Source organism: Siniperca chuatsi, linkage group LG10 (genome assembly GCF_020085105.1).
Source record: "Siniperca chuatsi isolate FFG_IHB_CAS linkage group LG10, ASM2008510v1, whole genome shotgun sequence".
NCBI lineage: Eukaryota > Metazoa > Chordata > Actinopteri > Centrarchiformes > Sinipercidae > Siniperca > Siniperca chuatsi.
In genome coordinates, this window is record NC_058051.1 from 15,779,617 (window position 1) to 15,998,784 (window position 219,168).

The window sequence follows — 219,168 nt, forward strand, 5'->3', positions numbered from 1 at the left end:
CTGTCAGTGTTATATTATTATATACTGTATTACATTATTGTATGATGCAATAAGGTGTCAGCAGCGTTTTGATTTTGTAGCAGGGCAAGGTGGGGCTAATTTGAACTACTTAATATACTGTTCAGTTGGATAGTTTATCCCATAGCATTGTATTGTATTTAATAAGCTCATCATAGGTTTTTATATGTAAAACCCTAATTTGTAATTAGTAATTCATCTGTAGCTGTCAAATAAATGTAGTGGAATAAAAAGTACAATATTTGCCTCTGAAATTTAGTACAGTACATGAATAAAGAATGGAAATGCTCATGTAAAATAGTACCTCACAGTTTTACTTAAGTACAGTACTTGAGTAAATGTACTTAGTTACATTGCATCACTGGAGCTGACTCAGTTGTTATGAGGTTGTAATATGCACGGAAGCCGTAAAAGGAGGAGCTTGAGATTAGTGGTCAGCTGCACCCAGGCCAGTAGGGGAAAAGCATGAACTGTAATTACTCCATATTTAGACGCTAGCATAATAAAATCCAGAATAGTAAAACTAAAGAGCACAGACTATTATCTTAACAATTCGAGGTCACAGAAAGGTAAAATCCTAAGAATTATAATGAACAGTGTAGGCCTGATGATTTCCCGTCAGTGGGTGCCGTTGGGTAGATGTCCGACTTGAAGATACTGCCATCTGCAGATAGGGTATCACGTGTCTCAGTAGAGTCTTACTGGAAGTTACAGTTTCTGGAAATGACACAACAGCTACTCCGCCTACGTCTCGTCCTGTGGAAGTTTACCAAGCCCATTACACTCAGCTATAGTTTCTGTTTTAAAGGTAGTAGATAAATGCCTACCATATGTATTCTCTGTTTATGCTTATTCTCTCTCTCAAAGGCTGCAGGATGCATGCGTTCATCGCTGTGGAATCCTTCCAGTACTAACAAAACAGACAGCTGTAATCTACATACAAATATAAGCCCAAGACCAGACAAGGACCACATTTGGAAATGTTGAACCAACCTCCGAAATGCACAGTATCTATTCGTCATCATATTGCTAAACAGCAGCCCTGATGTGTCTGGACTAGTCGACATTGCTCGGTCATGTGTGAAGTTGAACTGGAACGTGAGGGCAGGAAATTAAGCGCGCTCCTCCGGTAGTGGCACATCGTGCTTAACAGGGAAGTAAGCCTAACCTACTTTCTACGTTGTTAAAAGTTGTCCGTGGCCTGTGAGAAGTGCTCGGCGCTCAAAGTTGATTTCTCCTCGGTTGAAACGACGGTAACGTTAATTGTCCACCTTTTAAGGGGCAACGTCAGCGTTAAATTGAGTGATGGAGGCAGGAAATGTTCGGTAGGATATTCGGACTGGCGGAGTACTTATGAGACAGAGGAGGAAGAAGGGAGACGGACTATAGCGTCTTTTCAATGTCATATAATCTATATTTAACTGAAGGTAAGTGGTATTGTTGTTTGTTTTATTGTACGGATATTTATCTGTTAAAAACTAGGGCCTGTTGCTTGTGAGGCCTAGTAAAGTTGTAAGAACCGTGCGTATAGTCTGCGTCTCTGTCATGTTTTGGTTACACGTACACACACACACACACACACACACACACACACACACAAAAACCCTCCAGGCTGTTGCAGGATGTGTATGTGGGCCTGAAATACAGCCTCATATTCTACGTTTCTGCAAACCTTAAAAGTGATTGCGTCCAGTTTATTTTCACTTTCACCAGATAAAAAGAGGCTCCAATTGTGCTTTTAATCATTTTCTTGTATTTCACGATGTGTGGAAAGGAATTATGTAATGATCAAGGCAGCAAGAATATCATTTTTAATCAACTCTGATCCCTCCCTTCATGCTCTGTGCCTAAATAAGCACATTTGTTTTATCTCCTGCTGTGTTGTTCCTAGAAATCATGGACAGCTTAATGCTGTTTATGTGACATTAACCCCAATATTGATGGAATATATTAGATTTGAACATTGGTAGTAATACAGTTCATATCACATCCTAGTATTAGCTCCCCAAATAACATGCAATGAATAGATATAATATCCCAGGCAAACACTAAAGCAGCTGCTTGCACTTCAGTTCCCACTTTGTCATTCAGTATTATGCTGATGAAATTATTGGTAAAGTGTCTAGCTGCATTGAACTCCAATGTGAAAGTGTAACTAACTTTGTGAGACTGTGATTAATGTGATTAACCTGCATGCACAGGTGAGGTGTTTCTACCAGTAACACGTGACGAAGGGCAAGTTAGGGCAGCGTTCCCTGTGTGTGTGTGTGTGTGTGTGTGTGTGTGTGTGTGTGTGTGTGTGTGTGAGCAAGTGTTCAGAATCTCAGTTATGAAACCCATCCAGGTTTCAAAGAGCCAACAGAGAAACGTCAGACACATGTGCAACTCTGTTGAATTCATCCTGGCCACCAGAGGCAGTGCCTGACAGTGGATAGCTATTACCAACAAGGTGGGGCAAATCATGACTCACCTCAGTGAGAACAGCAGCTGCTTCCACAGCACGAGAGTGTAAGTGTTGACATAAAACCTCAAAAAAATCTGTAGGCTACACAAGCCAGTGTGGCAATAGAGACACTCCTAGGGGACAGATGAACAGAGTCTGCCATGAAAAAGAGCCATGTGACAAAACACTAATCCGAGTGCTTACTATACATACTGTACAATAATAGCTCATATTGAACAACCACAGCTAGTTTCCTATCGACTCAGCGGTCGTTGAAGACTGTGCTGTACCTCCCACACACGATGAAAGAGAAATTGGGGAGTCTCTCTCTTTCTCAAATCAAATCAGATCAAATAGCTTGATTGGTATGAATGTTGAGCCTACAAATGACAAGACGAGTGTATATTCATAAAAATCTACAATATAACCTGAGAGCCATATTCACATAGAGCTTAAGGAAACAACCGTGTTGATAATTCTGGTCTCCGAGGTTTTCCCATTTGTTTCCCTCCTCTGTTGCCCTTCTGAGGTTTCTCCCTTTTTAAATCACATTAAATGTTTTTTTGGGGGATTTTTTCCATATTTGACTCAAAGGTCTAAGGATAGAGGGTGTTGTATGTTGTACAGATTGTAAAGCCCTTTGAGGCAGTTTTTTGATTTTGGGCTATAAAAGAGAAGAAAGCTGACTTGACACACATTTTTTTACTGTGCATGAGAGCATTTTAGGTGATCTCACCCAAAATTTAGAGACGTTAAGTGTCACTTATCTGATGGAGGATGTTTAGGCATCTGTCTTGAAAGATTTGGTCTTTCAGGTCAGTAAACTGGTGCTTTCTGTAAGGAGGGGAATCAGATTGCAGTGAGAGCACAGCCTGTTGTCTGTTGGCAAGTTTTCAAAGACAAGATTTTGAAGCTCATTGTTAGCTGTAGAAGTGAGAAAGGCTGCCTGAGTCAAAGAACAATCTGTTTTTTGTTGTGTGCCAGTGCCCTTTGGTGCTCCTTGATGCTGCTTAGTAATATTAGAAGGTTTTAAAGGTGTGTTTCTGAATGGTGATTATTAGGAATTGGCCTGGTAGTGTGTGCTTTCCTCTGTCGTCTGACGGTTTCAGTGGTAGTCATCTGGACACTGTTTTCAGAATCAAGACGTTTCGGCTTCCATCTGGAAGTCATTCACAATTGTTAAAAAATGGAACGGGAACTCAGAAATTTAAGCTACTCTGTGTTACATAAGCCCTGCCCTCAGGTAGAGTCTACCTGAGTATCATGAGATACTCAGGTAGACTCCTTCCTTTGAGGTAAATAACCTTTCCTACGATAGAACACTCCTGGGCAAATGAGGGACTACACCGTCCTGCTTTCCTCTGTAATAATCTGACTTTTGCTTTGATCTCAATAATTGAGTTAGGGTTGCAACTAATAACTATTTTCATTATTAAGTAATCTGATGATTGTTGTTGGTTTTATTTATTTTTTTGGATCAATCTAATAATCCCTTGTTCTATAAAATGTCAGAGAAATAGTGAAAAATGCTCATGAGAAGTTCCCAGAGCTCAAAGTGATGTCTTCAAATTGCTTGTTTTGATAAACCAACCATCCGCAATCTAAAGGTATTCCATGTCCTAATATACAAGACTAATCGTTTCAGCTCTAAATTGAATCATTTGTTGCATAAATTCTTTGTCATATGTGATAGTAAACTGAATATATTTGGGGTTTGGACTGTTGGAGAAACCATGTAATTTGAAGACATCACCTTTTGCTCTTGGTGATATTTTTCTTTTCTAATATTCTGCAGAATAAATGATTGATTGACGAGAGAAAATAATTGGCAGATGAATTGATCATGAAAATAATTGTTAGTTGCAGATAATTTTTGATGATTGTCAGTGAAGAGAGGTTTCTGTCTATAATGTGACAGGTAGTGTGAGGGTGGGCTCGTAGAAAGTGAAGGTATTGGAAATTCATTCCCTTCAACTAGGGCAATGTATTGTTTATCCTCTATTACTGTAGTCATATAATGGGACTTACTAACTTATAAAACAAACATATTTTGTTTTATGAGTTAAGAATTCAAAACAATCCCACAACAATCGTCAAATTCCCCCACATTGATTTCTGAGAATGCCAGTGGAAAATTACCAGTACTGGTTTGACTTCCCATTATGCAGTGACATCAAACTATACAAGCTGACATTTGATTTTCCATACCTTAACAGATATTATCATATGTAGTGATATGAATTGAATGTCATCTGATTATCATGCTTTATTTTTCACTCTAATCTTCACCAGACATTTAGCTGGTGAGAACATCTGTTTCTTCCAGACATATTAAGAGCCTGCTGAAGATGTAAGGTCTCTCTTTTTATTACTCAATTAAAGCCTTCAGAGACAAATTCATGATTTTGGGCTATATATATAAAACTGACCTGACTTGACTCTATTTGTTAGGGGCAGTGCACATTGATATTTTTCAAGAAATTTAATTTTTCACTCACCAGCTGCATAGCGGACCTACATCTGTCGTGCCTGCTTAAAATATCTGTCACAATTTTTTTTGTTTGGATCCAAATAATGTAGTCACACACATAAATCCTCCTACTCCCAAAATCAGGGTCAAAACTTTCACATCCTCTTTTAAATGATTATGTACCTTTAACATTGTTCCATACCAAATCAAAACCTTGTACCCAATTATAGCTTGAATTGGAAACTCTCCTGATCTGCCGCCAAAATCTATAAATACTTCACTTGACATTTAACTTGTTTTAGGCATCATTGTAGAAACAAACAGGATAGATGGGGAGAGGGAGAGGAATGACGTTGCCTGAGTTGAACTGGAGTTGCTGCAGTTACGTGGTCTACGTGGGTGTGTGAGGCCAGCCAGCAGGGAAGGAGGAAACTTGCATGGCTTGTAATGTCTGAATGATTCCCACCAGGGATGTTTCTGGCAGGGGAGAAAGACTCCCAGGCTTTACTGTACACAAGGGAGATGTACATATGGGAAAAGTGGGAGAAGCTTTGTGCACCACAGAGACTCGATTGACCTGGTGGTTTATATTGAACACATCTGAGGTGTTGTCGCAATACATAAGAATATCCTAAAATCTGCGTGTTTGAGCACTAAATGCGCAAAGTCTCAGTACATTATATAGTGCAGCTTCTGACAATGTTTCACCCATCGTACCCTATCCCTGCTGCAAGAGGCGGCACGACTGCCGTGGTTGACTTTATTCATTGGTTGGCAGGGCAACCTTTGTGTAGCCATCATGACAGGCTTGTGGATCAAAATCAGAGTATTTTGTTGAGGCAGTGGTGCAGTTTTCCTCACTTAATATGCCCAAATGTTTGGCTCTAAGATTGCAGGGCTGAAGGATCAAATACTTGTTAATCTCACTGGGTAGTCAGCCAACATTAGAGATGACTATTCAACACAATGTAACTAAGCAACCAGTGTAGCTATTTAAACACTGGCTAGAGCAGAGAGCTTCAGTGCTCTAAATTTGGTTATTAACTGTTGCATAAAAGTATGGCCCAAACAGACCAGAACAACCCAAATATGCAAGCGTGAAACTGTCCAACTTTGTGGTTATAAAGCAGATTGCTGCTACTTGTTGTTTTGAAGCCAATCCAGGGGAACAACCGAAACAGGATCAGATACACTGATACAACAGGTTTACAATCCAGGCTATGGTATTTTTCCTCTTACTGTGGTAGTTTACTGTTGAACCCTGTCTGCTTCAGTTAAATCTGGCCATAGCGGTTTTAATGTTAACATGTTGATATTATCTGTAGAAATACAGTGTTTTCCTGTTATACTTTATATAGCCCTGGTTAAATTAAAATGTTTTCAGCTCATTTAAGCATATTAAATTGAACCTAGCATTAATTCAGGCAGAGCGATGAAGTTGGGCTAGTTTTTTATACAGATTAATTACATAGATATAACATTTTAATTAGTGAGCTTTAGAGGTGCTGGTAGCAGGATTTTGTTACCTTTGGATTTAGCCAGGACTTTTTTCCTCCTGCTTCCAGTGTTTATGCTAAGATAAGCCAACCATTTCCTGGCTCTAGCTTCATATTTAGTATAAAGACATGAGAGTGGCATCGATCTTCTCATCTAACTCTCAGCAAGAAAGCAAATATGCATATTTTCTTCTAAAGCACAGTGAGTAGCCTTCAAATTGGACTGGACAAGAATTGCTTGATTCACACATGGCATGAAAAAAAAAATCCAAAAAGTATTACACATTACACAACAGCTATAAAACATTGCTCAATGTCGTGTATTAGATATCATGACTCACTTTAAGGATTTTCTTGTTTATTAATGTTGCTCTCTTCTCACCTTTCAAAAACATAGTGCTTAAAATGAAGATACTTTGTAATGTATCTGTTGTGTAATTACGTCAACATGAGCACAAACTCAGATCAAGAATGATACAGGAAACCACTTTCAATTTACATAATGACAAACAGTCAGACTACAGAGAGATATTCAAGCTTTCAGATACAACAAAGGATAAAAAGGATAATCAAGTAACTGGTGGAAGGTTTTACACCTTCAGAAGTATAGGGAGAGAGATTAATGGTTTGACCTTCACATTACCACAAACATGGTAAAATGAAGTCTTAAAACACAGAGTTTTTATACTATGTGGTTCTCCCCACACGTGTGAAGCTGATAAAGCTCACAGGATATACTTGCTTGTTGCCAGCAACATATTGAAGACATCTATCTCTGTCTCTCTACAGCTGTGGTGTACACGTTTTCCATATGGTTGTTTGACCTACATGCAGTAGTTTTGGACTCTAATCTGTTTGTCTTACTGTCAGTAAATGATCAAATCCAGTGAAAACACCAAAACCAAGAATGAGTTGATCCTACTAACAAGTGTTGTCTGTGTATCCAAAGCCTGATATAGCTTATTACTCTGTGCCATAGACCTCCATTGATCTCCAAAAAAAGTGAAAAACATGTAAATGAACTGCACAGTTTCATGTTCCTTCGTTAGGATGAACATGGGCACTGTAGTTTATTTTCAATAAATCCCACATAGGCCATCCTGGTGCCATAAATACTGACTTGCAGACCAAATGTATATTATTCTGCGGCTGAAAATAATCTTTAAAAACTCTCCTATTTGAGAAATACTTTTTTTATCTCCTTAACTTCCAGTTGTTTTAATTTCCCCTTTTAAATTTCTTCAAGGTTGGAAAACTGATCTTATTACAGTCCATCTGACAGTATCACATATATTCTGTATCAGCTTGTTCCAACTTGAATCTATGGTGTTTTTACAATGAGTGAAATATTTAAACCCAAGACTCCATGTTATTTTATGGCTACATCATTCCATCAAATGGAAATACTCTTCTTGTTCATCATTTTATGCACATTTTTCAATATTCATACTGACATATTTGGTATTTCTGGAGACTTTGGGACCTCCACTAAAATATATAACAAAGTTTGAACAATGTTTGGCTGCACAGTATGAATTTGTACTCATTGTTGAGATAAAAATTATTATTTTTTTTTTTTAAAGATTTACATCATCGGGAGGAACAAATGTCCATGGGCCTGAGTGCCACAAACAGGGTAGGGAAGTGGGAAATTCTAGACAGACTGAATTATGCACTGTTGGTTTTGGTCTTTTCATGGGATTTGTTGATAATATGAAACATACAGAATAACACCTTTCTTATTTTTTAATGATGTTTGATCAAAAAATATGTCCTGTTTGGTTCCACTGTTAATTAGAAATGTAGTAAAATTGAATACTCATACATAATGTCCTTTTACTCTGACTTGTGTAGCCCTGTTTGATCATGGCCCAGTGGATACACATGTCCCAGATGATACAGTGCCTGTCTGATGAGACTGTCAACAACCTCTATCCCCCATCGGCTTTCCCCATTGAAGTCAGACATTTTTTAGCTGAATGGATTGAGAGTCAAAGATGGTATGACACAAACACATGTGCACACTCATACTATACATACACATACATGTACACACAAACAGTTACACAGATGTGCTTGCATATATACAGCATATACATGCATATTCTTATTGCATATTGTCTGTGGCCATGTGTGTCTGGATCTACTGTATATACATGTGTGTATGTTTACATGCACATACTGTATATGCATGTGCATGGATCTGTGTGTGTGCGTGTGTGTGTGTGTGCTCACAGGGACGACTTTGTGCTGGAAAAGGTGGAGCAGGAGAGCCAGGCTCAGGCTCTGTTGGACCAAACCATCAGCATGCTGCAATCGATTGCTCAGCAGAATGCCAATGTGGTAGACCGGATGAAGCTGATGCAGATCAGCAGGAACATGGTAGGGTGACTGTGTCACTCAGTAGCTCCAAGAAATGGATTTAGCTTCCTCCTTGAATGGTTTCAATAAGACAGTGTCACTCTGCCGGCTGTTTGCAGTTGAGGTTACATTTTCTTCAAGCCGTTATGTATAATTCCAAGAAACTGCCACTGATTGCAGCAGGTTTGAGTGACTGAGCGCAGTGACAAAACCAAAGACAGGAAGATGGTGTTTTCATATGCAGGAAAATATTGTGTTTTTCATGAGTAATGTAAGTCATTCGTGGGGCTGTGGAGAGGTTGAGAAGTGCCCACAACGTTTTTTAAGTACTTGATGACTTAATTACTGACTACAAAATACAATTCTTAGGAATTCATAATAACCGCAGATGCTTCTTTGAATATGTTTGTGCCAACCTGCTACAACATAAATACAGGCAAGTTGCCACTAGAAATGTATGATCTATGACATTAGTTGAATAAACTGCTGTATACTAGTATCTCCACAGTTGTATTATGGACTGTTTTTGAGATTTGATAAGACATGTGTTTGCTTTACAGGCCATGTTTCAGCAGCAGCCTCTACAGTTTGTAGTGATGGTCAGGGACATCCTCAGGAAGGAGAGGGTTCTGCTTGGCACAGTAAGTGTACCAAATACTGTTGGTATTTAGTTTAACTACAGCCCTCACCCTAATAAGCTATCTGATCATTTTGCCTGGTGAGGCGTGATCTGAGTGTCGACTATAGGTGACGAAGAATTGCCTTCTGAAACTACAAGTAGATTATCATTACAAATAGGTAGACACACAGGAAAAAGGCATAACTAGCAAACGTCTCATACTAAAGGACTATAACAGTGGTTTTGCGATACAAATTGTGTATACTTAGCGATTGGAAGACATTTTTCAAGGAAAACGTTACATGTGTAGATTGATTTCCTAACTTGTAGGTAGCCATTGGTTTTGGTTAGTTTCAGACAGTAGTCCATGAAAACAAACTTGCCCAGTGTCAAAATTTGCCTGAGAAACTTTTAGCTTTTTAATTAAAGTATGCAGTTAACAGACACCAGTTTGAAATCACAACCCCGAACACACAGACATGATACACATATTATTAAGGATATCATTATCTTAGATGTCCATTGCGAATAAACGTCCATACATCCACTTAGAAATCATAGAAAAAAGAGGCTCCTAATGACTCCAGAACTTGCCTAAGAATCATCACATTTTTAAGTTTTCTTCAGTATCAAAGTAATCCAGTGATAGTTGTCTGTACATCCATGGGTACATTGCAAACAGGAACTGCTAATAGCTGATTCGGCATACTTTTATTGGTGCCAGTTTGGCAAAATGTATTCAAATATAGGCAAAAACCAGAGACCAGAGCTAACTAACTGACTCCATGGCAACATTATACTTTCTGTTTATATCCCCCAAATCCCCCAAAGTATGGGAACTCTAGTTCCAAAACTTAGAGCATGATTATCCCCCAAATTGAAGAAAGACAAAGAATAATAATTGAACTTACAAAATTGGTTGGGGGGGTGCAGTTGTTTCAATTTTGTCTGAGGGGGGCCCACAGTGTCAGACTTTGAAAACCCCTAATCATTATTTGTGTCGTATTAGTCTTTCTTTTTTTTTTTAAACAATGTATTGCTTAAACTATTTCTTTTGGCAGTGTGGGCTTACATTAGGCATTTTAAGGTTTTAAATTGATTTGGTTTGACTTCTCAGGGAGAAATAAGTTAATCTGTTTTCTAGATAATTTCCACTATTAATTTACTTTTAATAGTGGAAGTAATGTGTGAAACGGTTCTGACCCCAGCACCAGTACTGTAAGTGTATTAAGTGCTATTCCATGTCTGTAGTCCCCTCAGATACCCAACCCACCACAGTACCAACAGTACCCGAGTAGAGAGTCTTCATTCCCCAACATGCAGGATGTAGACCACCTGGTTCTGAAGGTGCTTGAGGTCCAGGACATCCGACAAAAGATGCACCAGCTGCAAGAAGAGCTCAACTGGGAGAGGCAGAACTATGAGGGTTTACAAGGTGAGAGATACACACACACAAATGAACACACACAAACACAAGGTAGACTGAATACAGCAACACCCTGCTTCATGTTCACATACCTAAGATACAATGAACAGCCACACCAACTAAGTGCCAATAAGCTCTAGTGATGCAACTGGAGCTTACGTTAAGTACCATAACACAGAAACTGAAATTGGAGTAAACTTATTTTCGTTCCTCTTTTTCAAGATTAATTCATGACTTCATTTTATTTTCAGTTTAGTTTTCTGAGCTTTTTCAACCATTTAAATTATGATTTTTTTTTTTATATTTCCGCATGACTAGATAAAATCACTCTTGCCTTGGAGCGCAAAGCATGCAAAAAACGTTTTTGCCCATTCTTCTTTTCAAGGCTAAAAAAATATTTAGATGGCGCATCCATTTGTTCATCCATTAATACTTAAAAAACGAGAACGAACCAGAGCTCCTTGTGTTTTCAACCCGAGTAGATCTGCTAGCTGGGTTTTCTTGTATGAGATCATCTCTGTGTAATTTTGATTACTTGTTGAATCAGCTAAACTCTGTAATTTCATTATCTCTGCCTCCAAGGCCTTCATAGAACTATTTAACTCTTTGGTGACATTGCTGGTGTACTGTTGACAAAATTCGTAGAAAAGGTTTCAATCGTAGTCATCTGGACATTTTTTCAGAATCCAGACGTTTCGGCTCCCATCCGGAAGTCATTCTCAATAGTGAAAAATGGTCTGAGAACTCAGAAATTTAAGCTACTTCTGGATGGGAGCCGAAACGTCTTGATTCTGAAAACAGTGTCCAGATGACTACGATTGAAACCTTTTCTACGATGGACTACACCATCTTATGTTGACAAAATTGTTTTATTTGGACCTTTCCAAAATCCCACCATTGCTGTAAGTCTTGAAATTAATCTTTTTTTTTTTTTTTTTAAACTGTTCCCAAAATACTTTAAATGCATCCTTAAAATCCTTACTACACAATAAGTTAGTATTGAAATGCCAGTATGCACTATGTGGTTTAATTTGATTTAAAAAGAAAAAGCCCAATACCATATGATGATCAGAAAAACTGACCGGTGAAATGACACAACTTTTAAAAATACCCAACTGATGTTTAAAACCATAAAAACGGTCTAATCTAAGAAGAGATAGAACATTGTCACGAACATGAGCCCAAGTATACTGTCTCTGTCCGTCGTGAAAATGCCTCCAAACATCACATAAATCATTCACATTTATCATCTTAATGAGATGGTCACGTGACGGCATATGGAGCTCAATATGATTTCTGTCAATATTATTTTCCGCACAATTAAAATCTCCTCCTAAAAATAAATATTCTTCAGTACAGCATTTTTGTAACATGGTACTAAGGGCATCTAAAAACACCAATCTTTCCACTGCTGCCGTTGGAGCATAAACACAAACAAAAACATATTTTTCAAAAATAGCTCTTATTTTTAAAATTCTTCCTTTTTTTCTCAACAACTTGATAAGAGACTGGACAAAAACTCTTAGTAAATAAAATACCCACACCTCCTCTAAGTGTGGTGTTGTGACTGAGGACAGAAATACCATCCCACTCCTGCATCCAATCAGCAGCATTTTTAACATCACTGTGTGTTTCTTGGCTAAAAATAACGTCTATTTTTTTCTGTTCAATGACTTCAAACAATTCAGCTTGATTTTACCATTTCTTGCACCATTCACATTTAATGATGCAATACACACTTCAGCCATACTCAAAAATAAAAATAAAGACTATGATTCATATTCGTTGATTTAAGCTTTTTCACCGTCATCATTTAAATCCAAATGGACTTTTCGCACTATTTTCTTTAACCTGTACACCTCTTTGTTTGAAAAACAGTCTTCAGCCATGAAATTCTTTGTTTTTCCCACAACTGTCCTACATCTGGGAAGTACTCATTGACCAAAACCCCTCTCTTGTTCTTTGTTGATTTGACGAACAGTTTAATGTCATCTACATCATAATTGCGTCTGGAACACTCACTTTGTGACAACATAACACTTGAGCCAGATAACTCACTGTCACTCTCTGAATCAATTGAATCAACAACATCTTCAAGATCAAATTTCTTTAACTGTCTAAAATCATTAACTTTATCTGACTTCTTCCTTTTCAAAGGCACTTTAAACAATGCTTGTTCTGAATCAATTTCATTAGGCCTACCGTCAACCTCCCGAACATCCCCCATAACCATTTCTGAATTTCTTTTATTGCTTGACTCACCTTTGTCTCCCTCGTTCTCAACATCTTTAGCACTTTCGATGTTTTCCCCCACTGAAACCAAAGCATCCTTCACAGTCCCAGCGCTCTGAGTTCCATCATGATCGCTCGCCCGCGCCACCGCGCTCTCTGCCCCGGCTGAAACTTCACCGGTCTCACTGGACTCCTCGGCCTCACCGGCCGGCTGCACAGTGCCGTTAGCTGCGCCTTCCGCCGTGGAGAGTGTAACTCTTTTAGACAGTAATGAAAGTGGAAGAACGGGGATAAGAACACCTTCTAAAATAATTCCCCTCTGAACTACTTTGTTTGCTTTTTCTATTGTACTCAAGAAAATTTCAATAGCGCTATTCATCTTTGAGGCAGACAATACATTCTCATGTCCCACAATTTCCCCTACAGCTAAACAGCAACTCTCCATACTCGCTGTCGCCGCCACTTTTACACCGTGATGACGCGTGAGTGAACCCAAACCATGAGCACCTGGAACCGCCATGTCTTCCCCCCCCCCCCAAAAAAACCCGAAAATACTTTCAACCATTCAAAAAAGAAAAAAGATAGAAAAGAAAGAGAAACAACTCAAGCACGAGTCACCACTCACGTCACGCTCACACTCATGCCGCACTCGCTCCCAGTATGCACTCTGAGAGAGAGACAGAGAGAGCATACAGTAGCACAATGCAAAGTCCACATAGGATTTTAAAATAATAATAATGTAATGGTAGTGGTAATATTAATATTAATAAAACAATAATAGTAATAATAATGATATGAATAATAATGCTAAGAATAGTAATAAGACTAATAATAATAGTTGTAGTGTGGTTGTCAAGCAGAAACATGGGAGCAGTAGGAGACACGCAATCATAGATCCAGACTCTGCAGCTCTGAAGGCAGAAATACCTGCTGAAAGCAACAAGAGAGAAGAGAGAGACGAGAAAGCACAAAACTGGGAGAGAGAATATGTCGAGTTAGTAACAAGCATTAATGAGATAAGAATGCATACAGATGGAGAGGGAGAGGAGGAGAGAGGTGTGTCATAGGAAGTCTCCCAGCAGTCTTATAGCAGCATAACTAAGCGATCGTTCAGGACTCACCTGAGCCAGCCCTAACTATAAGCTTTATCAAAGAGGAATGTCTTAAACCTACTCTTAAATGTGAAGATGGTTTCTGCCTCCCGAACCCAAACTGGGACCTGATTCTGTACCTGAGTGCTCTGGCTCCCATTCTACTTTTGGACACTCTAGGATCCACAAGTAACCCTGCATCCTGGGAGCACAGTGTTCTAGTCAGGTAATAAGGTATTATGAGATCTTTAAGATACGATGGTGCCTGACCATTAAGGGCTTTGTAGGTGAGGAGAAGGATTTTAAATTCTATTCTGGATTTTACAGGGAGCCAGTGCAGAGAAGCCGCAGCATTCTGGATCAACTGGAGAGTCTTAAGGGACTTATCCGGGCAGCCTGATAATAAGGAATTGCAATAATCCAGCCTAGAAGTAATAAATGGATGGACTTTGCATAATTTTGAGACAGGATGTGCCTGATTTTTCCAATGTTAAGTAGGTGAAAAAAGGCAGTCCTTGAAGTTTGTTTTATGGATCCCATCCCTAGATGGGAGTTAAAGGACAACTCATGATCAAAGATAACTCTGAGATTCCTTACAGTGGTACTGGAGGCCAGGGCAATGCCATCTAGAGTAACTATGTCTTTAGATCATGTGTCTTGGAGGTGTCTGGGGCCAAGTACAATAACTTCAGTTTTGTCAGAGTTTAACATCAGAAAATTGCAGGTCATCCAGGTTTGTATTGGTTTAAGGAAATGCAGTAGTATCCTGGAGTGAATGATCTCAACATATGATGTTATTTATTGTTTGCACAGGGCCGATTCAACAGAACGGACTGGATCCCGCAAAGTCAGAAGTCCAGAAACTCCAGAACCACATCCAGCAGCTAGAGTACAATGTGAAAGCAATGGCCACGGTGAGCTTGGCAATGTAGTGTAGATTCTGCCAACTCCAGTATGAGAATTTTCAGTTTTTCTTTATCTAATAACATTATTAACTGAATCTCTTGAGTTTTTGTGTTGTCCAGGCAAAATGAACAATTTGACACTTTAAGGTCTGGAAATTTCAGAAAGGTGCATTTTATAAATTTTATAGACTAGAAATAAAACAACTGATACATAAATCATGTGGTCTAACGTTAATTTGAAACAACTTGTAATCTCATGAAAGTTATATCAAAGCTCTCTGTGTCATAATATGCTTTGGTATATATGGAAGTATGTAATATTTCTGTGTTTCTGTGTTTGTGTGCATGATGTTTATTGATATGCACATGCATGCGTTTGCCCATGTGTGTCAGTGTAATGTGTTTGGATGTTGGTTGTTATAGAAGCGTTTCCAGCTGCTGAAGGAGTGTGTGGACTGTCTGGACCAGTGTCAGAGCCGGCTGATCAGCAGGCTCAAGGCGTGGAGGTGGGAGCAGCACAAGGCCACCATCGGACATCCCTTTGATGACAACCTCAACCCACTGCAGACATGGTGAGGTGCACCCCACTCCACTTGTTCTCTTTTGGACTGACTGCCTCTGTGTTGTATTGTTTTTATTCTGTCCTAGTAAAAGCACACATCTAATTAAACATTACATGTAAGCAAGACAACCTTTGACACTTACATGCTTATCTTTAGAGCTATGCTGTAGAGTTGTTTTATTTAAAGGGCAAATTCATAGTAATATACTATTACTAGTTTATAGCTTTTCAAGGGTTCAAATACTCAAATATATTGCACCTCTATAGTCATACCCCAGTAATTAGCTGCATCCCACTTTTAGCCATGCTAGCAGTGTGGCTTTAGAGATGGCAATGTTGGTCTGTCCTTTGGTTGGTCGGTCAGTTGTTCCACCATTTTGGTGCAGACTGAAATAACTCAACAACTAATAGGTGGATTGCCATGAAATTTTGTATAGACATTCATGGTCACCAGTGGTTGAATCATACTGACTGTGATCCCCTGGCTTTTCTTCTAGCACCACCAGCAGGTCAAAGTTTTCACTTATCCTGTGAAATATCTCAAATCTACTCGACGGATTGGCACACAATTTTGTACAGACATTCATGGTCCCTAGAGAATGAATCATACTGACTTTAGTGATGCTCTGACTTTTCTTCTTGCACCACCATGAGGTTGAAATTTGTGCATTGGAGTGAAACGTCTCGACAATTGTTGAATGGATTGCCCCAGGATAAATTGCAATTACTTTGTTGAACCCTTAACTTTGGTTTATGACCAAATACCTGCAAAACTAATGACATTCCCATCAGCCTCAGCTCATGCCTCAGTTAATCCGTAGTAGTGAAATAGTGTAGTGATTAGTCAAATAATTGATTAGTCAATTTGGATAATCAATTATTTTCCACACAAGGAGAAGTTTGCCTTCAGGGCCTTCTGACTCAGTGCATGTTTTTCTGATTGCTGTTAACTAGGATTCCAGGGCCATGAGGCTTATCAGTCTGATAATTCTTTGTTTAAGCTGTTATTATAATAGTTAAGCCATATTCTTTGGTAAACACATCATGTTGTATGAAATTATAAATTATTACATAAACATTTATCTTTTACAGGCTTAGGTATTTGTGTTTTCACTTTCTTTCTTGCTCCCTCATTGTCTTTAATATTTTCTCTGTTAGGTGTGAGCAACTGCTTGGTGTGAACGGGAAGCTCAGACAGGAATTGATGCTGATAGGGGAACCGATCCCAGAGCTCCAGGAAAGGCTAGGACAACTTCTGCAGGTTCTGATTCAAAGGTAGCACAGTCACATTGTTTTCTTTTCTATATATTTAGATATCTTTTTAAATTGGACAACTGTGAGAGATAGTAAATTTATTCAACTATTCAAAAACTTTTCCCTCTCCTTCACTCACAAAGAGCAACATAAATGGCTTACTTTCATACATCTTTTAAAGCAGAAAGCATTTTTTCTCACTCATGTAACTGATGTCTCCTTCAGCTCTCTTGTAGTGGACAAGCAGCCCCCTCAGGTCATCAAGACGCAGTCAAAGTTTTCCACTACTGTGCGATATCTGCTGGGGGAGAAAGTAGCTCCCGGGAAGCCTGTGGTGCTGAAGGCGCAAATCATTAATGAACTGCAGGCCAGGAACCTTGGCAGTGTACCAGGGTGAGTCATATACACAACACAACATAGAGCACTGCACAATGTCAGGGAGGAGGAGAGCAAAAGTGCAAAAGTGCATCGCTAATTGGTTTTCATGGTATCAGTGCTTTTTTTTTTTCTACCTGAAGTACCCTTTGTGGAAAAAAGCACTGTGTTTTTGGATTTGTTCTGTTAATTATTTTGGTTGTACTTTGATTAAAGGTGAAAACCTTAAATTAACTCACAATTTATTCCAACACAATAATTAGGGAATCTGAAATAACTAGATAATGGGATAGCTTTAAGACATACATTTGATTTGGTCATTGAAATTACACCAGCTAGGTGCAAGGGGAAACAGTAAATGCAAGTGTAACTATACAATTCTAGCTGCATTATCCTAAACTATAATTTAATTTTGTAGTGTATTGCTCAAGGTGCGGTGACCTAAGAAGTCTGCTATTTAAACATAAAGGATCCTACTTGGTATTGGTTGTCCAAAGGTGGCTTTTTAATGAGGAGGTTTTTGTTTTGGGAAGATTTAAAGAAAGAAAATGGTCGCTAAGACTCAGCACCCTGTATTTGTAATTATAGAACATTTCTGATACGTAAATTGGATCCTTTGAAATGTATTTGTGAATTTGTGAAACTGTACGTTGTGCTTGGCTTGTAAGCCCAAATTGTCAAAAACGTAAATCAAATCAAATAAAAACAATAAAGGCTAACACTTCAAAATGGGCTCCATTAAGGTACTTACTGTACACTAATTTTATGAAGAAATTGACATTTAAACTCTCTGTTTTGTTACCTGCAGTGATAATGTCGGGGAACTGATCAACAACACAGCCATCCTAGAACACAACACAGCCAGCAAGAGCACATGTGCCACCTTCAGGAATATGGTATGTACTGCTCTAGATTTCTCAGCCTAGATTAGATTATTGTTTAGTGTCTTTAACAAATTGAAACTTTTGCTTTAACAGTCCATCAAGAAGATCAAGAGAGCAGACAGAAAGGGATCAGAGTCTGTGACAGAGGAGAAATTTGCTCTCCTGTTCTCGACAGAGATCACCATCACAGGCTGTGAAACTCCCTACAGGATACAGGTTTGATCCCATCCATTGTTCTGCCTGTTATTTAATGCTCTATACATCCTGTTGCTTAATTAAATGTAATGATTTTGGCCTCATGATAACGATGTTTTTTTCCCTGGATCACATTGCGTTGAACATTGTTTTCTGCCATATCATTCAACAGCACACAAGCTGTGCTAAATTGCTACAGCAATGATACACTGACCTGAAAACTATGTGGTCATACACAGTAGATATCATATTTTGCAATTGTTAAACATTATTTCAATTTTGTTTTCAGTATACATCCATCAACAAACTTAAATTGATGTTATTGATTATAGATGATCTCACTGCCGGTGGTCGTCATTGTCCACGGAAGTCAAGACAACAACGCTCTGGCCACCATCATATGGGACTGTGCTTTTTCTGAAGCAGTAAGTGTCAAATTATTCTTTTGTTTTGCTTTTCCTCTTTCCTCTGCTATTTTTTATGTCCCTTAACTTTTTAGTCTCTGTTATCAATAATGCAGTTTGTCTGTGCTGTTGTGAGCACAGACTATTTAGTCAGCCAACTCATGTGAAATAGATTATTATGTGAATGTAGACGGCGTTAATGTTTGGTGCCTAGGCTCTAACTTCTTAACATCACTCCCTGCAAGGAAACACCAAGCTCAGCACAGCAAGGAGTGGGGAGTGATGATAATAACTTCCCGCCATAGGGGAATGAAGGCTACAGAACCCACAATGCTGGGGTGGAAGTGGGGCTTATGAAATGCAATATGAACAGCAGTAAGAGCAAGTGGCAGTATAGCTTCTAGGTGAGTGGTGTGGCAGCCAGCATGCAGCAAAAGCGTGAGTATAGCACTGACGGCTTAAGTACACCACCATGATGACAAGGGTATGTTGGATAGAGAGGAGTATGCCATATGAGTGCAGTATCGAGTTGACTGCTTGCTCGCAGGGTTCACTTTTTTCATTAAATGAATGACATATACAGGTTCACCTTATAGAGCAGTTGATGTATTTTGCTTTTGGAGGAATTTTCTGTTTGTTGTTTTGATATTACTTTGAATCAAAATAAACTATCTAAACTATAACTCCTTAATAATAGGTTCAATAAGCCAACTAACATAAAATGGTATTGCCCTGTCCATGTGAGTACATTTGGCATCTATAGGCACTTACCTCATCACTTGAGGTATACACCAATCTCAGCACTGCAGACACAACAGAGTGACCATAATAAATTCCTCCCAAACCCACAGTAGGCACAGAGACTGGTGTCAGCTATTAAGTGTAATCTAGCCACTCTGTAGGCTGTGTGGCCATTCACAAACAAAGCATCTTCAACCATTGTGGGGAACATACTATCTGGTGAACTGAGAGGGCTGCATCTTAACACAGATGCAGCAGCAGCAGCAGACTATGACACGTCAGCTATGCAGCAGATAGTCACGGTATTTCCTTACGTAAATTAAAGACACAGTAATTCATGGTGTTTTTTAAACAGGTTTTTAAACATACCTATATTAAACAAAAACATTAAAATACACAGGGAAAATACATGGATGATGTCAGAAAAAAAGTGGAGAAAGATTAACATAGGTATTTCAATAAGGAAAGATCAATTGTAAGTGTATAACAATATTTATTGAGGTTTAAAACAGAGAAAGATTTTGGCAATTAGACTCAATCAATGTGAAGCATCTTCATAAAGCGTAGACCCATATGAACATAGGAGATGGGACAGGATTGAGTCTCCCTGGACATCATAGAGGTTATGGTGATGATGGAGAGGTGGTCTGAAAGACAGAATGACATAATTGCAGTGATATTTAAAGAACATCATCCAGGGACTGATTGGCTCGAGGAACGCAAGTAGAAAGATCATTGGTCGAATACAGTGATGTCAGAATTGTGAATGTAGAGATTTTGATAGCATGGGAAAGGGGAAGTGACAGAAAAAAAAAAACAGGAACAGAACAGACATTCACCCATACAGGAATAAAAGCAGAATGTGAGGGAAAAGATCTTCCTTATTGCTTTCCCCAAAGCTTCGTTAGAATGCGATATGTTTACAGATAATGTTGAATTTGATCATTACAGTATATATTTCACATTTTAGTGCCTAGTGTAAGCATAATTCAGGAAGGTCTGCCACATTTTCTTGAATTTTTCAGAAAGCCACAAAGGACATACCTGAGCTAATCTCTCTTTTTTAGGCATTTTTGCCATTATTTGATGGCAGACAGAATAGAGGCAGACAATAAATGAGGGGAGAGAGAAATTATATGCAATTCCCAGCTGGAATCAAACCAGGCACAATGCAGTTTTGTGGTATGTGCCTTAACTATTAGGCTATCAGGACACCTCGAGCTTCTCTAATTTAAGGTTCCCTTCCTTTCCTTTTCCGTCCCTGAATGTGAATAGGGGGTTGTGGGTTTTTCCAGTTCAATAAAAGTAACTTATGTGCCAGGAGTGCTTGTATCGGCTGTTGAAAAATATCTGACAGAGTTTTGAATATAGCCCTCTAAAAATTGGATGATTTAGAACAGTGCCAAAACATATGAGCAACAGCTAGTCTGGCTCTGTCCAAAGGTAACAAAATCCACCTACCAGCACCTCTAAAGCTCACTAATTAACATATATATATATGTTAACAATATATGTTATATATCGTTTGTGTAATCCCTCAATTCACTGTTTTACGGGGGTTATGTACCGGAGTATTTCTGAGCAGCAAGTCAAGATGTCAAAAAAAAGGCCTATAGACATAAGCTCTGAGGACCTGGACAGGTTTCCTTGTCAACCAAATCAAGTCCAGTGTTGACTGGAAATAGTCTGACGTGGTCTCTAAGAAATACATTTTTTAAATGCCTAACCACCCACTTCACAATATGAACAATTTCTACAATAAACATTTGTGGTGGCTGTGTATTTATACTTTCTTTCTCTTTTTCAGTTCTCAGTTTTAGTTTCTTTTACTCATCCCCTGACATCATTGTAAATGCATATCAGTGTTCTCGCCACATCAGCCTCTTTGTCGTTGTCATCAGGACAGAATGCCGTTCGTGGTGCCGGAGCGCGTGCCCTGGATAATGATGTACAGCACTCTCAACAGTAAATTCACCTCTGAGGTCCAGACACAGCACAATCTGGACCACTACAACCAGCACTTCTTGGCTCAGAAGATATTCGACAAGCCCGACTTTGCTGACGACTTCAGCAACATGATGGTTTCCTGGGCCCAGTTTAATAAGGTACAGGTGTATGTCCTCTCGCACAGACATATAGTACACAGGCTGACATACACTAAAATCTCACAGTGCCCGTCAATCTTACAGGAGGTTCTCCCAGGTCGACCGTTCACTTTCTGGCAGTGGTTTGAGGGAGTGATGGAGCTGACCAAGAAGCACCTGAAGACCTACTGGAGTGAAGGGTGAGGAGACTCCCCTGCTATTTCAGTAGTAAATATTGGCAACCTGCTACAGTCTATTAATAATGACAAGTGTTTGCAATGTTTTGCTCAACTAGGCTGATATTTGGTTTCATTGGGAAGCAGCATCTACACCTGATTCTCAAAGACAGGCCCAACGGGACGTTCTTGCTTCGCTTTAGTGACTCTGAAATCGGAGGCATCACCATTGCATATGTGTCTGCTGCTGACAGTAAGTGTTGGTGTGGCCCCAGTTTGTGTTTGATTGTGTTCAGTAAAATTATTTTCACCTCAAATTCTTCTGTTTCCTGTTTGGACTACGATGATGCTAAGGTACACCCAGAAAACATTGACATGGTGACGAGGGCCATCACACAGTATATCTTTTATATCAGTTATTTTTATGTGAAGGAATTTCAGGACCTCATTTTGATAATTGTAATGCTTTAGCACCCTCCCTCATTTTGCGGGTGGTCCTCCTAAATGAAATGGTCTATTATATTTAGACTCTTGCAATAAATTTGGACATCATTTTTAAACAATTTGTTATGTTGTTGGACTGACATCTATGGAGCCACTGAAAGGTCACGGTGGGATTTTTTTTTCCTGAAATTCTTTTGTGTTCCCTTGCATGAATTTTTGCGTTCCCTCGCAGTACATTTTGCATTTTTTCTGATCCACAGAGAAAGGCTGAGCTGTATTATGATATAGTAGTATGTATTATGTAGTAGAGTGCTGTTGGTTGTGATCACAGCGAGAGTGGCTTCAAGCCGCAAGTCTGTATCATTGCAGCTAGATAGATAACAAGCGGAGCTAGTTAACCTGGCTGCTGAGGCTGATACAGGCTGTAGCTGTGATTATGACTAGAAGCTCCGTAGGTTCAAATTCCATGTGGCTTAACGTTGCTTTCTTGGCTAATATTTATAGGGGCAGTAAAGCATAATCACAGTACAGCTACTGCAGCCATATCCATAACACCATACATTCAACCTCAAATGCAGGTATAGTCTGAGCAATAACCATATCCACAGCCACAGCTTCAACCATCACAGCCAGGTAGAGCAGCTGCAGCTGTGCTCACAGCCTGTGGCTGTATACTGTCAGAGCTCTGCCTTTTGAAAGGAGTAATGAGCAATAAATGCATAATGTAAAATGAGTGTTTCCCAGTATAACTGGACTTGACCAAAACACCAACTGTTCCCACTGTGACCCTTCGGGTGCTCCATGGACATTTTGAAGGCAGGGAGACACTATATTTTTAAGGTTCTTGTTGTATACGCTGTTGTGCATTGTAACTGAATTATTATTACGACAGAGCATTCTTTTTGACCACAATGACTAAAGAGGCTATAATCTACAGATATATATATGTTAAATGTTGATACTTATGTAACTTTTCATAGTGATAGCAGTCTGTTAAGTCCTACAGAGTTAAATAAGGATAAAGTAGTAGTAATAATAATAATGATAACAATAATAATACAGAGAGTCACAGTATGTCACTGAAACTCTCTCTCTGCATGCACTGACACATCAAACATTTTTTTCTCCTAGATGGGGGACAGAAAATCCAGAACATTCAGCCCTTCACTAAGAGAGATCTTGAGATCCGTAGCCTTGGTGACCGCATCCGGGACATCAACCACATAACACACCTGTATCCTGAATTTCCCAAACATGAAGTCTTCAAAAAATTCTACTCAGGTAATGGTCTTCATGCACAGAGTCAGCTTTATGTTCTTAAGTTCAAGTGAGAACAGATAAATAACAGATAAAGTTCTTTTTTCTCTGCTATTGTTTGAAACAGAGCCTCAAGCATCACCCATCGGGGGTTATATCCCTGTGTCTCTCCATACTAAAGTTGGCACGTAAGGAACTATTTTCCAATAAACCATGTCATTTGATGCACTTAAAGTAAAGCCATTGGGAACATGTTTGTGTGTGTGTGTGTGTGTGCAGGGAAGCTGGCTCAACCACAACCCCGACTCCCAGTATGGCACCTCTCTCCGTGTAAGTATCACTTACACTCACATATTTCTCTCTTTGACTTTATTTCCATACCACCAACTCACTTCCTGTCATTCATATTCCCTGGTGCTGTCCTTTACCAGCTAGCTATCAATCCTCTACAACTAGCAGCATTTACGCTGTGTTTATGTCTGCACATTTATGTTTGTCACTGATTGTCACAGTTAAGACAAAAAATGAGGCCCAAAATGGTATTTATATTATTTTATATTATTTGTTATTATGTTTTTTATGTTTGTCAAGCCTAATGCTCCAATACTCTCCTACAAATTATCCTGAAGCAGCCTCAGTGATATATAATATATTCCTCTGTTATGTTTGACGACATCATATTTGTGTGTTTGTTCCAGTGTCTCACCAAAGTTATATAACACTTGTATTAAAGGTTCTGTAAATGAGATTCTGAACATTAATGTAGCAGCAAACAACTATTATATATATAAAGATATAGTGGAGTAATGGCGTCCTGAGCAGAGGACGACGTCACACCCCCTCTGCCTGTGTTGTTATTGCAGCCAGCACTGGCCACATCTGGAATCTCTCTCAATGGGATCAGGCTTTCACTGCGCTGCTGCCACAGAAATCCTCTAAAAATCATTAATGTCTGTCTGCACTTCTTTGGACAAAAACAAATAAACTCGTCTGCCATTGTCATTAGGAGTTGTGACGTTACGTTCGTTCCGCACAACGTGATTGTTGATGCCTTTATTCACTGTGCAAAAGCTCAGAAAATCCCCATTCAGAAAAAATATTGTGTTGCTTTTTTGCAATGTAATATTTACGTTCTGTGTGAAAGTACTCATGACAAAAACAGCAGCTGAAAAAAATATATTGACGTGCGAATTAACCGGATGAAAAAAACGCCCCCTGTGTGTAAAGTCCTTAACGCAGTGAATTAAGGGTTTATTTCAACTAAACCAGAGTTAGTGATTGTTGGAACAGTGGGAACACTAACAAAAAGGGGTTTTGGTGAGTTTTATTTTGTTTCTGTCCAGTTTGAATAAGTGTGTTTTATGATGATCTGTGAGGTAAAATTATTGTTTTTCTCAATGGAGTCTGGTGCGCCCTAGCACCCATTTGTTTTGGTCTGAGATGCTGGTGCTCTAGTGCAACATTTAGTGACAGTGAATGTTGCTTACAGCTCTTTTAAGTGATAATATTCCAATCCAAGTTGACATTTTTTTGACTGCACCTATAAAATCAAATGACACGCACCTTGGGCTCCATTTTATTCACATTTCACTGTAATTCAGCATGAAATACTTGCTATCTTAGAAAACTTTAAAATCTTGACCAAAATTAAAAAGAAAATTTTGGTTTGATGCTTGTCAGTAGGCAATCAGTTTTTGATGATGGATCTGCTAAGGTGTTTAAGAGGTAAAGTCTCCTGTTTAAATATTTCAGTGTTTTGTTTTTAGTAATAGTCTGTAAAGTGTTATATTGCAATAGTTGGTGGTACATTTGTGCTACTTTCATCCATTTTCACTTTATTGGCTTGGACTTTGTTCATGTGTCATATTGTGTACTTACCGTACCTTACATTTAACATTCAACATTCTCATGCAATATCATCTTCCATAAAGTCTCATAAAATAGAAAATACCTGCACAAAGGTAGCTTAAGTTTCTTCTTAATAGCAGAATTATGTTTAACTTAAACAGCAAGTCCAATGTAATTGAGTACTCTCAACTATTGCTGCCTAAAAACAGCACTGTCTGAGGAAAACTCAATGTGATGCATATGTGTTGATACTTTGTCACTTTAAAATGATTTCACAGTTTCTTGACATTACAAGATCATAAATGAGTAAATAATGAGGCCTTTGATTTGTCAATTTCTTACGGCAAAACATGCCAATTTGAGTCCTTTGATGAAGTCACTGAGGAAAGCTTGTATCTCGCTATCTCTGTTATTGGTTATTAATGAGTCTAAGGTTCCTGTTGATAGCACTCATGTTCCTGTTGTTAGGCATCAGTTCCAGCAGCCATTCAGCCCACAAGAGTCGATCACTCAAGACACAATGGAAACTGCACCTACTCCTGTGGAGTTCAGTCCAAACCCTCCTGTTGTCTTCACTGAACACATGTAGGTTTTAATCTTCGTGTCTGTGCATGAAATCCATTGCACTGTTATTTGATTTTTTCCAAAAATAGTTTTACACAGCATATGTTTCTGTCTTCTAGTCCCACAGGTAACAATATGGATCTAGATTTAGACACTTTTCTCCAGACTCTGAGTCATTAGAAGGATTTCCCATCAAAGTTGTTTTTGGAGTGCAAAGCAGACATTGAATGGAGACCGGAGCCAAACTCGTCTGTCTGACCTACACATGAAAAAAGTGGCATTGTTTGTGCAGACTTTCTTCCTTCACTTTCATCATACATCTACAGCTTCATTTACTTTTGAGTAAAAAGTTGTTGGGAGACAAATTTGATTTCTCTGGGACTCAACGTGTTGAGCTGGTGCTACGGAAAAAGCAGGAAATCGTTTTAAGGACAAAGTAAAACTGAGAACAAACCAGAACGAAAAGTCCTTTCATCGCTGTCTGTTGGCCCTCCTAGTTGTGCAATCTCTCTCAAGTGGTGGTAGGTTTGTTGATGTTGATTTCTTTGCTTGTCTGTTTATACTACACTCCATGCATTTTGGAAAATAAGTGATTTACTGTACAGATTACAGTGCATTTCCAACAATGACCCAACATGCATGAAAGCAGACAGTGTGATGCTCATGGAAACATTATCGTAACATGACATCGTCACTCAGCTACCAGAGATTATTTTTGAGGTTATGTTGTTCTCTGTGCTAGTTGCATGTTTTATTATGATGTGGCAAGCATATTTGAAGAGTGTTTTCCTATTGTATATAACCCTTCCTTGTGATTGAAAAGCCTGTCTAAGCCTCAGCTATAGTATGTTATACACTCAGTCTTACAGTATGCATGGTAAATACTTCATAACTCATCCATGGGTCAGTCAGTGTTTGTGAGCCTAACCCATTCTGTGGTATAGTGAGGATTAGGAACATGTAAGGAACAATAAGCTTTTCCATCGCTGTTGACTATGAAATTATGCCACAATGATGGACACCTACAATGTAGCAGATGGCAGAAGTGGTGATGATGATGGTGGTGGGAAATGCCTATATTATATCTGTCTACTCTATTTCCTGTATATGTATGTGTTTTTAAAGCTTCTGTTAGTTAACCTTAGCCAATAATGTTTGGCCTTTTTCTCTTAAGTATGTACAAGTCCTACTAATTGAGCATAAATGTTACTTAACTTACTTATTTTTCTATTTAGATGCCCTAATACACAATGTTTCTGTCGGTGATCAGATCTGTGTCTGTCTTCAGTGTTTGGAGTGATAAAACTGATAAAAATAGCGTATTAAGTGAATAATCAACAGTATATTTCCAAACCATTCTTTCTTGATTTTAGCAGCTTTTATTCGCATCTGAATGTATATCAAAACCAATCTTTCCCATAAACCAACTTAAGGTTTTATGAGAAGCTTTCCATTACCTACTTTCACTGTCAGTGTCGTGCATGTAATAATATAATGGTGGTGTTGGATGTACCATGTTGCATGTAAGTTTGCTGGATGATAACCTAAATCACTTCGAGGCTACTACCACAATCCCTATAATCTTTCAACTGTGACAAATAAAATCTCAGTTTTTGAAATTATCAAAAATATTTTTGTGAATTTATTTACAAGAAATTATTAATCTCCCTTAAGGCAACCTTGACTGATATCACAGCTGTTTGTGGCAAATTTTGAAACACTGCTCATAGAGGAATATGTCCTACAAGCAGTTGCAGACAGATGAATCGCAACTTTCTCTGCCCTGGTGGTATCACAGAAATAACCTCATCTGATATGTGTATGTAAACGCTCACTAGGTTTAGTTCTCGTTAGAGGTGGAAAATGTCATATATGATAACCGTTGTTGTTGCATATATCTAGATCTGCTTCTTCATAGATGCAAATGTAGTTTTGTCCTGTCTGGTACCATCAATTTAAATCCCATATTTGTTTTTACAGTCAGTCTAAAAGAAAACAGACAAAAAAAGGATTGGAAACATAAGAATTTTCGGATTTTTTTGACATATAAAAATAATAAATCAATGGCATTGTGATTGGGAAGGTACCAGAAAGGCTGTCCATTGAATGAAAGCATATTGGTGTATAACATAATTGGCATCACTTCCATAATCCATTAGCCAAAGAGGAGACATTGCATAACTAGCATATTATATTTCCTATCCATCCAGTTTCAACAATCATTAAATGTTTTTTAAAAAAAAGAAAACTTTACACTGTACATCACAAAGCTTTTCCATTAGAACACAAATTCTAATTTCAACATGTCACTAAAATTTAAATTCTACTCAACCACTGCCAGGGAAATCACACTGAAAAAAAAAAGGTTATGTAGAGGAAGCAGAGAGAGAACATGTCTGGCTCAATAACTGCTCTGGTAAAATTCGTCAAAATGCTAACTTATCTCAGTGCCCCGTCCCCTTCCCTCCATCCCAGCAGCTTTAGATGTCCCCTCATTAGAGCAGAACAAGATGGCTGCCTCATAAACAAAGGGAGGAGGTAGGGTGAATGAAGGAGGGATGGAAGCGAGAGGGGACACCAGGCCAATGTAGAGCTTCAACTTCAAAGTTCATTCTCTCTTGTAGATTGTATGAAAATAAAGGTGTACATTTATCACCCTGTACAAACACACTAAAGATTTCAGTTGCCTCACGGTGACCTTCTCTCTTCTTCCAAATATCAGAGAGGGGCTTGTCCAATAAAACTATCTCACTCCCAAAGAGCCACACAGCTCAGCATAGAAAAGAGAAGGCACCAGGTGTTTGCTAACACCAGCAACAAGCCACCACACCTCATACACTCTTTCATTTCTAACCTCGAGTTGATGTAACAAAGACCCTTCAGTCGTGCCAAACAACACAATTCAACTAGAAAACGCTTGTTCCTCATGACAGCTTGTCAGGTTTGCTTTCTTTGTTTTTCCATGGCAGACACGCAAAAGTAAAAGCAAACCAACTATCACACACCTGTACATGAATCTGATAAGCGCTGCTCTAAAAGCAAAGCTCATGTCAGAAAGTCATTTAAAATGTAACCCAACACAAATACTGTATAAGTTATCTAAATGTGGCACAAACCTGCAGATTTCCCACTTATAAAGCAATGGGTAACATATTTGGTGGCAATTATACCATTTAAAATGTTTGTTATTGTAACTTCATAAAAGACTGAGCTCAGGGAAGACCAGATAGTTTTGTGTTTTGTGTTTATTTTAATATAAATATGAATGTGTGTGTGCTTCACTAGATGAGACACAAACTCTAAACTGAATGAATTTGGCTTTAAGACTTGACTCAAAGGCATAAATTATTTTCATCTGATATAAAAAGGGGATCACGCTAAACATGGAATCTGTTGAACTTTTGCAGTATCAGTGAGGTTGTGGAAAAGGCCGCATCTTTCCCTAAAATATGCTTGTACGGGAAAAAAAATGTTACAGACAAAGGATTGTGGCAATAAAAAGTGAAAAATAAAAAAATTATCTATTAAAACAAGCACACATGCATACACATGCACAGAGACATGCATGCACACTCACTCTCTGTCTCTCTCTCTCTCTCTCACACACACACACAGCTGGAAAAAAAAAGGGGAAAAGAAGAATGAGAGCCAAATAAATACTGGCAAAGTACAATACATACATGTAATTTACCCAAAGTTCATTAAACGAAACAAAACAAAGGGCGAGATCACACTGGATCAAAATGGAAAAGCATGCAGAAGTCCACTGCTCTACTGTAGCTTCACTCCTAGCAGACTACGAAATAGGGAGAAAAACAGAAAGAGAGAAAAAGGAGAGAAAGATAGAGAGATAGGCCCCTGTCCTGAGCAGTTGTAGCCACCTGGTCAGCCAGGAGTAACTGACTCCCCACACCACAGGGCACAGGGTGCTTCCTTCAGTGGCAAGTCTTCTTCTAACCCTCCATCTTTGTCCTGCAGTCCAAGGGGGAGGAGGAGGGGGAAGAGGAGGAGGAGGAGGAGGAAGGATGGATAGAGGTGAAATCAGGCGAGATGGTCAGGGCTGTGGGTGCCCCTTCACTGTAATTCAGTAGGTCCAGTTCTGGATGCAGAACAAGGATAACAAAGGTGTTTGGGATCTGTGTTAGCATGTGTGGAGGTATGTGTGCAGAAATGCTGAGTGGGCTGAGGATGGACCAGGAACTGAGGGTGAGGAGTGAGAGGTGAGGGGTGAGGGATGGGGGTCAGAAAGCCAATCTTCTTCTCCAGGCTTATAGGGCCTGTGTCTTGAGCTCGATGGGCTCTCCCCTGGTCTCCTGCTGGCCCTCAGCCTCTGGGGGCCGGGTGCCCTTCAGTGTGGCGAGCCTCTCGGATAGGCCGCGCATGCGGGGGAACAGCATGAAGTCATACAGCAGAGCACCCATGGCACCACCAATCATGGGTCCCACCCAGTATACCTGTCATTAACAGAAAAGACAAAGAGCAGAATGCATTAGTGAGTTTGAAGATGTTACATTACTATGGTTTGCAAGAGTTTGTAGTGTAAAATTTACAGATATGATCTTCTTACCCAGTGGTTGACAAAATTCCTGATAAGGACAGCAGGGGCGAAGGACCTTGCTGGGTTCATTCCTGCTCCAGTGTAGTACATCTAAGTCAAAGACAGAGAGAGTATCAGGATTGAGACTTGTAACGTTAAACAATGGTCAGATCCTTGCATGAACCCAGTGAGCCGTTTCAAACTTCTAGATCCCTCTGGTTGGTTCTTACCCCGAGAAGATGCCCCATGAGCACAGAGAAGCCTATGGCCAGGGCAGCAGATCCAAGGCGTCCGTTGCGCCTCTCATCAGTTACGGCAAAGATGCAAACGACAAGCTGCAGGGTGAGGAAGACCTCCATGGTGGTGGCCATGCCCAGGCTGATGCCTGGCTGCAGCTGAAAGACGGGAGGGGGAAGAAAGAGATGAAATGAATGATGTTAGTGCATAAATTAAAAACACACAATTAACATGTTTTTTTATACATACATACACATTGTGATTTTTTCCCTTTCAATGACCTTATGTCAGACTTGTCAGGTTTTAGATCTATCTTGCTTTTCAAGACAGAATTGGCAATTATGTTTTGTGTACATACAATACTTAATTTGTACATTATGTAATTTATAGTTCATTATCTTAATATTAAACAGTCAGTGTATGTGAAAAATGTAATGCACAATTTGTAATACAGGATTTAGAGCCAGTCTGCTTCCTTGTAATGATGGGTGTAGTATTGCAGTGACTGGCAGGTAATCTTACCGTGTTGAGTGCAAGGTTTCCCCTCATGTTGTTGGGCGTGACCCCGTAGAGCACGGCAGCACCAGCCAGTGCTCCGAGACACTGGGCTATGATGTAAAAGAAAGCACGGAACAGGGACATCTGGGAGCCAATCAGGTAGGCAAAGGTAACAGCTGGGTTGATGTGTCCTCCACTGATGTGGCCGATGGACTGGATGAGGGTGGCAGCCGCCAGCCCAAAGCAGAAGGCAACATGGAGGACATTATGGGGCCCGGTGGTCCAGCGGAGGGCTGCCCCCAGCCCAAAGAATACAAAGAACATGGTGCCATAGAACTCGGCGAACACCGCCCGCCAGAAAGACATGGACCTGAACTCCCACATGGTGGCAAAAGGTCAAAAGGCAACCTCTAAGCAATGGAGGGATGAAAAGTCAAAAGAAAAACTAACTAATTAACTAATGGGAGATGCTATTTCTCCACAATAATGACTGTGTTTGAGACCAAAAAACACAGCAAATGACAAAAATCAGCCCTCAAACAGAAACTGGCTCTCTAAAGCTAAATGCAACAACACGTAAACTGCTCAACATGTAACTCTCATGCAACTGTGAACAATCTTCTGCTGTGCCTTCTGAATTCTGATTTCTGTCATAGAGAGCTCCTGAGTGGAGCAGTACGCCAGTCTCTGTGCATCTATGTGCCAACCCTGCAGGTTGTTAGTAGAAGAACATGGATAGACAAACGTTAAGCATGTCCTGCAGACAGTCAGCCTCTTTACCAGAGCAGGGGGAGCTCAAAGGCCTTTTTATAATACCCCAGGGCCACAGCAGCCCTGCCGAGCCCAGGGGAGGGGCCAGCACACAATACTACAAATCAAAACAAAATCATTTAACCCTTCTCCTGCCTTGACCTCCCTCTGTCTGCTCTTTGTAGAAATTAACGGGTTAGACCGTGATAATTAGGTAACTTATTTCTGTAGGAAAGCTCTCAACATACTGCAGTTAGTCAGATTAAGGGGTACTTGTATGAAATGTATGACTTCACTTTGAATTTATATGGTGAGGACAAGCAGAGAAGTAAACACAAAGTATAATACTTTGGAGCATCTTATATTTTCAGTCTCGTTTTACTGGAGGAGGTGGCGATCTAGTACCTGAGTACCACCAACAGCCTGGTTGAAGCATTAATCCAAACAAAGTGGTAGAAAATCCCATTCATAACACCACTGACTGAAAAGCCCCTGTGAGAAACTGCACTGACCTTTAACCCTGAAAATGTTAAAGCAGTGGGCAGAACCTGTGAGCTGGTAGAAGTGGAGTGCAGTAGGAGTTTTGCTTGGTTTCCAATAATTTTGATATTTTTTACAAGCACAGAATTAATGTTATTACAATGTCCACCTTTCACTCATTTTCCATGATTTTGTTTTCATTGTCTCCTCTGTAATGTACGATCAACAGTTCACATTCACTCTAATCAAAGCAGTGATCACCAAAGCACGAGCAATTTCTCAATTTCACCACTTGTGCTCTGGATTGGTACAAATTGGGTTTGTGGCAGCAGAACTGATTAGGCACAGTTTTACATTGTGTGTGTGTGTGCTGGGCGCGTTTGGAGGCTCAGGTCGGATAAAGCGGTGGAAAATCCACGGTTGGAGAGGAAGAGGGGAGAGCAGGCCTGGCATTGAGCTTCTGCACTGGAGCATCATGCTGACCAGGGCAGCCAGAGTGATGGCTGCAGCCCTCTGAAAGGATTATGCTGAGCTCACTGCTTTTCTCCTTTCATGCATGGAAACAAAACGCTGGCAGTAACAGTTTCTGCTGGTTTCTATGATCTGTTTGTCTTGCTGTCCGTGAGTTCCCTTTTCCATGGGCCAGAGTGGCTATACATATTTTTTTTGCCTCTGCACTCATACTCCAGAGAGTTGTGTTGGAATGGCATCAGAACAATTTACAAACATAATCAGCAGACATTTTTATGTCTCGGAGGATGTAGGTCACTTTGGAAGTTGTCTGTGTTTTACAAATATTCAGTGTGATTTCTCATCAATCTCACAGCTTGATGTTAGGATGTTTTTTCACCTCACATTCAAGACAACGTGAAAAACATGGGGAACAAAATCTACCACCATCATATGATGAACAATGGTGGTTGTTGCTGGATTCTGATTCCTGATTCTGACAGTTTATTAGTTTGCCAGTTGGTGCACCTCTATTGTGATGAGTATTATGTCCTTCTCATGACTCCCTCCATCAGTGGTAAGCCACCTTTTGTGGGTTTAAGCCCACAGTTTAGTTTTACAGGGGAGGGTATTGAAAAGGTGCTTGCATTGTGTTTTCCTGTTCCCTGGGTCCAGACTGCTGACACTGACATAATAACATGCAGCCCCTAAACATCTCACGTTGAGGTAGAAGCTCTTGCCTGCACTCACCACACAGTGGTGAAAACATATATTGCAGGACACATGGGATAAAGGACTAAAACATACAGTATTAAGGATGGTAGGCTTCAGAGGAGCTGATAAAAAAAATCCTCAGCAAGGGATATTTAGATATATTCCACTTCCTTCAAATGATCCATTTACATGACAGAAACCAAGGATTTGACATCTCATTGACAATAATCTATGGTTCTTATGCTCATTAATAATCTATGGCCTTTACTGACTGATAATTAATTTTAATACCACATACCTTGACCATCACAGAATAAGGAGATGGCATCTTCCCTTACTACTTCTGTGTTTGTGAGGGAAGTAAGTACTGTAGTTGCCATGTTTAGAAAAATCACAAGTAATTTACACTGGAAAGGAATTTCAGGCTTCCATTTCCCTTTTTGCACTCAGTATAAAAGTACAGAGGAGATGGGAAGCCCCTAAAATGCCCTCTGTAATGATAGAGAAGTGAAAGTAGAGTGTTTTGAAACATTAGCACCACACAGTGGTTACAAAGTGACATTTCCCATTTTCACAAGCCTGTCTTAATAAAATACTCACATGCCCATATGTAAATTGAAAGAGTTATTAGTTGCTGTAGTTGTTCCTTTTTTCCATACTGGCTGTAAAGAGACTCCTTCCTAAATGATTCCAGTGTAAGAGATGAGAGGCAAAATCCACAGTCCACGTTCTGTGCCAAAAAGTTCAGCCAACACTAATATGAGGAAACACAGAGAGGGAATTATATTCTAAAATGTCTAACTTTGGAACATAACCACTTGATTTGTCCAGCTCTGTCTGTTGAAGCCACATATAATCTTCAGCTGAATTTTAGAATACATTTTTTCACACAAGGATTGATGATTTTATTACCCATCACTTACATTGGAATTGTGTTAGCAAGGGATCTTTGTGGCCAGTAAGGACAGGAGGAACATTTAATGACCAATAAATCTTTTAGTATATGTATGGGTATGTCACTATTGTTTTTAAAGACAGACAGGAAAAATGTTAACCTATCTTTTAAACATTGTTTGATACTTACACCCAGTGGTGGAAAGTAACATATACTTAAGTACTATTTGTGTGGTACTTTACTTGAGTATTTCTATTTTCTGCTACTTTATACTTCAACTCTACTACATTTCACAGGGGGATATTGTACTTTTTACTACACATTTGATAACTTTAGTTACTAGTTACTTTGCAAATTCAGATTAATAATATAAAGTATCATCACAAAATGAATTATGATATATTATTATAAATTAAGATAAGACTTTGTCCTTGGAGGAAAATTCAAGCAGCAGTATATTAAGTAAATAAAATTAGCCCCATCTTTACCAGCTGCAACATTCAAGTGATGCACACATTAATGCGGCAATAATTATATACGAATAACATAATAAACATTATTCTGAAATGGGGCATTCTGCATGAGTACTTGTAATTTTGGGAGCTAAAGTACATTTTGAATGCCAGATTTTTACTTGTAACAGTATTTCTACACTATGGTATTGCTACTTTTACTTAAGTAAAAGATCAGAGTACTTCTTCCGCTACTGTTGAAACCACATCCCCACAACAATAATGAATAATAATCCCTTCTTCAGTGTATTCAATCTCTAAACTTCAATGATGAGTTAAACCTTTTGGAACATATGACAAAGTGATGCTTCAATACTAAGGCCTTGTTTTCAACAGTCTGAAACAGTTTATTAGAAATGTGTACCCCAAACTCCCACAGCATAAGACAAACGCAAAAGTGTTCAACACGTGTTGCATCAAACACACAAGACTGCCCTCTCCTCTGGAAGAAAATTCTTTTTTGTACCTGCTACAATGTGCAATGTTTTGTACACTGGCATAGAGAAACAAACTCACCTTTGCAAAGGTATGACTTTATGCTAAGCGCTAACCTTAATCTCAACACAAACAGTAAGTTGCACAAGCATATGTGTTTATTTTTAAATGATGAAATATGTTTAAAAAATGAAATTATTGTTAAATATTTGCAGATGTTGGCATACATTGGAAAACCCATTTCAAGCGGAACTCCTGCTTTTTAAATTAACAAACAAAATAAGTGCAATTTACAATACAAACATTAAAGGGGAAAATCTGTCATTAAAAAAATCGACTTTTTTTTTGGAAAATAGGCATTTTGAGTTTTTTTCCCCATTAGAAATCACAACGTTCAATACATAACCTGACATCGCAAAAAAACAAAAAAACAAAGAAAGAAGGTGTTAGACATCAGCACATCCCATTACAGTCATTTAACTCAATGAACAATAACATATTCATTTGAACAGAATTGTCCATGCAGAACAGAACAGCAATTGATCTCTGTGCATGTCTGTATCCAACAGTCACTCCCCCGTCACTCCCTTGAGGGGTTTTCGCTTAGGAAACTGCGTAGAGAGATGAGGTTTCTTCTCCAACATGGCTGCCAACTCATGTCTAATCTCTCTCTTCAACCGACATATATACTTGCTTTGTTTACTACTGAGGTGGCATCCATATTCATCTACTCAAGGTCGGGCATTTCTGGAAGTGAGACAAAATAAAAAGTGTGATGTGATGTGATTAGATTTGAATCTAATCTAAAAGGTAGTTCATAAGAAATTAAATAAAAAGGGATAACACTACTACCACAGGCTTTTAGATGGAGTGCAGCCATATTCAAACTAATACCTAAACATACCCATTTGTGATTTTATGGCTAAAGTTGCTCTGGTAAAGAGGCTGACTGTCTGCAGGACATGCTTAACGTTTGTCTATCCATGTTCTTCTTCTAACAACCTGCAGTATCTTTTACTTAACTCTTAATTATAGCTATTTTTCATTGAATAAAATGAATTCTCCTTCTCCAAGGACAGAAATATACAATCGAGCCCTTTCTAACATAATACCATCACTGCCATACTATGTAAGATGATGTCATCTTTTACCCCAAACATTTTATAGCTTACTTCACAGATCCTACAATGAATGTTTGCGCACACTTGGCACTGCCTAGCATTATGGCTGTCCTCTTCTATCCTCTCACCCCATGGGATCTAGTGACTACCGATTACAAATTACAAGACAGCTCTTTTAGAATAGCACTTACTTTCATCGTCGCTGTCTGCAGAATCATGCTGCAAAACAAAGCAAAAACAATAATAACAATTCTTCATACTCTGATTTACCTGGTAGGTTTCACTTCATTAAAATGTCTCCAAACAAAACACCTGCCTCTGAAATAAAGGATATGCATAAAAAGCACAATATGTATTTAAAAAAACATACCTCCTCATCTGCACCATCTAAATCAGGTAGATCATCCCCTCCCATGCTGTTCATCATCTAGAGAAATCCACAGGACTGTCAGCACTACAGTATATCGGGACATACTCACACTTCAGGCACAGTGTATGTTCAATGTTTACCTCTGAGAATTTGTCAAAACTTGACAAGTCCTCATCTGAGTCATCTTCCCAGTCTTTCCAATTATTGAAGTCCACACTCAGCCAGTTGCACTGAGAGAAGACACATTCAAATATTTAAGTAAGGCAATATTAAATATGTAATCAGTTTATTCCAGCTGTTTTTTCAATGTTGATATCTACTTAGCTTTATAGCTAGGTGGCATGCAATATTATCACCATTCTTAGAACTAAGAATTTCCATACTTTTCATCATACTTAGCAGGACTAGGCAGACAGATGCACGTTTTATTAATATGTAGGTTAAATAAATGAGCTAACAGCTTTTTCTATTTAAAGAATGAAAGTTACCTTTGTCTTGTCTTTGGTAAGTCGTGGCCATGATTTCCCAGCCTCTGCTTTTCGTAAACAACACAACACAGACCTGTCAGTGCGTCTGTGTTTGGATCCCTGCATGGAACAGAGAGAGTTTGATGAAGGCTTTGAAGGAATAAAAGACATGGTAGAACTGCAACTATGGCTACAGGTGACAAACGTACTTTGGGGTCAATCTCCCCAAAAAGGTCCACTGTATTCTGGTGTTTGATATTATCTGTTCCACTGAAACAGCTGTATGATGAAAAGAAAAGAGGTCATAATATATATTTTACAACTGCCAACAATAATTGACAACCAGTAAGTAATTTGTGTTTTCATCACTGTTCATTCACTATACCACATAACAGGGCCCTGTTCCCAAAAAAGCATCTTAAGACTCATCTTTTCTTTAAGATGATTCTGGGAAATGGGGACAGTTAGCCCTAAGGACAAGAAAATCATCAGGAATATTACCATTTAATTTAATGCTATTAATGCAACTTACTTGAAATCAAATTTGGACTTGTCGAAATTTACTTGCACATCTTTACTGTCCTCCACGCAGAACTCTACGAAGACAGAGTCTCGTCTGTCATACCACTTAGCTGCTGCAGGCTGCCTAATGACGATGAGTAGAAAGAGGGAATAAGTGACATTAAGTCAATCCAACATCATCACTGCTTCACTATAATCCGATATGATAATTATGCAAGAACTAAGAGTGCCCCACTTGTTAATATTAGTAGGGCATATCATGTTAACAGTCAGGGGTGGTTATTCTGCTCTGGTGGCCCACGTGTATAGGGTGCAGTACATTTGAGGTCACGTTTAAAATCATGTTGAGGAAAGCTTCATTCATTCACTCCAGATTAGCATGGGAGCCTCTGAAGCGTCCTTCATCTAAATGCAATAACTGTTCTAAGAAAAACTTGAGAATAAGCATTTTCATCAAAATCGTGCACTTGCTAACAGTTTATTAAATATAATACACATATCAGAGTTTAGATTATCATACTGAGAGGCAGTCGGGTAATGCTATATAAATAGCAAGCTGCATGGTTATTTGGACGTAAACCACAGTGACAAGAAAAAATATTATAATTTATAATTAATATTTGTCTGAATGAGGGCAGCTTGTGTTACGTGTATCGCTGACAAGCGTGTGTAAGTTGGCGTTAGCTAAAGTGAAATCTTTCGAGCTAATCATGACACCATGCTTTTTCATTGCTACCATTAATGTTACCCATATCGTGTTGGTTGACTTTAGCCTGCTAGCTAAAGATAACGGAGCTGTCGTAAGGCGCGTAAACAAAACTAGCTAGGAGTTTATCAGCTTATGGGGCACAGTAGTGCCAAATTAAATTACGCTGTTGGTGGATTTAACGATGTGCTGTGCCTTTTAGTCTTGACAAGCCGTGTAAATATGACTGCGCCGCTGAGGCTAACTCATGTGCATAGCGTAGTTAGCTAACGTTAATGTTAGCTGGTTGATCCGCAGTATACCACACTACCAATACTTGTAACTTGTTAGCTACGACCGTTAACGACTACATAGTAAACCCAAGACTTACATCTCCACTGTTTTAGCAATTAAACTCCCTCGTCGGACCACGATATAGATAATATTGTTACCTAGCTGTAGTGCCCGGCAAAAATGATAAGTGAAACCTAACGTTAAACAGTTAACTCCAACGTTTGCAACAGATGCACTGGTGTCTCTCCAAACATCGCGTGTTTTCCTTGTTCTCTCGTGACGTACCGTTTCATCCGCCTACTACGAGCGTGGGCACTGGTGTTTCAGAAAGCCGTTGGAGACTTCTAGAACGAGTGCTTAGTGTTCCAGAGCAGCGCAACAGCTCCGCCTCGAGTGTCGCTCCATAATAGATACTGTGAAACTCATACAACCTGATGATAAAGAAAGTGACAACCTGATAGTTATATAAATACAGCCATGAAAACTAATTTTAAGGGGGAAGAGATATACCAAAACAACATGCTCTACATATCCCAACTAGTGCAGTTAAATAGCATAAAATCATTCACTTTGTGTAAAAGCACCAAATCTATGACATTTAAATTTGTTGATCCAGTATTAGTAAAGTGGATATTTATCACTTCCTCAACATATCTTCAACCATTTGATGATTGTGTCACAATTTAACTGTACTTAATCCCTTACTTAGTACTTAATTATTCTGTGATAATTTTTGAATTATATTATATATAGCTGTAGAAGATTGCTTGGTTATATGGTGGCACAGGCAGCATGCTTGTTAGCATGACATGTTAGCATGGCACAAGAGCAAACAAAGCGGGGACCTACTATAAAAAAACATTGCTCCATAGCACTACTAGTGGTCAAAAACTCCACAGGGTACCTTTAAGTACAGTAGGCTACTTGAGTAAATGTACTTATTTACATTCCACCAAGTGCACCCAGGGATTAAGCTACGAGCACCTGGCACCTGGCCTCTTAAAATAATATCTCCCTCCAACAAACCATCCCAAAATAAAAAAAAAAACATATTCTAAAGAGGTCCCACAATGTGCCCCCTGTCCAGTTATGGGGCCCTACAATTATCTCTTCCTCCCCATTAGTATCACCACCGCATGCACATTTAACAAGTCACACACCTACATTTACAATATAGTCCTAAACTGACATGACACACAGAGGTCAACAGGAAGCATATTGTCAATGTTACAGGCAAATTGTAAGAAGCACTCAAAAAAGTTATCATATGTCATCAGCTGTAATATCAGAGTTGAATCAACAGCTTTCTGACACACTGCAGACTATTGGCCTCAACAAGATAGCATTTAATTTGAAATCCAGTGTATTGGATTTCATTATATTGTATCACTGTTGCTTTGATTATGTCCACACACTACACAAATGTATGTTTTGTATTTACACATAATATAAGACAGAATAAGATAACCTTGTTGATCCAAAGAGTGGAAACTCACAAAAACATTTTTAAGGAAACTTGTTTATTTCAAAGTCAAAAGACAAGTGCAAAATACATTTTCTGTACTGTTGGCTTTTGCAAGTGCAATTAATGATTCAAAGAAGTTAATGTGGGCTTCATATCAACGACAGCAGCTGGTGTTGCAGTTCATCCCTTTGCACACGCAGCCAGAAGAATGATTGCTACAGCCGGACAGGTAGCATGAGCAGCAGTTTTTTTTGCAGGTGGCGCAGGAGCAGTTTGTGATCAGCAGGATCTTCTGCAGTTGCTGATTCCAGTCTTGAAGACGTCATAATGGTCCATTTCTGAATTGGTGTGGAGAGTATGATGTTAATGCTGATGTTTCTCCTGTCCTGGTTCAGTCAGTGTTGAGAATATGAGCTTTACAAGTGATGATTTTTTGCCATGCAAAACAGGCACAGGATGAAATTTAGTTCTTTTATAGCTTTTCTTAACCCTTGCCTCCATCAAGGAATCAGTCTGGAGAAGGACCAGTGAGAAAAAAAGACTATAGAGGAAGCAATGATGACTCCTTTGTGAGACCTTCCATTACAATGTGACTAAGGAAAACATAAATGAGACAACAGGTTCATTTGGTGGCATGAATTGCAGATCGTGGTGTTTGACTTCTAGTGGTTTTCTTTGTGGGCCAAGAATAGAATAACAATGCCAGGCAGCTTCTGAATGTGAGGGACACGACTGGTGATGTCAGAGAGGATGAGATGAAAATACTTGAAAGAATAGGTGTTTGAATCAGCTAGAAGTGGCACATTATACATGCCTGGTGCAGAGGAAGGTTTAGTAGATGGGTATAGGTTACTAGTGACAAAGAATCCTTCTTTCTTTCCTGCTTTGACTACCTTGTGCCTGATGTGCCTTTCAAGGACCAGAAGTAGAACCAAAACAGTGGCAGGCCTTATGGGGATAGTGGACACAAGGAGGGAGGGAAGACACTTTGGGGATGAGAGGCTGGAGGCAGTTGGCAGACGAGTTTTTGTTTGACTCAGGAAGGGCTGTAGTTAGAGTACATAGTATAACTGCATAGTCCAAATTTTAGCCCAGTTTTAGGAGGAGGGGACATGAAACCCAGATGAGAGCATAACTTGTAGGATTATATTATAAGGGTCACTCCACAGCAAGGTCTGTGGATTTACTTAATTCCCTTATATTTAGTGTCAGTTATGGATATTACAGAACTCCTGTAAAGCAAACCAATCTAGCAACATCAATCTACAAACATAATTGATATCATTCAGTAATCCAACATTTAAAAAATCAACATTATAATGCCACATTTCTCCAGCTTGGTATGTAATTGAGTTATTTTCCTCAAAAGATTCCACCTGTACCTTAAAGCCACTGAGCCACTACAATGAACTAGTTTAATGAATTAGTCATCATTAAAGAAAAGAAAGACATCAATGAAATCTAAAATTACTTCCAGGAGCTTTCTGCAGCTGCAATGTGATTTGAATGGGTAATTAACAATAGCTTGCTGTGCTGCTGTTTTTTGTACCAGTCACTCTGGCTGATAATAAGCCACAATTTGGATGTATTATTGTGATCTTAAAACCTAATTTCCTTCTTCAGTATGGTCCAGTTGACAAAAGTTTACCTACTGGCCTGATTTTAATGATGTCATTTATAGAGTTTGTCAAGCATACTGTTGAAACTCTGGCTGTGGTATAGAAACAGAAAAGATTGGATTAAACTGATTTTACATTGCAGTGTATGGCGATACAAATAATACCTACATACATCTGTCTTTATACATAGCAGATAGTCTAAGATGGTTTTCTTCACATGCTCATATTGGTTGTAAATTCTGGTGTAATTTGAAATGGATACATTTAAACTTTATGACATAATTACTAACAAATTACGAATTATTTGACGAGTTCTAGTCATAATTTTTGCATTTTTTTAACATATACTGTATATATATATGATGACAACAATTCATGTCCTCTGAGCTCCATCTTAGGAAGGTAGTTGTCTTTGTATGAAGATATTGACTTTATTGTCTAACATCAATACAATAGCACAATGTAAAATATGAGTAGGTATATATGTATAACTTACATGACATAAATCAAAATGGTTGTGTTTTGCTGCTGTAGAGGTAATTGGAAAAGGACTGAAACACCTCAGCCGTTTTAATCTAATGTTTATATGATGAGTAGACCACCAGATATTAGATATCTCCAGAGGTTAGCCAAATGCCAGGTTTTCATTAAATGGACATAAAGACAGTATAATCACAGTATGAAATGTGTTTTGGGAAATTATGTGAAATATGTGTGATGTTGCTGGCCTGAGCTCCTCAAGCAGGGTGATCCAAAGTCTGGGCCCTGACATCCAGCACTAACTGTCACATCAGCAAATCCTAAATGTAACCAAAAACCATAATATAGAGGGGGAAACAGATTATACCATGGTTTCAGTGAAAACCTAGCTGGTACACTTTTTTAATTGGAAGAGGAAAAACTGATCAACCTTTTTCACTTCTTTTTTCTATTGAAACCTAAAACAAGAATCACAAGAAATCACTGACTTCTACAGGCTTAATAATGGCTGAGCCATTACAGAGGTTGATATGAATCAGGCTTAGGAAATTCTTTGGAAGTTCTTATTATCATTAATTTGTAGGTGTTGAGACATATTGTAAGTCAGTTATTTGAAGATATATTGCATCCATGCATCAGTAGATCAGTTTTAGACAGAGAAAATGTCTCCTGTCATATGAGGTCACTTATACAGCAACTATCTCATGTTTGAGTGAAACTCGGGTTTACAGCCCTGCATTAAGTGAAAAGCAGCAGGATGGAGACTGTGTTGCTGTAGGGACAATCCCTGTGTTTTATTTGGACAGCCCACCTAAAATGGATTTGCTCCCCCCCTGAATTTTTTTCTTAGTACTTATGTCGATATTATTTGTTCCTTTCAAAAGTCTGTGCGGAAATAGAGTGGACAGTACCGATTGATTGAAAGATCTCTGGAATGCTGCAGTCTTGTTATATTGGAGAAATTACTTTCTCAATCAGAAGTAAACTTGTGAATGCAATTCTGTTTTGCACCCAACTCTCAATCATTAGATTTCAGAGCTGAGAGCACCAAAACAGCAACCTGGATTGCAAAACACTGTAATTTATCAAGTGAAAATGCCAATATGTTGGTTACAGCATCTCAGATTGTGCCAATAAACTGATATACTCATAAACTGAGTGCTTTTTAGGTTTTCTGATTGTTTGTCAAACAAAATAGGCAATTTTAAGACACCAGTCTTGTAACTTGGGATGGGCATATTGGGATTGACATTTTGTAGACACAATGATAAGTTAATTGATTAATCAATGATGAAAACAATCTTTTCAGCCAGCCAGCTAAGTAATAATGATAGATAGATAGATAGATAGATAGATAGATAGATAGATAGATAGATAGATAGATAGATAGATAGTGGTGTTAATAGCCAAGTCACATAAATCATGAAACAAAAGAGACACTTGAGGAGGTAGGTAATAAACAAAACACATACAAAAGCCATAAATAATATATTAATTTAACTATATGTTTATTATTGAGGTTGTAGTTTGCAGTGGTGTTGAAATGGACTCATATTTGTAAATGGGGTGGGCAAAAAACCTGTCAGTATAACGCAGTCCAGTTCAACACCACTGCAAACTAACCTCAGTAATAAACATTAATATCTCTCTCTCTCTCTCTCTCTCTCTCTCTCTCTATATATATATATATATATATATATATATATATATATATATATATATATATATGTATATATGTATATATATATATATATATATATATATACAGACAAACAAAATGATGAATATAATAATAATATTATAATTGTTATTATACAATTTCAGCTATAGCCTAATCTCTCAAGCCATTTGGTATGACTGTGGTAATGAATAAAAAAAAACCTCAGTGTGCTCACATAAAAAGCTCTAGTTCTATCCAAACAATGTATTCTGTCAAAAGTATTAACAATTACATCATCGCTGTCAATAAGCCTGTGTACCCTGAAAGACAGCTTAATTTGCATCATAACTGAATGAGTGGGTATTCCCTCGATGGCGCGTGGGCTGGACACAAGTGTGTATGAGCCTTGCGTTATCATTGAAGCTGTTAATCACGACAAAAGTATGATTCATTTACAGCATTAAAAAAACCCCACACAAACCACTATTTGTCAGCCAATCATTGTCAGCTCAGTGACGAACTTCCTGGTCCTATTTTCTCGTAGGTCCCAGTCTCCTTCTTATTAATGGGTATGTTTGCGCCTGTGCAGTCAACAGGGAGGGCACGGACTCAAAATGAGAAGAAAGAGCAAATTATCTGCCTGGAGAAAACTGTCACATAGCTAGCGTGCTCGGAGCCAGATAAAAAGAGTGACTACAAATGCTATTTACTCTGTGTTACGCCTAGCCCAAGGACGTACGGGAAGGCAGACACTGGCGAGACTGGGGACGAGGTGCAGGATTTTGGATGACATTTGCCAGGGCCAGGGAAGGGCTGTTGAAAACCTAAAGAGACATGTGCTGGGAATACGTTTGGATATCATGTCTTGACTACCAAAGACTAATTATCCGCGGATAGACTGCAGCAGCACGTCAGAAATAAAGGCCTCCTCTGATGGAGCACTGTGCTCTTTAATCCAGCCAGAAACCTCCCTGACAGGCAGCGACGAGCTACGGCAAAGGGTGAGGTACCGAAGTAATCAGGGGGAAAAGCACTTAGCTAAATGTTGACGCGAAATGTATCAACGGCTAAGCTAATGTTGCGAAAAAGCCCTATTTCGCTTTGCTGCTGCGGAGAATGGCTCAGTCAAAACACCGCCGAGCAGCTGTGATAACGTTTGTTCCAGTCCTTCAGTTTTTCTTCCTCTCTTTTTCTGTTCAACAGGACGCTTTATTCGCAATTGAAGGGATTTATGGGATCACAAGGTAACCTTAAGTTTCAACCTAAAGGAGTGTCACTCTTGTTTTTGCATGTGGCTGTCAGTTGGCTTTCATGTTTTCCGCGTATGACGGGGTTTAGTTTCCTTTGTTTACAGTGTGAATCTCTGAACAGCTGATACGTCCTCAGCAATGCCGCGATACTGCCTGTTGTATATTTCTTTGACGTGTTGCAGCCACTGCAAACAGCCACCCATGTAGAGATATTAGATTCACTTTGTCATGCACAGACACACTCTAAACAATACAACTGAAACAGACACCATGTTGCTTTTCATTTGCATTGCCTGAGCTGTTAGGCCACCTAGAAAAGAAAGTAAAGTCATAACAGCCAGCAGAAGCAAAAACACTCTTGTAGCCACTTCTGAGCAAAAGATAGCATCATTGCCCATACTACACATAGAAACAGCTTGTGCATAGCCTTAGGGGGCAACTTTTAAAACTAGATTTATTATCACACAAGTGCAAATTGTGTTTGTTTGAATACCTTTGTTCATACACTAATGTGCTGATGACTTTTGTGTACCTCTCTGCAGTTTCCTCTGATGAGATGAGTGTGCGTGCTGGCCAGGGCAGTGATGAGGTGCTGGTTTCACAGGCAGTGTGGGATTACCTGGCTGCAGCTGGGCGGCCCTGGCTCATTGACTTCCAGCACAAGCAGGGGATGAGCGCTGGTATCATTAGGCGAGGAGAAAGGGGGGGCTGCTGCGCCGTGAGGCTGCAGCCGGTGGAAGGCTCCAGGAGCACTGGAGCTGGGGTGATGGATGGACCCATTTCCAGCGAGACACGAAAAGCCTTCATTGACTTATGCCGCTGTGCCCGCAAAGAAATGAGCAAACAGGAGGGGGGACCCAAGAGGAAGAGGGCTCTGCTGCCCTGTGTGGGAGTCCTGGAGCCGAATGGAGAGGGGAGCCTGCTTCAGCCTCCACCTCCCCAGCCTCGGCGCTCCCAGAGACAGCAGCAGAGGTTCAGGAAGCCTGCTGATGAGGAGGCCTGCGCCATGCTCCACGAGGCAGCCCAGAGGAAGGACATGGACTCCAGCTTGGCTTCCCATAATGAAGCAGAGGACAACAAAACGTGTTCAATCTGCATGGGGGACATAGTGGAGAAGACTATCCTGGAGAGGTGTGGCCATTCGTTCTGTCACTCTTGCCTGGATCAAGCCTTTAAGGTGAAGAAAGCGTGTCCTGTGTGTCGGCTAGTGTACGGCCAGTTGATTGGGAACCAGCCTGCTAATGGTACAATGATCGTAGAACGAGACCCTGATCTGGAGCTTCCTGGCCATGAAGGCTATGGGTGTATCTGCATCATCTACAGCTTCCCTCCTGGCCTACAGGCGGTGAGTAGACGAAGAACATGTGCAGATGCAGACTGTAAGTATTAAGTAATAACTTGCAATTTTGATAATCATCAATGGGTGTAATGAAACTCAACTCACAGTTGTTTTGGATAAATAATACAGATCATTAGATATTGATAAATATTAAAATTGCATAGAATACTTATTAAAAAAATAATACATTTAGGCAAGAGTCTTAATTTGGCATGAAATCTAATTGATTTTACTTCTTTAGTCCAATCATGTATGTAGGTAGTACTACATGAAACCACAAAGTCTTTTTTAACAATCTGGCCCCTCCGCTTGACTGTGCAAATCTTCCTTTCTGTCCTTGACTGATATCTATTTTCTCAAATGAATTGACAGGTTTTTTAATGCACCGTTTTCTGATGCTGGTAAGGTGTGTTTTATATCAGTAATTTTTGTGTAACAGCAGTAAAACAGGCATGTATTTGCAATTATGAGTTGGCAAACACTCACTACAAATTATTTTGTATATTTATCCCAAATTTAAATAGTAAAAATTAAGGTTTGGATCTGTTAAGGAAGCAGGGTGTTATTCCAGTCTTGCTTCAGAGGGACTTTTACCTTAAAGGGGTACTCCAGTGATTTAAAGGGACCCTGTGGAGTTTTCTTGTAAACAAACAAAACTTATGTTTACATTCAATTAGGGTTGGGTGATATGACAGTATATACTGTGCGATGGTAGAAATGTGTCCACCAGTACAGATTTGGAAATACCATTTCCTCCATGGGAGCTATCCCTTGGTGTCTCTGCTATATATTAGGGGCAGGGTATGTAGCAAATCAGGGCTGGATTCTTGCGTGATATCGCGAGATATCAGTTGGTGGTGGTAATGCACCTTTAAGCTGGTTTGCCAACTACTGCAGAAGAAGAGAGTGACAAGAAAACATGGAGGAGAGGGAATAGTAATTGTAAATACAAAACAGGAGTTGTTTTTGTTTGTATGGAAGTTCCAAATAACAGAAAAAAATAATCAAATGTGATGAAGTACGGTAAGATATGGTTATTTTAAACCGTTTCTTAATTGAATTTACAGAACTTACTGTATCGTGATATATACCATTACTGTGATATAAAATACATATACCATCGCCCACCCCTACATTCAGTGTTGCTCACCAAAATGCATTGTGTGTATTCTTGAGGTCTAACAAATGTGTTGAGTGCGTTTCCTTCCTCCATAAAAATTTGCTAAGATGATTTTTTTTTTAAGGTATTTTAAATCCAGCATTGTTTACATCCACGTTTACTAGCTTGCAGTTTTCTTCCCTGCCAGTAACAAAGTGTCCTGTACCCCAATAGACAGACACAATTGTTTTAAATCTATTAATGCCCCTTTTAAACTGATCCTGTTTTAACTCCTTTGTTGCCAACAGCCAGAGCATCCCAACCCAGGTGTTCGGTACCCAGGAACTGACCGTGTGGCCTACCTCCCTGACAGTCCTGAGGGGAACCGTGTGCTGGGCCTGCTGCGCCGGGCCTTCGAACAGCGCCTTATCTTCACCATCGGTACCTCCATGACTACGGGCATGCAAAATGTCATCACCTGGAATGACATTCACCACAAGACCTCAATATGGGGCGGGCCCCGCTGGTATGTATGGCCTTTTAGCTGGAGGCGAATGGCCACTGAGATTTGATTTGATAAATGCCTCAACACCTTCCCTTAGAGGTGTGGTAGCTGAGAAAAGGGCTCAGTAAAGACTGATGTAATTCAAGTTCCTGATAAGGAAATGCTACAGTTATCAGTTGATGTCCTTGGCTAGATGGCACTGTTGCTGCCTGAGCTCATACAGATGCAGTGATGTTTTTTTATTTTATTTCTCCTGACAGTTTTGGCTACCCAGACCCCACTTACCTGGTGCGAGTGACAGAGGAGCTCAGAGAGAAAGGCATCACGGCGGACTGACAGCAAATGAAAATGACGACTCTTCCAAGACTTTGTAGGACTTTCCGAGTGTCCTTGCGGTGGACATGACTCGGCTCCAGGTGCGCTCTGAGACTGCCCGTCCTTTTAAGGATGGCTGAAGACAAGGCCCTCAGCAGACAGGCGTCTAATGCTGCAGCAGAGCCCACATCACTCCACTAGTTGTTCCTCTGTTTGTTCATTTTTCCTCCAGAGTTCAGCTTAACCCAGTGCTACATGTGAAAGAAAATACTTTGAGTGCAGTGCATTCTTGTATTACACAATCCTCTACCTGTCACTGTTGGCAATAGGACAGATATCTGATGCACTTATTTAAGAGCATTGTGGTGTGTTCATGGTACTTATATATTATTTAGGAAGTCTAAGTTTAATGTTATAAAGACAGTTTATGTTATATTAATGTTTATTTCTACTCTGGGGATTTCTTGATTTCTTACAAGCACACATTCTTGGTTTTATCTCCCCAGAAATGTTTGTTGAGTAGGTCTCTTAATTTGATTGTTACTAATTACCTGTTGTAAGTACTTTGGTAAATGGCAGAATAGCACTGCTTCAATAGAAAGAATTCATTTTCAGAAGTTATTGCAATCTAAAGCACTCACAGGCACTTTGGTAAGGGAGTTTGTTTTTCAGTGAAGTCAGAGTCATAGCTTTTGCTTCTTCTGTGGAAGAGTGCTTGGGGCATCAGGTCCGTGCAGCCATCAGCTATTAGCTTATTTCAAGATGTCTCCCAGGTGTTGAGCCCATTACCTCAGTTGTTAGTAATGTGCTCAATTAATTACCAGATTTATGACGATGTCAAATATAAAGGGCATACAGACCACTTAAACCAAATCAAAGGCACAAAAGCTCTTTAAATATCTATGCCTCTGTCCCTGTCAAACTTGGAGATTTGCCTGCTAATGTTCCTATTTAAAATGAGGTAACTGTTTATCGAAATAGATAATAAATGATACACAGTGAAAAAATAACAAAAGAAAATGTTTCGGGAACAATGCATCTGATTTCGGGTGGGGGTATTGATCTCATTTTTTTGTGCCTTTCTTATCTTCACTTTTGATAAAAATCAAGCATGATGTTACTAATGAATGGTAAGCAATTTGGGCATATTTCGGTGTTATTTGATAGGTAAACAGCATTATGTTTGTAGCTATGCTATCTGGCTTTAAGTACAAACACTGCACAGTTCATGAAAATATGTATACTAATGTGTATTAAATTAGCTTCTCCTTCATAAACATTCTTGTAGTTCAAATGTTGAAAAAACCCTCAGAAGTGATAAAGCTGTATGTGTGAAAGTGTAATAACCTGCTTGGCTATTGGTAAATTTGTCATTAATTTGACTGGTCAGATCCACACATCAAATACCCTTTTATTATGTTTTCATGCCCTTTGTATTTTAGTTAAGGGACCAACGGAAATATTTTTGGGACACAGGATTGTAGTTTACTAAAGCTACTGTGCAAACATTTCTATGCATTACATGACTTAGGAGGAGTCAGGAGAATGGATAGTTGGAGAGATTACACATATTACAAATTGATTGTTAAGGAAAAGTTGGAGTTTTGCTTTTCTAATTGTGTTGATTCGTACTTTGTTGATATTCAGAATAATGTGCTTTACATTTTAATACTTGAATAAAACGTTATGTTTGGGTTTGTGTTGGATATTCAATGTAGGCTCTAAATAAACCAGGTGCATTATAAGCAACTGAATATGACTTAGGGATGTCGCCTTTAATCAAGATTTGACCTGAATTGTTCCCCTGTAGCATCGCAGGATTCTTGCAACACAAAGATACTAAACTCTGCTAATGCACTTTGTGCCATCTAGTGGACAACATCATGACTGTCGTGTGAACAGAGCTTGAAAATACCTCATACTGTATACTTAATTTGACCTCATTTTGTAAGATAACTACCCTTACAAATGGGTAATAACGTGGGCCATATTTGCTTAAGTATTAGCATCAAAATATACTTAAAGTACCAAAAGTAAAAGTACTCATTTACAGAATATATAATATATATTATGTCACTGGATTATAATTAGTAATGTGTTTCTGCATAAGCATCACTGATGTCACTAATGTTGCAGTCGGTAATGATTGGGCTAAGTACTTTATATACTGATGGGTACCTTAGTCCATAATAATATATCAGAATTTATTGATTTATGTTTTGTAACTAGTAACTAATGTTGTCAAATAAATGTAGTGGAGTACAAAGTACATAAAATGGAAATACTCAAGTAAAGTACAAGTACCTTTAAATTGTACTTAAATACAGTACTTAGTTACATGACACCACTGGTATCAGGGGTGTCATTGTAAATCATTGTAAAGAACTGTTTGGTATGAGCTGTCACGGTGGCTAAGATGTGTATCCCGCAAACCACAAAGTCCTGGTTTGAATCCGGCTGGGAACCTTCTCACACTCCCCACATTTCCTGCTTGCCTCTCTATCAGTTAAAGGCAAAAATGCCCAATAGATAGTCTTTTAATAAAATAATTGTTATGTATCCTATGCTACCACAAATAAGACTCACAGTTTTGACAGCTATGTTGAACACAAGAAAAAGGGATTATATAAACAATTTATAAATACTGAATGAATGAATTACTCAGAGGCACTAATACATCTCCACTGGTACCTGTACACATTGGCTTTATGAAGAAATATCAGTTGTGGCCCAATACTTATACTGTCAATACTTGGTTGATTGAAGAATTAGAGTATACCATTTATTTGTTTGAGTGCATTTTGAAATCAGTCATTCTTTCACTTATTTAGATTTTTGTCAAAGTATTAATTACTTTTGGAAAGAAGAGAATTGCAAAGAGGCCTTCAGTTATGAAACACTCAATAGGATACTCATTTTAGTTTTAACATCTTTTCTTCATAAGGCAATCTCTCAGAAAGCTTTCTTTTAAAGAAGAGATGTTAACCAGAGGAGCATCACCTAATTAAAGATGAATTATTAGTAAGGACACCTGGCATAAAGATCACTCACTATGCAGGAAAAATCACCTCCGTCAATGTTGCATTATTCTAAATTATACTATTGGATTATTATTACTAATGCATAAGCAGCATTTTAATGTAGTTGGCTGGGATGGACCTAATTCTACCTACTTTATATACTGTTGTGTGGTTTACTTTACTGTATAACAACGTCTGTATTGCATATGCTCATTATAGTTTTAAAATCTTTATCTGCAAAGTAACTAGTGACATGCTGTGAAATAAGTGGGAAAAAAGTAAAAAAGTACATTTCCCTCTTAAAGGTCCAGCGTGTAACATTTAGGAGGAGCTATTGGCAGAAATGGAATATAGTATGTTTTAATTACTGTATAATCAGTTGAAAGTAAGAATCGTTGTGATTTCATTACCTTAGAATAAGCCGTTTTTATCTACACAGGGATACTCAATACTCATTACTCAAGTATAAGTACCTCCGGATTGTATAGTAAATTTACTTACATTCCACCACTACGGGCAACCTTTTGTTAATATTTGGTTCATAAAATGTGCTACAGATATCAAAGCCACAATTTCTTGTCAGAGCCAACAGTATCAAATTCAAACCAATCACAGGACAGTTTTTGCACCACTTCCTTGCACGTGGATGTGCATCACCCAGTGGAAATTAATTGTTACTTTTTTAAAATTTTGACGTCACATCTCTCAACCATATACGGAAAGGCAACATACCGGAAACTAATGGAAAACGCACCAAACAGGCACTCTGATGTCGTCCTTAAAAGTACGGAAGACTGCGCCATTTGCTTGGACAAAATTCAGGAGAAGAAAACGTTAAAGTGCTTCCACTCTTTTTGCTCAGAGTGTATCGACTCTGTTTTCAAGTTTAAGCCAGCTTGTCCGATATGCAACACCTACCACGGAGAGCACACGGGGACCCAGCCGGAGGGCACGATGACGGTGACGCGAAGCTGGCAGCGCCTGCCTGGCTTTGAGCACTGCGGATCTATTATTATACAGTACATTTTTCCAGCAGGGATACAAGGGGTGAGGCTGACAGTTTTAACGGAAGCTAGAAGCAGCATGAGTAGCAACATATCAACAGAGCTTGTGTTAGTGTACTTTGACTACATTTTTCAGCTGCTTTTTATATCATATTTGTCCCCCAGAGGGCGCCGCGTTTTGTTTTTGTAACAATTCGACAGCCCTGCATGGACACATTACAACATCTGGATTAGGTATGATAAAATGGCCACCAGTTCACTTGGGCGTCACCCAAACGTTATACATCTAAATGGATTTCTTTCTTAGGTCCAGTCCGTTTTTGTAAATCAACATCCACTGTAAACTATTTAGGTTTAAACCGTTATGGAGGCGTGCGGGGAATCCTATTAAAGATATGAGGAAGTGATATCAGAGGCGCATCCTTCCGTTGCCATAGAAACAGTGGAGTGGAGTAGGACAAAGTGTGCTTGATGTCTTATTTCACAACTCGCCTTGTTGTATAGGAATATACTTCCCATTCTAAGTAACAACAATATTCTTTAAGTCATTTTTTGATAGATTGGTTGATGGATGTTCTGTTAAAATTAGACTATACAAATTCAAATTCTTGTTTTAATTAATGTGTTGTAGGACAATTCATAGCTTCCATTTACTGACAAATAGATCAATGACAGACACTTTTCTGTGACATAATATTTAAGATAACACAAAGCCAAAGAGACTTGCTAAAGTGTGGTAACTCTCAACTGGGGGTGCAACTAGTGACTATTGTCATTATCAGTTCATCTGCTGATTATTTTTTTGATTAATTGATAATTGTTCAGTCTATGAAGTGCCAAAAAATTGATGACATCTTCAGATGTCTTGTTTTGTCTGATTGATTCAAAACTCAAAAGATATTTAGTTTACAATGATATGAAACAGAGAAGAGCAGCAAATCTTGACATTAGAGAAGCTTGAAGCAGACACTGTTTGGTGTTTTTGATTGAAAAATGACTGAAATGGTTAATTATCAAAATAGTTGCTGGATTTTCTGTCAATCACCAAATTGATTAATTGCCTAATCTTTTTAGCTCCTAACATTTAGGAGGAGTTGTTGGCAGAAATGGAATATAATATTTATAAGTATGTTTTCATTAGTGTATAATCACCTGAAGAAGAATCGTTGTGTTTTCATTACCTTTACAGTAAGCTGTTTTTATCTACATTGGGAGCAGGTCCCTTTCCACGGAGGCCGGCATGTTTCTACAGTAGCCCAGAACGGACAAACCAAACACTGGCTCTAGATAGGTCTGAGTTTGGCGACCACCGTAGTTTCTGCTACACGCTTGGAAGGGGAGGGTGATGCAAGCAGTATTCAAATGGTTGCAAACTGTAATTTCACCACTAGATGCCACTAAATCCTACACACTGGACTGTTAATATGTGGCACAAGTTCTATTTCCAGCCCATTTTAGAGCATATTTTTATGTACGAGAAAGCAGCAAACATAACAGTGGCAGGAAAATTTGGCAGGAACAGTGTGTGTGTGTGCATGTATATGCATGCATGCATGCCTGTCTGTCTGTGACAGAAAGAGAGCACACACATCATGCCAAAGATGTGTTTATAGGGGGTCAGATGGGAGACGTAGACCAAAACAAATGGTAAAAATTTAAATATCCACAAAAAACAAAAAAACAAAACGTACTAACAACGCAGTATTAAGATACAAGTCAGGATATAAAGGGAAGAGATGTGTGTGTAGGAGAGGGACAGTGAGAGAGAGTGGTTATACAGTATTTTTGGATGTTGTGCAACATTGAAGGCATCTTAAAGTGTCTGAAGTGTCTGTTGTATGAGGGAATGTTTTCTGGGCCTCAGGAGTATTTCAGCTGCAGTAGCAACATCAGTTATCATGCCAAGGACTGCCTCCCAGTGGCAGTAGAATTCAGCCTTTTTCTTACCAATTGTGACTGTAGAAACAACCCCAAACTTCGTCCTTGTTTAGTTCCTTATAGGGAGATTTGAGAATGAGCTCTACCTCTTAATCTATAGTAAAGATATATTACGAATGCATCAATGTCTTGGTCATGAAAATCTGTATTCTTGCCGTTCATAAAGATTTTCATCTGGATTTAAGCATTATCACAAATGGGCCACAATTGTTGATCAGTGTATGCTGTTGTTTAACATATTACAGCCTGAGCATCCAAACCCTGGGGTGAGGTACAGCAGCACCTCTCGTATTGCCTTCCTGCCAGCCTGCGAGGAAGGTGAGAAAGTCCTGAAACTGCTGAGGAAAGCCTTCGACAGGAGACTCACCTTCACCATTGGGCGATCTGTTACCACAGGCCTCAACAATGTCATCACCTGGAACGACATCCACCACAAGACCAACATAGGAGGTGGTCCACAAAGGTATGCACATTATTGCTGTTGAATAATCACTTTTTTTAACCTGTAAGTGTACAGAAGTTTGTCTTGTTGGCTGTAATGCAGGATTTACAACAAAAAATAAATTTCATTCTCATGTGAGGTCTTATGTTTCTCTTACATCACAAGCCTACCCACCCTTATTTTCAGTGAAGGGAACTATTAGTAGGAACAAATAAACAACACTAAGAGTCTACAGTAGTAGACTCTCTGAGGCTGTATTTAGGTAAAACGGTGCTTTGAGCTAAATGCTAACGTCAGCATGCTAACATGCTCACAATGACAATGCTAACATGCTGATATTTAGCAGGTATAACATTTGACATGTTAACCAACATAGTTTAGCATGTTAACATGCTGACATTTGCTAATTAGTGCTAAACACGAAGTACAGCTGAGGCTGATGGGAATGTGATTAGTTTTGCAAGTATTTGGTCATAAACCAAAGTCTTGGAAAAACGGAAATTTTGACCTGATGATGGCGCAAGATGAAAAGTTATGGGATCCTCAAAGCTCGAAATTCATCTTAAAGAGCACGTGTCATAAGAATTCATCCTCTGGGGACCATGAATGTCTGTACATGTCTGCCATTCCTAGAGCCACACTGCAAGTAAAAATACTTGCAAAGCATCAATTAATATCTACAGGAAATCACAATGAAATCACGTGAATAGCATATTGTCATTGTCGGCCAAAGACCTTTTTAAGTCCCAGTTTTTCACATTTGGTAGTGCTCTGTGGGATGAGGAATTTATACAACCTTTGGTGTTGCAAAGCCTTTCCAATTTCATTGGATAAATTAAAAATACAGGTTGAGCTAAACGGAAAGTTTTCCTTGTTCCAGAGATGTACTTACTACATTTTCTGCTTGTTTGTCTTTCTTCATTTTAGTTTTGGATATCCAGATCCAGAATATTTGTTCAGGGTTCAAGAGGAACTTCGTCGTAATGGAGTGACAGAGGATGACTGATGGGTGAAGACAATTAGAAGACATCCTTCAAATAGATTTAATACTGTGTATTGTTATAAAGATTCTGATTTCAGGTCTGCACTTTCTGCAGTCCTCAAGCAGGGGCCTTCATCACTGACACTTTAATATGTTTTGTTTTCTTCCTCTTTTTCTATGGAATTATTATATTGAGACATGAAGGTTAGAGGCTTTTCCCAAAGATTTTAAACTGTCAACTAAGTATGCCAAAAAACACAATCTGTACAGTATATTAATATATACAATGTTTATAGTACAGTAGGTACTAAAAGGTAGTAAAAGAGCAATTTCAATAATGTAAATATGCCATATCTCATCTTTTTAACACTGGATCACAGGTCTGGTGCGTAAAAGCAGCCATAGGAGGCAGAACAGGTGGTAAAAGCAGTCTTCACTTGGTCTGGCTCACAGTCGGCTACAAGGATGCAGTCAAAACCGGCAAACTAATCCTGAGGGCTAAAGTGAGCAGAACAGAATAAAGGCTGGGCATAGATATAGATATAGACTGTGGTGATATATCCTGATGATGATGTGGCCGCAACTGTCCACAACTCTGCAACTTGGTTTTATCTGTGGCACATTTCTGAATGTAACTGGAATGGGTGCACCAACATATCATTACTGTGGTATATTTCAAGCTCAAACTGTTATGAAATAAGCCTACTTTACTATAGCTGACATTGGGTGACTGCTTTGACATTGTTCAGTATGATAAATTCAGGTTCTGTCCACACATTTCAGCCAGTGAGGTCCATGTAGGAAACCACTGCACACTGCAGTTTTCACTGCTGTTGAAAACTGTGAAATGGATAGGTAAAGTTTCCTAGGGAAATGAAAGGCGATAATGTATTTGGTATTGTCATAGGTAGTGTATTATGTTTTATAGGATAAGTCTGATGGTATTCTATGTCTCTTACTGTCAACAAATCTCACAAAAAGACCAAAACCAACAATGAATTGATCCTACTAGCAAGTATTGCCTGTGTAGCCAAAACCTACATAAGATGTAGCTTATTCCTCTGTGCCATAGACCACTATTGTAGTCCAAAAACTAATAAAAACACATCAACAGGTGACATGTTTCTTCATTACAGTGAACATGGATACTGTATGTTGTTTTAATTTGATCCCACATACACAGTCCTGCTGCTGTTAATATTCACTAACGTACCAAATCCGTGGCTGAAAATAGTCTCCAACAAATGCACTATTTGCTTCTGTGTGAGTTACATTTGCTAAAAACAATAGGGCCCAGCTGTTTTAGGAAGCCATTTAGCCGTTATAAAAAATAAAAATATATATTTGTGAAGATTTGCATCTTCAGTACAAATGAATGGGCTCAGGAACGAGTGTCACAGACAGGCCGGGGAAGTCGGAAAGTATTGACAGATGATCCTTTCATGGGATATGTTGACAACAACCAAAAAAATCGAATATCACCGGTCTTATCCTATCATCCTATAACATGTTTAATACCACGTTAATTAATCTTGTGCCTTTATATGACATCAGTCAATGTGTATTAAAAGAAGTCTCAAACAAAAGGACTATCAGGAGTGATCAGACTTCACCAGTCCAGTTGTGGATCTATCAAGCTCTTTTAGTCCGAATCAAACATCTGATATTTTTCGGTCCACTAGAGGGTGATGCTCTCCTTAAAGAAAACTATGTGATGGCGTCTGCTTGGTATGCAGCTGTATCATCATCACAAACCCACAGTCCCGCAGCACCTCCCAAACCTCATCGCCCAAAGTCAACGAGAGGAGCAGAGCATCTGCTATAGATGATGAGTCATGTGTTTCTATGGTGCTCGGGGCAGTTTTAGCAGCAGTGTACTTATGTGTACTGTATGTACAACGTGGGAACGGTTATCACCTTGTGTTTGACCACACTGAACTGATCATTTCTGGATTTCTTATGACAGTGCAAATACTGTTAGCACATTCATAGCATATTCAATTTAATTAATTAATAAAGACAAAATAATTCAAGGCTCATCTGCTCTCCTTTTTTTATTGAGGTAATTTGCAGGTTATACACCATATCTGTACTCATATGTTAAATGTGTAACAAGTGTCCTAGCTATCATAAACACAAATAAACCTGAAAATATTGCAAACAGAGAAGCATTGTATTGTCTCAGATCTCTTTTCATGCAGCAAAGCAAGACACATAATCTCTGTTTTTGCTTTTCACTGGGCTCTGACCAGCAGCCATTTGTTACAACTGAATATGAATAATATCCAGCTGATCTTCTTCTCAGGGGTGACAGTACAGAGTTATAAGATGAGGAAATACCTTTAACCTATATTTATATGTCAGAAAGAGTGCACATGTGACAAGGCGGAGTAACTGGGCTCGGTCTGGTGTTTAGCAGCTGGGGGGATTTCTATGGCCTAGGATCTCAGGGCATCTGCTGCTCTCACAGAGCAGACCAGGACCCATCTGGTCAAACACAAATCTGGTTAAATGCAAATTATATTATATTAAACTGAAATAAAATAGCATGGACTCTCAGTATCTCATTTGCCCTCTCATTTATAGAGTTAGGGCTTAGGTCCAGAATGTAAATTAAAAGTGAATAACTCTTTGCCCCTCTCTGCAGGTATTTCCCTTCCCTGTCATTGTCCATCTGGACATCTGGGAATAGGGGCAAAGAATTGCAGAAATGTAACCAGAATTATAAATATGTATCAGTGATTATGCAGAGCAATATTGTGGGTGGATTGAACATACATCAATGTAAATGGCCAGTGACAAGCCTCCCCTTTTAAAATGGATTAATAATGCAGTGAAAATAAGCTCTCAGTGTATGGATTTAGATGGATACATCTGTAGCTGCCTTCATTCATTTCCATCAAACATCGCTCTACACTGTTGTTCTCCTGTCAGGCACTGAAAATAGCACCAAGACTTTCTGGGTGCGACTAGACGGCCGCTCAGGAGGGGCTCCCAAGAAACACACAGATGTGCATACCCATCAGACGAAAGAAGTGCAGTGTTTCCTGTACTAGAGATGATAAGAAAATCATTATGTGACAATGTAGAGCTGTTGTTTTCGCCTCCTCTCCCCACTGTGCTCCTTAATTAGAGTGTCTCTGGCTGTGGGGAGAACCCTGGCACATCGCCTGCCTGCCTCCTCATCCTCTGGTGCTAAAGCCACCCAATCACAGACATACCTGTCTATCTTGGTGCAGGGTACGCTACTCTTTGTCTCCCTTCACTATAATGAGGATCAACTCCACCAGACGTAGCCTACTTTTGCATACCTTTGAAGGTATGTTTTTTATATCTTTGGCCACTTTCCTCTTTTAATGCCAAAGTCGACAGAGATAAAGATTCTCTGGCTTCCATGAATTAAAAATCTCTATATCCAAATCATAAAGGACGAACAAGGATATTTCAGGCCGTGTTTATATGTTAGATAAATGGACAGGAGGAGGCTGAGGAGGCATCTGTCTCCACACACACTCTTTGTGTGACAGAATCTCAGCCCACATCGCTGACATGCTCATTCACTGTGCCTAAAGCTGTTTGCTTAACAGTAAAGTGAAGGTGGGTGTATGGGTGCTTGTGCTTCTGTGGCTTTTGTCTGTGTGCCCTTGACTGCATCTGTGCATACAGTATGTACGGATATGCACTAGTGAATACTTCTGCATGTGTGTGTGTATTTGTCGAGGCGGTTTCTCACATTCTGTTCTCTGATTCATAGCCGGGGCTACATGGCTTTTTGTCTGCCTGATTTAGCAGAACAGACCCTCAGCTTTTCTTAGTAATGCTGACAGATTTACTGACTTACTTCACCGACAGGACACAACAGCAGAGTTGGCAACTATTGGGGTCTTTGGCTGGGTTATCAGCGTCACAGATTGAACGCTCTGCTCAAGCTGTTCTTCATTAGCGACAGCTGAGCTTCTCCTCAATATGAGAATAGCAGCTCCATCATCTGTTCTCTGTGAGAGAGATTAAAACAATGTCCAGTAATTACCTTTCCAAACTTAAATCAGGAACAGTGTTATCAGTTGTTTATCATGCTTATATAAGTGTTTTTGTTCATATCATGTACAATACCCAACTTCATAGTCTCTTTCATGTGAAACTACAATATCTGACTGTGCAGCAACATGGAAATATTCAACAAAAGCTGAACAAAAACCCCCCTCCAAATACAGTGTAGGAAATATTTTCTTGGTGCATTGAGGGATGCCAAACTCCTTTGTTGTCCTTCCTGTCTGCCATCCTCAGCCATGGCCAGCCACTCTCAGACTGCCTCATGTAAGAGCAATTAGCTGTGGCTGTCATGGAAACTAGCATGACCTTTTTATCATTTTACAAACCAGAATCTCAGCCAAGGTCTGTCTTTCATCTGAACAACTGCAACAGCTGTCTGGAGCCTTTTTTCACATTAGTGGAAAATCTGCTTCTTTTTATTACAAAAGCTGGCAGAAACTTGTCTCTGTGAAGACACATGTCTCTGCAGGTATTAAAGAATCTGTTCAGTGATTTTGTGAATTTCATTGAGTTCTAATGCAGCCTGGTATATTTTACATGGGAAGGTTTTATCCAGTGGTCCCTCTACTGCTTGTGAGCCCCATTGAGACTTTGGAGGCACCAGTTATTGTACTGTTTGAGTAGAAATGAACCCTTTTTATCTCTTCATTTATCTCAGTTTGGCATACCAAAAGTTCAAATGAATGGAAAGTCAAAATTAAACATTCAAATAATAATTCAATAATGTTGTAAAATGACAAATTAACCTTCGTACCTTGAATTAGTGTCAACCAGTTGTTTTCCAAAGAATTGCCAAATTGCAGATGTCACAGAGAATGCATCATTATTATATAAACAATTAGGCTTAGGCATGATTCTGTGAACAAGCTTTTAAGGATTCACATTGAATATACATTGTAAATATAAATATGGACCAGCTAAAGAAAAATGTAGTGCTTGCACAATTGTAGATTTTATATTGCTGTGCCAAAGTGTAGGCTGAAAAAGCATTCTCTGCTGTAGCTAAGTGTAGTTGCTAACAGATATTGTGGGCCACACAAAGATTTTATTTACCCACTCGGGATGTAACTATTTCTTGTACTACAATCCAGGTTGAGCATCCATGCAGAGACCTGATACAGATCCAAACTTGCAGAACTATCAGACTAGGAATACCAGTCTCCAACCAGTGGTTTTTAAATGTCTCAAGGTTAAGTGTGTGAAGACGGGAGAATCCTTGCAGTTATGAAGTGGGCACCTTGCTTCACCTGTGGATTATTGATGTGTGTGAGACGTCACACTTCCAGAGGGCCAAGCAAGAGTTCTTACAATTAGCAAATGGAACAGCTGCACCTTGTGGCAACAAACAGCTCACTCAGCAGTTTGGACGTTGAATCATAAGAGTAAACAGAAAGCTTAATCATGTCAGATAATTTGACTTGAGCATGTTGTGTGAGGAACCATTCCTGCTACAGTATGTCCTCATATGATACATAAACCAGTGTGAGTCATAAGATACAGTTTCATATTCATAGCCCAACTGGTATCAATTTTTCAGAAAAAAAGATTGGTCAGGTTATACCATCAACCTAGTACAGTAACAGGCTGGAAAAATTTGCCTTACCAGCGAATATGGCGTACCTCTCACAAACCCAAAATAATAGGGAAACAGGGAAGCTGAAAGCTTTGGGAAAATAACTTTCAAATTCAGTTAAGTTCCTGGCATACATACTGTACATGTCTAAATTAGCAACAGAATTAAAGTCCCAGATTGCCTGCTTAATTTCATGATTTGCAAGATTGAAAATATTGTTTTTTAAACCAAATATCACAAAACAATTGTGAAATAAGAGTAAAATGTACAGTAATATGATGTAACACATTAGTTAAACACAATGTAGATCTTTGAATATTTTGTCTCCACACAAGAGGTCTTTTGAACATCAAAAGCCATGTCCATAATTAGAGAGAGATGGAGAAGAGGGAGAGAGTGAGCATTTAAATATTGCTGGTGTGGCATACTGATTCCTGTCACAAAGGTGCCTCTAAGCCTTCTACAGTCAGCATCAAGGCAGGAAGGATAGCAACTGGGAAAAAAATGCATATTTACTTATCAAAGACGCCCCCCAAGCAGCTGTGAATCAAAAACCCTGGAATATGCAAGTCAAAGAGAAGAGGAAGAAGAAACAGAGGAAAAAGAAGAAACAGCTTTGGGAGGGAGGACACAGACAGAGGGCGGATGCAAATCCTCCACGGGAATATCTTTGGAGCTGATGTGTTGCATAGTAACAGACTGCATTCCAGTATCTAGACCATGCATTGATTAAAAACTTCTCTTTTATCTCAAAGTACTTTCTTTTCCACCTTTTTAAAGGTGATGAAGCACACCCAAACAGAGAGCGTGTCTTTATTTATAAAGGCTATCAGGGCTTGTATGATTGTGTAATGAGGAGAGAGAGTAATGGAAAGGTAGGAAAGAGCAATGCAAGGAAGAAGAAATATTCTGCCCCGCCAGATAGGAACATCAAACAGGATCACTGATGTGCACTGCCCTTCCTCTCTAAAATAATTTCCTCTTTTCAACCCCTCTCTTTAACTCTCTTTAAGAACAAAACATCTTATGCAGTTCATTCTATCGTCTTTAGCACTACAGATCCAGAACTGGGTTTAATGAGCTGAGAGATGTACCACAGAAATTTTAATCTCACTTTGTCCATATTGTTAATAGGTGATGGCAGGTAAGCCTTGAGTTAAATACAGAATGCTGAACAAAAATGTTTGCCATGTGATTTATAACATGAAACCCCGCACCATTGCTGTGCTGAACCACGCTGCTTGGTAGTGATGCTGCACTTTGCAGTCTGCTGGTTTGACAAATGTAAACTCTGACCTGTGAGTCTGCAGGAGGTCAAGGCAAAGCTTTATTGTTGCACACACACATTCTTCAATTTGTCATTTGCATAATTTTACGATAAATAAATGAGAGGCAAAGTGAATATTTACAGACGGTGGCGCAAGTGTGACAGTTCCACAGATAGTTAGAAATGTCATGACCTTCTAAACTCCAGCCTAAAGATGAATGTCTGCTAATTGTGTTCCTCTCCCTTGAACACAGTGGAATTGGCAGAGGCTGCATGGATGCTCAGGTTGGCAGTGAGCTTAAAGCCATAACAACCCAGGCATGCAGGACTCAATTTTTCATCAACTGTCTCATATGAATCATAGTGTTGCTTCAGTATCTGTACTGCTGTGACTGAGGCTCATACTGTATATCTACACCAGGCTTTTGACTCCTTTGTTATACTGTAAGACAAGAAGATGCACACTGCAGTCCGACAGTAAAACAGGACTGATAACATTTTATTTGAAAAGGCATCTGCACAGTTCTACTGTCTCCTTCAAAAATCCATGCATTGTACATCTGCCTCTTCTTTTTGTCTATAAAAAAACTTAGGAAACATGCTTTCATTACAGATATGCTACCTGTTGTCATGACAACATATATATATGCAATGGAATTGTTGCAGATCAGCACATCAAATGCCAGTTAAATAATTACACTGCTAACAAAGCCTTGCTTGCCTTGTAATCAAGTGTGACCATATCCATCATGTTTCCTCATAGGTTTTCTGTTTGATCTTCACATATTCGCTGCAACATGGCTCGTTTCAGTTTTCTGTGGATGCTTCCTGCCAGCAAAGACCTCTTCCCAATGCAGTGCTTATGTAATCTGCATTAGCTCTATGCTTCAGTTCCCCCTTTGAGTATGTACATGCAAGAACATCCCTCTAGTGTGTGTATTCTCAGTGCCTTTACAGCTCCCTTGTCACTAAGGATCAATGTCATTGCTTGGCTCAGCTCTCTCTTAGATCCACCCCTCCTTCTTTAACACTCCAGTGTCCGTATCTGTTGCAGCAGGGCAAACATATAGCCTTTCTCTCTTCAAAGTCCATTTCATTTTGAAGTAAAATGGAGTTTTAGACTTAAAGACATTGAGCTATTCAAGATATCCTCCCATCTCTGCACACACCCTCCCCCCTGGTCTTTGCTCACTTGCCATCTCCTTATTTCTTTCCCCCCCAACCCCCCAAGCAAGAGCAGGAGAGTTATTGCTCAGTGGGAGGGCCCTCTGGTCCCGCGTGCATCCCGGACTAAGCTTCATACACACCTCACACTCCGTCAAACCACTAAAGGCACTTGCTCCCGCCTGTAGCCATGGTTCCCTAAAGAGGAGTGGCAGAGAAAAAAATGAGCAGAGTGCTGCCTGCAATAGCCTCGGCCTCCCTTTTGTCTGTCTCCCATCCTTCCCCCCACTGCTAATACTGCTCTCATAGCTGCAGGGACCTCAGGGATAACAGTTGCACACATGCATGCACGCTGATCACTGATGGAGATGTGCTCTGTTTGGAGGAATGCACTGATCCTGTTAATGGTTGCTGATGTTTGAGTTATAGAGCATCTGCAAATTTAGGCTGGCAGATATAGGTTCAGTACTTTGATGTGTGCAGTTAAAGCAGTGCTTTTGCACATGACCACTGAGTAAAAAAAAAGAAAGTGAAATGATGGTGGTGAAACACAGCAGAGACACAATGTGTATTTAGGGGTAATTATGGAGTAATTATCACTGCTGTGCTCTCAGTCTGCTGCAGCTGACCTAATCTAGCATTTTAATCAGCATGAAGGACAAAGCATCAGGCCCTGCTTATTTCTCCACTGGTGCAGCTGAGGGGATGGCGCTTGTGGGCGCTGTACTGGATGTCTCCATGTTATTTTGGCTTGTGCAGACACACGCAGGATGTGGCCCATAGCCAAATCCACTGTGTGTGTTTGTGTGTGTTGAGGGTACAGCCCAGTGCTCCTCCTCATCCTATCGTGCTCAGACAGTGTCACATTGTGCACAGCAGAGCACGCCTCGGCCTTTGTGTGCGGTTGCCTGGTGATCACAAAGAAGGGGCACAGAGCATGTGCATATTTTGTGTGTTTTTGTCTACTGTGTTTATGTTTTGGATGTAAGTTTTGGATTGGTGCACTCACTGTGGGGAACATGCTCTGTATAAAACATGCATAATAGAGTCATCAACACAACCTAAGACACAAACACGCTCATAAATATACCGGGACAATTTTTATAGCCTATATTATTTATTTGTAATCAACTATGTTCAAAATTAAACATAAACATTGTCATTTGATGTACTGCACTAGACTTTTCATCTGCAGTCCTTTTAGGTTAAAATTAAAATATACAGTATATATCATGCATAAAGCACTAAAACTTGATACTTGGTACCTTACATTAATCATGCACAACATAAGATCCCTTGTATGATATGAACAAGACTAAAATGTACACATGTAGATTTTCTACTGACAAATACCTGCCATTTCATGTAAACAAGATTATGGAAATTTACTCATCTGGCAAATAGGAGCAAGTGAACATTTACCACAGGCAATGCTCGCACACACAAATAGCTTATAAGGATTAGAATAAGCCGAATATACCCGCATCTGCTCAATTTGCATGACTTGTGCAACAGAGACGTTTCTGGCCCATCCTGGTTAACGCATAAGGATTTGTCCTAAAAACAACACAGTGATTTCTCGATTGCTTTTAAAAAACAACATTAGGTTTCAGAGGGACAACTTGTGCTTTCCCACTGTGGCCACAGGGAACATTAAACAACTGCTCACATTTGACTGAGCTCATTGGTGGCGCTGCCAGGGAAACACAAGGTCAAGAGAGAGCTCTAGGGGAGCCATAGGTTTAGCCACAGGCGGGAGTTTAGGGCCAGAGGTCACACAGAGAGGTGGGGGTGATGGAGGAGCTGCAACATAGTTTTTAGTCCCCCATGAGACTGAAGATACAGAGGGACGATCTGTTCTGGTGGACAGTTAGTGGTGCTGTGTGTGTAAAGTGACGATAGAGTGGATGTGTTTGTAGGGTGAGGATTTTACTAAACTCATCAACAAGTGAAATAATGATATACAGTAAAGAGAATATATTGAGTTTCTCATGTATACACACACACTCATCTCTAAACCTCAGTCCATTATTTCCTCTGAGATTGTGCATCTGAAAAGAACATTGTTTAAAAAAATATCTAGATTTTACTGCCAGCCTTTGCAGGAGCTTGTATAGAGATTGTGAGGATAAACGGCATAATAGGAATGTTGTGATCATGTCCTGTTAAATCCTATTATACTAGCCCTTTTTTGAGAGCAAAACTGGCTGAATTGGGAATTGATGGGTTTGGATATTCTGGCCCTGCCCTGCACTGCGGCAGAGGCAGAGAATCTGCTGTCTGTGTGTCTGAGAGAGAGAGAGAGAGAGAGAGAGAGAGAGAGAGAGAGAGAGAGAGAGAGAGAGTGCACACTGCAGGACTCGACACCTCATCACACCTCATCAGTCATCAAAGATTAGCACATATCTGCACAGATGCGTGTAGATGGGTACACGCAAATTTTCGGTGTAGCATTAATGAGCTCAGTTTTCTTTTTAAAGATGACAGTATGGTTTCATACTGAATCTCAATATTTGAATCTGCCTGCACACAAACAGGAAACATAAAGTGACAGGTTACTTCTGGAATGTGCTGTTGCGTTGTTGAGTCCTTGCACAGAGTTATCTGAGGACCCAGAACATGATGATAATATTACACAACAGCACTGAGGGCTGTCCACTCAGTGCTGCATATCTCTCCTCAGATCACCCTTTGTACACTGCCGTCCAGATCCGCAGAAAAACTGTCCAGTCTGTCCACTGAACACTGACTCATTGTACTAAGCTGTCAGGTCGCAATCCTATTTTTTCTTCTTTTTTTTCATCGCACATACCTTTGAACTAGAATATAATCACTATAACTACAATGAAAGGGAGAATGCCTGTTTGAGCATCTTCCATCATTATCTAGATTTTAATGAATTCATTTACATGTCACCAGGGAGATAATGATGTTAGCACTCTTATGAATTTAATTTTGTGATGTGGATTGATATTCTGATTAGTTAAACGTGTGTGAATCAGAATTAATCCACTGTGTTTTACGGCCTGTTAAATTGGCTTTGTGTGGGTAAAATGCCCTCTCTCTCCAGCTTTTGTCCATGGCAACACAGTAATCCTGGGTCAATGTGACCCATGGTTTGTGCTGGAGACAAAGAACTTTTCTAAGGTGGCTATGTATGGCAAAGTCTTAACAAAATGGCAGGGTTGATCCTGAAAGCTCGCTGAACTATGCCATGATGCCACTTCTCCTTAACCGAGCCCTCGAGGTACAAGCCACAGCTGAGTGGGCAATTGAACTCTCTGTGCCTGTCCAGATGTTGGCCTAATTTACTACGACTAGCAGCGTATGTGGCCCATTTACATGTCCTCACACCCAGTGTGTGTGCCTGCATGTGTACAATGTCAGCCTCTACCTCAGGTGCTCCAGCATCCACCCCACTGACATCCCGTGATTCATTTTGTTTTTAGCAGCAGAGTGTTTTTTTAGCAAAAGCAGCAAGAGGTTTGCTATATGAGTTCTGTACTGAGGACAGCTCAGGTTAAACGTCCTCATACCAGTTTCTTAATGTTTCAGAGAATAGGTGGAAAACACACTAAAATCTTGGGTGATATTTTTTGGTTGCCTTACCACATAATCTGGTGTATTGCCATTGCACAGCTTCACCCAGAATCATCTGATAAGAAACCATATGAATAACCAGGTAAATATAGTTGCAATAATGGTCAATTTTCTGATCCAGGACTATTTATATTACCATAAAATAAATCTCTTTTGGTGAAAATGTTGATGAAAAAGTAAAGTGCATTGAATCTTTGAAATACTTTGATCCTAACAATGGATCAAAAGGCAATTTTATATGAAAGGAGTTGCTTGTAGTGATGAACCTTCAGATAATAATCAGCCGTTTCAGCGTCTCTTAGCTCATTGTTTTGGTTTTAAAGTATGCAACTTTTTTGCAATTTTTTTGAGCGAAAGCAAAAAGCTGTTTCCAAAAAAAGCTACCAAAACCCACCCTATACTATATGCTCAGCACCAAACAGCAGACAGACATAGTGGAGCATTTAGCAGCTAAAGTACCAGATATTTCACTCAGGAGTTGTTGTAGAGCTAAACAGAGCTAAAAAGAGTAAATATTGGACTTCAAATCATCAGGTGGACACAAAAAAAGCTAATGTTGCTCCATATCTGTTGCTAAATAAGCAACTAGTTGCTAACAAGTTTGCCATATCAACTTAAAAGGTGATGATATGTTTGCACATTTTTCTAATATGCCCTTAGTTCTCTACTTCTACCTTGCAGACATCACTCATTGCACAGTGTCATTAGAGCTTATTAGCACTAGTTAGAGTTAGAGTTAGAGTCTGTAGCACTGGAAGAAGAGGCAATGTGAGGGCACATGGGCACCTCTGACACATTCTGTGGCATAAGGCCATTTTCAGACACCTCTGCAGCTGGCAGCGACCAGATGTGGTGTGTTTGAACACAGATGAGAGCGGCAGCTTTGTGCATCTTCAGAAGAGACAGAAAAGCTGTGAAGATTTCAAACAACCTGTAAGGATGAATGTTGGAAAATGTTGGAAAATGTTCATTACTTTAAGTGTGCTTCTCAGTACTGTCAAAGTAATATCATACATAATTAACACATCATTTGTTTTATTGTTCCATTTAGCAAATTAGGTATTTCACTTTGTAAGTGGTGGATATCAAACCTTTCCTGTCTATCATCCTTATTATGCTTATCATGCTGTTTGTCATTTGTCAATTACACATCTGACTGACACGTTTTTCTTTTCTCAGTCTGTGATAATAACTCCCTGATCATCAGTGACTATGATCTTAGTTCAGGGTTGAAGTAATAGAAAATGTCAGTAATCCCCCATCTATCGTGATTTAAATTTGCTCTACCCTTAATGAGACATGCTCTGCATGCATGCAGTGACACAGAGCCTATTAAAGGAATTATTAGCACTGATAGAGTGGAAAAGATAAGCACCTCACTTACTACAGATATGATTGAAGTGATACATTACTGGAGACATCTGTTCACTTTCATTATAACACTTTAAGAAGTATGTGATCAGAAAAATGACAACAGGGTTTAAACATGTCTAAAGCTTTTTGATCAAGCCCACGCGATTTTGATGAAAGTGTAAATCAAAATCAGTATATCATAAAAATGTGTAAAAGCCTGAAGGTAAGAGAATTGGAGGACAGTTCTCTTACCTTCAGTTCTCTTATGCTATGTTAAAAGGCATCTCCATTGCCAAATGCAAAATGATGTGTTTTCCAAGACTTTTAACAAAATCATATATATTTTGTGTATAAATGTATTTTGAAAAGACTTGATATGTACTTGTATATACAAATACATAATTAATCACCAGCTATTTTATTAGGATTCTTGAGTAAATATTATATATTCTCATTCTGATAATTTATGATAACACTGTGAACCTGGGTATATTTTGGGTATATTAAAGAATACCCTCTCAGATAATGGAGGTTTTCCGGTAATGAACTGTTAAAGATTTTACTTTTAAATGACAGGAGAATGACAATTCAAAGGTGCCAGACAAGGCAAGCTTTATTTAACACAGCAAAAACAAAAAAAGGAAAAAAAAGTCAATTTTCCAAAATAGATTTTAAACAAATGTACATGTCAATCAAAAAAAGGCAAAAAAAAAGCTACCAAATAAATATTCACATCAACAATATTTTCATGTGACATCCTTCAAGATGTCTTACAATGATTATAAAACAAGAGACTGTATGTACAATCATACAACTTCAATAGGACATGCTTAGGAGTTTGACTGCACCATTGTACCACACACTGACTATAACACAAAGGCTGCATATTAACTGACATGGTCTGTGAGCCGCCCATCTATCTCATCTTCAGAGGGCCTGGCATCAGCTCCCTAACCCAAAGAAAAATATCAAGAAATGTTTTTTTGAACAAGCCTGGCAATAAATGCATAACTGAAGCCGTAATAATGGATGTGGGGATGTCTGCTTGTGAGCCAACCCTCTCTATCCACACAAACAACCCAAGAGCCAGCCTCTGCTTCCTACGCTGAATTGTTGCTAGGCAATGCTGAGGAATTTGGTGTGTGACCATGAACTGGAAGCCTTTGTGCAAATCACCACTATAAGTTCCTGTGACTACCGGGGGCACTCCACAGCTCCATAAAGACGCTACAACTATCTCAGTGAGATATTTCCAAAATAACACCGGGACTCACATCATGCTTTTAAATACCAAAAAGAAAAAACTAAATACACAGCAACCATGAAAACAAATAATGGAAAAATAGCTTTCTTTGGACAGGGCCAGCCTGTGCATTTTGATTACTTGTTCTCCTTAGTCCCACATTATTTCCTTTTTTCCACACACTAGCCCTTTTCACAAGATGATTGTTAGACTTTTGAATGTTTCCAAGTGGATTTCCAATTTAAAAACCATATACTGCACTGTCAACTCACTCAAGCAGTTTACTTAAGTCCTACTGCCTCAATATTTTTATTATGATGATGTAAAATTGAAAGCAACTTCTAGCATCTCCAACTCAAAGAGCGTTGTTCCCTCTTATTCACATGCTCTGATCTATTTCATAGCACAACATCATCATTGGTTATTCTATATACCAGTGGCTACTTACACGGAGGAGGAGGGGCAAACGCAGATCAGCAGCCTCTTTGTACAGCAGAGATGGTTTCAGTCTATTATGTGGATGTCCATGGAGCGCTATAGCATGACAGTAATCACAAAGCTGCATCTTTATTGCCACACAGGTTACCTTGCATCACAAGCACTTAAATCATTATTGCTTTATGGTTAGAAGCACAGAGATCAATGCTGCACACACATATAACCATGAAGCCAATGATTTAAGCTCACAAAAGGGTCCAATTTTTGCTCCGTAGTCATTGTAACCTACAGTAAGTGCTGCTTATTGGAGGTCAATACATTAACAAGAGTGTACGACACAAAAACTAGAGTCATCTTGGAAGAGTAGAGTCAAGTTGGGAGTGCTACATTGGATTGTTGCAAACGAGAGAAATCCACAGGCATATTACAGTAGTCAAAAAATCTCAATGACTTCTGGGAATATGATATGAAAGGCATTTTTCAAAACTGCATACCATTTGAGAATTGTTGAAAAACTCTCAACAACACAATGCTACAAATCTTTTCTAATCTACAAACCAGATTTTCACATTTGCAGTCAGCCTGCCTTAGGCAGGCGTTATCCTATGCTTTTAAATATGCCTCATAATACTTTGACTGGCATCAGTAACCAGCCACAGCTTCATTAACAACACTCGACAGCTAGGCATTGAACTGTTTATGCTCCTGGTCACAACAAAAGCATCTTTTCTTATCTTTTACTGTAAAATGTGTCTGTTCCATCACCAAAATAGTATTTTAAAATAGACTCCAGCTGTGACAGCAGAGATACCGGAAGCCAGACTAAACTTCCATTCATTTTTTGTGTGTCCTCATTTCATTTTGTACACACAGAGCCTCCTCGCCTCCTCCACTTAGTCCACTGAAAGCCTGCGGAGCAGCGCTGTCCAGAGCTACACAACCATGCATCAACAATCCATGCAGGTTGAAATAGTCTAGACTGCTGTCTGCACAGCAGCCTGCGCTCATAGCTCTTATCCCTGCTCTCATCACCACTGAGACAATGAGAACAGCTCTCTATGTAATAGCTCTCACTGTGGTTTGTCCCACTACTCCCTCTACATCTTTCACAGGCCTAAATGGGGACACCAGCGACAAGCTATTTCACACCTCACATACCTTACTAAGAGGGACGTACAGGATTTTGCTAATTCCTGACAGTTTCATGCTAGATATATTTTTGTACTTAGAAAAATATCCATTGAATTGTCTGAGAGGCATTTACATCACAAGATTAAACGTCACACGTTGCACATTTCCAATTTGGACAAAATCAACATGTGCCTAGAGATAGTAAAATCAGACAGATGTAACACCATTGTAGTTGCATACTGTTTACAGGTGAAAAAATGATAGCTCGATGATCAAACCTTGACGGATATTGTTTGTTCGAAAGCAAGATAAACAATTGTGGAATAAGATGTGCGCTAAAAGGTTCAGGAGCAAGTGGACAGCGAGGTGTCCACCTCTTCTGATGGGTGTTTGGTTTCCGGGGGGGTGAGGGAAGGATTCAGCAGGAAGCCCCTGATAAAACCATCGTGCCCACCCCCTTCCCCGAGACCAAAGAGGCAGGGGCTTGGGGTTGCATGTGATGACTGTAACCCAAGAGGTCTCCACTCACATGACCGAGCAGCTCTTGGCCTTCTCCTTCTTGAAGGTGGAGGAGAGCAAATCCGACTTGCTGGGCAGGTGGAGAAGTCTTTTGGAGAGACGGCGGGTGGGGCTGGACTTTGGGAGAGGCTGCAGCTTGTTGATGCAGGCCATCGCTGCGGTGCGGAACACGCTGTGGATGCTTTTCTCCGAGGTGAACGCTGAGCACTCCAGGTAAGCCTCTGCACCCAGCTGCTTGGCCATAGCAGAACCCTACAATAAATGGAGTGATGAAGGGTGATGTTCATAACATCCTTTAATACGTTTTCATTGTTTTCTATTTGCACCAGCGTCACCAGGTAGTGTGGAGTTCAGGAAGAGATGCCTCTGCAAGCTCATAAAATGGCTGTGAAATTAAAAATGAGGATGATGCCATCATTGAATTCTCTAGGTGACAATAGGTGACTCATATTCTTGACCCCTTTGTCATCATAAAAAAGATTCAAGAAATTAATGAATCAGATTCCCAAAATGATTTTTGAAATACTTGAAAATAATAGCTCCAATGGAAGTGGAGCCTAAAACAGAGCCTTAACAGATATTATGATATATATCAATAACAAAGAAGGTCTGCTGATTATTGTAATATTTATTTTTTTCAACAAAATGACTTCTGAAAAACAAACGTTTAATAACTGTACTATTTAAGTGTGGTTGTCATACGTGTTTTTTGTTAACATTTTTAATTCGGCATTGACTATATTCCTGACAAACTATATGTGTTACTTATTTTTTCTCACCTGCTCATAGGTGATGGGAGTCTGTTTCTGATTGGACAGCTCCATCAGCGTGCAGACATCTGTGCGCAGGTCGGTCTTACAGCCAATGAGCAGGATACGTGTGCTCGGACAGAAGTCCAGGATCTCAGTTTTCCACTGTGGACAAAAAAGGACAATCAGTTCAGTGGATCCATTTTGCCAAAGTGTGGAGTAAATAATAACCTGTAAATATTTACTGCACAATCCTATAGTATACTTTCACAAAAACAAGCTATATTTGAAAGAATTGCTGATATTAAGTGTGTGACAATGGGGTACAAAAGAGAATTAGAGAATGAGGTACTGCAGCCATTACCTTCTTCAGACTGCTGTCGACAGTGTCTGGGCGGCTGATGTCAAAACACAGCAAAACTGCGTCTGAGTCACTGTAGCACAGGGGTCTCACATTATCGTAGTATGGAGAACCTTAGAGGGCAGAAAAAGAGAATTAATAATGTGGATAAAAGACAGGAAGACAAACTTTGAAAACACACACAGGCATCTTTGATTTCAAGTAGTTCCATGTGCCATCAATGACCTCGATGTGGCCCCTTTTGACCACAGGAACTCAAAGCCGAATGAGTGCAGTGGTGAATATTGCTGATTTGTGAGACAAACGTTTCAGAGGAATCTTGCACAGCCACCATTTTGAAATATTGACAAAGGACCTCAATGTTTTCCTCATCTTCATGGTGAAATGGTAACACACTTTGTAGTTCTCAAAGTTTCTCTGTACGTTTTGTTCCTGAATGTTTGATAGAAAAGGGCCTTTTGATATTTTTAAAACTTTGGTCAGACCTGCAGGGGACTGCACATACTTTTCTGGTGCCACATTACAAGGCACATTTTCATATCAAAGGTACAAGGGTTTAGGCTAAATCTGCATTGTAAAATGTTTAAGCGTTCATGATTTTAGCCAATGATTAATTCATTTTAAGTGGAGATTGTTTCAGGAATTGATTGCTGTGACAACAGGCAGTTGGTCAGAGCAAAAAGGGTGATAGAGCAGCAGAGTGACAGAGGCAGAGCGAAAGAATACAGCTGCGGGGATTATGTGCAATCGGCATCACTTCTCCAGCTGAGCCTCACTTTGCTGTTCCTGAAACTGCTCTTTTCCCTGCTCCTATATCCTCTGCTGGCATTTCAGAGGGAGAGAAGATGACAATCGAGCACTAAATCCTCATTGATCTTCTCTTGCAGTAGATTACGCAAGTGCAACGGTGGGGCTTGGGGCAGGCAGACGCTCCCACTCATGCTCAGAATCCTTAAGTAAACCACCCACCCCCCCAAAAATCCTCTGCTCGGCGCGCACTATCTCCAGTCCCTCTGTTACCACAGCAACAGCCTTGGAATCCACCATCTACATCAGGCATTCCTCCCACCTCTCCATAAAGGCTCGCCTTAACTGCCAATCAATCATTTTACACCGCAAACTGCCCACCCACCTACTGTTGGGGACATTCCTCTGCTCTGCAACAGAGTTGGGGACCACAGACATACATCCATCACACACAAAGACACACACATTCACACATGCCAACACCACACCTAATGACACACAGACTCACTATTTAAATTTGGCAGCAGCCAGAGGTGAACCCAATCTGTGATCAGATGAAACAGAAGAGGAGCAGCTCAATGGGATTAACATGTTTACTTTAGGCTCCGTGTGAATCCCAAAAGGGATTCAGTGTTCCCCTTATAGCTACAGATAACAAAAGCAGTCTGTGTAATCACTCATAAGATTTTACAACCATCCTAATTGATTTACAGCATAGAAAACAATGCATCAGTAGAAAACATATGAAAAAGCATACACAACATGGATATGTGCATATAGATCTGTTTCATGAATACTTAATGATTTTCCACATTATCAAAGGGTAAAACTGAATTTGCCAGCTGCCGGGCGCTGTGAGTGGAATAATGACAAGCTGCGATGAAATTCCTCAGGGCTCAATGTCCTGGAGAAAGTAAACATCGCTGCAAAGGAACAAAGGGACACGCTTGTTGTATTATAACTCTGTTTCTATGCCTTTGGATAGAAAAATTACTTTGTTCTACTCTTAATTCTCTTGATTTACTACGACTGTATTTTTACAAAGAGGACAGACGCCTCCCCCTTAAGAATGCAAATTATATTATTGTCCTAACACCATTTACACCTAGGGCTGGAGTAGAAAAGACACGCTCATCTGTGAGACAACTTTGCGTTTGTTGACTGTGAAAATTGACACACATTAAAATCAGAACAATTAGCACCACTGGGATGATGAGTCTCTGTGTGTGTGTGTGTGTGTGTGTGTGGCGACTCTGAGGAATCTCATAGGAGAGTCAGAGGCAGGGCACTCTATAAATCTTCCCAATCTCCCACAAGGGGTTATCACAGCGCTGGGAAACTGGGTGTGATTCTGCATTAAATGGCCACTGATCTAAATGCAGCAATCAATGGAAAGCTGCACAGGGGGTCCAAGAGCCTTTGCAATTAAAGCTGACAAATTAGTTCCCTTGCCAAGAGACGTATAGGATGCTTTTTTTTCTCTACAGAAATCGATTTTATATTTCATTTTGGACAAACGATGCATGATTCAGTAGGCGTATTTATCCTATTTTCAAAGGGAATAAATAAAAAAATGATATGAATGTGTAAATATTAGTATTTGATGCTCCACAGCATGCTGTTTGGGTACAGTAGCAGCCTTGGCAGCACTCTCCTGACACTCCAGGACCCAGTTTCTAATCCTGGAAGAATAGCTGTTTCTGTTGTGGCAAGAAAAAGCCAGGAGGAAGAGAGGAGGGAAAGCAGGAGTGTAGCCTACTGAGGCAGATCACAAAGAGCCCTCCTCTGCCATTAATCCTTCACCCCCTGCAGTCTGATATCACAGAGTACCAGTCTCTGTCTCTTACCCTCGCTTCCCTCCTTCTCTCCATTGCAACAACCCAAAGAATGGCCTGGATAGACAGTTTAATACACATGCAGAGCCTAAGCATGCTCCAAATGTACCCTTTCTTCCCTTTACTCAACAGCATGCCTCTACAACAGATGGAGAGTTTCTGAGGCATGAAACGTGGAGAGTGAGGCTGAGTTACTGGGGAATGGGAGGAAAAGAAAAGAGCATAACCAAATTCCTGCGGCTGAGCTCAACTCCATCCGTCTTGATGGTGTGGTGCCCAGAGCTAAGTGTCGAGGTGGAAATTGGGCCACAGCAGAAGTAAGCTTCATAGGCTGAGACGACGGGCCTTGTGTTGGAGCGTACAGGTGGGGGAGGGGAGGATCTGCTTTTCTGTGTGTGCATAAGTGAGAGTTTCAGTGTATTTTTGTGCATGTGTGCTTAATCAACAGAGTGACATAGCCCGTCTTCTTCATTAGCACACTCCTCTCCTACCGTGAGAATGCAGGGGTCAGACAGATTAATGATCCAGTGATGGGATGACTCACAGATTTGGGTATGAGAGTAGCCCTGCCCCTCCACCCACACTTAGCCGGCTGGGAGCTGTGCTGCTGCTGCTGCTGCTGCTGCAGCTGACAACTACGGACTTCACAGCCATGCCAAAAAACACACTACATTGCGTCAGACAGTTGTTCCCTGGTTTCACATGCCAGAGCCAGTCAGCATCACCACTGAAGTCCCCTGCAGGGAGAGAGAGGGCGGTTCTTTGTTCCTGAGCATCACCGCATCTGAACTGTTAACAAGCTTCACTTTGTAACTTGACACTGTCAAAGTTGATCACACTCTGGATTTTGAAGTTGAGTCAAAGAACAGATTATTTAAAAAATGTAAACGAAAACCTTGATGTGCATTAAATTAAAAGTGTATTCTGCTAGTAATCTTTTGCAAAGTCATAATCAGAGTCTCAGAGGTAAAAAACTATTCTTTGATATTTTATAGATCAAACAATTAATTAATTAATCAAAAAATAATCGACTGATTAATCTATAATTAAAATTATTATTAGTTGTATCCCTTAAACAGACTGAACCCTAAAAATTGCTAAAAGCTGAGTGGTCATTAGAAATGACTGATATATAGCCATTAACATGATTATTGTCTATTAACAATGCCTCTCTTTATACAGATTGTTTCATCAGCCTAAATGGATATTGGGTTCATAACAAATCAGTCTCATTAATCAATCAGACAAGAAATGATTACATATACAGTATCCTCTTAAACTCAAAGGCTTTATCAGCAAGACCATTCAACCTGAAATAAATTACTCACTAACACTATAACAAGATTCATTATTCACTATACATGAGTTACAGCCACTGGACGGTGTTCGCCTTCCCCCTCTTTCTCTCTCCTCCCTGCGTGTCTGATTGGACCAGGCTGATTAAAACCGGTGGATTGATTTTGGTCTGTAAATCCATAGCGGGGCTGGGAGAAGGAGCTGCCTGCCATGTGGAAGACGGGGATGAGGTCAGTCCAATCAATGAAGGAGAATCGGGATAATGAGGAGAACCTCTCAGTGTGGTGGGGCCGCAGCGGCACAACACCACGCAATTAGTGCAAATTACAGTAAGAAGAGGAAACTGTACGGTGTGACAAACAAATAGCCCCTGTGCCTGTCGTCCATCACCAGGAGCCTGACATGAGATACATGAGAGTCATCTATCACAAATGAAGGGGAAGGGGGGGTGACATACGTTCAGTGGAACATGAGAGTGAAAATTCATTTAAAGCAACTACAAAGAAGTTTCATTTTGCGTCAATTTTGGCAGGCCCTGTGGTCAAAAGCAGAAGTGTTTCCACCACCTCGTGTCGTAAAGATCTTGATCTGGCTAGCGTGTGCAATTGCTTTGGAAGCGAGTGAAAGAAAGATGCAACTTATTTTGATACTATTTTTCATTTTTGAAACACAGCTATTTGTAGGATGCAGTGACAATGAGGTAATGTATCTATTTGTGGCTATGTAATAACTCTAATATGACGACGGCCATCTTGGTTACATCTAAGCCTACAACTAACAGATTTGGTTGCTCTGTAATAGTAATTCTGTCGAGAAAGCTAAAGTTATCAACATTCCCTATTAATGTTATGTCCTCTTAATAATAAGCCAACAGCAAGATATAGCTCGGTAGCAAGGCCAACATAAAATGTTATGTTATAAACCAGTTGTATTACAATAATGTCCACCTTGACCTATATCTCCATGGACTGTACACAGCCAAATAAAATAGACATATTACATACCAGTCTAGGAGGAAGAGGGCCAATTCAGGATCGGTTTTAAATCCTTTCAAATTCCGCAATTCTCTCCATCTGTTGAATGACAACCAAGGCTGACTTGAGTTTCCCCCCATGCTCTTTCACTGTCCCTTTTAGCTTTTTTAAAATTCCTCAGTCAGTTCTTTTCTTTTTCTCTTTGCTGATCTTGCCCCAGTTTCAGTCATAACCACAACATATAATGTCAAAAATAAAATTCTCAAAAAAAACCAAACTCCTCCTGCTTCCTTTAACCGTACTACTCACTGCGAAACTTGCCCTGGAAAATGTAAACATAGGCTCTTCTGGTCTGCAGGGTGCTTGCTGTAAATTGTATAGTTAGATTTTGTGGGGAATTGGACCATGTGACAAGCATATAGAATACCTATATGGAAATAGCCAATCTTCTCGCTGATGGTCTTGTTTGCTATTGTAGGTCATATAGAGTCATCAGTATTAAAGAGACTGTTTCATAACCAGTTAAAAACTCATTGTAGTTGCTTTAAGTCTTTAAATCAAATTTCAAGCCTGTTACAAATAAAAATATTTACATCACCATGAATAACTTTCTGTGATGCCTTTTGTGGTCAGTTTAATCTGTTAATTTACAACTACAGTATGCGTACTGTATATGCTGTTCTGTACTGCATATTGTACTCTATTGCATGGTATGTGTTTGTTGTTTGTTGCGTTCATTGTTCCTTGTGATGCAAATTAGTTGGAAACCAGCTGGTGCAATTTTGGATTGTGCATGAATAAGGAGGAGGAAGCAACAAAAACAAACAGAGGGAGGAAAAGAGTTGAAACAATGAAAGATGGGCAGGAAAAAAGTGTAAATGTGAACAGAAAAGCTGCATATACAAGTGAAAAGAAGAACAAGAAATGAAGAAAGAAATAAAGAAAGAAAGAGAAAGAAAGAATCTCAAACTCAGTCTGAAGGGGTATTCAGAGTCTTAATCCCCTGCATCATGCTGTTCGAGTGGGTGCCCCGGAGCAGCATATGGAGGCGAATGCAGGTCACCAGAGTTTCTGAGCTGCCTCCTGTCTGTCTGCTCCAGAAAACCTTCCTGCTCAACAGGATGTCTCTCTGTGTGCCCATCATCCCCCGGCACCAGGCCCACTCCTGCTGGCCAGACCAAAGGTCCACAGTCTGGGATTAAAAAGCAGGATTTGGTCTGGGGATGGAATTACACTCACTTTTTTCCTGTTGCCACTTTTGGATGGGGGGGCTGCGAGAATGCAGTACAAATACTGCATCATCTCATACAAGTGGGTCTGTTACATAAAGGATTTGTTGTACACAGACACTCATATGCACAAAAACACATGCACACACACATACACACACACACACACACACACACACACACACACACACACACACAAGCCAACTTGCTCAGCTATGGTGACCTAGTGAGGCTACAGATACGTCCAGCACAGGTGTGAATGGAGAGGGATGTGGGCTGGAGAGAGGAACCATTGTGCAGCGAGCATGAGGGGAATCAAACAGGTGCTGCAGACCCGTGTTCACAGTATCCAGGTCAACACTCTAAACAGCAGATCCCTGGGGAGATCCACACTGACACATTGACCCTCTTTTTCACGCTTAGTGTAAATGAACATATGATGCACAAAGTCAGCAATAACAAGTGAAGCGGAATAATCACTGTCTTTCTGCCTAGTTTCCAGTGAAACATATTAGGCAGAGAAACGCACTTGTAGATCTGTCAATCCTTTATCCCGCCACATGCAAAAATGTGATATAACAGGAAATTTAATTAGCTGCAGTTTAGAGATTTGAAAGATGACTGAGACTCAGCAGTTCAACAAGTGCACATTTTGTGTGCTCCTGCATCAACAAAAGAGTATGAGGCATGCCCATAAGCCTTTAAGTAATTAAACACCACTTTCATGCTATCTCCTTTTAATCCAAGATGGACAGGGTCATGACAATTACATTCCTAGCTCCCAAAAGGGGAATATCTTTGAGGAAATTCAAAGGCGCAGCTCTCCTTTCAGCTGAGACAGACGCTCATTACATTCACAGCGTATTGCCTAATATCCCAGTCTCCTTCAGCGCTGCAGGCAATATGGCAAGCCATGATGACAGACAGAGAAAAGGTGATCAGTTACCTGAAGTGTCCCACAGACTGAGCTCCACTCTCTGCTCCTCCAGCTCCAGACAGGCTGTGTAGTTTTCAAATACCGTGGGCACGTAGGTCTGGGGAGCAATTAGCAACACGATGCCATTAGTGGGGAGGTGTCAGTCAGTCAGCTACAGGTATGGAATTTATCTAGTTAATTAGTGCAACACAAAAACACGCACTGAGGGGTCAATCAAATAATAAGCCTAATGCAGTTTTTCCCTCAATATGAAGGAATTTCGGATCAATCAGTCAGATGAATCACTGCAGCTGCAGGAAATATTTAGCTCAGGCCAATATATAATGAAGCAATCATAAATGCCTAGGGAATACATTGATCATGTGATTAAAAAAAGCTAATGCATTTAAATATATTACGGTAAACGCATACAATATAAACCAAGAGGACGAAATTTTATGAAAATGCGCATGAAAACTGTGACTGCAATAGACGCACCGATTTTTTTTCCTGCCACATTCAGTCATCCTAAGATAATTTAACAAAATACAGAACATCTTTATGTGCATACATTTTAAGTTCACTTTTCACAAACAGTTCACATAAGAGCATACCTCTGGATAACAATCCTTCGCCAGGACTTGCAACATCGCCGTTTTTCCGCATTGAACGTCTCCCACAAGAACCAGTTTACATCTCACCACCAGCGGCTGTGTATTTCTCCTTTCCTTCATGATGTTAATGATGGTCCAGTGTTTTTCTTTTTTATTCGCAGAAAATGTCAAAAACAAGCAGCTGAACAGCACAGAAATCGTCCCAGTGTGATCGAGCGTCCTGATGTCTGGCCCTCGGAGGATGCTCGCAGTTGATCTGATTGAATTTGCCACTGCGACTCTTTATACGGGCGAGCAGCAGCCAATAGGAGCTCGCCATTCCACAGGCTTTCTAACATCCCTTCACTGCACTCAGTGCTGTTCTCAGAAAGCAAAAACAAGTTATTTTGTCAAGGATGATAGAGCAGCTGCGCATTACATTGTAAGAGTTTAATAGTTATACTCATTTATGTTTCCCTGGAAAAAATAAGCAAATCCATTATTATGTACAAGTAATTTCTGCTCCTTCTCCAATAAATTGATGTGAAACTGTTTTAACATTAGATTTTAGGGTGTATGAATTAAGTAGCAGTCACTGCAGGCTTCTGTTTTGTCACCTGTGGGTCCTGTCACTTGGCCTGCTGCTAATTGATTGATTAGATTGACTTGACTCACTGGATCAATAGCATACCACTGGCTGAGGACAATGGGACTGACAGACCAATCCACAGTGGACTAATTAGTTAACTTTAATTTGCACAAGAGAGTCAAGTAAGTTTTATCAAAACAACTCAACTGCTTCTTTTTGAAAATTATTCTCCATCTTCCACAACTGGTCTGAAATTCCTAGATTTTGCAGTGTGGAAGGTAATATCATTATATGAGGCAAATTAGCACTGAACCTCTTTTTTCTGTAATTGTGTATTTAACAATGATGTTTGATTTCTCATAAGTGGTCAATTTCTTCTAAAACAACATTTCTTACTGATTACAGTTACGCTAACACGAGAGATTTAAAGAATGTTTCAGTGAATGTTTGCTGATCAAAGGGCAGTCTGACCTGTATCAGTGTAGCGCTCAGTATAATACCACCATGTCGACATGCGGTAGGATGGTGTGAGGCCCCCTGATAGGTGACCAGCTATCGGCTGCCCACAGGGTCAAATCAGAGGTCTTCCCTCTCACTTGTGCTGGTCAAACCCCTGAAGACACACAGACACTGACTTTCACACCCTGAAGGTTATTACTGTATGGAAACAGTATCTCATTGTTAGGAAAAGGAGAATTAAAAGATAAAAGTCAATTAACTGCCTTCCCCCAGTGTCTCACAGCCTACTAGCTAATTTACTTACTATCGCCAATCAGAGCTCTTGCAGTTTTTGCCCCAGTGGGTCAAAGCAATTTGCCTTTGTTCACAAACAGCCCGTTTCATTCATCCCCCATGCTGGGATCTGTCTGTGTTTTACAGCCCAATATGTCATACACAGCTCTGATTGTGGGGGTTGTGTCTGCATGTCAGGAGAAAATGTTTTGTATTGCTATTAGCATTTCATTTACATCATCAACAGCATTCGAGCAATTGCACTTTCTCTCTTTGTTCATAGTATTTCATGTGATTTTACACCAATCTTTCAAGTGAATGTTGTAAAATAATACTGCTCATAATCAGTGGTGCAAAAAAGAGGAACTTTGTTGCTATACAATTTCATGTTTGGCAAAATTTTAAATAAATATATATATAATACATATATATAAGTATTTCTCCTGCAGTAAGATGGACAAAAAAAGTTTGTCTCCAAACTCAGTAATTGCTCTGATGCTGGAGACTACAGGTGAAGATAGTTAAAAAAGTTAAATCAGGCTACTAAAAGAGAAAAGAAAGACAGGAAAGAAAGAATGATAATACTAGTTAGCATGCTTGTAAATGAAGCAGCAACACCTTTAATTTCAGAACCTTTTTTGTTAACATATGGATTGTGCCTTTAAGTTTTTAAAGTTTTAATAAGCTACTTCTATGTTGCAACAAACTTGGCTAGCCCTTGTTAGAAATCCACTTTGTTTCAGCAAATAAGACATGATTGTGAAGTGAAGTCTTACTCAGTTGTCTTTTATAATATAGTAATGCATTAATCCTTTCTCAGTGTAAGGGCCAGAGTTAGATGGCTTTCCACTATTGTCTTGTGCCCAGGGTGTAATGCAGACCTAAAGAACTGTGAGAGAAATAATGTTCTATAATTTTCATAGTGAAAGCTTCACACAGTAATTACAGTATGTGGAGAAAAGAGGGCTGAAATATGCTGAGATTTCAGATTGTGCAGCCTTTCTTAATGCATTATAAACACTTCATTCCTGATTACTTGTACAGGCGTGACAATGGATGTATTAAAGAGGGAGGAGGCCCACTAAGGCTTCATATGTACAGGGCCAGGATTTTTGTGCTACGCTGCTGATTAGTAATAAAATAAAATGTAGAAATAGAATAATACTTAAATACAGTGGTGCATACAGAAAGACAGAAACTGTTAAGAAGAAAGTTGCAGACTATGAACTCTTTCTAACCCTTCGAAACTAACTGCAATTCATACATGAATGCCTCTGATGGGACAGAGAGAGACAGGTGGCTGTGAATAATCATCAGGCATAAAGTGACACCTTCCAATATGGCTGATACTAGAGGATGAGAAGGACAAGGCTGGGGAGGAGGAAATTGGGGGGGGGGGGGGGGGCTACTGGCAGGACAACGCATTGATGCCTTAAACCATCAAACCTCAATGTATTTAGTGACAGTGTTGGTAATTATCATCAACACAATGACAGCAGTCTACACACAGCCTCAGGAAAAGAGACAAAAGCTGAGTCACTAGCTCGCTCACAAGATTCTCAGACAGATAGAAACGTGAACTTCCTTATTTTCCTACTGCAAACTCATCAGCAGATGGTGTTGTAACCCAGGGTTTCTAGCATGATTTTCACACATGATAGTCTAGACTTACACATGAAGCAGCAATTTACAGTTTTTTGTGAGATCAACCAAAGAGGGAAGTGATATTGGGCTACCAATCGATAAAATGTGGTATTACATGCACAGGACAGATGGTAATTGATGATCATGTCCAGATGGAGGTGGCAATTACATGGCACTTCCTGAATCTGAATGAGTGGTATATGGGTGCAGTTATGAATGATTGGAACAGAGTGATTGTACTGTAGCTCATATAAAAAAGCATGTGTGAACTGATTGAAGAGACTTCTCGAGTTTTGTACGTGTTGGGTTATGACATCTCTTTGGAGGAGTCAAAGAAGGTGTTGGATTGGGCAGGGCTCTCTGCAGACCAGTCAAGTTCTTCCACACCAAACTAGAAAAAAACCCTTTTATGGACCAGGCTTTGTGCACAAAGGCACAAGAAAGGGACCTCACTAAACACAAAGTTGGAAGCACACTACTGTCTAATATATCATTGTATGCTGTAGCATTGAGATTTATCTATGTTGGAACTAAGGGGCCCAAACCAAACTGTGAAATACAGCACCAGACCAAAAGTACGCACCTTTGGCCACATAGTTTATAAAACTAGACACACTTAAAGGGTCAGTTCACCCAAATGACAAAAATATATATATCTTTTCATTTATATGTAGTTGTATCTGCCGATAGCTTTGGTTTCATTTGTCCAGATTTTGAGATCCATGTTCCTTTTCTGATTCCAACCAAAATAATGGCGGTCAAAGGAGTTTTATTTGTGGTATTAGCAGCATTGGAAAAATATAGTTAAAAAGTGAAACAGCAATTTGGCTTTCCAGAAACAATGTCCCCGTTACTCTCGAAAATCCACATACTTCATTGTGCAGGTTTTATAGAGACAGTTTTTTGGTAAAAAAAAGTTGTTCCAGTAAAAACTGTTTGGGGGTGGCAGAAATCTCAGAGACAGATAACTCAAAATCTGGCCAGATAAAACCAAAACTAGCTGCAATCCTCTTGAGGTAAGTGAGATTAGTGTGAACTGACCTTTTAAATAGCAGTTTAAGACAAAATCCATCACTGTATGATATTTCTGGTTCACATTACATTACATATTTCTGGTTTGCATACAACCTGAAGCTACAGACATGACACTTCTGCCCTCTGTTGGTGGTATTATGAATCACTGAGGAGAAATAAAAATGCACACAGAAATGTTACTTAAATGTTGTGTTTTATTCACCCCCTCTTTCAAATGTGCTATTGACAAAAGGTGCACCCTGTACACATCTTCATCAGACACTGTTGGATATCATTTATCTTGTCGACTTGTCAGAAACCATGTGAAATGTTGACATCATCATTGGACCAGACAACATGTTCAGTATTGGAAGTGGGTACAGCATAATGTTTAGTGCATTTATTGCATCGTAAAGCAGACATATAAATGATAATAGTGCAATTATACCCCATCATAACTGAGGAGATTTCTTGATAGTCTCAGCTAGTGTCTCGTCAATGCTAGACTTTGTATTGCATACAGAATTTAGGCAAGTGAAACGCAATAGGAAATGATAGTTGTAAAAAATTGTGCTTTGGACGTCCAAAGAATAATTCACTTTTTGTAGAAATTTCCTGCAATAAAAATTAAGCAAACAGAGAGAGCTGATCTAAAGAAGGTACTGTGCACTCTGTGTTTCATCAAGTAGAAGTTATGTATCTCAAACCTGGTCCTTCAGAAATGAATGTGGGTGTCAGTGGAAGCTAACTTTACAGTGGTGCTAAATAACTGCTGTGCACCATTCTAAAAAGAGAGGAAAATACATATAAGCACATGCTTTCTGAGGCGTTGAATACAGAATTGTGTAATGTGACTAAAACCCTTCTACTTTCTGTCAACATTTCTTGTTTTTGTGCAATTTCATAATAATAATTATATCTGCATATTGAATATACAGTATGTACAATTAGGCCTTGATAATGCATACATGTGACTGGTTATGTAGGTCGTGTTGATTTACTCTGAAGAGTGAATGGCTCATGTGAGGATGGTCCCAAAAAGCCCTTCTGATGAAACAGGAATACAATATGTCATGCACATACATTAGATTATTTACATATGTGGTATGTTAGCTGTATTCTATAGTTCTATATGGTAAAAGCAGATGCATTAAAGTGAGAATTTTAGTGCTTACTGAGATGCATTCATTTTTGTGAGTACTGTAAGACATGAAATGGAGGCAAATAGATGATTAAATCAACACAAAAGAGAGAACTAGTGGCTATGCAAAGTTTGGATGAAGCTTTTGGTATTTGTAGCAAAGACATTTAACTAGTCTTATGACTGTAAGTTGTACATAATTACTTAATTTATGTGGATGCATATTTAATGTATGTCTCTCCGTTTGTTTGCAATGGGCAGAGAAATGAGAAGTGGTGGATATGAGAATAACATAATAACATAATACCACCAGAGGTCTCCCTCCATATATTTATAAGCACACATGCTCATTTTAGTTTAGGCCAAAAGATAATGAAATAATTTACTGTCACTGTGCTCAGAGACCTGAATGTCCCTTTGGGGGTGATAAAGTTGTCTCAGTGTTGTAGCACGGTGGTGTAGTAGAGGGTGGGTGCAAGTGTACGCAGCATAGCTACTGCATTTTCGCTGAGCAAAGTAATTCTGAAGCTCTATTGATGCCTAAACTCACCCTACCATCAAAAGAGAAATTGGGAGTCTATAGTAGCAGTGTGGAATTTAAATGATACCACTGACATGGGAAAAAAAATGCAGAGATGTTTTTGACTGTGTTGTTTGTTTTTGTTTTGTGCTAATATCACCAAGAATTACATTCAGCACACACGCTGAGCTAACATTTAATTGTGTTATTAATCTATACATTTATCTCAAGCTTTCAGTTTTACTTTAAAGCCAAGAGAAGTTTGGTGACCTTTCATAAAGTAACCTACACATGTATTAGATATCAGTGAATCTCCTGATATCTGGTCATGCTACAAATTATACTTCTGGGTGGACCGAATTGTTTCCGAAAAAAATATTTTTATTTCTTTGGAATACAAAATGCATACTACCGTGCAGCAAATGACATACACTATGATTGGTTGAAATGATTCAATGTGATTAATTAGAATCACATTTGAAGCACAGATTTTGGTTAATATCAAACTGCATTTTTATTTTAGTTAGATTATGGGATTTGCCACCAACCATCTGCAAACAAACCACAGTTATTGTAAATAATCCTTCCTAAGCCAACAGACCAGCATTTATACATTCACAGCTGTGACAAAAGATGCATAAAGACTGTAAATTTGTGCTTGTCATGCATGGGTTTTGTATTACTGTTGTGTACAGATATGTGATCAGCTATACTGAGGGCCAAGATATGAATTATAGATAGTAATATAGATAGTTACTGTAAAAAAATAAATGGAAAGGATTATTTAAAAAGGCTACTGGATAAACAAGAAGAGAAAGCAAGTAAAGGAACAATTGTGCCTTTAAAGAAACATTTGGTTAAACTGGAATGACAGCTCACAGAGAGCTGTAGAGATGGAAGACATATAGAATTGGTTTTCTGTCACTCTCTGCACTTTGGCCAGAGGGGAACCCAGGTTTATCAGAGGAATCCCTGGGAACCCTACAACGGGAAGCTATTCATGTTTGTATTTTGTGTTACACTGATAGCGTTGCTATGCTACATACTCTGACTTCACAGGTGTGTAATCTGTCTACAACGAGAGCTGAATTAGCCTATCTGTGTCTGAGACAGCCATTTCTGGGTGTCTGATCACACACGGACTGGCTCAGCTTTGCCAGGTGGGGGATGTGACTTCCAGTATGAGTTGGGAACAAGGTCAGGGTGGGAGGGAGGGTGAGGGAAGGTGGCGTGCAGTGACTGCACTCCTGTACTGGTTTTTGTTACCAGTAGGCGTGCAGCTGTAGAAAGCGGCCCTGAGTTGTCGCGTGGCGGTGGGAGCAGGGAGCTCTTGCGGAAGGGGCAGCAGTGAGGTGGAGGCTCCTCTGTCTGTTGCGGCACTGCTCAAATCTTCCTCCTCCTCCAGCTCCTCTTCCTGCAGCTCACCAGCCTCCTGCTCTTTCTCTCTCGTGGGACTCTGCTCTTGTTCTCTTCTTCGCTCCAGGTGTGGCCAGAGAAGGTGGTGGCTGGCTTTGGAGAGATGAGGGCTGCTGCTGCCCCCTGGTGGTGCCCTGGTCCCTGTGCTCTATGACCTCCTAGTTTGACCCCAGCCAACAGCACAGGCTGCTCCTGCAGGGGAGCAGGGGGCACATTTCAAAAGAGAAGACAGTACTTGTGCCAGAAACCAGTAGCAAAAGAAACTAAAAAAAAGACTAAAGCTTACCAAAGTAAGAAAGAGAAACAAATTTCTTCTCACCTATGTCTGTGGTAGTAATCATTCTATCAACTCTTGAGTTTCAGAAAACTAGTGAATGGATACAGGAGGCAAAAAAGTTGTAATTAATAATGCAGCCAAAATGTTAATAAATCAAGCATCAGTATGTGTTTGTCTTACCTGTTGGCTGGAGTTAGCTGAGGGTGGGGTGATCACGCTTTGGTCCAGTAAGGGGTTAATAGGGGCAGAACAGGGGAGATGCGTAGCACGCCAGTAAATTTCCAGGTACTCCGCAAGGTGTTCACATGCATCTTCCAGCTGATTCTCGTCCAGGATGACATCAAACATCTCCTAATGAGACAAAGATAGGAACATGAGAGATGAGAAAGAAGTTACATCACTCAGTGTCCATAAAAGATCACTGTATGAATTTCAACTCTTTTCTGAGCTTTATAATTATGAGTTTTAGGCAGAGTGACATACAGGTGGACATTGAGCCAGCTTGTCCCCTGCCATCATCTGGACGTTGAGGTGTTTGCTTTGTGATTTCCCTCGAGATTTGATCAGCCTCTGAAGAACCTGTGAGGTGAGTCAGAGACAAAGAGAGTCAAGCAGTTAAAAAAGAAAAACCCAAGTAATGAAGGTTATCAAATGCATGGTAAGTTCCTTCATCATTTTCCTCATTGTTTTCTTCTTTTATTTAGTCACGTAAAGCGAGCGCATCATGACATATCATCTGAAATCTGAACATCTTCCTCCCTTTTTCAACCTACTTTTAACGTAGAGAAGATTTCAAGCCCATTTTAGCCTCTGTGGTCAAAGTGCAAAACTACCTCAACATGACTGAAATTAAATTAAAAAAAACTTCCTGCCTGGAAATTCAAGCCATATATTCTGTGATTCATTGTAATTAGGACTGCGACTAACGATCATTTTCATTATTGATTGCATAATTAAATCTATAAAATGTCAAAAACTAGTGAGAAATGATCAGCACAAGTTCTGAGAGTCCAAGGTGACATCTTTATCATCTTTCTGTCAACTAATTGATTATTCTACTGTTTCAGCTCTAATTGTAATCATGTCAGGACATATATAGGAAAAAACATTAGTCTTTGATGAATTTCTTCGCGGAGTTTATGGTGGTTGTGCTTTACTTTAGGCGAGGAGACTTTGACGTAGACAATGATGGGAGCCAGAGAAGTTTTGAGGAGCTGTGCTGGGTGGTTGATGGTGTCTGCATCCAGAACGACCAGCTGCAGAGACTTGGCCAGCTCAAAGATCCTCTCTATCTCACTCTGGACCTCAGCTGTCAACAAACACGTTGACACGTTAAACCAAACAACACCACTTACTTCACTTTAGTACAGACTTAATATTTAAGAAAGAAGAGGCATCTATTCTTAGCAGGTATAATCTTTATTTAGCGCAAAAGATCAAAGACAGCTTTCTTGTCACTCACCCAGACTGGAGCGTGTGTTGGATCTCTCCATTATGGCCTTCTTGTTCAGCACCGAGCGCTTCGCCAGTGACAGATCAGCAGTCACCCGTGTAATAGAGATCCTACAGAAGGAGCGTCTTATCACATCACATCCACAACTGTTCCATTTCAAAGGATGAGATGAACTTGCACTCGCTTGCAGCTAAAAATAAATCATCGTCATCATGTGTCCTATCGACCATGAAACGTGATAGGCAGAATCCCACGAACAGCTATGGAGCTCGGTCACAGTGTTACTGTACACTGAGCTGCAGCTGCAGAGAGCAACCCCTTCAGCCGTACCCACCTGCCATCAAATCTGTGCTTTAGGAAGTCAAACAAGGCTTTCTGCATCATGTCTGTTACCTAGGCGACAGATAGGAAGGAAGAGGGGAGAGAAGAAAGGAGAGACTAGTGTTACGAAATACACACCTATGCACACACACACACTTAGTCCTACATTATTACTTAGATTTTTTTCAATTTTGATTTTGGTATCACTTTAGTTTAAGTCTCCCTATTTAGCATGTATAAGCACTATATACAGATTTAATAAATGGTTTACAACATACTATAATGTGATTGTAAGCATTTGTTAAATTTGTATTTGTTAAAAATTATCATCTGTTTATACACCATCCTCCACTTATGGGTGCCCACAGGAGGAGTTATAGTCTTTGACAAATACATTAATAGACATTTATATCTGCATACAACCACATTATAGTGTGTTATAAACCATGTATTAAATGTTTATATGCTCCTTATGAATAGTAAATAGAGGCACTTAAAGTATAGACAACAACTCAACTTAACTCAACTCAACAACAAGTGTTGCCTTGATTGTTGAGTGTTATACATAACTAATCATTGTGAGTTTTATATTGTCCCTTTTAAAAGAGTGACCTGGCCAAAATGGCAGCGTAAAACAGTCAACACACAGTCATGTGAGGACATACACAATCAATTTGGCACATTCGCATTTAGCACAATGTAATATCATCAGAAAAGACAGTCATTATAGATAGCAATGAGCACCATTAAAGTCCTCCTTCACTCAAAAATGTGTTTTGCTTTTTGTTACTTCACTTTGATGTTTGAGCTTCACTGTGCAGAATGATGTATGTGCAGAACGGGAGAAGGAGTAGATGTAATTTTTATTTAGGTAATTGAACTTTTATGAGGAAAAACCATATCAGACACAAGTTATTAGTCCAAGACAATTTATTTATATGCTTTCAAACATGTGTGGAGGGGATCTTTAAGGATGACATGGAGAGAGATAGTGTGTGTTTGCTTGTGTATGTTTGCATGTGCACTGTGACGGTGAAGTGAAGCAGTCTATTTTCAAACAGTCCTGAAAAATGGATGGCCTTCGGAAGCTCACAATGGTGTTGCTCTTCCACGGTGTAACAGGGAGATAGAGGAACAGCGAGAGGGGAAGAGAGTGCCAGGGAGGGAAAGAGGAAGGCAACGTCGAGGAACAATGGTGAGCAACCGAAAAGAATATGTAGAAGAGAGACAAAGCAGAGAGAAAGCGAACGAGAGGGGAAGAGAGAAGGAGGCAGGCTGGTGTTCACCACTGGAGCATCCCCAAAGCACATCACAAGAGCGATGCATAAATATTTCACACACACACAAAACAAACGGCTTGGCACACAGCCTGTGCAGTCACAGAAGAGAGAGCGAGATAGAGAGAAAATGTTGAAGCACAGAGACATTCTGTTCAATTACACGCCTCACATTTCAGCATATTCACCCGCAGATTCATTCGAAATTGACATATTCCAAGATTAATCGAGTTTGATTCCAATGTGGTTTCAGACATCTCATCCCATATGTGTTACAGAGAGTTAAGTATAGGAGAGTATCACATAAAGTAGCTAATATAAACGGGCATACATGCAGTTCTGTATAACTCAAAATGGATCAGAGATTCCTGTTGTGTGTGCTATAATTTCATCAGGATGTGACTGTGGTGTTTAGTATCAGTGTTAATGGGATAATGGAGGCGAGAGTGATTCCCTTTAGATCAAACCAGGCAAGTCCATACTGGACCAGAAAATACAGTCCAGATTAAACTGGAAAAAACAATGGCAGTCCTGAGAAGAAAAGACCAATGAGCTCAGTTATGTCACATCTATGGCTGGTATTAACAGTTATTTTCTTTATTGATTTAATTTACTGTCTTTTTTCTGATGAATGAAATCAAAGTGTATAAAATAATGATAAATACCCATCTCAAATTACCACCGCATTAAGTGATACCTTAAAATAGCTTAATTTGTCTGACTAACACTCAAACAAGACTACATGCTAGCATCTCTGTCAGACTGTACTTAGGCATAGCGGTGGTTTGAGCTCAATGCTAACGTCAGCATGCTGACATGCTCACAGTGACAATTCGAACATGCTCATGTTTATCAGGTATAATGTTTACCATGTTCACCATCTCAGTTTAGCATGTAAGCATGGTAACGTTTGATAAGCACCAAACACAAAGGGCAGCTGAGGCTGATGGGAGTTAGTTTTACAGATATTTGGTCATAAACCTATTGGACAAATTACAATTTTGACCTGATAAAGGCGCTAGTTGAAAGGTCAGGACCCTGGACCCTGACCACATCCAGGCAATTGCTCCAAACACAAGGCAAGACTTGAATAAGCAGAACCAAACTATACTAACTGAAAAGAAGTACTTATGGTTGTCTCACCTCATAGCCTTTCAGCGAAGGGCCCACCAGCACCACTGGCCGCATGGAAGGGACCACATCATATGGAGGAACATGTTCAGTCTGCACAGGCCACAAGCACAGACAGGATTTGGAGGTAGAAAATATAAAACATGTTGAAGTGAATTTACTGTAATGACTAGCTGACACACTCAAAAGAATGATAAGTAGTCGCTGTGCATGTCACTAGCAGCAATGGACAGAGCCATAAAAATGCACTGAAATGCATTACGTGTCGCAGTATCTTGCATAAATTGTGAAGATGTAAAGTGATACACAGAGGAAGAGGCACAATGGCAAACATACCTGTTTCTGCTTCTGTTTGGCTTTCAGAATAAACAGAATGAACATTTAGCAAGAAGGCTAAAAGCTAATAAAAAGGCTCTGGCAATAAGTCATTACCTAAGTAGAAAATGTTTGAGTAAAAAAGAAATACATTTGAAAAACTAAACAGCAATGACTCTTTCCAGAAATCATATCACATAAATCCACAGACCTTGTTGTGAGCAGTTTCATGTAGGAGCTATCGGCAGAAAGAAAATAGTCCCTACATTAAACAGCTCACAACAAGGTCTGTGGATTATCTTGAGTGATCAGGTCATGATTTCTGGCAAGAGACATTGCTGTTTAGTTTCTCAAATGTATTTTTTGGCGCTTTGAGCACCACAAACCGAGTGCCATTATAGTGTATAGTCCCATTATATTAAAAAAAATACAGAAATCTCTACGGCAGATATCTCCAAAACTCAGCAACTCACACCAAAACAATCTATATGGATAAATAGCACTGCGGGTAAGAGGAAAAATATGTATTATTGATTTTGGGGTGAATTGTCCCTTTAAGGCTCTGTCAGAGTGTATTAACAAAGAACACATGCCATGCTGGACAAATTATATTGCGGCTCACCTCACATAATCATTAAGCTTAGTTTGATGTAAAAGACAAACTATGTTGAGAGGATGTTTCCAAACAAATATTACTTCTGAAAGGAACATTTTAGCCCAGGAATAGCTCTGTATATATATCTAGACCTGTGAGAGCATGCAGTCCCAGTAAAGGCAGAGCAAACATACGTGGTAGCAGAACTCCTCCAGTCCCACTTACCTGCAGATGGCGGGGTGGACCTCCAGCCTCCGGAAGAAGCATTCCCTCCTTTCCTGTGGAGCAACATAATGCAAAGCTTCATTATGCGCAAACCCCCTCAGGAGGTAATTCAGAAAGGACTTCCAAAACAAAGCAACACATGAGCAAAAAAAGTTTTCAAAGAATATGCTAGACAGGAAGCTGGTGCAATTAGGGCAATGGAGAGAGACAGAAAGAAAGGGATACAGAGACAAGTAGAGGAGTGATAACAGAGACACAGATCTCTCAGAGCTGTGCGACCTCTGACCTTGCTGCTGCTTTCTGCTCTTGTTTTATCCTCATGGCCTCCAGTTTGACTGGGCTCGGGATGAAAGTGATGTCTGCCCCTTCCTTCACCAGCCGACCAATCCACCAATCATTGTTGTATTTCTGCATGACAGTGAAACACACCTTTTATGACTCAGAAGTTATGCTGCAAAACGTGTTGACATGGATCAAGTTTAATAATAAAAGTCTTTATTTGCAAGTAATGTGATAATCTTAATGCTGAAGGCCTCTCACCTCTTTTATGTGCAGAAAGTCTTTGGTTTCAAAATTAATAGCGGCACCTTGGACAGGACAATCTTCATCAAGGGCTCCACAGTAACTTACATTGGTTTTCACTGCAAATGCTACTGGTTTAGACTGTTGAAAAACAAATAGAGTAAAAAAATAAAATGAGATATATGGCAATATACAGTGTCATTGCCTTTATACTGACCAAAATATTTAGTCTGAAGATTAATTTTGGTTCTATAGACCTTTATGAATCTACAACAAGATTAAATTGGTCTATTGAAAATCAACCTCTGACTATTAATATACTATTAACATGACTCAGCTGTTTACATACTGGTGAATTTAGGACAAGCATTGACCTTTGACCCTTGGGCTCTCACCTTGGCTCTCTCTAGCTGCAGCTGAGCCTGGCGCTCGGCTTCACGCCGAGACGCCTCCTGGTCCTCCTCCAGGGACAGGTCGGAATCCGAGGGTCGACTAGTGTAGGAATCGGCTGAACCCTAAAAGAAAGGAGGAGAGGAGAGGAGAGGAGAGGAGAGGGGAGAAATAATTGTTACAGCACAGGCAGAGAGGAGGTAAATCCACAACAATACTTTACCTAACACCTTGTAGCAGCTGTTGCTACTTGTTCAGAATTACTTGTGGTATAGTAACTGTTCACTTATAGCAAATAACATCGATGTAGCTCCAAACAAACCACCTACATCTCCCTTCGTGTCTCCCATGATTTTCTCCTTGTTCTAGTTGTCTCTGAACCTGCCTGTCCTTTCCTGAAGCCACGTGGTCTAGCCTGCAAGGACCAGTAAGTTCCTGCAGCTTTCCAAAGCAGCCGTCTCAGGGGAACATATGCATGAGTACTGCAACAACACCAACTACCAACACAGTACTTGTTGTCTATATATCCACTCAACCAGGCACACCAGATGTTGGCAAGAACACAGAGACTTCAACCAGGAAAAAAAACACTAAGACACAACTCTGACAAGAGTACTGATAATACAGGATAATGCTACAAAATCCATCTTTCGATCAATTTTAAAGACTGCAGATTGGTCCACAAACGTTGTAGTTTAGGTGTTGTGTCAGTAGACCAATTAACTTGTTTTAATTGTTTTGAGTTTGAAGTTTGTGTTCTGAATTTGTTTTTTGTATTAATGAATCAAAATGCTCTAATTTATATCAGAATTCCAATAAATCACAATATTAAGTTGCACATACAAATTAAGATCAAGACATTTTCACATATAATTCAAATTTATTTGGCTCGTAGAACAACTCGTACTCCTTATAAAGGATCGATCACCAAATAACAAGAACATAACATTTCTGATCAACACCAAAAAAAAAACAGTTTTCTATAATACACTGTAAAGGAAAATAATAAAAACTCATTGGAGGACACATACAGTACAGACAGATACAGAACCTGCCACCCTGTTTAAACATAATACACATGCAAAGTTCCAGACTGATAAAACTCTCACAAAGCCTCACTTCACCAGATCCTACATTTCACTCCATCAGCATCCTGCTCTTCCCCGGTGGCTGCAGTCCCAGCTGGGTGCAGGGCTAGAAGACTCCTCACATACAAGACAGGAGCACCCACATAAGACAAATATAGCTCAATAACATCATCATCCTTCTTTTAACCCCCCCCCCAAAAAAACTGCTTTAGCTGAATCCAACACAGAGTTGGTGGATATAATTTGAATATCAAAGCCTGCCAGAGGTGGAGCAGAATCTGAAGAGTCTACCAGCAGAAGAAACAAAAGCTAATTAAAGCACATAGAGTTCTGTAGATGGATGAAGGGGATTAATATCCTGAAGTACAGACTGAGTCTCTTTTGCACAAAATATCTATACATTGTCTTCACCTGTACTGATTGCATTATAATATTGTCGCAATTTTATATTGTTTTCATTTGATGAAGAATGACCATAGTGAAAATTCCCTTGCAGATAAAAAATTACATAGAGATAACTAAAATCAAATTCCCTTTAAGTTGAAGCACAGGACTGCCAGTCGCTTTCTCTTTATTACTGTCCTTTGCAATAGCATCACACCACTTTGCTTAATACTGCATGGATTCGCCAATGAGCTTCACTGATGCAAAATATTCAGATTTTCTTTGCTGTCTGTTATCTGGCTTTTGAGCAGCACAAAACCTGCAGAAATTGTCCGATGCAGAGAATCAGATATTAAGGATAACGTGCAATGTTTATATGAACTATAATATTCTCAAAGTAGCCTCCACAGCTGAAAACGGTGAAGGCATTAGCAGACAAATAGTGTACGGTGTTGTAAGATGATTACAATAAAGTCAATTCACATAATCACTTGATATGTAGAATATTTTGTCACCAGTTGTGGTGTGTTGCTCCCTGTTGCACCACTACTGACATTACATTCCAGATGTTGAAAGACACTTTTTTAAGATTAACTGTCAACTGTCTGAGCTTTCAAAACAAAGAGTGGCAGAAAAGACTGCAAAGGTTTAATGACAAGGAGTTGTGAAATTTGTAAAATATTTCTTTCAATTGTGTGTTTTACATAATCTCATGTAAACCGATGAGGTCTGGTGGTACTCTGCTTTTATCTCTCATTCTCTCTCTTCCTTAGTGCCTTTCAAGTATGTGATGTGAAGTGCCTGATATTCACATATTACAGCCAATTTCTATGCAGATTTGATAAACCTCACCTCATTGGTAACTCTGACACATCCCTTAGTGCTGTGCTGTTCAAAGCCATTCCCAATCAGAGAGACTTCAGACTCTTGCCTGTTTTGTATTTCTCTCCATGTGCATGAATGAAGAAGCCAAAGGTATAAATTCACCTTGGTGTTTATAAAAGAGACCAAATAAGAAACCTGGAAGATATTAAAATGCTTGTCAACTGACAAGCCAACAGAACAGATACTGAAACTGAAACTAACGTGGAAAACAGATCTCCCTCATCAGCAACATGAAATATATTATGGGCATACATATTGCAAACTTTTAAAGGGAATCCCATTTTTTGTTAAATTGCTATTAAAGTATAGGTTTTTAGACATTTTTTCAAATCTGTCTTAAAACAATACTTGCTGTGATCATTCCTTCTGTTCACACGGGCCGTTGAGCGATCCCTTCCTAACATGCTTCCAATGTAAGTGATGTGGGACAAAATCCACAGTCCTCGTCCTTTGCAAAAATATATGTTTCTCTGAAGTTAATATGAGGCTTCAGTAGTCGGAGTTAATCAAATCAAGTGGTTATCTTCCAAAGTTAGTCATTTTTGTACAAATTTCCTCTTTGTGTTTCCACAGTCTTTCCTTGCTGAGCTGTGGTGGACAGATAGTAACAGATAGTAGGCAATTTTGTACTAAAAAGACTAACTTGACTATGGATATTCAAATAGAAGTGATGGGCACTTCTATTTGATGCATATTATACAGGGATCTTTTTATTTTTGAAATTTCACAGTGGACTCTTACGTGGCTGTTGCACAGCCAAAGTAACATCATGAAACTGACTAAGCAAACAGAATCACAAGTGTGGGCTCAACTACAGTATTTAAAGGTAGGAGATTAAGACTAACAAAATAAGAGTCAAAATCAATGACATTCAACAGATGGGCCTCCCAGTGAGGTACAAGTTCAACGCAGAGCTGCAAAGTAGCCTATAGAGAGTTGAGATAAATAGACAAACTGCATGTGTACAATACAGTATGTTCAAAGAAGATGAGGAGAAGGAGGGAGGGAAGAGAGGGGAAGTGGGGGGAGATGCTGGCAAAGTGAATGGACCAGAATAGACTTCTGCTGAGACAAGAGTGAAAGGGGAGGGGAGAAGAGAAAAACAGAAAGAAGATGTCTCAGAGCAGACAGACTCATAGATGAAGAGACTGAGTTTGCATGCAGAGTGATTAAACAAAACGGGGGAGCATCAACAGCATACCTTGTTACAGATGAGTCCTGTGGCGCTCGAGTCGGAGGCAGACATGATTCTGCTGCCAGCGCTCTCTTCTCCCCCATTGCACAGAAAAGGCAGAACCCTCCTCTCCTCAGCCCGTGGTTACCAGGGGGGAGAGAGAAGGTGGCGCGCTCAGCCTAAGTGCTTCACAGCTGACGTTGCTGTGCTGCCTCAACAGCCATTTCCTTTACAAAATTGATGCCCTGACTGCACCACTGGTGTGCACACGCCCGCGTACTGCTACAGTACAGAGGGTTTCTTCAGCTTCGAGCCAGCCCTCATGTAAGAAAAGGAGCTTTCCTCTGGTTTCATGCACCGTCTATATCTCCTCTCCTCTCCTCTCCTCTCCTCTCCTCTCCTCTCCTCTCCTCTCCTCTCCTCTCCTCTCCTCTCCTCTCCTCTCCTCTCCTCTCCCCTGAGATGCCCCGCCATGCCACAAATCTCATGTATCCCTCGCCAGCATCACACCGCTTCCAAGTTTTTCCTTACATTCCTCTTATGTCAATTCCTGCTTTAAGAGATCCTGAAAAAGTGACATAAAATCAACCAGGTTGGTCTGGTGTTTAATCTCATGCTGCAGAGTATCATTTTTCACTGGGCACAGATAGAACTTCTATAAATAAGACAGAACAAAGACTGAGTAAGCCATGCTAAGTGATAATAACAATAACCAAGCAAGGAAATGCTGAGACTGAGTTTATAATTGTCATTCCTCTGCCAATTAGTAGCTCTCTTTGCTTAACAGGTGACTGCTTCAACAGCAATAATGGCAAAAATAAAAAAAAAAGACAATGGGTGTAAAGTTAGCAGAGGACAGGGAGACAGAACGAGGGGACATGAATGGAGAAATGAAAAGAGGGAGAGGAGAGGAATAGGGGAGGGCAGGGCTGTGCCCGCCTGTCTGTCTGCCTGCCCTGCACCATCCTCCTGACAGGAAGGTGATGCATGAGCCTACAGAACAGAAATGCAGCGGTGAGTCAGCAAGCAGCCATCTAGAGTCCATCTAGAGATGTCTTAATAAGCCAGCAGAGAGGTCTCTATTGTAGGAGACAGCGTCGTTGTTCCTGGCAAGCCAGGGCTACAAGCCTGAGCTGCCAGGTTGCCCCAGGCACTGAGGACCCTACTTTGCAACCATTATGCTGGCAGCAAGCGCTCTCTCGCCCTCATTCAACTTTGGCTGCTTAAGAATTAAGTGCACTCCACCAGGGCTTTTAGCAAAAAATGTCTCAGGGCTATATTTCTGCTTTGCTTTTTAAAATTAAAGGGAAGCAAGCAGGCAAGCTTTCAAACACACACACACACACACACACACACACACGCACACACATATTTTTGTAGTTAGAGCAACTAGCTCCCTCAGCTGCCTCTGGAACAGATACTTTGACTATTTTCATCATTAGCGTTGTGCATGAAGCAGCCATTGAGTAGCAGCCTTTTAAACAGTGGGAGAGGAATGCAAAGATGGAGAGGGAGCAAAAACACAAGAAACAAAAAGAGGGCTAGAAACAGAAAGAGGGAAGCAAAGAGAAAACATACCTGAATAGTAAATTAGATTGATGGAGCACGATAGTGAGAACTGAAACACTAAGAAAAAGTGATTTTTTTATATATGTTTAACATGTCATTTGTCGGGATTGCCAATATTAACTGTTAAAGCTCTTTAAATTGAATTGAAGACAGGGAGACAGAATGATAAATACAATGGGAAAAAGGTGAAAGAGTGTGATAAAAAACAGAGGGACAAAAAAGAAAAAAGGGGGGGGAAGACAGTCAGTACGCTAGAAAAATAGGACCAGAGATTAACAGCAGAATCTTTTCTTTTTTGTTATTTTTTTGCTGTTCAGTCAGTCTAAATATAGCTCTCCTCTCCTTCCACTCCTCCCATCACAGACTGGGGTTGGCAGTGGAGAGAGGATAGCGAAGGACTGTCAAAGTTCACTGAGTTTTGATGAATTCCCTCAAGAAAGAGCAAAGCAGATTTGATACTGGCTCAGCTATATTCCTTGATGCCAGATATCCCATCTGAATGTGAACTAAGTGCCTATATGGACAACAAGAACAGACGGCCACTGAGGCTTGTCTCTGTTCAGCCTACAGCATGTACTCAGTCTCTGCAGCAATTTGTTTCTTCTTTCCAACAAGATAATATTAAATCTAGCATTGTTCAATCCTCCTGATAATGTGATGCAGGTGTACTTCATAATGTTTCTTTTTTTAGCACTTGTGTAACATGGTTACACAAAGACAAAAATCTGACCACTTAATGTGGATGTGGACAACAGGAACAGTGGATAAAGTAATTTAATTCTTGAATTTTTCAGCCATCGTTGAATCTGTGACACATGCTAATTCTCATCAAGACAAAACTAGTGCTGACACAATACTTTTTTTCAGTTCTTTACTGTGAGGGATGTGCACAGTTTTTTCTTCCCTTTTGTATTTAATAAAAGAAACCAAAGTTGTAAAATGATAAATGTTGTCTGAACACAAGCAGCCACAAGAACTTTGGCCAAATATGTTTAAAATCAGTAAATATCTGATTAAAGATTAATCAAACAACACTATGGATTTGACATTCAATGCCAACCTTCAACACCTGACAATTTTCGATACTTGCTAGTGTTGCTACAGACACATTTTAGTTGGTACCAAAAAAGTATTAAGGTTTGATTCTGAGCCCTTTATTTATTTTTTCGCTGAGCACTGCAGAGCCGCCCAGCGCATCCACACTCTCGTACTGTAAGCAAGTGAGAAGCTCTGCACCAACTGGGAACTCAGTGGCTTGTGAAAGGGCAGCTTCATAGAAGACAGAGTTCCAGATTTCGCCAACAAATCTGGAGATTTAAGCACAGAAGCTCTGCGGTCACCTGCCCATGTCTCCAACCTTTTGACTTGTGAAGAGGCACCTTACAATCGGTGTGCAGTGGGAGCTGAGGCAGCATTACAGACAGAGGTGGTTCATCCAGAGCCAGAGAGAAGGTCTCCTGACAGTGCAACCAGAGTAGGGCAGAGTGGATCAATAGGAGAGCCACCCAGATTGATACTCCATCCTGTCCCGAGTGGCTTCACCCTCCTCCTGCTCTAATGTTACCTCAGGATACTTTCGCCCTGCCTGTAATGAGCCCTTGGCAGCCTATAAATAAGCACTTCCAAGTAATTTCAACACACGCTACACAACTGCTTTCTCACCAAAGATACAAAGTCCTCACAGTAACAGCCATCTGTATGGAGGTTTAAGAATAGGGGACATCTTGTATTAGCCAACTGCAAAGAGAAATGCTACAGATGCAGTGACGACAATGCAATGGTGTGAATCATCACGGATGGGTCGACAGTGAAGCTGGCATACAGTGGAGGAAGAGGAGCAAGATTCAGCGAGCCCGGCCAGGAATTTCTATCTTTCATCCGCGCTGTCGACTTGGCCTTGCCGGCTACGCTGTGCATACTTTGGCTTTCATCCCCTCAGGGATCCTTCAACCTGACTTCACCAAACTGTTTCAAAGTGCAGAGAGGCTGGAGCTAACCCACATAAAGCTGTGTACCTACAGTGCAGCACAGAATGGCACAGTACTGCTGCATCCTTCATTAAATCTGATGTGTTTGTTAGAAGCTGACCTGATTTAGGCTCTAGGTTTGAGTTAGGCCTAATTGGTGCGTCTTGAATACTGGGCTGAGCTAACTGAGGGAATGTCAGACTTATCAATATGTAATGGCGCCCTACATATTCGCACATTCCAGCTTTACATCTAAAAACAGTGTTTTTTCTTTAAAGTTTGAGTCTTAAACATTTTTAGTGGCTACATAGGGTTGGTATATAAAAAAAATGTTTTGTGTGTACAGATTTCATATGTTACATCCAAGAAAGCCAGATGAATCAATTGGAGATGTTTAAAATAGTAGAACAGAGAGATGTCCTAGATAAGACCTGCCAAACATACAGATGTCACATGAAAAAAATGAGAGCATACTTCCTTACAATCTGACTTTGTTCTTGTCTTTAATAAGTAAAAAATAATAAAAAAGGCAGGGTTTCTAAACAGGAACTCAAAGAGAAGCTGAACTGGAATCTTTGGCCCTCTCAACATTGCTGGTTCATCAAATTTAATCAAGGCATTGCACACTGATGCACCAACATACACACGCATATGCATGCACGCACACACACACACACACACACACACAAACACACAAAGCACTTCGCTCCTCACGGGACGGGCTTTTAGTGCTCTGTCTCATGCAGTATTTAATTGACCCCACACAGGAAGCCTAGCGGTCCCAAATGCACTCCTTCCCCCCACCAACAGAGAAAGCATGAACGTCTGCAAGTATGCCCACAGCTACCCACTGCTGCCCCTCTGTCACACAACTGCATTAAATACCATTTTCTGCTTTAGTGCAACTCAGACTTTCCACAGAAATGTCAGCGCTGAGGGTGAGGAGTTTAGACAGAGATTCAAATTTGTTCAAAACGCTCAAATGTAGATGCAAATGCAGCCATGCCCCACTTTGACTGCCGCATACGTCAACTCAATTTCTCAAACTTTCACTTAAAATTACAAGAGCAGAGAGTTGAAAGGTTTTTCTCTTTCCACAAAGTGAAGTAAACCTACATCTTTTATCGCTATCTAATCAGGTATTGTTCAGAAAGCATGTACAGATCTATCGTTACAGTGGCTATCAATGCAATTTGGAGCAGAGATTAGATGCAGAAGAGATAGCAGCGTACTTACTCATTGGAGGTAGGAGAGCACACTCCCCGTCTCTCTCGCTTGCTCTCTCTGCTAGTCAGTCATGGTGTGCTCTCTCTCTTGGGTAACACTGAAGTGTACTGTAGCCTTTCTTGTAAGCAGTGTATCCCTCTCTCTTTCTCTACACCCCCCCCCATTCTCCACCACTCTCAGTACACATCCTTTTGCTACGTCAGTGAGGCTCTCTCCGCTCTGCATTACCATCCTTCCCACCCTCTCTGCTGCTCTCCTCTCCTCTCTTTCCTTCATCTCTACCTCGCCTGTCCAATGGGACTGTGTATTGCAACCGCATGTACAGTTCATTCAGGTCTCTATGAGGACAGAGCACCACTGTGGCGAACAAGATCACCGTGTGTTGTTATGTTGGATGGGATTGTATCTTACAGCAACAATCGGGCTCATAAAATCTCTTCTCACTGTAAAATCAGCCCACACTTTCAGATTCATACATCTCATACAGGAAGTAAAAGAAATAATTATAAGGCATCATATTCTCATTTTAGTCACTTCTTGGGATTCTCGCATACACTTAATGGACAAAAGTATGTGGACGCCTGAATATTGCACCCATATGTGATTGTTGAACATCTAATTCCAAAATCATGATATGCTGCCTCCATTCTTTTGGGAAGGCTTTCTACAAGATTTTGGTTGCAGTGATTTGCTCCCATTTCCAAAAGTGTTTGATGGTGCTGAGGTCAGGTCTCTGTGCAGGCCAGTCAAATTATTCCACACCAAAGTCAGGAGACTATTTCTTTATGCATATCGCTTTGTGCACGGGGCCAATGTCATGTTGAAACTGTTGCCACAAAGTTGGAAGCACTCACTTTAGACATTGTCTAAAATATAATTGTATGCTGTAGCATTAAGATTTCCCTTAATTGGAACTCATGTTTCAAACCCAGACCATGAAAAATGGCCCCAGACCTAATGTACACACAAGTAAGTGGATAGGGGTTGTGTAGTGTGCATGCGCCAAAGTGCATGCTGCCTGTTGCTGTAGCTCCGTCTCGTCATCTTACTTATATCCACTTTGTACTTAATTTATCTTGCCTGTATTATAGTGTATTATATTTTGATTTGCTTAGAACCTCTATTCCTGTGTGCACTGACGTGATAGTGAGCAGCTGTAACAAAAGAGTTTCCCCTCGGGGATCAATAAAGTATTTCTGATTCTGATTCTGATACACAACCATGTTGGGTAACTCACAAACACACATCATCCATTTCTACAGTCCTATCACATTGTTATTTCAGCCACTATGGATTTCAACATGTCAAAAGCCAAAAGTTTAGAGCCAGGAGAAAGTCTTGTGGTGGTGAGGGAATATGGGAGCCATGTAAGTTGTCTCCGTTCGACATGTGGAGGCGTCCCCAGCGTAGCCCTCTGTTCACTGAGTGTGTTCTGTAGATGTCATGGCTGGCTGTGCTCTGACACCTGCATAGCTGCTGAGAGTGTATGTGTTATGGATATGTACAGATGTGGATGCGGGAGGCTTTGTTGAAAACCCTACAAACCAACCAAACATCACAAGAGAAGAAAGATTGATCTGCTTTATGTGTTAATTTGTGCGCAGAACGTTTTGCAAAAGACACAGTGTGAGATCAACGACATGCATCTACAGAAAGAACACCTATGGAAGTTTTTATTGGACTTTATTATTTGTAACCCACAGAAGACAATCCACAAATGTGTAGCATAATACACAAATATCACACTATCCACAAACATGTATTTTTTTAATTTATGTTGTGTAAAGTCATATCCACAAAAATACAGAGTGATTTGCAAATATGCATAACTTACTCTGTAAAAATGTATTTTAATTTATTTTACTCATGTAAATAGTTTCACCACAACAAATACATGTAAAGTGATACTTACACATTTGTGGATCCATTTTTACACATGAATCGTGTTTTGCACATTTGTAAATTGCTTCCTGTCAGCTTGCGGGCAACGTGACATTTGTGACTTCCCTCCTGTTTATTTGTGGAATTTTGTCCAGTTCGTACCGCAGCAGATCTGTAAACAGGAATCTGTAAATTGAGCTGCAGTTACTGGCTACACCAGCAGGTGTCGAGATTCCCTCACATGAGCTGATGGAACTACAGTTTGTAAGCTACTGGAAGAAGGCTGCGCAAGAGTCATCCTACAACAGGAGAAAACTAGCCAGCTTCTACCAGGAGGTGAAAGACAAGGTGGAGCATCTTTATTTAACCCAACGGTTGTGATTCAGCATCGGGTTCATCATTGTCATCTCCAGGTGAGTGTGCTGTGCTTGCCTACTTACTGGCGTTACCCACAGTTTGCTAACCTTAGTGTTAGCTAGCTGTGGCAGTGGTGTACAAGCTAGCTCATGTTAGATCATTTACTTCGGGGCTCTGTTTCAGAAAGCGGGTTGAGTGAAAACTCTGGGTTTTCGGTTCCAGAAAGAGAGGTAACTTAAACTCTGGATCAGTTGCCATAGTAACTGACTCTGTGAACCAAACCTGCTCGCTGGCGGGTTTTCTTCAGCAAACCCTGAGTTTCTCTGTGTCTCCTCCCTCTTGCACATTTGTGGATTTTTTTCTATAGATTGCTGCAGTACAAATTGGACAAAAATCCACAAATGTGCAAAACCCATTTCGTGTGTATAAATGGATCCATAGATACGTAAATATCACTTTACATGTATTTGTTGTGGTGAAACTATTTACAATTGTAAAATCCATAACATTTTTATGTGAAATTAAAATATGTTTTTACAGTCTAAGTTAGGCATATTTGCACATCATTCCGTATGTTTGTGGATATGACATTAAACAACACAAATTTTAAAAATACATGTTTGTGGTAATGAGATATTTGTGTGTTATGCTACACGTTTATGGATTGTCTTCTATGGGTTACAAATAATAAAGTCCAATAAAAACTTCCATAACCACCAGTCTGACACCATAAAACCATGACTATGGGCAATGTGAAAATCTACAGCAAAGTTGACATTCATAATTCATAGGATAGGTTGCAGGAAACAGTGAGGCGGTGGAGAGATTAAAAAAAGGTGGAGAGAGAGATGGTGGAGGCATCCATTCGAATTCTGCATGAGCAGTAAATGTGAATAAAACATGAATGACTGAAGGTTTGAAAGTTAAACTCCACGGTGCTTTGCGCTGAGCAGGAGACAGTCAGAAAAAGGAGAGAGAGCAGCTTTAGGAACTGCACCCAAGCATTGAGTGCAAGATGTCTGTTAGTCTGTCCCATATGAAGCCCCTCTGTGGGCAGAGCTGCTGCCGGTGCATTATGGATGAGGGGCTATTTTAAGGCACCTGGGATGCTGCGTTTTGATTTTTGAGTGGAGGGAGATGACACCTGGCTGCTGCCAAATCCTTCCATGAGGTTTGTACGGTATACTTGATGGGTTCAGACATGCAGGTACAGCATGTGTTCCAACACAGACCTGATCTCTGTTTGAAGTGTGCACGCCGAGAGGAGGCAGGAGGTAAACAGACTGGTAGGATGCTAGGGAAATGAGTGAGAGCTCTTCCAGAGACAGTGTACTTTATGTACTGATAAAGCACATGTACATACAGTATATTACATAATGTCTGGTGAGGTTCTTAGTTAGATCACTGAACAGTTTAACTACTACGCAGAAAGATTCTTCAAGCTGCCAATGTAAATATTACCAGTAACACATTTAAAAAAAAAAAACCAAGACAGTCAACAAATAAAACAAATCATGTTTTCTTCTTGGTAATATGACACATTAAGAAGTGAGTATTAATAATAAATATATAATAGAGTGATGTGATTGATGAGTGTTTCTGTGTAGTGTAATAATTTGTCAGGGGCATGCATGTCCATGCTGCAAGCTTCAAATGGGTTTTTCATTCTCTTTGAAACACTTTACTCATAATTGACAATGTGAAAGTGCAATTTATCAACACTAAGCAACACCAAATTACTATCCACACTACAATGGAAACAATTGGATATGTATGAAATGCACCAAACTCCAGTCTTGTTCTCTGTCTTATTCTACAACATAAAATTTGATTAAATTAACTATCTGACAAATTTGCAAGACAAGGTTTTTGTTGCTTAATATACTTTTTTAAGAACTCTGCTCTGTAACTCTACTCTTTTCTCAGATAGAAGACAAATAAAGACAAAATAAATGGAAAAAAATATAATTCTAAAGCAAGTGTCTCATACGTCACTAAATGTTATGTACCCCAAATATAATGGCATGAATTTCACAAGTCATTTTCATCTTATTTTTCATGAGGTGATGTTTAATTTGAAGCGCAAAACCTGCTTCAACGAGATGCTAGAGAGACTTTTAGCACTCCAGCACACAGGATGAATCTAGTGCAGAGAGACTGACTAGACCCCCTGCAGTTTGCCTACCAGACACACACTGAAGCAAATGATGCAATCATTTAGCTCCTCTAGAGGACTTTTTGCCAGCTGGAAAAGGCTGGCAGCAGGGTCAAAATCACGTGTTTTGACTTTTCAAGCACCTTTAACACAGTCCAGACCCACTGGGTGGGAAATAAGCTCACAGAGATGCAGATGGACTCCCCAAAGGTGTCCTGGATCACGGATTATCTCACCAGTGGGCCACAGTTTGTCAACCTTCAGCAATTTGTGTTCATTATGGAAAATACAGCATCTGTCTCGATCAACCCATCTTCTATAAATCAAACCTCCAGGAAAGAGTAACCTAAAGAGTGTCATGGTAACCTTTGATTTAAGAACTTGTCAGGATGGTCAGGATTAAGCGAGCGAGTCAGCAAAAACATCAACCCTCACAGCAAACACAAAAAAGACAAAACAACCCAAAAAAAAAAAAAAAAAAAAAAAAAAAAAAAAGGTTTTGGGACTTTTTGGTGAATTGTTGCATTGCTATTTCATCACACTTTTCTTCATACTAATAGAATTCTCTGCTCTCTATTCACCAGCTAATGGTGGATTACATTACATACAGAGAATTATTACATTGGTAAACATATTTAAGTTTACAATATGACATTTAGATGAATATTATTACATCATGGGACATGCATATTGCAATATCATTTACAGCTATTACATCATCAATTGCTACACATAACATTGTTATAGAGTGACCTTCCACTCTAAATTCCCCCCTTTAATATTTAGTATTTCTCAAGCTCAGAGCCTTTACATTTATTCTTCAGGTTGTCACTCAGTAACAGTGGAATTGCCTTCAGTTTGTATAGGTTAGGTTACAGTAAGAACACAATTGTCACATTATAATTGCCTTAACACAAACCTCATAAGCATGCATGTTCAGACTAGTAGAATATGTATAAGTCGGTCTCACATGTACTGACATTACAGTAGCCTAAGTAAAGGAATAAAGGAGAGAGTTTTGCTGACAGTTTGTTGATTAGTCTGTACACAGTCACATGGAGTAGTGGAATATGAATGTTTTTCTCATTCAAATATGAGTAAAAACTGTTATATCACACTCTGGCTGCATGTGTGATATGTGACAAAACTATTAGTAAATGCAATTACTGCAGCTTATCCTGGAGCAAAAATGTAATTATGTCTCTCATAACCTAATAAATGATAAGTTGGAAGCATGAGCAGACCCAAGGCGCTGGATGATTGTTTTCATCTGTTGCTCCAGCTGACCAATTATTTTATTTTGGTCCAAATGTTTATCATGAACATTTAAAAACCCACTGCAGCCCAGCTCCACTGTCCCTAATTTCTGCTGGCAGACTGACAGTGCCAATGCATGCCGAGACTCCTATACTCCGAAGTGAAAGATTCCCAGTGAGGTCAGCCTGTCCAGTTTAATCATCGGTATCCCAACAAGGACCTGCTTACCTTTACTGTTTATGTCTGAAGGTACAGTAATGAGGGGCTACACGATGCATCCAGCCTGGTTTCAACCCCCTTCATACAGCACAGTAGCAGTCAAAATCTCATTCAGTCGCCAATTACCTCGACCACCCCCGAAGAAATCCAAAAGAAGAGGAAAAACTGACAATAACCCACCTCGTTAAGCAGGAAGACGCTTGAGTTTGTCAGGGACATCCGCAGTTAACGGGGATCTTGGTCACCTCTGGCCAACTTGGGGTGAAAAAAAAAGAAGCCACAGTTTTCACAGTAAAGGCATCAGCTAAAGGCAGAGCACCGCGCCTCGTCCAAACATTTTCACAACACGAGAAAACGGCTCGGCTGCCGCTGAACGCTTCATTTGGATGTGAAGCTCCGGCAGCATCTGCGCTGTAAAATCTCTAGTTTGGGGGTTCGCGGCATGATCAATGACTGTACACAAAGCCACACGCACGGACACACGGGTGGATAGATAACAGCTTTCTTGATAAATTATGCAAAACCTGCACTTTTCACACTACCCCAGTCTCCGAGAATATCTGCTGCTTTCTGTCGATTTCCTATTTTTTGAATTTGAATATGTGACGATCACCTTTGAGTTTGGTATGTCTGTTTTTATTAGACTTTAACTGTATTGGGTTTATATCTACAGAATTAAACTCGTTTTTTTAATCACAGTGTAGCTCAGTATCTTCTCGATCCAGTTACTTAAAAATGTTCACAAAGCAAATGTGTCTACATTGCTACATGTGTTTCATAATGATCAGAGTGTGAGAGGTTCCAATAGTTCCTTTTGCTGCACGTGTCACATTTCTAGAGGTTTGTTTGATTAGGATGCTGTTTTCAACTGAAGGAGACGTCTTGTGTTCGCTGGCTGAAGATGTCAAGGCAGGCAGAGAGATATGGGATGCGGGTCTTCTCGGTTTTCACTGATCCAGCACTTTGGCCCCTTCACATCCTGTAAACGCCTGCCATTTACACAGGGCAAATCGACCGCTCCATTCAGGTATATAGCCAATGTCAAAAAGACAGGCCACTGTACACACACACACACACACACACACACACTCAGGACAACAGAGAGGGGCCATAAAGTGGCCTGGGGAACATTTTGTGGTTAGTGTTATTTCACACTGCACTGAATTTGAAGCAGCTGGTCGGTGTTCGTTACAATCTAAGAAAGCAAATATTATATTTGACAACATCCAGTGCAAGTAAAAAGTAAAGATCCCCTCCAGACATGCTTTAAGACATATATACTCTCAGGATAATAATTTGTGTCTGATGTTTTCCCCACAAATCTTATAATTAGATCTACTCCTTTTCCCTAATAGCAAAATCCAGATATGGAAATATTGTTAGATTTAATATTTCTACATTTCTAAAGTTGAACTACTGGACACAAGATGTATCCTGTGCACTGAGGTTTGCATACTGGACCATGATTGGCTTCCAAACTAGTTGTGATGTCACAAAATCATGCTCATGCGTACACGTGTTAAACTGATATTCTAGGTGGGACACGGATACATTTTCCTCCTTCAGCAGATGAATGTGAAATGTGCCAAACTGCACATACATCATTTTGCGCAGTGAAGGTCAAATAAGCAAAACACATTTTTGAGTGAAGGGGGACTTAAACAGAATTAGGCCCATCAGGATATATTTTCTGTATATTTTCTTTCTGTAGCTTGTGTTTTCTCGAACCATTTAGTTTCGCTGCAGAGCAATAATTTACAGTAATGGGCCTTCTTACAGGGAGAAGGGAGAAGGGATGTGCGAGAGGGTTGATGACCAATGGCGCCGACTGCTGGGCAAACTGGCCAAATGCAATACAGAAGGATTATATTCACAATGTACTTATACTAGTTAAATAGAAGTTGGCTTTACAACTCTCACCTCAACTATAATAATAATGGTTTATTATTGGTATTATAATTTAACTTAAATTTAACTACATAACTCACCATACTAACTATGACTGTATAAAATACTCTAACTGCTACAGGTGAATTAACTGAATTAACTGCTTTCCGCAGACACAACACCACCCAACCCACCACTCTGTATCATTCCCTCAAGTGCAGTTTTTGTATTTGATTTAACTGTCTCTTTTTTGTGAATATTATTGTCCCAATACACTTTGTAGTTACTATTTACATTGATGTATATAGGATGTAGTACCTTTTTTATTAGTTTTTTCATGCAGTATGATGTAGATAGTATTTTAGCTTGAAAAGGTTTTTCAAAGTTACTTATTTATGCATCTGTTCTTGTGTTTCTGCTGCTTTGACGCTTTAATTACCCTGCATGGGAATATCATTAGTAGAATGGGGCTATTGTAGTAGTAGTAGTGCAGCGTGTAGTAGGCCTGGACTGTAAGTCTACTATAATTACTGCAGCATTGTACTACTATAGCAGCTCTACTTTATATTAATATATGTTGTGCAGTCTATAGTATAGCCTAACAACTTTCTGTAGCCTAATGTTTAATGCTCCCAGAGGAATCATCTTGGGTGTGTAGTTGTTTTAAAGGGTGAAAAGTCAACACATTCGTCTGTGTCAACACCAGTGTTGCCTTACTGGTTTACAGATTAAACTTAATCATGCGATGAGCTGCTTACTGGCTGGTTGTACAGTCATTAAAGCTGATACTGCTTTTCTTTATTGTTAAAATGGCCACGTCCAATGAATGTAAACAATTCAATAAAACAACGTGGAGTGGTTTCAGTGTGACTGCTATTTTGGGAGACCTAGGCAGTGATTATAAATCTTTTCCACTAGGTGGTGCTATAACGCTGTCTGAATGTGCTGTTTGACGGCACTGCTCGAGTTTCATATTGTTTTCTGCCCCATAAAAATAGAAAACCCTACGTTTCTAATCTGTATGCTGTTTTATAATTTGGGTGGCACTGTTGCTGATGTGAAAGCGAGAGAAAAAAAAGGTACAAGAACAAACTGACAACATTGCAGCAAAATGTGTAGCTTAAATCACAAACACACACACACACGCACACACGCAGGCAGAGACCCACTCGTGCCACCTCTAGAGGGACTCCTGTGTTCACCAATGGGAATACAGCTTGTGTGTGTGTGTGTGAGTGTGTATGTATGAGTGTGTGTGCGTGAGAGAGAGGGAGAGAGAGAGCCGGGAGGTCGAGGCGGTGGGAATGTACTGTAGCTCTGGCTGCGAAGAGCCAAGGTTGCCCGGACAATTTCGCAGTTTTTCCTCGCTTCCCTCTGAACCAGAACCGCTTTTCCAGACTGACAGACCCGGGTCTGAAGCGTGTGAGGGCGGCTGCGTGAAGACTGAAGACGGAGCTAAACTGGGGGGGGCTCCACTGCAGTCTTACAGTTACTCCTGTAACGAGGATGTCCAATGGTAAGTACGCTGTCTTTCTTAAGCTTTCCCGCGGATGTGTTGGGCAGCTTGCTCTGCACAACGTTAATTTGTTGCAGGCCGGCTGAACTGAAATGCAGCAAGAGGATCCAGCAGTCGGAAAAATGCCAACAGCTGACTTGTAGCTACTACAGTGTTTTGCTGTGATGATTGCGGCGGCGTTGAGGAGCCTGAACTGTTCTGCAGGACTGTACACACACTAAGCATCGGTCCTTAAGCAGGCGATTCATTTACACTTTTTTTTAACGTGAAGCCGCGATTGAGAGGCAAATCAGCTGGTTTACAGTTTGCATTGTGGCCCACAGCATTTTCACCAATGTCCTCTCGTCCAGTGACCTGTTTGGAGGTCTAAACATAATGACGTACACGTTTATATTGAGGGAGACAGGCCCAGTGTGTAGCCTATGTAGACCGCGTTATCACTGCATTAGTCCGGTAAGATGGACTGCATATCCCCGCGATATCAGGAGCTCCACTGCCAAGGCTGAAGTTGCCCGACGGAATTGATAAGTTGGTAAAGGCGGTGATGTGTGTCTAGCTGCACTTTGTTCTGTAGCCTACAGAGTCCAGGCTGACTTCAGGCTATCCAGTCGTACAGTGTCTCCGTGTGTAGTGTGGTTTAAGAGGCTTCATTTGAACACGGGGAGCTGTCGACTTCGCCTGTAGGATACTTGGAGCGTCCTGTTATGTAATGCGCTTCGGCCGACTGCCCGCATCCAAACAGCCTAGTGGGCCTACACGTGTAATTACTAAACATGTTTAGTTTTTTGTTTTTTTTAACATCAGGCCTGTGTTAGCAATGGTGACAGGAGGGCTTGCTGGTCAATGTCATGTGGAAGAAAGGCAAGATGTTATTAGTCTGTACTGAAATGTAAATGAACGCATCACCATCTTCTTAATTTGTAATGCATGCAGGAAGGCTGACTCAAATCGGCCCATATGTGGAACAGATTATATTCATATTTTATGGCAGATGCACGCATGCACATATTGTATTACATAAGAGCCGCATGCAGATGCCTGACCTGCCGTAAATGTATCAAAGGTGACTCGAGGACTAAGGTTATTCCTGCAGGAAGCCTGTAAGCTCGGAGCAGAAGGTGAACTGGCCACATATTTGCATCATCCCAGAGTGGGTCATATACTAAACTGATCCTCTCAATATGAAATATGCTGATTGTTGTGCTAGTTTGTAATAGTTGGAGTTGGTTATTACTAGATCATCATCAAAAGTAGTTTAATTAATTGTAGCTATCCAGGAAAAGGTTTTCCAAGCAGGAGAACGTTTCTAATGGTGTTATCTTTAATGAGGAATATACATTTTAGACACAATACATGAACCACACTGTGTATCTGAAACTACTCTTTCAATTAGGTTTTTTGTGTAGTGGTTGTGCAACTCACATTACAAGCTGCTGCTGATTATAAACATGGCCATGTGTGCAGTTCATATGGGCTCTTCCCACTGTTTGTCTCAGCTCAGTCAGCCTGGCAGAGATTTGCTTATTAAATTTTAGAGGTTAGCAGTGTCCTTGACATGTGCTGCCAGAAGCCAGCTATAGTGAGTCATCAAAGCTAATGGGGGAAGCATGGACAATTTAATCTGGACTGGAGAGCTCTTGATCTCTGATGGTGCCCACTCAGTAGGCCTTTGTTGTCAAATAGAGCACACCCATCTCTGCCCACTCAAGATGTTAAGGGCAGATTGCAGTGATAGCACGTAGCAGAATGCTATCCAACGAAAAGAGTTGTTAGTCTCCTCCAAGAGCCCCCTATGGTAGATGTTCAAAATTCCAGCAATCAGCAGAGAGTTTGTTGAAATGGGACTGTGTTTAACTTTACGGTTTGATGACAAAATTGACCAGTGGCACCTGCTGCATGAGGCAATAATTGGAGGAGATTTTGCTGCCACAATCCAGTGTTTTGCAAACAAAACAGCAGATCATTTCCATGGAAATGCTGTCCCAGGCTGGTGGGGGTGATGGGGCGAGTGGAACGGACAAGCCATTTACTAGATATTATTTCCAGTCTCTGCTATTGATTGTCAAACTTCCTGCCAGAGAATTATACATAAAGACATGCACATAAAAACGCATAAATAAACACAGTAACCCCATCAACAGTTGCAAACAAATAGGTTTTCCTTGATGTTTATGTATCCATAATGATCTTAATCCTCAGGTGATATTTCCTCAGGCGGTGTTAGCTCAACATCATCATGTGTATTGTTTGTGTGTTTTCACAGGAAAACAGGTGGTCTATAGAGGCACTAGGTGGTGTATAGGGCTGACACACTGACAACAAAGAAAGACGGCTGAAACACAGACACACCTCTGATGCCTCTGGCCAGTCTGAGCTCATGGTGTGTGCTCGCTGGGATAAACTAGTGGCCAGGCCAAAGAGCACAGTGTTGCTACACACAATAAAGCCCACACAGGTGAGAGGATCCTCTGTTCATTAAACTGACATTTTGCATGCAGTATATTCAGATTAAATGCCTTAACTTCAGCATTGTTTTATGCAAAGTTTTTCCATCTGTATGTTCTGTTAACGCCCCCATGTTTCGTTTAGGATGTCGTGGGCCAGAGACCTCTTCGTAGGCAGAGTGGATGAGCGAAAGACAGCATGGGGAGAGCGCAATGGCAAAAAGAGGAAGGACAGCTCTTCACTGTGCAACCCACACTACATGAGCTGCCTGAGGGACCCTGAGGACCTGGAGCTCCCTAATGCGGCCCCTCAGCATTACCATTGCGGAGCGGGCACTAGTGGGGGCAGCTTCGGCTTGCGCTGTGGCTGGCAGGAGGACCACTACGGGAAGAGGATGGGTGGCGGCGGGGATCTGGGTCTAAAGGCTGTGGACCTGGGCTTTGAAGATGGTGAGCTGAAGGGCAAGAAAGAGGAGGAATTAGGGGAATTAGCGGAGGGCAGCTGCAAGACAATGACTGCAGCAGACTGCTGGATGCGGGTTATGTGGGTTTTCCAATCCAAGAAATTTCAGTCTGCCAAGCTGGAGCGTCTATACCAGCGCTACTTCTTCAGGCTCAACCAGAGCTCTCTGACCATGCTGATGGGGGTGCTGGTTGTGGTGTGTGGGGTCATGCTGGCCTTCCACTGCATCCACACAATCCCCGACGTGGCCTACGTCTCAGTACTCTCTGTGGCCATGGCTCTCTTCCTGGCCATGATGGTGGTGTGCAACCGCAACGGCTTCCACCAGGACTACATGTGGATTGTGAGCTACCTGGTGATCGGGGTGCTGATTGTTGTGCAGGTTTTTGGGGTGCTGATGATGTACCCCCCCAGTGCCTCAGAGGGCATCTGGTGGACGGTCTTCTTCATCTATATTATCTACACACTGCTGCCGGTCAGAATGAGAGCTGCTGTGGTTAGTGGAGCTGTGCTGTCCACCATACACATAGTGACCGCCTGGCAGCTCAACCAAGATTACAAGTTCATTTTCAAACAGGTAAGTGATAGCAGGAATAACACATAACAGACAAAGTTAGTTTGTGTTAGGTGTGGGTGATATAGATATTATTCTATCACGGTGCATTTATTTTATATTATGATATCAACATCTTTTTAGTGATTGGAACTGACATGATTAATCGATAGACAGAAAATAACTATTTTGTTAATCGGCTTTATTGTTTGAGTCACATTTCAAGCAAACGATTGCAGGTATGTGAGTTTAAATTGACTATTTCTTGCTTGTTTCGTATAATTGTAAACAGAATGACTTTGGGTTGTGGACTGCCGGTTGGACAAAACAAAACAAGAAATTTGAGGATGTTACCTTGGGCTCTGGGATATTGTGATGGGCATTTTTCACAAATGTCGGACATTTTTTTGGCAAAACGACTAATGTTAATTAGTCTGTTGATCAAGAGAATAAACGGCATGTTAATCGATGATGGAAATAATCGTGAGTTGCAGCCTTAATAGTGATATTGTACATTTTCTAAAAAATCAGTAGAGAAAGTGTTTACAGATAAAATAAGTTTCAATAATAATGTTTTTGTACATTAAACATCTGGCAAATCAAGGTACTTCATCACATTGATGCAGAAAATCTCAAATTGCCATAAAGCATTCCTGCTCATTGATTTGCAACATTTCCCACGATGGTCTCATACAACCAGAGATATAAAAAGGTATAAAAGATTTGGCAAAATCTCTGAGGGTAGACAAATAATTAAGCCAAATGCACCTTTTAGTCATACTTTTAACACCTTTTTTTAAAGAATGGGTCTCTCTAAATATAATACTCACATGCCCATATACAGTATACAGTAGTCGATGTAATTGTTCCTCCTGTCCATTCTGGATGCTTCGTAGAGCAATCTCACTGGCATGTGAGGATTGTTTTAAGACAGAAAAAATGTGAATCTATCTCTTAATAGTTTTAGTTTTGACACTTTGAAACCAAAACCCTTATAATTAACAGTTTTCTTTTTGTTGTGAAATGTCATTCTTGAAATGCCTTTTTGGATCCGAGTTGCTGCTAAATATACTGTACAACCATCTCTGAAAATGAAAGTGAACATTTATATTCATGAGAAAACAAGACACATTTCTCAGACTCGTGCTAGTCAGGGCCCACTATTATCACCATACAATTGAGCACAATGTTGTTACTGTATTCACAAGTGGAAACGCCCTACTTTCTCTTCCCATCAATATAGGACAAACATTGTACAGACTCCTCAACCACTTTTCCATGTCAAAGGTGCCGTACTAAAAGTAGATTGTGCTGTAGATCTCGGCAGTTTTTCAAATGAGATTTTTAATGAGCCTATGTTTTGTGCTGTAGGGCAGCTATTGGCAACTCTGTTGGGGTTTGTGGAAGGTCATCTGGGTTGAATGAGCCCGTTTAGCTGCATTGTGGAGGAATATCATGATAATGTAACATGGTGCCATTCAGGCCGCAATTCCCTAAAACAAGGAAGCTATTGTAGTAAAATGTGACAGGGTGGGGTGGGATACTCGGATTGTGCAATGAATTTGATGGAAAACAGAATGATTACTTCTTCATATTGGCTGTGGAAAAAAATAAAAAAACAGAATTAGACATTTATAATGGCTTCAGCTCCCAACACATTGGAAATATTCCTTCATTACTTTTGTCTGTTAATTCATTTTGTATGTGCTGTCCTATCCTCATTGATTTTCTTCAAATGTTTAATGTGTGTTAAGATGCACACCGTATCAGATTGTACTATTCGCTTGTACTTAGGGATTAAAGAAGTATTCATCTGTTTAACCTCCAAAACAGGAGTAATGTATGACCTTTTGAAGGGCTGCAACAAACCATTATTTTCATTAACAATTAATCTATCTATCTATTTTTACAAATAATTGATTATTCCATAATATGTCAGAAAATAGTGAAAAAATGCACATCTCAAGTTCCCAATTGCTTGTTTTGTCCCACCAACAGTTGAAAACCCCACAATGTAAAATTTACAATTATATAAAACAGAGCAAAGGAGCAAACCCTGATATTTTAGAGACTGGAACCAGTGAATGTTTTTCCTTTTTCCTTGAACATAATGCATCCGGGCACAAAATAACTCCAAAAACACATATGGGTTGAACTCTGTACAGACATGTTATTGGTTTTCTCTACCAACCATGGCTATTAAGCAACCAGATGAATGTGGAGCCACTCTGAATAAGGCAATATTGACATAACTCTACTGGTCCAGTGAGCTTGTGTGTTAAGTGCACATGCCCCAGACTAGACAGGGTGACTACAGGCACATTGGTCTGTTGCCTCTGTGTACTCCAGCCCTGGTGGTTGCATTGGTCTTCTGATGATCGACTGCTGCCCTGCCTGAGGGCTTGGACCCCCAACACAGTATGTTCCAGTTCTCTGAGCAATCAATGATGGGACATGGGCCTCGTACTGTTCGGCTAGAGGCTTGCTCTCTCATAGGCTTTTAATAGAGATGGAGGGAAGGACATCAAGTTTGCTTGGAGTTGTGTAGTGCTGTTATCAACCATATCACACTCATCTGTACGTAAATCTCTTTAAATGAAGAGGAATTTCAGGGTGATTTCTTTGTTTTCTCCCTCAAGAAAAGAGCAGCACAGTGTGTTATTTAGTTATCTCTCTGTCTGGCTTCAAGCTACTCGCAGTTGTATGAATACAGAAGGACTCCATTCAGTCTGTCACACCCTCTGTATCACACATGGACGCTCACACAAACTCTGTGGCTCCTGGCGTCACATGGCCAGACTCTCTGTTTTGGGAAAGCTGGTTTCTTCTTCTGGGACATCATCCTCAAGCAATCTCTGTGTCCCAGCCTTGTTTTTCCCTTATTTGTAGTTTCCCTGCGGAGTCGTTCATGCAGGGAAAGAGCTGAGAAGATGTGAGACCGATGACAGCGAGGACAAAAGGGGTCTTTGTGACGGACCTCCACGATGAAGCAGGAGTGGTGTGGGGTGTGGGGTGTGGGGTGGGGGTGATGGGGTTTGTGTAGGTTACAGTGGTGACAAGGGGATGACCATGGATGGAGAGTGTAAAATAATGCTGGGCTGACACACCCGGCTGTAAAAGAGCTGCCAGTCTCTTCTCTCTTTTTTCTCCCTCCACTTTTCTCCCTCTTTTTCTCTGAGTCATAATTCCATGCTCACAAAATCCCCCTCAGATGGAGTGGCCTTTTATTTCACAACGGGCTGAGATTGAGCTCACGCTACTCATGGGGATTGTTTCCATAGATCTCCATGTTTCACTGCTCTGCTCTGAAGGGCCTCCTCAGAAAACTGCAGAGATATGAAGGTATAACTGCTCTTAGGTAGAAGCAAGTTACACTGCTGCTGTTCATTTGAAGTGCCTCCACTATCCTACAGGAACAGGGTTCAGAGGGACCTCATTCATTCCTACAGGTGGTGTCTGGTTAGAATGAAAGATTTTGACTTAAACAGGAATAACTAGGGCTGTGCTTGAGTCCTGACCTTCATGTCCTCATTAGTACTAAAGACATGAAGGTCACAATTGTAAGAATTACTTCCTAGACTGCCCCCCCAAAATATAATCTACCCAGTTTAGAGCAACAGGTTATGTAATGTATCAATTTTACTTTTGAACCATTAAAACAGCTTCATCTGTCTTCACTTCCAATGCTCATAATTACTTTTTTTTGTTGAATGACGGGAAAGTGGATGGCATGTCCTGACTGTGAAGTGAGTCAAGTTGTTGGAAACTCTGTATGGATATTTTGTTGGGTTGAAGACCCTCCGGTGCTGCAACTTGGCCACAGACGGGTCAATTCATTATTTCCTCGTCTTCACGTCTGCTTACTGGGATTTTGCATGCTTCATCCCTTCAACTGCATTTGGTTTAAAAAGTCTGCTGCAGGCTGCGTTTTACTTCCAAGTTTTGACAGTTGGTTGATAACCAGCAGGCTTTTGATTGGAAGAACCAACTAAATTCCTTTTATTCTGTTGATGTCAATGTTTGTTGTCGTGTTGGGTTTTCTGACATTTTTGCTCGTTAGCAACACTGAACGTCCTAACGTTGAATCTTCACTCCAGCACATGAATGCACCACACAGAGCCAGCGGCACAGAGCAGTTTGCATTCCAGTCGCTTCATGTGCGTAGCCTTTAGTGGAAGCACACAATAATCCTAATGGACGATCCTCAGCTTATCAGTATCTGACCTTTTATCATTCTCATCATGTTGGCTGGGAAGTACACAATCGAGTGTGATTTTAGAGATTCACACAAAATTCACTCCAAATTTAAAAGAGTCCTCAGTAGAAAATACCCCCCTCGCATTAGTCTACTTTTGTCCTGTCACCTGAGTTATGATTTCACCTCGTGGCGCTGGGCACTCAGACTGTGGCTGGAAGATATGTTTGAGCCAGTGCACACGCACATGCATCACATGGTCCAAAACAGATTCATTTGGCCCTCAGAGTGCTTCCATGTGAGAGACCACCTGTCCGTCGTGTTTTTGTTATGTCACTCTCTCGTGGGTAGATGAGGCAACAGCTAACATTTACATGACTGGCATTTGGTGCCGTGCAGAGACGTTTTGTTTTGATATATGTATTTCCATAACTTAAGTATGAACAACTGTGCATCCATACGCCTATGTGTCTGAAGAGGGATTATGTGATTTACTGTGCCATTGTTTAGTTCTAAGAATTTATAACCAGCCAGCGTGGAAGATGTCATACATGGATTAACAGGGAACTAAACAGAAGTTGTTCTTTTGTGCAGCAGGATATATTCAGATAACCAAATCCCAAATGGGGAGCTCTGAAGAGGAGCTATTGACAGGCAGGTCAAGAAGAGAGTGAAGTCTCGAAGGTCTAGTCTGTGCTGTTGTTATTGTGTGCTGATCCGGCACTAGAGGAAAAACCTGTTCCTTTGGCAGATTGTTATGGGGTCAACGAATGTGTGACTAGTGGAAACATACTGATCCCTCTGCTTAACAGCGGTGAGAAAAAGATACCAATCAATGAAATGTCACAGGCATGACAGAGGCGTGCATAATGCATTTAGGCCAGAACATCTGTGTTATGTAAGAAAAACCTGAAAGCGACCACACAGGCTACCTTAACCTTTATGCAATTATTTATGATGTTTGCTTGGAAAGTATGACAAGAGCTGTGTCTGATACTCACGTGTGCTGTAGGCTAATACCCTCTGCTCTCTGAGAGATATTTAAACTAAAAGAAAATGTACCTTGTTTGTTCTGTATCTTTCACTCTGAATGTTCAAGATATAGTTTTAGTTTTTGTTAACTATCAGAGGTTACAGTGGCTTATTTTTAGGGCTGGATATTGTTTAAAAAATTTTTTTTTCGTACGAGAACTGAGTTTTGGTACTTTTTTATGCTTCAGTTTGAGGAATAAAAACAAAACCTATTGTTTGATCTCTTAAGCATCAGCAGTAATAAAAAACTTAAAATTTCCTGTATTAGATTAAATAAGATTATTTTTTTAAAAATCTGGTTTCCAGATTAAAATCATTAAAAAAAGTAAACAAGACTAAGAATCATGCATTTGATGCTAACATTTAATACTTGAAACTGTTCAATACTTGATTCTACTCACGCATTTTGGTCATCAAGTAATGAAGTTACTATATATAAGCGCTACTTATATTGAGCGAATCCGATGTCCAGTGTACACACGTTATGTACACCCACATACACACACAGGCCATGAGAAGTGGAGTGATCTGTGTCTGTCTGCGTGAGCTGCATGGATTAGAGCAGCTAACTTGGCTGCTATCAAATGGTGAGAACCCATTATCAGGTACTTTGGTCCCCAAACAATGCACCGGCTCAAATAGTAGATCTCCCCCTTTACTCCCAACCCCATCCACCCTCAGAGAAGGATGAAAGCTTGTGACTCTTCCACATATTGTATTTCAAGCAGAGGCAATGATACAAACCTGGATATCTTCCACCACCATGGGTGGGAGCAATTAGGATTAGCGATATGCAAAATATTGCTCTTAAAATACAGCCAAAGATAAGGCAAATAATAGCAGGTCTAATAATAGCTGTGTCAGTCGGGGATGAGGAAGTTCAGGCTTCTAATAACAGCTTGTGGTTTACTGGCTCTCCGCAAAAGTAAATACAGGGATTTAAGGCTGAAATGCCATGGCGGACGGCCAAGAGATATATATTAGGAATCCATTAGTGGTGTTAAATTTTGATCTGTGTGTCATGCAAGCCCCTAGGCTTTTAAGGGCAGTTTTACTTTGGATCCTGTTGAGCGTAGTGCACCCTATCCCAGTGCTGGCGACAGGAAGGTGAATGGCCGATCAAAGATCACCGTCACACTAACCAACTGTCTTGTTACCCCACTATCTGGGTTACAATTACACTGTTAAAACTGCCACAACATATGTCAGGCTGGCGTGAGAATGTGTAACTGGAATGAAGCTGTAATTAACAAACATGTTCACTATCAGTGTACAAACACCTCCCTGCTATTAAAATGTACACCACTGTGAACAACCCATGTCTTTACTGTCAAAGACATTATAGAACCTCTTCAACCTGCTCAACCCCTTTAACTTTCACCAGTTTATTAACTGGAAAGAGCAGATCAACCTAATGATTTTGCCCAGTCAGTGTAGACAGTTTTTCCTGTTAGCTGTTTAAAGCACGGAGTCTTGGTGTCTCACAGCAGTCTTTTTCACATTTTTAGTGAATGACGTCAGATACAATAACAAGACCCTGGTCACATTATGTAATTTCACACACTCAGGGTTAATCCAAAGGAAGTTATACTCTTTTGCCTTCACGGGATCCTCCCGCTGAAGTCTGCAGAAAGCTCAAAAAGCGTATTGTTTTGTGTCTTCATTTATTATGCTCCTTCCTTGCACATAAAAAAATCCTTTCCTTTTAAGGTGGCAGAAAGACGGTACTATTTTCTTTGTTTGGGATGAAGTGTCATGAGCACCTTCGTGTTGTAAAGAAGAGGCATACCTGGTAGACTCCTCATTTTCCTTGACATTCAATATGCCTGAATCACATTTCCAACAGTCTTTGTTTTGGGATGTATAGCCTTTAAGGGCTAAGCAGAGACGATCAGGACATCATAAATAAAAGGTCAGAACACTAAGACATATACAGTAGCAGTTCAGCTTGTACTTTTCAAACCATGTGTTGAAACTCAACACCCGTGCTTATATTCCCTTAAAACACTGATGATGTATCAGGCTTCACAAACATGTCGCATGTGATGTTTCCTGAAGTTGGCCCGGGAGGCGGATGTGTTACATGCATGAGTTCAGTATCAGCTCATCCTCGACTGAGCAACTCATGGAAGACCAAGACAAAACTTTGAAAGTTGAAGCAGTTACCGAACTATTCTTGTGTTTCTGCTGTTTGAACTATAACCTGTTGTTCTTGTACCGCTATTGATCTGTATGCTTTGTAGTAAAAGTCAATATTGTGTATGGTTGAAAAGTTAGGGACATGGAAGGACAGTGGTTAAAACTGTGTTGTGAATGTTAGCAGATGCTTATATAACTAGACAGTGAAACTGGCCCGCATACACTTTCTCATTTAATGTAGTTTAATGCTCGGTCTCTTAATTCTGTTACTCAGTATTTAAAGAAATTCTGACTAAAAGAAAAAAAGACATGCTCTAGTGCTAAAAAAATGCGGTACCATGTAGTTGTACTAGTCACCAGCAGACATTTCCCCATTTTGTCCCGTTCAGTTATCTCTTAATATTCGTGTTACATGGGCCTCTGTCAAAGTGAAATGGTGGCCTTGGGTTCATGTTGTACATTGTGCTTAAAAGGAGATGGAGGCAATAGCGGATGAAATGGGAATTCCTGGATGCTTAGCTCACAGTCACACAGTTCAAGGTCTGGACTCCCTCACACAGTTCAAATCAGTTAGAGGAGCCAATAGAAGAGGGAATGGGGCTTGCTGGCTGGTTGGTTTGTTAGGCTAATTAACCAAATCTTGTGTTCTTGCAGCCACTGTGCTGTAATTGCAGCTGTGCCTGTGAGGGTGTGAGTGGGCAGGAAGTGAAAGGTTAGTGAGGACACAGCTGGGAAGAGAGTGTTTGTCCCAGCCCTGCCCACTCCTCCCCCTCCCTCCCTCCCTTCCTTGGACTGTCCAGCCAAACACTGACCCCAGACCACTGAGCAGCCAAGACCACTGACAAACACACACTGATGTACTCATCACAGCTTTGTATCAAATGCTTATCTAATACAATGGTGCATTTAATACTAATATGTATTAATGAATACATTTAACCCAAATCATAATTAAAATGAGGAAATAAGGAGGACAACGGCAAACATACAACACCTGTTGATGCTGTTGCTAATGCTACTAATCATACTACTATTGCTCCCACTACTTTAATAATATTCTACTTGTACTGTTTCTATATGAAATATATATCTTTGACTAAATATCAAAACTAAAAATTAGCTTTTGCTGCATCACTGACAATACTAAACAATTATAATATTAATATATAATAATATAAATATAATAATAATAATTCAAACTGAAGGTAATAATAACAAGATATAGAAACCAGTTTCATGAACAAAAACTGAACATAAATATAAGGGAAGTAAACAAAAATGGAAATGAGAGAAGTAGAATAGAGCTGAAACAATTAGTTGATTAATCTATTAGTCAATTGGCTGGTAATTAATCTGCAACTATTCTGATAATCAATTCATTGTAATTTTTCAAGCAAAGATGCCAAATATTCTCTGACACAGTTTCTCAGAAGTCAGGACTTATCACTTTTCTGTGTCTTACTGTATATGAAATTGAATATAAGTTTTAACAGTTTTCATTAGTTTTCACTAATTTATGCCTTTTTCATTACCAAACAACTGATTGATTTATGAACAAAAAAGTAAAAACAGAATGGACATTGGTTGAAGCAGCAGCAATAGGTCAAGCAAAGTACATGTACGCCTTGAAAATGTGATATTGTTCCACACTCATGTAATGTAACAGAGACAGGAAATGTTGATAAAGAGAGGGAAGAGGGAGAAATGATAAATGTCCCAGAGCAGACCTAAACCCAGGATGCTACATGGTATAATTCAGCTAAGTGAAGAGAGCCACAATAAAGTAACAAGATGGCAAAAATGTGGCCCTCCTGCTTTGTTTTAGGGGGCGGCTTTGTTCAAGGCTCTCAAATGACAACAACAAAGAATTTCTTATATCTGCGTACAGTTTTACCAAAAGTTGTTCCCCTCTATTCACTGTCGTTTTTGTTCTCTGAGGCCAGTAACTCCTCTTTTACTGTTAGATCTTTTTCATGACTGTCTTCAGGCTCTACAGGTACATTCAGATACAGCCAGATGTTTATTGTCCTTATTGGAACTGTTGGAGCCAGAACACACTGAAGGTGGGGCACTCTGGTAGCTCACCTGGTAGAGTGTGTGCCCCTCGTGTGCCCCCTAAGGCTGAGTCCGTACTGCAGCGGCTGGGGTTTGAATCCAACCCGTGGCCCTGTGCTATCTTTGGCTGCACTATCAAATAAAGCCCCCCCCCCAAAAAAAGAAGAGTAAATTGAAGGTAGATATTTTAGAGCTCTCTGTTGCACAAATGCTGCCAAGTGAAAGACCATAAGGTTTTGGTCAGAAGTTCTTCTAGCTGTTGAATCTCTTGCCAGGAGGAGGTGGGCAAAATATACACATGAATCAATTTAAGTTTAATTATTTTTTAAGTATACATGTTCTTTTCTGTTAATATGAACTAGTTTTGACAAAAAAAGAGTAAATTGAAGGTCGAAATATTGAAGTAGAAGGATAAATGAGCATTATAATCTTTTGATTTGAGGAAAAATTGGTTGGTCAAATTAGAAACATGGAGTGGGTAGTTTTAGCTGGTGGTTGCAGTTTGTTTTAGTCAGTAATTCCAGGATCGCTGGGAGATTTTCCCTCATGTTTGGATAACGTTTATGTACAAGTTTTAATTCAGGATCTGTTTTTCTGACAGATGTGCGGCCTCGGTCCAGCTCTATTTAGCTTCGCGGAATTCACTTCAGCGTTTCACAAAGATTACTTCGTGGCCTCACTGGTCGCCTGAGACCAATTTTGGTTTGGCTCAAGCCATGACGAAAACAGAGCTCCGATTCCAGATGGCAGTGACCCAAGATGGCAAAGACAGGCACCCCCACCCATCTGCAACATTTATCTTTATAAGGAATGGTTTCTTTACTTATGTCAGTAATTACACGTTATAGTAACCCCGATTAGATCGGGACTAGTGCAGCAGAGGTCTCATAGTATTTTTACCACTCTGGTACCATCTTTTCTGGTCATGATCAGCAGTGTGTGACTGGGCTTTGACGTTCATCTCTGTAAGACATTTTAAAAGCTCCAGATGCCTATCAAAGGTCATGTGCTGGAGAGAAGCCCCCATGTCAACAGCAGTCCGTGTCCCCAGAGCCTGTGTGTTGACTTATGGGATGTAGCACTCTGGCCTTTTAAAGTTTAAACTTCGGCTTCAGTGGAGCTCAGGGTTGGTGGGATATCTGAACTTATCTTTCATTGTAGGCCTTTTCAAATACTCCTGGATAAATCCAAACATTGATTACGTGGACAATGCCTTTATCCAATAAGTGACAGTGTGTTGTATCTTTGGTTATCAGTTCTTGGTTTACCTCCTCTCACTGTATTGTCATAGGAGTTAATATTGGTTACAAATTCATCAACATGTGACCACCTCAGCTCTGCTCAAAGACAATGCTTCTACAGTTCGCCTTCGCTGAACCTAAGAATAAAAGACACTTGTGCAGTTACCACAGTGCAGCAAGCCTAAATGTCATGGAAACATCCCGTATTAATCAATAGAACATATCAACTGTGCCATAAGCTGTCTCTGAATGAATGGATAATGACCCTGCTGTGAAAACCTAATCTGTGCACATGTACATTCCAGCAAGCTTGTGCGTGAGGGAATTGTCCAGTGGGATATTATTAAAGACAGAATGGACTTGCTGTGTGTTTGCCAAGCAAAAATCTTTTCCATCCCCTTCCTTCATTCGTTCTTTAACATGTTATCCATCTGCCTTACTTTATAAAGCACCTTGCCGGGAGCCGCACCTTATAAGCCAATGTTTGGACTCCTTTTAACTTCACCGCCAAGAGGTTCCTGCTTAAGTAAATGTCGAGCGAGGCTTGTCTTTGAGAGCCAAAAAGTCTGCAGGAAGAATGGTTAGGAGACATCAGTAGAATATACTCTAAGTCCAGCTTAGTGGTTGTAAAGAGAGTGGCACTGTGTTAATGAAGAGACGCTCCTTCTGCTCTCTTTACACCACATCACTGTTTAGAGAGGGGAGTGTCAGAGCGGCCATGGGTCTGTGCTAGTTTTGCATGCCTGGGTGATATAAGTGCAGCAACAGACACAGCAAGCTTCAGGATCAAAGAGCTGCCAGTCCAAAAGGAGTCACACACAATTTTTATTCCAAAGCCTCTGTGAATGCTTCTGCCTCTAATCTCCAGACCATGTGGTGACTAAGCATAAGTTGGTATTAATACAAGCTTTGTTCATCATGTCTCCCCACACTTTAGTTTCACTTCTTCAGAGCTATCAGGCTGTTATATTGAGCTATCATTCAAAATGTAGTCAGTCAATTGTTGTTCAGCTCTAATAATGCTCAACCTGAATGCAGCGCACCTGCTGATATTTTTGGGCTTTTGCAAGGTTTCAATAGATGCTGCACTTGCATTTGCATCGCATTTGCAAATAAATGTGTATCCATGCTATCATTGCACTATTGTGTGTTTTCCTGTTCCACAAAAATACACAAAATCCTGAATGTGGGACCTCCTAAGCTGCGTTTAAGCACACTCTATGTTTGTTGCCAAACTACCAAAATCAATTTGATAGGAATGAAATCTGAGTGCGCTCACATGGGAAGCTGAATTGGCTGAATGTAAATTGAGTGCATTGCTGAGAAGTGTGGTCCTGGGAACTGCAGGTGGCCCTGTATCTCAGACAGGCCACTTAACTCAGTTATCTGTCTCACTCTGTTCAGAGCCATCTGTTTGGGATTAATGTGATCAGGTTATATCAGAACCCTTCAAGACTGAAGTGTCAGGTCTCCATTGGTAGTCTGTAACATTACAATGCAGGGCTTATCAGCAAGCCCTGGCCTGTCAAAGATTTATGAACACAATAGGCTAATCACTAATTGAGTGATGGTGCGGCACAAATTCAATGTTGCACTTAAGAGAACAATTGCTCAGCCAGTCATGTAAAGAACAAGAGTGGATATTATTTGTAGGTTCTCACACCTGATCCTCAATAGCCTGATGATGAGGCGTCTCACACCTCTCGAAAGCTTTGATGTGAATCTTTGAAAGTTGACTGACAGTTGGCATCAACCATTCTCTGTCATCCTGCATCATCAAGGAGTTCAGGAAAAAGTGCTTCTTATTCATATTCTGAAAACCTGTTTGAGGGAACCTGGCTGCATCTATATCGCTCAGAAAAAAAAAATGAGGATACATTTTGGATGCCCTGTTGTTAGTCCCTGAATAATGTTGTTGCTCTCTGCCTGCATCAGCCACATCAGGGATTGGTATTTACGCAATACATCAAAAGCATGTTTGCTTCTGCACCTGCGAACCATCAGTGTGTTTATTTTTGCTTACTGCTGTGCTTCTATTCTAGTTTGGCCATTTGTTTTCAGATGGAATAGGAAGCTACCACCAACTCTCTCTTTGGATAAACAGTGGAATTTGCTTGCCACTGTCCTGTGGTAATGGTGTTCTGTTTCAAGCACAGGTTGTTAGATTGTCTCTGTCTTGTTGTGGTAACAAAGGGTGAGTTCTTCTGTATACAGTGTCAACCTCATCTCAGGACTGTGGTAGAAAGCCTTCCCATCACTCTACATGTTTGTTTTAGTCCACTTTCAGTGGGAGTTTTGATGCTGATGAAGTTAGTTTAATGCTGCTCTTAATTTCATTTTAAACAGACACATTCATGAAAATATGTAGTGTATGCATGTATACAGATTATCATCTTCTATCTCCAGTTCTCCATCTGTCTTCTGCCATGTTTCTCATAAACACAAGTTACAAACACACACTGGTTTGGCAACATACCAGCCATGGCTCAGAAATACTGGTACTGGTGATGAGATTTTTCATGTCCTCCAGTTTAGTCATAATGTTGTTATTAAGACTGACTGAAATTCAGCCTTTATATGTGTACCATGCCTGCATGTCTTTTTCTCATTATTGATGATATCATCCTCAGAGGAAGCACTCTGGTGCTCTGGTCACGGGGTCAAGTGACTTTCCCAGGCTGGAGTGTGTTTCTGAACATGGAGAGGACGTGTGTGTGTGTGTGTGTGTGTGTGTGAGCCTGTGTGTTTCTGAGTGGAGGGGAAGTCCAGAGCTCAAGACTCCATTTCTGATGTTCAGTCTTGGCTGTGGACGCAGTAAAATCACTAACAGACTTACACACTGGCTTACCACACGCATCCAAAAACACACAGACACACACAGAAAGCTGGAGCAGTGCAGAGGAATGCTTTTAAGGTCGATGACCCCACAAAGCTAACCGTACACTATATCTAAACTTCATTTACTCATGCCACAGATAATGCTGTTTTACATTTTGTGCCTCTGCATTCTTAGAGCCTCATTGTTCAACCAACATACCTCACTGCACTGGGTACACACAGGAAAGTTACATTAATGGCTGCCTCTGTTTCTAACTACTGTCTTAAGCATGTACATACACAATGTAAATACACAAATTTCTCTGTTGTATTGCTTTACGCTACTGTAAATCGCTCCATTTTGACAATAAAAAGCTGTTTTGCAGGCTTATATCATCTGTTTTTGGCTCTCAAATGAATCCTGCCTGTTTTTATTTCCCTTTTGAATGGATTATATACACACCAAAAGACAATATAAACTTTCAGATTAAGTAGAACAAAAAACAGGAGTGTCCTCAGTCATGCATCACACTGAACTCTGCGTTAAGAACACGACATGAGAAGAAAGTCCTCTTGCAGAACAACCACAAGGCCACACTCATCATCTCTAACCAGATCACATCTAATGGCCCCTCAGACGTTTGAGGAATTTTTCTCCTTGCAGTAAATCCTGACACAGAGTGTTATCAATTTCATTGACCACTCCCAGGTCAGGCAGAGTTCACTGTATTCTTGTGATGTGACATGTACATGCTTGGTGGGATTCTCATGTTTTTGTTTTTTTTCCCCACTGTCTCTTTTATGTGTGTGTGTGTGTTTGCAGATCAGTGCCAATGTGCTGATCTTCCTGTGCACTAACATGATTGGGATCTGTACACACTACCCTGCTGAGGTCTCCCAAAGACAAGCCTTCCAGGAGACGAGAGGATATATCCAGGCCAGACTGCACCTGCAGAGGGAAAACCAGCAGCAGGTACACATATGCACACACACACACACACACACACTACGCACCGACACACACATACACAGACACACGTTCAAGCAAATAAGCGAGGGAGGCAGCCTTGCCTGCGTCCTGTAGGAAAACTGAACACATACACGAATGCAAAAGAGCAACAAATGGGTGTCTCCATTTTCCAGTCTAATTTTTTTGTCTCAGTTTTTGAGGTCAACAATATGTTCTGAAGTATAACACGTATCTCCACTCCTCTCTATTTAACAAGTTCCCACGCACATGCCAACGAGGCAGGGTGACTCATTGAGAATTCTTAACAGTAGAAACTGATGAAAATGAATGGACTCTCTCTGTCTTTATTTCTTAAATGTCTATTCTCTCTCTCTCTCTCTCTCTCTCTCACAGGAGCGCCTACTGCTGTCAGTGCTGCCAAGGCACGTTGCCATGGAGATGAAGGCTGATATCAATGCCAAGAAGGAAGATATGATGTTCCACAAGATCTACATCCAAAAACACGACAATGTTAGGTAAACACAGATAAAATACACATACATGCGTCCGCACAACTGCACTAACATACACACTCAGGAAGAGGCTGGAGGGCTTGTCTACTTTGCTATCACAGCTAGCACTAGTGGCTTTGACCTCACTTCACTGACTGATGTGTCAGTTACAGAGTCACTCCAACAGCTATTTCCCTGACAGCATGTATTATGCATGTTGTTGTTTATTGACACTGACAGCACCGGCTGCAGTAACGATATTGACTTAGGCACACTGCTGTGCTTTCTGTAGCAAATGATAGAAGGCAGACCTCAAGTTTGCTGGCCCCCTGTCTCAGCCCTCACCACTGGATTTCACCTCCTGAGTGGGAATAACTCAGTACTAATAAGTGATTGATACTCTCCATCCATTAGCCTACCGTTCAGCCCTGCCGGTGTTGTTCAGGTTGTGGTGGCGATGGTGGCAGGGAACAATGGAGCGAGGTTGCAGCTGAAATCTCCTGTCAGAGGTGACCCAAATAAGTGCAGGTGATGCACTTAGTGGAATAATCTGTTGCAGCGCCGTTGCTCTACCTAGGTGTAAACTTACAGGAACAATCCATTATCCAAATGTAAAACCCGCTGTCTTTGTCCCAAATTGATGCACAGGTCATTTTGTAAAAGCTCTAACACCAGACAACAACTACATCTAGGTTATTAATGTTTTCTGATCCTGTTGAAGGATCACTAATGTTTGCAAAACATTATATTATACTATACTTGGAATTATGGTTAGTCCATAGACCCTGAGGGTGCTTATCTGTATATTATCTATAAGTCAAACTCATTTGTTATGGGTGTGACTATACCTGTAATTTACGTGGTTAATTACAAAATTGGGCCAAAGGGTCAGTTCACCGAAATTACAGAAAAATGGATTTTCTCACTAACTCCTAATAATATCTGGCCACGCAGGAAGTTTTGGTTGTATTTGCCAACCCAGTACAATGGAGATGAATTGATTATTTTGTTTGTGGTGCTCACATAACATAATAGAAAAATGACAAAATTCAGTTTCAATGAAAACACAGTTCACAGTGACAGCAGAAACGGATATCTGAAGAAAGGACTATAAAAGGACTATAAAAAACTATATCCACTGCATGGTTAGATACCACTCGGGGTTAGTGAGAAAATGCGTTTGTTTGTAATTTGTGTGAACTGACCCTTTAAAGATAATCTGTTGCATCTTGGCACCCAGCCTTGGTCAGGGTGGGAGACAGGCTCTGGACTGCTGTAATTAAAGGCCAGTTTCCCTCCAGTGGATGACCTCACGGGACCAACAGCGCCATCTGTCGCCTTCAACTGTACCTCAGAATGTCCATGGTGTTGTTTATCCTGGCCTTTCATTACTATCAAAAGTTAGCAATGAAAGGCATGCAGACAGGGGGACGGGTGGTGGTGTTCTCAGAGGGACAGGCTGGAGGAGGTGACCTACATTGGCCTAGATGATGAGAGCCAGAGCTGAACAAATATCGGCCTCTCTCCCTCCCCTGCTCACATGGCAGCTGGACAGTGAGGAGGGAGGGAGGCACTAGACCATGCTAACTAACTCTATACTTTATTGATCTCATTCTCTGTCTCCTTTGTCTTTATTTTCCTTGTCTGTCTGTTTCGGTCACCCTCACCCTCTCCCTTGCCACCACCACCATCACCTCTCCTGCAGCATACTGTTTGCAGACATCGAGGGCTTCACCAGCCTGGCGTCTCAGTGCACAGCCCAGGAGCTGGTCATGACGCTGAACGAGCTGTTTGCTCGCTTTGACAAGCTGGCCTCGGTGAGCGCTGACAACCTGCCGCCGCCATTTTCACAGCAGAACTTTGAACCACTGTTGCTTATGTAACTGCACAGTCTGTAGCTTTCACTGTTAGTATGACAAAGTCAACATGATGTACTTGTTGGGAGGGAGGGGTAGTGTTACTTAAGCATTGTGTAAGACATCAGTTAGACTATGCTGAGACTGATGAGTCATCTAAATTATGTATGAAAAGCTCTATATTTGACATGAGCATGCTGTGTATCAGCTGTAATTGAAGGCCTAATATTTTCCGTGTGTGTGTGTGTGTGTCCTTGCTGTACAGGAGAACCACTGCCTGCGTATTAAAATTCTAGGGGACTGTTACTACTGTGTGTCAGGGCTGCCTGAGCCCCGGGCTGACCACGCCCACTGCTGTGTGGAAATGGGAGTAGACATGATTGAGGCCATCTCGTGAGTCAAACACACGCTAATGCACCGAAATTCAAAGACCCACACACTCAAAACAAGAACACACACCCAGACAGTCACAGAGTAATATTCTAGTGACAGTTAAGCTTACGATTTCTTGCTTTGTTTATATGCTGCGGTGGGTATAGAAGAGACGCTGTGAAGCTGAAGTTGACACTCGTTTTCTGACAATAGTGTGTGCATGTCTGTGTGTGCAACTGCAGGCTGGTGAGAGAGGTGACGGGTGTTAATGTGAACATGCGGGTAGGCATCCACAGCGGGCGCGTTCACTGCGGGGTGCTGGGCCTGCGCAAGTGGCAGTTTGATGTGTGGTCCAACGACGTGACGCTCGCCAACCAAATGGAGGCCGGGGGGAAGGCTGGGTAAGTCCCTCCTACTCCACCTGCTATTGCACTGACGTGGGCTCCCATAGCCTGTTTAGTTTCTGACACACTGTATGTTTGTGTGTGTGTGTGTGTGTGTGTGTGTGTGTGTGTAGGCGTATCCACATCACCAAAGCCACACTGCAGTATCTAAACGGGGACTACGAGGTGGAGCCGGGATTTGGAGGAGAGAGGAATGCTTACCTGAAGGAGCACAACATTGAAACCTTCTTGGTGCTGGGCTGCAGCCAGAAGAGGGTTAGTGCACGGTCACACACACACACACACACACACACACACACACACACACACACACACCCTTGATTACCTGCTTGACCTCTTCAAAGCTTCACACTAGTGCCGTATTTCACACACTCAATATAATGGATTGTCACCTGGCATAGAAGACCTTGTTTGTCAAAGCATTTACCCTGGTGGGGTTTCTTAACTTCCAGAAAGAGGAGAAAGCCATGATGGCCAAGATGCAGCGAGCACGTGCAAATTCTGCAGAGGGATTGATGCCACGCTGGGTGCCTGACAGATCCTTCTCCAGAACCAAGGAGTCCAAAGTCTTTAGGCAGATGGTGAGATACACTCAGGGAGCACTTAGCTGAGCACATGGCACCTGTTCTTCTTGTCTATATCCGATTTCCTGTGTCATCCTCTCCACTCTCTTAAGTCAAATCATAAATATCCTTTCTAATTATGTCCTCAAAGAATCTGTTAATATTAGGTATTTCTTTTATAGGGTCATTCAAGAGTCAGAGGCCTGTTGTTAGGGCAGAATTCTTACCAACTTCCTATCAATACACTTTATACTAACTTCCTTTTTTCTCAAAGAATCTCTGAAAATACATTTTCGGTCGGTCAGTCTCTCAGTCAGTCTAGACTGAAATATTTCAACAACTGTAAGATGGATTGCCAAGAAATTTGGTACAGACATTCATTTCCCTCTCAGAATGAATTGTAATAACTTTGGTGATCTTGTACCATTTTCTCTAGTGTCATCATCAGGTCAAAATTTTAGTTTGTCCAATACTTTGATTTACAACCAAATACTTGCGAAACTGTGCTTAAATGCAGCCTCACAAAACCAGCATGGCTATAGACTCCTAGCTTTGTTTCTTTCAGAATGCCTCTACTTTGAATGAATAAGATGCTCTATAAATATGAATTTGAGTGCCTGAAGGTGTGTACAGAAATGTATATATGCTAAAGCCTAAGGGAGACAATGGGAATGTAAGAAATATTGATCGGTTCTTGTCAAACAAACAGGAGTTACAACGGAGCTCCCAGGGAATCCCAGTGCATCATTTACCACTGAAGCTAATCTGATGAGGCTGAAGCTGCAGATATTTCTCTTTCTCAGTCACTCTATCTCACTGCCTCCCTCTCGTTATCCTACAAGTCTCATTTCCTTGTCTTTCCTACATTCTTCCCCTCTCCTCCTCCTTTTGTCCTCTCCATCTCAGAGGATTTGAGCCCTAGGGGCAAAGAGGGTGTAATTTGAAGCCTCCGAGCATTAATTAAAACATCAGTCTGGCTCTCAGGGATTAGCTGTACAGATGTCTAAGTCTCTGTCTATTTTTCAGTTGTACTGTGACTACACGATAATCTCTCCCTTTTCTCTTCTTTTTGGTCTCGTTTTCACTCTCTGTTTTTGTTTCTATCAGGGCATTGATGAAGCATCCAGCAAAGACAAGTGAGTGTTTTGGCCCCAGTTTTTGTTATTGAGGTGTCTTTTGTTATTAGCGGTTGACTGGCAGACTGTCACTCTAGCGGTCTAACTTTAGAGCCCACTGTTAGTTTTATACAGTCAGATCCAACCCAGCACTAATACCATATTAGTTCTGAGTCATCCTGCCTGTCACAGCATAGGCCAAGTACCTAATACACACTCACACACAGATACAAACACACACCACACAGTGACCTATTGTTCCATCTACCTCATAGCCGCTGCGCTCAGGAGGCCCTGAACCCTGAGGATGAGGTGGATGAGTTTCTTGGACGGGCCATCGACGCACGCAGCATCGACCAGCTGAGGAAGGATCACGTCAAGAAGTTTCTACTCACCTTTCAGACCCCCGACCTTGAGAAAAAGGTTGGTATTTGATTGGAGTTTGTTTAAAATTCACCATAATTCACTGTCAAATAAACGGAATTGATTATTTCCTCTTTAATTGAGCTACAAGGCAACTTATTTCTCATTGATTTTCTATTTTCAGTACTCCAAAAAGGTTGATGATCGTTTTGGGGGATATGTGGCCTGCACGCTCCTTGTTTTCTGTTTTATCTGTTTCATTCAGATTATCATTTTCCCAAAGTAAGTAGCTCTCTCCAATAAGTTGCCTTTCCAGTTTCTCAGTTATACTGAAATGTGGACAGGAAATGTAGTCTTGATTAGTTTATGAGGAGTTAATGAGAGTTATACATCCTAATGAGCATGTTTTCTTCTCTTCCGTAGAACAACACTTATGCTTGGTCTTTACATCAGCGTCTTCATCATCCTCGTCAACATCCTCTTCATCTGTGCCATCTACTCCTGCAACAAAGTAAGAAACAAAGGACTTCATCACTCATATGATTTCTCTTGCAGACATCTTCAGATAAGAGTTATTATCATATGTCTTCAGCCAGCATCACTAATGGTATTAACTCTCTCTTATCTGATCTTCTCCTTGCTGTCTGTATTCAAGCTCTTCCCAGCTGCCTTGCAGACTGTAACCAAGAAAATAGTCCAGTCTCGTGCAAACAGCACACTGGTGGGCGTCTTCACCATCCTCCTCCTCTTCATTTCTTCCTTTGCTAACATGGTAGGGACTACAGCTCTTCATTTTGTCATTTTTGTATCATGTAACAGTTGTGTATGGAAGCCTACAGGGGACTATATTAAAATGATAATGTAAACTTGAAAAGGAAAATGTAATTCCACAATAGCATTATAATTTTCCACATATGTATGTGTTATTTGAGTAAAAATGAAAACGAAATAATCCAATTTGCATTTTAATTTTCAGATACTCGTATGGGCGTTGATTGACCACATTAAAATGAAAATGGAAAAGCTGTCTGACATTTAATTTTCAAAGTCGTATCCCGCTGTACAGTGGACAATATTCAAATGTAAAATGCAATTAAAATGTAATATAAACAATGTAACCTGATTTTCCATTTATGGAAGCAATATTTAAGTCAAAATGATAATGCAATTTTGAAAACGGTATTTGACATTTCATTTTCAAAGACTTAATCTGCTGTACAATATTCAAATGCAATAAGCAAACAGCGCCCAGTCTATTGCATTTACATTGACATGTCACTACACTCTTCTGTTGTCAAAATGTAAATGCAATCTGTCAGTCCTCTCATCAAGGCGGGTCTTCAGTTAGGACGCCACTTCCTTGTTCAGTGACTTGGTTCAATAACATTTACAAGTTCTACCTACCAACCTGGATAAGTTTGCCCTCAGGCCTTTCTGCCAGAAAGGCTTTCTACAGCGTGGTTAACGTTGTGAAACTGTCGCAGTTTGGTTAGGTTTAGGCACCAAAATTACTTGGCTATGTTTAGGAAAAGATCATGGTTTGGGTTAAAATAATACTGACTTTTGGTTTCACATGGGACAAAAACAGTGGTCTCCTGGGTAAAAGGCCTATGTTTGCGTTTGACCCATCCATCCACTCCAACCTCCTTCCTCACCGTCACCTGATTTCCTAAATGCTTTTTGGCAGAAAGTCCTGACCGAAAGAGTGTGGTGACATGTAAATGTAAGTGCAAAAGTTTTCAAGTTGACATTATCATATTAATATAGTCCCCTATAGGCTTCCATTGTTGTGACTGGTAACGTGTTGGTTCAAGTTGTCTCCCCACAATGATATCAGGGAAGGAGCTATGTAATTGCCTCAGTTCCATTTGTCTGTTCTTTCATTAATCTATCATACATTAAATCTCAGATGTTGCTGTTAGGTGTTGAGCTGTAATTCATCATAATCTGTCACTGTGACAGATGGGGTTGTAGAAATCAGTCTATTTTTAACCATACATTTTTTAAAATCATGTTTACCAACATTATGTAGACCTTTTTAGCATTGCGTTTGTGTATGTGAGGATTAAAACATGCTTAATGCCAGCACCACTATATATGTAAAATTACAAGTGCCATGGCCAAGAAAAGTATTAAAAGTCATGGAAAGATTAAAATCATGACAGTTTATCAATACTGAAGCCTCACTTCCATGCATCAGCAACATCAAATGTGCTTTTTTAACAATGGTACATAAAAAACTTTCACCCACAGAAATTATGCGTGATTACAGTTTAGCAGACGTGTTTTCTTTTACTTTATATACTGTACCTGTTGGGCATTGTAAATCTTTAAGATATTAAGTTTGATTGTGGGGCAGTGCAGGACAGGTCAGCTTGTGTGTCACTCTCTTTGTTTGTGCTCTGTACTCTGTAGCTGTTTCTTTTTTCTGATGCACTTGTAGCAGCTGCCTTCTCTGCACTGTTGAGCATTAATTAGTTTGCTCATTTTTTGGACTCCATATTTAACTATTATTGTATTTTGATACATTCTAAATTTGTAAAATTATATTATGTGAGTACCTAAGGTATGGTGCAGAAATTATTTTCAAGTAACGTGACTGAAGGCATTTAAAATTTTGAATAAAGACTTTAAACATTACATGACAGAAATAATATACAAACAAATATTTCTTGGATTAAAACACCTAGTTACAGTGATTACTGACTCATGATAGGCCCATGGATTTTTTGGTAGAACCCGGACGATACATCAGCATTGGATGTATTATTTGATGTCATTTAAAAACACAATTATTTACCTAGTTTGTTTATCAGAGAGCACTGATAACTATTTTTCAAATGTAAAATATCACACTCAGTACATACAGTATCTTGGTCAAAATTCTTTAATAACCAATAATCAAGTAATCTTTATCAAAAAATGTTATGTTATGTGCAAATGTTTCATTATCAGATTTTTTAAAAAACTCTCAAACATGGATATCGCTATCGTTCTCATAAACCCAGTATCAGTTACTGTCATTCGATGGGGGACACAATGAAGTATTTACATGTTTTATTATTGTGGCCTTCTTTTTTCAGCATTACATTCGTGTGTGTCTCTTGCTGTTTCACCTTTATTGGCTGACGGTTAAATGATTGTGATTGTGTCCTCGTTTCCTGTCAGTTTACCTGCAGCAGAGAGAAACTGCAGGACTGTGTGGCCAGTGAGCTGAACATATCAGTGACTCTCTGCCTGCTGCACAACCTGACCAAGACAGCAGAGGACGGTTTGACTCTGTGTTCCAGCCAGGCCATGCCCTGCCATTTCCCCGAGGTCAGTCCCATAATTTTTTTGCATGTGTGTGTGTCGTCTGATACAAATGCAAAGGTGTGTGTCTATGTGCTTATGTACGTATGTGTTTATCTGTGTGCATGAAAAGTATTTTTTAATATTCACCTAACCTTCTTCCTCCTCCTCCTCCTCCTCCTCCTCCTCCTCCTCCTCCTCCTCCCTCGCTGTCTCCTCCCTGCTGCAGTATTTCAGCTACAGCGTACTGCTGACCCTGCTGGCCTGCTCCGTGTTCCTCCACATCAGCAGCATAGGGAAGCTGGCTCTGATGCTGCTCATCCAGCTCACTTTCCTCCTGCTGGTGGAGTGGCCTCAGGTGGCCCTGTTTGACAACGCAGACCTGCTGGTCATTGCCAACACCCTGTAAGTCCCCTGCCAGGAACACGCACACACATACATGAACTCATACACTCACTCTTTCCCAATTTTCAACCTGAATAGTTCAGCTCCTGTGTCACAATACTGTGGTTTAGGTTGGCCTACTTTTTTACAATAAAGTTTAGATTATAAAAGACCTACTTTCTCATGTACCAGTTGGGCTCTACTCCTATTTTTTGAATATGTTCTCATTTTTTTCCTCAGGCAATTATCACCTGTTAATGATTCTCTACAACAGTAAGTTGTATTATTTTCTTTTGTACTGCCTAATTTCAGTGACTCGTGTGGTTTGTAGACATGACTTTTCCTTGTCTATTTTCCAGGCCTGGTTTAAATGAAACTGCAGAACAGTGGTAAGTAGCTTTCATTTGTCATATGTTTTAGCATGTGTCAGGTTGCCTACATTTTACTCCCATGCAAGACATTCATTCATTACTCTTGTCAACTCCTCTTTCCCTCCTTAGCCTGGAGAGTGTGACCAAGGTATCCTTAAAGGTCATGACCCCTGTAATCCTGACGGTGTTTGTTCTGGCTCTCTACTTGCATGGCCAGCAGGTGGAGTCCACCGCACGCCTTGACTTCCTCTGGAAGCTGCAGGTAAATTAAACAATTTAATGTGTAAAACAGAAACAAAACATTTTGATTTGTCATAGCAGGAAAAGCAAAGAGTTAGTACTAACATTAACAATGGCTCTGTTCCTTTAAAGTGTTCCAGTAAGCCATGGCATTGTGACAGTGAGCCAACATGCACAATACCAGGACCCTGAAACTGAGGCAGCTAAATGGAATCATTCATTTTATTATTTACACCTATGCTTTTCCTACTGTGACATGTCAAAATGCCTATAGCAACACCTGTGAGTACTTCAGGAATCCACTCACATGACAATGACACTAAACAACATCTCTCCCTGTCCTCTCCTCAGGCCACAGAGGAGAAGGAAGAGATGGAGGAGTTGCAGGCGTACAACCGCCGCCTGCTCCACAACATCCTGCCCAAGGACGTAGCCGCCCACTTTCTTGCACGGGAGCGTCGGAATGACGAGTTGTACTACCAGTCATGTGAGTGTGTTGCTGTCATGTTTGCCTCCATCAGCAACTTTTCTGAGTTTTACGTGGAGCTGGAGGCTAACAACGAGGGAGTGGAGTGTCTCAGGCTGCTCAACGAGATCATCGCCGATTTTGACGAGGTGAGAAGAGAGGAAAGATATGAGAGAAGAAGATGAATGCAAATGAAATGAGTGTAGAAACATGTATTGGATAAGATCTTAGTTGTTTTGTTTTTTTTATGCTGCTTACAATCAACTTCTGCTGGTTGTCTGTATTCTTCTGCCACTTAGCAAGCTGTTGACCTATAGTTGAAGTGTCTCATTGATTACTCATCTCTAGATCATCAGTGAGGACAGGTTCCGTCAGCTGGAGAAAATCAAGACCATTGGCTCCACCTACATGGCAGCCTCTGGCCTCAATGACTCCACCTACGACAAAGAGGGCCGTTCACACATCCTGGCTTTGGCCGACTACGCCATGAGGCTTAGGGAGCAGATGAAATACATCAATGAGCACTCTTTTAACAACTTCCAGATGAAGATAGGTAAGCCTGGAAGGTAGTGGTCTTGAAACATTATCTGATAAATCGTTTTTGGATTGGCATTTTGATTTAAAAAATAGTTTTCCTGGTCAAAGAAGAACTACAATAATCTACTTCTTACAAACAGGATTGTAATTGAGTCAATGTGATGTAACTAGTATGATGTAACACAGCCAGGTGATTTGTTCTCAGGATTGAACATGGGGCCAGTGGTAGCAGGGGTGATTGGAGCCAGGAAACCCCAGTATGATATCTGGGGAAACACAGTCAATGTGGCCAGCAGGATGGACAGCACAGGAGTACCAGACTGCATCCAGGTACTGCACATAACTCTTCTTAATACCTCGTCAGCAGTTTGGAACTTTATGTTCACAAGAAGCATTTTGTGTATTAGTTATTGTTAAAGGTCCAGTGTGTAGGATTTAGTGTCATCTAGCGGTAAAATTGCTGTTTGCAACCATTTGAATACTGCTCGCATCACCCTCCCGTTCCAAGCGTGTAGGAGAAACTACGGTGGCCATGAAATTCGTGAAAAACTAGAACAGCCCTATGTAGAGTCAGTATTTGGTTTGTCCATTCTGGGCTACTGTAGAAACATGGCTGTGCAACATGGCGACCTCCGTGGAAGGAGATAAAAATGGCTTATTGTAAGGTAACGAAAACACAACAATTCTTATTTTCAGGTAATTATACACTAATGAAAACATACTTATGAATATTATATTCCATTTCTGCCAATAGCTCCTCCTAACTGTTACACACTGGACCTTTAAGTTAATCAGCCAATGCAGAATACCAATCCAGTTACATAGAAACTAGTCATAATGCTGTATCAGTAGTCATTTTCAACATGAAAGTGTGTCAGTTATTTTTATCTGTTTAATCTTGCACAAGTTCTGCACTTTTATCATCTTCTGCATTGTAAAAAAAAAAAAAAGGTCCATAGATGTCTTTCCTCATACTGAGAGATGTTTATCGCTCCAAGGCATGTACATTTGAAGGTATTATTTGTGGTTTCTGAAAGAGACAAAGTCATTTGTCTATGCTCTGTATGAAAGTCATACAGAAACCAATTCTACAGATACAATCAGTGCACAGTCCTTCGGCATAAGGATTTAGGTTCAGACATCTGGTCTGCAGAAGTGCTCTTGCACAAGAATCCCTTTCAGCACCGGACATGCTGTTCTCTAGCAGAAATGGTGCTCTATAATGTCCCTCTAGAGAAGGGCATAAAGCTATGTTTGAATTCCCTGCATTATTCTCATCTTCAAGAGGAAAATCTTAACCACAGTGAATAGCCATCGCATGTTCCCCAGAGAAGCAGTCGGTTAGGTTAGTAAAGGACAAGATGTTCACAGTCTTATTTATTATCTCATTCATGGATATATAGTCTATATACATGGATATATACTAATTTTGAAATGTGTGAAGAACACCTACCTAGTTAAGAGCTGTAGTGAGATTTTTTGCCCCAAATCAAATCACATAAATTGGCTGCTAGAAAGATTACCGTCAGAACAATGCTGCCATCTGTTGTACAGTGTGAGTTACTGCAAATCAAAATGCCCTCTTCGATACATGGTATATAAATAGTAGGGCTGCAGCTAATGATTTCCATTGTTAATTAATCTTTTGATTATTTTTTTCAATGAATTGATTCATTGTTTAGTCTATGAAATGTCAGAAGCAGTCCAAAACCCAAATATATCCAATTTGAAATAATATAAAACAGAGGTGCTAGAAAGTCTACTCCAATCAGTCCAAAATATATTCAGTTTACAAGTTAGAGTAAAGCAGAAAAGCCTCCTCTTTGAAAAGCAGGAAGTAGTGTTTGTATGGCTTTTACTGTGTGCTTGATAAATGACTAAAACTAAAATTGCTGTGGATTATGTTTCTGTCGATTGACTATTTGCTTCAGCACTAATAGATAAGTAGATCTATTTTGCTCTACTTTTATACGAATTGCACTACTTGTTAAACCTTTTATCTATATCTAATATTTAATTTTTTATGTTATGCCTTCATCACAGTCACTTCAGGGAGATTATTCAATGTGAAACTGGGACTGACAGTGTTTCTCTTGGGTAGTGTTGAGTGTCTCACATCCTGGGTGTCAAATGTGTCCTCTCTTAGGTGACCACAGACCTATACCACGTGCTGGTCAACAACGGATACCAGCTGGACTGTAGAGGTGTTGTAAAGGTGAAGGGGAAGGGGGAGATGACCACTTACTTCCTCACCAGCGGTCCCCCGGGCAGTTAACAACAGAGAGGCCGACCGCAGCATGACTCCCACTGCACTGACAAGGCGGAGACTGCTGAGAGACTGAGTGGTCAGCTCAGCAATGAGCACCGAGGCACGGTGCGGACACACTGGGGACAGGAGACGGCCAACAGAGACGAGCACGGCCTGTCTGTATGTTGTCACATACTCAGAAGCACACATGTAAGACATTGTTCATGTCTGAAGGCTTTTTCCCAAGCTGCTCGAGAGATCACGAAGCCCAGTTGCCTTAGAACGGAAGTGGCTATGCTTGTGTTTATGAGCAATAGTACAAGTATTTCATCTGGAGTCGTTATTTATTTTCGTGTGGATGGATTTTTGTGATGACGTTGTACAATAAAGAAAAGCTCCATATATATATATATATATATATATATATATATATATATATATATACAAAACTATGTTGCTTAAGAGAAAATATGCAAGGACAACATGAAGGATGAAAATGACCAAAGAACAAATGTTTGATATGAAATACACACTAATGATTCTGTTCAAAAGTACAGTAACCTTAAGTAATTTATTAATCTTTTGACAGCAAAGGCCACGGCAACGTCACTGTCATTGATAGCGACAAACACGTTTTTTGTTGTGGACTTATTCACGGAGAACACACACACACACACACACACACACACACGCACAGATAGAAAACACTCACAATAACCTTGGCTTGGACTTCTGTGTTTCTTATCAGGGCCTTCTTTGTTTCTTCCAGCCTGTGATTAGCTACAGTCTGGACACAATGCTGTTTGTGGTTCACTGAAATGTATGATTGATTATTTGCTCCCTGCAATTTATTTTTGGTTCAAGCCAAAAACGAGAAGTATGGAATGAAGGAAGTTGCATTAGTATCACGGTACTGAAGAGAGATTGTTAAACTGTTATGAAACATTTTATATAAGTGTGTGTGAATACCGTATGAATGGGTGTTTGGGTTTGAGCACACGTAGCTGAATGCTGATCTTTATCTATAAAGGGGCATACTGTAACTTTTCACTGTGAGGTTTTTATGATACTGTATGACAATGCTTTCTTGCCAAACTGGTTGCTGCAAGGCATGTTTTATATTTTTCTTCTGAGTTGTGTGCCCATTCCTGATTTCTCGTGTCAAAATGATAATTTGAAGAGAATTATGGCTACTGCGCCTTTTAGTGGACTGTGATTTTGGCTGATTTCATTCCAACCTACATAAGCAAAAGCCTACAAAACGTATATTTTGGATTGTGTTACAACGTGTGAACAGGAAATGGTCCTGAGAGCTTCAGGATTAACTGTATGCAGAAATTCTCTGTCTGCTCACAAGTATTGCCTTGAGATTATGCAGTTCCAAGGTCCGCATACTTCATGGACCAATATTCACAACTTTACACAACAGTATTTGATCCTATCTAGTTGTATTAGACACATGGAGGCTTGAAACCCCCCCAAAATTGGTAGTCTGAAACAATAATCATATGAATGTATGTAATACTGAATATTTTTGTTCACAGTGAAACTACTACTGAAGAAAAACACTCTTTACATTGCCTTTGGTACTGAGGAACTTAATCATTGTACTAGAGGCCAAATTGATTGGACTTCATGTTTGCTGAAAAGTGAAGGTGTATTTTACATTTAGATGAGCTTTACACCTGGTGTTCATATGCTCACTTTTCTGTCTGAGCCTAAACATGCTGCCTTCATAGGCTATAAAAAATATCCTCACTTTTGCTTATCCCTCTCTGTCCTTAAAATGAAAGGTCAACTAAACACTCTTGTATTTTCCTATAGAAAGTGGCAGAGTTTAAGAAATAGTACAATGACTGATTTGATTCATTTCCTCTTGGATAAGAAATTAATAAATGGCTGTTTTTGCATTGACTGTGTTTATTTGGTTTATTATTTCTGTTGATGCTCTCAGATCTCTACAGTAGAGATGACAGTAAAACTAATTTTACAAAAGAGAACTATGGCACCACCTATCTTCGGTTTGTTCTTATTAAGCTGTGTTAAAAGGAATAAATAGTAAAAAATGAAAACATATTTATGATTATTGTTTTGGAAAGGTTAGTGAATATTACAGATGTCAAACACTTCTGCCCCAACAATGGACAAAAAAATCAAGAGCAATTTATTCTTTCTTTAACAAAAAAAAAAAAAAAAAAACTTTCCCAACAGTTCATTCCACAACACAGCTTTAGCATGCTTAGAGGTGCTCTATATGTTTGGCTTTAATTTAGCTCTCATGTCAGTCAGCAGCCTGCAATCAAGATTTCTCCCTGTGACAGTAACCTGAGAGACGCCTCCTTCTCCTTTTCTGAATAAATCAGTCTATAGTTTCAAGAGGGTGATATAAGCCAGAGTATTTAATTGCTTGCACATGAATAATGGATTTCTGTTGAGGTAATGGCAGTGTTCACTTACAGCACTCGATGCTGAACATTAATTAAGCCACATAAATTCCCCCTAATCCCTGATGAAAAAGCACTAATGTTACTATAACAGGCTCATGATATGGGGGACTTGTAATGTGTCACACACACAAGTATGCTAGTTTTTTGTATATATATATATTACCTCTAGTAGCTGCATGATGGTACAATATTTGAGATTTTAAATTTGAGTAAAATGTATTATATTATTATAGGCTACCAAATTGTTTGGCTGTTTGTTTGTTTTGTTTTTCGAGTTTTTTGTTTATGTATTTATCTATTTTGTACTTTGGGGAATTGTTTTGTTATTTTTCCGCATTTGGTACATATTGTATGATATTTCAATACAGGAAGCCGTGTTCTGTTTTTAATGAAAGCCGCCTTTGCTGCACGGAAATAACTCAGTTTAAGACGCACGCGGCCAGCAGGGGACTCAGTGCAGCTAATCATTTCAACAAATGGCACCTGTTCACTTCAAAGGAAAAGCCGGGAGGCCGCGGAACTGCAGTATCCTGGTTCGCTCAAAACTCCAATGTGACAATTTCAAGAAACTGGAAAGACCGCGTCGTGCGCATTTGGCAGTTTTCCACACAAATATATAAATATCAGATTAACCGGAACAGGTGTAGGCGACTACTATTCGTCAATTTTAGGTAAGTGGCGGTATTTTGAAGAGGTAGAAGAAACCCTTTAATACTCACTTTTCAGTAGTAACTCGGTGTCGTTTGTGAGCTTGACGGCCAGGTCTTATTCATCCGTCAAAAATGTGATTTCTAGACTTGTTCTACACGTGATGTTGAGAGCTTTGAATTTCATTTTGAATGAAAGCAGAATAGTTAGAGCCAATTCTTCCTCTTTCATTTTGCTATAGTGCATCGTGTAGCTGCATGTGTTTTGTCAGTACTCACTGTACTCACTATCGTTTATTGATCGCGGTTTGTCTACATGTACTTCACATGTACGTTAAGCTGTAGAGAAGTGTGAGTATTTGTTTGATGTTTCTGACAAGCGCACTTGTTAAGTCCTCAAAAATAGCCTGCAAAAAGTTGGCCTGATAAGACATAATGGTATTTTGGTAGTCAAATTAGATCTACAAGCCCACATTATACTGACTTAATTTTTAAGGTTATCTGGTTGAGTAATTTTCCTTCCTCCTCCTTGCTGTTACTTTGGTGATGACAATGTGGACTAACTGCTTGCTCATCAGAGACAAATGCAGAGTGGACTGTGGTTGTTTTCCCTTTTCTTGAACACCAAAACAGTGTCCTCTCGAATCAATTATGAAGGAGGCTGGCTTGAGAATAGAGTAAATTAATTATGACCAAGTAAGAATGAGTCTCTATCCGAACAGTGATCACCTAAGGACACGCAGATGTTGTACATTGCAATGATATCCTGTTTCATACAGCAGTACCCAGTCTCTGATTGTGCCAAGGCTTGGTGACGTTATGGTCCTGTCATTGCTCCACTTAGCAAACTCTACTTCCTGTAGCAGATGACAGCTGATCATCACTGGTTGGATGTCTTTGGAGCAGGCGTCTAAGGAAGGCATGGTGCGTCACTTATTAACCAGTGTTGGAGTTGCATGTTGAGCCAGCAGCTTCGCGGCCCACCTGCTGCCACGTGGGTCCCGGAGGACTGTGGCCGGAGCAGGTGAATTAAGGTGTTTACTGAGAGGTGTGGTGTGTTTGTTCACTCTCTCCACCTCCCTGTTCTCTCCACCCCCGCCCCTGTGGGACTGGTTCCTAAAGAGAGTGAGGTTGGCTAGATTACCAGCTGCTATGACACTTGGAGAGACGCACAAACCAGTTTAAGGGATTTTTCTCCTCTCCTGTGATCTTTTACTGCAGGAATAACTCACTGAATGTTGCGAGTAAAGGCAGGTAAGCGTTACAGAGGAGTGGGTTTTGTGGTATTTTTCAGACCTCGGCTGAAACCCTCACATAACATGCACAAACATTTTGCAGCCATCTTCTGGGGAATTAGTTTTGTTTTTTCTGTTTTTAATAGCCTTGAGAGCACCATCCATACAGAAACATGCGTCTGTTCCTACGCCGACGTATGTCCCCCCTGAAACTGGTGATCTTTGGGGGGACTCTCTTCATGGTGGTCCTAGTGGTTCTCCAGAGGGATGTTGGCTCTTCGCCTGCTAGTGACCCCTGGTTTCAGGAGCTGGTGGACAAGAAGGATAAGGTGATGGTCATGGTCAGAGAGGCTGTCAACAACATCGGCTTCCAGATCGGAGCTCCACAGCCACCGCCAGTACAGGAGCAGCCCGCCCAGGACGTCAAGTGCCCCGCTGGATTCTACACTCAGGCTGATCTCAAACCTCACCTGGAGAGACCACCTCAGGACCCCAAAGGCCTCGGGGCCGATGGGAAGGCATTTCAGAAAGACATGTCTCCCGAGGAGGAGAAAGAGAAGGAGGAGGGTATGACACGGCACTGTTTCAACCAGTTTGCCAGCGACCGCATCTCGCTCAGCCGTAGTCTTGGGGAAGACACGAGGCCTCCAGAGTAAGAACACTTTCTCAAAATAATCTGAATCTTGGACTAATCACTGTTTTACCAACAAGTGTGCTGACATGTACACAGCAGGCCAGGTAATACCCTGGGTCTCAGCTGGGGTCATGCTGGTAAATTATTTACATGCATTTTCATATTGCTCTCTCCATTATCCTGGTAAATCACTTTGTCAAAAGGCTAACCTGAATGTAACCACAACAACAGAGTATAGCATAGCAGCATGTACGTGTCAGTATCCTGGATAGTTGAGTTATCTGTGTTGTTGTAAATACTTCCACTCACTGTATGTTTGCCCAACTTGACATCTGAACTTGACGTCACAGGCTGGATGGGCCTTGAGCGATTAGCTTTGCAGAGCTTTCAAGTGGCTTTTTAAATGAGCTGATTGTTTATGGCTGTTTGCATACTGTGCTATTTAGAGTGTTAGTGAGCAGACCTTGAATATCTACAAACAGTGGTCTGTTATATGTGGCGCTGCAAAACCTTCCGTGACTTTCATTTTATCACATATGCCTCTCACTCTCACACACTTCTTTGTCTTTGTCTTTGTCTCTCTTTGTGTGTTGACGTTACTCACCCCATTCCAGATGTGTGGAGAGAAAGTTTCGTCGTTGTCCTCCTCTGCCTACCACCAGTGTTATTATTGTCTTTCACAATGAGGCTTGGTCCACCCTCCTCAGGACAGTCTACAGTGTCCTGCACACATCTCCTGCTATCCTGCTCAAAGAGATCATCTTGGTAGATGACGCCAGTGCTGCAGGTGTGGAAAAATATAAACACACACTAATGACAAAATATACTTGAAGACTTAATGACAGGACAATATAAATGACCTTGTTTAAGAGCTGGGTGACAGTAAGAGAGGCTTTGAGTTCAGTTTTATCACTTAATGCATTCCTAATTCTGCTTTCAATCAGGCAGTAAGTGAGGAACAAATTTGTAAGCTCAGCAGTTCTGCTAACCTGTTGAGTGCTGGGAAGTTGATGTTTACCATAAGGTAAAGGTAAATGAAATATTTCAGACATACAGAGTATGTAGTGAACGGTCAGTACTACGCTACAGATGATGATGATGATGATGATAATAATTAATAATAATATCTCACTGTAAACAAATCTAAAATGTCAGTAAAACAAATAATATTCTGTACATCAAAATACTGAATGAAGTTTAGAAAGAATGAAGAACACAGACATCAGCCAGTATCAGTCCTTCCTCCTGTCCTCTGTCCTCCCCCCTCTGCTACTGCTGCGATTCACTGCCTGCAGGTACCGCTTGTAGAGTGAGGATGGGCTGGAGTCCCAACCAGCAGCTAAATTTGAAAGAATTTGCCAAATTTTAAGATTTGTGACAAACTAAGATAAAACAGTTACATACAGACAGCTTTCATTTAGCTTGTTCATAACAATTTGCTATTAGCTCAACAAGCTCGCTGTGGTTGTAACAACAACAACAACAACAACAACAACTGCGGACAAAGCAGCAGGTGGAAAAAACGCATTACTACTCTTCCTACGTTTTACTCGAGTTGTCAACTCGAGTATAGCAGAGGGGGGGAGAGGAGCTGACTGACTGGGAGTCAGAGATGCTTTGCTGAAGCAACGGTGCAAAACACAACGTCAAGTGATCTTTTATGTTATTATGAGAAGTGTAAAAATATTTTCGGTTCATTATAAAACTGTGGCGGGACAAATTAAACTGTGGTGGGCCGCCACATTCTAGGTAATTATACTCTTACTCTCTATACACTCAACTGATTGTCTTCTAATGTTTATCAGTTCTGTTTTGCAAGTTGGTTTATCACCTTAAATACACACTCCATAACAGTTGACACTAGTCTGACCAGCCCTGCAGCGTAAAGCAAATATAAAAATGACTGAGGGAGAATAAGTCATGCACACTGCCACATGTATTGTCTGATACTTCAGCATTTAGTATTTATTAATGTTTAATTACCTATTGACTGAGTTTGAAATATCATCTTTGTCAATTATCTCTGTCACAAGCTAATGTGCCGTTACCCTCAGCTGTATTTATACACTTCCCACTATATCCAAACTTCCCTTTTTGCTACCAGAGCAGCAACTGTTAAACGTTTAGACATGTGATTGGTGGATTCACTAAGACCGAAACCTATGATAAATGTGTGTCATGCATTGTGGTAATAAATGCTCCTAGACGGGAAGTGTGACCCAGTTTTACCAGCAACGGTTCCTCTTCATTGTAACTTCCTCTAGCAGTGGTCTCCTAGTTATAAATACGATGATTGTTTTGACTTTTTCTTCTCTGGTGCAGCGAGCCACTTTATTAAAAGTCAGGCTGAAAATAATTTCTGACCACTTCTGACTGAGTTTGAAGTCGGTTGCACCTCTGACAACACCCAGCATCACTATTGGGTGTGGTCCAAAGTGTGCTCTGTTGCATCTGACACATCTGTCACCCTGAGTACACTCTGCCATAACTGCAGCTAGGTAAGAGCTTCAACCACTGACAAAGACAAGACAGACAAGATAATTTTGTTTTTTTTATTCCTTCAGAGCACCTGAAGAGCCAACTGGAGGAATTTGTGCATCAGCTGAAGATTGTTCGTGTAGTGAGGCAGCTGGAGAGGAAAGGTCTCATCACTGCCAGGCTGCTGGGTGCCAGTATCGCTCAGGGCGAAGTGCTAACCTTTCTCGATGCACACTGTGAGAAAACACACAACCACAATACACAAGCCACAATGGCCATTTTAAGCAGCTGCGTGTAGCTCATTCGGACAATAGTACTGCCGGGGTTAATGTGTTGTTTTGGATAAAATGATGATCATGATTATTTTGCCTAACATTAAGATCAGTCTATCATTATTTATCCATGTTTTGGGACAATTTAGAACATATCAGTAAAACTTTCAGTAGACATATAAATTGTTAAATCAAGATGCCTTTTACAGCCACAATCTGTTGGCAGCAGAGAGCGCTTAATTACAGCATGCTGGAAACACCTCTGTTTGATCAGATGTAATCTGACCAAAGGTTACTGCGATTTGATTTAGGATACCCTCAGCAACAAGGAGGAAACTGGTAAAATGTCAAAAAGATAGTCAAATTTGTTGAATTTCTTCAAACTAGTAGGTCAGTTGGACTCTAAGCAGGCCAAAGGTCAACAGGGGCATCCACCGAAATGTTATTTGAGGAAGCATAAATAATTATTGTTTTATATATTCGCTAAAAGTAATGTAATACCAGCATGTTCATGAGGCCATGCTTTGCCCCATCATAACTCTCTATGCCTGAAACTGATTGGTGGCAGTACATTTTTTTTTAATGTGATTTAGGTTAATAAGTAAATATAAAGTGATCTCTGTCCTTCCTTCCCTGTCTAGGTGAGTGTTTCCATGGTTGGCTAGAGCCCATGTTGGCCCGCATTGTTGAGGAACCCACTGCCGTGGTTAGTCCCGACATAACCACCATTGACCTCAACACCTTTCAGTTCAACAAGCCTGTGGCCACCAACCGCGCTTTCAATCGAGGTAACTTTGACTGGAGCCTGACTTTCGGCTGGGAGGCAATCCCTGAGGAGGCGAAGAAGCTGCGCAAGGATGAAACCTACCCTGTAAAGTAAGAAGCATCATGTTGGTTTCACTTGGAACATCCTGAATCATTTAAGTGTCTAAAGTTTTTGCATCTGCCTATGGAAATTTCAGAACACCTGCTTTTGCCGGAGGTCTCTTCTCAATCTCAAAGAAGTACTTTGAACACATTGGAACATACGATGACAAGATGGAGATATGGGGCGGTGAAAATGTGGAGATGTCATTCAGGGTCAGTCTCTTTATCGATACTCCCACAGTTTCACATACTACTTAATAAGGCTCCCTGTCATTATGAAGTTAGACTCTGATTTCTACCTGCGTCAATCAAATGTGATTCACAGGTGTGGCAGTGTGGGGGTCAGCTAGAGATCATCCCTTGTTCTGTGGTGGGCCATGTCTTCCGCACCAAGAGCCCCCACACCTTCCCCAAGGGCACAGAAGTCATTACTCGCAACCAGGTGCGCCTGGCTGAGGTCTGGATGGATGACTACAAGAAGATCTACTATCGCCGCAACAAGAATGCTGCAGTTATGGCCAGTGAGGTCAGAGTGACCTGCTGATAAGAGTAACTGTGTTCAAATGTTAAATGCACACAGATACAATGCCATTTGTCACCCTTCTTCCACCACATTTATGACTAGAATTTATACCCTGCTGCAACAAGATATGATAATGTAACTGTAAGTGATTGTTTCTCCCAAGTTTTAAATACACTCCCTTCACTGTTATAGCATAAGTATGGGGACATCTCTGATCGTCTGAAACTAAGAGAGAGGCTTCAGTGCAAGAACTTCACCTGGTTCTTAAACACAATCTACCCAGAGGCCTTTGTTCCAGACTTAACCCCAGAAAAATTTGGAGCAGTGAGTCACGTTTTCTTTTGTCTGTATGTGGATAATAATACACACCACACATGTTGCATAACTGCGCCTGTATCTTACTGTTATTTTATGTCTGTGTTTGCACCAGATTAAGAACTTAGGATCTAAAACCTGTCTGGATGCTGGAGAGAGCAACCAGGGAGATAAACCTGTGATTATGTACCAATGTCACAATATGGGAGGCAACCAGGTACAGTGACTGACTCACACATGTGAAATTTAAGAATTGAAGATAATTTGTTGTTCTCTGGGACAGTTAGGTCTCTGATGGGATGATTGTCTCTTCTAGTACTTTGAATACACAACTCATAAGGAGCTGCGTCATAACATTGCAAAGCAGCTGTGTCTTCATGCCACGCCACAGCCAGACCCAGTGAAGCTCGAGCTATGCCAGCTGAAGGGGAAGGGAACCAGTTTGGCACCACAACAGGAATGGGTCTTTACAGAGGTGAGGAGCACTTGGGGCCGGACCTAAAGGACATGATCGACATACGCTTATTTGCTTTCTTGCAGAGAGTTAGATGAGAAGATTGATATTGTATAAGGCTATAGCTAGCTGCTGGTTAGATTAGCATAAATACTGGAAACAATGGAAAACGGTGAGCTTCCTGACTTTTGTTGTCACCGTGATGTTGCCTGGGAACTAGCAGAGACTCCAAGAAGTCATTACACCCAGTCAAGAAATATTCTGGCACATAGGCCCCCATAAAACCAAAACTTTTAGTTTTGCGCTTTGGTTTTTGTAAGGGTTTTACAAACGAGATGTAATTAGTGAGATTTAGAGGTTCTGGTAGGCAGATTCTGTTACCTTCAGGCAGAGCCAGACTAGCTATCTAGTCTTTATGCTAAGCTAAGCTAACAAGCTGCCATTGGTCTACTTATCTAACTCTCAGCCAGAAAGCGAGTAAGCGTATTTCCCTCAGTCTCGTATTTATTCAGCATAGAATGGTTAAAGGAATAGTTCAAGTGTTATATATTGATTCATATTTAGGCTTCTGTACTGATTCACCTTTTCTCTAATGCTACTCTCCAGGAAAGTCTTCTGAAAAATCCCAGTAGTGGGCAATGTTTACATCTGAAAGGAGGCCAGATTCAGATGAACGATTGTGATGCTGCTGACCTCTATCAGCACTGGACCTTCAGCTGACCTCCCCTGTCTGCCCATCAGGTGATCTCTGGCACCTTGTGTCCCCTTCTTCAGAATCAGCTCTGAGGAGCCAACTCAGCATTGACCCAAAAGGGCTTCATGCTGTGGTGCTTGGGGCAAACAGTTAAAGATGGAGGACAAAGTAAAGACAGTCACATCTGTTGAAGACACTCAGGTTGGCCTTAACCTGTTTTAAATTAATTTATGATGGGAATTCAGGAAAGACTTTGTAGGTGGTTGGGGATTATCAGACATAGTGTGGACTTCGCATTCAGGAGTGGCAGCTTAACCGTGGGGCAATGGCTGTCAGCTGCAATGATGCACTCCAGCTTGGAAAATCACTATTTAGTGACTGTTTTTTGTCTGACAATGAATGTTGAAATGTGACAATATGCACAAGTCTTACTAAAAAGTAAAAGATGTGATGATGTTTTTAAATAAAAATACTACTGTCAGATAAATGATCATTTGTATTATAGATTTTTCAGCATGTATATCTGGAAAGCATTTCAAGAGGTTTTACAGTTAAATAATGAAATACTGTGTATTTGAGTTGTAACCAACAGCTTTGAACTGTCCTGATTAATTATACTACTATACAGTATGTGTACAATACTAATCTTATATTAGTACTAGAAGTATCATCTATGTTCTAGCTGTGTAATGGTCAGTAGTGATTTACAGAGTGTACAATATCCTGAAAGAATGATTAGCTCAGACTCTTTTGCTGTGGTTACTGGTTACAGATATTAAATCATTTGGGTTTAGCAGTTGCCTGCGTGGAAACGTGATTCATGACTCATTTTTATAATCCTGTGAAAATTATGTCGCCTAAGGTTATGCAGTCTACTGATAAGAAGTCTTGATGCAACAAAGCCATAAGACTTTTTTCAGTCAAGCACCTATTAATGTTTGCGCAACATTTGTCCAAGGAGTGGTGTAGGAGGAAGAAACATTCCTGCCAACTGTTTTCAGCCTTGTCTGCATAGGCCTGAAATGCTAAGGTGAATGAGCAGGATTTTTTCCAGATTGCCAAACCTGATCTGAAAGAATGTACAAATTTGTTTTCATGCGTGGAGTCGTCCCATACGCCCAACCTGCTGAACTGCTGGGGCTGGAGAAGTTATATACAGATGGATGGACCAATTAAAGGAAAAACCAACAAAGTGTCTTAGTATGGAGTCAGGCCACCATGAGCCTCCAGAACATACCTCCACAAGATATTCCCTCATTTATATATACAACCTTTTATTTAATCAGTAATCTCATTGAAATCAAGATCTCTTTTGCTAGAGAGACCTGAGTACAGCAGATAAAGAAAAACAAGCCAGACATAACAAAAGGACATATAGCATCAGAGATAATCACAGACATCACTAAATAGATTTGAAGATGAAATTTTATATTATATCAGTTGGTTGTATGGAGATGGTGGTGGAGAACATTGTCTTACTCGTTGGTCCAAAATCTTCCATAGGTGTTCTGGGTTGAGATCTGGTGACTGTAAAGGCTGTAACATTTCATTCACGGCATTTTCATACTCACCAAACCATTCGGTGAGCCCTGGTACACGGAAGCATCTGCATTTGATATGTTTGTACACTCTCTTATTCAAGTTTTTCCTTTAATTTGTGCCCCCGTCTGTACATTACAAAGCCTGAGGAAGTGGTGACATAAAGGCATTATTTCTTTGCAACAATAGGTGGCAGCATTAACTTGCTGAGCTTTTCTGCAAGGCAAGGATGACAATTGCGATTTCACCATACTGTGTGTGCCATGTAACCACTGGGAAATGAGAGTGGCCACAGCAGGGAGAGACTGAGACCAGATGGGTCAGAAGATGAGCGCTGAGCCTTTGTCTCGGTCTGAGGTGTTTGGACAGTTCAGGAGGGAGCTCTATGGAGAGGATCAGTCCAGTCACTCCAACACACACATATTCATCATCCTGGGAGCCTCTGTGAGTACAACCTCTGAACGTCTTACAACATGATATGAATAACCACTGTTTCTAAAATTATAACTGATATTTCCCTTTTAATGCAGTTTAACAAAAATGTTTAGTCAGTTTCAGATGTTACAAAGTGCCTTGTAAAAAGTCTACGAACTGTCTTGTTTGCTGCGATCAGTTCAACCATCTAGATTTCTATCTGCATTAAACTACAAAAAGTGAAAAAGAGAGTGACGGGCCCAACAGATCTGACACAAAGCCTCACAAGAGAACAATTCACTAGGGAATATTGCAGTGTGGTAATCAGATAATCAGTTGGGGAATGAGCACATGTTGACTGTAATGTGCTGCATCTACTTTTTCCTTTGTCAAGCATTAAAAGAAGGGGATAGTTTTGGAGCAAAAACATTTTGTCAGACTGTTCTTGGCCTTGAGCCCAGCACAAGTTCCAAAAACTAGTTGTTTTTATCTGCTGTCCTTGTTAGTTTTCTCTTTTTTCTCAATGCCAGTAATCTATTTAAATGTTACATGAAGTCTCAGAGTCCTGCAATGAAGGTGTGTTCAAAGTTCTCACATTACTCAAAAGATCCACCCACTCCACATCACGACAACCGCTTATTTTTAAAGTTTACCTGCTCTTTGGACTCTTGTTTGATTCTTTTCAGCCACAGTGATTATCAGTAGAGGTTCATGATCAGATCTCTTTCTTATTTGTGTTGTAGGGGGATCTCGCAAAAAAGAAGATCTATCCAACTTTATGGTGAATAAAGAATTGCTGCTCAAGCACCAATCACAGACAGAGTTGCTTTAAAGTGTTTTAGGAGGGAGTTTGATCCTTGGCCAGTGTTCTGCATCACTGCTTTTGACTGACTGTCCGTTCTTTAGGTGGTTATTCAGAGATGGCCTGCTCCCAGATGACACCTACTTTGTGGGTTTTGCCCGGTCTAACCTGACCGTGGAGGACATCAAGACAGCATGTCTGCCTCATATGAAGGTAGTGCATCTAAGGCTCCTTGTTGACTGAGACAAGATTGTTCATTTTTTGGGGTGGGTTTTCAGGAATAATTGTTCAACATTTCCCTCAGGTCACTGATGAAGAGACTGAGTGTCTCTCAGCCTTCTTCAATAAGAACTCCTACCTTAGAGGCGGGTATGACGACGACAGCTCTTTCACTCAACTCAACGCTCGCCTGTCATCTCTGCCTGGGGGAACTGACGCCAACAGACTCTTCTACCTGGCTCTGCCACCCACTGTCTACCACCATGTCAGCACAAACATCAGAACCCACTGCATGAGCCGCAAGTCAGTGTCTGTTATACTCAAAAAAAAAAGAAAAAAAGGGTTGACTTGCTATTTGATCACATTATTCTAATCAGCTATGTGTGTAAAACAGAGGCTGGAACAGGGTAATTGTTGAAAAGCCCTTTGGCCGTGACTTCCAGAGCTCACAGGAGCTGTCAGCCCACCTGTCCTCCCTGTTCACAGAGGACCAGATCTACCGCATAGACCACTACCTGGGCAAAGAGATGGTCCAGAACCTCATGGTGCTCAGGTAACAAGCTCCATACACATATTTTCAAGCATTTTACCATTGGTATAAACCTAAACATCATAGATGAGGTTTTACGAGTACTCATTATCTTTCATCTCTTCCTTCATGTGTCGCTGGCATTGAGGGTTTTATTTTAGCAGTGTTTTATTCTTTCACTTCCAGGTTTGGAAATCGCATCTTTGGACCAATATGGAACAGGAACAGTGTGGCCTGTGTGGTCCTCACCTTCAAGGAGCCTTTTGGCACTCAGGGCCGTGGAGGATACTTTGATGACTTCGGTATTATTCGGTGAGAGACAATACATTCAGATAAAAGTGAGAACACTGAATACACTGTTATTGTTACACTAGAGCCATTACTTACCCTGATTCCAGTTCCTGTTTCTTGATATAGAGATGTCATGCAGAACCATCTCCTCCAGATGCTCTGTTTGGTCGCCATGGAGAAACCTGCTTCCACCAACCCAGATGATGTGAGGGACGAGAAGGTAACACCAATGACTGGATGGTTAGAAATAGTAGTATTTATGTATATTTTCTGCCTAAAATTCCAGAGCATCCATGTCTTTGCAAATCTGTAATTACTTGATGTGCTGTAGGTGAAGGTGTTGAAGTGTATAGCTCCTGTTCCTGTGTCCGATGTGGTTCTCGGCCAGTACGTGGGGGACCCTGAGGAGGAGGGCCACTCCAAGCTGGGTTACCTTGACGACCCCACTGTACCAGAAGGCTCCTGCACACCAACATTTGCCACCGCAGTGCTCTATGTCCAGAATGAAAGATGGGATGGTGAGGCAAATTTTTTTTAATCTTTCTTTTTGTCCTCACTTCTCATTATGACATCCCCTCTGATTTTCTCCCTGTCATGTTTTTCCACCCTTCATGTCCGTCATCACATCAACCACCTTTCCACCAGGAGTTCCTTTCATCCTCCGCTGTGGTAAAGCTCTGAATGAGCGGAAGGCAGAAGTGCGTCTGCAGTTCACTGACGTGCCAGGAGACATCTTTGGCGAACGCTGTCAAAGGAACGAGCTGGTGGTGCGGGTGCAGCCAGACGAAGCCATTTACCTGAAGATGATGACCAAGAGGCCTGGGGTTTACTTCAGCCCAGAGGAGACTGAGCTGGACCTCACCTACAGGAGCAGATACAAGGTGCTATAGGCAAAAAAAAAAAAAAAAAGTTTTCCCACTGTCTGTGTGTTAAGTTTACTTGCTTCTTCTTATTTTACTTGTTTCAAGAATTTTCTTGAATCAACGCAAATCTCTTTTATTCTTGTCAAGATTGTGTCATTTGATTCTTGAGATAAGTTGGTCACATGTTATTTGAATAATAGTGTACAATATATCATGTCACTTGATTTTGAGGTGACATTTGATAGTATTTGATAGATATTTAATGTCTCACAGTGATATTTATGATGTAGAGATGCACCGAATATGCTTAAGACAGTTTGTTAAAAAGCTAATATTGACCACCTAATGGTTGAATACCATTGTCTAATATTGTATAACAGAATATAATACTATCCATCATATCCTGTCCAAATAAAGGCCATCCACTTTCATATTAAGAAAGATCACTGAACCTACAATAAGCAGGTATTTACAGTTTTTTTTTAACAGCTGCCATCTTCCTCTAGAATGTGAAGCTCCCAGATGCATATGAGAGGCTGATACTGGATGTCTTCTGTGGAAATCAGATGCATTTTGTCCGCAGGTTGGTTGTACAATTAGTGCCATAGTTCATTGTCTAGGCATTTTGTTTTAGTGTGGTATATTTTGACCTGAACTGCTCCTCTTTCTGTCCCAGTGATGAGTTGCGGGAGGCCTGGAGGATCTTCACCCCCCTCCTCCATCAAATAGAGGGAGAAAAGACACACCCCATCCCCTACATATATGGAAGGTAAAGCAATGTATCTGTTTTATGACACAGAAATGAAAACATGATGCACATTTTCCTTTTCAGTGATCATTTCTCTTCCTCTTGTCTTTTCTTTGTTGTGTGCCCATAGTCGTGGTCCAAACGAGGCGGATGATCTCGTGAAGAGGGTGGGATTCCGCTATGAGGGAACATACAAGTGGGTGCAGCCCCACATAGCATGATGCCATCTATCACACACATGCACACACACTCACGTTCTCATGAACACACGCACACACACACACACACACACACACACACACACACACACACACACACAGCATTGTTGCTATACCATTGTTTGATTTTGTCTGCATGTAAAAAAAAACCCCACTGCTTTTCATCCCTAATCATACAAGAATAAATGTGAAAATAAAAATAACTGTAGTAGACTGATTTGAGTGCATTTGAAATTTCTAAATAAATCATCTTTTCACCTTTTTTCTTTTTTTTTGCCAGCATTGGCCACACCCTACACCTATAGCCTTGAGAAATGAGACTTGTAGAGCAAGAAAATCTCTACTGACATGATTGGTTGAATGAAAGAATATACACCTGTTCTCTGCTACCTGTGTGTACCGTCATCACTAAACCATGGTGACAAAAAAAACAAACACTGCCACCTCATATTTATTCTAGGAGGGCTTGTTGGTCTGGTTTGTAAGAACAAGTGACTCTTTTAATAACAGACAGTCACGAAGGAGACATGTTTGAATGTCCTGCTTCAGGTAAGAGTGACTTCTAGATAGGTGCTTTAAGCTAAATTCAAATCAAAACTGTAAACTTTTGTAACGGTTAATCTCTCACAATGCATGAATGAGTTTTAACCTTGCAACTGATTGCAGCACATTGATGCTTGTCAACCTATGTACCTACACACACACACATACACATACACATACATACACAGTCTGACCAATAACAGACCATTTGGTGAACCTGCCAGTACTCAGAGGGCCCTGGGAAGTGCAGCAAAGATGAACATGTGTTTAAACAACTTCTCCTCTAGGGCTATTTGTTCTTTCATGTGTTAATTGATTCATTTGTTTAAAATTTACTCTATACATTAATAATATCATGTTATGTTAGTATGGGAAGCTAAAAATGTAAATATTATAATCTCATAAGCCAATTTAGTTTAGATCACAAAAATATTGTTCCAACTGCACGATTGCACAATTATTTAGTTCCAAAGGAACACTGCATTGTGGAACTAATGTTAACAACAATAAAGCATAAAAGGAGTCAGAACAGTCTTTTTATTGCATTAAGATACTTTCCCCATGATTTTTTTCTCTGGAAGCTAAAGTGAAAATAAATAACATTTGCAGACCAAAAACTGCATACAAACACTGTATACAAGGTTTTTGTGCAGAAAAACCTGCACTACCGAGAAGTGTATCATTTAGCAAGTTTTAATAGCGTTTTTAAGGAGCAGCATTCAACAAACACACTCATTTAAGAATAAATAGGGTTTTTTCCATCATTGCAATGAGAAAACTTGTAAAATTGCCTGAAATATTATGAACTCTTTGGCCTTGACAGACTGCAAGGCTGGCTGGCTATTCTCTCAGAAGATTTACAAATTAGCTTTGCCTTGCAAACATTCCCATCGACACTTTTCTCTCATCATCCAAAATTTAGGTGAGACTGTTTGAGTAGGATGTCCTCTCACACTTGTTATTTTCCTCACTGCTCTTGTGCACAGCAGCTCTGTCCTCGATGCCCCTGGCATACAGACGCACCAACTGGCAATGAATCCTGAGAGAAGAAGTGAACGCAGATAAAAACTCATCCTTTGCCACCTGTGCACTATTTTGTTTTAATTTTCTGTTTGTATATGACTGAGCTGAGTTACATTTAAATTTGAACCTGGCATATGATAACAGTAGAAGGATAATACATTACTGTATGAGAATACACAAAGCTCAACATGGATGGCTGTACTCTCTTACCTGCAGAGGATCTCGGTGAAAGGCAGAATCTCTCCATCACAGTTCCACACTGACACAGCTGGAGCTTTGCTGCAGCACAGACCACACAGGAAGGGGGTTGCTGTTTTCTGCTCGTTTGTCATTTCTCGCCCTGTGCCTCTCTCTGCCAGATGCTGCTGGGATCCATTCCTGCTTACGGTCTCGACGTAGCCTCTCTCTTCATCATCTATCCCACCACTTGTCCCTCCAATCTCTTCATACCCTTCCTCCTCTTTGCCAGAGGGGAGAGAGAAACGGACGGCCTTCACGCGGTGGACCTCCACAAATGGCAGGTCAAACTAAGAAAAGTGTGGGAGAGAAATTGGGTCAAGCAGTGTTTGAACTTGTTAGTCCAGCTTTGTTTTAATTTGGAAGTGTCCATACCTGGTCCTGTGTGCTTGTGTGCCTGTAAAGGAACTTGAGGAATCCCAGCGGGTGAGTGTCCCATACCAGGATGAGGTCCCCTGTTCCGTCTGCCAGGTGAGCAGAGGGAGAGAGGCCCAGGGGACTCTTGGGACACGAGCTGGACATACAAGTGAGAGACACACACCTGAACCTGCCCTCCACAGTCACCCAGTCACCTGGAGAGACAGAGAAAGAGAGACATGATGCTACATTCAACTGATGGTTCTTTAAGGACCTTACTGCCGTTTGTGCATCATGCATTTTCCAAAACGTATACTCATATGAGTCTATGTTATTACCTTCTGAGTCACTACTGAACTGGCTGAAGTGGGAGCTGTGCAGGGAGCCTGAATCTGATGAGTGAGGGAAAAGTCTTTCCGTGCTTCTGGAGCACACACTGCACCTAAACACACACACACAAACAACACAAAGAATTTACACTCTGGTTGGAAGTCTGTGAAATTACAAGCTCCTCGACCTTGACACCCATTCATACGATCATCATAAACCATTTGCTGACAGCCAGAAGCAACTGCCTCAGACAAAGACTGAGGCATTGTACACTCTAACAGGAGACCAAGGCTCACCTTTCATCTAGATCAAGTTCCTCTTGCCGTGGTTCCTACCCTCCTTAAAGGTGCACCCAACACCTGACTCCCTGCTGCAGGTGGTAGCAGTTACAGTGTCTCAAACAGTGAATTTGAACCATTTCACTAGTACTTGAATAATAATGATGCTACTTCTAGGGACACTTTCTCTTTGTCTCATTAAAAGGGTTTTAGTTTCTCAAGGTTAAATTCTTAGATAGCTTAGATAAGGATGAGGACTTCTTCCAACACTGCCACCTTGTACCCATGTTTTCATTGTCATTAGTCTTGTTATCCAGGATGAGTCACTCTTAAGAGTCCCATTGGCCTTAAACAACTGGGACTCATGGAGAGACGCTACATATAAACATCATTGTGGCGGTGTTGTTTATGTGAAATTAGTTTCACCTCGCATAGCTGAGTCACATTACACTGGAAACTAAAGTGATGAAAAGTGATCCTCAAATCATGGGTAAAATTGTCCCTGTGATAAAGGAAAAGTACAGAAAAAATCGCATGCAAATTGTAAATACTAGGTACTTGACAAATAACATTATTAAAATAAAGAAGTAGAGATTTTTTATGGGACCATGATCTGGCGTGCACACTGTGATCTTCCTTTCTTTCTTTTTTTGAAATTTCTGTTTTGTATTTATTATTAATTGCACTGTGTATACATGCGTCTTTATGTACTTTCTTGTCAGTAGTTGGTGTTTTACCCTGAGAGGCAGCGTGTTCTGTCTCTAGGGCTGGAGAGCACCGGGTCTGCTGGTAGATACTGAACTATGCCTGCATAGCTTCTGTTGGCCAGGTAAACCATTGTGCCTAGACAAAGGAGAGCAATTTGGTAAGCAGAAAACAATGCACAACACTACATGTATACACAACATTTTAAAAAAGAGCATATGCGGGGAAGTGTGGTTTTGTTACATAAAATGTTTTTTAAAAAAAGCATATGCATCACATGCACTCCTTTCATCTTGGTCATAGCGCTATGAGTGACAGTTTCAGGATGAATTTTTAACTTTAAGCTAAACATACACACAGAGTCTCTCACACCATCTAATTCAGCATGCAGTCATTTCTCTTGTCTAAATTACTTATCAGTTCATACCTGAATAGTCATATCGGAGAGGTCCCATCCAGCGGTGTTTTTCACTCTCAGCCAGTACGTCCCCATAGAAGCCATAGCCCAACAGAGACACTGAGTAGCGCACCAGAGCAGAAGCTTGATGGACTGAACACACATCCAAAGGCTGAGAGTCTCCTGCAAGGTATTGTGGGAAATAAAAAGGGCCATACAGGCTAAACTATGGAGCTCAGAGTTGACAAAATTGTTCAGGTATTTTAAGATGTTGATTTTAAAAAAGAACGAACAGTGACTAATAGAGTGAAATTCCTTCCTCACCAACGATAATGTGCAAAGCAGAAGTAACTGGGTCGATCACTCCCACTGTGGCGTAACACACACAGTCTGTAGAGCCTACAACAGATACAATACAACATGTTGTGTGTGTCAATGCCCTAAATCGCCATCAGTTTATGAATACTTAATAACAGTGTCATTACCTGCAGGAATGATGCCAATATGAAGCGGACAAGGCTGTAAGGTGACAGCGGGATCGTTCTCACAAAGGCCTGCCTCTTGTTGTGTCCGCCCTATCAACCCGTGAAGTATTTCGCTGAACATGCCATCCCCACCCACACACACCACACTGTTATAAACAAACACAAGAGTTTCTGTTATGAAAGCACCTCCCAGCGATGTGTTATAATGCTCTCACAATGCAGTGCAAACACTGTGGTGCTGATAGCTCTTACCCGTCAAAGCCTGTCAGGTCTTTCTTCAGGAGGTGGTCTCTGGCCTGGTTTGCCCGCTCAGTCACTAAATAATAAATGTTATGATTACATATAGACTGCAAATCACTTTCATTCATTATTTCTTAAATTAAGTAGGTCAGTCTAAGGCCACCTATGAGAGACCTAGAGGAGCATCAAGCATCTGCATCAGTAACAAATTAAACTTTTCTCACCTATTACATGAGAGCTGATACCAGCCAGCTCAAACAGAGGGGCAACCAGAGAATGATATATCTTTCTTCCTTTCTTCTTCCCTCCATATGGGTTTATAAACACCAAAAGCCTGTGCGGGCGCAACGGACCTGAAAGATACATTTGGAATATTACAGGTTGTTGAGAGCCAGCAAACTCTGAAAATAATGAATCATTAATAGTAAAATCACGACACATTTAGAAGACAGAGGAGCCATAATATCAGCATAATACCATGTCCAATTATCCATCCTTACTGTGAGTTTTGAGAGCAGTTGTCAGGTGTTTCGTCCACTGGTCTCTGAGGACCCGACTGGGGCAGCTGAACTGGGTCCGGCCCAGTCTCCATAGTAACCCACAAGAGCTCCCACTGCTGATGCGCTTTACATAGAAAACTGGAAGTGGATGATAGATAGACAAAACCAAGCTGTAAAACCACAATATCAACTGTTGCAATGTTGGGGTTTACAGGCAGATATTTGACTAAATTGTAAAGCTAGTGTGCCCTGCACTTGTATGTAAATTATTCCTGTTCTCATCTCATTTTATACTCAACGGTAAAAGATGTGCAATACTTCAGGCTGTGTTTTTATTATTTACTTATGGTTTGTGATACCTGAGAGAACCCACCTGTGAAATCTTTGTCCGTGTCCTCAGCTGACTTCTGGGGCAGGATCTCCACCCGGCCCTGCTCCACTCCAACCACCTCTGCCACAGATACTGAAACTTTAGTCACACAGACAAACACGCACAGCGCAAACTTCAGTGGACATGCTTCTTTGCATACAATGAATAAAATATTTTAACCACTGGAAAGACTGTAGACCTTTTTCACAGCAGATATTTTTACTTGTCATAGCAATTAAAGCACATGTGCAACTAATACAATTAATAAGGGCTGCATCCCATTTAGCTGTTCCAACCCCAGGGCTCTCTTATAGGCCTTTTTGACATGTAAGCACAGCTGTTACTAATAGCATTCATGATGACTGAATTCCATTTAGCTGCTTCAGTTTTAAGGGTCCTTGTGAATACTGGCTCATTGTCATTTCTTAGTGGGACACTTGAATAGAAAACAGAGACAACGTTAATGCTATTAGTAACACTGCTTTTCCTACTGTAACAAGTCAAAATGTCTGCTGTGAAAGAGGCCCATTGTGCATGCTGGCTCACCTAAAAAGAGTGGGACCATCACCCATATTATTAGTTACATCTGTTAATGATAAGTCAAAATGTCTGCCTTAAAAGAAGTATTAACGGTGGTTTTGGAGCCTAGGTTTTACTGACTGTGTAAGAGTGATTTGGATGGTACAGCTTGTGTCAATATTTTTGGTGCTATTAATTTTCAGCACATATCAAAGACAACATGTATATTGTGTTAAAATATATCATCACTAAAATCCCTTTTCTCCTCTCTGTGTACATGTGTGAGTGGGTGACCAAGAGGGAGGGAGGAAGAGGCATTTTGGTGGTGAGAAAAAACAAAGTTTGATGGTTTAAGGACAACCCTTAAATTATGACCTTGTGCTAGGAGGTGTGTGAGTTCTCACACACACATGCACACACACAGGGTTTTCAGTAAACTGTCTCAGTAGGTTGCGTTTCATGTTAATGCTGTTTAACTTGTTCTTCAAGTTTTCTATAAGCAGCTATGGACTTAATTAAAAAGTCCCCTCCCTGTAACTGTCCAAAATGACATGTAAGGTGTACTGAAGATTGTTTTGTTCATGGTGTTTCCTAGGCTATTTCTAAAGAATGAATACTGTCTTGTTTGTCATCAGTCCTGTTTTTGCCAGTTCAGCGCAGATAGTAAACAGGTTGTGGCTTTAAACAAGTGTTATTCAGCAACAACGTGACTGCGAAAAAGTATTTCCCTGTGTGTGCATGCATTTATTACATATATTATGTATTGTGCTGCTCTAATTTAAGTGAGACCATATGTCTCTATAGCGCGATATTATAGATCGGCTGATGTTTTGAACAGTACAGAGTCACCTACTTGTTTTCTTGTCGCGATTCTTCTTATCTACCTCGGTCCAGTTGAAATGCCAGCCTGTCAGGACCGCCCGGTATCTTTTATTCCCGACCCACAAACTTGACTCCAGCCTCAGGTCTGCCTCCATCTGGAAAAGCGCTTCAGCCACACAAACTCAGAAAACTTTTATGATCACATTTTACACCCATGATTACATCTCTGAGAAATGGCAGCAGGACGGAAATCTGATCTCGCCATCAGTCAACAACCCAGCAGAGTCCTTATCTGACATGTGAAAGTTTTTATCTTCCTCTGAATGAACCTGGAGATCTTTTTGAAGACACATTTAGGCCATTATTCCTGTGAAATGTTGAAGACACCGCCTGGAACACAGGGTGTTATTCTAAAAATATCAGTTTCCTCTCCAGTCCCTCCCTGGTGACACCTGCTGTATTTGCATGTTGCACTGCTGATTGGATGCTAGTAGCTTACCTGAAGTGTTAGAATATTGGCCAATTACTATAGCAACATCCTTTGGTGACTGAAAGAAGGATTGGACCTTGTCACAGTTAATTATAAAATAAACAGTATAACTAATACCAGCAAATATAATGTGAACCCTTTAAAATTACCAGCTCACTTATGCAAACAAGTGTGTGTGCATGCGCGTGTGTGCGTGTATGTGAGTGTGTAAGAAAGAGAGAGAGCCACATCCAGAGAGCAGGTGGTAATTATTATCATTTGCAAACTAATAATGACAAAGCTCTTTTTAACTTTCACCACTTGGCCTATAGACATTTTCCTGTAGTTGTACTACACATGGTCTGTACTTAAAATTTTATTTTCAATTATATTGTTTTCATTTATATTTCTATATTTTTTAGCAGTTTGCTTGACATACAGATAACAATGATGATTCAGTTTAGCTATTAGTATAAAGCCAAGATGTATCCCCTTGACATTCAAACAGTAAGTGGAAAACACAGGAGCAGTAGTAGCCTGTCACCCTAACCCATACAAATGCCCTGAATATGTGTCGCTGATACTGTGAAATGTTACAAAAGTGTAAAACATACACCTAGGTTGTGTTCTAATTTTAAGTTGCAAGGTACCTAAAAAGGGATTGCCAAATTATATCAAACTGAGTGTTTTATGATGTGCATTAATTAAATCGTCCAGCCACATTTTAATAGTTAGGACGGTGTATTTGGAATTTAATTAAACCGTGTCTAGCATTCATAGTAAACAGTATTGATATGCTCTGAGAACGCTTTGTGTGTAGCACAGATTCCATCACACACAACATAGCCAAACATTTGACTACAATCTTGGCTCCGTTGGTGGGGAACACAGTACATCATGTGGAAAACACACAGAAATTTGTGGACAAAGTGAAACATCTCCAGTTGGACCCAGATGACGTAATGGTTTCGTATGATGTTGTGTCCTTGTTCACCTGCATTCTGACCTCAGAAGCAGTGTCAGTGGTGAGGAGAAGACTGCAGGAGGACTCCACCTTGCAGGAAAGGACCAAGCTTACACCTGAACACATCTGCAAACTATTAGACATCTGTCTTAACACAACCTACTTCCAATTCCGGGGACACTTCTACAGACAGATTCACGGCTGTGCCATGGGCTCCCCGGTCTCTCCCATCGTGACCAACCTGTACATGGAACAGTTTGAGAAGAAGGCATTGTCCTCGTTCCCGGGCAAACCACCACGTCATTGGTACCGCTACGTGGATGACACCTTTGTGAAGATCAAGAAACAACACTTGGAAGCGTTCTCAGAGCATATCAATACTGTGGACCCCAACTTCAAGTTCACACGAGAGGACGCCAGAGAGAACCGCCTGGCCTTTCTTGATTGTTCTACACTCAGAGGAGAGGACGGAAAGCTCCAGATAGAAGTGTACAGGAAACCAACACATACGGATCAATATTTGCTCTTTGACTCACACCATCCATTACAGCACAAGCTGGGTGTAATCTGGACATTACAACATAGAGCCCAAGAAGTGCCCACCGGCTCAGAGGGTAAGAAGAAAGAGGAAAGGCATGTCCAGAATGCACTCTCAGCCTGTGGTTATTCTACTTGGGCTCTCAACAAAGTTAAAAGAGCCAAAAAACAGGACAAAAGGGAAACAGTGTCTCCATCCCTTATGTATCTGGACTGTCTGAAAAACTACAAAGGATCTTTAGACAGCACGATGTTCCTGTTTTCTTTAAACCAGGCAACACTTTAAGACAGAAACTTGTTCATCCTAAAGACAAGATGCCCACACAAAAACAGAACAATGTAGTTTACTCAATCAATGCAGTGAGGAAAACTGCAAAGAACGGTACATAGGTGAGACTAAACAGCCACTTCACAAAAGACTTTATCAGTACAGACGACACGCTAACTCAGGATTGCAGAGCGCCGTGCATTTGCATCTAAAAGCTACAAACCACACATTTGAAGACAGTGAGGTGAAGATTCTAAGTAGAGAGAAGAGTTGGTTTGAAAGAGGTGTCAAAGAAGCCATTTTTGTGAAAAAAGAAAACCCCTCTTTGAACAGAAATGGTGGTCTGAGATTCAATCTACCCAACGTTTACCACAGTGTATTAGCACCTCACACTAATCAGGTACTGAACAGTGATGAGGGAGGTGCAGCCAAAAACCAATAGGCCTGTTTACTGATTACTGGGCCATCATGGAAACAATTAGGTCAGTTTCAGGTGAAACTAGGCAGGGTAATTAGCAGATACTCAGGAAGACTCCTTCCTGAGGGCAGGGCTTATGTAACACAGAGTAGCTTAAATTTCTGAGTTCCCGGTCCATTTTTCACAATTGAGAATGATTTCCGGATGGGAGCCGAAACGTCTTGATTCTGAAAACAGTGTCCAGATGACTACGACTGAAACCTTTTCTACGATACAACACTCCTGGACGAATGAGGGACTACACCATTGTGTCTAGCATTGTTTGAGGTTGTGTGTATGTGCTTAAGCCCATCCTTCCATATGTCATGAGGAATCAACATTTATTTTGAAAACTTTGTGTATATAACATCTAGGTGTGAATTGTTCATATAAAAATTATATTAATGATAGCATATTTTCCAGGCTCAGAGGAAAACCTCCATCAGCACACACATGATAGTATATTTGTAGCTTACAGTACCAACCATGGCCAGATGAACTCACTAGGGGGCCCCCTGGGCAAAAACACTATATGGGCCCTTTTACTGACCTCATCACCAAGACACCTTCTCTTCAGCACCATCTTCTTCAAGAACCTACTGAGTAGCCAGTAGGCTATGAACACAACTAAAGGCCCAATTACGAAGTGATTTCACAGTGCTCTAACCAGAGTTTTGAGACTTGGATTGAGTCAGACTTAAGTCACAAAATAAAGGCTTAACACATGACTTGTTTGAGATTTGACTTTTTAAAGACTTGACTTGACTCATGCCCTGAAAGCAAAAATATTCTAACTTTGACCTAGTAAAATCTCAGAACAATAGAAAAAAAGTAAGACAGGGACAGGAAGAGCTTGCATGGCCACACACCTTGAATATTGCATTATTAGGGCCTGAAAGTGCTTGGTCTCAGCTATGTAAAAAGCTTTAAATTGTTCAAAAGGAAAATGGTCAAATGCCAAGTAATTTTAATGGTCAGACCTGAAAGACTTATTAGCATATGAACACTTGTGAACTGTCATGGACTTTCCCTCAAGGACTTGTGACTAGACTTGAGACTTAATTTGGATTTACCCCAAAAACAATTTTTCAAAATTACAACAAATACATTTTACATTCAGTTCAGCGTTATGTTGGAGCAGCAATACCCTGTCACCAAGTTCCCATCAATTTTGACAACTTCTATTTAGGAATATAGATCATGTGAGCACAATATAGCCTAAATTAAATACTTAATGAAGGATTTATAGCTAGTTTTAAGGCGGTCCCCACAGGGACACAAGACCAGGTAATAAGACATGATTTTGTCAAACAGAGTTGTAGTAGTATTGTAGTATTGTAGTTTCGTGTTGCAAAGTTGTAACATATAATTGGCATACAATGAATCTGGGGTTTTGGGGGGCCCTGGGGAACTGGGGCCCCACAGCAGTAACTCGCTTTGCCTGGTTGGTAATCCAGGCTTGTTGTAACTGCCCAGCCTGATGCTTCCTGTAGGTGTGTAAAGTGTGCTACAATAGTCATCAACATCCTAGTTCTGATCGACATGAAGGCATTCTTCAAAATAAAAGTAATGCATGGCGTGTTTTCGTGTCTCAAACAAGGGTTACAGCTTTTACTGTGAAATCCCAGCGCACACAGTGACCGGAAATGTCTGTCGTTATTGTAGCACGCTCCTTCCTCCCCTCCGTTCCTTGCTAGCAAGTCAACTTAGCTAGCTAGCGATAGAAGCTCTTTAAACCTTATAGTGTAATTATTATGAATTGATTGATCGGTGTAGTATATTTGATATCTGTTTCCAAAGTCTGGATAACAAGCCAACTAACAAAATGAACATACGAAACGCAAGGGTAAGTGTGCTGAAATCCTCTCGACAGCCATGCTGTTTCTACTAATGTTAACTGGTAACGTTAGCTAAGCTAGTTAAAGCTGCCTAAGTTACTCGTTGACCATATATCGCCGATTAAGGGGTTAGCATCGTGTCGTGCACTTTTGTGACATTCAGTTTCTTTCTTTCAGCCCGAGGACCTTATGAATATGCAGCACTGTAACCTGCTGTGTCTTCCAGAAAACTACCAGATGAAATACTATTTCTATCACGGATTGTCCTGGCCTCAGGTGATTCACAGTGCAGTTTCCTATTTCTCCTGTTTCTGCTAACACCACTGCTCCTATCATCTAAATCCTTACAGTGTATACATTTGGTTTGACACTCATTGTCTATTTTCATCATTTTAGCTTTCCTACATTGCAGAGGATGAAAATGGCAAAATTGTGGGATATGTGCTGGCAAAGATGTGAGTATCTGTGGCCATGTTTTTCATGTTTTTGTTCACTTGAACAAAGGAGAAGTATAATGTGTTCCAACAATCTATTGTGAACTCTTTATTAGGGAGGAGGACCCAGATGATGTACCCCATGGACACATCACATCCCTGGTGAGTCTGAGCGAGAGACATCTTATACATCGCCTCCGTTATTTAAATTACATGTTTTTTATTACTGAGATATTTGGCTGACTTATCTGTGGCAATAAATACCCTTATCTGTGTCTCCCAGGCAGTGAAGCGCTCCCACAGACGTCTTGGCCTGGCTCAGAAGCTGATGGACCAGGCCAGCCGGGCCATGATAGAAAACTTCAATGCTAAATATGTCTCACTTCATGTTCGCAAAAGGTAATGTGCATTGTTGGTTCGCTGTGAACTTGGTCTCTCTTTGTTTTGTTCAGATAAATTATTGTATGGTTCCCTGGTTGGTCCTATGTGTCTCAGTACTCCTGTTTTCAAGGAACTTACCAATATTTTCTCCCCACTACAGCAACCGAGCAGCCCTGCACCTGTACTCAAACACACTCAAGTTCCAGTAAGTCTATTTCTGTGCCAAGATTATCTCAGTATTTTTATTGTAATGCATGTACTCCTTGGGTACTGTTACACAGTTAGTTTGTCCGTAGCCCGGATTTTCAGAAATACTGAGGTCATGAGTAGAGCTAGACCAATAAATCGTCTGGGCTGATATGTCGACCAATAGTAGCTTATTGCAGATATATAAGTATCGGCCGGTAAGTATAAGTCGGTATATGTCAACTGATAAGTAACAAGAAATTGCAGCACAGAAGTGCCAAAGATGTCTTTTGTGTTCAGAAGGAATAATTAAACCATAAATGTCTGTGGTAGTGAATGCACACTTGGCCCCTAAAAATGTATAATCAAGAATCTTTTATTAACACAGATAAGAGCGAGGTGTTTTCCTGTGCATTTCATCAGGCTGAATTTTTATTTTTTTCTGACTACATGTTCATCTTGCAGTTGTCAGCACCTCCCACTCTGCAGTACGCTCTGTATGCAAAGCTTTTTTTTTCTTATTCATATCTTTGAGGTCATTTAAACAGTCCTGTAGTTATTGACAATCAGAGATAAAAAATGTTTGTGTTTATGCAAAAATAAATAAATATATATATATATATATATATATATATATTAGTGTTGGCCATTGTCAGATTTTTATAACACTCACATTAATATTGGTATTGGCCTCAAAAATCCAATATTGGTAGGGCTTTAGTCATGAGTTCAAGTCCTCCCCAACGGCTCCAGACACCAAAAACAAAGTTTCTAAATTAGTCTCAATTATTTGGACTTTGTTAAGTTTTATTTATTAAGTTAACCTTTGAATTATATTTTCTGTAAATTTTAGTTCCCAGCATGAAGGTTTCAAAGTCTTCTCAACAATGCCAGGAATAAAATTCTGGTTGGGAAAAGCTGAATCGTTCAGTCATTTATTCATTTGACCAAGAAATTGTCAAATTACGGAATATATTCCGTTTAAAATACTCACCCTGTTATTTATTTGTAATGTAGAATGTAAACTCCTCCAAGGTTGCTAAAACCCCCAAATTCCCATTATAAAGATACAAATGATATGACTTCAGCGTCCTCAGTGGCAGCTACGGCCCTGACTTTTAGATACTTGTTCTGACTGTAACTGATGTGTTATATTGTTGTTCCTCCTCAGGATTAGTGAGGTGGAGCCTAAATACTATGCAGATGGGGAGGATGCCTACGCCATGAAGAGAGACCTGGCCCACATGGCCGATGAGGTGACTTAATTCTCTACGTTGGCACCATATGTTGGCTCATTTACATGATTTTCACTAGCTCCATGTCACCTCAAGGGATGTATAACGCCACTTAACTCAGATGAGCAGATTCTGAATGTGAATGTGTCATGTTTCTGTCTGTGGGTCCCACAGCTGAGAAAGCCTGGAGTGCGTGTGTCGGGTCAGGAGGCCCCGTCTGGCCAGAGCCCATCAGGGTCTGGTGACCAGGAGAGAGAAAGCGAGAGAGACAGCGGAGGGGAGAGCAAAGAGCTGAGTGAAGTCAGCGAGGCAACAGAAAGCACAGACGTTAAAGATTCTTCTTCTGATTCACAATGACGCTGCAGTCCTAGACATTTTTAAATTCATCCCTCCCTTCCTATTTTTATCTCTATTTGACAATATCTCGGGCTTTACAAACTGTGACTATCTGTGCGTCAAAGCTGCTCCCACATTTCCATCACCTTTTTCTTAAATCTTGCTTTTCACTGCAGCGCTGAACAAAAAGTCTTGGATAATGACATGAATCGGGGTGTTATCTAAATGAAACTAAAACGAATACCTGGCCTCATTGTTTTTATTGGATTGCTGAGGGGCTGGACGCTCCATTTCTCTGGCGTTGCCGGGCGGGAGAGGCGCGGCGGGCTGGTGTGGGCCTGCTCATAGCCCCACAGCTCAGCCGTCACGTGTTGGAGTTTACCCCAGTGAACGAGAGGGTCGCGTCCCTCCGCCTCCGGGTGGGGACAGGTCTCTCACTGTTGTGGCGGCCTCACGGGCCGAACAGCAGTGCAGAGTACCAGGCCTTCTTGGAGTCCCTGGGAGGGGTACTAGACAGTGCACCACCCGGGACTCCGTTGTTCTACTGGGGACTTCAACGCCCACGTGGGCAACGACAGTGACACCTGGAGAGGGTAATCGGAAGGAACGGCCCCTGATCTGAACCCGAGCGGTGTTCAGTTGTTGGACTTCTGTGCTAGTTACAGTTTGTCCATAACTAACACCATGTTCAAGCACAAGGGTGTCCATCAGTGCACGTGGCACCAGGACACCTTAGGCCGGAGGTCGATGATCGACTTTGTTGTCGTATCATCTGACCTCCGCCGCGCGTGTCTTGGACACTCGGGTGAAGAGAGGGGCGGAGCTGTCAACCGATCACCACCTGGTGGTGAGTTGGATCCTCTGGCGGGGGAGGAAGCCGGACAGACTTGGCAGGCCCAAGCGTATCGTGAGGGTCTGCTGGGAACGTCTGGCGGAGCCCTCTGTCAGCAGGGTCTACAACTCACACCTCCGGGAGAGCTTCTCCCAGATCCCGGGGGAGGTTGGGGACATTGAGTCCGAGTGGACCATGTTTTCCACCTCCATTGTCGATGCGGCGGCTCGTAGCTGTGGTCGCAAGGTTTCTGGTGCCTGTCGCGGCGGCAATCCCCGAACACGGTGGTGGACGCCGAAGTAAGGGATGCCGTCAGGCTGAAGAAGGAGTCCTATCGGGCCTTGTTGGCTCGTGGGACTCCCGAGGCAGCTGACAGGTACCGGCAGGCTAAGCGTGCTGCAGCCCGTGGCGGTCACAGAGGCAAAAACTCAGGACTGGGAGAGGTTCGGAGAGGCCATGGAGGAGGACTATCGGTCGGCCTCAAAGAAATTCTGGCAAACCGTCCGACGGCTCAGGAGGGGGAAGCAGTGCTTCACCAACACCTTGTACGGTGCGGGTGGAGAGCTGTTGACCTCGACTGGGGATGTTGTCGGACGGTGGAAGGAATACTTTGAGGATCTCCTCAATCCCGCTGTCACGTCTTCCGAAGAGGAAGCGGAGGCTGGGGACCGGAGGCGGACTCATCCATCACCCTGGCCAAGTCACTGAGGTTGTTGGCAAGCTCCTTGGTGGCAAGGCTTCGGGGTGGATGAGATCCGTCCTGAGTATCTTAAGTCTCTGGATGTTGTGGGACTGTCTTGGCTGACACGTCTCTGCAACATCGCGTGGCGGTCTGGGACAGTGCCTCTGGACTGGCAGACCGGGTGGTGGTCCTCTGTATAAGAAGGGGGACCGGAGGGTGTGTTCCAATCACAGAGGATCACACTTCTCAGCCTCCCGGTAAGGTCTATTCCAGGGTACTGGAGAGGAGAATTAGTCCGATAGTCGAACCTCGGATTCAGGAGGAGCAGAGTGGTTTTTCGTCCCGGTCGTGGAACACTGGACCAGCTCTATACTCTCCATCGGGTGCTCGAGGGTTCATGGGAGTTTGCCCAACCAGTCCACATGTGCTTTGTGGATCTGGAGAAGGCATTCGACCGTGTGCCCCGGGCGCTTTGTGGGGAGTGCTCTGGGAGTATGGGGTCCGGGGCCCTTTGCTAAGGGCTGTCCGGTCCCTGTATAACCGGAGCAGGAGCTGTGTTCGCATTGCCGGCAGTAAGTCAGACCTGTTCCCGGTACATGTTGGACTCCGCCAGGGCTGCCCTTTGTCACCGGTTCTGTTCATAATTTATATGGACAGAATTTCTAGGCGCAGTCAGGGGCCGGAGGGTGTCCGGTTTGGGAACCACAGGATCTCATCTCTGCTGTTTGCAGATGATGTCGTTCTGATGGCTTCTTCAAACCGGGACCTGCAGCATGCACTGGGACGGTTTGCAGCCGAGTGTGAAGCAGCTGGGATGAGAATCAGCTCTTCCAAATCTGAGGCCATGGTTCTTGACCGGAAAAAGGTGGTTTGCTCTCTTCGCGTGGGTGGGGAGTCCTTGCCCCAAGTGGAGGAGTTTAAGTATCCAGTGAGGGACGGATGGAGCGTGAGATTGACAGGCGGATCGGTGCAGCGTCTGCAGTGATGCGGGCGCTGTATCGGACCGTTGTGGTAAAGAAGGAGCTGAGTCGAAAGACAAAGCTCTCGATTTACCGGTCAATCCCACGCCCCTGCCCTCACCTATGGTCATGAGCTTTGGGTAGTGACCGAAAGGACAAGATCGCGGATACAAGCGGCCGAAATGGGCTTCCTCCGCCGAGTGGCTGGGCGCTCCCTTAGAGATAGGGTGAGGAGCTCAGTCACACGGGGGGAGCTCGGAGTAGAGCCGCTGCTCCTCCACGTCGAGAGGAGCCAGCTGAGGTGGCTAGGGCATCTGATCCGGATGCCTCCTGGACGCCTCCCTCGGGAGGTGTTCTGGGCATGTCCCACCGGGGCGGCCCGGGAAGACCCAGGACACGCTGGAGGGACTATGTCTCTCGGCTGGCCTGGGAACGCCTCGGATCCCCCCGGAGGAGCTGGAGGAAGTGTCTGGGGCGAAGGAAGTCTGGGAGTCCCTGCTTAGACTGCTGCCCCCGCGACCCGGCCCCGGATAAGCGGAAGAAGATGGATGGATGGATGGACGAATACCTGGCCTCATTGTTTTTATTGGATTGCTGTTGTCATTACCAAAAGTGGCCCAAAGTTCTGTGAGATTTACAGAATTGAAAACAATCCGTGCCTTTTCAAGTTGTTTCAATCTGGTCTCTTAATTATTTAACAGAATTACTGCAAATAAATCTTTAAAATAACACTTCTGGTATTGCACTTATTTTCGTAGATGATCAAAAGCAGCTTAGTTGTTTACTTCTGAGCATAGACCATTACATTCTGATAACAGTCAGTAATTATTGTGGGAAAATGTTGGCGTTGGGCTTGGCCACTATGTAGTAAGGAGGTCAATGAAATATATAAACTAAATATATTTAGTTAAAACAACACTTAATTGTACACTTGTTGTGAAGACTGTACAATAACACCATATACACAGCCGGGTTACTGTTGAATTCACACTGTCTCAAATATTACTTGTGTTGTACATAATCATAGTGAAAAAAACCCTACAGTGTGTGTAGAATTTGACAATTTCCAACCTTGGCGACTCCTAGTGGCGGCATCAAAAAATACTGTGGCAGACAGCAGATCTGACCCTTGGAAACTAATAAATGGTTTGGAAGCAACAGATTGCACCAGTTTTCACCAGGGTTGTTGCATTTTTCTACAAATAAAAATGTATGACAATAATGCTACATATAGGGGATTTAAGATAAGTGAAAAGCATGCTACTCAATGAAAAAGTCAAGTAGATGAAAGACAATGAATGTCTAACCTCTATGCTTAAACCCTCCTTGTTTATAGCTGACCACCAATCAAACATTGTCCTTTCTCTGACTGGCCAAAATATGTCAGTAAAGTTTTTTTTTTTTTTTTTTTTTTTTTTTTTTTACATTTAGGTTGATTATGCATAATCATTCTACTGTCTGTTAGAGGAAGGAAACAGGAGTGAGAGAGAGAAGTACATGACAGATAACAGCAAATTATGCACACTGACCTTTCAGAAAGTTTGGCTGTTTGTGACAAATTGGAAATAGCTCAGTTTCACACCTTCATGCCACTACACTTTTCAGCTAGAGAAAACAACAACGCTGCTGCTGTTCAAAACAAGTCTTCCACAGTGATCTGGCTCAGATAAATGAGTTATGATTTAATAGCAACAATGGTTTAACTCTGGTTTTGCCACCAGTGTACATGTGGTGAAAGTCACATGGGACTTTATCTGAAGTCAAATACCCTTTTTCTTTTAGCGTTTGTGTAACTGTTTGACTTGACACATGGTGTTTCCAAGGTTACAAGCCATGCATTACTCATCACAAACTGTGGTCATACAGTATGTAAGCAGATTGTGCATTATTGTGGCCCTGGGTCTCGTGCCAAGAATACCCCAGAGTATTCAGTTTTTTGTTTTTTTTCCCCAAGTGAACACTATAGCACCTGATTTCATTTAGTAGCCTGTGAATAACCAGTGCAGAGGGACTAATCAGTGAAAACAGCTGGTGTTTGATTGGACTGAAAACCTTGTGGAGTTCAAGAGGCAGCATGAAAGAGAGACTCAAAAAGGTTTTCACTCATCTCACTTGCACAATTGCACACTGATGCTTCAAACTGAATGTGTCAGTGAAATGATGGGTGTGAGAGCGAGCAGTAGAGCGCTCTGTGTGTGTGTGTGTGTGTGTGTGTGTGTGTGTGTGTGTGTGTGTGTGTGTGTGTGTGTGTGTGTGTGTGTGTGTGTGTGTGTGTGTGTGTGTGTGTGTGTGTGAGAGTGAGTGAGCGAGTGAGAGTCAGAGATGACTTCCACTCCACCCACATCTATCCGTGTCCAATGTGAGGGGGAGGTGAAACAGTTGAGAGCTTACTGTGCTATTAACTCGCATTATTTAGTTGCCTCAGTCTGGAGAAGAGACTAGTCAAGACTGCTCCTCACCAGGTAGGACTTCTTATTTTTTTGTGTGATGCATTAAAGTTTTATTGATATTTATTTATTTATTTTTCAGTTACTGACCTGTCTAAACAAAAACCGAACAGTTGGCCAGTTTAGGTCTAATAAACATGTTTTTGTGCTGCAAAGTAAGTACTGTTATGAAAGATCATTCTGCTTGATTATTTCAGTTATGTTATTGTTGGCTACAGACATAGCCCTCAGGCCATTAACGTTTCATAGCTCAGACAGCGTCTGCGTTTGTACTTGTGAAACTCACAGAATCACCACAATAGCAACTGAAAAACCAGTTGCAGTGAGGTTAAGACTAGCTTTAATAAAATATTGCTGCATATTGTGATGACAGGAGGTGATGATTCAGTGCTGATCACATAAAGAAAGAATGAAAGGGCTAATGGAAAATGGTGACATAGGCTGGAAAAATGAGACATTCTCCTTTCTACGGGGAGTTTTGGGTTTGCTGTAATGCAGCAGACTCATTTTAGCAGGTCAGTTGGTAAACGTCTCAGCTGAAGAGAATGCTGATGACTGATGTTTGGCCTTTGAAAAAAGGGGAAGTTGAAGGGGGAAAGAGAGCGAATGTGTGTGGTGGTTGTGTATAAAGGGTTATCATCCAGCAAGAGAACATGCTACTCTTCCCCTTTCTGATGTGCACTAAAATTTCACCCTTGTAAGTGATATCTTGCAGACATCAGTGGCTAAGTTGTTAATTCTCTATTCCTTAGAGGCCCTAAATGACATGTCATGCATTGAGATGCTCCAGTCATGCTCTCTTCTGCACCTTGTCATCCATATTCTGCTGAGAACAGGCTAGATATTATATAGCTGTGTTAGTTTCTGTCATACAACTTGATAAAAATGCGAAGAAACCAAAGTTTCTCAGATTGTTTTTCAGTGATAACTGTTCATTTTATCCTGTCTAAAGCTTAGTCACAGTCAGATAAACTTGCCTAATTTCTTAGCCTCAACTGGAATATACTTCTGTATAAAGCTTCTCAGTCCTCCAGTTGGGAGGATATATAGAAAGATTAAGCAAAAAGCAGCTGGAGGTGCTGTTTCATTCTTCAAACCAAAGAATAGTCTTTCAGTGTATCAGTGAACTTGAGTATCATTGGTAAAACCACAAAACCACTGTAGTCTTCGGAACAAACGCGCCTTGTGGATCACCCTATCTTTAGGGCAGCAAAGATGTTGCTAGAGCTCTTTTTGCACCTCTTGCAGTTCTGCAGCATGACCAGTGCAGCAGGCAGTACATGCCAACTGGTTTTCTAGTTATCTGCCATTCAGCAGAGTGTGACCAGTTTCAAGAGATGTGTTAAAGTAAGCTGAAAATGCTCTTTTCGCTCTTTCCGTGGCAGGAGGAAGTTAGCATGGTCTGTGGAGGGGGGGTATTTCAGCAGTAAGAGTGTGAAAGTTTGTAGAGCGGCATGCTTGGCTGCAGCAGTGGATCATGGGTTTTCATTTTTTTTTTTTTTTTTTTTTTTTTTTTTTTTTTTTTTTTTTAAACCAGACTTTGTCCAGCAAAGAAGATCAGAATACCTTGCATGCACATAAGGGACACTATAATTCTGCAAGAGGTGAAAGGAACAGGGCAGCTGATATTTCATACTACATAGTGAGATGATGATGATGATGATGATGATGATGATGATGATGATGATGATGATAATAATAATAATAATAATAATAATAATAATAATAATTAATAATAATAATCACTTCCTTTATCCAGAATCCCACCCAGTTGGAGCAACAATGACTTCCCATGTGAAACTCCGAAAGGAGAGGGTTGGTATGGTGGACTACGACACACAAATAAAAGGTAAAAAAATTACTGCACCATGCTAACAAACACTCCCTCTTTATCACATCTCATCTTTACTGTGATCAACATGTCTTCTTTCTGTTGAGGGGGGGAAAAAAACCTTGTAAAATCCGTTTCTCACCCACAGCAAGACCTTTTAAGAATGAGTCATATATTCCTGTATATGGGTTTGTTTTCTCTTTGCCTTGTCTGTCATTATTTCTCCCCTTCAGAGGTACGTTGCCAGCTTGTAGACCAGCTGAAGGTGTTGGACTTGCAACTTGAGCAGAAGAGCCAGCAGCTGCAGGACCTGACAGACTATCTGCGACGACGGGGTGAGATTGAAAGCGAGTACGCCCGCTCCCTTGAAAAACTCGCTGAAAAGTTCACTTCCAGGATCAAGAGGTAAAGCCAGTCCTGCCTTTGACAGCGCACATAATCTACTAACTAGCAGTTCATTTGAGGACACTGTTGTGAAGCAGTCCTGCTTGTATCTTACACATTTTTTGTTCCTGCGTCGTCATTCCTTTCCATATGCTCAGGAAGGAGCCCAGTAGTCACTCAGTGTCCCAGGTTTGGCTGGCTCTGTTGTCCCAGACCCGCCAAGAAAGTAGAGACCACAATAGGCTGAGTGAGAGCTGCAGCACCTCCCTCATCCAGCCCCTCACACACTGCCTGGAGTACACACAACGCCTTGCCAAGAAGGTATTGATATGAGCACTGGCTCCCATCAAACACAAACATAGTCTTTCATTACACCTTTGGGACAAGTCTGTACCTGTATTGTGCAATTTACCTGACTCTAGCATTGCTGCCACTTTCCTTTTCTGATCTTCACCCCTGTATTTCTCTTTAACTCTTGGCATTAAAAAACATTTTGTGGCTCACTGTGTTCCTTCCGTGCTATGCTATCTTCCTTTGTGGTATTTTGTCTTTACGTTGTGTTTCCAGAGTAAAGATATCTGTACTCAGCTACAAGATGGACTACTCAAAGTTACCACAGAGCTGCAGACTGTAAGTAAGAAATTAACCACCCAAAACATTTTCAGTTTCCAAAACAAACCAAGGAAAGCATTGCTGTTATGTGTCTGTGTGCAGGCATGGCGGACATACTACCAGTACCACTCAGACTATGTGAGTGCAGAGGGGAAGCTGAAGGAGGCTGAGAAACAGGAGGAAAAGCAGAAGCAGAGTGCTGCTAAGAAACTGGAGAGGTTGATAGAAAAAGTAAATAAATACCCTTTTATGTAGTATTGTGTGCATATATGTCTATTTCACCTCTTACTGGTAATTGTTTGTGTGCCATAGAGACAAGTTAAGGTCCAAGACATCTACCTGAAGTGCAGCAAAGCCCGAAACGAATACCTCCTAAACTTGGCTGCAGCCAATGTCTCCATGAATAAGTACTACCTCCAAGACATCTCCACTCTCATAAACGTGAGTGCATCAGTTCACACCTGCTTGTCTGCTGTCTTTTCCTTTGAACATAAACAAACACTAAATATTACTCAAGGCTATGATCCCCCACTTCTGGGGCCATTCAGACCATATTGACCAATCGGTAATGAGATGCATCAGTTTTTTTTGTTTTGTTTTTTAAGTTCTGGCTTATTACCTACTACGATGCCCCGTTGGGCCTGTTATCAAAACATTGGAACATGGTGTGATATTAGATGTCAGAGATATCGCTCAAAATATCATCTTTGAGGAAGTCATCATGAGCTCATAGCACAAATTAAATAGGTGATATTGTCTGAAATTTCATTGTCTCCCTAAGTGTGCAGATGCAGGGTACCACCTCTCTTTGGGCCGGGTGATGCAGGCCTACCTGTCCAGTCGGTGGCAGACCCAGCAGAACCTGAGCACGGGGCTGCAGCAGCTCCAAGACACCGTGTCCAGACTGGATCAGAGCCAGGACAGAGACACCCTCCTGAGGGACCACTATAACACCTTCTGTATGCCCCTTCGCTTCCCCTTTCAGCCCCATGATGGTGACCAGGTCTGTATTTTGTGTGTGTATTCAGTGGATTATTCAGCTGTTTTGCATCAACTATAGACTCACTCTCGTGTCTGTCAGGTTTCCGAGGTCAGTGCAGAGTGTGAGATGAGATGCGAGCTGGAGACCAGATTCAAACAAATACAAACCAGATTGAAAGCAGTCACCCAGGAAACAGAGGAGGTAGAATACATTACACAACCCATAACACCTCATGACCTTTTTGTAGTCTACTGAATCCACCAGTGTTATTTACCTCACCACATCTCAGTGGCACTGTTTATACACAGTTCATGCAAGGCTGTAAATAAAATTATTTTCTTGCTTTCTTAACCACATGTTATTGTAAATGGAAAGTGTCCTGAGCTCAAGCAAAGATGTGAAGGCAAGTTTGTAAACATGTGAGGGGGGGAAACAACAACAACAACAACAACAAAAAAATATCAAACTTAATTTGTGTGTTGACTTGAAAGTTTTCTATAGAAATGAATCAAACTTTGGCCGGTGTTCCTTCAGGTCAGTAAATGGCAGGAATGTGACCAATTCAAGATTGACCATGCCCATCATATTTATCCCCCTGTTTGTATTATTCATATGCGCTCAAACTGTTATTCTGGCCTTTCCAACAGGCACTTGAATGCAACATAATTACAATTACATTGTCAGTTCACCTCAGACTCTCATATTTTGCACACCATCACCATAATGGTAATTTGTACCAGTGTCAGAGCATTGTCAAAATTCAAGAATAAGTCCAAATCATCAAAGTTCTTACCTGATTTTAATATAAGCACTCCCATCAACTTAATCTGTTTCATCATCTTAATTACTGTCATTGAAATGAATGTAATTAAATGCATTAAAAGCATAATATTCCATTGTTATCTCTGCCACTGTCATACAGGCTAGTAAGAGCATGTCAGCATCCCAGTCTTCCCTGCTGGAGAGCATCTGTGATGATGACCTGGAGCTCGGCAGTGGTTCATCTCAGGATGGCAGCACCGAGAACCTGACAGTCAAGCCCAGTGTGGCCCGCCGCAGGGCCAACATGCAGGAAATTGAAAACCTTTACTTCACCGTGAGTCTGTTTCTAAAGTAATAAACCAGAATAGCACACTGTTTAGGAAGGTGTCAGTGATATACAGTTGGTGTATATGCAGGTTTATTTGGTTTGATTTGTTGTTTTGGTTGACAATGATGATGGCAATGACAAGAACCACAGTGAATGATGGTGAGAGCATGATAATAACCTTAAACCACATCTATTGTTTTACAGAGAGTGAAAGAGTACCTTGTAGACAGCTCTCTGGTATCTAAACTGCAAGCCAAGCATGACCTGCTTAAAGTAGCTGTGGAAAAAGGTATCATTTCTGCATTTCTCAGAGAACAATACCGGGCAAACTGCTGACCCAAAGTGTAATTTGAAAACAGTTGGTGCATTGTGAGGTATTTTACAGTACATTGTTCCCTTTTTTTTTTTTTTAAACCTCAAGGAAATGTATTATATTTCTATTTATTATAATGTATTTCTCATTTCTTCTTACTGGCTAGTTCTCATTTAAGCTCATTCTTTTTCTTCTTGTGCTTTTCTTCCTCCAAGCTGAAGCATCAAATGGACATCAGCCTAGGTATGGATATAAATGCTCATTATGTTTTTGGTGTAATTGTGAACAATGTTGCATACTTTAGAAACTTTGTTACAAGACTTTGTTGTAGAATATATACAAAATGGAGTTGACTGTGTCTTCACATTATGGCATCTGGCTTCTGCAGACAGAATGGAAAGTCTCTGCGTGTCAGGAAGACTCCCTCAAGTGCCAATTTGATGCACAACCACAAACTTTTTAATGGAGACATGCTGTCCTTCATCCAGGTAACTACCATCATGATTACACTATCTCACCATTTCCTCTTTCAGCATTTATGTCTTATGATATATTCAGTCTATTTTGCCTTTTCCAGTACACATCAGTTAGCAGGGATCTATTAGACTTGCTGTTTGGGAAATTCATTGCTAAATTTGTTTTCATTCAGGCATCAGGACAACAGATTCCAATTGTTGTGCAAAGTTGCATTCGCTTTATCAACCTCAATGGTGAGTATTCAAGACTGAAGGAAAAGTAAAACAGCAGCTGCATATTTGCTCTAATGCAAAAATATGTTTAGAATATATTTTGGTTTAAAAACAAATTACATTAAGACTTAAACCCAGATCCCCAGTGGTCATATTAAAAAGCCACTGTGACAGACCGCAATGTCCTCCCGTCCCGCCACTGACCTGACTGGGCAACACTGACATGAATGGGGCTGAAGGCAACCCACAGACTGCACCAATATTTACCGTGATTGTCCCATTTTTCTACAAACACAAACTTATGCAATAAGTATCATTTTAAAGATACTTTAATGGCCTGAACATTCTACACATAGTGGCTTTAAATATATTTTGGAATTGGATCTAGAAGTTCTCAGCTAGTCTAGAGCACTGCGGAATTAACATAATCTGTCTGTCCACCAGGTCTCCACCATGAAGGGATATTTAGAGTGCCAGGGTCTCAGATGGAGGTCAACAGCCTGAGGGATGCATTTGGGCGAGGTGTGTGTGTCCTATTTTTTTATTTTATAGAGTAGCTCCCCCTCACTGTGGAGCATTAATAATGTTAAGCTGTGGGTTTCCCCTGCAGGAGAGGACCCACTGGCTGAGGGGAGATATGACTTGGACTCTGTTGCTGGAGTGCTGAAACTCTACTTCAGAGGTCTGGAGAATCCCCTCTTCCCCATTGACAGCACCAGCCAACTCCTGGAGCATGTCCGTGAGTGTGTGTGTATGTGTTTTGAAATGTCAAATGAGCGTGGCTGAGAGCGTACAGCAGAAGCTTATTTTTCTTTCATCACCTTTTTCTCAGAAATAAAGAACGAGGCAGAGAGAGCAGCTCAGCTCAAAATGGTCATCTCTTCCTACCCTGAGCCTGTCATCGTTGTCATGAGATACCTTTTTGCATTCCTTCATCAGTGAGTATTATAATTCATTGCAGTCGTCATCGTTCAGGATATGTATCGACAAAAAGAATCACATCAAACAATCATTCATAGGAAACCAAAATGTTTTTAAAAATGACCTAATATTTAAACCAATTAACTGATGTCTGATAGAAGTATGCTGGATTTCTTTTTCACATTATGTATATTAGCGCCATATGTACACAACAAACTCATTTCCAGAGGGAGCTTCTAATATTGCTCTTAAGACAGATACAGGAAGGTGACTTAATTTGACATTTTTGCACAAAATAACTGGGCAAAACTGGACTAGTGACTTTTTGTTAAAATTTAGAATAAATTTGTTTTTTCACGAAATGGATACAGCAAAGTGATGACACATTAAATAGTGACTTGACAGATGTTATACAGTGGTGTGCAAAAGTGTTTGCCCCCTTCCTGATTTCTTATTTTTTGCATGTTTGTCACACTTAAATGTTTCAGATCATCAACCAAATTTAAATATTAGTCAAAGATAACACAAGTAAACACAAAGTGCAGTTTTTAAATGAAGGTTATTATTAAGGGAAAACAAACCTACATGGCCCTGTATGAAAAAAGTGATTGCCCCCTAAACCTAATAACTGGTTGGGCCACCCTTAGCAGCAACAACTGCAATCAAGCGTTTGCAATAACTTGCAATGAGTCTTTCCTCCTGTGGAGGAATTTTGGCCCACTCATCTTTGCAGAATTGAAGAAGAACAAAATGAAGACTTTAAAGTGGCCTAGTCAAAGTCCTGACCTGAATCCTATTGAGATGCTGTGGTATGACCTTTTTTTAAAAAGTCAGTTCATGCTCGAAACCCCTCCAATGTGGCAGAATTACAACAATTCTGCCTTTTGTGTTTATTTGTTATCTTTGACTAATATTTAAATTTGTTTGATCTGAAACATTTAAGTGTGACAAACATGCAAAAAAAAAAGAAATCAGGAAGGAGGCAAATACTTTTGCACACCACTGTAGATGGGGACAGAGAAAAACACACAAATGGACAAAAGGTTTACACACAAAACATTGTGTACATACATTGCAACAAAACAAACATACAAACCAACTGAATATAGTTTAAATATATTTTACGTGCCTCTCAACTTTTCATTTTTGCCCCTCTCCCCTGTGTTTCTCTGCTCCCTGCCTCCAGTGTGTCTCAGTACAGTGACGAGAACATGATGCAGCCTTACAACCTGGCTGTGTGTTTTGGCCCCAGTCTGGTAAGAGGAACTCACGATGATGATGTCGTCACCCTGCAGCCTCAGATCAACGCCCTGGTGAATAACATCATCCTCCAGCATGAAAGCATCTTCCCCAACCAGAGCGAAGTACAAGGACCGGTATATGAGAAATGCATGACACTGGAACAGGATGACTGGTAAGAGAAAAGATGTTCGTACACAACGCATACACATTACATGAGTACAATATGGTGGAATGATTATCTGAGGGTGTTTTCTTCACAGTGAGCCTATCATTGAAGATGGAGATGTAGAAGCAGAGTACACACATAGCAAAGATGGTATGTTTATGTGCTTATCTTAGGTTATCACTTCTCAAAGGCTTTTGAGCAGAATAAAAGAATGTATTAATGTGATGTGCTACAGAGTTGGAAAGAGGATCCTCAGTTGACAACATCACCAGCTTGTCTGCAGCAGCAACACAGAAAAAAGTAGAACGTCCCAGAGCCAACAGCAGCGGTTCAATTGACCAAAGGTTGAAAGCTGGACCAGCAGGGGGAGGCACTGCTTCAGGTGGAAAGTTAATGCTCCAGATTCCTATTGGGCCACACTGCAGGCCACGACGGGTCCAATCGCCTGGCAATGTGCACAGAGAGTGAGTACCACTGAATGTTGCAGCAACTGTCTTGTTATGTTTGTGTGAGATATGAATATTCAGTGTTTTGTGACCTTGTTTTCTGCATACAGCTCGCAACACTCATCTTCTGAGGATATTCTCGTTCAAGTAGACAAGGTCTGTCGTGTTTCTCATTTGGTATTTTATTACTATGTGACAAGGCACCCTTTTTATTAAGGGTTTGTAAGTTATAACTAATGGCTTTAAGAAGGGTTAATCATTTTACACTGCTTTATTAATAAAAATATTTTTAGTAAGTCATCTGCAACTACAAATGTTAAGTAATTAAAGTTTGATTAAAATTAATCAAGTCTGCAGTTGTAAATGTTCTAAGTTAACAAGTTGCCAATAAACAGATTTTGGTCCAGATGTTCTGCAGCACTTTTCTAGAGGGTAAGTGGTTAAAACCATCCTTTTCTGGAGAGATTTTCTTGATGAGCTAAAAAGATGAATTAAGTTTTATACTGTAGGAGGATAACACCAGCCAAAGATTTTTTTTCACAACCTGGCAATCAAAAAGTAGTTTAATGGCTCATAACTGATCTATAGAGCATTAGAAAATTATTTATTCACATTCATTAAGTGATTAGTTATAACTTACAAACCCTTTTATAAAGAAAGCGGTACCAAATTACTAATGATTTATTGACAATAGTACATTATGGCATTTATGACAAACATAATCAGAAGCTCTCGAGCAGAAGGGAATGCAGAGAACAAAGACAGTTTTGTCTTTTTCCTCTCTCTCATCACCATTGTTGCTTTCATCTCGCAGGAGGTCTGTCGCCAGATGGACTCAGTCTTCAAGGAGCTCCTCACGCGGCAAGCAGTGAAGGATCCCTCCTCCGCCGCCTCCTCTCCCTCTGCCCAAGCTCCCCAAAGGAAAGGGAGGTGGGATGTACGCAGGAGTAGAGGAGCAGGGCTCTTCAAAGTAGCAGATCCATTAGACTGAGAGTACTGGGGGCTAGGGTGATGTGTTCTGACGGTAGCTTTCAGCACCTCTATTTCTATAGCTGTTATATTCTGTGATCACTGACCCATAGTCATTCACCTGAGGTCCCTGTGATTGGTTTGGGCTTCTTTCCACAGGGTGGCTCCCTACTCAGAAGCTCTTTCATTGATGTTTTGTACAGCAGAATCCTGCTGTGACTGCAGCCCTGCATTACAATGTGGAAACTGTAGATTACTTGTAATGCACAGATGTGATTATGTACAGCTGAATGTGGTTGTGCAACTTATGACTTTTATATCTGCATCTGTGTGGGTGTTGATATTCAACTGTTTCAAGTTTAAGCCAAATTTTCTCAGTGATTTTTAGTCCATTCACGCACATCTACATACAAACACATATACATTATTCATCAGATGTCTGTTTGCCAAAATGAGATGCCGTCACATAGTTAAGAAAACTGTGAATATTGTAGCTGTAAGGAATTTGTATATATTAATTTGTAACTTGGTTCACACTTTGATTTGTCTGTATATTTAGGCTTCATGCCAAATAAATATTTTGTCTACTCTGACTGCTTTTTGTTTTGTTTTTTAATATGAGGACTGGAAAATGTGGGATGTAAAACTTGTATTTCTTTTACTTTAAGCCGTGGTTCTCATGAGTAGGTTTAAAAGTTAAAAGTAGAATAATAAGTATTTAGTTATTTCTTGATTTATGATTTCCATTTATATGAATAGTGAATTAAACCAAAGGCTTTTTAGAAATGGCTTTATTATGGTAACAGAATTATAAAAAGAGAGTCAAACCACAGATTGCATCACAAAAACAATAAAAAGCAAATATCATAGTGCCAAGATTAGCTTTTAATATAATTATCAAGACCAATCAATAAGTCTTTAAAACATAAGGATGTAAAACATTCAGTGGTGGAAGAAGTATTGAGGTCATTCAAAAGTAGCCATGTAACAATACTCCATCACAAGTAAAAGCCCTGCATTCAAAAATCTTACTTAAATACAAGTACAGAGGTATTACCTTATTGCAAAATGTTCTTAAAAATATAATAGACAAGTTGAAATACTCGTTAGTCAGCAGAATTCCTCCTGTCTCTGTAATTCATATTCATATTGTCATTTTTACTGATGCTTACATTTATAATACACATTCCAATGTTGCAGCTGGTTGGGCAGTGTGTTATTTTATGAGACGACCATGTCTTGATCAGGTGTGGTATTTGATTCGGATGACGTGTCGACCATGGTGTCGGCAGATCCATTTCCCAAAATGCACTGCGGCGCAGGAGCCCACGTCATTCCTGCGCAGCCGCAGAGGTGTTACAGCAGTGAGCTGAGGTGGACTTCTTCCCTTTGGACGGTGTGAAAGGAGCACTTCAGTTCCGCAGCTGTACCTCAGGAACAACACAAAACCTCCCCGACAACCTCTCAGACACCATGATGATTCGGATAGCCGCCTTCCTCGCTCTGCTGGTGGTCGCCTGCTCGGGTAAGTCAGCGGGGAACCGGTGAGAGAGATCTGCCGGGGTTAATTAGCCCGTAATGCTAACTTTAACCAGTCTTAGCTAGTAGCTAGTTCATCAAATCACTGCCATTTGTCTTCTAAATTAGGTGAAATATAAGTATTGGTGATATGTGTATCAATTGTTAATACTGTGCAGATGATGCATTGGTGTCCAAGATTTTAGCTAACCTCAGCTCTGCACTCTGGTGACAGGAGAGAGCTGCACAAACCCAGCGATCACTCCGTCGGCCTACACCACCTCTGACGCCGTCATCTCCTCCGAGTCTGTCTTCATCGTCGAACTCAGCTTGGCCTGTGCCAACGGAGCACAGGTAACAGTCCACCTCCAACACAAACAGATAGTTTGATTATATATTGGTGTTATCGAGCGATTGACTCACTGATGATCATTTCTGTCCTCTCCAGAGTGTGACTCTGTATGCTGATGTCAACGGAAGACAGTTCCCTGTGACTAGAGGCCAGGATGTTGGCAAGTACCAGGTATGTTAGTAGCTTCATGTTCATATGAACTGATCACACAAGATAATGACACTGAAGAAGGTTGATCATAATGAGTTGAGCATTGAGTGTTGTCTAATTGCAAATCTCAATTATTCAATTATTAGTTCAATTATTTTTATTAAATACCCTGAACCTCTTACACTTAACTACAAAACACACCCAGAGAATTGTCTTCAGATAAAGTAATTCATAGTTGATTATTAGTCATAGGATGTCTTTGACCAATTGGTTCGTTCATCTAACTTAAAACTGAAGTTAAACTTAAGTCATATAGCAAAAAAGGTTTATTGTCCAAAGATGGACAATCTCTTAAAATCTAGAGCTTATCAAAGAACAAAATTATTGTAATGTCAGAGATGTTACTGTCATTTTCAACTGACGACAATAGTGTCATCCAAAAATATTTGCCACTTTCTAAAACTGACAATCTGACAAGCCTAGCACTTCACACAGTGACTTGCCAGTTGTGCAGAGGTGTGAAAGTAGGCAGGATTTGAACCTCTCTCTCAAGCTCGCTTTTTCATGTCACTTTTTGCCTGTGCAAATGAGTGCAACACTGTGAATGGCTCTGAGGAGAGACTGTCCACAAGTGTGCAGTGTTAGCTCTATTTGAACGATTCATCACATCTCACCCCGCTCTATTACGGTAGGCTTTTCTCCTAGCCTTTGAGTGTGGCCATTCAGAACAGCTATAAACACTTTTGCCTTCCAACAGTTCATACAAACTCAGTTCATTTTGAGCATTCCTTGGCCTTAACCCATTCCTCAGCAGCCCATAAACACACTACACAGCCTCTCGGAAAGGAGTGAAGGCTTTTAATTTAGACACTCCTGAAAAATAAATTTCAGCCATTTGTCAACGTGTGACTTATTCCCTTAGGTGTCCTGGAGTCTTCCTCACAAACAGGCCAGCTCTGGAACATATCAGGTCAAATTCTTCGATGAGGAGTCCTACAGTTCCCTGCGCAAGGTTAGTGTTTGATGCGTAGTTGATAAGCTCATAGTTTACTGCCAGTGAGCTCCACTTGTATTGCATTGTGCTGCCTTTTTAAGGAAATACTGTTTAATTTGAATTATATGTGTGAATCTCCTTTGTTCCAGGCCCAGAGAAACAATGAAGATGTAAATGCCATTGAGCCTCTCTTCTCTGTCAACATTGACCACAGGGTGAGTCTCTTATAGACCCTTAAATTGAACATGTGAATGCAGTCACATTCATGATTCCATTAGCCTTGTAAAAATTAGTAAACACTGTTGAATTAAAGCTGCTCTAATCAGTATTTTTACTTTACATGGAATCACATGACTACTTGTGTGTGAAAGGTCTCGCTTGAAGTGATGAACCCACAGAATTATCACCCGACTCAGCAGTTCCCCTCAGCTTTACAGAGCTTAGTTTAGAGTATCTCTAGTAGAGTAGAGTAGTATAGTAGTATCTCCTGGAAGTGTAAATAGCCGATTGTTTGCTAACACGTTTGCTATATCAACTTAAAAGGTGATAATAGGTCAGTGCTGTGTTGACAGCATTTTTTCGCTGCCCTCAAGAATCCAAAAAAAATAATATTGCAAGCAGTATATTCCTCAGAGTCTAAAGAAAAAATTGCCCTGCAAGGCTTTTTTTTCTTTTCTTTTTTTTTGACAATTTGGGAAAATATTTTGTTATTGCTCATTAAGAAATGTACATGTAAGAAATTAATATCCTCCACAGTGTCGTTCTTTTGTAATTAATTTTATTGTTCAAAAAAGGTAGGATGGATCCATTAATAGCATCATACTTAAAAAATGACTGATTAGTCATAGTGTACTTTGTGGTATGAGGTCCAATCTGAGCATTCACCCATGTTGCTTGCTTTCAGCCTCAGAGTATGCCTAGAAGCAGGTGAAATGGGAATGTGTAGTTGGTCATCATTTGTTTGCTTCTCTTCCTCTGTAAACCTGTGATGAGCTTTTTTTATTTCTCTTTAAAGGGTGCGTGGAACGGCCCGTGGGTGTCTACTGAGGTGGTGGCTGCCCTCATTGGTATCCTGGTCTACTACATGGCCTTCAGTGCTAAGAGCACCATCCAAGCATAAATTAATTCACAATCACTTTTTAACCACTGGATCATTAAAGACTGAATTCTGGTGGAGCTCGACCAATGATCCATCATCCAGTGTTGTGGCAAGCCAGTAGGATTTTGCTATTTGGCCTGCTTTGGGACGAGGAGCAAGAGTAGCAGTCTTTGTATTTTGTTTTATTCAGACTGTGTCTGTATGCCATCAGTCTTATCAATTTACAGATAAATTTTGTCAGAAGTTTGTCTTGTCAATATGGATGGAATTTTGTAATTTTTTGATAAGACCAAACAATAAACCTGGACCACATAAATAAACAAAAGAAATATAGATCATGTACTGTATTCAATCCTACTTAAAAGATGTTAAAACATCCACACCAGATTATCCTTTGTCCTTCTATGTGGATATGTTGGCCAGACTGGGACTTGTACGGATGTGCTGAAAACTACCAGAGAGAGGTCAAGACCTCTGCATATGAAATGTCAATAATGTGACTGCACTGGCTGGCCTGAACAGGCCTAGTGTATTTGTCTCTTCCAGTAAAATGAATAAATTGCTTGTTTTTCTTCCAGTGGGGTGTGTTGCTTAATGTGATAGTCCAGTGACAGATCGCCTCTTCTATAAATTCCTTTTTCTCCAAGACAGTCTGGAAGGCTCATGGTCTGTTGTTCTATAGCAGCATATGTCAACTATGAAGTGTTTTTTTTATTTTTTTTTTATTGCCAGTGGTAAGTTGGCGAAGTCTGGATGATTCAACATTCCGTGACCTCATCTAGATGGTTATAAGCAGATTTAGCTTTCAGACTAATTGCTAGAGGGAAAGATGGTTGTACAGATATTCTTAAGAGCTACAGTTTCTGTCCTCCACTCAATATCTGATTTGATAAACAGTTTCTAAGAGTTTCCATAAAGAAAGATTTATACCTTCTGTACTGATGGAAAATGATTACTGCTATAAAGTATTTGATTCGTATGAGAATTATTTTTGTTCTCATTTTAAAAGTCTTACCCCAAGTACTCATTTTATAGGATTTATAGTAGTTAACAAAACAATGAAGAATAACCCTGTTGCTGTAAGTATGTTCAGCTTGGAGGTTTTGGCTGAACTCTTAGTGGACATGAGGGCTATTTTTGTCTGCAGAGGAGACACCACTGTCCCACTGGCATTCCTAGATAGTCAAGGAGAGGTACGTGCTTGAGCAGAGCAGCACACCAGCAGCCGATGTCCTTCTCCTGATTTCTGTCAATGTACACCAACAGTTAACATGGTATAGGTGTTAAAAAAGTAAACAGGCACTGGAACTACTTGTGTTAACTTTCTGACTTGCTGTAGTGCAGTGCCACCAGTTGAACACACTGTGGCAGCTCTGTACTGCTTTTTAAAGCCTCTGTTAGATTGAAAGTGACTGAGGCTGTGACTATTACCTCATTGACCAATTACATGTGATTTTTACTGGTTCAGTATCAGCTTTTGCTAATGTAATGCAACACACTGCATAATGCACTTTGGGCCCCTGTTCTGTTTTTCATCCACTTCACTCTAGTTTGTCACATTTATAGGTACTTGGAGCAATCTCGTGCTTATGTGATCTAGTTTGTTAAATTTAAACTTAGCATGTCTATTTCTGTAGTTGGCCCGAATCAGTGTTTGCGCACACTGTACAGCACATAGAGTGCTGCTTTTTCGTCTACAAGAACAGCATGACTGCAACTTCTCACTGACTCCCACGAGATTGATGTAAACTTTGTGTATTGGTAACATGATCTGCACACATAAACACTGCACAGTGTACAGAGTACACAAGAAGTTTCTCATGTCTGCTTTTCTCTAGCGTTGTCAGCACACAAACACACAAACGCTCTTATGTTGTAAGCACATCTCAGTTTTTGTCTTCTGTCACCTTGGCAAAGAGACAATAGAGACATCACAATGTTGTTCATTCAGAGAAGACGTGAGCTGGAGTGAATCCAGACTCTCCCTCATGGAGTCACCTATTAGGCTGTGGGAAGTGGGGGATGGCTGGATGGAGGGATATAAATGGAAATGGAATGAACAAACAAACAGGCAAAGAAGGCCACTGAGTTGATGCTGACACAAGACCCTTCCTTCTCTTTGTTGTGTGATGGAGGTTAAAGTGCATAAGTCCATCCCACACATCAGTGCAGATAATTGCGGATGTAGAATGAAATATTTTGACATTGTTGTTGTTGGTCAGAATGAATGCACAGGAAGTCTCAATTAATTCTTTCAATGGCGAATTGTTTATCTGTTGATTTTTTTCAGATACTCATTTATATAAACAAACAAATCACGTTTATTTTTATATAATTACATAGCACATGGTTTTAATCTTGATTTACCAATTAAAAGCACCATGTCACTTTGATTTTAGAGGTATACATGTGCTTAGTATTTTAAGTTTATCATTATTATTATTTGATACAACAAAACATTTTTACTGAGAAATAGGAGTGTAGAGGAATCTGGGTGTGTGTGTGTGCTGTGAGGCAGAGAAAAGCTGCTTTGACAGAGCTGTGTAAAACACCAACTCCGGGGGCAGACACTGATTGGCTCAGTGAGAATCAGCAATGTGGAAAGTGGCGTCGCACAAGCGATTCTCACATGAAGTCACACTTACTGTCTCTGCCAGAAGCATTGTTTTTACTGCTCGTTCTTCACACTTTTTGTAAAGCAGGACAAGGTCAACAAACTGTGGGTTAACTCAATACTCAGAAAACAGACTGTATCTTTTCATGCTGGCTTCCCCTTCCTTACATTACAATAACAGTTATTGTTCTGGGTTATTTCATGGATGTGTATGTACAGTGCAGAATGTTAGATGTATAGCTGCTTTAACCACAACAGTTTGACTGTGTTTGGAGTGAATAAACTCCCAGTCAGCTCCAAGCTTTTGTGCTTTCCTCTGCATCCTCTTCCTGTCCTGTTTGGACATCATTTAATCCTCTCTGCCTGTTGATGCAGTTGCCAGTCAAGAACCAGCCATATATGGGGAAATGCCCTTTTCTCTCTCTCCTTTTCTCCCTCTCTCTTTTTGTAAATGTATTGCCCTCCATCATATTAGACATCCCCTCCACATTTCACATTAGAAGGTCAACCACGGTAACAGAGCTATTTTATTTTTTTTAAATTTGTGTGCACTTCTCATAGCTGGCCAGGAGCCATGAAAACCTGTAGGTTAAACTGGAGTAGACACATCACAACAAACCATTTCTTTGCACATAAAGCCTGTGAAAGCCTGTTGAATGAGCTCCCATAAAATGGATTTATTCAGACACATGCCTGTTTTTACTGTGAAGAAAAAAATGACAGGGTCTTGTTGAGGTGTGAACACAACCACACTTTAAGTAATGAAAACAGGGTGGGTAAGAGTGATAAAAGCTAACTTTGATCCTCCAGGCTCTCAGGGGAATAACCCATTTTAAATCAGTAAATACTTCATCTTCTCTAAAGAATGAGGCAAGCGATTCTGTAAAATCATAATTGCCGCCAATAAAAATAAAAGTGTGGCTATATTTGGCAAAAATCACCTTGAAAACAGCTGTTGTAAAGAAAGACAATGGGTGCAGCTACCTTTTATGTGAGAAACATATTTCTTGTGTGAAACAAACTCCCAAAATAAACTCCTAGCTGCTTTGACAGACAGAAAGTATTTTAAAAAAAATCACCTGGTTGAAGGGAGAGAAAGAGAGAAAAGTGAAACAAAGAAAATAATTTTGTGTTTTGAAAAGGCATGATAAATTGTCTGGCTCGTTTTTCTTCTGCTTCCTCTGTTTATAAAGTATGATGCTCCAGTGCTCTCCGCTAACACAGACACTGGAGTTGGTTGTGTAAGTTGGTTGGGGCCAGATGCCTCCCGGTGTCTTGGAATGAGCTTAGTAGCAGCCTCGGCAGTCATCAGGTCTGCTGAGGGGTCTTGAGGTAAGCAATGCAGACACATTGCTCAGTGTAGTAAAGCTAAACCACCAGGTCTGATTTATGCTGATTTTGGTCAAGGCTGGGGGGCTCCGTCATTCTTTAGAGCCACTAGATGCACTCCTTGGCTGACCCTGAATTGATTTGAATAGGGAAGTTCACCTTTTTTCCTGTCCCTGTGACAGTTACACAGAGGGCTCATTTATTTCCCTTATACCCCATTACAGCCACAGGCCTGGCAGGAAGCTCTGCCCTACTGTAATAAAGAAGTGACCTTGAGTTCAGACATCAACTTCAATTCAGCTTGGAAACCATGAGCATCAGGACATTCAGCATAAACACACTCACACTGACACACACACACCACATGATTACAAAAAAGCAGTGACCTACCCTATAGACCATCTATCATATGCTCTGACACGATGGTTGGTGTGATAACAGCTACTGTGAGGTCTTCTATCCTCAGGAAACAAGAGTCACAGGGAAATTCTCTGCAATGATGGATCTAATTTTAGTGAGTGTCTGTGCCAGTAAATTTTCCATTTATTGGAGGACATTCATTATTTAGCTGTTGTAATGTACACTAATGGCTGATCAGAAAGTATAATGCACAATGAAAGTGTGTTTGGCGTTTCCCATCAATATGAAAGGCTGGACGGATCTGAAGTCTGGCCCTTTCAGGAGAGAAGAATCATCCTCTGACCTATTAGCTTCCTGACAGGAAGAGGAAAATACATGAACACCCCAGAGGGTTTGGGAGAAGTTCATCTATTTCCTGATATAACAAAGTGAGACACGGGACGTTGTTGCTGTAGCCTTTCATTTGGCAGAGAATCAAAGTGGAGGCTTGTGTCTGGAGAACAAATTCACAGTGGCGTGCTGAAAGCACAAACACCCTGGCTGCACAGAGGAAAGGTGAGGCTTCTCCTTCGACCCAGACGAGTACTCCTGAGACACCTTGAAACTATCCCAGTATTGTCCTGCAGACTCGCATATCACTGCTCTCTCATGAAAGAAGGATGTGCTGAACCGGCTCAGAATGAGTTTACGGCATTTAAAAAAACACACCATTATTTTGAGGAACATCTAGTCTGAAATGAATAGTTTGACCAGATACAGTAAATTCTAATCTTATTTTATACACACAGAAAGTTATCAGATCTACTGTACGTACAGTAGCTTATATAATCATACTTTTTTTTTAAAAAGTCATAACATTACTATCTTAAGTCTATCATGCAGCTGAGGGGCATAATACATTACTCTTAACGCAGAAAAATGTGATATAAAAACTGTACATGAACAGAAGACAGTAACAGGAAATGAAATATCTATATACTATATATATGTATATTTTTGTTTATACAACAATAAATAAAAAAAGAACACATGGCTCATGGTGTGATATATCATATCCAATGATTGCTGCTCTGGTAGTAGCTCTGTCTAAGAATAACATGGCTGATATCATTCAAGGAAGAATCCAGTGAGGGAGGCCCCCCTACAAATGTCTACTGACGTTACAGGCACTTGGTTAGACTGGGAGAATTTTCTCTTGATGTGAAGTTTTTCTTGAACTGACAGGCAGTCGACATGATGTGCAGTAGTTTCTCTTTCCACTTAATATCAATTATCTGTTGAAGCTTTGTAATATCTCTGCTATTAAGACCTGAATTGATTCTACTGTCGCGCTTTAAAAAATCTTTGGTTTCCTTGTTTTCTACTACACATGTCGGACCATTACAATTGTATGATTTACATTCAACATTTATCTTACACTTAATGTTATAACATCTATTGTGCCTTACATTTTCAATAAATAATGTAATAATGTACATGGAATGCTGTTGAATGTTTCTTATTTGTTTCCTTCCTGTGTCTGTTCATGTTAATGTTCATGTTCTTGTTTCATACTTTCAGAAGAGCATGACAGGAAGGTAATTTTGTGTACCTCATATGCTGTGTTTGCACAAAATACAATCACATAATTGTGTCCCGGTTGATTGCGGAAACCTGGATTGTTCATTTGTATTCTTCTAGGCCTGACCCTCCTCCTGTCTGTGTTAACCCACGGTATTCCACTTCTTTGTGGGGCACTGTCTTGATTCTATTGCACCGTCCTCATGAGTGAATCTCTTCCATCCAAATCACTATTGTTCTTTGGATCCAGATTTCTCCTGAGCAACTATGAATTCAGCCTCAAGCATCTGTCTCTAATCCACTTTCTTTGATTTAAGTTTGTTCACATTATTAGATTTCAACTACAGACTTCTCAGGACCGCTCCTGCAGCTGTAACATCCATGTCATCCCCTGTCTGTTCTCAGTCCAACAGCAGTATCGCTTTCTCTTGCTGTGTGTATGTGGCTCTCTCTCTATTTCCCTCAGCCTGCTGCTTTGTTTTCTCTACACCCATAGCTTTGTCTGCTGCTTTGTGCATTAGGCGTGCTGTAAAGCCATAAATGCAGTGATCCACCCTTTGCATTCCTGTGGCTCTGCTCTGTCTGAGCAAGGCAAGACTTTTTCCTCATTTCTCATATTCAATCAATGCACAGGGTCCTACTCAACTGCAGCTGAGGTGAAAATCTCTACTTTCAAGGCCATTTTGCATTGCAGATGCTCTCACTGTACAGTATATTCCACAGTGCCCTCATAAAATGGTAGTGTTGACATCTTTAATAACGCTCTTCCTCATTACTGGGGTGGAGAAGACAGGTGATTACAGACAGAGGTCCTGTTGACAGTACAGCTGTCCTTTGTTGTTGGAAACATCTGGTAGAGGTCAGTGCTCTCCGTTCTCATGCTGCGACGCTGAAGGTGGTGGTGGCGGCAGAGTTGTGTGGAACAACACGTCCTTGCAACGGACCCGTGTGCACCCATGCATGTCTTTTCAAACATGTCTCTGTGTGTCTGTTTCTGTGTCATCGGTCTCTGTCAGTACAGGCTGTCCTTGGTGGTGGAGGTGTGCGTGGTGGTGGAGTCGTCAGGCAGGGAGCCCCGGCGACCAGGTCGCGACCGACAGTGCAGCAGGTTCTGAAGCTCTCGGGACACGCTGCTGGAGAAAGCTGTGTAGATCCACGGGTTGGTGCACGAGTTCAGACTGGCTAGCAGCATCAGGATAGTGAAGGCCACTCCTGCAGAGGACACACGCACACACACACACACAAAACAAGTGCATAAAGACATGCAAATGCAGGGACAAGTACGTATACACGAATAAAAATGTGAATTTTCACATGTACAGTTTGTGAGCTAGAGTATTCTTCCAACTGGGGACAGATGATCAATGTGTACATCAAATTGTTCTCTTCTCTCTTAAGAAACAAACATAAATATCTACAACACCATTCAGGATTTTTGTTTTTCATTTAATTTCCTTCAGGAATAGGACTGCAAATATCCCAGAGAGACAAAATCCTACATATTTCCTTTTTCATTTTTTTCACTGCTAATAATAAGTCTTTTATGTAATAACTAAAACATGCTGATTTCACTGTGGCCAATTGAGGACAATAGATAAGGACAAACTGATTTTAGAATATGAAGCTGATAATAATCAGCTGTGTGTGTGTGTGTGTGTGTGTGGATCTGCCTGCTAGTAAGGACTCATTCATATGTATGCATAGTTATATCTGCATGTGAGTACACTTTGTATATGCATGTGCGCTTGTGTGCGTGTGTGTATGTGTGAAAGCTTACGTGCCTTGTTCCATGCGTCTGCTTGTGATTTCGACTATGTGTGTGAGCTGCTGGCACTGATCATTGGTGATGAAATGTCAACATCTGGTCACGTTGCAAAATCAGCAGGGGATACAAACAGGTTATTTACTGGCCTATGATGTTTGTCTTTAGCTTCAGATCAAAGGACTCCCATTCAGTCCATACTATCAGCCACAACTTAAGGCTACACTAGCCTTGCTTGCTCCGTGACCAGCTGCCAGTGAAGACATCAACAGATGCTGTTTGACTGCCAAAAAGTACAGAGGCCAGAGATGTCATCCAGGGGTTTCTGGTTGTGGGTCAAAATAAACATTGTTTTTGAACTTGTCTTTCACTAACTGTTACCACATCTGAGCCGGAGCTAGGTGTCCTTGGAATAATGAGCGAGATCATGTTTAGATTCCCTAAGATGGACAACAGCATTCATCAGAGGTTGCTGTTGTAAACCAGACCCAATCATTTAGCTTTTGCTTTTGGCTGCCTATAGTGCAAAACAGATAACAGTTTGCACATTTAGGGTAATTAAATGGATAAACTGGCCTAAAGATGATCAGTCCATCTGAGAAAAACAACTTAAGTGATTCACTGGCAATGATTATAACCCAGATGTCTGTTTTTGTTGGGTGAATTGCATACATAGGTGAATGTTTGAACTGTCTGAAATCCGGCTGGTATCCTGGATAAGCAGTACCCATAAACCATGTATGTGACTGACCTTGGTTTGGAGGGTTGGGGTCCCAGGCCGCCCAAAGCTGGACGATGAAGAAAGGCGACCAGCAGATAGTATAGACCAGCACAATGACCAGGGTCATTCTCACTGTCTTGGACATGGCTTTAGTGATGCTTGGAGGCGGAGTGGCTGGACGGTGAGGGGGGGCATAGTCAAGGGAGCAGCGGGGTGAGCCTGAGGCCAGCTCGTAGGACGTGTAGGACTCCTGGCAATCTGAGCTGTTCAGTGTTTGCTGTTGTGTAGACGATGTTGTTGTTGTCACATGTTCACCACAGCAACTGTTATACTGAATAGCGGATGGTACATAGTCGTAACACTCGCCCCCTTGGCTGTTATGGGTGTTATTGTGAGGGTTGTTATTCATACCCTTTAAGAGCTGTCCTCCTCTCCCATCCCTGCCCCCTCCTCCAGACGCCCGTCTCCCCCTCTCCCTGGCCCGCTCATCCTCCTTCTTAAAGCGATGGAAGCGGAAGAAGATTTCATTCTTCTTCAACTCAGCCATCCCCATCCTCTCTGACTTCAGGTAAATGTTATTGTGAATCTCTCGGAAGATTCTTATCTGAAAAATAAGAATATTTTCAAGAATTAGCAAAGTTTAGTATGAGGGTAACAAGACACTCCATCATTCAAAGACCTAAGGTTTAAGTTTTATGACTGGCATGTGCCAGATTCAGATGCTTGTCTTTGCTCTTTGCAGACAATCTTGTTTGCATTTCTGCTTTAACAGTGACAGGAAATTTTAAATGAAAGAGAGCGTATGTGTTGGCCTTCACTGTCAGCTAAAAACCAGTGTCAGACATTTTATACAATACCGCTATTCCTCCACTCTGTTACAATCAGGAAAGCTACTATAAAATTTTATTGCAGCAAAATGATTCTTCACACTCTCCTGAGAAACAAAAACAACAATTTTAAATCTAATCTTAAATTTGATTCATACTTGTAGCTATTTTTACTTAATGTTTGTAAGTGCTAACCGTTGCTCTTCTGCCACCTTTTACATTTAAAAACAGCTTTATGAGTGCACGGATTTAGACACTGCACTCCAATCCACAACACCATACAGTATATACCGGTAAAGTGCGTGGTACTTAATCAGCTGAGTTAGCTGAAACTTTCAGAATGACTTCCTTCTGCAGAAACTACATCATACTTCTGAAGAAGTGTCTAAAGAGGCCTCTCGAATTGAAATCCAATAATGAAAAAAGGTCAGGGATTCTATGTTTGGCTGAGATCTAGTACATTCCACTTCCTGGCAGGAGGTTCTCACAGTGGGCAGATTTTCTGAGCAGCCGCCTCAGCAGTGGTCCTCCAAGTGTTGCGTTAATTAGGGGAAATAGCTAGACCCTGGAAATATCTTTCCTTAAATAGAGCAGCAGAGCTGATGGGAGGCAGCCCAGAATGCCTATCCACCATGGGATGCTACATAACACCAACCACAGTCCCCCACAGGGTTATCGAACAATGCATGCCAAATGCACCCTCCATGAAAACAAAACAGAATTTCATTCATGCCACACGCTTCATTATTGGATGATGTTACCTACAGCATGCAATCCTAGTCAATGGTCTTTGTGGATGGTGCAGAGATTAAGAGTCTAGCCAGTACAACCAGTATTACCTGACAGATGGTAATGATGAGGGCGGGCAGGAGGAAGACAGCCACAGTCATCCAGGTGACGTAGGCCTTCAGCCCCCATGGCTCAGCAAAGTGACCCCAGCACTCATACTCTCCAGGAGCAACTTCTGAGCGAGAGAAGATGAACACCTGACAGACCGAGCAAAAGGAGGGTGGTCAGCACACCCACAGACATGACTGTCAGTTTCCTCTTCCATTAGCTGAACTGCAAAGACCTCATCGAGCTAAAAATAGACCAACCTTTCTACTGTAGAAATCAGGGTGTGAATGCCAGCTGAGCTCTCATTTCCTATTTCACCATGTGTTTTTTGTGTGTAAGTGTGTGTGAGGTTCTGTTGCATGTGTGTTCACCCCTCCCTACCTGTGGTATGCTGAGAATTAGCGCCAAGCCCCAGGCCACCATGACAGGGGTGTTCCAGCGGGACATGGCTCCCCCACGGTAGGCCTGCAATGGGCAGCAGATGGCATGGTGCCGGTCTACTGTCATGGCAACTATCATGTAGGAGGAAGCAAACATGCCCACAATCTGCAAGTACTTGATAGACCGGCAGAGAAAGTCAGGCCCCTGAAACTTCTCTGTGATATCCCATATTAGCTGGGGAAGAACCTGGACACAGATAAAAAAAGAAACAGTTATTTATGAGTGGTTCCTAGTATGGTGGAGAATTTTTTCTAGTTTGGCCCTTAGAAATGTAGAAGAGAAACACTGAAGAACAAGTCTGGTGATATTCTATATTTCTCTTGTTGTCAACAAATCCCCTGAAAATACCAAAACCAACAATGAATTGATCAGGCTAACAAGTATTGCCTGTGTAGCCCAAGCTTGATACAGCTTTTCTCTCTGTGCAGTAGACCTCCATTGTTGTCCAAAAAACATTTTAAAAACACTGGGTGACATGTTCCTTAATTACCATGAACATGGGCACTGTAGTTTATTTTGACTCAGGCCCACATACACCGTCCTGCTGCCGTAAACACTTTCTAGAGCACCAGATGTGTGTTAATTCGCAGCTTAAAATAGTCCCCAACTTTTTACTCCTGTTTAAGAAACATGCCCAGCTGTTTTAGGAAATCACAGAGTCTTTTTAAGAAATTAAACAACATGTTTGTGTGCGATTTTTAAAGATTTACATCTTCAACAGGAACCAGTGAGCTTGGGGGTAAGAGCCACAGACAGAGTGGGAAAGTCACAAAGTATTGAGAGACGTACTAACAAATTGTTGGTTTTGGTTTTTATTGGATTTGTTGACAATAAGAAAAATATATAATAACACCAGCCTTGTCCTTTAAAGGTCTTATATTTTTGCTATGGACAAGAACTGTCACATACAGGTGTGACTAGCTGAAATGCCTCACAGTTCAATACAGTAGCAATGAATTCAATGCTATTTTTACCCTGTCAGAATGGCTATTTTTGCATCCATAGTTTAGGTTTATTTTAGCGTTGCTAAGCAATTCAGACAGTATACCACCAATCACATAAATACTATAAACCACAGTTACAAAATCAGCTACACAAGTAAGTCCAACTAAGTTAAAGAGCAATTTGCAATATATGTAATCTTAAACACGTTACAACCATCTTACTACTCACTAAAAGGCCAGGTGCTGCTACCTGAATTAATGGTGCATGAGTCATAAACAAATTGGAATAATGTGGCAAGAAGAAAAGTCTAATAATTGAATTGTAATCATTTGAGGAGAATCTTTAAGTGCTGAACCTTCATCAGGAGTCTTGTTTTGACATTTTCCACATGATGAATGCTTCAACAAACTGACTGGGCTATTGTATATAATTGAAAAGATTATCTGTTTTGCCTACTCTCATACATTCCTGTAATGGTCTCAAGTAACTCGTGAACTGACCTGAAAGAGGGCCACCACCATGTCAGCCACACACAGGTTGACCATGAACACGTGCATCGGTGCATTGTGCTTCCTCCTCCTCAGCAGCACCCACAGCACAAAACTATTCCCAAGGGTGGTAAGAGCCAGCACTGTCGCGAGAACTGCAATCTCTGCCCGGGCAAGGCCCAGGTCCCTCACCCTGGGCTGGGGCATGGTGTGAGGCGTGGTGGTGGAATCATTCTCAGGAAAGATCCCGAAGAAGGATCCCCCACTGTGAGAACTATTGAGGGAGTTCAGTTCAGAGACAAACAAAGAAGAGGAAGAGAAGTTGTTCCTTCCTGTGGTGACCAGAGATGAGAGGGCTAACCCATCCCAGTCCGTTTCCACACTGATGCTTTCCATTCCTGAAAGACAAACAAAGTGTTAAAGTGGGAAAGCCAGTCAAATCTGTTGTTGCTTGTAGTTTGTTTAAACGATGCCCTGCGCAAAATGGTCACCAGGAGTCAAACTGGTGCAGGGTCATAAGACTGCCTACGCTCAGATTGGAACCAAGAGCAGATTTTTATCAACAAACAATTTACTTGTTCTGTATTATCACAATATTAGTATCATGTCCTGTCTCTTTATTTAATTTTCAAATATGTCAGCTGAGTATTTTTCTACTTGATGCAAAGATTAATCACAGGGGCTCTTTGTTTTTCATGCATCTGTTACACTTTCACATCGTACACTATAAATAGCTTCTTTTATGCAATTTTATGAGAGACTGTACCAATCATGCTGCCATGTGAATATTGTTGTGTTTTTGGTGCTGTCTCCAATCTTTTAATAAGTCTTCAGTATGTCTGTTTGTCCATCTCTCAAAGCTTCCAGTTCTGTTTGACGCAAGTCCAGCAAGGTTTATTTTCTTTTTAATATTTTCTCAAGGTTGATTTGACAGCTTCCCCCTCTATCCCACCACTCTTATCCCTTCACCTCCGCTCTCATAATCGCTCTCATCCCATGCTTACCCCCATACATTCCTGTTCCCCCCTGTTTTTGTTCCCCCCCTCTCTAATTTTCTCTCATACACCCAGGCATTCTTTCTCTTTCCCCAGTCACACTCTCTCCTGATCTCAATAAATTTTACGTTTATTTTTCTTTGCTTTTCTTTTGCTCTTTAATAAATGTCTCAAAAGAACAGAAAGTTGATAGGAATGAGATGACCATTTAAGAAAGTCGTGGGATGCTGGGAGCAGCCTTGGTAGAATAAACTGCATGTAGAAGAAAGTCTTGGAGAAAAAATGAAGGAAGATAGAAGAAGAGTGATGAAGACAGTGTGGAGAAAGGGCAATAAAGGAAAAAACAGACCAGAAAAGGTAAAAGAACAGAGTTGTGGAAAGGGGGTGATAAGATAAGGAAAGAGTAGGTGGCCAAATATAGCTTTAAAGAGGGCTATGTGCTGTTACTTGTGTGTGTTGATTGACACCATATTGATGTATTATTTTGACTAATGTGCAAAGAGTGATTATGTATACAAATGTTACACTGACTGGGTTCTTGAAAATTTTCCACTTCTAAAAATAGGAGGAAAACTGCAGTGATAGTATTGTGCAACTGAGTGTGATTAACAAACATTACAAGGTTGTTCTCACTACTCCTGAGACCTAATGGCCAATTTGCTGGTAATAGCTGAACATATTGACAAGCATTACATGCTGGCTTTGCCAAAGGAATATACTCAGATAAATGCATGATAAGCAAAGCTAGCTGGCCCTCTCCGCCCAGCATGAAGGTAGAGACGTAAGTGAAAGGAAGAGAATTAAGCGGAACAATTTCTCAGACGACAACTCTTTGGTTTGAGTGAATCCCTGCTGCCACACCAGGCGACTGCAACACTGCTATAAAGGGCTAAACCAAACTTCCTCTAAATCTGCATTGGTTTAGTGAGTTTCTAGAATTCTGCTTAAATATTGGCCCTGACCAAAGGTCCTTCGGATCAAAGCTAGTGTTATTCTTTCTCATTATCTGTTCATAATTTTTTTCTTTTTCAAGTTTTTTTTAAATTAGGGGTTTAGACAACAAGGCCTTTTTAATCAGGAATCTCCTGGCCTCTCTTTGTCAGGACCTGAGGAGTCTTGTGCCCCTCTCTGTAATTACAGTATAATTCATGAGAGGATTCTTTGTGCTGCTGCAGCTCTTTATACCCCCATATAATCTCATTTTGTATATTTGCCCATGTGACTCATTTCTGATGTGAAATCCCTTTTTCAAGTATGCCTCTGTGAAGATACGGTGTAATGACTTAGGGAGGTGCTATAATACCTGTGTGACTAAAGAAATGAATCCACAGTATTACAGTCATACCAAACTAATATTCCCAAATTGTATTTAATAAAATGAAATAACAGGTAGGAAGAGACATCTGTAATGATGATCATATATTGGAAAGTGTGTGAGGCATTTCCTCCTGAATGGATTCACAAAGGATTGCTCCATTTCTAAGTCTTGTTCTGATCAATTCTGAATTTGCCCCTGTTTTCCTGAACTCCTGAAGGACACAAAGTATTTTCTCAAAATATGCTCATGTCTCATCTGCATGGCTTCTGCATCTATGAAATCAAGATGGATTGTCTTCAAATTGGTCAATGGCTCAACTCCAGGAGACCCACGCATAGCTCAAAACTTCTGGCACTGATGCGTCCTGTCCTCTGAGGAAATTCCTTAAACTAAGGGTACATAGACAATTTAAACATGTCTGCAGAACTGTGCTGGATGTGGTTTATTGTATTCCTTTACATACCCTGTCTCTGAAAATGTATTCTGCTTTGCCCTCTCTTTAATAACACAAGCAGAGAACAGCATTCCCATCCGTCTGATCGACTTAATGTTAAGCACAAATTATTCCATCTCTCTGTGCTGGATGGACTGTAGACACTACTTTTATTAGTAGGATCAGTACGTTGCTTCCTTCTTTTACTTTAAAGCTTTCACTATGATTAATGATTGAGTCAATTCCTCTCTTGCTTTCCTCTCCAAATGCAAACCGGTGTGCAACCATCCATTTTCATGTCCTCTCCATCCTATACCGCTTTCCTGCACACAAGTCTACAGTGCCTCAGGGATGACAGAAACAGATAATTAAAGTGCGCAAGAAAACATTATAGCTACCAACCATTCACATCTTTCAACATCTCAGTCCTCTTTTCTTGCTGTTCACACATGTTTTGGTCATTCCCTTCGACAAACTACGTCATGTTCCAGCTATGCTGAGATCCAAATACTATCTGTCTGTGCCAAAGTCCTCTTAAACCATAAGCATGTTAAGTACCAAATGTCTTAAAGAGACACATTTCTGGGATGAGATAATAATCACTACAGTGTTATTTGGTCAAAATGACTTTTTCGGCCATTTTGTCAATAATGTTAAAATATTCAAAATAATCCAAGCTTAGAGGATACTTTGGTCATGAATCTGATGCAATATAAGCATATACTGTATAATGTAAACATTGCCAGTGAATAGAACTAATAGACTCGTCAACTGGAAGGTTGTCTGCAAATGTTAGCATCCTATTCATTATGTATAGTTGCCATTTTTATGGATTATTTGCAAATGCATGCTATACCATTATACAGTTAAAAAAGTGCCTTTTTTACAGTCCCAAACTGCCATTATTTTTCATTATTTTCTGTATTATATGAAAATTAATGAGCAAACTTGAAACTTGTATTGCATAATCTGAAAAGTGAAAATCAAGTCTATTAAGTCAGTGTTGCGTGGTAATGCTGTTTGAGCACAGCTTGATTTGAAGCCTGCACCTCTCAATAATGTAACTTTGATGAAAACCAAACCTCCTGTCCTTACTTTCTACTGTGTTTTGATGACAAAATATTGCCAGTGTCTAGTTCTGTCTTGCCATCTCTTGCATGGCAGGGAAACACATTTCTCCCCCTCCTTCATGCACAGAGCACCTAATTTGTATTTAAAGACACTAACAGTGAGGATGAACCTGGTTGGCAGATTTAAAGTTAATCAAGATGAAATAATGGTGGCAGCAGTGGCAGACAAACAGGTGCTTAAGGCTTTAGGTGCAATAATCTATACATAATGAAAGATCCATCTCTTGCCTGTCTGTTTTGTGTGTGCATGTCAGTCCCTTGATTAGTTCGCTTTGACCAGGTTTGACCCAGTCTGATTAATGAGCACCTCTCTGTCCTCATTAGCAGCCCAGTGTACACTCAAACAACCTGCCACTAATTTCCCCCTCTTTCTATTTTTCCCCTCACCTGTTTTTTTCCTTTAATTTTTCACATTCATCCACCCACTCTATCTCTCTCCACCTGTCCTAACCAGTCCACCTTCTCTTGTCATTCAGGATCAAAACTGCAGAGGAAACAGTTTCTGATATGCTTACTAATTTTGTTTGATTATAATAACCATCCTCATCAATAGACTTTGGCAGCAGGAAACAGGATTAAAATGGGCTGACCCAATCTGCACCTAAACCGACTGAAAATAAATATATGAATCAATCATTAGATCACACCATGTGATATACTTAAGCTTTGGTATTCTATGCTGATTTTCTGGGTATGGCAAGAGACTTTATTTACATACCAATCAATAGATTCTTACACAATAAAGGTCTGGATGAGTCATGTGGTGCCACACGCTGGACTGTGCAGCATTTCATCTGCATAATAAAGCAGATATGACCTTGCTTTCTTCTTTAAGCCCCACATATCAGTAAAGTAGATCCCCATTGGCACTTTCACATTCAGCCTGGAATCACCATCTGAATGAGTTGGTTCAATGACAGGTGGATACTCTGTATATATTTATGTATTTCAATTTGTGGAGGCACCTGCTGTACTCATTAAGATCCTTTTTTTCACAGCTCTGTATCCATGATTTATTCCTCTCTTTCAGTGTGTGTCACTCAGATTCTAGTCTTCACTGCAGACTGCAGTCCATGTGAGAAATAAAAGTAAACACTGTTCTTTTGTTGTCTCGCCCAAACAACCCATTAAATGTTAATCATGCGGGACCACACTTCATTGCACACACTGATACAGTCATTACTTGCCCACATTTCAGATGTGTGTGTGTGTGTGCTGCGGCGTTCCTTGAGTTTTGTAATCGCAAACATCGCCATGAGCTTATTTCTATAACACACTGACCAGTGGACAGAACTCACTACGTCTAGTGAAGAAGGTCCAGTCCCCTTATCAGCACTGATAAAGCCTGTTCATAAGACCACTGACTGTTTTTCTTGTTATGTATCATTAACCAGCACACTGCCAAAAAGCATGTACCCTAAACAAAACAGGACCTTTTTCACGTCACACAACTGATATAAAATTCAGAGTATTCCCCTGAAGAATGGAAACTGGGCCGCAGTGTTACCACATCAGCTAAAACAGGCCTGGAAGTTTGTAGTTGATATGGTCAGATCCGTGCCACATGATGAAATGAACACGATGAAATGATTCCCTGTTAGAGACCAGATTAAATTGACCATGAAAATAACAGTAATGATGATGATGATGATTTTTCCTGATGGAGAGTACAATCAAGGAAGTCATTTTGTATATATTACAGATTGTGCCAACATAAAAGAAGAAGGAAAGTGTATGATTAATGGAAAAACCCTTTTAAAGCACTTTGGTTGATACAAACAGCTTCCTGCTTGCACACACACAAAAATGATCCTGCCAAATAGTGATTTGTTGATTCAACTGACAAGCTAGAGAGATTTCTTTAATTGTTTAATTGCCATTACACTAGTGGAAACTGACAAGACAAACTGCTGCGATGGTAGAGATACAGGCTTTTGCTGAGAATTAAAGTCTGTAATTTTGCTATGATCATTGCTTCACTGTGAAGAGAAACTTTTCATTTCCATTTATATATTAAGTAATTAGTTGTTCTATTATACAAATCTTTTAAAAGTCAAGCAATAAATCAATGAACTTTGTGTACCATAACAACAACACACAGCTGGTCTCGAACCACATATCTCCTTTTTATCATCTAAAGACATTTGATTTGCCTTTTAAAATGTGGTCAGGACACACACGCACACACACACAAAGGAACAGACACACAAACACACACATAAAAGAAGAGCACCCCAAGGTGAGTATACATTTTGTCACCACTCACCTTATTGTCAGTGCATGGTAAGCTTTCTCACGCGTCCTTTTCTCTCGGTGTGTTTTTCTCTCGTCTCAGTGACTAAGGAACAAAGCATTAAGAGCTGTCACCATTACAATCCATTAACATTACATGCTAGAGCAGATCACATTAACAACCTGACAGTTCCCTTGAGCTTTTAATCCAAAGAAAAACTTGCAGACTTGAGGACCACATGCATTTTCAATTAGGCTCTGCCATAAAATATTTCCAATCAAGCATAGCCATCTATGCCGGACATACTGTATATGTTAACATATATTACATATGCTGAAATCAGGACTGACAGGCATGGTAAATACATACTGTAAGTATCACTACTTCATCAAAAGCTTTATGTATAATGTGGTAAACTATAAATTGAAGGTGATTTTCAATCATTTGAAATAAACAGATGACAACGTTCAGAAATGTTTTATGTAAAAATCATATATCTGTGTATATGCTATATAAGCTTCTTTTCATGTCAGTAATTGTTGAACAAAGTATCTGGCACATTTTACAAATATACCTAATGTATAATCAATACATTAATTCACTGCAGTCATAGATACACTTTCCAAAACAGGTGTACTGTTATAGTACTGTTTGTAAAAAAATATTTGTTTTGTTTTCCTCTTGTTCAGTATCATTGATTATTAAATGACACAGTTGTTTTTTGTTCTTTAAGATTTGTTTTTAGGAAAACAAGGCCTACCACTGTTATGCTGACAGTATAAATGTTATACTAATCAAAAGAGTAAGATTAATGATACTGATGATGTCAACACAGCTCTGTGTATGAATGAACAGTAAAAATAATAAAAAATAAATTGTAAAATACTGAATACAGAGCTTGAGTTCCATATGTGCATCTTGTGCGGGCGTTGGATATTGTAGATGTACAGAGAGATGACCTAGATTGGTCACTATACAAATCCATTAACAAACAATGAGAACAAGTTTGAGTTCCTTCAGACCTCTCGGCTGTAAAGTGTTTTTAGTGATTAGGGAGAATTATTGGAAGATTATAATTAGAAGTCTTTGTACTAATATCAGTATAAATATCACTATTAATATTAGTAATCAAATCAATCACCACAGAGTAAAAAAAAAGTCACTTACTTATGACTCACATCAGTGGTGCAGCTGTGGTGACAAGAAGCTGTCAGAAATTCACCCAAAAACATTGACATCTTCAGCTGTCTATCCAAGTCCCTCCACTTAGCGTAATATCAGCTGGCTTCTAAATAATTTAGGGAGGACGCAAAAAAAATGTCAGTGTGTCTTCATCAACGGCAGGTAGTTTTTCTTTTAATTCTGTCAGTGTGACTACGAAGTTCTGCAAGGTCTGTGCAAGCCCTTTGTGTGCCTGCTGACTGTGTTGTCCTTGCTGTGTTGGAGTTCACAAGTGTATGTCAGAGTAATCCATTTGATGGCCGTGTGTGTCCCGGCTCCTTGTGCGTCACGTTATGCTCTTGCAATGTGCTGTGCCTCCAGCACCACCAGCAGAAATGAATCTGAGCTCCGTATGCTCTTACCTACCCCTCCCTCCCCCCACTATCCCCTCCTCCTGGGTCAACCAGCCTGTCCTCTAGGGCTGAGGGTGGAGCGTGCAGCCAGGAGTGGAGGGAGGGTGTTATACATAAGTGTATGAGAGAGAGAGAGAGAGAGAGAGAGAGAGAGAGAGAGAGAGAGAGAGAGAGAGAGAGAGAGAGTGTGTGTGTGTGAGATAGAGAGAGAGAGCGGTAGGTGGACAGTGAGACAGAGTATTGGGTTTATCTGCAAGTGCATGTGGTGTATGTGTGTGTGTGCATGTATATGTGCAAACTTGTTTTGAAGTTAATGTTTTTGTTTGTGTGTGTGTAGGAATGTGACTAAGAGAGAGCAAGGGGTAGACAAAGAAGCACCTCCCCTCATTGTAATGATTTATGCCTGGTGTAAGTCATTGATACACGCCACTCACGTTTTTATTCAAAGCTCTCCCCTGTTTTGCGCTCTCTTGCCTTCCATCTCCTTTGTTGCTGGTGGACAAGAGCCGATGCACTTCCACCTATCCAGGAATGCCGATTGGCTGAGTCAGCTGGGCCAAGAGCAGGTCACGGCCCTTGGTGAACACACAGAGCAGGGAAGGTTAGTCCAAAAGGGGAAAAACTAGCTGTCTCTAAGGTTTAATGTCAAGGCTCTCTCTCTCTCTCTCTCTCTCTCTCTCTCACACACACACACACACACACACACACACACACACTATGGTAAGGAAATACAGTTGGCATGCATGCAAACACTCACAGGTGTACACAATGAGTGAATTCATAAATTCAAGCACACACACGCATATTCTTATGCACAAACTTACACACAAAAGTCCAACCAAACAGGCAACTGGTGGTGATGTACCCAAATTCATTTTGACAAGTAAATTGCAGCTTCCTCTTACTTTTCCCTAAAAGCTGCAGTTAACAAGGAAACTGTAGTTCATTGACATTTTACAAGTATTATATCATTCTGTGGCCCCCAGCAGCACACACACAGAGACAAACACACAGACAGACAGCATGCTATACCCATGGGGCACTCTTTGTCTGTCTAGCCCAAAGCCATTGATCCCTGGCCAGCAGACACTGGCTTGTCCCATGATGTCAGAAAACCTGGCCGTTTTCCTCCAGCGGTGCAGCCAGGTTCACATCAGATGTCTCCCTCAGTCTAACCATTCTGTCCTGCCGCTGAGGAGGTGGGGCTGTGAGATCCCTGAGAATCACTCTAATATGATTATCCTGGATCCTCTGGTCTTAGAGGACGGTAAAGCAGTAAAATTAGTCCACATTCCACTTTGTTCGTTTAACAGCAACACTGACACACAAACTGATGAGCAAGAGAAGAGGGATGGAGCTGCAGCAAAGAGAAAAGGTGTTAGTTGGACAATGAAATTACCTTGAATGTGTGACAGAGAGATAATTAATGGTTTGCTCAGATTTTGTATGAGTTTTAAAGTTAGGAAAAGGCACGCTTGTAGAAAAAGACGCCCTGTGTGAAATATTTTATTTGGGAACACCCACATCACATTACTATTACCTATCATCAGGTAGAGCATCTTTTGAACATCATGTTCAATCATAGAGCAGCACTAAAGTTTAAAAGGAGTGTTGAGACCTTTATTTATCTCAATCTATGACAACCTTTTCCTCTGAGATTTCTGGCTGGACATTCTCCCACATGTTGGGGCTTATTTCCAGCTCCCAGTATCATGCCAGAAATAAAAATGACAGCTGTTCTGAGAGGGAGCCTCTTCTGCAAAGAAATTTCTATGACTCTTCTCAGGGACCTCTTTATTCGAACGCAGGTGCTGATAATTATAAAAAATCTTGCATTGAGGTCATATGAATCAGCTGTGTGGTCAATCAGGGGCCCACTTCTGACCGGGGAAGAGAAAGATGGAGACAGTCCTGGAATACACTGAACTGAATCCAAAAATAGTCACTTAATCAAGTTCACTTTTCAGTCCAAAGTGTTTGGCTTCATGTCTGACTCTGTCAGAGACCACAAACATGGTTACCAGCAACCTCAAGAGAGAGAGATATGAGGCTTAACTGAATGTTCACTCAGAGGGACAAAAAGTCCAACAGAGCCATTTGTCTTCCTTTAGGATGGCCTGAAATAGACCACAGCTTAGGTTAAGAAGTGCACAGAGTACAGAACAGCACCTGGTCTGACAAAGTTGGCACTGAAAAGTTAAGGAACATCTGAGGGAATCGTTAACTGTCAGCCAACCCATGAATAACAGAGTCAGATGAAGAATTTGGGATTCTTCTTGTGTGAATCCATAATGACCAGGAAAAGATACTGTTGGAGATTACTTTGCCAATAAAGTGCTGATTTATTTCTATCAAAGGCCCTATTGCTGTCATTATTCTTAGAGCTCTTTTCCATGAGATGCTACAAGCATGCATCACTTCTGTAAACCTCACTGAAAAAAATACATTCCACTTCCAGTTTGAGCATGAGTTAATGTTCTTATACAGAGCCACAGAGGTGAAAAAATAATTACTGTATACCGCAATAGAATAGTACTTCATTTATAGGGTTGGTTCACCTAAATCACACATAGTTTCAGTTTTATTTATACACGTTTTAACTATCCTATCTACCTATCCTGCTTCTCTGCCTCCAGCCCAGTGCAATGAAAGTGAAAGGAGATTTTGGTGTTCACAGCATTGAAAAACATCCATTTAAAGAAATCAATGTGAACATCTCTCTCTAGAAGCATTTCCCCTGTTGTTACTCTGGCTACAGGACTGCTGTAAACATGTGGGACTATTTCTTTAGATAGAAAGTAGTTCCACTGAAAACGGTTCACAGTGTGTTGTGACAAATTGCTGTTGATTTTTTTTTCATCTAATGTTCAATGCTGTGAGCATCACAAACAAAATTCCATTCACCTTCCTTATATTGAGGTGGCAGCAGAAATCTCAAGAGACAGATATCTCAAACAACAGGACAAATAAAACTGAAACTATTTAAATGGATAAATACCACCAGAGAGAACCCACCCTTTTATGTATCAGGCCTGTATTGAATGTAGTAATGAGTAGCTGAGTTGCATTGTGAGTAATGAAGGGCACCAGGTTTTAACAAGGACGAAGAATGTGTGGAATAAAAAAGACGATATCTCAGATTCTGCTGCTTTGATCCTTTAAATATGACCTTTGGTCCAACAGTGTTATAAGAGTGCAATGCTAAATCGGTGGAGTTCTGTTTTCAGCATCAGAAGTAAAAGTATTTGCTTGTGTTTGGATGATTTGTGATTTGTGTTCTCTCTGTTAAATTCGCTCTATTAATTTATTAATTTCTTCACTTTTTGCATTTTATTGTTTTCAATTCCTTTTAAAGTAAATGTGTACTGGTGGCTAGATTTTACTATCAATGCATCAATTTTTGTGAGCTAATCAAATGTTTTGCATGATACTAAACTCCATTTTACGAAGTAACTACAGCTGAGAGATCAATGTGGTGAAGTAAAAACACTTTTATTAATGAGACATTTTGGCAGGACACAATGCTGTTGTCAGGACCAAGGTTGTGGTCTCTGAGTCTTAAATGCTTGTTTACTTTATGCTCATTTCAAAAGACAGATTGTCCATGACATAATCTGTTTATGAAATTTCAGAGCATTAAGCGTGGATTGGTGAATTAATTCATCATATAATAGCAAGCTCTGCATATGGTCACAGTATGATAGCCATTACCACTTTTCATAGAGGAATACAACTATTATCTCTGTGTGCTTTGTCATTCTAATAGCTGTAGAAGACGATAGAAAGATGAAAAAGCTGAATGGCAGACCTGTGATTCTCGCTGCCAAGTTGGATGTTAATGGAGGCTTGTGAAGACAGATCTGATCCACTGGCCCTCACAGACACGGATGGTTCACACAGGAATGTCAAATAGATATGAGAAAAGAAGTTACACCAAACACTGCTGTATGAACATGATCTAAACCTTTGGCTAACTAACTACTAAACTGCATATTTTGTGCACATCTACATGTGGAAGAAGAAGAGAGATAACTGGTGAGAGAACGAAGCCAGGAATAAAAGTATGTAGACATGTGGAATGCCATATTCTGAGCCAATCAGGAGGATCGGGATCTGCCCGATCCAGGCATTTTAAATGGATTAATGAATATTGTTTTTTTCTGATCCTTTGTTTATTTGCTCCGGACATACCAGCTGTCAAAGTCTCTCTCCTTTAAAAAACTTGAACTGTTTCTGAAACACAGACCATTGTGAGCTTATTTTTGCCTCTATTCCAGCAACACTTTGCTTGTGGCCATGCCTCTTAAGTGCTGCAATTTATTGAAAACTGCATTTCAACTTTGATGTCTTTAATTTATGAAGTGAGCTGAAACTTTCCTGCCACAAGAATTTCGCACGGACACCCCTCTCTCCACAGACATATAAAATAGTGCAGCACATAATAATAGAGGAAACCATCAAGTTTTGATGCAGGCTATATGTTTTCTTAATACAGAACCAATCGGCAGTCAAAAATATTAAAAATGCTTTACCAATTTGCAGTGTACACTGTGCAGCTGTAACATGTAGAGGAAAAAACAAAACAAAATTAAATATCATATCGGACTGAAATCAGTATAGCCATTAGGATTTAGGCAAAACATGGATCAGGACATTCCTAATTTGACAGCATATGTGCAGTATCTCTATTTACAGTATGCGTACCACACAGGGGTCCTGAGAACTGGCCTCTTCTGCAGAAGGATCTGGGGTACATATGTATTTTCTGCAGGGTCAGGGTAACTGTCAAGAATTCAAACCTGTTTTTTTTCTCATCTTAATCATCTGTTTCTTCTCCTCTTTGTGGGCCCTCTCTTGATTTATTGGTCTGTTTTTTCTGCTCAATCTGTCAGAGCCCCCTTATTGCTAGAAGGCAATGATGGATTTTCTGTGTGCACAGCAAACATACAAAAGGCTCAGATAAGGGAAAGATAAACAACAAAGCAAATATATTGACAGAAAAGAGGAGACAACAGAAAAAAAGACCTGCCAGAGAAGAGGCACAAAAGAGAGGAAGGAAAAAAACTGAAGAACAGACAAGACGGTTAAACAATGGGGGAACAATTCTGATTTTAACTCAGCATGATGATGCTTTTGAAATGTTTTGTTTTGATCCACTAATAAGAGCAGTGTCTAAGGATGTGCCATTTGAACCGTCAATCAGGGGAGGCTGCAACAAAAACAAACTTTGAAAGCCATCTGCCCGGGAGTATTTTCCTCCCTCCTTTCCTCTGCACACACGGCCAGAGGATCTGTCCATCCATTCTGCCCGATCATGCATCTCTTCTGTGGCAAACAAAATGGTTGAGAACGGGAAAAACCGGATGGGCTGTAATTCAAGCGTAAAAGATGGATAGAATTGGCAGTGAAATGGTAGATATCTGCATCCTGGAAAAAGAAATACAGACACCATGAGGAGAAACAATTAGAGGGATTAAGCGAAAAGGAAGATAGCAGGGTAAATTAGGGGAGGGGGAAACTATCTGTCAGTGTTTAGTGAAGAGAAAGCCAAAGACATGGGAACACCAGTGACGTCACAGTGGAATAAAGTGCACGGTTCAGGAGCATTGTGCCTGTGGAGCACTGAACGTGATCGTCCAGAAAAAACAGACTGTAAGCACAATGTGATGGTTGTGGGAGGCGGTGTGGTCGTGTGTGTACACAGCGCGTGTACATGACTGAGCAGCGCAGTGTGCCACATGTTTCCATACAGATGGAAGTTTGTTTAGAATAGCATGAGTGTGAGAAGTAAGTATGCAGATGGAGATGCAGATGTGGTGAATAGCACTCTGTGCGCTTCGGGGGTCTCTGGGATAAACTGGAGTCGAGAAGTTTTTGCCCTCCAAATATCTTCCACTTTCTCAATGTCAGCCAACATCCCTACTGGATCTAGACTCACGACCTGCAGTGTGTGTGTGTGTGTGTGCAGGCAGCAGAGGATAGAGGATGCAGTATCCATAACTGCATATTGCATCTTTATGTATATTATCTATGCATGTAGTCATCCATGGGTCAAGGTGGATCAGTTTCTCTGTATATGTATGCATCTGAATGTATATAAATGACACTCACACATGAGTGCATGCACATTTTTCAGGCCCCCAGACCCCCAGAGGCCCCAAAATCCCTTGGTTTAGTCCTGTGTTGTTATTATTATTGCGTTATTATAGGACCATAATAGACTTTATAAAAGTGTCTAAGGATATAGGGTGACTTAAGTTGTGTTAACTTTCAGCATTTTTATTCTGTCATTTACTGTTTAAAGGAATAATTAAGGTAACACAATCCAACTACCTGCCCCTCTAAAGCTCACTAATTAACATGTCAAATCTGGTTTGTTTAATCCACACAAAAACTGAAGCTACTCAACTCAACTTTTTACGAGGTTGTGTGCCAGACTATTTCTCCTATTTCTGTCAAGTATATGACCATGTGTAAAACAACAAATTGTTGTTTATACACTTTAGTTTTTGTATAGATTAAACAAACCAGATTTAACATGTTAATTATTGATCTTTAGAGGTGCAGGTAGTTGGATTGTGTTACCTTTGGACAGCGCCAGACTAGCTGTTTCCCCCTGTTTCCAGTCTTTATGCTAAGCTAAGCTAACCAGATGCTGGCTGTAAAGTCACAGTACATTTAACAGACAAATATGACAGTGGTATCAATCTTCTCTTCTAACTCTCTGTAAGAAAGCAAATATGCGTATTTCCCAAAAAGTTCCCCCTGTTTCCAGACTTTATGCTAAGATAAGTTAGCTGGCTGCTGGCAGTATTTTCATATTCAATGGACAGACATGACAGTGGTATCAATCTTCTCATCTAACTCTCCATCATAAAGCGAATAAGGGTATTCCCTGAAATGTCACACTTGTGCTTTAACGTAATTCAGTTTAATTTTTCGTTGTATAACGTTGCATGATACATGTCCCATGCTCTATTGAATCTGTATATTTGTTTTGTACATATTTTACATGTATATGTATACACATGTGTACATTGTTGTATTACAGAACAAACCTAAACCAAACTATTACCCAATCTTGAGGCTCTGTCTTGTGGCATCTTGTTTTAAGACTTTTTAGTTGATGTTCTGCTTACATGATGCATATTAATATATAAATTCATCTTTGATCACATTACCACAAACACACAGCAAACCTGGGGTCAGGTGATATTCCAGCAAAGGAGTAATTGTTGGCTTCTGGTGCTCTAGGCAAAATATAATAAAGCTGCCATGTGTAGTCAGCCGTATGCTCTGTATTTGATTGATACTTGGAGGTGAAAGGGAGGGTACATACACAATGCATAGAGGGTGGGGAGGTAGGGAGTCAATAGGAGCCCATTAGCTAAGTTTTGTGGTGAGACCGCCTATGATAGGTTACATGTGTACCTGCAAAAAATCTGCAGTGCAGATTTTTAACATCATCAGGAACAGTAGTGAGAAGAATGGCAGTTGAGTAGAGAAAACCACAAAATGAGCTGCAGCTATTTGTTTAGACAGATCTCCCTGAATCCTGGAACATCCCTCTGTAAACCCCAAAAGATGGACTGAGTTAGACAGTGTTACACAAACTGGAAGAGACGGATGAAGAGTTGTGGCTGGAAAAAAACAAAAAAACATTGACAATAGAGATATATCAATTCCACTTGGAAAAATAAAGGAGTCAGAGAAAGAGGAATCCTGAAGAGAAAAGCAAGCCTTCCACCCAAGTGTTTTAGTAAATGAAAGCAACATAAACAATATCAAGGCAAAGTAAATCCAGGTTGGAAATCATCTCTAGATGTTTCACCTAATGAGGATTGAAGGTGGAAGATGGATTGTAGCCCAAATGTGGACACACACACATACAAACACACACTTTCACCTTCAAGGAGTTGTGCTTTCTATCAAAATGAGCATTTGTTTATGCCATATCAAGAAACCAGTGTTCCACTGTGGAAAAGGAACAGTTGAAATCCAAGGTGTGTGTGTGTTTGAGAGATATGCGCACATTTGTGTGCATGTGCATATTTGCATGTATGTATGCGCTGGTCCATGCACTCTCAAGAATGCGTGCTTCCACATACCT

The 219,168-nt window shown here is 40.6% G+C and overlaps 16 protein-coding genes and 1 long non-coding RNA gene across 33 annotated transcripts; 9 read left to right on the forward strand and 8 right to left on the reverse strand.

Annotated features, from left to right (window-relative positions):
- The first annotated feature begins 537 nt into the window (after positions 1 to 537).
- On the forward strand, positions 538 to 27,478 carry stat6 (signal transducer and activator of transcription 6, interleukin-4 induced). Of its 6 annotated transcripts, none has more exons than XM_044209640.1 (22): positions 538 to 826; positions 8,011 to 8,063; positions 8,282 to 8,427; positions 8,665 to 8,809; positions 9,349 to 9,429; positions 10,659 to 10,842; positions 14,970 to 15,070; positions 15,485 to 15,633; positions 16,782 to 16,898; positions 17,103 to 17,270; positions 18,061 to 18,148; positions 18,230 to 18,352; positions 18,664 to 18,756; positions 21,378 to 21,581; positions 21,666 to 21,760; positions 21,856 to 21,989; positions 23,312 to 23,461; positions 23,565 to 23,625; positions 23,717 to 23,767; positions 25,118 to 25,162; positions 25,754 to 25,870; positions 25,969 to 27,478. In XM_044209640.1, exons 1-22 carry the CDS (start codon positions 658 to 660, stop codon positions 26,027 to 26,029), a joined length of 2,535 nt encoding a protein of 844 aa, XP_044065575.1. In that variant the 5' UTR covers positions 538 to 657; the 3' UTR covers positions 26,030 to 27,478. The 6 variants fall into 6 exon arrangements, with proteins under 6 accessions (XP_044065575.1, XP_044065576.1, XP_044065580.1 ...); XM_044209642.1 differs by lacking the exon at positions 538 to 826 and adding an exon at positions 833 to 1,445; XM_044209641.1 differs by lacking the exon at positions 25,118 to 25,162.
- A 1,598-nt stretch (positions 27,479 to 29,076) lies between these two features.
- On the reverse strand, positions 29,077 to 31,910 carry mipa (major intrinsic protein of lens fiber a). The gene is made up of 4 exons (XM_044209646.1): positions 31,146 to 31,910; positions 30,617 to 30,781; positions 30,417 to 30,497; positions 29,077 to 30,303 (listed from the first exon to the last, which is right to left on the reverse strand). Exons 1-4 carry the CDS (start codon positions 31,503 to 31,505, stop codon positions 30,118 to 30,120), a joined length of 792 nt encoding a protein of 263 aa, XP_044065581.1. The 5' UTR covers positions 31,506 to 31,910; the 3' UTR covers positions 29,077 to 30,117.
- A 3,335-nt stretch (positions 31,911 to 35,245) lies between these two features.
- Positions 35,246 to 39,124, reverse strand: ptges3a (prostaglandin E synthase 3a (cytosolic)). 2 transcript variants are annotated; one of them, XM_044209647.1, is made up of 8 exons: positions 39,102 to 39,124; positions 37,848 to 37,961; positions 37,525 to 37,594; positions 37,337 to 37,435; positions 36,989 to 37,078; positions 36,849 to 36,905; positions 36,670 to 36,697; positions 35,246 to 36,104 (listed from the first exon to the last, which is right to left on the reverse strand). In XM_044209647.1, exons 1-8 carry the CDS (start codon positions 39,107 to 39,109, stop codon positions 36,085 to 36,087), a joined length of 486 nt encoding a protein of 161 aa, XP_044065582.1. In that variant the 5' UTR covers positions 39,110 to 39,124; the 3' UTR covers positions 35,246 to 36,084. The 2 variants fall into 2 exon arrangements, with proteins under 2 accessions (XP_044065582.1, XP_044065583.1); XM_044209648.1 differs by lacking the exon at positions 39,102 to 39,124 and adding an exon at positions 38,914 to 39,074.
- Positions 39,125 to 40,364: 1,240 nt separating this feature from the next.
- LOC122883002 (metallothionein-like) lies at positions 40,365 to 41,721 on the reverse strand. Its single transcript, XM_044211019.1, is given in 2 exon segments — positions 40,365 to 40,563; positions 40,566 to 41,721. Coding segments are annotated over 2 exon segments (180 nt in total). The 5' UTR covers positions 40,618 to 41,721; the 3' UTR covers positions 40,365 to 40,435.
- A 2,827-nt stretch (positions 41,722 to 44,548) lies between these two features.
- On the forward strand, positions 44,549 to 50,242 carry dtx3 (deltex E3 ubiquitin ligase 3). Of its 3 annotated transcripts, XM_044211613.1 has the most exons (5): positions 44,560 to 45,041; positions 45,244 to 45,284; positions 45,833 to 46,635; positions 48,037 to 48,254; positions 48,494 to 50,242. In XM_044211613.1, exons 2-5 carry the CDS (start codon positions 45,272 to 45,274, stop codon positions 48,567 to 48,569), a joined length of 1,110 nt encoding a protein of 369 aa, XP_044067548.1. In that variant the 5' UTR covers positions 44,560 to 45,041; positions 45,244 to 45,271; the 3' UTR covers positions 48,570 to 50,242. The 3 variants fall into 3 exon arrangements, with proteins under 3 accessions (XP_044067550.1, XP_044067548.1, XP_044067549.1); XM_044211614.1 differs by lacking the exon at positions 45,244 to 45,284 and having other exon boundaries at positions 44,561 to 45,041; XM_044211615.1 differs by lacking the exon at positions 48,494 to 50,242 and having other exon boundaries at positions 44,549 to 45,284; positions 45,833 to 46,669; positions 48,037 to 48,220.
- Positions 50,243 to 52,268: 2,026 nt separating this feature from the next.
- On the forward strand, positions 52,269 to 57,967 carry LOC122883179 (probable E3 ubiquitin-protein ligase DTX3). Its single transcript, XM_044211523.1, has 3 exons — positions 52,269 to 52,615; positions 54,756 to 54,973; positions 55,880 to 57,967. Exons 1-3 carry the CDS (start codon positions 52,310 to 52,312, stop codon positions 55,956 to 55,958), a joined length of 603 nt encoding a protein of 200 aa, XP_044067458.1. The 5' UTR covers positions 52,269 to 52,309; the 3' UTR covers positions 55,959 to 57,967.
- Positions 57,968 to 69,531: 11,564 nt separating this feature from the next.
- Positions 69,532 to 81,260, reverse strand: rnd1b (Rho family GTPase 1b). Its single transcript, XM_044211709.1, has 5 exons — positions 80,997 to 81,260; positions 80,413 to 80,500; positions 73,389 to 73,498; positions 73,055 to 73,189; positions 69,532 to 72,527 (listed from the first exon to the last, which is right to left on the reverse strand). The coding sequence occupies exons 1-5, from the start codon at positions 81,114 to 81,116 to the stop codon at positions 72,282 to 72,284; spliced, it is 699 nt and encodes a 232-aa protein (XP_044067644.1). The 5' UTR covers positions 81,117 to 81,260; the 3' UTR covers positions 69,532 to 72,281.
- A 3,889-nt stretch (positions 81,261 to 85,149) lies between these two features.
- cacnb3b (calcium channel, voltage-dependent, beta 3b) lies at positions 85,150 to 109,255 on the reverse strand. 2 transcript variants are annotated; one of them, XM_044212062.1, is made up of 14 exons: positions 108,881 to 109,255; positions 94,543 to 94,662; positions 94,166 to 94,288; positions 93,912 to 94,033; positions 93,626 to 93,678; positions 92,827 to 92,846; positions 92,503 to 92,583; positions 90,096 to 90,154; positions 89,771 to 89,871; positions 89,466 to 89,617; positions 88,792 to 88,887; positions 88,489 to 88,659; positions 88,351 to 88,398; positions 85,150 to 88,223 (listed from the first exon to the last, which is right to left on the reverse strand). In XM_044212062.1, the coding sequence occupies exons 1-13, from the start codon at positions 108,917 to 108,919 to the stop codon at positions 88,369 to 88,371; spliced, it is 1,167 nt and encodes a 388-aa protein (XP_044067997.1). In that variant the 5' UTR covers positions 108,920 to 109,255; the 3' UTR covers positions 85,150 to 88,223; positions 88,351 to 88,368. The 2 variants fall into 2 exon arrangements, with proteins under 2 accessions (XP_044067997.1, XP_044067996.1); XM_044212061.1 differs by lacking the exon at positions 108,881 to 109,255 and adding an exon at positions 98,096 to 98,422.
- A 2,573-nt stretch (positions 109,256 to 111,828) lies between these two features.
- Positions 111,829 to 144,627, forward strand: LOC122882904 (adenylate cyclase type 6-like). Of its 2 annotated transcripts, XM_044210827.1 has the most exons (24): positions 111,829 to 112,103; positions 114,367 to 114,558; positions 114,693 to 115,587; positions 129,866 to 130,015; positions 130,406 to 130,527; positions 132,209 to 132,320; positions 132,625 to 132,752; positions 132,974 to 133,132; positions 133,249 to 133,390; positions 133,588 to 133,716; positions 134,806 to 134,834; positions 135,089 to 135,236; positions 135,361 to 135,458; positions 135,600 to 135,687; positions 135,832 to 135,948; positions 138,345 to 138,494; positions 138,697 to 138,872; positions 139,092 to 139,124; positions 139,211 to 139,240; positions 139,352 to 139,484; positions 139,814 to 140,077; positions 140,277 to 140,481; positions 140,671 to 140,795; positions 142,612 to 144,627. In XM_044210827.1, the coding sequence occupies exons 3-24, from the start codon at positions 114,694 to 114,696 to the stop codon at positions 142,738 to 142,740; spliced, it is 3,561 nt and encodes a 1,186-aa protein (XP_044066762.1). In that variant the 5' UTR covers positions 111,829 to 112,103; positions 114,367 to 114,558; position 114,693; the 3' UTR covers positions 142,741 to 144,627. The 2 variants fall into 2 exon arrangements, with proteins under 2 accessions (XP_044066762.1, XP_044066764.1); XM_044210829.1 differs by lacking the exons at positions 132,209 to 132,320; positions 132,625 to 132,752.
- Positions 144,628 to 145,496: 869 nt separating this feature from the next.
- galnt6 (UDP-N-acetyl-alpha-D-galactosamine:polypeptide N-acetylgalactosaminyltransferase 6 (GalNAc-T6)) lies at positions 145,497 to 154,091 on the forward strand. Of its 2 annotated transcripts, XM_044210830.1 has the most exons (12): positions 145,742 to 145,831; positions 147,029 to 147,061; positions 147,189 to 147,694; positions 148,291 to 148,463; positions 150,241 to 150,390; positions 151,068 to 151,302; positions 151,389 to 151,506; positions 151,619 to 151,819; positions 152,009 to 152,140; positions 152,247 to 152,348; positions 152,448 to 152,606; positions 153,192 to 154,091. In XM_044210830.1, the coding sequence occupies exons 3-12, from the start codon at positions 147,216 to 147,218 to the stop codon at positions 153,303 to 153,305; spliced, it is 1,863 nt and encodes a 620-aa protein (XP_044066765.1). In that variant the 5' UTR covers positions 145,742 to 145,831; positions 147,029 to 147,061; positions 147,189 to 147,215; the 3' UTR covers positions 153,306 to 154,091. The 2 variants fall into 2 exon arrangements, with proteins under 2 accessions (XP_044066766.1, XP_044066765.1); XM_044210831.1 differs by lacking the exons at positions 147,029 to 147,061; positions 147,189 to 147,694 and having other exon boundaries at positions 145,497 to 145,831.
- A 975-nt stretch (positions 154,092 to 155,066) lies between these two features.
- Positions 155,067 to 160,962, forward strand: LOC122883245 (glucose-6-phosphate 1-dehydrogenase-like). 2 transcript variants are annotated; one of them, XM_044211628.1, is made up of 13 exons: positions 155,067 to 155,262; positions 155,976 to 156,013; positions 156,139 to 156,247; positions 156,339 to 156,556; positions 156,648 to 156,806; positions 156,969 to 157,094; positions 157,200 to 157,293; positions 157,405 to 157,591; positions 157,719 to 157,954; positions 158,443 to 158,519; positions 158,613 to 158,705; positions 158,815 to 158,880; positions 160,828 to 160,962. In XM_044211628.1, exons 1-13 carry the CDS (start codon positions 155,134 to 155,136, stop codon positions 160,865 to 160,867), a joined length of 1,572 nt encoding a protein of 523 aa, XP_044067563.1. In that variant the 5' UTR covers positions 155,067 to 155,133; the 3' UTR covers positions 160,868 to 160,962. The 2 variants fall into 2 exon arrangements, with proteins under 2 accessions (XP_044067563.1, XP_044067564.1); XM_044211629.1 differs by lacking the exon at positions 160,828 to 160,962 and having other exon boundaries at positions 155,068 to 155,262; positions 158,815 to 159,164.
- On the reverse strand, positions 159,969 to 166,146 carry zgc:158263 (ceramide kinase family protein). Of its 2 annotated transcripts, none has more exons than XM_044211627.1 (13): positions 165,740 to 166,146; positions 164,371 to 164,448; positions 163,998 to 164,135; positions 163,722 to 163,850; positions 163,510 to 163,573; positions 163,258 to 163,403; positions 163,097 to 163,171; positions 162,803 to 162,955; positions 162,408 to 162,513; positions 161,401 to 161,504; positions 161,081 to 161,277; positions 160,679 to 160,995; positions 159,969 to 160,484 (listed from the first exon to the last, which is right to left on the reverse strand). In XM_044211627.1, the coding sequence occupies exons 1-13, from the start codon at positions 165,861 to 165,863 to the stop codon at positions 160,364 to 160,366; spliced, it is 1,752 nt and encodes a 583-aa protein (XP_044067562.1). In that variant the 5' UTR covers positions 165,864 to 166,146; the 3' UTR covers positions 159,969 to 160,363. The 2 variants fall into 2 exon arrangements, with proteins under 2 accessions (XP_044067562.1, XP_044067561.1); XM_044211626.1 differs by having other exon boundaries at positions 164,371 to 164,466; positions 165,740 to 166,143.
- A 3,906-nt stretch (positions 166,147 to 170,052) lies between these two features.
- Positions 170,053 to 173,054, forward strand: naa10 (N-alpha-acetyltransferase 10, NatA catalytic subuni). Of its 2 annotated transcripts, none has more exons than XM_044211281.1 (8): positions 170,053 to 170,249; positions 170,419 to 170,517; positions 170,638 to 170,696; positions 170,792 to 170,837; positions 170,959 to 171,074; positions 171,217 to 171,261; positions 172,414 to 172,498; positions 172,643 to 173,054. In XM_044211281.1, exons 1-8 carry the CDS (start codon positions 170,229 to 170,231, stop codon positions 172,832 to 172,834), a joined length of 663 nt encoding a protein of 220 aa, XP_044067216.1. In that variant the 5' UTR covers positions 170,053 to 170,228; the 3' UTR covers positions 172,835 to 173,054. The 2 variants fall into 2 exon arrangements, with proteins under 2 accessions (XP_044067216.1, XP_044067218.1); XM_044211283.1 differs by having other exon boundaries at positions 170,056 to 170,249; positions 172,652 to 173,054.
- On the reverse strand, positions 172,746 to 177,133 carry LOC122883095. The gene is made up of 2 exons (XR_006379561.1): positions 175,855 to 177,133; positions 172,746 to 173,057 (listed from the first exon to the last, which is right to left on the reverse strand). It is a non-coding gene; the product is annotated as an uncharacterized LOC122883095 (long non-coding RNA).
- A 142-nt stretch (positions 177,134 to 177,275) lies between these two features.
- On the forward strand, positions 177,276 to 187,971 carry LOC122883093 (rho GTPase-activating protein 4-like). Of its 2 annotated transcripts, none has more exons than XM_044211280.1 (23): positions 177,276 to 177,381; positions 177,703 to 177,748; positions 179,493 to 179,582; positions 179,798 to 179,969; positions 180,107 to 180,269; positions 180,516 to 180,578; positions 180,663 to 180,791; positions 180,873 to 181,001; positions 181,342 to 181,563; positions 181,642 to 181,743; positions 182,465 to 182,638; positions 182,837 to 182,921; positions 183,161 to 183,188; positions 183,334 to 183,433; positions 183,595 to 183,655; positions 184,079 to 184,156; positions 184,245 to 184,373; positions 184,467 to 184,572; positions 185,742 to 185,969; positions 186,058 to 186,113; positions 186,199 to 186,427; positions 186,520 to 186,565; positions 187,224 to 187,971. In XM_044211280.1, exons 1-23 carry the CDS (start codon positions 177,361 to 177,363, stop codon positions 187,398 to 187,400), a joined length of 2,634 nt encoding a protein of 877 aa, XP_044067215.1. In that variant the 5' UTR covers positions 177,276 to 177,360; the 3' UTR covers positions 187,401 to 187,971. The 2 variants fall into 2 exon arrangements, with proteins under 2 accessions (XP_044067215.1, XP_044067214.1); XM_044211279.1 differs by lacking the exons at positions 177,276 to 177,381; positions 177,703 to 177,748 and adding exons at positions 177,856 to 177,888; positions 179,271 to 179,337.
- A 744-nt stretch (positions 187,972 to 188,715) lies between these two features.
- ssr4 (signal sequence receptor, delta) lies at positions 188,716 to 192,068 on the forward strand. Its single transcript, XM_044211018.1, has 6 exons — positions 188,716 to 188,903; positions 189,132 to 189,250; positions 189,345 to 189,419; positions 190,321 to 190,410; positions 190,542 to 190,607; positions 191,408 to 192,068. The coding sequence occupies exons 1-6, from the start codon at positions 188,852 to 188,854 to the stop codon at positions 191,510 to 191,512; spliced, it is 507 nt and encodes a 168-aa protein (XP_044066953.1). The 5' UTR covers positions 188,716 to 188,851; the 3' UTR covers positions 191,513 to 192,068.
- A 2,546-nt stretch (positions 192,069 to 194,614) lies between these two features.
- LOC122882999 (vasopressin V2 receptor-like) lies at positions 194,615 to 211,048 on the reverse strand. Of its 2 annotated transcripts, none has more exons than XM_044211017.1 (7): positions 210,663 to 211,048; positions 209,518 to 209,589; positions 203,388 to 203,773; positions 201,883 to 202,128; positions 201,504 to 201,650; positions 199,868 to 200,441; positions 194,615 to 198,566 (listed from the first exon to the last, which is right to left on the reverse strand). In XM_044211017.1, exons 3-7 carry the CDS (start codon positions 203,769 to 203,771, stop codon positions 198,367 to 198,369), a joined length of 1,551 nt encoding a protein of 516 aa, XP_044066952.1. In that variant the 5' UTR covers positions 203,772 to 203,773; positions 209,518 to 209,589; positions 210,663 to 211,048; the 3' UTR covers positions 194,615 to 198,366. The 2 variants fall into 2 exon arrangements, with proteins under 2 accessions (XP_044066952.1, XP_044066951.1); XM_044211016.1 differs by having other exon boundaries at positions 210,652 to 211,048.
- Positions 211,049 to 219,168: the final 8,120 nt, after the last annotated feature.

Excerpts from the sequence above, each read along its gene's own strand:
- stat6 (XM_044209640.1), top strand. The coding sequence starts at position 658 with ATGTCCGACTTGAAGATACTGCCATCTGCAGATAGGGTATCACGTGTC. Across the intron at positions 18,149-18,229 it reads GTGCCACCTTCAGGAATATG|TCCATCAAGAAGATCAAGAG; the intron begins GTATGTACTGCT and ends TTGCTTTAACAG. Across the intron at positions 18,757-21,377 it reads ACTGTGCTTTTTCTGAAGCA|GACAGAATGCCGTTCGTGGT; the intron begins GTAAGTGTCAAA and ends CGTTGTCATCAG.
- mipa (XM_044209646.1), bottom strand. The coding sequence starts at position 31,505 with ATGTGGGAGTTCAGGTCCATGTCTTTCTGGCGGGCGGTGTTCGCCGAG. Across the intron at positions 30,498-30,616 it reads TCATGGGGCATCTTCTCGGG|ATGTACTACACTGGAGCAGG; the intron begins GTAAGAACCAAC and ends TCTTTGACTTAG. Across the intron at positions 30,304-30,416 it reads GGAATTTTGTCAACCACTGG|GTATACTGGGTGGGACCCAT; the intron begins GTAAGAAGATCA and ends TGTTAATGACAG.
- ptges3a (XM_044209647.1), bottom strand. Across the intron at positions 37,436-37,524 it reads TTGGGGAGATTGACCCCAAA|GGATCCAAACACAGACGCAC; the intron begins GTACGTTTGTCA and ends TGTTCCATGCAG. Across the intron at positions 36,906-36,988 it reads GTTTTGACAAATTCTCAGAG|ATGATGAACAGCATGGGAGG; the intron begins GTAAACATTGAA and ends GGATTTCTCTAG.
- dtx3 (XM_044211613.1), top strand. Across the intron at positions 46,636-48,036 it reads TCCCTCCTGGCCTACAGGCG|CCAGAGCATCCCAACCCAGG; the intron begins GTGAGTAGACGA and ends TGTTGCCAACAG. Across the intron at positions 48,255-48,493 it reads ATATGGGGCGGGCCCCGCTG|TTTTGGCTACCCAGACCCCA; the intron begins GTATGTATGGCC and ends TTCTCCTGACAG.
- LOC122883179 (XM_044211523.1), top strand. The coding sequence starts at position 52,310 with ATGGAAAACGCACCAAACAGGCACTCTGATGTCGTCCTTAAAAGTACG. Across the intron at positions 52,616-54,755 it reads TTCCAGCAGGGATACAAGGG|CCTGAGCATCCAAACCCTGG; the intron begins GTGAGGCTGACA and ends AACATATTACAG. Across the intron at positions 54,974-55,879 it reads ATAGGAGGTGGTCCACAAAG|TTTTGGATATCCAGATCCAG; the intron begins GTATGCACATTA and ends TCTTCATTTTAG.
- rnd1b (XM_044211709.1), bottom strand. The coding sequence starts at position 81,116 with ATGAAGGAAAGGAGAAATACACAGCCGCTGGTGGTGAGATGTAAACTG. Across the intron at positions 80,501-80,996 it reads CGAAGGATTGTTATCCAGAG|ACCTACGTGCCCACGGTATT; the intron begins GTATGCTCTTAT and ends ATTGCTCCCCAG. Across the intron at positions 73,190-73,388 it reads TCGACAGCAGTCTGAAGAAG|TGGAAAACTGAGATCCTGGA; the intron begins GTAATGGCTGCA and ends TTTTGTCCACAG.
- cacnb3b (XM_044212061.1), bottom strand. The coding sequence starts at position 98,140 with ATGTCTGCCTCCGACTCGAGCGCCACAGGACTCATCTGTAACAAG. Across the intron at positions 94,663-98,095 it reads CAGGACTCATCTGTAACAAG|GGTTCAGCCGATTCCTACAC; the intron begins GTATGCTGTTGA and ends CCTTTCTTTTAG. Across the intron at positions 90,155-92,502 it reads CTTCGCTGAAAGGCTATGAG|GTAACAGACATGATGCAGAA; the intron begins GTGAGACAACCA and ends TCTGTCGCCTAG.
- LOC122882904 (XM_044210827.1), top strand. The coding sequence starts at position 114,694 with ATGTCGTGGGCCAGAGACCTCTTCGTAGGCAGAGTGGATGAGCGAAAG. Across the intron at positions 132,753-132,973 it reads GACATGATTGAGGCCATCTC|GCTGGTGAGAGAGGTGACGG; the intron begins GTGAGTCAAACA and ends GTGCAACTGCAG. Across the intron at positions 133,717-134,805 it reads CCAAAGTCTTTAGGCAGATG|GGCATTGATGAAGCATCCAG; the intron begins GTGAGATACACT and ends TGTTTCTATCAG.
- galnt6 (XM_044210830.1), top strand. The coding sequence starts at position 147,216 with ATGCGTCTGTTCCTACGCCGACGTATGTCCCCCCTGAAACTGGTGATC. Across the intron at positions 150,391-151,067 it reads AACCTTTCTCGATGCACACT|GTGAGTGTTTCCATGGTTGG; the intron begins GTGAGAAAACAC and ends TTCCCTGTCTAG. Across the intron at positions 152,607-153,191 it reads AGGAATGGGTCTTTACAGAG|GAAAGTCTTCTGAAAAATCC; the intron begins GTGAGGAGCACT and ends GCTACTCTCCAG.
- LOC122883245 (XM_044211628.1), top strand. The coding sequence starts at position 155,134 with ATGGGTCAGAAGATGAGCGCTGAGCCTTTGTCTCGGTCTGAGGTGTTT. Across the intron at positions 156,248-156,338 it reads CATGTCTGCCTCATATGAAG|GTCACTGATGAAGAGACTGA; the intron begins GTAGTGCATCTA and ends CATTTCCCTCAG. Across the intron at positions 158,706-158,814 it reads ATCCCCTACATATATGGAAG|TCGTGGTCCAAACGAGGCGG; the intron begins GTAAAGCAATGT and ends GTGTGCCCATAG.
- zgc:158263 (XM_044211626.1), bottom strand. The coding sequence starts at position 165,863 with ATGGAGGCAGACCTGAGGCTGGAGTCAAGTTTGTGGGTCGGGAATAAA. Across the intron at positions 162,514-162,802 it reads TCTCCGATATGACTATTCAG|GCACAATGGTTTACCTGGCC; the intron begins GTATGAACTGAT and ends TCCTTTGTCTAG. Across the intron at positions 160,996-161,080 it reads ACACAAGCACACAGGACCAG|TTTGACCTGCCATTTGTGGA; the intron begins GTATGGACACTT and ends CACTTTTCTTAG.
- naa10 (XM_044211281.1), top strand. The coding sequence starts at position 170,229 with ATGAACATACGAAACGCAAGG. Across the intron at positions 170,518-170,637 it reads ACGGATTGTCCTGGCCTCAG|CTTTCCTACATTGCAGAGGA; the intron begins GTGATTCACAGT and ends TCATCATTTTAG. Across the intron at positions 170,697-170,791 it reads GGATATGTGCTGGCAAAGAT|GGAGGAGGACCCAGATGATG; the intron begins GTGAGTATCTGT and ends ACTCTTTATTAG.
- LOC122883093 (XM_044211279.1), top strand. Across the intron at positions 181,744-182,464 it reads TCACCCAGGAAACAGAGGAG|GCTAGTAAGAGCATGTCAGC; the intron begins GTAGAATACATT and ends ACTGTCATACAG. Across the intron at positions 183,434-183,594 it reads ACATGCTGTCCTTCATCCAG|GCATCAGGACAACAGATTCC; the intron begins GTAACTACCATC and ends GTTTTCATTCAG.
- ssr4 (XM_044211018.1), top strand. The coding sequence starts at position 188,852 with ATGATGATTCGGATAGCCGCCTTCCTCGCTCTGCTGGTGGTCGCCTGC. Across the intron at positions 189,251-189,344 it reads CCTGTGCCAACGGAGCACAG|AGTGTGACTCTGTATGCTGA; the intron begins GTAACAGTCCAC and ends TGTCCTCTCCAG. Across the intron at positions 190,411-190,541 it reads CCTACAGTTCCCTGCGCAAG|GCCCAGAGAAACAATGAAGA; the intron begins GTTAGTGTTTGA and ends CCTTTGTTCCAG.
- LOC122882999 (XM_044211017.1), bottom strand. The coding sequence starts at position 203,771 with ATGGAAAGCATCAGTGTGGAAACGGACTGGGATGGGTTAGCCCTCTCA. Across the intron at positions 202,129-203,387 it reads TGGTGGTGGCCCTCTTTCAG|GTTCTTCCCCAGCTAATATG; the intron begins GTCAGTTCACGA and ends ATCTGTGTCCAG. Across the intron at positions 200,442-201,503 it reads TCATCATTACCATCTGTCAG|ATAAGAATCTTCCGAGAGAT; the intron begins GTAATACTGGTT and ends CTTATTTTTCAG.